The sequence below is a fragment of the Sparus aurata genome, chromosome 5 (assembly GCF_900880675.1).
Source record: "Sparus aurata chromosome 5, fSpaAur1.1, whole genome shotgun sequence".
Classification (NCBI taxonomy): domain Eukaryota; kingdom Metazoa; phylum Chordata; class Actinopteri; order Spariformes; family Sparidae; genus Sparus; species Sparus aurata.
This window is the reverse complement of record NC_044191.1, coordinates 31,523,939-31,783,742: the sequence shown is the minus strand read 5'-3', so window position 1 is coordinate 31,783,742 and position 259,804 is coordinate 31,523,939. Positions and strand designations below refer to the sequence as shown.

The 259,804-nt window shown below is 44.3% G+C and overlaps 10 protein-coding genes across 43 annotated transcripts; 6 read left to right on the top strand and 4 right to left on the bottom strand.

Annotated features, from left to right (window-relative positions):
- The first annotated feature begins 1,086 nt into the window (after positions 1-1,086).
- Positions 1,087-18,456, top strand: rasl10a (RAS-like, family 10, member A). Its single transcript, XM_030416469.1, has 3 exons — positions 1,087-2,109; positions 13,632-13,756; positions 16,328-18,456. The coding sequence occupies exons 1-3, from the start codon at positions 1,894-1,896 to the stop codon at positions 16,596-16,598; spliced, it is 612 nt and encodes a 203-aa protein (XP_030272329.1). The 5' UTR covers positions 1,087-1,893; the 3' UTR covers positions 16,599-18,456.
- A 3,441-nt stretch (positions 18,457-21,897) lies between these two features.
- Positions 21,898-71,244, top strand: osbp2b (oxysterol binding protein 2b). 3 transcript variants are annotated; one of them, XM_030416466.1, is made up of 15 exons: positions 21,898-22,021; positions 28,345-28,553; positions 49,806-50,056; positions 55,525-55,723; positions 57,569-57,692; positions 58,490-58,556; positions 59,021-59,173; positions 59,268-59,513; positions 59,667-59,787; positions 60,470-60,573; positions 62,469-62,564; positions 62,912-63,096; positions 63,225-63,445; positions 64,081-64,098; positions 65,619-71,244. In XM_030416466.1, exons 2-15 carry the CDS (start codon positions 28,358-28,360, stop codon positions 65,759-65,761), a joined length of 2,124 nt encoding a protein of 707 aa, XP_030272326.1. In that variant the 5' UTR covers positions 21,898-22,021; positions 28,345-28,357; the 3' UTR covers positions 65,762-71,244. The 3 variants fall into 3 exon arrangements, with proteins under 3 accessions (XP_030272326.1, XP_030272328.1, XP_030272327.1); XM_030416468.1 differs by lacking the exons at positions 21,898-22,021; positions 28,345-28,553 and adding an exon at positions 32,161-32,414; XM_030416467.1 differs by lacking the exons at positions 21,898-22,021; positions 28,345-28,553 and adding an exon at positions 40,141-40,532.
- Positions 71,245-72,424: 1,180 nt separating this feature from the next.
- LOC115582028 (trichohyalin) lies at positions 72,425-81,827 on the top strand. 5 transcript variants are annotated; one of them, XM_030417723.1, is made up of 31 exons: positions 72,425-72,519; positions 73,321-73,387; positions 73,490-73,596; positions 74,470-74,524; positions 74,605-74,727; positions 75,040-75,525; positions 75,909-75,992; positions 76,095-76,190; positions 76,323-76,430; positions 76,525-76,603; positions 76,698-76,806; positions 76,955-77,047; positions 77,134-77,246; positions 77,372-77,468; positions 77,572-77,691; positions 77,792-77,905; positions 77,990-78,220; positions 78,322-78,384; positions 78,482-78,577; positions 78,698-78,799; positions 78,879-79,061; positions 79,162-79,293; positions 79,385-79,617; positions 79,730-79,856; positions 79,929-80,012; positions 80,105-80,316; positions 80,449-80,475; positions 80,686-80,761; positions 80,860-81,060; positions 81,242-81,271; positions 81,406-81,827. In XM_030417723.1, exons 2-31 carry the CDS (start codon positions 73,324-73,326, stop codon positions 81,418-81,420), a joined length of 3,660 nt encoding a protein of 1,219 aa, XP_030273583.1. In that variant the 5' UTR covers positions 72,425-72,519; positions 73,321-73,323; the 3' UTR covers positions 81,421-81,827. The 5 variants fall into 5 exon arrangements, with proteins under 5 accessions (XP_030273583.1, XP_030273580.1, XP_030273579.1 ...); XM_030417720.1 differs by having other exon boundaries at positions 76,698-76,842; positions 80,863-81,060; XM_030417719.1 differs by having other exon boundaries at positions 76,698-76,842.
- Positions 81,828-82,602: 775 nt separating this feature from the next.
- ccdc117 (coiled-coil domain containing 117) lies at positions 82,603-85,554 on the bottom strand. 2 transcript variants are annotated; one of them, XM_030417725.1, is made up of 6 exons: positions 85,390-85,549; positions 84,784-84,987; positions 84,635-84,685; positions 84,259-84,552; positions 83,756-83,902; positions 82,603-83,661 (listed from the first exon to the last, which is right to left on the bottom strand). In XM_030417725.1, exons 2-6 carry the CDS (start codon positions 84,876-84,878, stop codon positions 83,427-83,429), a joined length of 822 nt encoding a protein of 273 aa, XP_030273585.1. In that variant the 5' UTR covers positions 84,879-84,987; positions 85,390-85,549; the 3' UTR covers positions 82,603-83,426. The 2 variants fall into 2 exon arrangements, with proteins under 2 accessions (XP_030273585.1, XP_030273587.1); XM_030417727.1 differs by having other exon boundaries at positions 84,635-84,682; positions 84,784-85,554.
- A 478-nt stretch (positions 85,555-86,032) lies between these two features.
- On the top strand, positions 86,033-89,775 carry tcn2 (transcobalamin II). The gene is made up of 10 exons (XM_030417724.1): positions 86,033-86,180; positions 86,444-86,511; positions 86,998-87,187; positions 87,324-87,493; positions 87,702-87,854; positions 88,167-88,339; positions 88,425-88,599; positions 88,679-88,859; positions 89,161-89,279; positions 89,397-89,775. Exons 2-10 carry the CDS (start codon positions 86,454-86,456, stop codon positions 89,456-89,458), a joined length of 1,281 nt encoding a protein of 426 aa, XP_030273584.1. The 5' UTR covers positions 86,033-86,180; positions 86,444-86,453; the 3' UTR covers positions 89,459-89,775.
- Positions 89,776-92,658: 2,883 nt separating this feature from the next.
- On the top strand, positions 92,659-98,087 carry dguok (deoxyguanosine kinase). 6 transcript variants are annotated; one of them, XM_030415696.1, is made up of 9 exons: positions 92,659-92,962; positions 93,066-93,200; positions 94,230-94,339; positions 94,430-94,629; positions 95,036-95,183; positions 95,297-95,419; positions 96,813-96,928; positions 97,160-97,259; positions 97,614-98,087. In XM_030415696.1, the coding sequence occupies exons 2-9, from the start codon at positions 93,092-93,094 to the stop codon at positions 97,638-97,640; spliced, it is 933 nt and encodes a 310-aa protein (XP_030271556.1). In that variant the 5' UTR covers positions 92,659-92,962; positions 93,066-93,091; the 3' UTR covers positions 97,641-98,087. The 6 variants fall into 6 exon arrangements, with proteins under 6 accessions (XP_030271556.1, XP_030271557.1, XP_030271554.1 ...); XM_030415697.1 differs by having other exon boundaries at positions 93,062-93,200; XM_030415694.1 differs by having other exon boundaries at positions 92,659-92,977.
- A 1,674-nt stretch (positions 98,088-99,761) lies between these two features.
- Positions 99,762-101,933, top strand: spaw (southpaw). The gene is made up of 3 exons (XM_030416249.1): positions 99,762-100,221; positions 100,625-101,427; positions 101,522-101,933. The coding sequence occupies exons 1-3, from the start codon at positions 99,933-99,935 to the stop codon at positions 101,672-101,674; spliced, it is 1,245 nt and encodes a 414-aa protein (XP_030272109.1). The 5' UTR covers positions 99,762-99,932; the 3' UTR covers positions 101,675-101,933.
- Positions 101,934-105,055: 3,122 nt separating this feature from the next.
- On the bottom strand, positions 105,056-108,125 carry LOC115582440 (eukaryotic translation initiation factor 4E-binding protein 1-like). Its single transcript, XM_030418415.1, has 4 exons — positions 107,928-108,125; positions 107,643-107,813; positions 105,900-106,091; positions 105,056-105,641 (listed from the first exon to the last, which is right to left on the bottom strand). The coding sequence occupies exons 2-4, from the start codon at positions 107,776-107,778 to the stop codon at positions 105,610-105,612; spliced, it is 360 nt and encodes a 119-aa protein (XP_030274275.1). The 5' UTR covers positions 107,779-107,813; positions 107,928-108,125; the 3' UTR covers positions 105,056-105,609.
- Positions 108,126-110,618: 2,493 nt separating this feature from the next.
- Positions 110,619-207,031, bottom strand: ank1a (ankyrin 1, erythrocytic a). 19 transcript variants are annotated; one of them, XM_030416757.1, is made up of 45 exons: positions 206,377-207,031; positions 168,575-168,667; positions 148,498-148,599; positions 145,786-145,884; positions 144,335-144,433; positions 143,968-144,066; positions 143,580-143,765; positions 143,364-143,462; positions 143,177-143,275; positions 142,973-143,071; positions 142,248-142,445; positions 142,038-142,136; positions 141,838-141,936; positions 141,624-141,722; positions 141,124-141,321; positions 140,919-141,017; positions 140,730-140,828; positions 140,441-140,638; positions 140,237-140,335; positions 139,436-139,534; positions 138,523-138,621; positions 138,336-138,428; positions 138,148-138,220; positions 137,972-137,992; positions 135,510-135,630; positions 135,241-135,319; positions 133,854-133,969; positions 132,912-133,136; positions 132,571-132,725; positions 132,267-132,478; positions 129,398-129,602; positions 129,091-129,187; positions 128,730-128,958; positions 128,503-128,631; positions 128,298-128,417; positions 127,838-127,922; positions 127,608-127,682; positions 127,188-127,319; positions 126,130-126,285; positions 120,038-120,686; positions 119,462-119,810; positions 116,888-116,971; positions 116,399-116,545; positions 115,083-115,181; positions 110,621-113,472 (listed from the first exon to the last, which is right to left on the bottom strand). In XM_030416757.1, exons 1-44 carry the CDS (start codon positions 206,500-206,502, stop codon positions 115,110-115,112), a joined length of 6,111 nt encoding a protein of 2,036 aa, XP_030272617.1. In that variant the 5' UTR covers positions 206,503-207,031; the 3' UTR covers positions 110,621-113,472; positions 115,083-115,109. The 19 variants fall into 19 exon arrangements, with proteins under 19 accessions (XP_030272627.1, XP_030272636.1, XP_030272617.1 ...); XM_030416760.1 differs by having other exon boundaries at positions 135,534-135,630; XM_030416762.1 differs by having other exon boundaries at positions 135,600-135,630.
- Positions 207,032-227,832: 20,801 nt separating this feature from the next.
- On the bottom strand, positions 227,833-259,337 carry ebf2 (EBF transcription factor 2). Of its 4 annotated transcripts, none has more exons than XM_030417365.1 (16): positions 258,654-259,337; positions 256,805-256,961; positions 255,017-255,080; positions 253,517-253,572; positions 253,327-253,400; positions 251,915-251,983; positions 235,096-235,177; positions 233,442-233,583; positions 232,152-232,282; positions 231,802-231,928; positions 231,611-231,699; positions 231,423-231,488; positions 229,994-230,162; positions 229,726-229,905; positions 229,475-229,645; positions 227,833-229,267 (listed from the first exon to the last, which is right to left on the bottom strand). In XM_030417365.1, the coding sequence occupies exons 1-16, from the start codon at positions 258,785-258,787 to the stop codon at positions 229,236-229,238; spliced, it is 1,743 nt and encodes a 580-aa protein (XP_030273225.1). In that variant the 5' UTR covers positions 258,788-259,337; the 3' UTR covers positions 227,833-229,235. The 4 variants fall into 4 exon arrangements, with proteins under 4 accessions (XP_030273225.1, XP_030273226.1, XP_030273223.1 ...); XM_030417366.1 differs by having other exon boundaries at positions 255,017-255,074; XM_030417363.1 differs by having other exon boundaries at positions 227,833-229,645.
- Between the last annotated feature and the right edge of the window lie 467 nt (positions 259,338-259,804).

Sequence of the window (259,804 nt, the reverse complement as noted above, 5' to 3'; positions counted from 1 at the left end):
TTCAAAGCCCGGTGCTGGTCCTGGAGGCCTGGTGGTTCCTGGACCTAACAACAGAATCTGGATACAGTTTTGGAGCCGGAGTCAAAAAAAAAAACAAAAGAAAAACAAACAAACAGAAGTCCAAAAAAGCTCAACCCCTGGCACGGGAGACGGCTGACCTCTTGTTTAGCTCCCGGCTAACTTGAATAAGAGTAAAAAGATTTCACCGTGCAGCTCTTCTGGACTTTTTTACTCATTTATTGGACCCAACGGCTTCAGTCACGATAGTAAACGAGTCATTTCGGGGGGTTTGTGATGCTAAAACGAAATAATTATATCCCGTTTTACAGCCGCTTCTTTCACAATGTAGTGTGACGTAATTACGCAGTTTGGCGGTGCTGCTCCTGGGGGGGCCTAGCTTGGTCCAAAGCTCCCAGTCCGAGCTTCTAACTGCATGGCTAACTGAGCTAACTTGCTAATGGCAGCTACATCTAGCAGGTGGTGATACGCTGCCCCCCTGAATTCAACTGGTGTTTAGTTCTTCCATGTTCCTTTAATTAAGCCACTACCTGACTTTTAAACCCTGAAAATGTGAAAAACTGGCACCACAGCGGGAAACTGGAGGTTCTGCTGTGAGTGAGCCTCGTGTCTCATGTTTACTCTCCTCTCTGACTGGATCTGTGACCACTGTGTGCTGCTGCTGCTGCTGCTGCTGCTGCCACCCAGCAGTGATTGATGGGGACACATTAACCAGCTGCCCTGCCCGAGGACCCTCTCCGACGATGAGCCTCGTCCCCTCAGAGATATGAGGCTCAGTGTTGCGCTGCGTCTTCATGACCCTCAGACTGAGATGATGTACAGCGTGTGTGTGTGTGTGTGTGTGTGTGTGGCCTACTCCTCTGTCATTTATGTGCGGCGTATGGGAGCCAGGAGCTTCACACGCCTTGCGCACGACATGATCCTATTGGATGAGCAGGGCCAGGGGATATAGAGCCAGTGATGGGAGAGAGAGAGATAAATGGAGAGAGTGTGTGTGTGTGTGAGAGAGAGAGAGGGAGTGTGTGTGTGTGAGAGAGAGAGAGGGAGTGTGTGTGTGTGTGTGAGAGAGAGAGAGAAGGGGGGGAGGGAGAGAGAGAGAGAGAGAGAGAGAGCAGTCCTCAGCAGCTCCTGTCTCTCCAGCAGCAGACACACAATGCTCGTTAATAGGCTCCAGATGCCTTCACAGAAAACGCGCGTCCGCCGGCTGCCTCTCCTCTCCTGAGCCGGCACAGATGTGAATCTACCCTCCCGCCATCGACGCAAACAGAAGATTATGGGGCTGCATGCCATTTCGGAACACGTGGGAAGCCTTTTTTGAGAGGCTGGCGGCTGCGCGCCCGTCCTCCGTGTGATGGAGGAGCGCGCCGGCGGTGCTGCATCGGTGGAAATGAGTGAGAGGTGCGGAGGAGATAATCAATGAAGACACCGAGGGCTCCTGTGGACAAGGTCAGAGTCTAGCCTGGATGAGATTATGTCCGTGCGCGGACGGCAAGGACGGACTTTTACGCTTCCCCTCGGGGGGACGAGGTCGCCCGGGGATGTCCCCTGATGAAAAACCCCAAGAGTTTCTCTCCGTGTGTCGGATCGCAGAGGCGGCGAGCGCCTCTTCCGTCAGCAGGACCGCAGGCTGAGCTTTAATGCCTTGGAGATAAAGTTTTATTCCCCCCTCTCTCTGATGAATCACCCGGCCGTCGGTCGGTTTAATCGCACGCAGCTCGAGTTGATTTAGAAGAAAAGCAGCTGGAGGTTTTGGAAATTCCAGCGGAGGAGCGGCGGCGGCGGGGGACACGCAGCGGCGGCCAGCTGTGCCTCTGGACGGTCACATCTGTCTGTTGTTGTCGTCGCTGTCCATGGTGCTGAACTCGTGCTCCAGGAATGGTGGAGACGCTGAGTATCGCGGTCATCGGCGCTCCCGGAGTGGGGAAAACTTCTATAATCCGCCAGTTCATCTATAACGACTTCTCGGAGGCGTACACGCCGACCAGGAGCAGATATGTGTACAGACCCTCCGTCATCCTCAACGGGAACATGTATGAGCTGAAGATTTTGGACGTCCCGCCAATCTCGTCCTTTCCGTCGAGCTCCAGTCAGGTATTCTGCGTGTGTGTGTGTGCGTGTGTGTGTGTGTGTGTGTGTGTGTTTTCACTCTCACACCACATCTCATCTCATCTCCACTTCATTTCCCCACACGTGCCCTCCACCTGCTCACAGCCAATGGCGCCCCCCCCCCTCCGACGACACCACCAGCTTTTTATTTATTCTCGCATCACTATCAGATGTCTCCAGTCTACTAGTTGCTATGGAGACCCGGCTGACTTAAAGCATCGCAGAGGAGGAGAGAGAAAAAAAAAACAAAAAAAAAAGGACCGCCAGCTTGCATATTGTTGTTTATTAATCACAACATGTCCTCTGCAGCCTCCACCACAGGTATATATATATACACATCCGAGCCGAGCTGTGATTGGCTGACATCAGAGAAGGATCGTGTGCTGCTACCTGGTTAAACTCTCCAGGATTTTAAAAATAGAGCAGGCTGCCCTTTTGTTCCCGACCACAGGTCAGATGGCACAGCTCATTAGTCAGAGACGCAGCTGATTGCAGGATCATTTAAGAAAAAAGAGGGGGGGGGGGAAACACTGTAGCTCCAAATGTTCCAGGTTTTGTAGGAGTGTGATTATTATTGGATTGATTTTCATCTCGGGAAGAAGTTATTTTTTTTTGCAGGGTAGGTTTCACGTTGGTTCTCACAAATGCACATTAGAAGCATGACTGGATGCTTTCATTGTTTCTCCGGCCTTGAAGAAAAATTGCTTCTTTAAGTGATTCAAGCGACGGGGAGAGAAAATCTACAGTCCTCATTCTGTGCAAACAGGACCGGGACAGATTACTTTAGACATGAACAGTTTGATGATAAGCAGCTTAATTCATTGGGTTACAAATGGAAATGGACTGAATACTTTTGGATTGCTTTAAAATCAAACATTTTCACCTCAATAAAAATGAAGGCAGCCTCCCTTAAATATTCCTTCTTCTCCTCACAGAGGTCATATTCTGCTTTTTGTTTTTTTTTTGCCTTTTCTTTATTGTGTTATGAAGCATTTCTGTGCATGTAAGAGATCTGCAAAGTTACTCTCTACAACAGAAAACACACCTGAAACACCTGGTTTGGAGTCGAGCCTTTAGTTCTATAACTTAACTGCGTCACTATGAAACAGGAGTTATATAAATATATATATTTATTATAGAATATATCAACTCCAGTGTGCCAGCATACACACAGTTGCTGCTGTCGCTGTTATTTTAGATCACACTACCTCACTTGACTTGACCCGCCCTCCTCTGCCTCTGATTGGCTACATCCTGCCTGTTAAGTAATGAGCATGTGCAACTCTCATCAAAGATTGAACAGAGGTGAGAAGTCTCACTCTGTAGCTAAAACGGAGCGTTCAAGACACAGTGTGTCAAGTGGTGCTGGAGCAGTGAACCATATGAGAAAAATAATGTGTGTTTTGAGAATTAGAGTATATAAACTTATTCTACTATGACCCCCAAATAAAAGTATGAACCTGGAAATTAGCATAATATGACCTCTTTAAAAAATTCAGTGCAAACAGAATGTTAAAGGAGCACTATGTAGTTTTGGGGAAGACACTTTAATCAGAGGAGAAACTGTCCTATATGAACGGCACAGGACTTTGCACTTCACCCAAAGTGGAGTTTGTCCATCAGAAGCATTTTTCATGAGTATAGAGAGCATTGATTACCAATTGTAATCTGCTGTTTTGTAGTCTGATTACATAAATCACAGTTACATCGAATCTGCTACTGCCCAAACCTGTGTGGAAACATGTGCTTTCAAGGATAAATTCACCGAAACGGAAAGATTCAGTCGTTCTCTACTCGCCCTCAGGCTGATGGAAAGTCTGGTGACATTTTGTGGTCCGCAAAACATTTCAGGAGCTCCAGAGCAAAATCGAGGCTGCGGCATTCTCCTTAACGACTGAAGTAGACGAAGACTTGTTTTGTTTTTCATTCCACAGTGTTGATATTGAATTTTCAGCATCATGTCGCACTCACAGGATGGGAGAAAGGGTAATATATGCAGTACATATATCCACCCACATACAGACATTTGTTTACTCGTATGTATAAGCTTATACACACACACACAAAAAAAAATGACATCCTCTGTCTTCAGCGCCTCCAATCCCTCATCCGAAATTTCAATTTGCAAGTTTTCTTTCCAGGCGTTCAACTTGTGGGGTTTGTTTTAAGATGACTAGAAACAAACGTGACCTGCCTCCTGAAGTCTGAGATCCCAAACTGATTTGAAAAGAACGTGACTTACGACCTTTTTAAAGATGAAGTCTTCGCTCAGCTAAAAGCCCCCCCGCCTGAGGTGGACGCACAGGCGTGTTAAGGGTGTGCATTTCCAAATCAATTTGGGATCGAGGGGCTTCTGGTGGACTTGATTTATGCCGGGCGAGCTGTACGGAGACGTTTTGATAATTTTTTTCCCATCTACTTCAGTTGTTTAGGGGAACGCTGCAACTCTGTTTCGTTGTGAAGCTCCAGAAATGTTTTGTGGACTACGAAAACTCGCCCAGAATGAATTCTGAATTCTTTTGAACCCATCCTTTAAAGTACAGGCAACGCTGCATGTGGTTATGAGGCAGACACGGTGTGAAACAGCGGGAATCTGATACCAGAAGACGCCAGAAGATTTCCTCTTGATTTTAGCAACTGGGGCTGCTGAACCTTCACATCACCTCCAGCTGAACTGATGCTTGACACGGTGTGACGACTGAGGGGTTTGTCCCCATTCGCAGCCGGAGAGGAGGAACACTTAAAGCCACCAGAACCTGTTTCAGTACGAGCACGTCAGTGAGAGATGTGGTGTGAAAGTGTGAAAGAGCCGTGGCCCCAACTCCGGGCCTCCGTTTCCCTCGAGGTGTGTCCGCTGCAGAGAGGCTCTGACGCTTTCGAGAATGAACTCTCCAAGGTCACCGCACCTGACTCCGCCGCCGCTGCACATTTCCCTTCAGTGTCACGCACAAACCCCTCCCAGAGAAACAGCTGTGGTTATCTGCTCTGACGAGAAGCCAGTGAGAAAATGAGATCGGGCCAAGGAGGACGGAGAGAGAGGGACGAAAATAAAAAAACAGCTCGAGCATCAGGCCTCTTGAAGCTTGAGAGGCCACAGCGATCATCCTGTCAGAATTACATGTAGCCGTTCTACCAGATTAAACATTTTGTTCGAGTGTTAAGAGGTCTGCGGAGCGCTCCATTGTTTGCTGCCCGTAGAGACCCCTCCGTTAAAGACTGATTGAGTTTTCTTCTCCTCTCTCTGCTAAGCGGTGTTTAACCCCCATCAGGGAACAAGTTGGTAGGAGTGAGCAGCGAGCAGGAATAAGACAGGACGAGTCTCATGAGTGTGTGGGAGTGTTGCATATAGTGTGTGTCACATGAGGGAAAAAAAAAAAAGGCACAGGCACAGCTTGATATCATGCCGGATCACACGGTGTGAACATTTCATGCTCGTTCCAGAGCGTGGAGCGGCCTGCTTGGCAGGCTCTTTGTGGAAGGTGCACAGGCAGAGGAAACCATTAGCCGGGCGCTGCCACAACATTTCTATCAGACAGATTTATGGGCGCTCGTTCGCTGGAGGAATGACCCCGCGAGGGCCCCGCTGTACTTTTTTTCTTCCCCGCTCCTGTCATGTCCTGCCTGCTCAGGAAGCACCGCTCGCTCTCTCTCTCTCGTTTTATGTCTGTCGACATCCTCCGTTCGATGAGAGATGAGCTGGACATCTTTTGACTCACTGCCCGGCTCTGTATTTCAGCCCTGGGGGGAGGGGAGGTCAGCGGCAGTGGACACAATGTTTAAACCTGAGTGAAATGTACTTCCAGTACACGGCAGATTGAATTAAAGCACAGCCGGGGAAATATATGTACAAACAAAAGAGCAGCAGAGGAGACGGGGGGAATTTGCTGCAGTCAATTGGAAAAGGTTGCACACAGTCTAATGGACGCCGAGGAAGTTTAAGGGGGGGGGGAGGGGGGGTTCACCAAACGAGGTTTTATAATGTTCTCAGAAAATTTGTGATGAATAAGCTGCAGAATGGAGTGAGTCAGTACGCCTCCATGCTTACGCAGCGTGGCGATATCTCATCAGCTGAGATTATGTTTGAGAGAGCAGAGCTGTTCTGCTCTGGCAGGATTCTTCTGACCCCGTTTCGAAAACCACGTACAGACATTTTTTTAATCTGGAGAACAGGCGAGACTTCTACTATCTTAACCGTGCGGCTGCGCTGGTGCGGTGATTTGTTTGCTTTGCGGTGTGTCTGTTGCTGATCGCATTACATTTAGAGAGCATCTGTTACAGAGAGTCGATAGGATGTGATGACAGATGGATTTAATCCTGACAGAGGATTCAGAAATGATTTTTCTCTGTCTTTTCTTCTTTCTTTCTTTCTTTCTTTCTTTCTTTTTTTTCTTGTTCTGTTCTGTTCTTGCCATCGTGTATCTCCATGACTTCCTCCCACACAAAATGCTCCCTCTCCCTCTCCTGCTCTTTCTGGACATTTTTTCTCAGCTCTCTCCGTCGATGCCGCGTCTGATAACAAGGTGGAAAAGATTGCTTTCTCCGCGTCACACATTGTGATATTGTGACTCTCGCAGACGCTGCAGAAATGGGATGTGTGCGTCTGCAAAGCCTGTGAAGAGGCGAACAAACCAGCTGTTAAAATAAATACAAATTAGACAACTTAGGGCTAGTAACATTAATATTTCTGTGGATAAACCTGTCTTCAGAGCCTGGTGCTCGTCCTGGAGGCCTGGGCCGGACCATGACATGAACACTGGGATGCCACTCAGCCTTGCTTCCAGTTTTGCCCCAGTGGCCACTTGTGGTATTGCAACAGCACGCAAATATTTTTTTTCCCCCTTTAGAGCGCCATAATGAAACAGAAGCCTGTAAAACTTCAAACAAGGTCAATTATGACTCTTTCTACTGGGATTCTTTTGTTCCATGAACGCTTTACATTCCTGCTAATTTCCTTGACCTATAAAAGCAAGTAAAATATCTGTGACGTCACCAGAATGCACGCTTGCGGATGGAGCCGCACAACCAGGAATGTCCCTGCACCACCACTTTCTGGAAAGACCTATCCCGATATACTAATGATAAACTTGTCTCTGATTTTTCCTTGTTTTGGAAAAATGTACTGTTTGGTCTCCTTGACAACAAAAGTAAGAAGCAGAAAGAAATATACCTAATTAATTTGTTGATCATTTTAGGGAAATATCATATTCACAAAGCCAAATTTAATGTTTCTTTTGGTAAGGAAACGGAACAGTACATTAAAACATCTATGATTTAAAAAATAAGAAAGCTGCTAAAACCATTCAGTTATGCGCTATATTTAATGTATTTATTTGAAACTTCCCCTGGCTCTGCTCTTGACTAATGTATTTTCTGTATTAATGACTCTACTTGCTTGTTTTTACTGTTTGTATTGTAAAGATTTCATTGAAAAAATAAATAAAAAAGCCGCTCAACCAGGAAGAAAACCCTCCAAAATACTGGCACATGCGCCAAGCGAGCGCTTCTCATTGGACAGAATGGGCGCCATCTTTACCAATCTTCTCTTTAAACACTCAGCTAGAAAGCGTATAAGCTATTCATATTTCCCCAAAATGAATAACTATTTCTTTAAAGAGCAACTGAACCCCCAAACCTGCTGAAAACCAATGTATTTGGGTATGAAGTAGTGTTGCTGAGTGATTCTGGTCCAACTCTCGTCATTTTGGTCGAAGTATTTCAATTTGGCGTATTTTGTAGTAAAAATGTAAGTGTGACTGCCCTCTATGGGTTGAAACCTGGTTATTACAATCGAATTTTCCTATTGGCTGAGATGGAGGCAGATGACGTTTTGGAGGCAGCTTTCGTCACGGTCCACCACGGTTAGCTCCGCCCCCTCCTATAAAAACTAGCACCTGCCGATCTGGAATCTGTGGCGAGTAGGTTGGATTGAGAGAATTGCGAATAGAGAGGCATAGTGATTATTGAGTAGGTAGTTAGCATAGCATAGATTGTTTTTGGGAGATTTTAGTTATTACGTGTGTTAGTTTATAGTATTTAGTACTTATTTAGCAATTTTAGATTAGTTAGCTTGTTTAGTTTTTTGTATTTTAGTAGTTACCGTGGTCCAGAGCCGTATCAGCCGTATCAGAGACTCCGGTTGGAGACTCTGGAGGCGACAAGTCCTCCACCTCAAAGGACCTCTCTGTGGCGAAAGTGTCCGCGCTACTGTCAGAGTCACTCATGATCAGATAGCTAGCTAGCATAAATGTCGATGTTTGTGTTTATGATTTTTTTCTTTCTGCGCGTGTGAGTGTGGTGACGGTTAGGGGGGAGGGGGGAATCGGAGAGTACTCCTGGAGCCCCGCCCATCATCAAGGCATTTTTTGAATTTCCAGCTTAGAGCACGTCATCCAAAACTGAGGGGTTTAGTTGCTCTTTAAAAGCTTTTCCACTTGTGTTTGAAAACCATCTGTACATCAGACGTCATCACATTAATTAAACCAACGTGCAACAAAACCTACAGGTATTAATGGCTGCCTGCTATAGGTCGCCGATGAGTAATGGAGTTTCATCCCCAGGGGACGTAATAGATTTTAATTGTAAATCCACTGGCGTGGCCTCCGCGTGATATATCTCTAATTACTCTGCCCCCCCTTCCCCCAGCAGGTTACACCGGCCTCCCTCCTGTCCTTGAGTATTGATCCATCACAACCGCTCATATCAGATAACACCCGGAGACGTGAGGACAGCTCTGTCACAGCCCGGTCCAAACCTGACCGCGGCCTGCCACGGTTGTCAGGGAGACATGCTGTGTTTGGCTCTCGGGGAGCGAAGGCCGAGATGCTCTTTTTGTTAAGAAGGCCGACTGGAGGATACAGACAGTCGCACCACACTTCACATTCATGCTCCCACGAGCACACTCTCACATCCCGCAGGCAGCACACACACACACACACATAAACATGCCACATGCATTTTAAACGTTCGCTGCCGTCCTGTTCCTTTGCTTATTGAGCCTCTTGTTTGGGTTCTGAAGGAGCAGCGCTGCTCTGTTGTTGCTGTTTGTAGCCCCTCCTCCACATTTTAAAAACAGGACTTGGATGACAAAGAGATGTGAGATGAGAACACGAGCTGCTATTTTTAGCCCCACAGGGATAAGAGGCTGCAACTGAAGCCAATGTGAGCATCTCCCATCGTCAATAGCCTCAATTATCCGAAAAAGACCTAGCTGCACTGTCACAACCGAGGATTTGTCTTTTTTTTTTTTTTTTGTCTTTGGCAAAAAAAAAAAAAACAGGTGAATGTTTTGTTTGGATTTCAGCTGTACTGGACATTTCGCAACAGAAGTGACAGAAAGAAATGACACCTTCTGCGACACGTCTTCCCCTGCTCGGTGAAAAACGGATTCAACCTGGAGAGAGACAGACTAAATAAACACGTCCATGGCAGTTTTCACAACACGGCGCCCCCCTCCTCACTCCCCCTGCTTTCTCGTTTCACTTTTTTAATGGCAGCGATCTTCGTACCACGTCTGTCTTGGAGCCTGATCGGCCTCATTATCTCACCGCTGATGTGCGAGGCTGTTTTTCTTCCTCAAACCCAGGAACCAACGAACGCCCCTCCACCAAATTGAAAGCAGGCACGTGATTCCTCGCTGACAGATGTGTTAACGTTACCCTGATTGGAAGTTACACCAATCATCGCCTGCTCCCTTGGTCACAGATTATCAGATGATCTTATTTTTCTGTAGTGTATAGATCTGAAAGAAGGCATATTTTCTCCGTCCTTGAGCAAAATATAATTAGATTTCTCCGATTTAAAGCTGCTGCCGGAGGTGGAAGAAACAATATGAACGCCACATCGGAACACTGCTAACACAAACACTGCTACAGACGAGGGTCATATTGGCTCCGTGCTAATTAGAGGCAGGAAAATGAAAGGGAGGTCTGATAATCAGCACTTTGATATCTGAGTTTTCAAAGCGGCGAGCACGCCATCGCTGCCAAATCATCTGTGCCCGAGGTGCAGGTGCATCAGGCAGAGTAACCAAAGCCAAATTATTTACCACGTCAAGCGGCACGGCTTTGAAATTCAAGACAACAGATGAAAAAAACAAAAAAAAACAAAACAGCTTCAGCGGTGGACGTATACTTGTGTCTCAGTTCTGATGGTTTCAGTCATAAATTCAAAGTCTGAGGAAAGATAAATATTTTCAGGGAATATGTTTTAGATGAGCGGCCTCCTGGATTGTCAGCTGGTTGCCTGGCAACCTCACGGCGACCACAGGTCACTGCATCCGGCCGAGAAACAGGCTGCGTCCGAACTTTCATACTAATGTGCTACTTAGTGCGCTAAAACAGTGTGTGGAACCAGTTGTGTGTGAGTTGTACACTATTTCTGGGGAGATGTTACAGTGTGCGAGCAGCGGATACAACGCCTGCATTAATATCCCATAATGCAATGCAGTACTGACAACAGCAACCACATCGATGGTGGCGGACAGCGACCAAGGCAGCGCTGGTTTGACCTATCACTGTTACTTTGCCTCGTACTTGTCTTTCTTCATGGTGTTATTCCAAAGACGATACGCACCTAACAGACTTTCGGTTGGAGAATTCATTAATACTTAATTTAGCTGTTGGGTCGCAGACCGAAGAAAACAACAGCTTGAGTTTACCTCAAATCAGCAGTTAGTCTGAGATGTAGCAGCTGTGTGGATATCAGAGATGACAGCAAAGCAAGGCAGACACTTCAGATAGGTCGAACCACCAACATCACAGTTAGGGCTGAAAATTACAACAGACACAAATTAGAGACCATCTTGCGAGGAGATCACACCTGCTGCGACGGCCTTTACGTGAGTGCTGAGTGCTCATTTTGATCTCGACTGCACGCCTGTAAAGTTTCATGTGTGTGTCCCGCACCGTGCACATCTGTCCACAGACAAACACCAGGAAAAGTTCTCAAAACAGCTCCGAGGACCACATGTTGGTGACTCTCACACACAGACTTTGGACAGAGCCAGGCCAGGTCTTTATGCTAAGCTACGCTAACCAGCCGTTGGCTCCAGCTTGACGTCAAGTGTACAGACACTACAGTGGAATCGATCTTGTCTTCTAACTCTTTGCATTGAAAGCGAGCGAGCGTTTCTCCCGGAGTGTCTCCTCTGTTTACCTCTGTATAACTCTGCTGTCTAGCTGCTGCTGTGCGTCTTACAACATTGGTTTTGAGGACAGAATCCTGCTAAATTATAAAGAACACAATAGAATATAATTGTTTGAACCTGCACACAGTCCCTGACAGTCTCCAGACCCCTTATTAGCAGTGTGTGTGCACCCCAGAGGTTATGTTGACACCCTGTCTGCACATCACTTGATCCACCGCTGCCTTTTTTTTTTTTCCATCTCTCCGACATTCTCCCCGGGCCGAGTTTGTTTCCATTTCCCTCCCTCGGCAGATCTTTTTTTCTCCCTGCTCCCTTAAGTTCCTCGGCTTCCCTCGCTCTCTTTCATCTGACCAAACGCTTATAAATTCATGGCATGCTGTTAGAGGCGGCGGAGGTGGCGGTGGGCGGCGGGTTGGTAGAAGAATGGGCCAGTGTGCATCTATTGGAGCAACTGTTCCCCAGTAAGGTGCAAATGAACCCACTTTTGCGGCGTGTTTTAATTCACCACCATCAAACGGACGATGCTGTTCGCCTCGCTGCGCGTTCCCTGCATCACAGAGCCGAGCCAAACCGCGACAGAAGTTGGAAACGGTGTTTGTTCCTCGCTCTCGTCCTGACAGAAGGCCTCGTTTGCTCTTCTCTGATAAGCAGTAACCTCCGTCATTGTCCTTGAACACGTGTAGCTAGGACACCGCGCAGTGCTTACCGCTGAGCAGTCACCATGTTTTATGACTTCCTTCCCGGCCCGCTCCAGGACTTCATCGACTCTGCACTCTTTTTTCCACAGAGGCCGAGCGGCAGAGCAAGACCAACTTTGACTTTGAGCCAAGGAGCTTCGGTATAATTACTGAAACACATGCCACATGCTGTTCATCTAGCTGCTTTCTGCTATTATTGTAGGTACATTATATGCTGGCAGATCTATGAGGCTGTCAGGCACAGCGGTGCTTTGGGCTTAATGATAATATCAGCACATCAACTCCCGTCGTGTCAAAGAAAATAGACTCAACCCGAGCATGATTGTGTCTGGCACGCAACGCTCACCATGCTTATTCGCACGGTAGCGTGCTAATGTTTGGTAATCGGAACTAAACACAAAGAACAGCTTCGAGTTTTGTTCCTTTTTTTCAGTCGTAGAAAAATAAAACTCTGACCTGATGGTGGCGCTCCATGAAACATCAGATAATCAACAAGTAGTGTTGTCACGATACTGGAATGTCTAACTTTGGTAAATTACCTTTTAAAATATCGATATTCAATACCAAGTTTGAGACAACAAAAACATTTGTTTTTAATAAAAGGTAAATATAACATGGCTCTTAACACACAGGACATTAAGGACAACAGCATTTAAGATATATTCCTTCTGATCACAGTCAGAAAAGAGAGAGAAGGTGGTGCTGTGTGGTCACTGCGGCTGGTGTCAGTGTCAACACTGTGGACCATGAGAACGGAAACAGTTTTCAAATATTTGTTTATTGATTTTGAGATATTTTTGAAAGTCAAGTCCACAGAATTGGGTCTCGAGGGGAACATGAATGTGTATCATCATCATCATCGTCGTCAGTCTCTCCACACATTTCTCTCTGATCCACAAACATCAACCTCACGATGACACTGCAGAAAAAGTCAGCAGGATTCATTATGTGGGAGCCATGACTGTACTGTACTGAACTGTACTGAACTGTACTGTACACAAGTTGGTGCCAATCCATCAGATGATTCACACAGTCTGAGGATCACCAGATATTTAATTCTGGACTGTAAAGGTGGACCGACTGATCAACTGCGCAGAGCTGATGCACGGCTAAAAATTCAGTTTTAAGGTCACCCTGAAGCCACAGGACGTATTACTGGAACACCACAGGCAGCAGTGTGTCTCCGATCATCCTCTTGCTTTTCTGTGACTACATATTTCTACTTATAGCTTTCACCACAAAGGCTACAATATTGTTTATATTTGAGTATTTCTGGTATGAATATTATAGATTGGACATTAAACTGCGAGAGGAAGAGAAAAAAAGCGGTGATTAAAAATCTGTTTGCTCCTTCAGACATCAGCATGGATTTATTGATTCATTCAGAGCCCAGGTCGGATCCACAGATTCTATCGCTATTCTATCAAACCTCAGTCGGCTAAAGGATCGGCGAGTCCGGCAGACTGGACTAACATATTCAACTAAACAACCCCTCTGCCCCTGCACTCTCGCTGCTATTAGGAGTTGGCAGGTTAACAAGCGAGTTGCATTTGGGTCATTTAACACGAGGTATGACATTCCTCCCCCCTCGTGCCCCCTCAAACTGCCTCCTGGTCATACTGAATATTTTTTTGTATGTCTCTTTCTGTGTGTTTGTCCTTTAGGAGTGGCTGGATTTGCGCTGCAGAGGCGTCCGCAATGCAAACGCCTACATCCTGGTGTACGACATCTGCTGCGTGGAGAGCTTTGAATACGTCAAGATGATCAGGCAGCAGATAGTGGAGCACAGGTAGGGGTCAGCTGCGGCTGGTGAACGCACAGCCGCTGACATTCAGCTTGTTAACTCTCACTCTGTTTTTTTCTAACGGTGTGCAATTTCGCAGCCCTGCTGCAAAGCTGTACAATTACACGTTTGTCACTGCGTGACAGTGATAGATAGTCTGCCACTGGTGATATCTTTTAATTCAGGACAGTCCGCCCTGCATCCTGACAGTTTTGAAATGACATTTGATTCTGCCGTTGCTGCATGAAGGCGAGCGAACATGTCACCAGTGATTGAAAGTCGACCTATCATTCGTTTTTTCCCTCCTTTCCTTCAGTGTGTCGTACAGGTTCCTGTGCATGTGGAAGGACTGAAAGGTCAAAGTCTGCACCAACAGAAGCTAATTTCTCCTACAGAAAACACTGCTCCTGAAATGCCTCTTCTGTAGTCCCGCCCTTTATTCCGTGACCTTGTGACATCACACCATCTCATCGTGTCACACATTTGCATAATTTATAGCATAGCTTCTAGTTTGGCATGTAAGAATCGATTTGGCACAGCTGCTCTGTTGTTGATAGCAGTGCTGGCTCAGGCGTGTGTGAGCTGACCAATCAGAGGAGAGTGTTCTTAAAGAGACAGGAGCTAAAACAGGGCGTTTCAGAGAGAGGGGGAATACAGTGCTGCAGAACTGGACAGTAAAAGAAAACCGATGTGTGCTTCTTAGCGCTAAAGCTTGAAAATCTATTCTGGTAGTAACCCATAATAAAATTCTGAACATGGAAATGAGCATAACATGCGTCCTTTAAGAGGATCCTTAAAGCCTGGACAAGGACAGAGTTCAGCAGCACAGTACAGAAGGTTAGGCAAAGATGTTTTGAAGGTCGGGCATCTGACACAAGAGCCACAAAGGACTCAACACTTGACTTGAGTGAAAACAGACCAAAGAAAAGGCATCCCCTGCTCTGTCAACCTTGCAGTCGGCACACCTGCATATATTTACATACTGAAAGGTGCAACGAGTGGCCTTGTTTGCTCTGCTGCGTCCAAACCACCACTGCGCAGATAATCTTCAACCTTTCCCCGCTGCTCCCAATGTGTCATCATGAACGTTTATGGCCCATGACAGAAAACCATTATCACCAGCAGCTGGAGGAAGAGACGCAGGGGTGAACGCAAGAGAAATGGAAAACGGGAGAAATGTGTAATCATCGTGAAAAGATCTGAGGTCAGACGGGAGGAGGGAAGGAAAGAGCGGAGAAGGGAAAGATGCTGTATGTTAACTGAAGTCATGAATAACGGCGGCTGTTAAATCACAAGGTGGCTTCTTTCTTTTTTTTTTTTTTTTTACTGACTCTATTACATTTGCTTAAAATTCAAAATCCATTCAAAACCAGAATAACCTTATTCTTTCTTCTCTATTCTTCATAAGCCCTCTGGCATGAAGCCCGTGACGGGGTCCATCAATCCTGCGTAGTTTCACAAAGACGCACACACACACACACACACGGTACATCTTGTTCTGATAGAATACACAAGCCGGAGCAGAAATGTGAGTAGATATTTTTAAGGCTGTTATGTGAGCACAACCTGTGAAGAGGAGAGAAAAGTGAGATGATTCCTGCGATGTGTGTGTGTTTTTTTTTTTTTTTCCAGCCCTACATCTTTAAGAACTTCGCCTCGGGGCTCGAAAAAAAAAAAAACAACTGCTCCTACATTTCTCTGTGCGTCTTCCTCTGTTGTCTGTCCATCTGTCAAGGCAGACGCGCAAATACGCACGAGGCATGGAATTCAGAAGACGAGGCATGATGTAACTACAGAGAAAAGGTTTATTCATTATAAGAACGAGAGATAAATTGTTAACGCAGCAGCTTTAAGAATTTATGCCTCCGCTGACATTGAGCCTGCTGCTCCTTCAAAGTTTCATAATGAACCAGATTTAATAGTCTTCAATTAATTCAGTTTGACCTTCTTTTTGGTTTTCAGAATGTTATTTTTCTTCATGAAGAACAATAATGAAAGCTTTCAGCTCCAATGACTTTGGCAGCCGATCAAACAGAACGGCCTACGAAGTAAAAAAATTAATCTCATTGTTAGAAATCCGATTTATATAATCAGCCCTCTTTCCTGAGAAGTATTGGCTCTACAGTCTAATCCAGGATTCCCTCTAGTAACTCATTTTCTTCGACATCGTTCTCTGTTTTTTAAGCAGAGCGCCAGATTGGATTTCCAAGTCGCCGCCAATGAGGTGTTGCTGGAAGCGGTTGCACTTGATGACGTCCTCCTGGCTGTGTTTCTCATTAACGCTGCGGGATTACAAACACAAGTCCTGAATCTGTAATTAATGCCTACCTCTGGCTTGCCGTACAGTTTCACACTCACAATAATGCTAAACCAGTAAACCAGTCGCTGCAGAGTGTGGTGGGAGGCCCCTTGAGCCTGTGAGCTGTAATCCTCCAGTCCGCCCCCGCACACCTCAGAAAGGAGGAAAAGCTGCACGCAGACATCTTGCATACGCCCAGGCAACCACTGTGACAAACACCGAGATGATAACTGAGCTTCTTGAAATGAACCTTTTTTGTTTTTTTTCTTTCCCTGCAGGGAAGGCAGCAGCAGCGAGGTGCCAATCCTGGTGGTGGGCAACAAGAGAGATCTGCAGCGACAGCGCTTCATGCCTCGCAGGGCCGTGTCAGTCCTGGTGAAGAAGACGTGGAAGTGCGGTTACGTGGAGTGCTCGGCCAAGTTTAACTGGCACGTAGTCCTGCTCTTCAAAGAGCTGCTGGGCATCGCCGTGGCACGTGGCATGCGCCAGAATCACACCTCAATCCGTCTGCAGGGGGCGCTACAGAGGAATCGCTGCACCATCATGTGACCCAGAGAGCTCCCTCCACCCCTCTCGCCTCTCAGGAGCAGAGCGGCAGTGGAGAAAAAAGGACTTTTTTATCTAAATGGCTGGAAAATATACCCCGTGGCCTCCTGCTTTACTGAGCTGATTTTTCGTAATGAGGTTTATTAGACTCTTGCGCTGTAAAAGACACTAAAAAAAAAAAAAACATTCACACAAGGTCATCCAACCACTTCCTAGTCCAATTCTACCAAATGTTTAGATGCAAGGAGGGAGGTAGACGAAGAGAAAGCGGGTGAACACACAATGAGCATAGCACAGTTTAATTTTTTTCCTCACCTCGACTAGACAGGTGCACGTCTGAGGCTGCGCTTCCCAAACTACACAGCGGCAGCAGCGGCAGGTCTTACTGAGGGGTTGTGTTGTGGCTGTGGCCGGGCCTGACGGGATGGAAGCCGTGATTGTGAGACTCCGAACGGAGAGGCAGCAATATCATCGAGTCTTCCTTTTGAATTTGTCAGACGCTCATATCAGACCCATTTGGATATCTTTGAGGGTTCGCAGTTCATGGTTAAGTGGGACGACAGAGTAACAAAAGAGCTAATGCTTTACTTCTGGGGGGGTTTTCCCCAAATGTACAGATACGGTTAGATCCTGAGGAGTAGCCTGCATTTCTATTTATTTTTTCTCTCCCCGTCCCTGTTTCGAACTCGGCCTACGGTGAGAGCTGTTTGTTCAGACAAAGGGTGTTTTAAGGTTGTCTTGCAGCAGAAAATACTGCAGTCCTTATCGTGATGTACTGTAGGGCTTTAATCTGCTCCCTCCCCTCACTCAGTGTCTGTTTCCGATGAATACATTAAATCCAGGGAACTGGGGACCTGCAGGAGGCTGCAGAGCCTGAAACGAGAACCTGTGCATGCAATGTATGTGTGTGTGTGTGTGTGTGTGTGTGTGTGTGTGAGAGAGAGAGAGAGAGAGTGAGGCAGAGGGAGCAAGAGAGAGGCAGGTTTGATAGCTGACATTCAGACAGGCAAAGGACACCCACCAAAAAAGATAAGAGACAGATGTTGAAGCTTTGGATTAGGAAGGAGCAATAAAATCCCACAGGGACGTCCTGACCGACTAAACGCACCACCACATTGTATTTCAAATAGATTTAATCTACTCTCGCTCAGATATCCTGCAGAAATAATGACGCAGACCTCGGCGACTTCCACAAAAATAGCCCATGAGTGCATCACAGACACGCAGGGAACCCTAATAAAGCTTTCATATCAGTATCTCAATAGTATCTAATTGGTAATGTTGTGAGATTAACAGTTGCTTTTTCATTTGATTAGGCCTAGCTCGGTAGTTTGTGAATATGGCAGACCTACTGTATATAAGAGTGATTCATAGAGTTATTGACTTGCATGCTTTTGTTGGTAGAGCCAACGGGTCAGGGTTTAATTGCACTGATGTTTAAATTTGATATCGTGTTTAATTTTTTGTATTACATGGTTTTTCCGAGCAGCTGAGTGGAGTGAATGTGGTCGTTTTTCACTGGCATGTAAGAGCACAAGCTCACGATTCCCTCCACGGTGTAGTGTTGAACCCCTTCGATCAGGGCGGATGGCTGCGCGTAGACCTTTTTTTGTTTCGTTTTGTTTTCTAGGAGAGAAAAAAAAAAAAAAAAGAAGAAATATGTAGCAGAGATACACTAGAAAGCAACTGTGTGTAGCATGAGTTCTCATCAGTCTGTCTGCTGCGCGTTTCCAAATAAAAAGGGCTACAGTTTTTTATCAGAAACTTCACTTGTATTTATTTTTACTGTGTTAGTACTGTGAGTAATGTTTGTTTTTATTTTGACACATGACGAATTATTAAATGCATTTGAGAACAGCAACCAACCTCCCTCTGGTCACTTGTCAGTCCTGTGTGATGGTCACGCTCATGCAAAGATCATTTTGACAACATTGCCATCTTGTGGTAAAGAGATGTTATCAGGAGCCAAATCAGATGCTGGCAGCAGATAAAGCATCGCAAACTAAAACCCCTCCAGTTACTGAACGTAGTACTTGATCGAATTCAACAAAACTAGATCATCCTCTGGAGATTTGCCCAAGATCACAATTACCTACTGTTACTTGATTTAGTGGTGTGATATTGAAAATAGCTGGTTTATTAACAAATTCATCCATTAACTGAGTAATCAAACAGTAATTTTTCATGGCACGTTATTGTATGTGTCTCAAAATATGACAATATTTATGGTATGATGAAAATATCACAGTTTCAAGGTATCGTGGTATATAGTATTATTAATTATTATCATTATCAGTTACAATGACCCTTAAAATGGTAGATTTTCTCTATGAACTTACACAGACACAACATCTGTTGTGGCTGTAGGCAGGTTTGGTATTTATTGAGGTGGCTGTAAACAGAGATGAGGGCGGATATTCCACTTTACAAAAAACATTCTCAGGAGAAATTCCCGAAGGTGCCACCAAAAGTACTCTTATACTAAATGTATACAGAGGAAAACCTGATTACCAGGCATACAATTAAATTAAACTGTATAACGAAGGGTAAGTGACTTCAGGGTTGCACCAGCGTGTTTAAAGTAACAATATTTTGGCTTTCAGCTGGATTCAGCTGTGAGGCAACAGGCAGAGCGCAAAGCAGTCATACCTGTGCATGTGTTTCAGTTGATAAGTTAAACAGTAATGTGAGACGCGTCTTTTTGTGGCGACAGAGACGGGGAGCTATTTTGAGCAAAACACTGTGTTTTTCTTACCAAACCAAGCATTTTAGTGCTTAAACCTGTCCCTCTGCGACAAGAGAAAAATGGCACTTTTCTTTAAGAGTTGACATTTGCAAAATATCTACCCACCAGCACCACCATGCTCACAGGCTCTCCACAGACAGATCCACTGTGAGGCATACGGAGGGGGGGGGGGGGGTCGAAAAAATCTTTAGAAACTCAAAAAAAACTTTGTTCTGTATTTTTAATTAGCAGTGTTTTAATTTCACTGAAACATGTGTACTTGTAGTGTTTTGTTCCTGGTCTGGTGAGAACAGTATGTGCTCCGATTTCCTGTTATTCATGCCCCTGATATATACACCCCAGTGCATCTAATGACCACCACCATGTGTCCAAAATAATACTGCTTCATATGTCTTAACTAAATAATGTAACATCCCAGCAATAAACCTCAATGCGGCTTCTAAGACCATCAAAGACTCCATCCTTCTCACCTGCCTTCAATCCGCTTTTACTATCACCGGCACCTCTCCAGGCTCATATCTTACCTCACCATCAGACACCAATTAATCAGCATCAATACCTGCAAATCCCCCACTACTACCCTCTCTGGAGGCGTTCTCCAAGGTTCAGTTCTCTGCCCCCTCCTTTTCATCCTGACCCTTGGTCCCTCGGACTTCAGTTCCACTGCCTTGCAGACGACATCCAGCTCTCCATCCCCACCTAAGAAATCATCGCTGCCACTCGATCAGCCCTGACTGACTGCATCATGGAAATAAAATCCTGGCTTCAACTTCAACTTCCTCAAACTGAAATTTTATAATCAGAAATCATGATTATTGGACCTAAAACTCAAACCAAATCCACCCACAATGTCTCCCTAATTGCTGATGGCTACACTGCACCAAACCCTCTCATTTTTACCTCAAAAACATTGCCTGCCTCCATCCATCACTCTCTTCCACAGCTGCAGAAACTGACACCCACACATTCTTCACCTCCAGACTGGATAACTGCAACTGTGTCCTCTATGGTAGATCATCCACAAAGTCTCAAAAAACTCAGATATATCCAGAACTTTAGAGGACTCGAGGACCCATCACTACATCACCCCGGCCTTAGTGGAACTTAATACTGTGGATAAGGAAACCTACATGCTTTGATAACCATCAGTTTCCTTACCTTGAAACCTGCAAGCCTACTGATGACAGCTCTTTGGATCAACTGCCATCTGCCACATTAAACTGTGATATAGATCAGGGACAAGAGATTGTTGTTGAGCCGTTATTGATCCCTTTATTCCCCTCTCTATGACCCTGTGTATTCTGTGTCAGTCTGTTTGTGGTTATTTGATTAAATGGGCACTATGTAGCTTTTGGAGAAGAAATTCAAACTCAGAATTCAATATTTACAATATTAATGAGGTAATAATACAAATTCAGAAACATTTACTTTATGCATAACGGACTGAACAAGCTGTTCTTAGAAGAAGACAAGATCCCCAGGACACCGTTTGAAGCTAGAAAGGTGGCAGGGTCCGCCACATATAAACAAAGTTGAACAGTACGAAATTGTGTTGTCCTTTAAAGGGACTAATTTAACTTTAAAGTGTTTGTGAAACAGTCCGGTGATTCCTCTGATGATTATAAATGATCTGCAACGAGGCCATCAGCGAAAAGACCGTGCCTGTGGGTCCGATCACATATATCACATATAGACACCCATATAAATAAATCACCTTATCATGAACCATGCGCTTCCAAAACAAATGCACGCGCCGGCACACACGCTGGCAAAGCTTATTCCGACAGCCAGTGTTGGCGTTGTACCGCTTTTGTCAAACACGTTCCTCATAGTCACCTTAAGGTCAGTCTGTTCATTCATTCATGAGCACAAAGAGGGTTTTGTTAATTTAGTTTGTCTGTGATGATCCTTCTATTCTGATTTAAATCTAATTCCCCCAAAACTATAGTGCACCTTTAAATACAGCTTCATTTGGGAATATGAAATAACAGTTCTTTTGATACCACATCTTGACATAGGATTTGGTCTATAAGAGAGCCTTGAGATTAAATTACCCTAATGATGCAGGAAACTACCAAAAATCAATCAACAGGTGGGGCCCCCTAAATGTGAAAGAAGTGACGGGGCACCTGACGTTAAACATCACTGTTCATCCTTATCAATCAATATTTATTATGACTGTGTGGCCAGGTGTTTGTTGCGTATTTCCAATGTGTCAGCTCACCTGACAGCAGCGGGCCTGAGATCAGCAGCATGTCAAATGTTTAGGAATGTTTAGATAACAACGTCACGTGGCGCAGCTGTGAATCATAGACGTGAATTGATAGAGCGGCCATTTCCATTCAGGTCCACACTTCATGAATGACCCGGTTAGCAGCCGCTCCTCCCTGACATCACTCACACTGGCTGTCTGGCACCGTCTTCGTGGAGATCAGGGTGGATTTGGTGGCAGCCTTGTTAGTTTACACAGAGGCCATGTAAGGAGTTTCCTTTCTATCCAGTGCAGCTCTGTGCTCTGAGTCCTCTGCAGTCTGCATCAGCAAAGTGTTTTGGCATCACTTCTCGTCCTGCCTTCGGTGTCCATTCCGGCGTCATGTGAACGGGGTTCACGGTGGTCTCTCTCGCCCTGGACCGGACCCTCCTCCTTCGAGCTCATTCCTCAGTGCCGGTCCTCGCTCAGGTAGTCCCGGTGGGGTAGTGTCCCTGTCCCCCGCTGTCCCCGGTTTATCCTGCGCCCTTCGGCGTGCGGCGGAGCGGAGGATGAGCGAGCAAGGGAAGGGCTCGGCATCCGCCTCTGCCGCGGCCCCGGCACCAGGGTCGGATACTTACAAAGGCTGGCTTTTTAAATGGACCAACTATTTGAAAGGGTACCAGCGGCGGTGGTTTGTCCTCAGCAATGGTCTGCTTTCATATTACAGGTAAATTTTCCCGACGCAGTGTGACACATTTCTCCAAAGAGACGCCAACTGGGTGCACAGCCAGTCCTCCAGCGTTTCTGTGTCAGCGCATCACTACAGCTGGCTGCCTCAGCTGGCTAGCATCAGGCTAAAGCTAGCTGTCAAACCGAGTCAGCTGTCTGTTTACTTCAAGCTGCTGACAGTGACAGAAACGTAGACATTTTGCTTTGACTGGCTGTATGTTGCGGACAGATGCTGACACATACAGACAAACACATAGCAGCATTAGCATTAATGTTTTTAACTCAATAAAGTGTCAGAAATGTGACTAGTAGGCAAAGACGTTGGTTAGCATACTGAGCTAGCGCGCGCTAGCCCGAGTCGGTTGGCTGATGGCAGTTGGAAACACAACTGTCCGCTCCTAACTGACACTTCTCTGCTCTTTAAACGTCAATTTAGTAAAGTTGACGTCCTCCTTGTTAAGTTTCATGTAAATGTCTCTTTCAACTTTTTTAATTCCATGTCAGCGTCATATAATTTTATAATTTTACGACATTAACTCAGTCATCGCTTCAGCTAACGTCACTGAGCCAAGCTAACGGTTCTACCGTATGATGGCTGTAATGAGATAGCTTGTGAGAGGTGGTCGCTATCATCATCATCATCATCATTCTGTCTTCACTCCGGTCACGCAGTTGCTAGCTCTGAGCTAACGCTAGCTTTACACAATGAAACACCTGTGGCTCAGGTGCTTCTTGCAAGGGAGTCATGTTTCCACAGGTGTGTGTGTGTGTGTGTGTGGGGAGGCACAACACATAAACAATGAATGGATCATAAAGCATGTCAGCCGGCTGGGGGACATATTAGTACTTCCGCACTTCACACACTCCAGACCACAGAAAAACATTAAGGACTCAGGAGCAGCTTGGATGACTCAGACAAATCGAAACAACAACATCGAAATTTTTTTCCAGCTACAACTGATTGATTATCAGTCTAATGTTAATGTCTGTGGGGTTCCATTATCGTCTCACTGCCAGGTGAATGACTGTAACATGGTCCAGTCTGAAAGAGTGCAACCTTGACCTTGGGAACAGTTTGTGTGACAAAATAGCTGTAATGTGCACTTCCCAGCACTTTTCCAGCTTTCACCTGAGCCACCTGATGAAGACGGTTAGATGTGGTTGAAAGCTCTAGAAAATTTGGGAAAAGAATGAGACTAGTTGTGATTATTTCGTCACACGCACACTTGATTGTTTTCATTGCTTTCATTGCCTAGCACTTGCATGTTTAACCAGCTCGCTTGCCATCGCTTAATTGCTTTTGTCGATAGTGAAGGACTCTGCTGTATCGCCTCTGCGGTCAAACTGCCCTTGGTGCACTAAGGAGTTTTGTCAATACACGAATAGACCTCACATTTAGACCTTTGGCTCTTTGTGATGCAGCAATAAAGCAATTAATGATGCATTACTGTGTAGAAGAAAAAGAAGAAGCTTTAATGGTCACATAAAGTCATGCCAAGCACATAGTTAAACATATTCTATACTTTTAATCCATCCCCTGGGGACAAGCGGACAGCCACCGTAAATGGCGTCTGCATGGTCCACATAAAGGGAGAGATGGCGTATTTGCTGCAACAGTTGTTCACCCTGTCTGACCCAGTTTCTCTAATTAAAAGGGTTCAGAAGGTGCACCCACTGGTGTTAACCTTTTTGAAACACCTAACAGAGCTATTAGTCAGAGCTCTCACCTGGAAGTTTAGACACCATCAGACATGACACATGATTCAGAAAATCTCCTAATTCCAAGCCGACTGTGTAAATGCAAACTTTAATTGCATGCAGTACTAAAAATAATGAATGTGATCCTCAGCTGCTCCCTCCAGGAGAATCATCGTTTCAAATGTCATCTTTTCGTTGAGCGGTTAGAGTTCAAAATCAGTTTTTCAGCAACCTTATTTAAAAGCTCTTCTACAGAGTGAATCGCTGTCAGTACGGGGATTTGGGTCTGGCTCCTCTGGCTGCAAGGCAAAAATTTTGACTCATGATGCATCCCTGCAGCTCCTGTGGCCATAAATGCACTCTGCAAAAACATACATTTTCAGACTGGATAGAGAACATTCTGTGCTGTGCTTACTGAAAACAACATGTGGAGGCCATCTCGTCCCGTGCAGGCCAGTGCCAGACTTTCTCAAGCAGCCTGATTGTCTTTTGTTGTCAGTGCTGTTATCTGACACAGAGGTTTTGCAGCCAAATCTGCACTCCTGCCCTAGCTGGCGATGAAAGGAAAGACGCCTGTTGCCTCTGCCCTCTATTAATAGTCCATTATGTTGTAAGGTGACTGCTGTCCCTGATGTAAAGGTAGCCCGTCGACATCTGAGCACAGATGCAGTGAAGCGTTCCCCTCCACCCCTGTCTTCATGGTAGACCGTATTGTTCCTGTCTGACTTCAGGCTTTTGTGTTCTGTCTGAGCCTTCTCGGGGCCGACTGTCTGTGCTTCTATTGTGAGTGAAGGAAAAGGGAAACGGATGACAACAGACAAATGTGACAACATGTTAATTAAAATGTCTTCACTGCATGTCAAGTGATAATTGTGCTGATCTCAGATGTTCGCTCTGCAGAACATTTTTGTTCTTGTCCTACAATTATTAGACGAGCATGCAGACAAAATGCTAGTTATAAATAGCCTTATGCTATTATACTACCAGGCACTATTTTATTAACACTTAAGTTGCTGCTTACAATAATATTGTCAGTGTTTTACTTTGTATTGGATGTTGTAGCCCTGTAAGGATTCAATGAAGTCTATATGGATGGATATATCATAAGAGGATGCACTTTAAAGCTAGAGCCAGTCTCGTCAGATTGATGTCGTCCAACATGCATTGATCAGTTGTATTTGTTTGCCCTTTCTTAAAGGCCAGTTCCTATTTAAATCAATAGCAACCGACTGCCAATTAGAAATCTAGCCAATAACCTGAGGGATTACTTTCATTCCCAAAGCCGACTGCTGTCAAAGCAAAGGCTTAGTCCTCTAACTTGTTGCTGAGAAGCCAAAGTCCATTTGGGGACCATAATCAATGCTCTGACTCTGTGGATGTACTGACACACTCAGCACTTGTGCCTGTTAAACTGTAATGAGTTTTACAGAGATCCAACGTTGCACTTGTTATTGATTACTTCTGGCTCCGACACTGCAAGGCAGGCTGTCTTTTATTCCACGTCAGCCTTGTGTCGTTTTTAGTTTAAATCCCAGAAAGAGCCCCATTGCTGCTTTCTCACGAGGACATGTGATAAGAGCTGTGTCCTCTCTCTCTTGCTGAACCGCTTTCACTTTTAATTTCTTAATTGACTTTTCCTCCCAGTTTTAATACTCTCGCTTTTACTTACCCACATCTTAGCATAAATCTGGCTCGGTGCTTTAGGGAAGATTACAGGGCATTAAAGCCTTGAGTGCTATTGGAGCTGCCCTATCAGTGTATCCGACCTGGTCTTTTGTAGTAGAGTCGTCCTGACACGTTTCCTTCTAAGCTGCAGGAGAGTAACTAGATAGTATCAATTTAAGTGCTCACTGGGGGTTCGGCACCATCGTGTCCCTTTCCGAGAGTCAGGTTATGGTGTTGCTGCTGGCACGCACGGCTCCTGGCTGCAGGGAGACGTGGAGGGAGAGTGCTGATCTCGCCAACCTTGGGCCCAGCTGGAGGGTAAAGCCTGGCTTGAACCCCGTTTACTGGCCTGGCACATCAGCAGAGTGACTGGAGCAAGAAATGTGGATGCTGTGATCTAATCTTGTTAATGGGCTCTTCGTTGGTTTTAGCACCCGGCTACTGTGTGTGTGTGTGTGTGTGTGCTTGTGAACGCGTCTTTGTGTGCGAGCCTGTCCGGGTGGTCTACGTGTTTTTTTTTCCGTGAAGGTGAGAGCAGCAGAGTGACGTTAAAGAGAGCAGGGAGTCCAGCCACATTCTCTCCATCCCATTGTTTCAGTCTCTCAGCAGGTCATGTTATCCTATGCATGTTGCAGTATCATTGCTTTGGTTTTCTTGTCTTATGTTTCCCCTCTGTCTTCAGCATGACACGTTCCCCGGCGTTTCTCCGGCTCTCTCCCTCCATATCTTGTGAAATTTCAGCCCCCCAGTCACAACAAAACCCGTCGGCATTCTCATGCTCTGGGTACTGTGCCCTGTTTCCTCTGCCTCTCTGTGAATGTCTCCTCATGCTTGTGGCCGTCTGTTCTTTGTTGTTCACTGGTTGTTGTTCTGTCATTACATGCTCCAGATCGGTGGATTTGTGTTTTATGACGATGTGTGCACATGGGACTGAAAGGTAAAGCACTGCAATTCTCTCCTGGCTTAGCGCAACTTGCAGGATCTCTCTCATGCCCTCAGCTGCCCCCTACTCACCTTGCCTTAGTACCTTATCGCCTTTGTAGCCCTTATCTCTATTTCCCAGCTTTTGTAGTTTTCTTGACTGTACAATTTCATGGCCTTTGCATGGCCTCGCCTTCCCACAGGGCAGAAGCGATCAGCAGGACTCTCATCTTACTCATCAGCATCTCATTCACTTTGTTGACCCACTTACAGCCAGGACTCTGCAGCTGAGCACGGCTGGGCTCGGCTGGAAGCCGGGCTGTTCAGGATCCCTGCCCGCCCTCCGCACGGCTTCGCATGGCCCCAGTGCGGTCTTGTCTGTACAACTGATGTGCACAGAACGCCAGCCGGAGAGCGGTACACTGAAGCGCTTGTTCTGGATTGGCATTCTTACAAGACTTGACTTCAGCCAGTAGGAGCAGTGGGAGGGAAATCACTGCCTGGCAGACCTTAAAAATTCACTTCTACCTCTGACTTAATAAGGCGGCAGCCATCATGTCAGTGTCGACTGAGACAGGAGGCGGTGTGGAGCTCGATGTTACTGAGCAACAGCTGCTCTTGGCAGTGAGGGCTCACGAGTGGATGGATGGATTGAAGTTCACACCCACAGACAAATACAGACGCGTCCACATGATTGCATGGCTGCATGATTTAAAGTGGCTGTTTCTAAAATATGGATGGGTAATCATGTGACAATGAGGGTTTAGGAAAATGTTTGTTTAGACATCCACCACAGCATGTGATTTCACTGATTAGATGCTGCTCTCTGGTTGAGAGTGTTAATCAGCAAAATCAGCAGCCTGTGGCTGTTGGGGTGCACTGCATGTGCTCAGCTTTGTGAGGGCCGTGATGGTCCATGCAGCTTAGCTTGTCTGACCGTGACAGACTGTCAGCCAGCCAGCTTTCTTAGCACCCAGTTGTAAATGCAACATTTCTCTTGAACTTACCTTCTTTCACTTCAACATGTACTTCATGTCAAAGACCTTATTTAAAAACCTTAAAACTCACAATGTCTAAGGTTTAAAGTGTTATTTTTCTGTTTTAGATGAGGTACAGCAACTATTACACTTTTTGCTACAGCCGTCCACACTGTCATGCAGACATTGTTTTTTGTTGCACGATCTTTGGACACAGTCTGTGCGTTTGGCTTAGACTTGCACAGTGTGTGTACGTACAACACTCTCATGCCTCTCTGTTCTAATCTATTGCTCTGCTACTTTGGCTCTCTCCCCAACTATCTCGTACTTTTTTTCTACTACCTCTCACACTCTGTTCTCTCTTTGTTCACACTGTCATTCATTGTTTGGTTCTGTTCACTACAGAGGCTCGGAGCGAGACAATGGCCTTGCTTTCTGGACTACTGTGGCCCACTGAATGTGCAACAGTTGGTCTTAGTGGAGGCTACACAGAATGCCCACATTCAGTTCTCTCACAGCAGGGCAGGCAGGTCACGCTGAGTGAATTAGAAGCTCAAACTATCCTATTCCTTTAACATCAGCTAATGCAGGTTTAGATTTCATTACTGGATGACTGTGCCCACAGAGAACATGTGTGTTTAGTGAAATAAGTATTTCAAGTGCTGCTTGGCTTTCAAAGTGAATGTTTATATAATAGTTGAGCATTTCTCTGTCCCTTCTTGCCTCCCTGCTTGTGCTTGTTGGCCGTATGAATGTCAAATATACCATCCCATCTGTGGTATGACAAATAAGTCTCTCTTTCCGCCTGGTATTCTGTTGCAGGACGCAGGCAGAGATGGCCCATACGTGTCGTGGAACAATCAACTTGGCCACGGCGCACATCGACACAGAGGACGCCTGCAACATTGTCCTGAGCAGCGGCGGCCGCACATACCACCTGAAAGCTAGCACGGAAGTGGAGAGGCAGAGATGGGTCACAGCACTGGAGTTGGCCAAAGCTAAAGCCATACGCATGATGAACGATCAGTCTGGTAAGAGCAGCTGAAGCAAGCAGTGCATGGCATGCTTTATATAGTCTAAGTGCAAGTTGTAAGAGCGTCATACACCCATAAGGCACTTACGCAAGACATTAATGGCCAGAATTTAACCTTGATAAATAGGCTGAGCTGATAACGGCAGTCTTTGGGCAAACATACAGTACAAGAGTGTGTATTTGCTTTGTTAGGTCAGTTATCAAGATTCCTGAAATGTCAAAGGTGTGTGCAGCAAGGTCAGCATGGTCCTCTGACCAGCGTAGATATTTGAATATAGAACATTTTCCAGTGTCCCCTGCCAGTTCATATTCAGCACGGCTGGTGTGTCAGCTCCTTTCATACTGTAATTCAGATTCCAGAATGAGCCAGAGGAGGGCAGCGCTGTCTGCTCAGCTGAGTCGGAAAACAAGCTTGAGTATGCTAATGCTGCTGTGAAAACCTGCGCTTCCATTCAGCAGCCTCCTGACAACAAGACAGTCTCCTTTCCAAATGGGATTCATTCTTGTATGGTTATATAAAGGGTCGCTGGTCAAAGGCTGTGGGAAAAGCCTGGGAGGACCGGTTTTCTTCACATTTCACCCTGGCGTCATCCCAAAGCCTCCCTGCCTCAGTCTTCAGCAGACAGGGTCTATAGAGGCTTAGACAGGCTATATATTCCTCTGGCCTCCATTTGAAAGTCAGATCACCAAATATAGACTGTGGGAGAATCTGAGTGCTTTTTAGTTCACCAGCTCCAGTAAGCAGGGGAGCAAGGTTGGTATTTTATATTTAGAAATGGGTAGGCTATTGGAATACCCACATATTTGATTTGTGATTGTTTGTGTGTGTCTGCTTATCTTCTGCAGCATTGTCTGGTGTCAAGTACACCTACCACAAGCTGCTGTTCTTTTTTGTATACTGCCCCCTCTTAATTCATTGTTTGCCTTGTTTGCCTTGTTAGCCTGATGTATGTGGAAGATAAACCTTCGTCAGGCACAGATTAAGTGTGAAAAACAGAAATATTAAACATTCACTCTGCCGATGTTTAATTTTACACCCAATGTAACATCCTAGCGCCCATTCCAGGATCCAGTGATTTAAAAATGATGAAATAAGAACTGCAACAATTTGAAGCATAGATGACTGACAGAAAAATAATTGCAGACTATTTTTGATAATCCATTAATCATTAAAGTATTTTCAAAATGCTGTTTTCAGCCTTCTCGCGGACATCTTTGTATTTTTGGTTGAATTCAACAAGGCATTTTAGATTTCACCATAGACTTTTGAGAGACTAGAACGGATATTTTCCACTATTTTCTGACATTTTATTGACCAAATGATTAATCAGATTAATTGATTACTAGCGAGCATACCTCTGCCAAGCCCCCCTTTGATTCCCTCAAGCCTAATTCAGTACTGAATAAAACACATTTAAATACGCTAGATCCAGATTTTTACTTGGGTCCACATCATATTATACTCACCAATAGAAACCAGCCACCTGAATATGCCTGTTTTTTTTGTTATTTTTTTAATCTATCAAGATGCATTATTACCTGAGAAATTGACGAAAATTTGGAAAATCTCTCAAAAAGCATTAGAAAAAATGTTTTGTGTCCTTTTGAAATGTCGTGAAAAGCAGCTTTACCTGATGCAGCTTGATGTCAGGCAACCTCGCCTCAGTTCAGATGTGACATGATGGCTATTATACGCTGATGCTATGAAAGCGAAGCGGTCCTCTAAGTTGACCAGCTTGCCTTTGAGCCACTGACTGTTTCGTTTTCATCCCACTCTTCTGAGCAAAGGTTTGACATTTGAATGCTTGAAAACACACACACCTGCCTCCGTGTATCTGAGATGCTCTCGACTGAGTCCATTTGTCACACCAGGGTCCCCGCTGTCTTCATTGCACGGTGCAGATTTAAACGCTGTCACTCAGAACCTCCTGAACTGTTTGCTTAATACTCTGTCCAATCTCTCGCAATTATTGAATGAATGCTGTAATTGCTTTGTCACGCATTAGACTTTTATTTTATGACGCAGTCAATTGTTAGCACTTTGTTCAAGCGCTGACTCAGTAACTGCTTTAAAGCTTAGAGGAAGAACACGAGTGTCTTTGTGTTTTTCTAACATTTCCTTTCACAGCTAAGCTAAGTGTGGGAGGAGGATTTAAGAGGATGTGAGAAAAGGGACACTGTGTGAGAAAATGAAGTATCTCTTGATTCAACTGCTACAGAGAGCAATTCTTCAGTGCCACAGTGAATGATTATATATGTTGCCTGTCAAAGTTTAATTTGTAGATAATTGTGGAGTATATCCGCCTTTGTCAGTGAAGTGAGACAGACACGGATCATATCAGGGTGCGTACACATTCATTAACCCGTCCTCTTTCGGCTTTGTTCAGTGGAACAAAGAGCTCGTATCGATCTCCTCAGAAGGGGCACAGTGTAAACTCCTGGCACATCATGTGTGTAGATAGAGACCAAAGTTATAAGTTGATATCCTTGATGTCGTTTGTTGTTTCATTACAGTTTCTGATTGTTGTTCCTTTATCTTCTTTTCCATCTGAACAGCAGAATTGAATCCAGTCTTGCACTCCTGTTCCAGCTCCAATCTCTGCTTCTCTCTTTGCCGGAGAGCCACAAGATTCTTTTCTATGTACACCTGACCTGAACCAGAATCAATTACTCCAATTTCTCATTAGTACTGCTGTCACATCTAGCAGCTTTTTTCCATTTGTAAGCCTTCTCTTGTAAATTGCCTGTCCTTCAATGAGTGCATCTTGTTCTAATTTAGCCTTAGATTGGATTTCTGACAGTTTACAGAAGCTGCTGTCTGTAGTCTGAGGGGAAACGCTCAGCAGGTGGCAGTGTTTCCCTTCACTTCAACACGGCCTCTCCTCTGGGGTTTCGCCTGCTTTGTTATTGCTGCTGCTTGTGAAAGTGGGATCACGGCACGTTGAATCACTTGTTCCAGTGGTGGCTCCTATTTTAAATTTTACACAAGGGAAGATTTGCTGCTTGGACAGTGAATTTTTACTGGGTCCTGCTGGAGCAGTTTATTTGAAGTCGGTGGAAAATAATTGAGGAATTCATTGATGCTGAAACCCTGTCAGCCAGTCGGTGGTTTCTGTGGGGTCTAGTTGAGTTCACACTGATACAGCTGAGGTAGGCGGGAGATTAAGCTGAGCAGCTACAGATCCACATGAGAGGCTCTCCTCCCGAACCTCACCCTGTGTGCCCAGCATGAAAGCTGATGTGTATCTTGAGTTCTACAACAGCAGTTCATTGATCTGCGTCAGCATTTGATCACTGAGTCAATCTGGCAGTCCTCGAGTGACGTTTCACTTGAACTGACTCTGGTTACTCTGGCGTGTGAGTGACCAGATGTTTACATTTATCTTCTCGCTTGAGTTATTTTTCTCTCAATCTTTTCTCTCTCACATCCTCACTGCTGTTCTCCCTTTACAGTAAGAGGTGGTGCTCTGTCCATGGTCCTGAAACAGTGCGAGGACTGAGCTTCATTTGTCTCACCCCTCCTTCTCTCTCACTATCTCTTGGTCCCGATCGTCTCCCTGTTTTTTTTTTTTCCCCCTCCATTCGCTCCGGCACTCGCGCTTCCTCTCCCTCCCAGTCACCCTCTCGCTCGCTGTCTGGTTTTCCTGCCCCCTCCCTTCCTCCCTCTTTCTTCCTCCCTCTCCTCCTCTTCTCACTCTCAGTAAGCCGTTTTACTCTGCTTTTCATCCGGCGGGGTTTTAGTCCTGAATGGAATGACCCTCTCCTTTTTCCACTCGTTTTCTTCTGCTTAAAACGTTGCTATAGTCCTGCAAAGTCTTGCGGGCGGAAAGAAGCGGGATAAGGCACAGTTTCTCCTCTTGTAAGTATGCAGCTTTTTTTGTCCATTTACGCTGATGTGCTCTGGAATGTGTGTGCATGTTGTTTGTCTGTACACATGTGTTAAGCTGATCAGATGCAGCTGTATAGAAGTGCTGCAGCTCATTGGTGAATATTGGTTGATTTGTAGTGGATGAGTCGAGGATATCTATTGTTAGACAGAGGCTGTGGACAGTAGACAAAATTAGATCTCATTCAGGGGGCAGACTCTGCTTTGAAAACAGATGGAAAACATTGTAGAATTGTTAAAGAAGTCAGGAAGTAAGATGTAAAAATGTTTCTCAGTTGAGCAGCAAATTGAATACACTGACGCTTAATTACTTTTTGGATGCATTTTCCCCTTTGTGAAAGCCAGGGATGAACCTTTCTGGGCAGGGCAGGAGACTCCAGTTTTATGCAGCCTTCGTTTTATTCCACCAGTCAACAACATGACGATAAATTGAGACACAAAAGTTTTCAGTAACAGCTACATAATCTCCTGGAAATGAATGTACCAGTAAGTTCATGACTCACAATAAGATTATAATGATTAACTGATAAAACGACAGAGATAAAATAAAAAAACAAAACACACTCCCTCTACATTTTTCTAAATACTACCACCTACTATATTAATCAGAGTACGCTTCATCCCCTGCACGACTTCCTGAGCTCATGAAAGGATGTTATGAAATGACAGATGGCATGCTTATTATTGTCATCAATTAGTTCTGCAGCGGCTGCGCATCGAATCGCTTGTCCTTGTTTGTCTCGGATGTAAAAGCGCGTGCCGGCAGAGGTCGATTTTGCTAGATCAGCTCGGTCCCCGAAGACGAGGGAGATGGAGAGAAAGCGATCAGAGTCAGATTCTGTCTTGTAACATAACAAACATCGCTGCCAGATGAAGCCAAGCTCCTCACAGAGATCACAAACAGCTGAGGCTGTCCAAGTAGTCAACCTGCCAAAAATTGTCCTCTGGGTGCATTTCTCCCCCCCCCCCCCTTTTTTTTTTTTTTGCTTTTGTTTTTCGTCTATGTTTAACTTCTTTCTCTTCTGTCTGCTCCAAATGTAACACCCAAGTGTCCCTGTGAGCTGGGACCTCTGCTGTCTCATAATGGATTTGACCTTTCTAAACTCACACTCCCTCCATAAACTGCTCGTCCCACCCACCACTGTTGGCCGTGCCGACACATCGATCTTGGTGTTACACGCCACCTGCTTCCTCTCCCACTGGTCTGTCTTTACTCTTTGAAACTCCATTGAGTCTATCTTGCCATTCTTCTTTGAGTGTCTTCAACACAACTAAAGCTAAAAAAAAGCTTCTTGGCATCTCCTTCACCTAAATTTTCACTTCCTCCTCTTTATTCTTCGTCATTGTATTTTTAAAGCACACAGTGCTTTTTTAACCTCAGTACAGCATGTTGAATGAAGTCTTGACACAACAGAGATGCCACTTCCGTCTTATCTCAGCATGTTAAGACATTAAAGCAGGTTTCCTGGCTGAGACCAAGCTCACCACACTGGGTACTCAGCAGAAAGCAGCACACATGTTGTGGCTTCTCCATGTCAGCCCTCTTCCTGCTATTATGCAACAGAAGAGGTTTAAGATGTATGTTTTGACCACAGTTCCCATTGCCTGTGAAAGAGCAACCAAAAGGCATTTTTCAGTCAGCTTTTAATGTTCCATGCTCAAAGTAAAATGATTTTGGGTGTTAAAACATTTAAGTGGTAGTAAGAGAAGTTTGTTGTAAGTAGATATTAGATTAGAAATATTTTAGAGTTTTAGTTTTACTTCACTGATTTTTAAAAACAAAAACAATTTTTTTGAGGATGAAGCTGACGGCAACTTTTGAAGTGATTGTTCTCATCTATTGTATTTAAAGATGCAAAAAAAAATTAATTTCCGTATGTTCTGATAATCAGTTGTTTTTTAAGCAAAGAATTAGCTGGTTCTAGCTTCTTACATGTAAGGATTTGCCACTTTTCTTTGTCATTTATGAAAGTAAATGAAGAGTCTTTTGGGTTTTGGACGAAAGAAGCAATTTGAAGACGTCGCTTTAGTTCTCTGGGATATATAGATAAGCATTTTCCAGCTTTTTGACATTTTGTAAACTACAATCAGTTAATCATAAAAAAAACAATTGGCAGATTAACTGATAATGAAGATAATTGTTAGCAGTCGTAGTTGGAGCTTTAGCTGAAAAGGCATTGTTTAATGTTTATACAAGACTGTAATGGTTCACACACCACTCGTGATTCATGACAGTATGACAGCCAAACAATTAAATGAAAGTTGGAATTCCAACTGGTTTTGGTTGACTGAATAAATAATCTGTTTCAGGAGCGCGACTGATTGTTGGGTCTATACTGGTATTAGACTATAAAAATAATTCCATTCCATTAAAAAAATGTGTTGACATTTTTTGCAATATCAAAGTCTTGTGACAGTTTAACAATAAACTGTACTGTTCAAAATGACATCAGTGCATTGTAACAATAGACGAGAATAAAAGAAATTCTCATATCAGCGACATGCACTCAAGCTGATATAAAGTACTGAGGCCAATATCAGCTGATTACATCAGTCATGCTCTACTGTCTCTGCTTCATTATTTACTCTGTGTGTGTGTGTGTGTGTGTGTGTGTGTGTGTGTGTGTGTGTGTGTGTGTGTGTGTGTGTGTGTGTGTGTGTTGATATGATATTGTATGTGGGAGTCTGAGCTGGATAATTAGGCTTGAATATTGTGCTGGTATTACTCTCGCCTTTTCTCTTTCACATGGGAGTTTCATGGATCCATTAATAATGTGGATCATGCCTCCTTACAGATACTGACGTACTGTGTTCCACTGTCCACACTACACTGGTATGTTTGTTCTGACCTTTGTTGTACTGGGATCTGTCTGCTCTGTATGGCTCAAGTGTGTCCAGTGACCTGCTATATGCTGCAGTAAACTGAAGTCATTATTAGACTCACATTGTGTCCCAGTCGACACCCACATTTTCTTTGTGTTGCTGGCTCTGTGGCTTTTCTGCTTTATCAGCAGAGAGGAGAGGACTAGAAATTGAGAGCGGCGATACAGGCAGCGTCATTGAAATATAAATTAGCTAAACTGTGCAAGGTGGTCAACTAGGACAATAGTGGTTTGGTATTCAGGTTTTCCATTTTCGTCCCTTTTCACCCTCTTTGTGGATTTCTGTGTTGTGACACCTATTTCACCCGTCAGGATTAACGCTTACCGACTTCTGATCTTTTCTCCACTGCACTGCAGTCTGCCACGTCAGCTGGATATTGTTTTTTTTTTTTTTTTTGTGAGTGGTGTGAGAGATGAAAGAAAAATATTTTCTTTTAATGACCTATTCCTTTTATCCAAGCTCTTGGTTCAGTACAGTAAGAATGATGACAGAATAGTTGAGCTCAACATTAGAAGCTGCTGGTGCACAGTGTGGGACTGAATGGTATTATTTCTGTTTGTGTCCAACAGACTCTCTAACTGATGGTGAGAGTTATTATTATAAATGTTTCAGGAAAGAAAAAACATGTTTTGTAATTATTTTGCCGTCTTTTGGGCTTTCAGCTGTTTTCGCACCATTCTCCTCTTTCATTTAGTTCTTGTTTGTGCTTTTGTTGTTTTCTGTTGAGCCAGGCGGCATCAGGCAGCATTTGGCAACACTTCTTCTCATTATAAAAGAAGGCTATATGGTCATAAACACTGAACAAATGAACGGCTGTGTTTATGTGCATGGACTGTAACATTTTCCATTAAAAGAGTGTACATTTAAAGCAGATCTCTACAGCCATTACACTGAGTATATGTGATAAGTTGTTATGGCCCATTCTTAGACACGATAGAACCTCATTATTTATCACCTACCGGGTAGATTACCAGATTGAATTTTGGAGCATGTGTATTTGCATATCAATAAGAAAAATGTTTTTTCACTGTCATGACTTCCACATGCTTCAAGACAGGTGCAGGGATGTTTTTGAAGACCCCTCAAACATCAAAATTTGCAAAGGCGCAAGTCGCGGAGGAGCTTATGACGCCAACACCAACAGCTGCCATGCGAAGATGCTACCTGGGCCTTGAGGTTATTTGTCAGTGATGACTAAGAGCGCTCAGGGCTGGATGATTCATTGCCCCAGTGTATAGAGAGTCAGCTGTAATTTCACTCTGCTGCGTGGGGCTTTGATATGAAGTGTTGTGTCTGTTTGCGAACGCTAGATCATCAAGTTGATGCATGGTTTCTCTAATATGAGTCGGTGCAGGCTGACGCAGGAAGCAATTACCGTTAACTCTAACATTTGTGGTTAATTAAAGATCTTCCACCTCCTTTTGGATTAGCAGGTTATTAACGCCACAGGAGGAGTGGGTCCATTAGGAGCCCTCACTTTCGGGGTTGTATTTCACAGCAGTCGGTTCTAGTCTTTGGGGGTTCTTACATGTAAGTTGTCTTCTGTTGCCTTAGTGACAGCGAGGCGGCACAGTGTCTCGCATAATGTGGTCTTTCCTTGGCATGGATATGTAACATTAATATGGCCACTGCTGCTGGAATCGACGAAGCCAATATTTTAAATGATCTGAAAATGAGAATGTGTCTTCTAAAAAAGTCATTTTTCTACCCGCGATGAAAGGTTTTTCGTGACCTGAGCTGTTGGAACTGGTTTTAATGAGCTCAGTGCTTGTTCATTCAGCCTGTGGGGAATGTTTGGGTTCCTGGATCTTAATGCAGTAATTGGCATAATGAGACTGTAACTCGTGCTCTTTAAACGCCCTCTTTCTCTTTAGTTTAGCTTTCAGACCGTTTGGCCTTCAACTGTCTCCCCTGCAGGAAATAAACAAGGGAATGTGGGAGTGAATTTCTGCTTAACGTTGGGATTTTCATGTGATGTTGGGATCAACTGAGATTACGCTCCAGAGTCCAGAGCGTTTTTTGAACTTGATCCCCATGTTGGAGATTACAGATGATTGGAGTCATTTTTATATGGAAATCAGGGTTCAGGGTTTGATTGAATCTTTCAACTTCCAAAATGAAAATGGCAAAAATAATATCCTGTAAATCTAACTTCAATTCCTTGACATTCATGTAGTGTATGTACACAAGCGTTGGTACTCTAAAGAAACGTCTTTGTATATATACTCAATGGTATTGTGCATGTTGCTTGATATTTACATTTGGTAGTTTACAATGTGAAATCAAATACACTAGCATGAGAAAATAGTTTACAGGTTATGTTTCATTACTATTAAAACTAGAGCTGCAGCTAGTCATCATCAATTGATCTCCAGATTATTTTTTCTTGTTTAGTCTAAATAATGTCAAAAAAATTGTGGCAAAAGCTTACCACAATTCACGAAATCACAATGTAACGTCTTCAGATTGAATATTTTGTCCAACCAACAGTCCACAACCCAAAGACTCGTCATTTATTGTCATAAATGGCAAAGAAAAGCATCAAATCCTTGCGTTTAATAGCAGCAAATGTTTGACCCTTTGCTCGAAATGTGACTAAAAACATTTACTTGGTTATCAACAATTAACATGGTTGACTTAATTTGACAGTTTAATCCAGAGTTAATACCGATAATTAAGTATATTTTATACAGCACTTTTTTATAATGCAGCACAAACCACAGTACAATGAGTAATGAGTATTGAGTAATGACTAAAACCAAAGAAAGAACAGACACTTAAACATCTTCAAAATCCAATAAGATGATCTATTTCAAAGGGTGTTGATCACGTTTGTCTCTCTATGCAAGGTTAAACATAACTGCATTCAGGAAGAGAAATGATGAAGGTCAAGTGTGAAATTAATTGAGGTGTCATGCCTCAGCACCTCTTCGAACATGCCCCAGGACATTTAGGGGATGTTATTTATTTACAGTCCAACAATCCTTCCCTGTCAGCAATTCCCTCACTTCACTTGCAGCCCACAGCAGCCCTCCCCTGTTACCTGTTTCTGCTGTAATAAGATATTTTAGAGAAACCCTGCAACACAGACATTATAGTAGACAAGTTCCACGTGAAGCTGTAGTAGTGTTTTAAATCAAGAGGGACTCCGTTGGCCTAATTTGCGCTGCTGTTTTTGCACATTTTATCCACGCTGGATAACACATGGAAGAAGGAAATGGTAGCATGAAGCAGTCACAGCTTAATTATGCTTTCCTTGAAGCCACAGTCCAGATACATTCATGGCATTCTTTACACATGTAAGATGTTTTCAGTGTAAAAATAGACGTGTGATTAGGAAGAGCCTGCCTTCCACATCCAAGGTTTCCTGGGCAACTAAAATACATTGATTATTATCAGTAACTTCCCGAATAGAATAAACTCTAAATGATGTCAGTGGTTTTAATGCAATTAAGAAACTCCACAGAGGCCATGTTTATAAAGGAAAGTATTTCATTACGAGGTAATTAAAACCACAAGTAGGCACTTCAATACAGCCGTTTACAGAAACATATTTAAACACACCTAACAGAACATCATCTGAAATAATAAAAAAATTATACATACAAAACTGTCACATTTATGTCAATGGTGTTAAAAGTGTTAAAAAAAGGATAAAGTGCTCACGTCAAACCCAGTGCTGCAATATTGACACATTACAATCGCAATTCCAAACATGATCATACAGTTGTTGTTCGAAGCAATTTAATGTTGAAACTCTTCTTACTATATGTTTTAAAGAGGCTCTATGTAACAATTTGTAGGAATGTACACGTATTTCACATTTATTTATTTTTTTCCATATCTGAGCAGATTGTAATGTGAGCATAATAATTTGTAGTAAGTTGTTTACCGCTGCTGGAATGTGGATATCTCTGTGAAAGGACTCGGGTCAGACTTTCCGCAGCAGTCCGAAGCAGTGGATGTGACTTCCTGCAGGTTCTCGCGCGCCTCGTCTCAGTCCAGCTTAAAAACAGAAAGTTCAATAGCTAATTTTGTTATTAGTATCATGCTCTGGCTCATACTGTGCACTACTTGAGAATAACAGGATATGGTCATACTGTACATTATTATTTGATTCTGCTTTAAGTATATGAATAATATATGGAATAATATACATGGATTTAGTGTAACATGTATTCCCAGAAGGGGAGTGTTAACTGTAGGGGAGGGGAAATAGTCCAGGAGGCGAAGGTGACCTCACAGCACAATGTGATATGTACAGTGGCAGCGATATTGAAAAGATAACCTTCATCTGCTTTGAAAGGGGAGGGGAAGAAGCTTGGGATTACAGAATGAATTGTGCATGCAGTGGTGCAGTGACGCTGACCTCTGTGTGGGAGGTCGGATTTCAAGTTGTCCATCAGGCTAGGAAGATATTCTGACAGAGGACAATCAGAGGGAGGACGCGTCATTTCAAGAGGAAATGGACATTTTATTAAAGGATGTTTTATTTGACCTCTCGACCTTGGTCTTGTAACATCCCACAGAGTTAATAATATGTGATCACATGATCTGAAATCTTCTCATCACACGTGTCTCATCATACATAAGCTCCTCAGGGAGTATTTTTTGAAGCGACGTAGCCTTTTCTTAATCCCATCTCTGCCATTTAGCCTTCCTGAAATACTTGGCTGTATCTGTCAAGCTACGAAAGCAGTGGGCAGGGGGGTAACAGAGAGGAAGCAATGCATTCTGGTCTTAGATGACTGCTGGCTGTCGAGTCCTATCTGCTCTCTGCTTCAGTCACTCACTCCCTCCCTCCCTCCTCCCTTCTCCAATCTGCACTGCACTGAGAGAAGCATGTGGAGGAGAATTGTAAATGTGCCGAGCTTTGTGAATGTGTGTTTCCGGAAGAAGGGGAAGCAATGCAGGAGAGGAGATAGGAACTACAAGAGGGAGCGCCTGCAACGCTCCCCTGTCTGCTTGTTGTATGTATGTTTCTGAGTGTGCATGTATGTGTGTGCACGCTGCAATGCTGAACAGGGCAAGTCGCTACCTCAGCCCCCCCCTCGCTGGGATTATGTAGTTCTCGGGGCAGCGTTGCGTCTCAGGGAGCGTGGAGTGGGATCAGGCCTGCAGAGAGTGGGATGAAGGGCCGGAGCTGCTGGGAGTCGGGGACGGTCCGCTCCCTCTGCAACTCGGGCTGCCTGAGTAAACTCAACCAGGGTCAGTACAGCTATGGCTAAAGCTATAACACAGGAGCACGGAGCTGTCACACTCCTCTCCATCCGTCCAACGACAAAGCCTTCCTCATCCCGCTGACTCCTCTGCACCGTAATGTGAGAGGTAGCTGTCATTCCTTCATCCATCTGTCATCTGTCGCCGTGGATGCTCATATTTTCTGCAGCCTCCCTCAACAATGCAGCGTCTCGCGCTGTAAAAAGAGCAGTCTGTCATCTCTCCTGCACTCCTCACCGCATGCAGTCACCTTCCCTTCTTTCTCCTGTGCTGCTCTCGCTCAGACTCATTTCCCCTCTTTTCTTTGCGCCTGCTCCACCTCACATTTGCATATGGATAAGTCAGAGCTTGCCAGGCCTGTGTGTGTTTTGTTGGCAACGTGCATCTGTGTTCACATCAGAAACTCCAAAGCACGGCATGCTGTACACGCGGGGTGCTAGAAGCTGTCCCCAGAGTGCAAATGTGGCAAGTTTTCCATGTAATGTAGCAGGGTGTTGAGGGCAGTGACTAATTATTTGTCCTCTGTCCACTTATAAGCAATACTGCATAACATGTTGTCCAGATAGGAAAGGATTTTGCACAGAGCAAATCGATATTCTATTACAGCTCATGGCAGTTTAATAGCATCCTACAGTTTAGTTCTTCATGATTATATTGTTACCTTTGGAGGAGCACTTCCCCCTCACTGTCTCTTCCTATTCTATCTTTCTTCATCTTTCTCTTAATCTCTGGTTTTCTTGCCTATGGCAGAGTTGGACAGTGTTGAGTTGAACAGCTGTGCTCTTAAGCCCCGGGCTTTCTGTGTCTGCTCACTTTGCCTGTTTGTTCACTGAAATGAGTTTTGGCACAGGTGGTGAAGCCTGTGTTGTTTTAGGACTTCTCACAGTAGGCTTCTGCACACTCTCCTCAATATTAACGTTGAGATGTGATTAACTTAAGAATGAGTCAAGAAGCAACACATCAACTCCCTGAACACTAGTCTGAAATCCTCCAAAGACATTACAGTACAAGCTGTTCTATTATAGTATCATGGCATCCTGTCATAACTTGGAAGCCTTCATATAGATACCCAAAGCAAATCAATTGAAACAACTTATGTCGTGGTCACTATTTGGTGTCTCCAGGACCACATTTCGCTACCACACACACACACACACACACACACACACACACACACACACACACACACACACACACACACACACACACACACACACACACACACACAAAGTGAAAATATTACCAGCCTACAGTGTCCCGGCTTATAGCATAACAAACATAGAGATGAATATGCATTTTAAATCAGGGCCCGCTGTCCTTACCAAGCAACTGAATCAACCTGCACTGGTACAAAGACATAGTAGAACATAGTTTAATGTAAATCACTTGGAGCACAGAGTTCAGTAACAATGGTTAAACGGTGGGCACAGGGCCAGTAAAAACCATTTTAGCTCAGTAAATTGGAGGGACTACTGTTCCAACTGGGCCGCTGCTTTAAAGAGTACCAAATAAAACAGGCTGAATAATAAGATGCCTTACAGTGGCGCAGCCCCCCATGATACTGACGGAGGCACACACTTGCCAAACAATCATCTCTGGTTGACAGCTATGTCATTGTCACTGTCAGCAAGGCCAAGCTCCAGTTTTTGGCAGGATTTTTTAAAAGATAAATGAAAAGAGAAGCTTAAAAAAAGATACTGTACAGGAGAGAGAGTATGATTGTTGACTTGAGGATGAATTCTTAATGCTAACAAAGCTGATTGCTATCTGACAAGCCTCTGAAACAGTTTGTGACTCCTGTCTAGTTGAATATAAATGACCACACAGTTGTGATATTCCTGTGGTCCTATATACACAATGTTATTTCAAAATAAATGATTGGAGCTCAAATGCAGCCAGATGTCTGCCTCTCGTGCTGTAATAATCCAATAGAATTTGTACAGTTTTACCCTTGTACCATAATTTGTAGGTCTGGTCCGGCCGTTCACATTTCTACATTCATGTCTATTATTTGAAATGAAAGCAGTCTCTGTCCATGAAAAACATTTATTCATGAAATTGCAGGTTGAGTCAGTGATAATCAGTATCATCTGCAGTCAGACAATGAAATGTTCTTTTACCCAGTGGACATGTCCCGGTGTACTCAGGATGCTGTGATTAACAGAATTATGTTGAGTGGTTTGTGGACATGTGGAATCTCACATGGTAATTTACATCGCTTTGATAATCAGTTCTCGGTGACGTCTGAGGACATTAAAACTTGCCAGAGTGCACAGTTGAAATTTTACTGGTATCCTTCCCGCGATATTAAACACACAGTCACCACACATGCTTTATTCACTTTTTAAGGGGGGTTTGAGAGCAGGGGTCAGGGCTCTCATCATTTTTAATATTCTCAAATATTCATGCACATAACTTAAGAGGACTTTAGAGACACTCCTCTACTACTCATGTGCGAATAAGGTCACTTCTTTCCTGGTTTGATTTCCACCTTTCATGGCTCATTATCCTGAAGCGCTGGCACCCAGACAATTAGCGTGATGGATCACAATCGTGCTATGATCCAGAGTACTATCTCATGGATAAAATCTTGCTAAATCCGAATAGAGACATACAGGTTTTTAATGGCAGAGGAAACCAGAGCTCCAGCAACTGCAGCCTCAACCTTTTAAAGCCTAGAGAGGAAGAGTAACACAGTATTGCATGTGTGAATCATTTCCTGTGATCCAAATCCATCTTGTCAATGATGGACTCCGCCACTCACAATTAAAGCTACTATATAGATATATCATGTAAATATATTGAACGGCTATTTATGAAGAACAGAGACCATTGTAATATCAGAAAAAGGAAGAAAAAAATGTCAAAAATAACTGAAAGTGATGTAGTAATAATAACAACACTGCATCTCGAGGCACATCATATACAGTAAATCTTCATGAGACTTTATATTTCTGAACTTTATCTTTTTATGTGCCAGCCGTGTTTTACATGAGCCAGCTGTCAGCAGACGCTCCTCCTCTCACGGCCTGAGCAGCTGCATGTAAATGAAGAATTTATGTGTGTGAGCATGCATATCGTTAATGTATGCCTACCAGTCTCATGTAGCTCGCTTTTAATGAAGCCTTTTTTCCCTCACAACGATGGTAACTCTTTCATTACTATCGTGTACAGCACGTCAGGGAATGAAGAGGTCACTGCGAACTCTTTCATATGGTACACACAGGCTTCATATTTTGCTTGTGATTCACTGTCTCTCTAGAGCAGCAAACTCATTTATATTACTGCAAGAAAATCCTGTATACATGGTCACAGTCACCATATGTGTGCAGCGAACATATCAGCTAGTATTCTGAGGTTGTAGGACCATTTATGACCTCAACCTTTAGACTGTTATGCAGTAAGCAAAAGCCACCTACCTCTCACAGATTTGATGCACCAGTTGGAAATTTATCAAATTAACTCAACATATTAGAGTATAAATCTATAGTTTAGTAGTCAGCAGACTGATTGTTTTTCATTTTTTGTTAGATAGATATTACTGGTTTCAAACTCATTGCTTATTTGCTGCAGTTTGCTGTTGATCTTTTCTTTTGTTGTTTGCTGCTCTCTGAGAGTGTTCGATTGGATACAGGGCCAGAGCTGTACTGCAGAGCTTTGGGGACAGTGATGAGTTGCACTGCACAGTTTCTCATTTGCTTGTGGAGAGCTGAGTGCTGTGGTACTGGGTTTAACCTGCTGTCTTCTCTGTTTGCCTCCCCATGATGCATCTCAGGGGAGGTAAGGAACCAGTTAGCAATTACTGGCCAGAATTACACTTCCCTCCTCTGGGACACATCCTCACTCTTCATCTAGCTCGTCCACTCCTCTGTTTCTCATACTCTTTTCAAAATATTCTCTTCCTCTCGCAGACTCCATCAAACAGCTGCAAAACAGTCATCTTCCTTTCCCTTTGCTGTCAGTACTGAAAAAAATGTTTTTCCAACCACAGGTACAACCTGTCTCTGTGCTAAAAATAGGGCGGCATTCAGATTGCAGTTGCATTAAGACTGGCAAATTGGAATCACTATCTCCAGTTCATAATTGATATAATTCTGAGATGTCTTTTACAGTAGGGATGTCATGATATCCGATTTTTCACGTCAAAATAATTCACCATAACGATATTTTTCTTATATCTATAGAAAATTTTAAATATATATATATATATATGTAAATATATTCTTTCAGTCAAATTAATCCTTTATGGAATCAAAACAACTCTCAACTCTCAAAAAAACTGGCAAGCTAACTTTTGTCCTATGCAGATGGAGGGTCTCACTTTTGTCTATCATCTCCTCTGACAGTAGCAACATACTTCAGAGACTCGCCAATTCTACAAGCTCATTCGGCTAAAAAGCCGCCAAAAAAGGTTGTCCAGTGCTATCAGTACAGGACAAACCGAAACAACTGAAGCCATGGACGCTCACTGACAATGCCTGACATCTGACCAGTGGGCCTTCAGATATAACTGCCTCACACCGTCACATGCTCACAGTGGTGTATCTGAGCTGTGAAAATAAACTCCAACAACCATTAGAAATTAAAGCAAGCTTCTTTCTAATTTTCTGACACTAGTTTCCCATCTGATTAGGCCTTCCAGTATGCTTAAATACCATCTTTAATCCAGAGGGGCAGTGCTTTCAGTTCTTGCAGCTGCTCAACATGCACGACTTCCTGCCACGGGGTGACATCTTGTCAGCCAGAGGCCTGGCTCCAGTGATCTGACAGCCTTTCCTCAGGGACGAGCAGAGAGACGAGCCCCGACAGTGGGACAGCACGGAGACCGCTGCTCTCCCAATTACATTCTCCCACATCCTATTCCCCTGCTCTGTTTCTCCCTCCCTCACTCTTTTGTGCTCAACACAGAGATGGACAATAAGGAAGGAGTGAAGGGCAAGGAAGCTTCACACATGCTGAGAAGGGAAGATGGATGTGTGTTTGCAAGTTGAAGTGTTGTGATTTGATAAGGTAAATTATATCACCATCCTCTGAGGTCGTGGGTTCAGTGTAGAGTGGGTGGGAACTAAATACAGACCTGAATTGGTGTCGATGCAGGGTGTTCGCCAAGGTGGTAGGCTGTGGGGGAGGGGGAGGTAGTCCGACCTTGAGGCATGACTGGCGTGGTAATGGGCTCCTGGCCGTACCTCGCGGTGTCGACTTCGCTACGGAGAGCCATCAATCCACATCTGCTGTTTGACGGGAGGGGTTTGGAAATGTGAGGGGGAGAGCTGAGCAGTGATGTACAGACACTGTGGATTGGCTATTTATTGACTCAAGTTTAGTGTCTTCACTTGTTATCCCAGGTGTGAGTGATGCACAGGTGATAGAATACGTTTCAGCATCTGAAAGGGTTTTCACCTGCAGTAGTCAAACTTGTGTGGTAGTGCTCGACATTTTATCAGCGCCGTATGGATCTGGCCCAGTGAACCGAAAGGACATTGCAGAAAGGGCATCTCTGACATACTTGGAGGCCTCATTTTAGATCGAAGAAAGCTTTGTGTGCTGGTTTCCCCCTCGTTGTTGACGGACACCCAAAATGTGTGTTCTCACAGCTCACAACTTGTTTCGAGGGCTTTTTCATAAGAGAATTAGTTTTGCAGGCGGCGAGCAGTAAGCGGAGTCTCGTCCGCGCAAATATGCCTCGGTACATGTGACAGTTTATTTTTAAGTGCCGTCGCTTAGCTGAACTCATTGGCAGAATGAGGGTGAATAATAAGAGCAAGGCGCCTCTGCAGTGCTGCAAAATTCACTCAGCCATGTATTTTTGTTTGCTCTGATACGTCCCAACTGTACATATCATTTAATACCGGAAGAAATCATTAGCTTGAGCCAGTCCAATGGTATTAAAATGTGTTCAACTCTCTGGAATAGATTCAGCCATAGTGCTTTAATCACCACCCAGTGTACCTCCAACAGTATACTGCATATTATCCAGACGCTTCTCTGTAATTTCACTCTCTCAAATGTGGACGTGATGAGGAGCACAGGGGTTGAGTTCCCTGTAGGTCAGTCAGTGGTGACTTTGCCCTTCAGCTGCCTTGATTTTCTATCAGAAAAGAAATCTCATGTTTCTGTTTAATTTCATAAAATCAATCAAATTAAATCAGATTGTTAGTTTGTCTGCTCCTGTCTAATCCATGACTTGAGACCACTGTACATTATGCCCTTCCTTTAACAAAGTCTGTCTCCGGAGGGCTTTAGTGTTGTAACTTTCACTTCTATAACAATGACCGGCTGTGCTTAGAAAGGCCTGTTTTGCAAGAAGTTTACGACCTGCAAAGAACACATTTTCTGGTTCCTGGCATTTCAGATTTGCTTTAAACTGATGAGTTGTTTGTTCATGTGTGCTACACAGTATCCTGTACACATTCGAACTTGAGGAAATTTGATGTTCCTCAACGGTGTGCTTTGGCTTTGGTCTTATCAAGTGCCGCAAATTAGATAAATTCAAACTAGATTAAATGTCTCTGCTCAAATTCTTTTCTATTTACTAAATCTATTTACTGGTCACCTTAGAGTGGGGCTGGTCAGTGTAGAAAAACAATGAAGACAATGTAGATAAAACTTAGAAAGTGGATCAGAAGAATCTTTTCTTACTTGCTTCCCGGCCTTCCGTATAGTTCTATTTCTTAACAATACAGCACAGTATGTTCTTGCTTTTGGCCTGTTGTCTGTCATTAGGTTTATGTTTTTGCCCTCCAAGTACTGCTATCTTAGACCAAGTTTTAGTTCTGTGTCCTTTTGTCAGTGATTTTGTTCTCTTATTATATGACAAAAATATGTCAAACATCTTTTTTTTTTTTTGTATGGGAATCCCTCTATTTTTTGCTTTTCTGATGATTCCTTTAGAATTTAAGGGTGTATCCAATCAAATGTGATCTTGTAGCAGGCAAATTGTTGCCTCGTGGGAGGAAGTTCAAAACCGCAACTTACATATGTTTAAAGCTGCTCTGCCGCAGTCACACCATTTCAATTTACGGCTCATTTCATTATCCGCTCCGACTCTCTATGAAGTTACTCTCCTCTTTTACAGTCTCACGCTTTCCTTCACTCTGCAGCTGGACTCGTCTCACACTCCAGTCAATTTTCTAACTTCTTCTTTACCTGCCTGTGACTCTACTGAACGTCGCAATAATTGGATTTCTATTCCGTGGCTGGCTGGTAATGGGTGTATGCTAGTGTCATTTTGTGATCCATGTACCCTTTTGGGTTTTATTGTCGCTGTAGGGCTGCTGCTTTGACCTTTGGCTGGACTGTCTTGTTTTCACCCCTAATGGTCAGACACTTGTGTCGCTCTGAAAGCCCATTCAGCATGTTCACACGTTACCTCTGTGCCTAGAGCTGTTTGCTGCTTCTCCCTGGTAACTAAGGTTACTTTTGGGCGAAAATGGATGCCCAGGAATTCAAACATGGTGAGAGATTTTTTTTTTACTTCCCTTTGCCCTTCCTCCCCAGGTTTCTTTTCTTTCTACCCTTGTTCCTTTTGGTTCTCTTTTCTCTTAGACAAAAGGATGACTGATTGTGTGGCCAAGTGAAGTGAAAAGATATGTTGCCAAATGAGTCCCAACAAATAGCAGAAATGCCAAAGATATGTTTTGAGGCAACTTAAACAGGAACCTACAACAAAGTTAAATGCGTTACCATGCTAACATGCTCTTAATGACAGTTCAGATGTTATTTTGGATTAAAACCACTGAACTGGTGCATTGTTTTCAGTTGTCAAGCAGCAAGTCTACTTAACGATGAGTCCAGTGTGGATACATCTCTGTGCTTCTTGTTTCTCAGTGGAGCTGGTCAGAGGTCAAATTTGACATCCATATATATAACTGTTACATGATGTAGCCCTGAGACTACCAGCATCCCTCAGGCGGAGATCCATGTTATTCTTGTGCGTTGTACTGTAAATAGACTCGACAGAGGTGATAGTCTCTTCCACTGCGAGGTCACAGCCAGCTGCCACATTCTTTGGAGAAAGTGTTGCTGCAGTGCTGCCTCTTACCAAGACTGTGACAGGGTCCGCTATTAGCGACATAACAGACCTTTTCAATGTGACAAAGCATGCTGTGTGTGGTCGTGTGTAGAAGACAGCAGAACAGCAGTTTCTAGACATTTGAGCTTTAGGAGGGTCAGCGGGGTGGATTACATGCGTGGAGAGACTTTCGCTCTGTATTTGAACCTTTAGCCTTGCTGTGTCCTCCTCATTGTCCTCATTCGTCTTCGTATCCTCCTCCCTCTGTGTGTTTTTTGTTAGTTTCATTTATTTAAAGAGAAACACTCAACAAACAGAGATGCGTTTGTACAGGAAAATACTCCTCAGTGTGAATATAGAATTGATACATAGGTGTGCAAAATAGTCTTCCAACATTGCTAATCCGACATGAAAGTTCCCTGGTGTTTTACTATGTATGATTATTATAGTAGAATTTATTTTCTCTGGTTCTGTTCAGACTTGTTTCTTTTACAATGTCACTCTGCTGATTATGGACCTTTGCTCTTACCCTTGGTGTATTTCTGTCTGTCAGTGTGTGTGCTTGTGCCTGCAGTGTGTGCATATGTGTGTGTGTGTGTGTGTGTGTGTGTGTGTGTGTGTGATGTTGGGCTGAGGCTGCGACGCTGTTCTCGTATGTTCTGCTTAAGCTCGAGTAACCTCTCTTCAGTGACATCATAGCGAAAGGCAGCTGCCTCTGCAAAGGCTAATGGGTATGGACGAGCGCTCTGTATTCAAATGCCCTGACAGAGTTTACATTTGCATTTGATGAGCTTCCAAGGATTCATGCAGTCTGAATCTATCTTGGTTTAATGGGCATATTTATGTGAAACCATCTGTAAAATTTGACTAATGGCCATCCAATTAACACAAATTTAATCAGTGTTACAAATCACTGCTTAATGTTTTGTCACCATAGCGACTGAGATATTTGTCTTTTTATTATTTAAATCTATATCTATTTAAAATTGGTTTCATTATTTACGGCACTAAATCAAATCATAGAAACGAGTACACAACAGCTTGTGCTCTTTTAAGTCTCTATAATAAGTCACCTGTGATTTAGGTTTGCCAGTGGAGGCCACTGAGCAATGGAGGAGTTGGACGTTTGTTAGTAATGGTAGCTTTTTATTTAATAGATATGTTTCACAGACTCCCAGAGGCACATCTTTCTAAAATGCCTCTCTTGTACAAGATTCCATATATGTGACCTCTAAACCTCTGCTTTCCAGATGACTCGGGGGATGAGGAGCCTACATCCCAGTCGGACCGCAGCGAGATTCAGGGCACCCTGAAGATACTTGTCAGCAAGCTCGACGACCTCAGCACATGTAATGACCTGATCGCCAAGCACGGAGCGGCCCTGCAGCGTTCTCTGAGTGAACTCGAGGGTCTGAAGGTCCCTGTGGAGGGAGGGGAGAAGATCAAGGCAGTCAATGAGCGAGCCACCCTCTTCCGCATCACTTCCAATGCTATGATCAATGTGAGTATCTGCGACAGACCAGGCTACATGATGCAGAGGCTTTCTGTGGCACGATCGGTTTAACAGGAATGCAGGTCATCTATAAAGCTCTGGTTAGAGAGTGATGAGAGATGATAGAACTTTACAGTGTGACATGTTAAACTAGAGCAAGTGAGCTGCAGGCCTGTAGGATGTAGGTTCAGAGAAGCATCTCCAGACCCCTGACCAGATCCTTACTTCTTAAACATAACCGTCTCTAAATTAGGCTTATGTTTAAAAAATATGTATACAAATGAAGCTGTTAAAGGATCAGTTCACCCGCTAATAAACATTTTCTACTTACCTTCATGCTGACGATGAAGTTTCGGAGACCACAAAACATTTCTACAACCGTAGAAAAAAATTAAATGCCTCCATACAGCTCGTCCATCATGATCCATGTCTCTGGAAGCCCCAAGATCCCAAATTGGTATTTACATCCTTGATGCATAGTCAAGCTTGCGCATTCACTTCAGCCAGGATGCGCCCTACTCACACAAAGATTCAAGCTTTAAAAACAATGTGAATTATGTATTATCTAATCAATTTGAGATCCTGGGGCTTCAGGAGACAATTTTATGGGATGTTTTTAAACAAGTCCTCATCAAGTTGTTTAGGAGAATGCTGCAGCGCTGTTTTGCTGTAAAAACTTAAGAAATGTTTGTGGTCTAAGAAACTTCTACAACTCTAGGTGAACTTAGCCTGTGAGAGTACATCTCAGCTGTTGTAGAATAACTAAGGTTAAGTTATTTATGCCACCCGAAAAAAACCCTTAAGCATGGGAAGAGCAGCAGAAAACATCTATTTTGAAATAACATATTTACGTTTAGCAAAAATATTCACATAAAGAGCTCCATTTAACAAAACACAATAACAAACACTGTCAGGTTTTCAGTCACCCCCCTGTGTTGGATCTGTACCAATATCAGACTGAGCATTGCTCTACTGTATCTGGCCCTGTTCCATTCTCCACATTGGGAAATACCTCTGGGCTTTACAGTATGGTACCAGTGGAAGAGAGCTCAGGGGGTGTTGAGGTCCTGAAGGACTGACACGAGATATGATAGTGGGTGTGGGCGGGGTGGGGTCGGGGGGGGGGGGTGGGGGGGGGCGTGACAGGAATAGCCCCTGCTCCCCCTCTCAAACCTTATTCCCTCCCTGCCTGGTGAAGAATGTCAGAGCCTTCTGGACTACAGTTAGACAGACAGACGTGCTCTGACTAAAACCAGACAATCACAAAAGGTTTGTCTTCCTGCCTGCTTCTGTTGTTTACTTGTTCATTATTAACATGCATATTATTCTGCATGACTATATCCAACAGCTTGCTTATTAATTGTTAGTACGGCAGTTGTTGAACATGAATTAGCATCTTAAAGGGGTATTCTGATATTTACATGTCTTGGTGTGTAAATGATTCATACTTAACAAAAGTTTTGGAACTGGTCCAGCTGACACGGTTGGGCGTCTCCAACCGTCAAACTGATGTCTCTTGGAAATGCTTGTTCTTGCTACTAACAGGCTGAGGTTGTTGTTATAAGTATTTGACAACATTATGGAAGCGATTCCTGTGGACACAGACCTTGAAGATCAGTTTTGTTACCAGAAAACACAAGTATGGGCCATGGAGAAGCCTCACTCTGAAATCTTTGGAGAGGGGAGATGTTGCTGGAAGACGATGGTGGAAACGTGAGTCAAAGTTGGAGAGCGGAGTTTGGATTTTACCCAGAAGTACTGCCAGGAAGAATTTATTTCCAAAGTCATGGCTGAATATTTAACTGATTTCGACAGTCTAGAGGCAGCAACTGGAACAACTCACTTCGCAAGATTTCAGAGCACGACTTGAGTTTCTGGTTACTAAAAGGATCTCACTATTTAAAGTCTAATTCTGTAGGAGTCGTTTCCGTAAGGTTGTCACTTAGAGTAACAACCGCAGCCAGTCAGAGGCTGAAACAAGCACTTTGAGTGGACGTTTACTATGACAGACGAGTTGCCCCAAAGGATTACATTGCAGCCACTTACGGCACTGACACCCGAGGCAATCTACTGGACCGATTCCAAAACTTTTGGTAAGTATGAATCATTTGAATGTCAGATAAAAAAAAACCCAGAGAATTCCCCTTTAATATGTTTTGCTCAGTATAAGGTAAGTTGTATGACAAGAAAAGCCATGCTTAGTAAATATGGTATAATGCTTATCTAACAAAAGGAAAACAAAAGTGTTCATAGTGTCCAAATAACTCTAAATTAACTCAGTGAGGTGCTGCTCATAACTAAATCTCTAGTAGTTTGACACTTTTTAACACACACAAGTTCTACTAATTTTTTGTTATGAGAAAGACCTCCTTTTCTAATCAATGGTAAATATTTGTATCCTTGAATAATGTGTAGTTGTGTATTTTTACTATGAGGGCATGCCTGACTGATATTTCTGTAAAGTGTCTTGTTGTTATTGGTCTAGCTGGTTAATCTGTAAGTATTTTGACCTTTTTAACCAGGCGGTAGGATATTATTACCCTGAATATGCTTAAGTGTGTGCTAATACAGCTTCTTAATAGACTTGAGCTATGAGCTATTTGAGTTATGATAAGAAAAAAAAGTGAAATCTAGATTGCACTTTAATTACGTAAAAAAAGCCATTGCTCAGAATGATGAGCCCCTTGTTTCTCTATGTCACACATTTTCTTTGTATTAATTGGGATGGGAAATTGAAACTTACTGGACAGGCAATAAAAAAGACTCATTAAAATGCCATTAGATTTGCCAAGAATGTGCTTCTAATGAGATAAAGTGCTGCCACAAACTACCTGTAATGATTTTTGGTCTAGTTAATGGCTCTCTCCAGGATATGGGTGTTTGGATTTCTGCAGCCATGATTTTGACCGTCTGTTACGACACGTACTTAGCTTTAAAATATCACTGAATCTGGGCTATACGTGTAAGGAGGGCATAAAGAGAGAGGAGGGTTTGGGGGAGAGATGGAGGCCATAATGACAAGACACAACTGCATGCTCTCTGTGATCCGACTCTGGCCACAGGGAAGGGTTGCATTAGTTCACTTAGTGGTGATGTAACCTCTCACATGTGTCATTCAATCCAGGCTCTTGGCTGTGTGTGTGTGCATGCATTTACACACCCACCACTTCTTGGTTGGTGAGGTTGAAATCACATGAAACTCGAAATAAAGTTCATTCTTTTCTTTGCGGCTTCTCTGCTCTTACTCACTTATGCTCCTTCTGCATGCTTATTGACTTCTTTAGCCTTTATCAACCCCATCGTACCCTCTCAAGTCACATGCAGTCTGCGTTTGCACCGGAGACTCAGCATAAAAAAAGTGGAACTATTAGACTTTTTAAGTGGGTGTTGAGTTTCATATCATGGTTGTGTCTGAGGAAGTGGACTACAACATCACGTGCACTTTAACATTAAAACTGGGGCTCAGACCTTTAAATTTAGACACTTAATGCAGGACAGCTGAAGGTAAGAGACAGACTGTTTCCTCTCGAGACAGTTTTTACGATAATATTTCTCGATTTCCATGCATAGAGCTTTAAATCCATAGGTTTGTACAGCTCTGTGTAAGTTGCTAAAAGATAATCATAAAGAAATACATAAAAACATAAATCAAAAATGTTTTACCATCTAGGTTAAAAACTGAAGTAGTTTTCCTTTCCTGAGTCGGCCAGCCTGAACAAACCCTAGACTAATCAATAATGGTGTGTAGTGTTGACTTTTAGAATATTGCAATACATTAAGTCATGAATAATAATCGCTTAAATACATGTGAAATATCTGACAGCCTGTGTTTAGTGAATGTTCATGGCAGCTACCTGTTTGTGTTGTGTCAGTTCCTGGTTTCTGCTCTCTTGGTTTTGGTATGTGTCAATGAAGACAAGAACTTAACAAGGTTGAATATAAATCAAAGTCAAAGAGTTGATTGTGTCCATTGTGGTAAAATGGCGCAACAATAAAATTTTATATTTAAAGTATTAATTTATTTACTTAGTACAATGATAAGACTTGTTAAATATATTATCTTAACAGTATTTTAATGAACAGTTTTCATAATTTAACCATCCTTTTATAAACGGTAAACATGTTGTTGTAATTAAACTACTTCACAGCTATTTTACTGTTAACAATCATTGAGATGCTTTAATAACACTTCTTAAGCAGTTTGTTTATTGTAAAGTTGCAGCTGATTTGTATAAACCTTTACAATTCTGTGCAATGTACAATGTGAATATAATGTTTTACCATTCATTAATGATAGTCGATAGTGCTTCTTCACCTCTGTGAATGCTAAATGACAATTAGTCTATCAGTATAACATTATGTGTGTCTGAAAAGCACTTTTTCAGCAGACAGATGGGTGTCCTGCTTTCTGGAATCAAATCAAGGAGGGGAGTCAGGTTTCACCGCTTCCTTCTTTCTCTTCCTGCTTCCTACAAGTGACTGTTCTCTGATCAGCCAGAGAACAGAGATTATTTGAGCTGTGTGACACATTCGTCCCTCCAGCTCCGAGCCTGCAGCCATAACTTTATCTAAATGGTTCAACTCTCACCAGTTCCTCTAGCCTTGGGAACAAAGACACATATGCTACAAATACTGAGCTGCCCATATGTAGTTATATGCTGTAAAACACCTGAGGGAAGAAATAATGACTACCCCCCCCCCCCCAAACAAAATGCTATAAAAATACTTGATTGCAGGAAAGCAGTTTCCGAATGACCGCTCAGAAAGACACCTTTGGGGCCCACTTTGCTGACAGCTCAATGACCATCACATGACATTTTCATCATGCATGTTGTCAGCTGAGGGTGTTATTTAGGTGCATTGACCTTTGAGCTCACTATGAGAAAAGCCTGTCAGACAAATTCTGCTGACATGAAATATAGGTTTGATCTGAAGTAACCTCTCCGCCTCTGCAGTAAAAGCAAGGCAGCAACAATGACTCAAATATAGTCGGCTGCGCAATCAGAGGTTTAACCTCTAGCTCATCACTCACTGATGAACTCTGTGCGCACTGTGCTTCAAGGCACATCTGACACAGCAGGGGGACGCAGTAAATGCTCAGCAGACAGCGCATTAACATATTAATGATTGCTCGAGACAATGGTGATAAATAGCCTTGATTACAATGACTGACATGAATGTCTTTTCATCGTACCTCTCACATTTCTTTTCGGTTGACTCAAATTAAGGTGGAATCATTCAGGCGTTTATTCATGATTGTATTACTAAGATATGAATAATAAAAAAATGAGTCACTCTTCTTTCAAATTCCCATGATGTGACTGTATTGTCAAGCACTGAGAAGAGTTGAGCAAACTGTGTTGTACTTTAAATGAAAAACTCTGAAGCAAGTGGAAAATAACTTGCACCTCATAAAGAAATGGACTCTATATTATAGAAATTAAACTCTCTGTGTCTGTGTGCTTGTGTTCCCCCAGGCGTGTCGAGACTTCTTGGACCTAGCCGAGACTCACAGCAGGAGATGGCAGCGAGCGCTGCAGTATGAGCGAGAGCAGCGTACCCACCTAGAGGAGACCATTGAGCAGCTAGCCAAGCAGCATAACAGCCTGGAGCGAGCGTGGAGACAAGCTCCCACGCTCGTTTCCACCACACCCAGTGCCCCCACCACCAACAAGGGTGAGACTGACTGTATGTGTGTAATTTACTCCTCTGGACCTCAGTGCGGGCCTCACTATACAGGCCAAAAGTCATGTGTAACCTCAGGCTCCACATTAAAAACATTCATCATGAGCAGGAAGGACATTTTAAGTTGTGTCATAAGGTTTGAATTGGATTATGGTTACGTCGGAGATGGTAATTACCTTCACGAAGGACTGTCTGTCATGTGGTGTCTTCTGTCAGTCCGTCCATCATTTCTTTGTTTGTTTTTTAAACAAATGGACAGGCTGGTCAGTTTCCTTCGTACATCCATTCTCCAACAGGAAGAAATCTGTAGTTTGTGGTAGCCTGCACCTTTTCTTCTTCTACTCTAAATTTCCTGAGCCTTTGTCTCAAACTTACATGTGTTTGTGCCGTCAACAAGGAGAAAGCTAGTGATTTGAGTGACCCTGTGATCTTACCTTGAGTGGCAGACTGTCCTCTAAACACATATGACAGAATTCACCATTTGTGGAACTGGCTTTAAACAACATTCAATTACAATTCTGTATTAATTTCTGAAAGCATAGCTGGAAGAGACACGGTTGACGTCCAAGTGTTTGGATGGGTTTGTATAGGATTTAAGATGCTTTCGAGTTGTAGTGTTACACTTCTCTTTCTCTCATTTCCTGTCATCTGTTAAATCAGAACTTAAAATAACAAGACAAAGTTGTCTACACTAAACTTAATTATAGCTTAACCATAAAGACAGAACATCAGAAAAGGCTCATACAGGAGGCGCCACAGTAGCTCAGTTGGTAGAGCGTGCCCCCCATGTAGAGACTGTCTCTCATCACATTTCCTGTCATATCTCAAGCTTTACTATCAGATAAACAAAAGATAAAAGAAAGGGAACATACAGATCATTTTGAGGCATAACAAATAAGTAACATTTTTAGGGGTCTGGGAGTCCTGTTCCCAAAAGAGTTTCCTTAGTTTCCTTCATTTTGGTGCCTATTTAAAAAATGAAAATAACAAAATGATAAGTGCACTGCAGGAGAAATGTAATCTCATATGATTTGGTTTCCAGAAATACTGTAGAAAAAGGGTAATAGGTGTAAAAATCTGTAATAGATGAGGAGAAATAATGGAGGATTGTGACCCCTGGGAGGAAACCAGGAGACGGCAATGAATAATGGGAGGCTCCTGGGATAAACAGGAGGGGTTGGCATGTATTTTTGGAAGATAGTACAAAGCAACCATAGTTTGTTTTATGATGAGGACTCACCGATACACTAGAGACCTTTTATTCTGTACAATTAGGCTTTATAATGAATCACCAGACAGATCAGAGACTTAACAGAGTTGTTTTCCTTTAAAAAGTTGGATGTTTTGTGTACCCAACTTTTGAGGCTGAATTTATTTTATGCATCATACTAACTACCAATACATTTAAGACGGTTATAAAAGAACTATCTTCATGAAACTACAGTAGATTCTGTTCATATTGGTGGGTATTTGGTGGCTGAGTGTCACAGTAATGAAATCACCTTTCTCTAGTGAATATAAGGATTTGTTCCTCTCTGTTGGAGGCTCTAGTTTAAAAACATAATGGATCACTGAACATACTGAATATTGAATGTTGGTTACTGAATATTAGAAGCACGCCCTGGGGAGCTCGCATCATTCAGGCCAGTTAACCAGCAGGAACGTTGCCAATTTTACTAAGCCGATTATTCCCTGATTAAATTCCATTTCTGTGTGATTATCTGCTGCTCTCTCCTAAAGGCTGTAAAGCACAGTCTCCCGAGCCATGTGAAGGTCCTGCAAGTTTTGAATGCTGTTTGCATGTACTCACAAATGTAAAACTGTTTGTCCCGACAGAAGGGAGTGAGAGGCTGCACAAAGAAGAGGCAAGTGATGAAGATGAGGATACTGAGTACTTTGATGCCATGGAGGATTCCCCTGCATTTATCACAGTGACTGCCACTGAGAACACACAGCACAGGTCAGTCACACACAGCGATCCACCATTTTTCAATTAGTGAAGCGGCTGAACAATTTACAGACAGATTAGACAGGCATGACAGTTTAGTTGAATTTTAATATTTAGCTTGCGAGTGTGAGTGTGTAACCACAGTAAACCGGACATGCTCTAACTTGTCATAATAGTGACTCTGAGTCCGGCTGACAGCTGAACAAGCTTCTGATGGTGGCTCATGGTGTGACAACCTAACATACACACACACAAATCACAGAGTGGTGTGCCCTTCACTCTTGGATTTTGTCAAATGTTTTCTCTCTCTGACTTATACAGATAAAAATAAACATAAGACTCTTGGCTCTGACTGCTTTCCTTCAGCAAAATAAGCCAATTTCTGGTTCTGTTTTTGCTCTCCCAGTACGTTTTATAGCATATTAGTTTGCTATATTGGGGCCAGTCTCTTGCTGGCAGCTCAGCTTGTTTTTCAGGGCTTTTGCTGCCTCACTTTACTTTTAAAAAAATGTCCCGAGCACCTTTCAGTGTTTTTATTCCCCATCATTGTTATGGCTCATCTCTTGCAACATATCCCTCAACTCCAGGAGCACCATTACGAATAATGGAAACTGTTACACAGCATTTATCTGTAATACCCAGCAATTTGTTTTGCTCCCTTCTGTGTATTGTGTTTGCCTATTGTGTGTGTGTGTGTGTGTGTGTGTGTGTGTGTGTGTGTGCATGGTTGTTTGTGCGCTAGTGGGAAATGAGAAAGCTTGTTTATATGTCGGGTGCTCATCGTAGAAAACATTTTCATATCTTTCCAGGCGATCTCAGAGTAATTTGAGCGGAGCAAGCGGAGGTCAGCCAAGTGACTGGAACCAGGACGACCATGTAAGTGTCTGCCCTCCTAACAAGTCTGACTAACAGCACTGACATTTGTGAACACTGCTGATTTGTGTAATCGCAATATAGATTAATTTGTGCTGCTTGGAAGTTCACAGCTCATTGATTTATTTATATAACCTTCTTCACTCCCGGTTCTACCTGACATTCATCCCGTCCTCACGCACACAGAGCCTTTGTCTGTGTTTCCATCGGTCTCGTTGTCACCCCTGTGGTGCCGCAACATACACAGCTGCCTCTTTCCACTAAATCTTAATTACCAGTCAAACATCTGCTCGTCCATCCACTCAGCTGTCCCTTGTTTCTACTTCACTTGAACACACATCTGTGACTTTCACTGGCTCTGTCACGCTGTCTCCACTTGGTGATATGCTACCAAGCTGTCCATGAAGTTGAAAGTATTTCTCAAACTTTGTGTGTGTCAAATTTTCTTCCCCTGCACCTAATCCCAGATGTCTCCAAGCTGTAATGATGTGTCAGGGAAGGAGCTGCAGCCCCGCAGACAGAGGCGGACTCGTGTCCCAGACAAGCCCAACTACTCCCTCAATTTGTGGAGCATCATGAAGAACTGCATCGGCAAGGAGCTCTCCAAAATCCCCATGCCTGTAGGTGTATGAGACGTGACCCTGCTGCATTTATCCTAAAATAAATCTGTGTGAATCTGTGTGTGTCTGATCCTCTCTTGATCCTCACCTTCAGGTAAACTTCAACGAGCCTCTGTCGATGCTGCAGCGTCTCACAGAGGACCTTGAGTATCACGAGCTCCTGGACAAAGCGGCACGCTGCGACTCCTCCCTGGAGCAGATGTGCCTGGTTGCTGCCTTCTCTGTCTCATCCTACTCCACCACGGTCCACCGGACAGCCAAGCCCTTCAACCCCCTCCTGGGCGAGACCTACGAGCTCGATCGCCTGGAGGACTTAGGCTACCGCTCGCTGTGTGAGCAGGTAACGTCACAGCCCAAGGGAGTTTTTTTGTACTCACTGATGTGTGTGCACATGAGGTCAGATCATGTACTGCAAACAAGCTGTTAAGCATTGGCTGCTTATATAAACACATATCCTGTATTCTTCTTTAACTTAACGTCTATCTTCTTCTAGGTGAGCCATCACCCCCCTGCAGCTGCGCATCATGTGTTTTCCCAGCGAGGCTGGACCCTGTGGCAGGAAATCACCATCGCCAGCAAGTTCCGTGGCAAATACCTCTCCATAATGCCTCTGGGTGAGACATTTCATATGCAGTGGGGAAGCAAATAAACAAGATGTGTAAATAAAGGTTCCATCATGCAAATTCAATGGCCACAACAGGCGGTGTTTAGTTAAGAAAGACTCCCACTTGAGAATAGTAGATGACTGTGCTGCCCTCACACAAGCTAAAGCCAGAGGAAAGGGTGTGGGGAATTAATCAGGATGGTTTTATGATCCCTCTGACATGTACATAAAGTATGGGTATAAAGGGAGCTCTCTATTGCACTGGGACGGCAGAGAGCAGGGGTCTGTTGGCTCAGATAAATGAAAGATCTGACAGATGCGGGTTCAGCCGAGGGATGTGGTGGTATTTATCTGACCCCTCTCCCTTCCTGGCTGCTACGAGGTGCCATGTAATAGAAAAAGCTCTTAAGTGGAAAGCATTTAGGGTCAAATACATGTTATTAATCTTACAGGTTTAGGTCAAATTGGAAATGGGTAGAAAATGTATTGCCTGTGCAGAAGGATTACTGTGTAAGATAACATACTTTCTGCAGCTGCAGGTAGAATTGAGCATGTTCGCAAACAGGGTTTGAATGAAAAACCAACACACACAACCTAACACATCATTTTCAGGGCTGCAATTGAAGATTGGCAACATAGAGTTTGTGATTTTTCTCTTCTCTCATAGCCTTTTTTCACTATCCCCTCCCCAGGTGCCATTCACCTGCAGTTTCACTCCAGCGGGAACCACTACGTGTGGAGAAAGGTCACCTCCACAGTGCACAACATCATCGTAGGCAAGCTGTGGATTGATCAGGTCTGTTTGTGATGATTCATTCATTGAGAGCTCCCAACACCCACGGCCCCGCCTCGAACGCCTCTGATCTTCCACAGTAACCTATAGATCTTTTCCCTCCCGTGTTGTAGTAATGTGCGCCACAGACCAGCAGAGCAGAGCAGAGCGGGAGAAGGCAATCAGAGCCAAGTCTTACAGAACATGAATACGGAGCTTCACAATCTCGAGGGATTTATCTTTAGCTTTGATCTCTAATAACACCCGAAAATAACAGCCTCTTTTTTCTGCCAGATGGCCCAGTTAGATGAGGGAGGGGGGGCTTCACATCTGCATGTCAGTCGATCTGAGCAGAATTCTTTCTGTTTGTTTAAAAGTGTAACTCTTGTTTTTTTTTCCCCTCCACCTTTTCTGCTTTTCGGCTGTGTATTTGCATGAGGGAGTATTGCAAAATTATCACTCCTATAGTATAGTGAGTTAATTATATTGAATGGTTTACAGATATCCAGTATTTCATGGACATTTATGGCATTTTCTTGCACAGGTTGATTAAAGGTATTCTGTACAGTTCTATGTACTTCATATCATATGTTTTTAAAGCGGCTCTAGGTCACAATTTGTCGCGATTAACTTCTATGAATCCCTTTTTTATTGGCCATATGTGAGCGGATTATAACGTACGTGACGTGAGAAATGAGACCTTCCTCTTCACTCTCGGTCGCCTATACAAGCCTGTGGATGATTTGGTTAAGTCGTTAACGCTGCTTGACTGGATGTATTTTTTTTTTTTTTGTGAAGGACTTATGCGACAGTCCAAAGGATGTGACTTCACGCAATTTCTTGGTTGCCTTGTGTCAGTGCTTCTCTCCGCTCTGCTAACAGAGGGCAGCAGTAGCTAATGCTAACTCAGAAATGGAGTCCGCCAACTAAACTAGAGACCGTTTTCCCCTGAGCCCCTTTAATGTCTAACAGACATGTTGTTTTTGTGAAACGTCCACTGTGAACATTTTACATTGGACTGTTTTAATTTTTAAAAGTTTCAATACATTGTAATTTAGCCCTACTAGCAACAGTATCGAACAGAAATGTCTCCACTTGAGCTGTTATAGTTATTTTCGCTGTGGGCATTTATATTTGAGATACAAGTCAACTTATAGCATCACCACCTCTGCACTGATACAAATTCCTTTCTCCAACTTCAGTTTGTCCACTAAGAAAAAGTTTCACCGATATTTACACATTTTCAGTCTTTATTGTTTTTGCTTTCTCTCGCCCCCGTGTCCGTGCATCACTCTGCCACTCTGCTGCCCTCTGGTGCAGAACGGGGTCAGCCAAACAACTCCAGACCAAACTCTGAAAACTCTACTGCCGTCCACTGCAACATAAGACAGTGCCATCAGGAGCAAGCGAAGCCAGGAAAAGCGATTATATATATATATGACTAAGAGTAGCAGCAAACACGTTCTATTTTGTTCGACAGTGTTATAATCCTGGATGGTTTTATTTTATAGCTGTTAGATTCCTCAAAGCCAAAAAATGTGTGCGACTCGAAAGGTAAATGTTTATTATGTCACCCCGCATTCGTGTGCCGGAAGAACAAACAACACATTTGCGTTTCTCTCAGTTCTCTACAAATTCTCTCATGAAATTAACTGTATGGTCTGACTGAAGCAGATACCTTGTTCATATAAGACTATGATCGCTTATAATAAAAATCATTAAGAAAATAGGTTTCAGGGCCTCTGACTCTAATTAAGTTTTGAATTTGATGACCTGTCGTGCTGTTTGCTATTTTTGTCTCTGGATAATTTCTCGTCCCTGCTGTTAACACAGTGTGATAAATAGCTTTAATATGCCATTATTCTGTGTGTGTGTTTATCATTCTCACTCTTTGCATTACTGTGTCTGTTTTTCTGCAGTCAGGGGACATTGAGATTGTGAATCACAGGACCAAAGAGACCTGCCAACTCAAGTTCTCTCCCTACAGTTATTTCTCCAGGGACGTTCCTCGGAAGGTAAATTCTTCCTTTCCACACTGATATGAGACTCCAGCATGATGTCATACAACGAGGGGGGTATTTTTTGTGAGATGCTGCCCCCTGCTGGACCAGTACCAACACATAAATCAGTCGTTACAGTCGTGTAATATAGAAGCTTGCTGTGTGTTGTCATATTGCATTGGGGTAACCTCCTTTTGGAGTCAGTAGCAGTGACCTAAATGTGGGGCACCTCCTTGGTTGTGACAGATTTAGGATGCGTTAATGGAAATTTACTGGTGCCCTACAGAGGCTAGATCGCATGCTTCAGTTTCTTTATTTCCTGCAGTATCTGTATCAATATTTCTTTATTCTGCTCTTTCCAGGTGACAGGTGTGGTGGCAGACAGTGGGGGCCAGGCTCACTACATCCTCTCTGGAACGTGGGATGATAAAATAGAGAGTGCCAAGATTATTCAGAGCAGCCGAGGTGGGAGCGGATCAGAGGGCAAGCAGAAGACGGTCTATCAGACGTTGTCCCCCAAACTGCTGTGGAAGAAATACCCGCTCCCGTAAGCGCCTCATCAGGCCGAACATCACAATACATGAGTCACTGTAGTTGTATAACAGCTGCAATGTTTAGTCAATATTATGATTGCAGAGCATCACAATGTCTTACTCTCCTCAATTTCCTCTCCAGAGAGAATGCTGAGAACATGTACTACTTCTCTGCGCTGGCACTGACCCTGAATGAGCAGGAGGAAGGTGTAGGACTGACCGACAGCCGTCTGAGACCAGACCAGAAGCTGATGGAGGACGGGCGATGGGACGAGGCGAACTCAGAAAAACAGAGGCTGGAGGAAAAACAAAGAGCAGTGCGGAGGAGGAGGGAAGCGGAGGCCACAGACGCTCTGGATGACGGTATGAATTGGAGAACAGGAAGCGTGGTCTCTGAGTGAATGACCACTCAAAGATACCCTTTTCTCTGACAATGGCTCCCGTACCAAGCTGACGGAAGATCATGACTGAATAGTGTTATATAATAATGTTAGCAATAATATAAATCTGTAGTACTGTTAAACTTTCAGACTGGATATTACCAGAACCAGCTGGTATTCCACCCTTCAGATCTCTTATGCAGTGAAGCCTGACATATTTAAATGTGTCTACAGTATGCTATGTTTAAACTCAGCGGTAGTTCACAGTTGCATGTCAAGACATACCTCGATCCAAAGCATTATATTAGGTAGTCGATGTTAAGTTATAACATGATTTCTTTCATTAACATGGACGAGTACTGTAAGTCTCTTGATCTTAATGGTTAATATTCAAATAGTCGTAGACTTTATAGTAAGTGCAACAGTTATTGCAGGTCAGACTGCATGGCTTCTCACAAGAGAGCTAAGAGGAGCTTTGTTTGATAGAAGCCAGGCAGAACTCAGCGGGAACTTTTCATCCCGGTGTCATTCCTGTGTGTGAGTGTGTTGTGTGTAGGCTAGGCTGTATTCGATGTACCCATGACTTGTCTTTCTTTTCCTCCCTCTATTGGTGATCAGAGTGTGATTATGACTCTGGTGAGTGGGGGTTTCCCTGTGCCCCTCTCTTGTGCATCACTCACACACACACACACACACACACACACACACACGCACACACGCACACACACACCACCCTCTGTGTGTCCTCTGTGTGGTCTGCCTCTGTGTGCATGATAACCCCTCTCATATCAACTTCTCCAGATAATGACTCAGGAAAAACACAAAGACTTTTTCCTGCATACATGTGACATTTTCATGTAGAACTGGCCTCAATAATATATTACATGAGATAAGATACACACACACACACGCAACGCTAAAGTCTGCAAGTATTCTCAGTGCTTTATGGTGAAGCCACATCAGCAAGGGGATTCATTTGCACGGCATTGTCATCCTGACTATTTGGATATGGAAGTGGGAGGCAACAGTAAACAAATACGGTTAAATATACATTATCTTTTTTTATAAATGGAACATTTAACAACATGAGCTGTATTGAGTTTAGACCAGTGGTTCCCAACCTTCTTACCTCCAGGAACCCCTTTTCTACCTTTAAGTAAACTGGGGACACCTGACTGAGTGACATGTTTTACATTACAATCAATGCAGAACAACAACATTACACAATAACTGATAATTGATAAATGTAGGCATTATTTGATTTATAAAATATGAATTAAGTTGTTCAGCTGTTTTAATTTGCTTGTGTATTTATTCACCTTAATATTAATTCCCCTATTTGATTACTTTCAGGTTTTTCAATTCCTTTTTTAAAATGTATTTATTTACTTATTTATTTCTGTGTTTCTTCCTTTCCGTTTTGCAAGACAATAGATGAATAGATATGTAAATAAATACACAAACAAATAAATAATTTTTTAAAAAGTGGTTAAACAAATGGGATTGTAAATAAATAGAGGGAATCGACACAAAGGAAAATAACTACAGAAGCAAATTAAAACAGAAATATCAATTTGTCACATTTTATAAACGATGCCATTTGTTTTTAGTATTAATTCTGGTGCCTTTAACTGCATATATATCCATATTTATTGAAACATTCATTTATTTTTGTTTATGGCAGTTTCAGTCCTCCGTACTGCGAAGCTTTGATAACCACTAGGTTGGGAACCAGTAGTTCAGACTATTACATTTCTACACATGTTGACGCATCAGAAAGCTGAATGTTCTCCCTTCTTTGACTGTTTTGTTTCTGTATTGAACAGATGAATTATTCAATTCAGGGAGTTTTCCAAATCTGTGATTATAATCTCGTCCTTCACAATGATCGATCCAGGTTTTCACAGCGCACTTGTTGTGCTAATTTGTATTTTATTGACGCTTCTGAGTTCAACTTGTTCATCTTTACATGAGCTCAGTTCACATTTGGAGCCATCCCAAATGAAGTGAACACTGATTGATTGCTTCCCATATATATCCATATATATGAAGGCCAAATTGATTGCTCAGTGAATTGCCTGCAAGTGTGGCTTCTCCACAAGGGTGCGATTAAGACCAACAGACTAATAGAGTAACACCTGTGCTTCCTCCTGCAGGGAGAGAATACGAAGGCTACCAGCCGCTGTGGTTTCACCAGAGGAGGGACTCAATCACTGGAGAGACAAACTTTGTGTACAAGGGAGGTTACTGGGAGGCGAAGGACAGACAGGACTGGAGCATGTGTCCCGACATCTTCTAACCCAGGAACTCCACCCGGATCACTCCTAACCTCATCGGACAGGGAACGGCTCTCGCTCTGGTCCTGAAGCAGTGGGGGCGTAGCTGGCTTATGAGCACCATGTGGACCTTTGTGAGCACGAGAATGTGTGCGTTTCACACACTCTCGTCTTACACTGTACCTCCAAATGTGCACTCTCATTCAGTTTTTACTACGGGGAAAATGAAGCGGCGTTCCCTGAGTAGTCCTCTCTGACGCTGAAACAGCAGTGAGGTAATGTGTGGATGTAAGGTGGTGTTAGAGACCACACAAGAACAGCACCTGCACACTCCTAAAATCAGGTGCTCTCTAATCCTACCCACGATGCACTTTTCTGAGTTCACCCCGATTAAGAGTTTTGCTGATTAGACAGAAACCCATATCAGAGCTGCTCTCGATTAATAGACGGACATCCAATGAGGAGAAAAGTCATAAATGGGCACATGTGTGAAGGTTGCAAGAAAAATGACCTCAACCTCCCTTTTATTCAGCACAACTGAGATTATATAAGCCCTACTTTATAAATCTTGAATTAGTTCCTCTCTCTGTGACTTCAAGTGCTCATTATTTGGCCCTTTTAGTTGCTTATGAAAGAGGCTGAAGCCTGAAAATGGTTTCTGGTTATCCTGTCTGCCTGATTTTATTATCAGTAATGCAGACGCAAAGTGTTTTAAAATGAATTTTAATAAAAAAAGACATTCTGGTAACGATATGTGTATAAATAATTACAGACAAAATAGGTAAAAAGACTGTTGTGAAATGATCCAATACATGTTTTGCAGACATGTTATTTAATGCCACTTATTTTTACAATCACTTTTGAAATTCCCTCTGTTGTATTGCTATTGATCATCTATCATTACTTCTCTATTGAATCCGAAAGTCTCAAGACAAATAAGTCGGAGCCAGAAATGTGATTGGCTTTGTTCTGAATGGGCTCACAGGAACATTTTATTTGATATTTATTTAATACGTGATACGTAAAATAAAAATTTAAAAACACTTTGGAAAGTGTTGAAAGTGAAATACAAGCGGAGGAGCATCAAACGGTCATTGTGAAAACAAACCAGATGAAATAACTTTTCAACTTAATGAGCCTTTTTATTAAATGTATTGGATTACTATACAATTAGGATACATTTTCAGTATATTTACTGTATTTTGTCTGTATTTGTTCATATGATAATTTACTGCTCAATGTCTTATTTATTAAATGTTCAACACTTGATATTTGATTGGTCAGATCTAGAGCTGCAACTCAGGAAACATTTTATGATTATCAATCAACTGATCGTTGAGTCAATACATTCTCAGAAAATTTGTGGGAAATTGCTTCTTTTGTCCCAAAACTCAAAGACTCTTCATTTACCATCATAAATGATGAAGAGAAGCAGCAAAACGTCACATTTCAGAAGCTGAAACGAGGAAATGTTTGACGTTTTTGCTTAAAAGATAACGTAAATGATTAATTGATGAACAACTGATGTTTGCAATTATTTTTCTTTTGATTGATTAATATATTATATGACTGATAGTTGCAGCTCTAGTCAGATCGTGTTCAGAGGCTGGTTTATCTGAACTGATGAAATATGCAGCAGTGCAGAAATACATTTTACTCTTTGGGTGTGAGTGTTGGGAGTTTCCCTCTTGATCCATGAACAGTCTGTAGTTGTCAGTTTGACTGTAGTCCACGTAGAGGTACAATGACTGCTCATTCATTATAAACATCGCCTCAGTGCTTCGATGCATTTGAGTCATCTTAACGCGCTTCAGACAACTTCCATTTGTGATTCTGATTAGTCAAATCCTGCAGTAGTCGGTCCTTCAGTTGTAAGACACTAGTGCAGCAGAACAACATCCACATCACTCGAGTAGGAACCTCCATCAAAGACCTGATTACGCACTTTTCACTGTGGTTGACCATCTGTGACTGTAGTACATATCTCTTTGTTGATGTTGAGAAAACTTCCCTCTGTTCTGTACCTTGTCCTCTGGTGCTCTCCCATAGCAACACATATCCTTGTTGCCATCGTTCTCAGTGATCATACAAAGTATTTAAGTCGGCATCAAATCACTGAGACATTCAGTTATACCCACCCAGTACAGAACATCCAGGAACACGTTGGTTTCTGCAGTGTGCACTAGCTCCACAGCCTCCATCAGTCACTAGTTTGTAGTTGAGATGTTCCCAGTAGAACCAGTGCAGCGTGGCTGCAGCTGACAGGAGGTTTTAGAAGCAGACAGGGCTGGTTCCTGCAGCACACCTCCCTGCAGTCAGCTCCGGCCACAGCTGCAGCTCCAGGTTCAACACAGCTCACATCTGTAGTCCTTTCATTCAGTGTTTGTAGGCATGCTGATCTGGGATCAGCTCACGAAGGTACCCTCTGTCTTTTGCCTTTTGATGGGCTGAACAAGGGAAAGAGTCTCCTGACCTGTGCACTACACGTCTCCGGTGACAAGAGTTTTGAAAACCAGTTAGTATTTTATTTTGTAATTATTGTTAGGAATGTAGAGTTCAAGGCTGGACGTATTGTATCTACCGTCTGGTCTATTTGTGTGAATATTTTGTGATAAACGAATGATATTGTAAAATGAAGAATAATTATACTAATCTGAGTATTAAGTTATCTGTACAGCATCGGTCAAATCTGAGAAGAAAAAAAAAAAAGACTGAATGAGCCTGAAGGATTTGCTGTTATTATAACTTTTAATCCAGATTGATTCTGCTAAGATGGATGTTAACTTCCTCAATTTGGCTGCAGATTTCTTGTTTTATATTTAAAAAAAAACTGTCTTAACACACTGAAAATATTTTTTATAGAGTCCTTGATACTAGCACATTAGTAACCGTGGTTCAGTGATGATTTAATAGATCAACAGCTCCTCCGATGTGCAGGCCATAAAGATGTATAAAATGCACTGGAAAAGACATAAATACACAGACTGAAGGAGGTGTTCAGCTGATAAAATGTAAAAAGTTTATCTGTGAGGTTTTTCATCAGTGAGTTAATGATTTGATAATGAAATTAATGATGATTGATGTTTAGTTTTTGCACAGAAGATGCTTCTTCTACCCATTTACATCACATGTTTTAATGCTTTTTTGATTTGTGGTTGTCATGACAACAGTTTGATCAATCACTGAGTCTTTTGTCCGGATTGAGACGCTTAAAGCAGTAATTCATCGTTCTTAGAAACAAGCTTATTTGCTTTTTGTTGATGAGAAGATCGAAACATCTCTCACGTCTTTATGGCAAATATGAGGCTCGAGTAGGAATGTAAGTGATTAATCATTAATCGATTAAGACTTTAACCAATTAAAAATGTATTAACTGACAATCAGAGATGGGCACGAATACATCGAACAGTATCTTGGTACAAATAACAAATATTTGCTTATCAGATAAATCAAAATAAAATACAACATGCTCACATTTGAAACTGTATCAATTAAAAAACACTAATTAATTTAATCAATACAAATAGACATTTGACAAAAAACTTATATTAAATTTTAGCCATTTAGTAGTTGGTTAGTTTAGTTCAGTATGGATCGGATTTTGTTGGTCGGTCCAGTTGTTGATGGCAACAGATGGAAGCTTAGTGTTTGCACCGCTAGGCTGGAGAGAGCAGATTGTTAGCTTAGCTTAGCATTAAGACTGGAAACAGAGGGAAACTGCTAGCCAGGCTCTGTCCCGAGGTAATATATCCAAATGTTGAATCAACACATGATATCGTGTTTGTTTAATTTCAGTCACAGCTTCACAACTTCTTCTTCTTAGACTCAGATTATTGATGGCAGGCCTGTTGGACCTTAGGGATCTTTTGTTTATCAGTTCATCTGGTCGACTTTTCGCTCTTAATTAAGTGTCCTTTTTTAAAAGTTTTATAGCTACAGGTACAGACTCTCTCCAGCTCCTTGTGCTCCTGTCGACAAAACACACAGTAAAGAAACTTAAAGATGAATTTGACTGATAGCGTTTTTCTTTGGTCAAATTTTCAACACATATCACAATAATATCGTTACTGCGAATTTGTTGGGCTGTGATAATCGTATCGTGAAAATCCAGGAGTCAGGATAGCAGTTTTCCGTCCAGTCTTTAAACTAAGCTAAGCTAACCAGCTGCTAGCTCTAGCTTTATATTCACTGTAAAGACAACAAGGTTGTAGTTCAATCTTCTCACTTCACTTTTGGCGAAACCGCGATTAAGCTTTTCTTTTTCTTTTTTTTTCTTCTAAAAAGTCAAACAATGCCTTGATTTTGTCTGATTACTGCCCTGGTTCTCGTCTTGTCTACCTGCCTCATGTGTACAAGCTATTGGTAGAGGTTGTGTACACTTAAAAATCACATCAAGGTTGTCACGGAAAAGGAAGAACCCTGTTGCAGCAAGATGACTCATTTTATCTATCTTGAAAATCGTCGTGACAGAACAGAGAACACTGATGAACGGTGGCGGTCGGTCTGTGATTTCCTCTTTCTCAGCGGTCGACTTGAGGTTACTAGAGATTTACCTTAATATATTGTTTTTGAGATGATTTTATATTTGAGAATAGGTGTTATATTTTGAACGATAGCGTAGAGCTCATCTTACGTTTTAATCAATGTATTTCCAAATGTCGTGACCTCGGTACTTGATGCCGACTCCACCTACTGAAGTTGCCCCGCTGAGGGCGTGTACAGTGTCGTGACAGCTGTAGCAATAACGCGGCGGGGCGTACAGATACAGATGTGTCAGTTCACGGCTGTTGTTGCTTCAAACAGAACAGCTGTCAGCCTCATGCAGAAAGGGAAAAAAAACAAAAAAAACAACCAAAGTGTACGTGGAGAGTGTACTGTAGAATAAAAGGAACCTCTTCATCTGCCTTCCCGATCTCGGAGGGTTCTAATGTAAACCCCCTCTCATTGTTTCTCTCGTTTCATCTCCACCCAACTCTTAATTCACTACGGTGTGATTTTCTTTTAGCTTTAATTTTTTATGCTTTTCTTTTCTGATTTTCTACCTTCTCATGGGTGCCATTACTCTTACGTTTGTGTTTTCCATACTGTTTGTGTTGCATGTGCGACACACGTTTCCTCCTCACTCGATGCTGCTCAGTCTGGAGGCAGAACTAACAAAGACGCGGGAGGTTTGTCTTGCCTTGTCTAAACTGAACCGCGCTTCTCCTCGGACTGCGACTCGCGGCTTCGTCGTGAGGCGGCGGTGATGGGTGAAAGCTATGAAACACATCACAACAGCGGCCTGGTACAGGAGGTCAAAGGTGACTGACCTGCCTTTACTTTTACTCCCCAAATACACGTAGGTGTATTCAGGTGTAACTGCAGATTCAACTGAGGTTTTGCTTCTTTTTTTATTTTAAATTGTCTATTTTCTTCCCCTTAATTTATACTCATTTAACATTGTCTTTAAACAACAAAGACACAATAATGAAAACAGAAGATAATAAAGTTGTTATTGTTGACATTGGATGTGTGTCTGCTTTATTTCTTCAATGGTTTGTCAGTTTTGGTACCGACATTGGACTGTAAATCATAACAGTGGTGCAAAAGAACAGCTTTTGTGAAGACTTCTTAAGGAAGAAAAACAATTTAGTAAGCCTAGACCATATAGGAAGCTGCAAAATGCAGTGCAGTACAGTTTTAGTAGGTGTACAATATAATAAATAAGTCTAGTAAATTACAAAAGCCCTGCTAGAGTTATAAATAGGCATAATTGGTCAACCCATAGTAGCCTACAAAGTATACATACATGTAACTATATGTTTAATTTACTAATATTTTTGACAATGAGATAGAATAATTAAACCATGTTCTTACATTGCCTCTGATCACTATACAGTTGTGTCTGTCAGCAGGCCCGCAGTCATCCAGGAAAAGGAAGGTTAACAGATGATCTGTTTATATTGCACAGTAGACTTAATGACTGAATAAACTCATGTTCTGTGCTGTTGTTGTTATTTGCGACTCTGACGAGGTGGAAATGATCCAGTTGTCTCTGCAACAGACTGCCAACGATAACACCAGGGAGAGGGGGAAACGTTGTCTGTTGCCACTTTAAGTACATTTATTGCCAGAAAATTACTTTTGATGTCTAATTTCCGAGACTTAGAAAGTAAAAGTGGGTTTTAAGAAGTGATAAGTAAAAAAAGTTACTTTTTCTGCAAGCATTATCTCCTCGGTATGTTTTGATGCAACAGTAAAAAGAATAAAAGATAAATCAATAAATTAACAAATAAAAACAATAAAGCACAGCAAGAAGACATCACATTAAAGGATAATAATGACACAAACAATAACAAGAATTAAAAATAATGACAAAATAAAAAATACCATAAAATCATAACAAAATAAATAATATAGATAGTAAAAATTAACAACAATGATAACAACAAAATAGTAATCACAGTAAGATAACAACAACAACAACAACAATAATAATAATAATAATAATAATAATAATGTATTTTATATAATTAATTATTATTATTATTATTATTATTGTTGTTGTTGTTGTTGTTGTTTTTGTTGTTGTTGTTGTTGTTGTTATTATCTCCTGTGCTTCCGGTGGCGCTAACATGTCCGCAGTGCGCGCGGCAGTTGTCTCCGTCCTGTGCCGGTCTCGAGCTGTTTGACCGTTTCCTGGACAACCAACTGACGCTCCTGTCAATCAAACGTCAGAGCGGCAGAGCTGTGCGCTTCAAGTTCAGCAACGACTTAAATCCTCCGCGTTTATCTCCTGAAAGTAAGTAGTTTAAATAGATTCCAAAGTCAGAATGTTTGAGGCAGCGGGCACACAGTGGTGGGGGGATGATTCAAGTGTGTCAAAGCTGATATTATTTGTCTGTTTTCATATAAATAAGAAGTCAGCAGGGAGTTTCAGACAGACTAGCTTCTGTGATTCAAGCTAGCAGTTTGTTTTCAGGCATGTAAGTGGAATAAAATAGCCGCTATCTGTGTGATTTAAAGATCTAAAGTACACTTGTATGAATTAAAAATGTTAAAGTAATGTGGGCTATAGCCTACCAGTGACATTAGGTTCAGTCAAAGTTAGGAAAAAGTTAATTGTTGAACTCCACAGGGTTTTACAGCTCCTCATATTTTTCTGTTTTCATGTGACTGCATAATAATAATGTGAATTAATACAGTGACCTTACTCTGAGCAGTCTGGGCTAGTAAAAATACCATTTAAATGGGCTACTAAGGGGGTTTATGCTCTTCAGTCAGGCATAGCTGAGCATATGAGGGGAAGAATCCAGTGCTGCAGTGTTAAAGTGGACTGACTCCTACAGCTCCTTCACTTAATGCTCATGTTGGGCAGTGGGAGAGACAGGAAGGCAAGCAGGCACAGGAATTTATAGTCCTCTTAGTGAAAAGAAGTCAGTGTGGCTAGCTAACAAGCTAAATTGTCCTGGTTTCCTGGACAACTGAGCAACATAAACCCCCCACTCGTTATGACCGCCCGGTCAGCCTTGACCACTGCGAGGTGTTGTGTCTGTATGGTAACATTACTGCTGCATGTCTGCATGCTTGTCCTCACCAACAGGAAATGGCTGACAGAGACAACGAAGTGAAGACAGATGCAGAGGACACAGATGAGCTGCTTTATACTGGTCTGAGTTTTTTTTTATAAGCAGTATATTATATCAGTTAGATCTCTCTTACTCTCAGGAGTTTGCACCCACTCTTGATGACCCTTTTGTCTGCAATCACAGATCTCAATGACAGCAGCGGTGTGTTTGGTCTGGACCCCCCAACTCTCAAACTGGACCACTGCGACCTTCTCCTAGATGCTCTCGATGCTCAGCTCGGTCAACTGCAGGTCTGTTTGTGCCACTTCTTACTTCTACCTCACATTTTGGAAAAATTACTTAGCAGATTTAGATTTTCACTACAAAATGGGAATAAACTAATAAATGATGACATATCGTTAACGGTTGAGCTATGCTGTGATATGTAAGTTTTAAAGATAAGCCGCTTTTAGAGGCTGCAACATTAAGTGATGTACGCATTAATAATTAAAAGACAATAATATATTATGTGCATGATTCTCCATGGGGCTATTCTGCATAATGATAACTTAATCTTGTTTTTTTTTACTTTGATAATAACATTATTTATTCATAATAATATTTATGATAATAAACTATTTATATAGCACCTCTAAATACAAAGTTTACAAAGCGCTTTGACAGACAAGAAAAAGCAGAAAACTCAGAAGGACAATGTTACAGAACAAACACTCAACAGTCTAAAAAGAAGAAGTAAATAAAGAGATAACAAAAAATAACATCAATAAAAGATGATAAGACGACAACATCACACCAGAGGAAATAAAAACAGATAAACAGATTAAGAACAGTAAAAATAATCAAAGGTAAATAAACAAATGAACAATAAATAAATAAAAGAAATAAAGAACAGTAAGAAGACATCACATAAAATTAATTAGAAACAGATAAATAAATTAAGAACAGTCAAAGGAGGTTTTAAGAAGGGATTTAAGAGAAGTCACTGATTCTGCAAGTGTTATCTCCTCATTATGTTTTGATGTTTATGCTGTTGTACTTTTATAAATGGTAACAGACCATTTCTACACTGAAGTGCCACAACTGCTATCTGTCTGTTGTCTGTCTTTATAAACATGCAATAAGAAATACATTTGTAAGCGGTCAGTGTGATTAAATGTACGCAGGTCCGGCCCCAGAAACATCAGGCAATATCCACAGAGCTTGATTCCAGCCATGCAGGTAATTGAGGTCATAACACACACACACCTTGTACCAGGTTGTTCTCAGGTGATAATTAGCATTTTCTTTTTTTTTTCTAGCTCCATTTCAGTGGAGTCAATCCCCGAGCAAAGACACAGGTCTTGGGAGTTCAACTCAAACGAATGACACTCCCATGTCTGGTCTTGATTTGATACACACTCTAACGATGGAGCAAACATCAGGTAATATTTCAATATATGTGTATTACAGGAACATTTTTATGTCAAACTGTTTCCAAGTCAGATTCTTCTCTTTTCATTGGCTGTTGTTTTGGGATTATCTTGCAGTAATATAAGTTCTAAGTACAACTTGTCACCACTGTTTTTTCAACATAATGTGTGTGTGAGGGTTTCTAAAAAAGAAAACGAAAACTGAAATATTAGTGTTAACCAGAGGTCTTATTTAGGTAAAACTTCTTTATATGAAAATGCCGCCTAGGGATGAAACTCTTTCTCTAAACAAAGCACCCCATCTCTCCTCTGCTCGTCCCCCAGAGAAAAGCACAGGCTGCAGGGAAGCTCCTGTCACTCACGAGGTAATTAAAGACAAGTTAGACAGAAGGACAAGAGACGAGGAGGAAATGGAGTCTCAGAGGGAGCAAGTTATCTGGAGGCTGGAGAGGCTGCTTGGAGAAACCTGTAGCGAAGGAAGGATGGCTGCAGAAACCCACCCTCCTTCAGACAGCATCTGTACTGAGGACTTTGTCAGATGCTTCAGAGACGAGATGGTCGAGTTGCCGTTGCCAGAGAGCAATTTACTGCAACTAGATAGAGCTGCAGTGGCTCAGAGGACAGAAAGATCAGACTGTGACACTTACCGATGTGACCAAAAGGGTCAAAGTGTTCTCAGTGTTGATGGAAGAGGAACAGCAACGACATTCGAAAGAGAGCAACTTTCTGACAGCTGTGGAGTAAATATACCACAAGCTAGTGAGAGAGCAGGAGGAGAGACACAACAGAGGCGTGAAGAGGATGGCAACAGTGAGTACTTTCTTCTGTAAATATAAAATAGTAACTAAAAGACAGAAAATACAGATGTTGCCATAATTACAATGTAAAGGAATCTTGAAGTTAAGTTTATTGATCATCATCATTAAAAACCCCTTGAAGTTTTCCTTTAGTGATCTAAGTATGTTATTTTTTCCGTAGCAACACATAATTATAGATCCTTCATATATTGATTCAAACCTGGATTGTTTATATTTTTCCATCCTGTAGCTATAGCTCTCTAAGCTTGTCACATTTATATCGTTTGCAACAACAGTGTTGTATTGTGGATTGCAGTTTGCAGCCTCCGCATCACAGCAGCCTGCGTCTAGATCTTTATTCCTACACTCCTTTGTTTTGCTGCTCTCTTCTTCCAGTCTCTTACAGAACAGAGGATGCCACAGAACATGAAACCCTGCGGCAGAACAACAAGCGTTCCCCTAAAGCCAGGTGTTTGGCAGGTACCACACACAGATTACACCTCATCAGAAAGCACCGTCCAGCTAATCCTCCAGGACATTCATCCACTCCAAACAGTGATCAGAGGCTTGTTTCTTTTACAGGAGTGCCTGTGTGGAGTTTTGACACCGTGTCCATTGACAGTGACCTTGAGTCAGTCTGCACAGAGCAAGTCAGGCAGCATCTTCACAGGCGGCCAGGTGAGAGACATCAGACAATGTGGAGGGAGGCTGGTCGCAAGACGTGTTCGAAACAAGCTCTTTAAATGTATAAAAAATTTATATGAAATTAAATTACAATAAAGATGATCTGTAAACTCCCCCGCCCTCCAGGATGGCGCTCTCTCGTTCAGTCCTTCACGGACATGGACGACTACTGCACCAACACAAGTGACTATGACACACCCACACAAGAAGACAGTGAACCTCAGTCTGCATCAGGTAAAGCACAAGAGCTGACTGCGCATTAGTTTATGACATCACAGTAATGGAAAAAAAATGTGATCTTTGAATGTCACGCAATTTATTTACAAAGGTCAGAGATCCTCTCGTGGAAACGTACAAAACAGAAGTCCCGTTCGGAAAGCCCAGCGTAATAAGAGAGAAACATGCAGGTAAACCATAGTGTTGTGTGCAATTTCTAAATGCTTATTTTGCTCGTATTTCTGGTTTATATACTGTGCACGTATGTGTGTGTGTGTGTCACAGACTTGTGTGTTCTTTGGGTGACAACGACAAGGACACGGATGAGGAAATAAATCAGTGGAGCAGGAGATGCCGGCCTGAGACGACGTCAGAGAAGATGCAGTCCGATTCGGTCAGGATGAAAGAGCATCTCTTTATACTTCACCGAGTGAGATTGAGTCTCCAACTGTATTATAGCATCATATACAGTATGATTTAATGAGTGCTCCTGTGTAAATGTGTATGAGGCATCACCTAATGGTTTGTGTGTCTGGTTTTAGAAATGTGAGAAAGAGGAGGAGACACTGCAGCTGAAGAAGACTCAGTTAAAAGACGTTGAGTTCTCCCTCGCTGAGCTTCAACAGCGAAGGAAGGTAAAGTGTAATATTGTATGTATGTTTATTAGAACACTGTGCACAGAAGTCTCAATAATACTCAAAGATTATGGTGTATGTCCCAGCATGCTTTGCAGGATTTAGAGCAACTTATTGCAGAGACAGCAGAACTGGAGAAGGAGAAGACGACTCTTGAGTTTGTTCTGAGAGACAGCAGAATGGGGAAGGACTCTATCAGGTACAAAACCAAACTGCTACTAATTGTACCATAAGAAGCCTCATGCATCAACATGTTATCATCACATTACATCAACATAACCCTAAATTCTGTACAATAACAATATGACACTGAATGTGTTGTAGTTGCCAGCTGCAGAGGCAGAGAGATTCCTGTGTCGTTGATGTAAGAGACATGGAGAACTGCAAGCAGACTCTGAAGGATGGAGCCTTCATAGAGAGGGTAATGACACCTGTGTAATCCAATATATCTGTCATGTAAATGGTTTAACGTGTCCAATTCTTCTTATTCGGTCATATTCTTGTTCTGTTGCTCCACCGTTCAGCCCTGTGTGGTCATGTCAGTGCTGGAGAGGGAGGAGATGGACAGACAGCTGGACGGCGCCAAAACAGAACTTTTTGCTGAACAGCGACGTGCAAGAGAGAAGCTAGAGTCCATGAGAGAGGTCCTGCCTATAATAATCTATAATCATGTTTGTAGTTATTAGATTTACTTTCTGTTTTAAAGCATCTGTGGACATGTTTTCATGTGTGATCTGGGAGCAGAAACTGGAGGAGACTCGTGAGGAGCTGCAGAGGGTCGCAGAGGCAGAGAGCCTGCTGAGAGGCAGGTGTGCATGTTTAGAGGAGGAGAAGAGGCAGAAGAAGGATCAGATCAAGGTAACACTTAATGGCATAATACTCAATACAAACATATCTAATATATATCTGTCATTTGTTTTGTGACTGATGTATCTCTGTCAGGCAGTAGAGTTTCAGGTTGGCGAGCTGCAGGGTGAACTGGGAGAATGTAAGATCAGAGTGGCCACTCTGGAGAGGATGTTGGCTCAGAAGGAGCTGAAGCTGCAAGATTTACAGGAGCAACATGGAGCCTTACAAGCTGAAAGAGATGGACTAAAGGGGGAGCTACAACACCTGGAAACCCAGCACTGCAGTGCAATGAAAGAAGCCCAGGAGCAAGCTCATAAAGCAGTGGTAAGTGCTGAGGAAAACTGAGGTTTATTTGATCCAAAATAATATACGTTCTAATGTAAAGTTAACTGATAAGTAATTGAGGTTCCTCTTTTTTAATTCAGGAGGTAGCATTGAAGCAGCAAAAGAAAGATTTGTCTTTGGCTCATGAGCAGCGAATCCGAAAGGTGACAAACATGTCTTTATGACTATGTTAGTGTTTCTTCAGATGATATTATCACAGTTTTATTGATGTAGCAACCCTTCTGTCTGTTGTGTCTTCAGGTTATTAAGCAGACTGAAGAGGAGAAAGCAAACGCTTTGAAAGAACAAGCTCTGTCTCTCACACCACACATTGAGTCATTGAAAAGTTCTCTTGAGGTCAGTGTGAACACATGCAAACATCTGTCACACTGTCTGGAGAACACTACATACAGTATACAGTAAGTGAAAACACTCACAGTTACTTTTTTAAGATGTGATCCTCTCCTGTTCTGGCAGCTAAAGGAAAAAGAGGCAAAGAAGCTGAGAGATTCCCTGGAGCAGCAGAAGGCGGAGGCAAAGAACCGTGAAGAGGAGCTGCATGCAGAAGCCTTGGAAAAGGTACTCTGATAATCCTCGCCTTGAATATGCTGTACTTTTCATAATGATTGCATGATATGCAAAGTATGCTCCCATTCAGGTTCACAGAGCAGTAGAGGAGGAGAGGAGGAAATGGGAGGCAGAAATAGAGGAAGCAGTGCAGGTGCACACTGGCATCCTGGAGGAGCAGAACAGAAAGAGTCTGGAAACCACGAGGAGTGAGATGCAGCGAGAGAAGAGTAAAGCACTGGCTCTTCAGCATAAAGTAGTGGAGCTAAAAACAGTAAGGAGTCTCGCAGACATTACAGGAAGCACCACTAACTGAAGTAAATCAGAGTAAATGTTCATTCTGTCTTTGTATCGATTTTCCTCTTATCTGCAAGAGACTTCAGGAGTTGGAGAGTGACAGCTGTGCGCAGCAGAGAGAGCAGGAGTCTTTACTGGCAGTTATCTGTAAATCACTAAAAGAGGAGCACCAGGCCGAGCTGCAGAAGTTGCAGAGACAGATGGCACAGGTGCAAGAAAAGCAGGAAAGCAATAATTTGCAGGCACATAAAGAGACGTGGTGTTGTATAAAAGCTGACACGGTGTGGTCTGTGGTCACAGGAGAGTCAGAGAGCAGCAGTGCGGCTCGAGCAGGCGGCTCAGCTGGCACACAGAGAGGCAGACCGGCTCCGGATGATGCTGGAGGAAAGAGAGAGCAGCCATAAACAGATCACAGCTGAGTTGGAAGAGCAGCTCAGGCGCTGGGCCCAGGAGCTGGGAGCAGAGTGCCAGCATCTACACCTCTTAGTGGAGCAGAGTGGAGCCAAACACATTTCTGTTCAGCTACCTCCCAGGTATGATTTCCCGCCCTGGCTTACACGCAGATCTGGTTTAGAGAGAAGCGAACACTTTATAGACAGCATGCTGTGTTTGGTTATAAGCTTCTGATAATTATGTCTTGTGCAGTTCTACGGGAGCTGAGGCTATAACAAACCTGAGATCCCTTAGAGAGCAGTTGAAGCGCACGATTAGCCATCTACACCAGGAGCTTCATTCACAGAAACAAACCACGGAGCAGCTGAGCAAAGACAAGGTATATTTCAGACTGTACATACTGCACAGAGCCGGAGTTTACAAATACAAACACAAGTTGATATCGTTGCAGGAGCGAGAGCTGAGCATCCAGAGGAAACAGCTGAGGATGGAGAGAGACCAAGCCCTGGATTCTATAAAGGAGCGTCTCATTCAGGTGTGATCGTACGCACTCATCTCATATCTGTGCACGTAGACGCAGAGAGCTCATCACTCACAGCTGTGCTATGACCCGACATATTTCCACAGGAGCACATCGAGGAGCTAAGCAGTCTGAACTGGGCTCACATGTTTGATGGGGGAGCCGAGGGAGGGGGAGTGGCAGCGTCTCTTCGCAAACAGCTGAAGGCCAAAGACGTGGAGCTGAGGCTGGTTCAGAGGAGCATGGCTCAGTGGAGAGAGCAGACTGCTGCTCGTCTGGCGTGCAAGTTCGAAGACGAGCTGACAGCTGAACTGGAGAGGTAGCGCATGAGGAACCGAGCCTAAATACCGAACAGGCTCATGTTTTGTTCTGCACGGCCCAGAATCCAGACGTTCCGACCCTTTCTGCCTTTGTGTGTTTAAGTTTTGCTCTAATGTGTTTTATCCCACAGGTGCAAGACAAAGTTGTTGAGGGGCAGGTAACTGGTTTCTGCGTCTGTGCGAACTAGATGACAAACTAACCAGCTGTCTGTCCTCAGCATGACCTCAGCTCAACTCACTGTGATGCGTGTTTTATATACCATAGCTGTAACATTAACCATACTTGTTAGCCCATAACTCTCTCATGCATTTAGGTTAATTATTCACAGCTGACGATATCTAAAATTAAAGTTTGGTTGTTTTCCCAGAAAAGCATCAAAGAATCGAGAAGAGAGGCGGAGAGAGTCTGAGAGGCCTGAAGGAGAGACGACGCTCAGTGCAACGGTAAACAAAAACATCAAGCTCTTACAGATATGTCACTCTTACGTTTAATATTCTTTTGCTCATCTACACAAACACGTATCACTCTGTCTTTTCCCCAGCAGGAAGCTCCACGTTCAGTTTGCTCCCCCTCCCTTCATGTCGCTGCCTCCCACAGCCCCTCAGACGTGGCTTCATTTAAGCTCCTGCGTTACCTCCAGAGCAGAGTCAAGCAGCTCCGCGCAGAAAACCAGTCGTGCAGCTGGAGCCCGTCGTCTTCAAGTACGGTCCCTTTAGATCTGTCAGGATCCTATCTTACAACGGTGAGTATACTGCTTTAATCGCAGGTTATTGTTGATTTGTTGACTTGTCCCTCATTCGTGTTACTGTGCCACTACCTGCGTTTACAGCTGTACTCGTAAGTTACCTCAGGGCCGGAGTAACTATTTCTGTTCAGGTTTTACAGTGTGATAAATGCTAAATATATACCTTCTGATGTTTCAGGCTCAAGCTCTTGAAGTGGCACACATGGAGGTAATAACTGTTCATAGGAGCAATATTATTATTATTATCATTATTATTATGGCAGTATCATTAATATCTGAGTATTGTTTCTGTGCTCGTCTTCATGATCTGATAATAACAGCCGATACTCGTGTCTTTTATAGCTCACTCAGAGTTGAGACGTCGCTGGAGTTCAGAGCCACTCATCATTCAGGACGCTGAGTCTACAGGTGTGACACACACCAGTGATAAAATGTTCTCTAAATCTGAGTCTTAAGCATTTCAAGCTATTTATGTGGCTGCAGAAATGAATCATTCACTGTCACAGGTGGGTGAGATAGCAGATTAACAAGCAGGTCACCGTGACAAGTGACACAGTCGCAGATTTGGTCATCAAGTTCACATTCCTCTGTGTGAAGGCAGTCAAAGTTTATGGCTTTAGGTTACAGTGAACTGTGGATAAGTGATGAACTGACATTTCACTGGAGATCATGTGAGTTATGTCAGAGAACCTCGTACAGCTGACCGTTCTTGTGTAATCATAAAGTTACGTGATGTTGAAAGTAAAGGCGTCATTAGCATTTAATGCGCCTTAAAACAATTTTTATCAACTTTGTGAAGATATTTTGCTCAATGTTTTGTTAAAAAGCAGAATGAAGGACCGATTTGTCCCCATTTAAGTAGAAACAACAACCCGCCTCAGTCTCGGATCAGGAAATGGTTTCCAACATCTGCCACATTCCCAAATGTTAGAACGACGCGACTCAATTTGAAGTTGGAAAAATCTTCTGGGCTCCATCCAAACTTTAAAATCATAACTCTGTTCTCGTCATTGAAGCAAAATAAAATATGTGCCAGTTTTGTTCCCCAATCAAATACTGTGTCCCTCCTGTTGGGCCACCGACTGAGCCTCCCTCTCCACCGCTGGGAGCAGGTCATGGTTGGCAGGTGGCACACGAGTCAATGGAAAAACAGACTTCAACTCAATATCGGATAGATATAATCAGACATTCAGCTCTGATTACTTTTTTAATTCAAACAATCATTAGTATGGCAAATTCAAACTGATGCACCACCCTCACACTGAGGACCACTGTTCTACAGAGATGACCTCAGCTGAACTGATGAGTGAACTTATCTTTAATAAAGGCACTGACACTGACTCTAATTGATCCTCAACAAAGCATTTGACAGTATATATTTGAGTCTGTGATGCATTTAGTAACCCAATAATGAACTGGTTAAATCCTCCTTAATTATTGTTAATTAACCACTGTTATTGTTATACGTGGTGTACTGTATGTGTGAACACAGGGGTTATTCCTGGACCTCGACTCTTGTATGTGATGATTAAAGCATGATGATGTTGAACCACAAAGAGGACTGCATTTATTAAACGAAATCGAAAGTTCATCTCCTGAAAACCAACTATGCCATGCAGAACCTCTACATGGACAACATTTTATTTAAAAACAAATAAAAATAACACTCGATGGCTGATTGTAAATACAACAAAATCATAAAAAGGTGCATTTCCACGACTTCTTTACAAAATTCCTCAAAGCTCACAGATGGCGTACTTGCTAAGCGCTACAGGAAGATTATCTATCCACCACAAGTACAACTGCACGCAGGAAGCCATGCTGTGAGCGAACGTGAACACACAGGACCAACTTTGGCGTCCTGTTAACGACGCCCAGAAGCTGAACATACAAACTATACAAAATTCAGGTGCTGCACACTGATAACAAAGAACAAAGTCATATTTACAACACGTCAGTGTGTCGCTGGCCACGCTTAGGCAAAATTATATACAAATGATCTCACTTCTCAGGGCAAAGGTCAGTTGTGTAAGTTATATAAAATTGTTTATGTAAGGCTAGCTGAAGCACTTTTTAAAAGGTCTGAGATCATGAGTTACCTTTGAGATTTAAACGAACAAAACTGATAAATCAGGTCGTATTGTTACATCTCACATACAGTTAACAGCCAAAAAACCTCAACTGATGACTTTAAAGTAAAACATGTGTCGCACAAACTTTTCAAAAAAGCACAATATTCATGTATAACCAACATGCCACGCCAAACTGACCAACTTCAAGTGCTTCTGAGTCCTTTGTGGTCTCTTATATGACTACATATCCAGTCTTTTTCTTTGGGATGGCTTTTCCATTCACCAGCACCATCACATTTCCATGTCCTCCTCTCCAGAGCTGTGGGCCACAGGAAAGCTGTACAGAGAGGAATGTGTTTCTGCAGGTGGACTGGAGGGACTGTGAGGGGTGGGAGATGGACACGGAGTCAGAGGCTGCCGAGATACCGTTTGTTGTTTACGCGGTTTCTGTAGCGAGCCCCTTCGCTTCCGAGAGAAGGGATCGTCCGGGGGTCGCCACAACACCAGCTCCATGCAGGAATGACTCCTGAAAGTGAGAGGGAGAAAAAGTGTCACCAGTGGAACAAAAGTCATGTTATTTATTACTGCATTCAACATAAAACAGAACAAGAATGACATACACAGACTGTGCTACTGTGTGGGGTAGGATGTCGCTGATGCCGCGCTGTAGACCCTCCTTCAGACTGTCAGAGAGGACCAGCACCGGCCTTCTTTGAGCCGGCTCCACATCCAGATCTTCATCCTCATCATCATCCTCCAGTGTAATTCTGAATCAAACATCAGTTATTTTAAAATCCTATTATGCCAACATTTTCTCAAATATTTAACATATGTTTGTCACTGATTTGGATCAGTTTGTGCTTGGTTTCATTCATTTAGACATTAGAACAGTGAGCCACAATATCTTTATATAGTAATTTTGTCAGAAAACAATAATAACAATAACATTTATGGGTGTTATGGTGATATTGGTGATGACGTTAAACCATTTCTGCGGTTTCTTGTATGTTTCTCTTTACATGTAAATGCATCAACTGCACATCGCTACTGAATGTTTACATTCGCCACCAACATTTCTAAGCGGTTCTTGCAACTTTTCCCACACACGACGCATTTTGCACACCTGTCTTCGATCTCCTGAAGTTTCCTCTGAGCTGCCTCGACCTCCATGCAGGAGCCTTCTGTCTCAGGTCGGGAAAGAGAGAGGTTGGAGGGCTGCGGCAAAGTTAAAGGCTGTGGCAAAGTTAAGCTCTGGGTGGCTGTGCAGGGCTGTGGAGGAGCAGGACTGGCCTGCTGTGAGGACAGAGGAGGGCAGCTTCTTGCTGGTGGCCATTCATGAGGGGTGCTAGTGTTTGAGTTCTCTGAAATGTCCACTTCTGCCTCCAGCATTAATCTCCTCCTCTTGGCACTGCATCCCCTGAGAAAAAAGAAGAAGTTTACAACACTCGTATTTGATTGTTCCATGCACTGACACATGTTAGATGCTTTTTTCTACTTACTCATCATCAACTCTCCTCCTGTGCTTCCTGAGGCATCGAGCCTCCCAGCTGCTGTTGGACAGAGACAGATGTGTTATAACAGAAGTGTTGCCAATGTATATCTGATACATGACTGTATACATTACAACCTTAAACCATCTGCTACATACTTGTTAGAGAGTGTTGCTCTCTGCAGGTGACCAGACGTACTTGGAGGTCCGAGATCAAATTCAGGGAGGCTTGTGGGGCCTGAAAATGAATACATGTCTGGCAGACGCCCCACTTCACTGCTTGTGGCAGCAGATTGATGCAAGGTCCAGGCGATGAAATGTTTTGAAGAGACACACCGGTAGAAAACTACAAACGGATCTGATCTGGAATATCAGTATTGACACCAATCAGATGAGGCGATAAAGGGTATTTTTCTGTAACCTACATGACGCACAAACTATAAATATGTCTACCGTTACATGAGGACAGCAAGTTAGCTACAATGCCACTGTGTCATGTCATCGTTTACAAATAGACCTGGCTATGACACGCTAATACGCAATGACAGCTTCATCCCTGCGTTGTATGTTATAATAACTTTGCATAAGTTAACTAGAAGCATTAAGCTAGCTACACCGACCCGAGCAGCTGCCCTGCCCCCCCGATGTTTGCGTTGTTGATGTTTTGCTAACTTAGCTAGTCTCCCGTCAGCTCGCACTGTTTGTCCATTCAAATATTCCCATTAGCGCACGGCAACAGTTACTGCGGGTTCGAGTCTCACTAACCGAGTCTTACGGAACCGCCTTCATGTAGGAATAGCCTCTCAATTAACAGCTCCCCGTGGAGTGAACTGTTTGAAAGGTAGGCTGCGTCAAACTCACGTTAGCTAGCTATTCTGAAAAAAAGTGAGTAGCGCCAGAAGAGTCGTCAAGCTTCTAGAAAGTGCGTCAGTTACGTTAGGTGAATTGTGGGAATTGTAGTCACCGTCAATAAATGAGTACAAGTGGGTCACAACAAAGTCTCGTTTGGCTGTTTAACTTCGCTCGTTTAGCTACAGAGGCAGCGTGAATGAAGACTTTGTTTATATGTGTTTAATTCACTAATTCAAGCTAGTTGTTAAATGTCCGACCAACTGTGTTTTTTCCAAGTAAAGTGAAGGAATGACCCGTCCTACTCTGTCTCTGATTGGCTTACGCAGAGACGTTAAACCCCCATCTCGCGCATCATACCTAAAACTAACCAATCCAAGCAAAGAAGGCAACGGGTACTAGCCAATCAGAGGTAGAGGGGGGCGGGCGTTATAGTCACCGAAGACGATGTGTACAAAACATTAAGATAGACACCAGCCTCTTTTTGGTATGTTCGTGTCACCAAAGAGTATCTTCGACTGACAAGATTATAATCTCCAACCTTCTGTGTGCGGCTCTTCCTACAGCTGGTGCTTAAAGGGACCGTTTCTCATCGCTTTGTCATCTCAAATGACGGGTCATGTGACAGAGGAATACTAGAAGCTGTTGTCTGTTCCTGTGTCGTTACTCAGCTCTGATTCTTCACGCTGGAGTCACTCTCTGAGCAGGTACGACACTGCTGTTTACTGCAACATTTAAACAAAACCTATGAGATAGTAACTTAACTGCTGGGACAACATCATAATAACGATCTATAATAGTATAGTAGATTGTTTTATGTATTTATGTATGCAATCCAGGTATGGAAATCTCTGTAACTTGCCCATGCGTCATAATGAGACATGTATTGTTTTACATAGTATTTGTGTTTACTTTATAACGTTTTAGACTCATTTTAAGATGTATTTCTTTTGTTTGTGTTGTCCTGCAGGTTGTCCAGAATGCTGTCTTTAGTCATAATTACAGGCCTACTGGCTTTAACCTCTGGCAAACCATGTGGTAAGTATTATTATTTCATGTTTTTTGGAAATAAATCACACTTTAACTAATCATTAAAAGTCCTGACTGCCCTTTTTTCCACCTCTGTTTGAATCCAGCTGACAAAACACTGACTCACTGTTCTGGGCATTCACTGATTTTGCAATTACGTGCTTCATGATTTTCAGCGGCCTTCATTCCGCTCGCTTATTGACAAAAGTTGTGCAATTGTCAGAATACACAGGGAACTTCTAGTGATGAGGGTGAAACATCAAACAGAGACATTAAGATAATTGGGGCCGTGATCACAGCAGTTTAAGTTATTCAAGGGATTAAGTCTCCACAGTCTTTGTTTCCTCCTGCTGTGACTGCTGATGCTGCAGTTTTTGTTTTGCAATGCCCCGAAGGTTCACGATGGTGTCAGCAAGAGAGGGAAACTGGAAAACTCTTCTGTCTGCCATCAAAATATCTGAGAAACATGTTTTTTTTAATTATATTTTCATCCAGATACTGATGGATCCAACAGCCAGCTGCTCCTGTCACTCAGTCAGAATCTCCTCCGCTCTCTGGAGACGCAGGAAGGACTCCCCAATCCCAGCGTCCACATCGCATTACGGCTCTCCAGTCGCCACAACCCGACCAAGGAGAGCGAACACCTGGACAGACTGAAGAACAATCTGCACAATGACCTTCAGAGGTATCACACAGTTTACGAGTGCCCTCATGCTTCAGTGCCGCTTTTCGTTGTGATGCAACAAATTCAAAGTCGTTTTCCACTGAATCTCTTTTCCCTCCATGTTCTCGCCTGAGCTGTTTCCTCGTGTGTCTCTCAGCTCTCTCTCCAGCAGCCAGTCCGTGACGGGCCTCTTGGCGCTGTACGCTCTGGCGCTGAAGTCCTCCTGTTACGACCTCAACACGGTCACCTTCACCGTCGCTGAGAGGAGCGAGACGCTGCTGACGCACCTGAAGAAGCAGATGGAGCTAGAGAAAGAGCACATCGCTTGTAAGTTTCCCTTTGAGTGCTTCAAGGCCAACGCTCGTCATAAAAAGTGTTCAACATCCTCGTTATACACTGTGTTACAAACTGAGTTCAAAGTTTACCACGTGGGGATATGTCCTCTGAAAGAAAATCTGAAAACCTCAGCTTGTTGAATTTCTTCGTATTTGAATGTCATTTGGCTTCTTTTTCTTTCTTTTCTCCTCTCACGCAGTCAGCCAACGCCCTTTGACCAACTATTACCAGTACTCTCTGGGCGTGCTCGCTCTCTGCGTGAGCGGCATCAGGGTCAACAACCATGTCAGCCACAGGCTCATCAAGGCAGCGGAACATGAGCAGTTCAAACACGGAGATGTTGAGAGTGTCGGTGAGTTAAACCTGCATCAGTGTTTGATGTGAGTCAATGAATGACGTGCAGGAAAGATGCAGACGGAGATGCATCTCAGCTCACTTTTCTTGTAAGGCCATCTACATACGTACCACATTAGGTGGATAGTTTCTCTCAGGTTTCACTCACACAATACTGATATCTCAAAAGTAAATACTGTAAGGTTACCTGAGGGTTGAGGGGGTGAACACTCTGGGAAAACCCCCATGATATTTATTTGTGAGAGGAATTAAGTAACCCCAATAGGTACCAGGTCAAATACCAATATTTTGTCGTGTTCTCTCTCTTTAGACACCTATGCAGTGGCGGGAATGGCTCTCCAGTGTGTGAAGGACGCCGGTTCTCAAGTGCACAATGCTGCTGAGCTCGCCGCCGCCCTCACCAAGATCAAGCAGAAGCTCTTGGCCTCTCGCAGGCCCGATGGTCACATCGGCAACGAGTTCAGCACGGGCCTCGCAGTTCAAGTAAAGATCTTTTTCCTCATATTTTTTGTCTCTTTCGCCGCATGAAACTTTATACAACTAAATCTACTTATTTGTTGTGTTGTAGGCCTTATTGGCACTAGGCAGCCCAGTTGGAGAGTGTGCCGCCTCCATGGAGGCCATGAGGAGAGACGCCCGAAGCAGCACGTACCACAACCCCATGGCCGTGTCTCAGATCCTGCCTGCTCTCCACCAGAAGTCCTACCTGGCAGTAAAAACCAAGAATTGCCTCAATGAGGACGGTATGTGCAGCGTTATTGCTGTTCACCTCTTTTTTCCGGTTGTGTCGTCTTTTTTGTCACGCTGTGTTTCTTCTTACAGAAACTCTGGTGCTGGAGCCTTTAGATCCTGTCGTGGTTTTACCAAGTGAGACTAAAGTGACTGTGATGGTGGAGGTGGTGACGTCCAGCGGGGCGACTGCTCATTACTCCGTGGATGTGTCAAAGGGCAGTTCTCTGTTGGAGGCCCTGGAACATCTCAAGGGGAGAAATGTTGGCTTCACGTGAGTGTTTATCTACATGGAGTAATATTTTATGTTCAAAAACAAGAAATTTAACACAAAATGTGTCACACAAGGAAGGAAATATTCTAAATGATTTCCCTTTTTTAATGATGTAGCGACGATAATAAGACGGTTTTAAAATTTCTTTCCTCTCTTGACACATTTCGTCACACTTGTGTGTCTGGATCGACCCTCTTGTTTTTCCAAGAGCGCCTAACACAATGAAAAAAAAGAAAATCTACATTGTGTTACATAGAGAAACCACTCAGTTGTTCTCCTAACACCTGCTGTTGTCTGACAGGTTCGACACAGAGACCAGCCTGTGGGGACCTTTCTTAAGCGCTGTGAACGGCGAGCAGGCCCGACAGAGCGACCGCCGGTACTGGCACCTCTCCTCTGATGGCACCGCACTCAATGAAGGTGAGCACACACACACACACACACACACACACCCAACAGAGCTTTATCTTTATTTCTTCGACCTGCTGCTTTTATTTCACTTTGACAAACCTTTTTTTTTACACTTTGCTTCCTCAGGTGTCAGTGATTTTAAGATTAACGCTGCTCAGAGGATCACCATCCGTAACACAACCTACTGAGTGTCCGTCGCTGCTGATGCAAGAGGATCAATCGTTTTCTGTCCTCTGTGTTTTAACCAGTGATTTAGCTGCTGTCTAAAACTGTTGTAGTGGCTTCACAGGAGTTTTGCATTTAAAGCAGGTTGTGAAGCCTGAATAAAAGTGTAATTTGAAAACTTAATTGAGCAGACTTTGCTGTGAATATTCAAACTCGGGTGCGTAATTGTGAAGCTTTTTAGAATGGATGGTTAAATAACTGTAAATTGTTTTTTTCGGATGTCTTCCAAAGTGTAATTGTGCGTTTTTTACACAAATAAAAACTTAATAAATGAAAAGTTTCTTTAGGGTTGTGTGTTTAATGACAAACAAAATGTGAACAATAAGCAAGTGAAGGTTTATTAAATGAATTTACATCAGGTGAAAATGTTTATGATTCAACGTGATTGGGTGTGTGTGTGGCTGGGGGACTCCATGGCGCCCCCTAACGCCGTACAAGTAAACCAAATGTGTTCAGTCCTGAGAACATTGAGTTCTTGATGGATCAGTAACAGAATTTTAAAGTCTATCTTTTGACACACAGCGAGTCAGTGCAGTGCAGCGACTTAAAAAACACTTTAAACCAGAACTGAGACAAACACACAAAAACCATTCTGTGCAGACTACAATGAGGCCGCATAATGAGCATATAAACTGTAAACCTTTTATCTGTTGTCCCAGGTAACAGTCACTCAGGTGCAGTCTCATTCATTTTGCGTCTACAATGAGTCCCACCCACAGACTTGGTGCGGTGCACGCCAAAAGGTGCCGTATCGCTCATTTTGGCGCGCAAAAGAAGAGCCGCCCACCACTCGGTGAGTGCGTTTCATTCATAAAATTTTAAAATGTCGCCCTCTGATCCTCACTCTGATCAGAACAGCACGGCTCAGAGGACGCCAACAAGATCTGTAAACTATTCTGTGGAAATCTGCTTTGTTTGTACACTCCACAAAAGACGGCTTGAGACATTCACCAATGCTAAATGCAACCAGTGGCAAGATAACACACATCCTTACAGCTGACTCTCGAATGATCATCGCTGCTTGCAGCTTTGGTCTTCATTGTATTTGTTTAAATCACCTTTATTACAGATGAATGTTATGACTGTTTATGGATATTTTCAGAAAAACAGTAATATAAGAAAAAACAGTGCAAACGATGATCTTTCTTATATGTGACATTTTCATACACATTGTTATAAATTAAGTGCAGTTCAAATCCAGCACTCCAAAACTTGGTGTCGTCAAAAAAAGTTATGACAACATTTTGTGGCACAAATAACTTTTAACCACATTTCCACCTCACGTGCTAGAATTTCAAATTCAATATTGTGAAATGTATATATTTTTATAATTATATTTATATGTATATTCATTTTTATATATGGGTTACGGCTAACGATTTTCTTCCTAAACAATAGACAGCAACTGACCTCCGTGACGTCATTTGTCTTGGGGGACCCCGGGAACAAAGCACAAAGTAAAAGGGACTTGTCTGTCCTAGGCAGAGTTCTTCTCTCTAAAGCAGAAGGCTTGTCTTGCCTCGTATATCCTGCTTTGTCCCTTTTTGCTAGTGAACCAACAACCATACAAGTCAATAACATTTTTTTAGACTTCATCTGGAAAAATAAATCGCATAAACTCAAGAAATGTGTACTCTCCAACAGTAAGGCAGAAGGAGGTCTTGAAGTCCTAGATTTTATCGACACTGTTGATACCTTTAAGGTGAACTGGTTGAGAAAGTGTCTCAGAAACCCCGACTCTATCTGGTTTTTCATCCCAAATCACATCTTTAATAAAATTGGAGGTCTTTCCTTTCTTTTGAAATGTAATTTTTTACCTAATAGATTACCAATCAAATTATCAAAATTTCATCAACAAACCGTCTTAGCATGGAAGCTGGCTTTTGTCCACAATTTCTCACCCCCACAAAGCTTTCCTCTGAAATAATAGTAATATTCTTATAAGAAACAAATCCTTATTCTTGCCAAAATGGTTTGAAAGAGGTATCATCCATATCCTCGATCTTTTCGATAATGCTTGTAATATGTTGTCTTGTGAACTTTTTATGTCGGTACACGGTTTTCCTGTTCTCTCTAGAGAATTTATAAATGTAACTCGTGCTATCCCTATAGAGTTAATTCAACTAATTAAAAGCCACTTGAGTTACAGTGAATATAAAACAAGTCAACCTGCACTGATGCTGAATGGAATCGAACTAACAGATAGAAAGTGTAATAACAAGCATATTCGCCAGTGTTTTCAAAGAATGAATGGAGTTGTGCCCAGAGGGAAGTTTTACTGGAGGTCCCAAATAGAGGACATAAACTGGAGAAGAGCTTGGCTTCTACCCCACAAATATTGAATAAGATGTACCCAGTTAATAGGATTATTGCTAAGTTTGTAGATGTTGATGTTTCCTGTACTTTTTGTAATCATATCACGGAAACAACTTCACATCTGTTTTTCCATTGTGATATATCTCAAAAGTTTTGGAGTGATGTTGAATCTCATTTTTTCAATGCCGCTAACGTTGTCTACTCTCTTACCCTTAAAGATGTTATTTGCTACTATGTCGACCCAGAAGATAAGGCTCTTGAACACTTAATGAACTTTGTTATCCTATATGCCAAATGTTTTATTCACAAACAAAAATTCGCAAAATCATTGCCTGAAATGGCTCCCTTTCTCCTGGATCTGAACTGTTTGTTTAAGTCCCTGATGTTATTAAATAACAAAAAAAAACATTCCTTATTGAATCATTATGAAAAGTGTTTCCCTGAAACCTCTGTATAAACTATTTATTTGTGTCTATTATCATTTTATTTCACTTATGAACTTATTTTTTTTTTTTGTATTATTTAATTTGTTTTCTATCTTTGATTTAATTATCATTTATGTCTCCAATGTGCTGATTGTTATTGTATACCTCGTGGTTTTGTATACTTAAATTGTTCAATAAAAAAAGAAAAAAGAAAAAAAAAAGCACAAAGTACTTCCGGGTTTATAACTAAACGCTTATGTAATATTACAACCTCCACCTGAGCTGTACTAACGCAAAGCACAGTCATACAGATGTGTTCTTAATTCAGCAAATTCAGAAAGTGTTAATTTGTCGTCTGCAGAACGTTTTTTGTTCAAACGTGCTAGGATAGCGTTCCCCACAAAGCTTTTATTGTGAAAGTACATGACATGTATCCCGGAAGTGACCTGTATTTTGCTACTGTTTGTAGCATTCCGGCTACATTTCTTGTGGACGTCTTTTAATCATTTTTTCTTAACAGCAGCAAGTATGCGAAACGGAAACATGTGAGGACTAACGGGACAACTCGGCCAACATATCGGTGTTTTTAAATGTAGTAACAGTTGTAGTGTTAAGCTTTAAACCGATGATTTATGACGACAGTGCACGTTAGCTCGGTCATGGAGGGGATTAGCTAGCCTGGCTGCCATGAGGCTAACTCAGAGGGTGATGTAAAGTCCCTTCGACGTAAGCATACATCAGGTAACGTGTGTAGTTGTAGTTAACCCCGTCCTGATGTCTGCCTTCTATCGGTTCGCTCTCCTCAGTCGTGTTTGTAATTTTAAGACAGAAACAGGTTTGATACATGTCGGGTCGATGGCTGTTAATCCAGGGAGGCTCAGTTTGACTTGTAGAAGATGTCTCTCGGGTTCTGCTGTGGATGGACCAGCTCGGGTGAAGAGAGTTTCTATCGAGGGCAACATTGGTGAGTACAGTTTATTTAGCCGGAGGACATGATCGAGTCAGTTCTTTTCTTGACTCGTTAGAAAACGTCTTGAGACTTTTCTTCTTGGGAGGGGAAGAGACTTCACTTGTCTTATCTAAGGACTCGTCTTGATTTAGAATGACATAAGGGGCTGACTTAAAACTTAGATCGAGGTTAAGTTTTCAGCGGTGTCTCTTCCTCAGTTTCCCCCCGTGTTGGCAGCAGGAGGACGGTTAGCTGCCTCCCAGAACCTCCAGCTGCTCTGGAGGCTGATTTAGGGACAATCAATGAATTACATTATTGTTTAAATTACACAAAACAAATGTTTCTTCGTGTTTACTTGATAATGTGAGTGAAAAGATTGGAAATAAACGAACCGATTTTATGCAGCACACTTATTTTGGTTGTTAATGTGTTATGTATGTATTTTGCAAAATTATTTTTATAAAGACAGCAGCTTTTTTTTCAGTAGCTTCCATCTCATGTGACCCAGTGATTCCAAACCAATGCCGAATTATATAACTACACAGGTCACACAGGACACACCTGTTTTTATTATTACATTTTACTGCTTCTACTTTTTTATATGAATATTTTATTGTGAAAATCCAGCTGTTGTTTTCTCAATAGCTTCCATGTCATTGTGACCCAGTGACTCCAAACCAATAGTGTGTGTCACTACACATGTCTTTTTATAACTTTTAACTTATTCTATTTTTAGATAAATGTTTTGAATTTTACAAAACTGTTCAGTTTGCTACAAGCACGTTGCCATGTTGGTGTGTCCTGTGTAGTGATACAAAATGACAGTGTTATAAAAGTATATATAATATAAAGTAGAAGGACTAGTAAAATCCAATAAAAACAGGTGTGTCTTATTTTAAGTAATACAATTCGGCATTTGTTTGGAGTCACTGGGTCACATTACATGGAACACTTGTCAAAACAAGATGTTAAATTATTCTTTTTTTTTGTGTGCCGGGCTGTGAGTGTTGATAAAATGTGATATTATGTCCTCTGGAATATCAGCTGTGGGAAAATCGACCTTTGCGAGGCTCCTTCAGTCAGCGTGTCCAGACTGGGAGGTGATGGCAGAACCTGTCAGCAAGTGGCAGAACATTGAGAGTGGGACCAAGAAGGTTGTGCACATTTCCTGAGCTTTTATATGCGTTTGTAAAAAAGAAAATAATGAGGCCAAGCTGACGATCTCCACTTGTGTCCTCTGACAGGGGAAAGACGACGCCCCCCAGACGACAGTCAGCAACCTGCTGCAGATGATGTACCAGGACCCCAAGCGCTGGTCGTACACCTTTCAGACGTATTCCTGTATGAGCCGGCTGAGAACGCAGCTGCAGCCTCCTCCCGCTCGCCTGCTCAGCTCAGAGGGAACACCTGTCCAGGTGTATGAGCGCTCAGTGTACAGCGACAGGTGAGCGAGTCAGGACAGCGAAACTCAAATCAAGTCAGGGGAACTCCAGTTTTGGGTCCTTAAAGTAGAAGATCTATTGTCATGGCGTTAATGTTTTCTTTACCAAAATGATTTCACACAGAAATAGGTATGAAGCTGTAGAGTTACTCCAGATATATGTACTTTATGTTTTATTTATCATATTGAGTAAAAGCATTCTTCTTTAAGATTAAGATTTAAGATTTAAGAAAAACTTATTTATCCTCTACAGCAGCTCAAGAGTCAGACACAGAGGGAATAACAGTGTCTGACTGATAGATAAGAATTGTAAAATCAAGGCAAAGCAGCACAAAAATAGAACAATATAAAAATGTATTCTTTACTGTTTTGTTTGTGGGTACTTGAACTCGACTTTCTGTCCTGTCAGATACATCTTTGCCCTGAACATGTTTGAGTTGGACTGTATAAACCCTACAGAGTGGACAGTCTACCAGGACTGGCACTCCCTCCTGGTGGAGCAGTTTGGACACCAGGTGGAGCTGGAGGGCATCATCTACCTCAGAGCCCCGCCAGAGGTATTGACATCATTTGTCCACACACACTTTGTTTTTCTCAGCTTTATTTTTAAGTGTAACATAAATACATAAACGAAGAACATAGACATCATTCTGACATTAACAGCGTACAGGGCACAGATCTTTTCTCAATACGTTTAACACGACAACAAGCAAAGAGCACCAGTTTCCATGACGCGCTCTTGGCATACAGACTGCATCAGCTTCTCATTGTTTATAATTTGGATCGACTCAAGGTATTTCTTAAATTCCATTCTGAAGAGTTCAAACGATGAGCGAGACTTTAAGAAGCTGGATTTATGGATGTGAAACTCCCCTTGTGAAATTCTTTGGTTGACAGTACGCTGAACGTTATGGATTTTGTTTACGTCGTATAATATTACGTCATTGGCTTCCAGTTTACTTCTGTAAGTGGTTTTAGTGTAAAGATAGGTTTCTATTTTCTACCAGTACACTCCTGATGTGTACTAACATTCATAAAACAGGTGTGTAGTTGTTTGTTTCTTTACTTTCATTGACAAACACATCTTGAGAATTTTTGAAAAACGGGAGTTTGAGAGAAATTTTCTTGATATGTGTTTTACTACATTTAAGACTTTCAGTATTATTTCCGTTAACAAAGAAGGTGGATCCAGTTCCCGTAGCTCTTCTCTCTCCATCAGGAATTGCATTTAAGTCACAGATTTTGAAGCGTGTTCCAGGAACATCTGTGAGTGTTTAGGGCCGTCCCCCTGTCAGAAAAACAAACAGCAACAACAACAAAAAGCAATAATAATACAGATGAGTCTGCTCTTTTATTTATATATTCAGGGTTCGTACGGGTGCTTGAAATCCTTGAGAGTGCTTGAATTTCAATGTTGTGTTTTCAAGGTCTGAAAAGTGCTTGGATTTTAGTTTAAGTGCTTGAAAGTGCTTGACATTATAACTCTGTCTTTCACAAAATTGGGATCAGACTTGAAATTATGAAACAATTTTGATATTTACAGCATAATACAATTTACATAATTGTGATAAAAAGTGAAGAAAAAAATCATAAGTATATATATACTCCTTTAGATACGTATTTTACCCCAGCAATAAGGTGCTGGAAAATCTTAAAAGTGACCCTTAGAAGTGCTTGAAAAGTGCTTGAATTTGACTTTGAAAAACATGTACGAACCCTGTATATTTTTTTTAATTCTGTATGAAGCATTTTGTTTTGTGAACAGAACATTTCCTACAATCTATTCAAGATATTTTCTCGTGGAACTGATTCTCCACTTAAATCACAGTTTATTGCAAAAATATGAAAATAAGCTTTCGAAACATTATGGAACATTTTCCCTGTTTCTACTCGTCTTTATGTGTACTCCGGTCTTTTGTTTATATTATATATTGTAAAATGTAAAGTGAAATGTTGAGAAGGGATCCTCCACTCCTATTTATATCATTTCTGCCCCTTGAAGCCTCTCTCACCCAAACACTAACCGGGAAACATCAGCCGTGAGCGTTCAGTGCTTAAAGACCTCAGAGGAGACATTCAGATTTTTTATTTTACATGAAGGAGATGCAGTTAATCCAACAGTAGCTTGTAGCTGCACATAGTTTTAGCGTGTGATGTTCACGTTGCTTATGTTTGCATTTGGTCAGAAATGTATGGAGCGTCTGGTGCATCGGGGACGATCAGAAGAGGAGGGAGTGAAACTGGACTATCTGGAGAAGCTGCATGTTCAACATGAGAAGTGGCTCGTTGAGAAAAGCACCGAGTGAGTTGTAAAGAGATCCTGTGTGTGTTATTTGAATCTAATCAATATCTGTAGCTGTTATGACATGATGATGATGGTGCAGCCTCTTAATTCCTGTTTAAAAACCACCATTTCAGAAGCCTTTCCTGTCAGCTGTTTGTTTCTCGGCTGTGAACAGATGAGTCAGCAGCGTGTGGTCTGAAGACTTCAGGCCGTCGGTGTAACACAGCGTGGCTCTCTCTCTCTTTTCAGACTTCACTTTGAGAAGCTGAAACAGATTCCTGTGCTGCAGCTCGATGCCAGCGTGGAGTTTCAGAGTGACCCAGACGTGCGGGAGCAATTTATAACAAAGGTACGTTTTGATTGTTGTACTTTGATATAACAGCTGCGGAGACGACCACACGAGGGCGCCGTCTTTCTGTTGGGGTTTCATGTTTCTGATCCATCCTGAAGAGATGTAACGATCAGTCAATTTAAAGAAAATGAGCTATTTTTATAATGATTAATCGCCATCATTCCAGTGTCTTATATGGAACAGTTTGCTGCTTGTTTTGTGACATTCACCATAGTAAATGTAGAGTCCTTTGGTTTGGACAGAAGAAGAAACCTGATGATGTCACTTTAGGCTCTGGAAAATTGTGATGAGCAGTTTTTTAACATAATTGTTCGTTTCAACCTTAATCCTAAAACACGTTTTCATCTCCAGGTGACGAACTTCTTCAGTGCTTTATGAGAAGATCAGCAGTGGGAGCAGAAGTCCAGCCCGACCTCAGTTAGTCACATGTGAACTGACGTATCAACACAGGAGCCTCGCTATGGAAAACTGTGAAATTACATGAACAGTTTTGTATATTCGATACGCTGCTGCCTCGTCAGGACCATACTGACAAGCACCTGAAACACTTTTAGATCGTTACATTTTTCATCTTTTTGGTTAGTTTGCATGTTTATTTGTTTTAAGATTCACCGTGTAGTTATATTTACATCTTGTACTGTCGATTCCACTTGAAATCCCTTTAACACAACGATACACACAGATCAGATAGGTGATTTTGTTGCTTGTGTACATTATAAACTAAGTTTACTGAACATCTTTGTGTACATGACTGACAGCAAGCAAAAGGGACGTGTTGTTTTTCAAAACTGTTAAACAAATAAATACCAAGTACGTTTTTTTAAACGTTGTTCCATGTTCTTTATTTCCATCTTATTTTCAAAGATTTTAACTTTTGTTCTCGTTTGTACGAGTGGAGTCGTACGTTACTTTGGATATTGTTTCTAAACAGCAGAGATGGAACGAACATTTACTCAATATGGAGTATTTCCATTCTACTGTATACTTCCACTCCTGAAGGCAAATACTTTACATTTTACTCCACTACATTTATTCTATAACTTTAGTCACTTGTTACTCTGTATGCTCCATGCTGCATTTTAAATGAATTTATTTGATTGGTCATTTGATAAAATAAACACTGATTCTAATAATCAGAAAAATGGTAATATCTTATCCAATAATCAGCCGGCGATGGAACAATTTTTTTTCTGGTGCTCCTTTTATTTAAGTTGTAAAACATTTTTTTCCATGTGTGAAACACTGAAAAATAATGTTTTTACAGGTGATTTTGTAATCTTTTATTTGTCGAGCCAATTGAAAAAAAATGAATTTTTGACTGTTGAAATTTATTTGTTTTCTCCGAAAAATGCTGTTTTCACAGGTGAAGTTTTTTTATTTATTTTTATAGCGTCGAGCCGAGTAAGAAAACACCAGTGATTTTTTTTCACTTGTTGAGCAGAGTGAAATTATTATTTTTTTTCTCAGAAAAAGTAGGAATTTCTCGAAATTGTATTTTGACTTTATTCTCGACATTCCTGTTTTTTTTTTTTCTCTGAGTTCATACTAATAATAAAAAACTTCCCGACATTTTTTTGTCTTGTACGAAAAAATGAATTTCACCCATGAAAAAAACGTATTTCACTCAACTCGATACATGAAAAAATAAATTTTCTAACATGTATCGTGACCAGTTGTATAATGTACTTTTTCATGTATGAAGCCGACTGAAAACATTTTTTCTTGGCTGAAACTTTTTTTTTCATGGGGATTTTTTTTGTGTGTGTGTGTGTTGAGCCGAGTGCAAAACATTTGGGTTTTTTTGCCCTTTATATGTCTTTAGTGACAGGACAGATTGAGAGAGAGGGAGTGACACACAGCAAACGGCCCCAGGCCAGGACTTGAACCCTGGGCTGCTGCAGTGAGGACAAAGCCTGTGTGCATGGGATGAAACTGAACCTCACATCATATTAATATTAATTCAAAGACTATTAAACAGAATCGGTAAGATTTGTCCGAGCTGTACGTAAATGCACCAGAAAGATTCATAAATCAGTGTTGTGATGTTGGGAAAACAAAAATAAACGATAATTCCCCACAAATACTTTAAAAACCACGGTAATGAGCCTGTTTTGAAACGGTAAGGATCAGAAAAACAGATGTTTGTGTTAAAATGTAGAGAATGAAAGTAAAAATAAACACTCAAAGTACAGAAGTGCAGTAACAAAGTACTTTGTTACTTCCTACCTCTGACTTGCACCCAGTAATACTTTATCTTTACTCTGACTTCAATAAGACTTTTGCTACTTTTTAAACACTGTTAAACAGAAAGGAGCTAACAGCCGTGCAGCGCTAACAGTATTATTTGTTAATGGATATCTCCATGTCTAAAGGATCGGGCTCCTGAATGAATGTGAAAGGCCCGGCGGGTTGACAGGACAATGACCTTGGCTAAATGTTTTCTTTTTTCTGCCCTGTGATGTGCTCTGGTGATCAGAGGGGCTGTTCAGATGCCTGGAGTGGTCAGGGGTCATCAAAGGGCAGCTGTCCACTATAAAGAGGCCTGACTGGAGCTCCGTCTGCACAGAGCATCATTCCAGCCTGAAACCAGCTGGAGGAAGGAACCAACCGAGGAGATCTTTCCTTTTTCTGTCCCCACTGCTGGAGAAGATTTTGTGGTTTTTAGTGAAAATGGAAGTTAGGGTCCTGACAGTTTTCTGCACGTTCCTCTTCTGCTCCTCTGGAGTTTTGTCTCTCTCCACTCAGGGGCTCAGATATCACGCCGGCCTCGAGGCCAGTTTAGCACTGAGAAATCTGTCAGTGAATCATCGCAGCAGATACCCGCTGTACATGATGCAGCTGTACCGCTCCTTCAGGACGTCTGAGTCCTTCTCCTCAGTAGCTGTCAACGCCGTCACGACACAAGGCGACGAGCCGTCAACACAGCGTTCTGACTCTGTCCTGAGTCTGATGGCCAGAGGTGAGTAAACAAATCATGTTTTTTTGTTTTGTTTTTTCACATCCCTGGATATAAAGTGGTTTAGTTTTGCTCAGCATGTGTCAGTTTCTCCTGTCCTGCTGCTGCAGCTCTCTGCTGGGTGCGTTATCTGTGCCATCAGCCCCTCCCTCTTTACAACCCAGCAAGTGTCAAAATGCTTATTCGACTTTAAAGGCTTTCTCTGTTTTATGTGAGAGGGTGTGTATATTAGCCCTCAGACGTCCCTGCGCAGGGGGGTTCAATACACATCCTGTCCTGTTCACCCTCCCACTCCAGTGTTTTGACATTTGTCCAGGGATCTGGTTTGCCCTGAGTCACTCAGACTGCTGACTGCCGAGTGTTGTGTGTGAATGTGAGATTAAATGTTCTCCCTTATTTTTCTTAGGCTGTCATCAAGTGGGCGACCGGTGGACAGTCACGTTCGACATGTCGTCCGTCTCCACCAGCGAGCTCGTCCAGCTGGCAGAACTTCGGATCAGACTGCCAGCTTTCTCCGGCTCGAGGCGCGCCACTGTGGATTTGTATCACTCCAGAAAGCAGGGCTGCGATCAGCACAGCACGTCATGTCAGGATGAGCACCTTTTCCTGGGGAGCTTTGTCACTTCACCCAGCAGCTCCAAGTCCTCCTGGAAGGTTTTTAACGTGACAGCCCTGCTAAAATACTGGCTGTACCAGGGAGATGGAGCGTCAACACAGGAGGCCTCAGGAGAAGCTGACATGGAGCCTGGGAGCGGCGCTGGAGATGATGGAGCGCCTCTCTTCAAGAATATAGGACTGAAGCGAAGAAAAATACACCACGCAACCACGAACCGGGTCATGATGATCATCTTCTCCAAACACAATCTGCCCCAGGAGGGCCATGTAGCGTACAGCCTCATTCATACTGTGGAGAACTCCAAGTATGTGACCAGAGACAGAGCCAGCGGCGACAGTCACAGCAGACGCCACAAAAGGAACAGGGTGGAGAAGATGAGGGTGACGGATGGAGATTCAGCCACCGCTGCACCGGCAGCAGAGCCGCCCCAGAGGCCGCTGTGTCGCAGGGTGGACATGTGGGTGGACTTTGAGCTCATCGGCTGGGACGAGTGGATCATCCACCCCAAACGCTACAACGCCTTCCGCTGTGAGGGAGACTGTCCAACGCCGCTGGACGAGTCCTTCCAACCCACCAACCACGCGTACATGCAGGTGAGATGATAACTTGATGTTTAACGCTCGAGAATCTCGAACAATCACACGATTTACGTTGTTTTTCCATCTGACTCATTCATATCTTCTACAGAGCCTCTTGCGACATCACCATCCAGAACGAGGGTCCTGCCCGTCCTGCGTGCCGACGCGCCTCAGCCCGCTCTCCATGCTGTACTTTGAAAACGACGATCTGGCACTGCGGCATCACGAGGAGATGATTGTTGAAGAGTGCGGCTGTCACTGAAGAGCAACCGTCGACTTAACTTTAATTCAACTGCGTCTTTCTTGTGTCTTTATCTGTTAATGTTCAGATGTTAAATTCAGAGTTCTTTGTTTTGTTTTTCTGCACGTGATGAGCTTAAATAAATATATTTCATCGATGCTAGGTGACACAGAAAAGCTCCATTATATAATTTGTTATATGTTTTTATCTATTTATACACTATAATGTATATTTGTAAATACAGTATGAAAATATATTAAAATATTTTATTTGGACACGATTGTGATGCATTTTGTTTTTTGACTATTGGGTATTTATAAACACTAAAATCACCAATCTCGATTCACGATAACAATATTATCACGATCAAGGCTCAAAGTAAATCAATTTTTAACTTTATTTACTGTGTTTTTTCTGTCTTTCACTTATATATTACCCTAAAATTCAAGTGTAAAGAGGAGAGAGTCTGTAACCATAACTGTAAAAAATAATCTCACTAAATTACCAAATTAACTCATAAACAATAGATGCACAGAGGCCAAGCATCATCGCTGGATTATGTTTGAAATTATGTGAATTATTAAAGCAATATCAGTATTTCATTTTTAAAATATTATTTTGGGTGAATACAGCAATATGGTAACACCGCTGACTAGAAATAAAGTTTTGTTGAAATTAAATTTGCATTTATTGTTTGAAGTTTGAACTTGAACATTTTAAAAGTGGAGCTCAGAAAGAGGAAACCATATAAATTCAGACTGATGGTTTTTCAAAGTAAAATATGTCAGTGCTCTAAATTTAGCAGTATTTAAATGTCAACATTTTGATCGTTACAACTCTGGCTGTTATTTCCTTCCGTGCATAACTTTAGGACTGGTAATGTTTTTCATTTGCAGGGATTTCCATCAGCAGCCGCTGTTACACAGAATGAAATACACACAAACAAAACAAAAAGCCTCTGCAGAGGTTCAACCTGCTCGTAGATACTCTCCTGCATCACAATCCCACTTGTCTTCTGTGACTTGTGCCTCGCTAACATCTCAGTGTATTTGCCTTCCTCACCTGCAATCCACATCTGTGGTCCTATTACAGCACACACATCATCAGAGGTCATTAGTGTCCCTCAGTGTCCCTCCTGGCCGGGCTTCTTTTGTTGATTGTGATCAAACAGGCGGGCTGAGTGGAACGACACATAAAGGATACTGAAGGATGGAGCACTGGGTGGTGGTGGTGGTGGTGGCACAAGCAGTAGCATGTGTTTACTCTGGGGAGGGGGTTGGTGTCAGGAAGCAGAGGTGACAAGGAGAGAGTTTTAGACCCCAAACAAACAGAGAGCAATGCCAGGGGACGGACGGAGTCAACGTCTGGATGCTGAAGCTGCCATGGAGGACGGACAGGGCGGGCTGGAACTGATCGGCTGAAACCGTTCAATCCACAAGACAAGTCCAGACTCACTTCCTCTGATAACTCTCTGTTTTAATCTCCTGATGAGGCTCTGAACCAGCTAACAGGCTGACACCACCACAAATGGTACGATGTGCTTTTTCTTTTTAATGCTCAATTAAACAACAGTAAAGTATCAAATCTGTTGTTGTTTTTATGAGTTTTACAGTGATGACTGTAATGAGGCTCACGCAGCGCCTCCACTCTCCACAACACACGGCACACAGTAGCAGGAGAGTGATGTCATCACCTCCAAATCATGTGTCGCTTCTCACACATCTTCTCCATCCTGGACAAACTTTCCTGTTTGGTGGTCGGTCGATTTTACTCGTATTTTACCAGCTAAATGAAACTTTTGTCAGCGGATCTGAGCTGCAGCAATATAATGTTTTCAGAGTTTATTGTGATATGAGTATTGATGGTTGTCATGCTGATCTACCATATTGAAAAATGATAGCAAATACTGTGTTTTTACTCCACGTCATGCATTTGATTACTTTAGTTACTTTGCAGATTACATGCCGTCTCAGAGCACAGGTAGTACATTTTTTAAATTAATTTATTTATCAGCAATCAGATAAAAACAAACATAATACTCCTTTCAATCATGGGGAAAATGCTGAATATCAGATATGATAATCAGTCCACCCAGAGTGTACAGTATATCGATATAGTACATGTAAATATTTGTATAATTTTACTTGAATTCTAGATTGAGTCTACATTGAGTGTCGGATACTTTCACTCAAGTACTTCTCATATGGGTGACTTTAATTTTTACCAAAGTTAATATTTTAACACAATTTCTAACTTTTTACAAAAAATGCCATCATGACATTATTATGGTTCACAGAACTCAGTGGTAATAATATATAATAAATATAATATACAATATCTTTCTGATCATTTTTCAATTTCTTCATATACTTTTATAAAACAGCTTTTTTAAAACCACTTAATGAACGCCCCCATTTTAAGGGTTCTTTTTCCAAAATGACATACCGAAATTAAAAGCATGACAGCTCCCACATAGTTTGAGACTCAGGGATGCTTGGTACCATTAGCTTTTTTAATTTCTTAGGGTAGAAGCTTGGTCTACATGAAATTCCAGCCTTTTTAAATTATTTTCCCATCAGCCCCGGTGTGGTGCTTCTGAAGAATGCTGATTTTTCTTTAACTTTTTTTCTGCATTTTATTTTATTGGTCTTATTGTTGTGCATTGTGCATTATGCTGTTTCAATTGTCTTTTAACTTATCCATTTTGTGTTTTATTTAAGCACTTAGTAATCTTGTCGTCTACCTGAGTGCAGAACATGAGAAGAAACAGAGAGTTTGGAAAACACACCAGCTCAGCACCGCTGCCAAATAAAACTGAATAGTTTAGTGCAACAGCGCCCGAGATGTTCTGCAACATCCATTACTTGGAAATATTTATACAGTGCACTCACATTACAGCCTGGTAAGTCACTTCAGAATCAACATAGCAAAAGTTGGGCATCAGAAGTGGACTAGGAGGGAGTTTCTCTGAGCTATGTGCGGTTGTATATTGACCTCTCTTTATACAGTCCGCTGACTGAGGTTATCAGCTGCCAGCGAGCTCCGAGGGGAATTTCTCTGATATGACTTGTGCTGAATCAGGGGAGCGCAGGAAGTGCTAAAGCTGGAGCAGCTCCGTCATAGTCAGGGTTTATCATTTCAAGATGTGTATTAGCATTTCACCTAAATCAGAGAACATTTGAACTGAATAGAACTCACTTCTGGTCATCAAAACTTTACTTTTCATATAATCATGTATATAACTGATGTTTTTTTAGATGTCCAGGAGAAATGTGTGTTCAGACCAGTGAACCGATGAACATGAAGACGTTACCTTGATTTTTGTAAAAGTTCAATCCACTAAAAGAGCAGGAGAAAGTGGTGAATACACGCGGTCAAATACACGACAAAACCAGAGCGCTGTTTGCTTTAACGGTGTTTACTTTAATGCTTTGTCACCCTACAAACTGTGTGAAAATCTGTTTCAAAATTTGATCGACAAAATTAGGTTTTACATTCTTTCAATGACGCTTCAGGTGAAGATCGACAAATTATACAGCATCTTGAACATTTCAAGGCAATATCTGAGGAGAAGTGACAGGAAACAAAACCTTCCGGAATGGTTATAAATTCAGCTCATTATTATTTTCCCATATCGATGTTTCTTTTCATTAATTCATCTCAGTTCTTATGGCTGAGGCTTTGTTGTTAAGCACTCCTCAGTGTTGATCTTAAACTTGTTGCCACTACAGGAAGGCACACTTAGTCACAAATACATCGTGTTCGAGCCTCGAGGCAGACAGAAATGGTTTGTAACAGATTTGTTCTGGCAGATGAGATTGATAAAGGCATACTTGAAAACACTAAGACACCGGGGATACTGAAGGTGAACCTCTGTCATCGTGGAATGGATGATGAGAAAAGAACTGGAGCCCCTCTTCACAGCATTGTGGTGGTGGGTCTGACATCAGGACTGCCTAGATGTCCATTTCAAACTGAGAGTCATCACCTTCGGAGAAAACAACAAAAACAGCTTATCACCACATGTTTGGCCACACTGGGATTCATTTTTAACAGTCTTATTCTCAATGTAACTTATAATAATCTTTAAGGAATATTAAGGAGTATCTCAGGTATGGCGGTGATATGAATCTATGTTTTCCCTTTGAATAAATACTATTGAATCACTGAATCAATATATTGATCCGGGTCAGAGGAAGCAATGCTCCGGGGCACCTTGTAATGTTTCTCTAAGGTGTGAACATACCAGTATTGCTGCCCTCAGGTGCTGGGATGTTGTTGTTATTCAGTAGCTCTCCATTTTGGGTCTTCTCAGTGGGGTCTCCGGAGGGAGGACTGGTCACCCCTGGAATGACCGGCAGACCTTTCGGAGGAGTCTTGGTCACCGGAGAGCTGCGACACTCCAGCAGGAACTTTCGGTCGTAGATGATCCTGGTACCTTTTGGTAGAAAGGGAGAACGATAACCATCAGCTGCTTCAACCAACTCATCAGTGGCTCAGTCTTCATTCATCAGATTCAAGCAGGTGTAGAGGGCGGCCAAGTTATTTTTGTTCTTTTCTATATACTCTATTTTGGGGGGAAGATGCTGACACTAATATTTGAGAGTGAAAAATTCAGATATACAAAGATTTTTTGCAATTGTCCCTCTAATGTGGTAATCTAACACGTGACAAAAAATATGCAAAAGCAGAATATTTTACAGCTTAACAATAAACCTTATGGTCTAAAATTATATCAGTGCATTGAAAAGTACAATTGACTGCAAATGTAATGATTATAAAATTACTGCAAGCATCTTTTTCTGCATTATTACCTCTACAAAAAACAAAAAACCTTTTAAATAACTTTTTAAAAGCATTTTCAAGCTTTTCCTTCACCTTAGCGCAACGTTGTACGTCCCTGACGTCACGTTTTACGTTAAGAATGCGCCGGAAACAGTTGTAACAGAAGATAAAGTAAAAAAAAAAAAAAAGGTCTGTTTTTTTCGATCGTCACAACCCCCGCGAAATGACTCCTTTCACTGTTAGAATCACATCTGGAAAGTCTAGAAGAGCCGCACGATTTAATTATTTTATCCCCATTAAACTTAACCCGGCGCTAAACCGGAAGTTAGCCCGCTAGCTTGGCGATCCAGGTGTTTTCATACCTGTGAAGTCGAACTTTGTTTTTTGCTGCAAAACATGACTGAGCAGCTTCCATATAAATGAAACACCCACTGCACACAAAAGCCTCATTCTAGCGGGTTTAAATGGGATTTTTGTTCAGTGGAAAAGGGGTTTAAGTTACATGTTACATTAAGTATCAACGTGAGAGCGTCCAACTGTGTTCATGTCAAATAAAAATGTAACAAATGTGCATAAACCTACAGCATCCACGAGGGAGGCACAACAGCCACCACCCGACCGATGAGAACCAATCAAAAGAAGGTAAGCTGTGATTATTTATATCTTCTGTGTATCATAATTTCAGGTGCTGCAGATAAAACATGTATTCAAATCGCCTTCCACAAACATTTTAAATGTTAGTTCAAGCAGGAAAGCACCAATCACAGTTTGGAGTGGAGGGTGACGTAACGCCACCACCAGCGTCATCAGTAGCAGCCGCGGCCTGTAGGTGTCGCTAACGTCTCTCGATCAGCTGATAAAAGCCACAATAAAAACCACAAACACGTCTTACACTGAGAACGCTGTGGTGTGAGTGTGCACCAACCACATGCACATAATCACAATCACTTCAGATTCAGTCTCGGCGTTTCCTGCCCTCTTTTCAACCAAACACTTGCTATCTAGCATTAGCAGCTAGCTTAAGCCGAGCTAGCAGCTTGTTGTGTTTGACAGCAGCCGACCTCATGGAGTTAGCCTGGGCATGCCCTGACTGACTAAACAGCTGTACACCGCGGAGAGGAGCGTGGGTGCTGCACGGCCGTGGCTCACAGCACGTCTCCCCTCCACAGACAAAGCTAACAGGGTGAAAAATGACAGGTCGTACCGCCGGGGGTCGTGCTGAACAGGGTCCCTCCGGGAGTCGTGGAGTAGTCGTGGGGCATGTGCGCCGAGTCGCTGATGGTCACCCTCCGGGTCGACGGGATGGCCTTGGCAGTGGTCTTCTGGACATCTGTGGACATCTTGTCTGAACTATAATTAACTAAAACTAGCTAAACTGAATAACATGAAAACAGGGCAGAAAGTCAACAAAGCCACGACACCGCGCCTGTCTACAGATATTGCCTTGGCTCAGCACAGTGAATACTTCTGGATGAATAAAAATAAATACCTCTTCTTTTCATAAGTGCAAATGATGATAGGTAGTATCTAAACACGTCACATTACAACACACACACACACACACTGAGTGTCCAGGTTCTTTGTTTAAAAGGACCTGAGCACACGTCTCTGCTCTCCCACTCACTCTCTCATGCACACAAACAGCCCAGACGGACAGACAGACAGTCAGTCAGACAGGCTGCAGGGAAATACTGCTGAGACTGAGGTCATGAGCCTGTACCGCCCCCTGCTGGCTCAGTATACATGTGCACGAGCTCCAACACTTAACTCTGTTTTAATCATCGCCATACATCTTATTTGCAAACCCACATTAGAGTCCATGGCATCATTTAAATTAAATATGAAGGGTAATCTAATGAAGATAAAGGTTTAATTCTCATCACTTCAAGAGAAACTACCATAAATGTAATATAGGCAGATAAATTCAACCAAAAATGTAATCTCTCCCTCTCATGCAAGTGGAGAGCCAGGTGGAGTTTTGTAGTCTACAGTTTTGTCTGCAATAAAATCGTGTTGCAGCGTTTTCTTAAAGGTGCCATTTGTAAGAAAAGTAGATTTTTTTTTAGTCTCATTCCAAACTTGTCAAAAACTGGCGCTGTTCGATTGCAGGAAGTGTCGGTTTTTGTTGGGAATGAGACTCAAAAATCATTTAAAAAACCGCTGAAGTAGATGTGGACTTGTTTTAAGACAACAAAAACACAACTAAGAGAAAAACACAACATGGCTCGAAACAGCTCATCTCGAGCGCCGAGTCACAAATTGATTTGAAAATATGTTCTCCACCATTTTTAAGCTGCGATCTTCACTCTAGTTGCTAAGATGAAAGTGTTAGAGCACATTGTTTGAAGCTCAGCCGCACAGTGACACTGGACCTCGGGGCTTCCAGACGTTTGGATTATGCAGCTTTATGGAGCCTTTTTTTTTTTTTTTTTTAAATAACAAGACCCCATCTACTTCAGTTGTTTTAGGAGAACACTGCAACGCTGTTTTGCTGTGAAGCTCCCGGAATATTTAGTAGACTACAAACTCCACCTGACTCTCCATCAACAGGAGAGGGAGTAGATTATGATTAAAGGTTGACTTGTGGGTGAACTTATCCTTTAACCTCGAGAACATGCAAAAACTGGCAGCTGGTTTGTAGAGCTGCGTTCTGAAAATGGACACACCATGCCGTGTTTTGCAGACAAGCTGGTTGTAAACACCGGTGTACTAATTTGTCTTTTTCTTTTTCTAGAGTTTACAGAGAACCTCTGCTTGAGACCATCATGTTTTATGTTTGGTAGCTGGAGGTGGAAGTCTGATGAGATTTAATGATCTTCTGCTCAGCGGCGTGCACAGGATGAGGCTGGGTGTTCAGATATAGGTGTCATTAACTCTGTGGGTGCTGGCATGTGCTCACTTTTTAAAATAACACATTTTGCCTCAAGAAATGATAAATGGGATGGAATGAATCTTAGGCAGTAATTATCTACGCTGACCTCATAGTTCACCTTGTTACACTGCCTGAAGTTTAAAATGTTTCTTCATCTGCGCCCCTATGACCGCGTCGCTCTTCAGCACAGAGTGACGCCCTCGACAGTTTGGTGCATGTGAATCGTCGCACAAAAGCATACACACTGTACACAAAGACATTTCATTTCTTTATTAATTTTGTAAATGTTGAGCTGGTGTACAGAGTAAATTGTCAATAGATGTCCTCGGATTTGATTGGATTAAAAGGCTTTTACATTTATACTTTTTAAATTCATGTTTGACTCTCCATAACAATAAAAAAAGCAAACAAAACAGGTTAAAATACCCACAAGACCCCTATTTATCCCCAGGTTGCAGGCATTACCCAGAACTCAACAGTCTCTTGGTAGCTACAGCTGTATGATGCTAAAAGTACATCCATAACATAACTAGAATCCCATTTGACAAGTAAGGGTGCATAGCATTCTAAGTAAATATATATATTTATATATATTTTCATATATTCCATATATATATAGCCTTTTTATGTTAAAAACATTTTCTGTGCATGTGCGCAGTTGCATTCCTTAGTATTGAGTAATATGCTATTGCGTTAATAATGTCGTCAATCCATTCTAAAGGAATATACATGTGTTCTCTAGTTTTTGCAACAGTTAATATTTTTGCATGAACTTGGTGCATGGCATCATCTCAGTAGTCCCCCTCAGTGCAGGGCTGAATCTCTCTGACGTAACCCCTCCCCTCCCCTCCTCTTCTGCTCGCACTCAGTTGGACTTCCTCCCGTTCAAAAACTGCGTTCACACCGTCACCACGTGGAAGCCTTAGAATCGGCTCAGTCTCGTTATATATATATATATATTTGGTAAGGGGGGGTAGAAATCAGGGGAAGGTTGTGTTGAGAAAAAAATGCTTGTCGTCTTGAAAGAGTAGCCGTCGGAGCCACCAAGCTTCCCCACAACTCCATCTAACTTCAAAGTGCCCCCCCCACCCCACCCCACCCCCTCCCATCAGATCCCCCTCCCCGCCGCCCTCGCTCCAACCCCTGACATCAGCAGTGGATTTATAAGCGGCCCCCCCCCCCCCCGCTTCAGAAACACCGAGCATACGTTAATCACGAGCCCTTAGAGAGCAAACCGTATGCTGTAACACGAGGGGTAGTACACTGTTACACTGCTGTGTAATCTTTATTGACATCCATCTTTTTTTGTGTGGTTCTTAAAAAAGATAATAAAATAGAAATAATATCTGATGAAAGGATATTTGCTAAAAACCCCCTTTGAGGCTTTTCTCTCTCTCTCTCTCTCTTCGTCTGTCTTCTCACATGATCTCTACGTACGTTTGTCATGATTGTTGACGATCGACAGCGGATATTGAGTCGACACAACAGAGTGAATACCCTAAATCATCTACTAAAAGTACAGAGCCGACACAGATGACTACTTTAGGACGAGACTTACGATATACCAAAGACCTTTACATTCATCATCTCTGGCTGTGAAGCCGTACTGAACAAACACTTATTGATGGGTGATTATTGCAACGTTTTTTTAAAGTTTCTGTGACTCACATTATTTTTTTCCATAATAAAGCATTCGGTGTCTCCACACATCAAATAAAACACATGTAGGTGAACGGATATCCTGTGAGATGGCACGCTTATTGAGGTAAATCAACTTTTAAGAAATATGTGAGTTCGGATGACACGCGTAAGAGAGCCTCTGCTCCGTTACCGTTCCTGTGATGTTACCACAACTCGTCCCAAAGTCCAGGACCGAATCTGTGATATTAAAGTCACACGCACACAAACACACACTCACATACGGTGGGATTTCTTCCAAGGTGCATATGAATGTCATCAAAGTTTAAAATGTGACTCAACACGCCCACACTCCCTGATGAGTAACGCAAAACAGATGGGATGGCCGGCGTGAAGTCACGCCAGAATACAAACTTAAGAAAAATCTTTCTTCTCCATCGAGGCAGAGCGATAAAAATGTACTAATGTGCTGACATCATTTCTGAGCGGAGTGAGGAGTAAGCCTAAAGCTGTGATTAACGGATCGAAAGCCCGATCTCAGAGGAAGAACATGGACTATGATCCCCAAACGAATCCTCTCTGTCACACTCACACACACACTCACACACACACACAATCCTTTCCTTTTGTAAGCAGTTATTGCTTCTTCTGAGTTACAGTTAAGACAGTAAACCGTGAAAACGAGAAGAAAAAAAAAGGCAAAAAGAAAAAAAAAGGAGTGAAACAAGAGACACGCTTCAGGAAGGGTCAGGCTCACAGTTGCGGGTCAGTATTACAGTTTCTCATCACAGTGATTGGTGACTGACTGTCTTTGCTACACTCCTAAGAACTGCCAAGGAGACAAACATCAGAGCTCAACACGTCCTTGACCCCTCGACGCGACGCTTTCCTAAATCTCCAGCTCCGTCTTTTTGCCCAGTCTGACCAGTGCTACATTGTTATCAGCATCTCGGCTACGTTACCCTCGTCAAGTGACATCTTCTGGTGGTGGTGGTGGTGGTGAGATGGTGTATAAGTGCACCTCATGTGTGGTGGTATTACTGTATACTGCATGATGAGGTCAATCAGACGCTGCTGAAGGTGGGATCCTGCCCCCTGCTGGAGGCGGGCAGGACTGCTACATCTACTCTGAGAGGCCGACTGGAGGGGGTGAGGAAGGGGCGGAGGTAGGGCGATAAGGGGGGAGATCGAGAGCGAAGACTGGCATTGGGATTATGGCTCAGACAGACATCTGATTAACACATAACCTCACAATGATACAGCACACTGAGAGGTGGGGGCGGGGGGGGGGGACGATGATCTGTCACTCACCATATATCTCACTGTCACCCTCCACCACAAGGCAAACCACTCTGAGAAAAAAGGTCGGGGAGGCAGGTTCACTGCAGCAAAACCTGCCTCCCGAAGCTCAGAAAACACCCCACGGTACAGTAAAATGACTTACAGTATGTCTTCCCTCTACAGTTTGACATGTCAAAAAGCAAAAAAAAAAACAAAAAAGGGGCGAAAAAGCACATGAAAAGCACAAAGAAACAAACAACCCGACACACAGAAACCCGACGTTTAAAACAGGCAGAGCGACACGACATTTGCATGTTCTTGCACCCACAAAGATCTCAAGATATATAGAAGAATATACAGGTCCAGACCGAAACGAACCAAAACGGGAAAAAACAAGGGGGAGGAAACTCTTGTGTACCTGAAACAGCAGCATCAGTGGCGTCGCAGAGGGATCTCAGAACATAAACAACACGCAACACACAGTCACGTAGAGCATCTTTAGTGCATATTATGTACAACACCGATATCCTTGGGTGATATTTGTAGCTTTACTGGACTTTGAGAGCACTGGGACAGGTTTGTGGAAACTAGTTTGTGATGCTCTTGGCTGGAAGAGTGTGGCAGGGAGAGGGGAAGGAAACCTGTTGCCTAGAGATTATGTAATTCTCAGTATTTTAATCTCCCCCTTTTTTTTTTTTTTGACTGATAAACGTCGGTTCAGAAAACGGCCCCGGTAACGGACCACACCCCACATTTGCATGCCTGTCCCACACAGCACAGTGTGTCTCCTCCCCAGCCCTCCCCACCCGCGTACCCTCCCTTGTATTCCCTCAGTATTTGTAGTTAAAGACAGGCCATGCGGCAGCAGTCACTCATGCTGATACAGATAACAGGAAGCACGTTTTGGTTGCTAGTTTTTTTTTTTTTTTGTTTTTTTTTTGTCTGTGTTTGGTTTTTGTTTTATACGAAATCATGCTTTTCTAGCCTAGTAGTAGATGTTTTTTTTTCCACGTTTCTTTAAAAAAAAAAAAAAAAAAAAAAAAAAAATAGATAATAAAAACTACAAGTAAATCCATATCCTTCATCCGGTAATCCGCTGTGGTTGTCATAGCGTTGGTGTCTGTTGCGCTTCGTTTCTGTCCGTCAGCCTTTTTTGTGTGTGTTCTTCCTCCTTGTCAGCTGCTGCTGGTCATGTGTCCATGTAGGATGGTTTTGGTGAAGGGGTCGAATCCTGCGGAGAACTCTGCGGAAAGACGGAGAGCAAAACCGATTTAGAATTGGCGACACGTTCGCCTTGCTCCAAACAACAAAAGCAGAAACATGCAAAGCCGTGGTGAGTCGATGCACATGTGACTGTTTTAGAGTTATATGTCTTTAAAATGGCCTAAACGGCTAACTTGTCCACGTTCAAGCGATTCTTATACGTCACTCAGTCCCTCTCTCGTTTTATTCTACAACACATTAGTTCTGCAGAAGCGTTCAGGCAAAAACGGTTGGCAAAAGTGAGTTAACATTCAGCAGCGCGTCGCTTGAAATATCAGTAATCTCAGGAATGTCACGGCCTTTACGTTAGAAAGGGCAAGTCAAGCGCACACACACACACACACATACAAACACACACACACACTACAGCGGCGCCGGGACAACTGGCCTCGCAGCAGCTTTGACCTTGACAGCTGTCGCATAACAAGATCCTTTTTGGGTCGGTTGTTTTGCTGAGTGCACATTGTGCCGACACTTTTTTTTCCGGCTTGTCACAACATGCATGAGGAAATAAACCGAAAGCCTGAAAATCATTTATTTCTCACACTGGGACATTTTGAGCACAGGAGTGTAGATCAATTACGTATTGTGGGGAAATAACTTTCGAGGCCAGAAACGGATATATTTAAACAAACAAAAATCTATTCTGTGCACAATACATTTAGTTACGTAATCGCTGTCATTCACAAATATGAGTCAGTACATTTGGGGTCTGCACCAAAAGGCAAGTGGCCTGGATTTATTTATTTAAGGTTGTAAATGTACTTTTCTGGAACTCAGGCAGGATTATATGGCTTCTAACTACTTATTACTTGCACTAATAACAGCTTCAAAAGAAGGGAAACAGTACAAATACTTCTAGATGTTTCAGGAAACTGTACTTTATCTTTCTGACAACTTTTCCCTTGTACTCTCTACGTTTTAACACAACTATCTAAACTTTCTCCTCCTTACATTTTCAAAACAGGCTCCTTACTTTAGTTTTGATGCGTTTGAGGTGAATAATTGATTATCGATTGTTTTACGACGCTCTGCCAACTCAGAATGGTCGTATTTGACGTCCTGGGAGTGAAAGTCAGCAAATTAACTTTATCTTTCTGGTGCATTTACAAACAGATTTGACAAACTTTTGAGTTTAATTGCCGTTGAATTATATAAATATGACGTGAGGTTCAGTAGGTTTGCACAGAAATGTCCTTCATAGGGATTCTTTTATACTTTGAGTACTTTTAAGAGCTTGTACTTTCTTACTTTTACTTACAGAGTCTTTTTTTACACTTCTCCTTGAGTAAAGAGTGCTTTTACTTTTGCCACCTCTGCTAAAACTCTGTATATCAAATACATGTGATCTAATCCTTATTCCTGATGATCCTTTAGTTGTATTTTTGTACTTTGTGGGCAAAAATGTGTAATTTCTGCTTCAACCGTTTGCTAAACTGAAGATTTCAAGTGTGGTTTTGCTGTGCCAGCATCACATTACATGTCATTAGTGCTGAATTAAAGGTGCATTCAGATGCATTTAATCCAGAGAGACTGGATTAAATGGTCTAGCCCACAGGTCAGACGAGGCACTGTGGGTCGGTCCCGTACCTGCGGGGACGCGGCACTCAGTCTGCCTCACTGCTTAACTCTCCGCAGAGTGGCACATTTCACTATCTGAGCACCTTTCTTCACATCCACAGTATCGGGCTACATCAGAGGGCGGGGGAGGGGTTGGCGGCAGACGAGGTGCGAGGATTGAGAAGAGGTCGGATGACAGGAGCGGAACAAGAGGGCGAGGGGATGTTAGTAGGGGAGGAGGGTAAAATGAAGAAGGAAGAACAGAGGAAGGAAACAGTGCCATGAGGACAAACAACAGATGTCAGAGATGTAATAGAGGAGTGAGACAAATAGGTAAAAGGGAGAGGAAAGAGGGGGGGGGGACAAAAGAAAGAAATTATGTATAAACAGTCAAAGGACAGGAGTGATGGGTGGCAGTTGGAAAGACAGTTGAAGATAAGAGGGCATCAGAAACATCTACAGTCTTTGGGATTCAGAGCAGATCTGCGTCAAATAATATCTGCAAACACACGATGTCTTCATATTCGGATGGCTGAGGTCTGATCACGTGAGACAACACCCAAAGTTTTGAATTGTCTCGATGCGTCAAACCCCAAATCCTCCGCTACTTTATAAAAAAAAAAAACATTACGTGATTGTTAATACTATTTGACGCAGCTCTGCTTCAGAGAGCCTCGCAGGTTTTTGAGTGATACAGCACACAGTCACAGTTGAAGGTCTATAAACTTTAATGAAGGCAAAAAAAAAAAAACACAGTCAGTCGTTGAGATGACTGATTGGAGGAGGCGGGGGAGAAAATATAGTCACTGCAACGAGCCACAGTCAGTTCATTCAGTCATTAAAGTGCATGAAAACAAACATATGAGGTGGTAGGTGCGGTTTAGCGGTGACTAAAAAAAAAAATGATGAACTGTGAGCGCTTCACCCAAAGCGACCGGAGCAAAGTGGACTCGGGTGTTCCTCTTGCATGCGGAAGACGAACACGAAGGCGATCGTGTTTGGGTGGAGGATTAATGTAACAGGAGGTCAGCAGTCAAACAGTTAACCAACCGACACGTTGCACCCATCTTTCCTCTGAACCAATAAATAACAAAACGTTTCAGATCCTGAGAACAAAAAAAACACACAAACTGTTCTCAGTTTCCTATCAGAGTGAAGCTCATGCAGGTTAAGGAGTTCAGGGACCGCGATGGGACGAGACCCTCCCTCCTGTCTACCACAAGCTGGCTACTACATAAATCCGATTCAGTCCATTTTGCGCCTCTAAGAGCTCCCCCGCACATCCTAGCTAGTAACAGAAAGGGGGAGCCTCGGGGTGTTGAGCTGCCCGCAGATCAGAAGCCCACCTTGCTGCTGTCCCGGCCCAGGATGGCGTAGTTAATGAACTGCTCGGCGTCAACCTCCAGCTCGTCCTGCAGAGAACCCTCCACGCTCACCTCCTGAGCCCCCTCCTCACCTGAACCCTTCCCTCTGCGCACAACCTTACGCACAATCTAACACAACACGCACACAGGACAGGAGGGTGGGAGAGAGTGATGGGTGGAGGCAGAGGGTGGGAACAAGGCAGTGAAAAGACAAGAGTTGGTGACACGTAAAAGAAATGATTTTGAACAGTGAAATCTCTCGTTTTTGGGGGGGGATCAAATATCAAATCTACGGTGTGATGTTGCATGTGATGAATGCTGATGAACTTTGTAATGATTATCAGCTTAATAATCATTCTGTGGTGAGATCATGGGTGAGTTTTTTTTTTTTTTTGACACTGACACAAAGGAAACAATAAATTAACCCCAGTTTAAGAATGCAGCATTAAAAACCACGTTGAGATGGCTGACCTTTTTTGTGACGATGTTTCCATGTTCATCCGTGAACTGCTCCTCGCTCACTTGCTCCCCGGGAAGGTCTTCAACCTCGTCGCCCTGTGGACAGAAAAAACAACAACATGCATGCCCTTAAATAATTTCTGTAACTCCGACAAAGGCGTGACTTCCAAAAGCATGAAAAAGTTAAGTAAAGTCAGGCTGGTGGACATGAAATTAGCACCCGGTAAATTACGTTTCGGCATGTTGAAATAGCCGTCGCTGCAGCGTAATTACTCGCGCCATAAAGCTCTCCGCTAATTGGAAACACAGGGAGGGAGATGAGCGACAGATGGGTGAGGGGTCAACGGGATGTTTGTGGAAGCAACAGTTGGCATTTTAAAAGTGTTTCTTTTGTGGCGCCCGTAATTACAGATCATGAGGTTCGCGACAATGCCGCTACAGCCCGTAATAATTCGCAGTTATTCTATTTATAAGCTCAAGGACATTCCTGTAGCTGGAGAAGGCAGGACGAGGGTGCGTCGAGTCCGTGTGGACCTGATTAAACCTGTTAACAGTTGTGTTAACTGTGACAGAGTTCGTAGATACAGTAGGAGAAAAATGCCAAAGAGTCCGGAAGGCTTTTTAATAGAACCGGGAGTCCAAATGTGTCGAACTATTTGGATCCATAACAGGAGGAGATAAACTTAGACACATCTGCACATTGATTTGATGGTAAAATCTAATCACAGGAGTCTTTGTCGTATTCAGCTTTTCCTCCTAAACGCCGTCCTCAGTCTCTCCGCTCACGTCACATCTTTCACCCTCGTTTAATATAAAACTCTGCATTATTTCCTTTTTTTCCAAACGTCTCCTGGACCGGGCTCTGTCGCTCTCTCTGTACCTTGAGGATGACTCTACGGCGAACCACTCTGGTGGTGACGTTCTCCTCCTCGTCAGCCACCCCCTCCACCTCGCCGAGCTCGCGGTCCAGCTGGGTGTGGATGTAGGTGAGCACGGACCGCACGGAGCCGCTGGCTATGTGGAGGACATTCTGACAGCTGATGACCAGGAAAGCCAGCAGCACGAAGCTGAAGAGGAGCTCTGTCACCAGGGCCCACATCGCCCCGCGTTTCTGATCTCCCGGGAAATCAACGAGCCAAAAAACGACAACGCGCTCCTTCTTCCCCTCGCGGCGCTTCTCCCAGCTGAGAGAAAAGGTAACAGCTGCAGCCTTCTGCCACCGGTTCAGTCCTTCAGTTCATGTCCGTTCTCCACCAGCCGGGGCAGCGGGGCCCTTTCCTCGGGTCTCTATTCCTTCTCCTTCCCTCTGTCGGGTCAGGAGTATCCCCTCAGTGACATCAAATCCAAGCAAAGGCAACCTTGGGAGGCTTCTATTCCCACCTCTCTCTCTCTCTCTCTCTGACCATGTGACCGGTGGGCTTTAAATACCTCTGGCTGCTCCGGGGTGGAGTGATAAGAGCACTGACAGACCTCACCCCTGACTTCCTTCAGGTACCTTAGCTACCAACTAATTCTCACCCACACAGCTTAGCAGAAACACTTCCTCCAAAAGTACGTCACAATTAAGCATCACGCAGTATTCAAATGCGACAAAAGCCAAAGTGAGACCGGACCAAGCGACGAGGATTATGAGCCGCATACGACAAAACCTCTTAAAAGCAACAGTCTATTTCTGCTTTCACACACTTTCCCAGCTGAGATCGTCCTTTACAGTGTGGTGCGGCCGGGTTGTGCCAGAAAGTTAACACGTGGGAATGACTTGGGCGAGGATCGCGTAACACGAGCGGGACGGTGAGAATGCCTGCTATATTTGGCCGGACATGCTGCTGTTTGTGCCCATCTTGGGGTCCCGAGCCTATCTGTGTTTGGGTGTGCGTGTGTTTGAGCGTGTGATTGTTTATTGGCTGCGTGTTTAAAGAATCTATCGCGAATAATTTGATACCGGTTTGAGCTCTGAGTCTGACTTTAAGGTCTGACCTTGAAGAGAAAATGCACCAGACTTCTGCTTGATGTCTGATCTGTCCAGTATTTTCTCTTTGTACGTCAGCTTTTTCCTGCGACACGTCGGTTGAATCAAGGCTACTTCATATTTAAATTCCACATATAGAAATCACAGTGGGTTTCTAGTCGTGATAGCAATATAGCTACAGGGATGACAATGTCGTTCTTGATGTTGTTCCACCAGTTTAGCTGATGATCACCTGATCTTTTCTCGAGTGCCGCTATGAGCTTGACGTTTGTTGTTCGTCCCCTCAGGAAAACCTGCAATAACTCCGGCCTCAATACAGCCTGACAGAGCTGCTAGCATGGCTGTAGTCTCGTCGCCTCATTATTATCATTACAGGTGCAATGTGTCAGAATCTGAAGGCTGCTCCGAACAAGTAGGGGGCAGCATACCACCAGAGTTACCACCGACTGCTGCTCACTTTACTGTTCGCTGTAGAAACCAGCTGCTGTTAGCTTGTTAGCTTATCCTACACATCGCACCTTAAATGTGGATGACTTACCAATGCAGTGTTGTGTTTTTATTTAAACACTTGTCAAAGACATCCATTTTATTGTGCATGGGAGGAGCTTCACACTCACCTGGCCCTTCAGGCGCACGTCCTCCCAGGGCCTCAGCTCTGGTACCCTGTGTGGGAAGCCCAAACCCTTCTCAAACGGCTGGGTACCGCGGAAGTGCCCCCGTAAGATCTCCGAGTGCCCCATGTCCCTCACAGGCTGGAGCAAGGCCTCCTGGGACACGTGGGACTGGTCTCCGTCAACGGCGTTACATACTGATGACATCATGGTGTCCATAGCCTGCCTGGGTTTGGGCTGACTGCCCACCCAGGCCTGTGTTGGGTCAGTGACAGGGATCCATCCTGGGCCTGACTGTTCCTGCAGGTAGGAAAGGAAAGAGCCTCCACCACTTCCATTTCCACCATTACCTGACCTGGAAGGAAAGAAAGGATCAATGTGGAGGTGGTACCGTACATGCTCACTCCACAGTAAGCATGTAAAATAACTTATGATAACCCCTTAGCTTTCCTTCCTCTGCAGGACATTGTCAAAAAAAGACTCCAGTTTACCAGGTTAATGAGATGTTAGCACAGATCTGTTTAACAGTTCAGCTGTGTTGCTGTATTTGTCACCTGAGAGGCAGACAGAGGTCTGACTCACCTGTCTCCATTCCGATCTGCAACACAGCTCAGGCCAGGTGACTCACTCAGCCGAGCATACACCCTTTGCTGTCCTGCAACAAGAGAAAGCCCTTCCACTGAGCCCGTCCCTCCTCCTCCACCTCTTCCTCCTCCTCCAGCTCCATCTCCACCAGTCGTACTAGTGAACGCTGATGCCTCCGAACTTGCCTCTGACCCCTGACCATTGTTCAGCCCGTTAAGATTCATCCCAGCGATGGTGCCCCCGAGCGAGGCTGGCGTGGCAGTGCTGAGCGAATCAACGCCCATCTCTGAATCGTCTTCGGGTAGCTCAATGGAGCCACTCAGCACCCCACCCCCTCCGCTGGCCGCGCTGGCCTGACTGGCCGGCCGGCCCAGACTTCCATACGGCAGCCCCAGCAGACCTTCTGAATCATCAGCATTGCTGCACTCCAGCGAGGAGTCCTCCACAGGCACCAGGGAGGGGCTGTTGCCTGAGGGCCACACCTGCACATCAGACATCTCCATGAGGGTGTCTTCTTCTGTGGTGGCTATTGGCGCACAGTCCAGACTGGAGACTTCCTGCCAGTAAGGCTCAGAACCCAGCGGGGAGGGCAGGCTGTACTGCATGGATGCCGGTGAGAGAAGCTCTTCCTGCGCGAGCCCATAACCTGGAGCGAGACAGAGAGAGGCACACTGACACCCGGCCCCCCGCCTCGCTCCCCATCTCACCCCCACAGCACCGGGAGCCCGGGAGGGGGCAAGTGCCCCTGCCCAGGAGCTGGGCATCTAGGGGAGGAGTAGAGGAGGCTGAAGGGACAAATGGGAGAAAAGTGGGGAAGGAGAGAGGGGAGGGCCAAGACAATAGGAGCTGGAATAAAGGTGCAAGGAGCTTAAGACAAGAGAGCAAGGGCAGCTTTTAGAAGAGGGTTTGTCAAGCTCGATCAGCCAGCGCTGACGGTGAGAGCAGCAGCGGCAGCAGCAACAGACACAGCCAGACGGACTGAGAGAGACTGACACTGAGGTTCGGATCCGGCAGTGACTGATGCTGCTCTGCTGGCTGCCACCTGCGGGGAGACGGACAGGAATTACTGCCTCTGCCCCCCAACCTGGGGCCGGGACACACACCTGTCAGGCAGGGACACACACACACATGCCATAAAAACACTCTCGCGCTCTCCGTCTCACGCTCTCACACACGGACAGTCGTACTCAGACGTGCATGCATTCAGACCCACTCAGAAGACAGGCAGGTTAATATTGTAGTCAGGCTGGATAGCATGCACGCAGGCAATCTCATTCTCTCCTCACATAAACGTCGACTCACTCCCCACAGATACGTTCGCTCTCATTGACACACATGTTTATTATAGTACAGTCAGTGTAACACAGCTTCATAAACACATAACCTATAGTATCGCTGAGATTTCTGCAAACACACCAACAGTACACTTGATTTTTCTTTCACTTTGAAAGGCACACGTTGGCTGCCTCAAGCATAGAATTTGTGCAATTAATATCAAATAGAAAAACTGCACGTGGTTGTGCTGTGGACTCAGGTCACTCCTACAGCTGTCTGCAACACCCTTCCTAACAATATCTCTTTGTTATTGTTTTTTGTAAAGGCAGACCTGACATGATAGCGCAACGTCACAACAGCAGCAGGAATTGGTTGTTTTTTTTCTTCCTTTTATTGAGATAATAACTGCAGTTTGCACAAAAGAAAGAAAAATCCAGTTAAGGCCTATGAAGAGTGAACTTTTTAAATCCTGAATCTGCATCATGTAACCTGAGCTATTCTGAAAACTACCCTGGTACGTCAGGTGAAGAGCTAATGTGAGAAAACAACAAACGAATGGCGATGGAGGTAAAGGAAAGTGTGAGCGCTACTATGACTGTAACGGAGGATGAAATAGGAGATGCACCGCGGGGCGACAGTGTGGAGATAAGAGCGAGAGGAGAGGAGGCGATTCCTCTGCTGCATGAGCGTGTGTGCATGCAGCGAGAGCGAGAGAGCGAGAGAGGCCGACTGTATGTGTGCACTGTATAGTGATGAGAACACTGTGCAGAGCGTCGGGTGTAACTTGAGTCATGGCGGCTGCCGAGTACTGCTGAGATTGCAGGAGATATTTGTGACACCGAGCGGCCAGAGAGACCTCTTGTCCTACTTTCTGCTTTCTCATCGAGCCTCCTGACTTCTTGTCTGTTGTCTGCAGAAACTAGGAATCATAGAAATACATATTTTCTTCTTGGTTTTTAGCACTGAATTTGACTCCCGAGTTGTTGTTTTTTTTTAAATCCATTGCTGATGAAATTCACGTATTTTACAGAAGACACTGCAGTATCTGCTTTGTCAGGTTCCTTTCGATCGTCCTGTCTCTCTTTGTCTGCACTTTCTTAAGGCTAACTGTGAGAAAATGTGATGTCATTGTACTTTTAATATCGTATAAACAAGACAAAGTCTGTTTCGGAAACACATTTCTCTTGCAATGAGGTGCAGGATCAGGTGTGTATCTGTGTTTATGTGTATCAAAATTCAGGACCTGAAGCCACGATTATTGTGCTTTGCGTCTGATTTAATTAATCTGTTAATTCATCGAGTATGTCAGTCCTCTCTCTCCATGTTAGTAGATGAGGGAATGATGGTGAAACAAAGATTTGGAGATGAGAGAAAGACAGAAATTAGAGGAATGGGCGAGTGTGAAGTGTGAGCAATGTGCGATTGCTTGACCCCCCTGATTCAAAGACATAAAAAAAAAAACAAAGCGGTGAAGCTCACATGAAAGTACATGTAAAGGAAATATACTTAGACACTGATACACCAGACACACGTGTATATGGAAGACACAAAACACGTATAAAACACAGATAAAGACGCTCACACTGAGACACTCACACGGACTAATTGATGAGTTCACGTTAAACAATACGCACATTTACAATAAGAGGAGGAACAATGTCAAATTGGCCCTCCTACGACACTCACAAAGACATTGAAACATACATTTCACACAAAAGTTACCCGTCAGATGGACACAGTTTACACGTAGAACCAGTGACATACAAAACAACCACAACATTCATACATGAACAGAGCAAACACAAGGCAGAGTTCACAAAAAAAGGTTTGAGGCCTTTTTTAACCCCCCATGGGACAGATCACCGCGGAGGAACAGAGACAGACTGTCGGTTCATCGTCAGTTTGCATGCCATGCAGATATATGTATATATATATATATATATATATGTGTGTGTGTGTGTCTGTTGGTCGAGCAGCATTAGGCGCCAATGCAGCGTTTGAGTCGTCATCTCCAACAAGCCAGCGTCACTCCTGCTCCCTCATCCCAGTGTCGTCATGCAAACACAGGGGGAGATGAGCGATGAAAAGGCAGCCTCGTGCACATGCAGACAGGCAGGAGGTCAGGGGGAAGAAGGGATGGGAAAAGAGGGGAAACGACAGAGAAAATATAAAAGAGAGGAGAAAAAAAAGGAGCAGGAGAGAGACGGAGAGGAATATAAAAATAGGGTGATGGTCACAGACAGAAACAGCGAGAGAGAGAGTGAGGGTCACCTCCCCCCTCCCAGTGGGTGCTGAGTACACAGTCTGCGTGTGAGGGGTATTGGTCACAGAGCGGACACTTAAAGAGGTGGGGGTTTTCAAGAGCACGAAAACAAAGAAAAATGCACGACTAGTCGCGAAAAATTAAAAGATAAAAGATGTGGGTCAGAGGTCAATATGAGGTCGGCATGAGGTCAGAGTTCGGAGAGGAGTGAGAAGGAGGAAGAGTAGGACGGCTAGGCTGCAGATGACATGTCCAGAGAAACACAGAGAGAGGGACAGATTCACAGGGAATGAAAACAGGGCTCCCAAAAGGACATTCAGTGCACCAACATTAGCCCTAAAGAGACTCAAACTACCCCTCATGCAACCACAGGCAGAGAGAATTAAATGCCCCCTTACAAAAGTCTAGAAGGAGAGGTGGCACTAGTGTATTTAAAAAAAAAAAAATATCTTCTAGCCTAAAATAAACCTCGCTTACCTACAATAGAGGTGCACTAAGGAGAACTGATAAGAAAAAAATCAGACAGAATTTAATCTGACAAGAGGGAAAGACAGGTGTAGAGAAAGGTAGAATAAAGGCTGCAGTAGAGCCGATGACAAAATCTATTCGTTCATCTTTTATCCGTAAAACTTTTGAGGAAAAAACAAAACACTCGCTGTTAAAATAGGCCTCTTATGTGGAGGACTGAACCTGAGTTAAAGGAGCAGTTCAACATTTTGAGAGAAGATAGATGCCATTGTCATCGGCGTATGGTGAAAATAAAGCTACCGCTGCCAGCCAGTTAGCTTAGCACGGTATAAAGTAACAGCTCGCCTGGCTCTGAAGCTCATTAATGAATGTTTCACATGTCGTTTACTTAATGATAATAAAAAGGTGCAAAAATAACAATTTCTTGGCCACAGTACGTTTTTGCCAAGAAACCGGAGGAGACTGGAGACAGGAAGACAAAGTTAGGGACAAAAACAGTTAGCCTGGACCAGACGGCTAACTGTTTCCCCCTTTTTTTCCAGTCTTTTAGCTTTAGCTTTAGCTGTAGCTTTAGCATTTAGCTAAGCGAAGCAGCTGCTTGCAGTAGCTTCATATCTACCATACAGACATGGGAGTGGTTTCAAACTACTCATCTAACTTTCGTCAAGAAAGTGAATTATTTCCCAAAGTGTTGAACTATTCCTTTAACATGAAATGAATAAGTTAACCTGTCATACAAACTGAGAAACGAACAAATAAATCTAATGCACAAGAAAATAAGAAAAAAAAATGTGGTCTTCACTGTCCACCACAATATCATATTAAAATGTGTCGCCTGCTGTTTCTTTTCATTTTCTTTCACCTGTTTTATTCATTTATTGGATTATTTCTGATCTTATCCGAGCATTTTATCCCTTGACTCCTTTTATTTGTTGCCTTAAAAAGTCAGGTTTAGTCCTCCACTCGGTCACTGTGCCCATCGGACGGACTTAACCCAGACAGTGGGTCGTGAAAATCAACAACTCGTCACTCTGATCGATGTGAGATAAGCAGAAGAAAACACTGGATCCAGGAATTCAAAGCACCGACGCGTTTTTTGACACCGAACATCAAAGCGGGGACGGCCTTTGGGAGGCAGGTAGCCAGACAGATAGACAGACAAGACAGAAACACGGTTATCAGATTCACTGCAGCTGTGATCTGAACGTCTCCCTTTTCACCCTTTGACCCTCATGGTCGTGTCTGTATATGCATCGTTACATCTCTTGAGTATTGCTCCAGTTTTCACGGAACCGGACCCGTTCACCTGTCGGACTGACTCATCGTCTGCACCGGAACGCAGAGAGGAGAAGCCAGTCCCAGTAAAGAGGGGGAAGCTCGCACCAGTCCAGAGGTGAAAATGGAGTCAATAAGATGTAGGGTATGCATGTGTGAAGGAAACCATGAGGAAAAGGAGTAAAAGACTGAGGACTGACAGTTGGTAAGGAGGTCAGTTAAAGCTAGGCTATACTTACAGTATGATATATGTGGACTGATCATGTATGACAATGTGTTGTTTTATAGACAATATATCACACTAGAATGTCTCTTAATTAATAAAAACCCTCAATATAATCAAAACAACAACAGTGACAACAATAAGGATTACAACTACTGAACATAGGATACTTTACTTATCTCTATGTGGACTACTTCAGTAGGGGGATCCTTGCAAACTCTGGAGATTCAGCGTTAAATCATAGTTTTTTTGGTTGTTGTATACTTCTCTCTACTTTCCATCAGATTAAGTGAATACACAGATGCACTACAGAGGTTGTAGTGCAGTAGGAGTGTCCTGAGTCCCTCTGCATGTTGCTGGGTAAAGTCCTGCAAAAGTTTGTGGCAGCTTTCATACACAACAGCATCACAGGGAGTAAATGAGGAAGACACGGGGACAACAGAGAGAATCTGGTGGGGAACAAACTTAGCTTTGCCTTTCGGAGGGTTTAAGGGGGATACGTTTATTGGAGAGGTGGCTCGGGGTCAAGGCAGAAGGGGACGTGGGGAAGGGGCTGCACTGTGGGACATGGGAGGGGGAACTTACCATTGGTCATACCAGGGGAGAGGTGCTCTCTCTCATTGTTTCGGCGCCTGGTCATGTCACGGGAACCTTGTCTGACGGGCTGAGGCGGCTGGCCCTCCAACATGTTGACTATGTCCATACGGTCGATGCTCTTCAGAGCTGCGTACAGGCTCTCCACTGCGGCGGAGACGCGTGACGGAGGGACACAAGAAGACGTGGAAACAGAGAGAGGAGGGGAAACAGCAAGACCGTTACAACACAATCTGACTGGGTGAAAGACGCAGGAAAGCATCGTGGATAAAGACGTGAGGGCAGAGAAATCCACAGCCACTTCAAGGCTGAATCCCATTTCACCCCTTGGCCCTACCCCTCCGTTTTGCGTGTTCACGTGTAGGGGTGTCCCAGTTCCCGTTAGGACGGAGGGTTAGGGGGAAGTGGTAGGGCTATATACCCCTTCAAACGGAGATTTTTCAGACGCACACTCCGAACGGAGGGCTACGACAGATTTCCCAGAATGCACTGCGAATCACCGGCAAGATGGCTGCTACCGCGAAGGAAGTTCACAAATGTAAGTATTTTCTCCATTAATAAAGTTTTAAAATTTAGGAAAACCGCTGTATTGTCTAGTTTAGCGTTGTTTCAATGTGTAATGGTCATTTTCTTCATAAAATACACACACACAAAAAATCGCTAGTAGTTGAGGCTTCAGGTTAACGTTACCAGGCTGAACGCTACTAGCGGCGCTCTGTGGGCAGCTCTGATAATCTACAGTGATAACGTTATCAATAAAAACTTCGGCAACCTCGCTGCTGGTATTCAATTACATTGATAGCATTATGGGATACGCAGGAATGTCATGCACAAATCGGATGTAACGTTAACATTAGCCTGTGCAGTGTATGCATGAATTTGAAGTTGTGAACGAATTGCGAGTGACTACAGATGACGTACGCGATTGTCGAAGGGTTGTCCTAATTCGGAGGGGTTGACTTTCCTTGGCACTCCGTTTCAAGGGGCAACAGGCAAGGAGTAGGGGTAGAAAAGAGAAATGGGATTGGGCCCAAATCTCATACACTCACTCTTGGCCCTCTTGCCCTCGCGGGTCGCCCACAGGTTGAGCAGCGCCGAGCTCTGCTCCAGCAGCGAGTTGGGATTCTCCACACGGATCTTATTGATGTCATCCACGCTGAGCTGGAGCTCACGGGCCAACTCTGTGCACGAAAAATGATTCAGAGAATATTAAGCAAATGAAGGAAATATTTATATCTCTTCACTCATGAGTCATGCTGTGGCTCTGATCCACGAGAGGCACAATACTCTGCCTGTCAAACAGCTCCGGCTCTTGGCAGGAAAACAGAAAATAATTAGTTTCACTGGCTGGCCGCCATGTTAGAACTTTGTTCAATCGGCGGCGAGCTAGGCAAGCTTGTCCGACATAAGGCAAACATGGAAGGTTTACAGCAAATAAAAGCAGATTCTGTGTATTTGAGTTCACTTACCAGCCCAGCTCAGCCCCAGCTGTTCTGCAATCACCGCCATCTTCAGCTCTGTTCTCTCCATGGCGCTCATCGAAGCTGCACAGACCAGACCAGAGAAGACTACTGAACATCTGACTGTGTTTCAAAGTGAAGTTAAATGTCATCCCTGCATTGGATGTCATATAATTATATCACCACAAGGAAATAAGCAGGTAAAATCATTTACAAGTGGGAGAGTGAACGCCTCATACCCATTGCAGGTTCATTCAGAGCGCTGTATCTTTCTCTCAAAGCCAGCGGGGTCAGAGTTCGCCTCCGGTCTTCACTCCCAATAATCTAAAGGTCACACGCAAACAACATTCAGCACTGAAGTCAGTCAGATACACCACATGTGTGTCTTGTTATAGGTGCGGAAGGATTCCTTCTCTGAAAGTGAACTCACAATATTGTTTGCTACTGTTGTTGTCATGATTTTTAAAATTATATATTTATAGTTGGTGTACAGTCCTTTAGCCACGCCCACAACACACACCTGCAGAGTTGAGTTTGAAACAATGTGGGTGCTGCGTGCTCAGGCCTGTGAGAGCCGGCCAATCAGGGCAGGTTAGGCTTTTCAGGAGTAGGGCGATAAAAGTGACTAATACCGAGCCTTTAACATTAAAGCATGTAAAGATTCTCTAGTAGGCACCAAGTTAAACTATAAACCGTCACCTTGATACATGGAGGCATGGTGATATTGAGGTTGCAGAGCACGTGTTGACTGTCCTCATACTTTGTAGACTTCCGCAGGAAAGACAGAAATCCAGCGGGCTCTTTACTGCTGTCTCTCACCTGAGACACACAGACACAAGACACATATGTGACAGAGCCGAGGAAGTAAACGTAAGCGACAGAAGGGACGGCCAAATGGTGATACCTTCACAGAGACGGGGAGACGGTTGTCTCTGAAGGCCTGGAAGCTAAAGCAGCGCGGCTGCTGGGTGGCCTTCCTCACCGGCACCAGATTCCCTGAACACTCCAGGTGAAGCGGCATTCCCTCCATCACCTGACAGATGCAACACAGGGATTAGCCAAAGTGGGACAACCTCCACAGGACCTGTGTTCTCTGGTTAATGTAGGTATAATATGAGTCTCTGAACTGACCTCTATGTCTCTGCTGCGAGCCACCTCCGTAAAGTTCTCGTGCTGCTCCAGGGTTTTGTCCATCTTATCGTCGGTCATGCAGTAGCACCGCAGGCGGCCCTCACGCAGCTCGTTCATCTTTGCAAACACTACAAACTTGGCCATGTAGGGTACAGCTGACAGCTCCCTGTAGAGCAGGTTGGCAAAGGAGACGGCCTCAGCTGTCCGAGGACAGTCTGCGAGCCAGAACCTGAGAGGAAACAATGACACGGAGTCACACTCCGCTCTTAATCGCAGCTGAGCTGCTTGCTTAAATGATTGGGGACGGCTGCTTTAATGTTATGATGGCTGACGTATTGTTTGTGCTGCCAGCTGGACTTACCGCGCTGAGACATTGGTTGTGAAGCTGGCACATTCATTGGCATACAAAAGCTTGGTGGTGCCAGTAATGTCTTCCCATTGGGCCGGAGCTGTGCCACCTGGGAGTCAGACAGGATCAGAACTGGATGATACAGCTTCAGCAAAGGTCACATAGAGAAGTCTCAAAAATGTAAACTTTCACCACTTTACATCAGCAGTTATGACCCATTAATCTGTCCTCGCCATGGAAGGAAACCGACTCCCCCTGACACAAACGCACACACACTTACTCACCCACCCACACAACTCCCAGTGGTGGCATGCAGTACCTATAACAGAGCAAAGCAGACGCAGACTGGTGGTGTCGCCCTCCCCAGCGTCTCGCGGGCTCTCCTTCCAGGACGGCGGCAGAGGTATACGCAGGCCGATGGGCCGGTGAAACTTGCGCCGCCGAGGCTCCACCGTGACCACGGGGCTAAAGTTTGCCTGGTTGCCCAGCAGCTTTGCAACCAGCTCATCTGGAACTGGCTGAGCCTGAGGTCAAAACGTAAATGATAGAGAGAGAGGGGGGTACGCAACACGGGCACGAGTTTGATGGTATGATAGAAAAAATTGCGAATAAAGAGGGAAACGTAGGATAACGTGACAGCAGATAGATTGAGAAGATGGGAGGTAGATGAGGAGTAAGGAGAGGAAAACCGAAAAGGGAGAAATTAAGGATGAAGAGAAAGAAAGAGAGAGAAGTCCACAGTGAATAACACAGCTCACTTAGAAAGACAATAGCAACACAACTTGGTTGTAGGACTTAATAACTCTTTTTTATTGCAAGATGTAACAATGTGTGTTAACATGAAGCTTTTTTTTTTTACAATCATGAATACAAAATGGATATCAAAGAAAAAAAAAAGGCACTGTGGGTTTGTTTTTTTTTAATCATCAGAGCCACAGAAACATTTGAGTTAAATAGATAAAAAAAAAAAAGTTAAAATCATTCTGTAAATATCTAATTTCACTTACATTCGGTTACATTCACTATTTTCTGCTCGGAGGTTACGACATGTTAGTTCACAAGACATCGTTAGCTCGTCGTAAGTTCATTCATGAGTCTAATAAACACGCAGTAGAAGGTCCATTCACACTGTTTCTAGCTTTCATTTTGGTTTACTGTATCGTATTCTGACAAAGGAATCACAAGTTTCCATCTGATCGTTAACATTAACTTATTCCTATGATCTATATTCATTAAAGATCTTTCAATAAAATAAAAACAGGATGTTAATAATAACAATTAATGCCGTCACAGTGTTAGAAATGGAAATCGCATGCAAATGGAAACTTGAAATAACAAAGTATAACAACATAACAGCAAAGAGTTAAAGAGAAATATTACATGTAATACACTTTTATATTAATGTTAATAAAGGTTTGAAATTAGTAAAACTGTGAGAAAATAAATACAATTATTTAATATCTTTTCACTTATGATTGATAAATGGACAGTTACTTTTAGAGAATATAATCTGCAATTTAACGAAGTGCTCACATTCTGATTTTACAGCAGATTCAGTGATATCATTAATTCTTTGATTGGATGTTTCCTGTTGCAGCAGGATGTTGGAGCAGGACATTAGACAGCGGGGGACAACAGGAAGTCATCGTCCTTTTTAAAGGCTTAAAGGGATATTCTGGTGTAAATTTAATCCATGGTCTAAATCAACGTGAAACTGTGTTAGACTCCCTCTCGAGAGATCAAGTTAGCAGACCGCTAATTTACAGAGTTTTATCAACCTCAGAAACGACCGCACGACAACAATACACTGCAGTAAATGGATCCAAATATAAACCGCCACCAAAAAGCCACAAATAATGCTCAGAACAGCACCAAACTTCAGCAACAGTACAAATAGGGTCTCAGCACATAGTCCGGGGCATCTAACCTCCGCTAGCTTAGCTGGATTTCTACTGAAAAGCTGACTAAATTTACCACTCTTCTGCAGCAGCTTCCTGTTGACGGGAAGTCCCGACGAGTCGATTACCGAGTGCAGTAGAGTTCCGAGGCTCATGGATGAAAATGTATGATTATGACTCCATGGAAAAGCAATCAAAGTTCATATGTGTCTTACCTGCCAGTTTATAACAGTTACTTATCGAGAGCAGACAGGGAAAAGAACGGAATTGAGCATTTCTAACCGCACTCGGTAATCGTCGCGTCGGGACTTCCCCGACCCGGAAGCTGATGGAGGAGAGTTGAAATCTGTTTTTAGCTTCCCAATAGAAATCCAGCTAAGCTAGCGGAGGTTAGATGCCCCGGACTATGTGCTGAGACCCTATTTGTACTGTTGCTGAAGTTTGGTGCTGTTCTGAGCATTATTTGTGGCTTTTTGGTGGCGGTTTATATTTGGATCCATTTCCTGCAGTGTATTGTTGTCGTGCGGTCGTTTCTGAGGTTGATAAAACTCCGTAAATTAGCGGTCTGCTAACTTGATCTCTCGAGAGGGAGTCTAACACAGTTTCATGGTGTGTTAGACCATGGATTAAACTTACACCAGAATATCCCTTTAAAAACAAGTATTTACTGTATAATTGAGCGTTGTAAAGTGTCCTATAAAATCTTGTCTTTGGTGTGTATGTTTGAGAAATTTGAAGACCAGAAAATTGTCACTGTACAGGCACAAAGTGGCTGAAATCTTCAGGTGTTCAGGTTTTTCTTTTAGCACAGTTTTTTGACATTCATGATGACAAAACCACAATCAGTACAAACTCAAGCACAGTCGTTCATGGCGGCAGCAAAGGGATGCAGAAGATTTCCTATCAAGTATGTTTGACTAACTGCACTTAGGTATCTCAAAGTAGTGTTAAGTATGCTAAACACAGAGCTCTGCCGGTGTCATAAATACATTAGTGAGAAACACATCGCTTCAGATGAAACAGACAATAACATATCAGCGCTAAATGAGCAGTACACAGTCGTATAAAGGTGCCAGGTGCATGCACTGTGTGAAAATAAAGGGCAAGAAGGTCCTATAAAGGCAAAATAAACAACAGAAAACTAAAACGGGAAAACTTGGCGCAGGCACTGATGTGATCGGGTCATTCTGAGATCAATCAGAGAACATCCAACATGCGTTTATTCAGGCAACTCAGGCATTAACGATTCTGCCTCTCTTCTCCTTCCTTCTCCTCATCGTCCCATCTCACCTGCAGCCCCAGGCGGACCCGTTTGGTGACTGCCGTCTCGGGAAACGTGGCCTGGACCAGCGGCACCAGTTTACTTGTCAGCGAACCTCCCTCCGGCCCGATCAGGTCGCTCTCTTGCTGGACTCGCGACACGACGGCGAAGTAAAGGGGGAAGTCGGTGGAGATGATGCGGCGGATTCGCTTCTTCCCGAGCTCCTCTTGACTTTCTAAGTCTGAGGAGAGAACGGACAGGGTTTAATTCTCGAGACGTGACGCCACACGATGCTCAACGTGAGGAGTAAGCGTGGCGTGTTTGAACTCTCACCCTCATCCATCCCGTTGAGGATCGTTTCTAGCACCTCGTCGCCGTAGCGATTGCGATGTTCTTTCCAGACGGAGCCGTTCTCGCTCCTCAGCACCACGAGCTCCCGGTCGCCACGACCCAGAGCAGCGAAGTGGGGGATCTCGACTATCACCGGTCTGCAACACACAAACAGGATGTTAATCAGTAACTAGTAATAACACATTGATCAACATGTGTTACTACTTTAGGAGCCAAATGCAACAAACCATAACATTTAATAACCTTAAGTTAACTGCGATAACAAACTGACTGCCAGAGAAACACAACATGTTGACTACTTCCAGTTTCAGTTTCTTCCTCACCCCAGGAACTGCATGCTGGCCGGGCCCAGGGAGATGATCCTGCTGGCCAGCCCCTCTCCCTCCACCAGCGGAGGGGGGCTGGTCAGCTTCTGCGGCTTCACCAGGCGGCAGGTGATGCGGGTTGGTGCCGCACAGGTCCGTGGAGGTATGATGACACGCAGACCGTTATGCCTGCTGCCTCGCATTGAGCCGCCTCGAGCATCTACCATAAAACTGACCAGGAACCTGTCGTTGGACGTAAACATGTGACGATTAGACACCAGGTTTGACTTAAAGGGATATTCCGGTGTAAGTTTAATCCATGGTCTAAATCACCGTGAAACTGTGTTAGACTCCCTCTCGAGAGATCAAGTTAGCAGACCGCTAATTTACGGAGTTTTATCAACCTCAGAAACGACCGCACGACAACAATACACTGCAGTAAATGGATCCAAATATAAACCGCCACCAAAAAGCCACAAATAATGCTCAGAACAGCACCAAACTTCAGCGACAGTACAAATAGGGTCTCAGCACATAGTCCGGGGCATCTAACCTCCGCTAGCTTAGCTGGATTTCTATTGTGAAGCTAAAAACAGATTTCAACTCTCCTCCATCAGCTTCCGGGTCGGGGAAGTACCGACGCGACGATTACCGAGTTCAATTCTGTTCTTTTCCCTGTCCGCTCTCGATAATAACTGTTATAAACTGGCAGGTAAGACACATATGAACTTTGATTGCTTTTCCATGGAGTCAAAATCATACATTTTCATCCATGAGCCGCAGAACTCTACTGCACTCGGTAATCGACTCGTCGGGACTTCGGGACGGAAGCTGATGGAGGATAGTTGAACTCTGTTTTTAGCATCCCATTAGCTTTCCTTTTAGACCATGGATTAAATTTACACCGGAATATCCCTTTAAATTGAGATTAGTTCAAATGAAATGTTCTTCTCTGCTGACCCGGTGTGTATCGGACTGGCGACCGGGCTGACGTTGTCTGACGTCTCGGTCGCCGGGCTGCTGGGAATCAGCGAGTCCTCGTCATATTCTTTGGGCAGTGGAAGAGGAGTGTGTTGCTACAACAGACAGAAGAGACAAAATGTTCACTCTCAGACGAACGCTGTTTATCATAATGTTTTATACGAACCCTGAGGTGTATTACTTACACCATCGTCTGCCTAATGTGATATGGAGACGGCTGTTATGAATGAATTATGAACCCTTGTACTCATTTTCTAGGTGCAGTGAATGTGGAGAAGATACATCGACAACCTTCAATGTCAAGTGAGAAAGAGGATGAAAGTAGAAGATCTGCATCACGTCACAGGCTTTCATATACAAAGTATAACTGTTTTAGTTTATGTTTAGGTTAAAACATGTCGATAACACTTCATATTAAGGTCTTTTTTATTAAGCGTTAGCTCATGCTACTACCTGGAACTTTCATTCTTTGTTTATTACGGTGGCCTCTTTGGACAAAAGATGCAAACTTTGCTTTAGTGTCGAACCATCGGACAAAAGAGAAGCTTCTGTCTTCAGGATCCAATTCATTCTCAGCTCTTCGGCATAAAAAATTGTTATTATTTTATTACTTATGCAACCCAGATAAGTCAGAATCAGACCCGATTACGGGCATTAAGAATAACTATTCTAGATATTCATGAATAGCTAGTTTTCACGCTGATTCTCATAACGAAATATTAGTATCAAATAAGACGGTTTAAAGTTCCTTGTAGTGTGTTTAATAAGTAATATGGACCTTTAAAGTCTGTCAAATGTTTGTTTATCATTAATAAGACTACATAAATGTAAAAAATTGCATATTTTAATTTGATTATTAGATTATAGGACATTTATAAGAACATTTTAAAGGTGCTTCGGAACATTAACAAAAGCTTCATGAGTTTTCTTATAATTGGATAATTAAGGATTCACCAACTTTTAATCTTAATAAAATCAACAAAAAAGTTTTGAAAGGTTTATTTAGCACAACTCCATGAATGTGTTTGCACTACCATTGTCTTATAAGTGCTTATAAACGTTTTATAATCTAATAATACAATTATGATGCTATTATTAACATGTACATAGTCTTATTAATGTTAATAACCACCTTATAAGGATTTATAAAGGCCTAATTACTTTATTATTAATAAAAGCTTATTATAATGACCTTAATATAAAGCTTTACCTTCATTCTGACATGACTGTGACAGATTAAATCAGATTATATGAAGTCAGATTGTCTCTGGTGCATCAGTTTTGACCTTCGTCCCCCAACACATCCGACACTGAACTGCTGAAGCGGCCCTGCAGGATCTTACACGTGCTTTTTTCAGTACGGTACCTGATCTATCTCGTGTTCCTTCAGGATTACGGTCTCCGGGGAAACGCGGGGTATCCTCGGGATGGCTGGCGAGTAATTCCTGCAGTTTGAAAAAAAGAGCAAAACTCACGTCAGATCAAAGAAGTCCTGTTAACGTCTCCTCCCGAGTGCTCATCCCTGGTGTTTTGGGTGAGTGTCTATGGTGCATCCCCGTCTATCCCATCCACCTATTAGCTCGTGGCTACCAGCTTGGCTTGGCTCGCCTGCTTCCCCACCCCAGCCCCCCTTACGCTGTGCCCAGCCCTCTCTCGTACTCCAGTGATTTCTTGGGGGAGAGGAAATCGTCATCATGGTCTTTCATGTCATCCATCTTCATGTACCTGGCCCCTTCTGTCCCCAAGAGCTCCTCTCCTTCAGAGAACAACATGCCAAAGAGAGCGAACAGACGCAGGTCAGGTTGGTGAAACAGCACAAAGAGAAAGAGAGAAAGAAAAGAACAAGATGGTTAACCGGAAGGGTTAGAAACACATGGTAACCAAGGATTCAGGAGATGGCTCTGTGATTCAGGGAGTTAGACTGGTGAGATGAGACATTAGTGACGATGCTCTGCTCACTGACCTTCTTACTGCCAGTCAACAACTTCTACAGAACTCAAGAAACACTTGAAGTACACGACACGCTGACAGAACATCACTGTTATTATCTGTAGCCTGCTGAGTCCAACGCTTGTGATCCAAATTAGGATTGAACCAAGAGAGAGGACAGCTTATACACGTCTTGGTGTTTCCAACATCATTTTAAGCATAATCGCATTCACAAACATGTTTCTTTTTAGACATCAGCCGCATCAGACGGTCGATGAATGAGGAGATTTAAACACTTGAATACAGACAGAGACAATCAAACAGCATCAGCTCCAACTACAGCACACGAGCTGCTCTCTGCTCTCCTCTGAACAGACGGGATAATCTTCAGATTCAGGTTTCGGTTACTTACCTCCCAAAACATGCAGTAATTTTTTAAGAAATCACCAGCGAAAAGAGCGAGTCTTCCCTGAGTGTATTAGCGTGCGAGCGTATCAGCACAGCCTGTGTGAGAGGGTGTCTGCGTGCGGTCCGGAGCCAGAGTGATGTCGTAGGTGTCGCTGCACCGCGTCCGACTTCACACGGGATCATATGGAGGCACGTATACAAATGTGTCGCGTAGTGTACGTATCTGATTATCATACAAGCCCGTGCGTCAGATAACATGCCAATATCACTTTACCCGGATATGAAATGTGTCTTTAAGACAGCGACTCAGCTACTTTCTATATTTAGAGCAAAGGTGACAATCTGTCGGTTGAATTATCAAGAGACTATAAATATCGAGACATAATGTCCTCTGACATCATCCGCTGAACTGTAGGCGTTTAAAGTTAAACCTGCCGTGTGTGGTGGTGTTTTTTTTTTGCAGAGGTGGGAAGTAATGAGGTACAAATACTTTCTTCTTTTTTACTTTTTCTCCTTATATTTTCAAAACAGGCTCGTTACTTTAGTTTTAAACATTTGAGGGGAGGAGAAGACGGATTTCGACCTACTGTTAAGTTATTGGTGGCAAGACAAAATGAAGTAGAGGACGCAACAAGACAGAAACAGACAGAGAGGGAAACTCCAATGGGGAGAAAAAAGGGGTGTTAGTGTCGTGAATCTGCAGAGATCCTGCAGCACTCTGCCGCGAGTTTCTTATTCTCTTGTTTTCTTCTTAGCTTTGCACAGAAATGGTCGAATGAGTACTTCTACTACTTTACCAGATACTTGGACAACTATCTGCACTTCTTCTTGAGTAAAGAATGTGTGCACTTTTGCATTGCGATGTTCTTTAGCATGATTTTGGTGTCATGTTTCTATCAACCTAACGAATGTAAGTCCTTTTAGACTCATTTTTTTTTCTTTTCCCTAACTATCTGGGCCTTTAGCTGCTAAATGCTACACGTTGTTCATAAGGTCTCTGCTAGCTTTGTCTGCCTGCAGTTTGGTGCCGGGAAAGTGGCGCACGATGGCGTTTTTAAGAGGTTTTTTGCAGAAAAACAAGCAAAAAAATCAGCTAAAAGTCGCTCTAAGCCTCCGTAGGGTAACTGTGAGGTTTGGTAATAATTCCCTGTTGGTTCCATACAAGCGACTCCTTTCAGATACAAACACCTGATCCGGTGATAATACAAATACATATCAACCTTCCAACTCTCTGACTTAAACACAGGAACACAAGACATATGATGCGGTTCATGACAGACATCACAATGCGAACACGACTGTAGACAAACACACGTCAAAGCGATGACTTCAGAACGACAACACGACTCCACTATGAACTGCGCAAGCTCACGGAGCAGGACTGAGCCAAAAATGCGCTCTATTTGATTTAACATTAGTGACATTAGCTGCTTTATATGGCTATAAAAAGAAAAAAAAAACAAGACTGCCGTCAGAACATGGAGGTAAAAGGGACACCTGGAGAGTTAGAGAATGAGGGTGTTATTGAAGGGACACAGAAAGGTTACAGACATGGGTGCTATGGGTGCATGCCAATGAGAAACCAGAGCCACCATCACAGTGAGCACCACTTCAGTGGGAGAGAGAGAGAGGAGGGGGAGAGGGGGAGAGGGGGAGAGAGGGAGGGAGATAAAGATGGAGCAAGTGAGCTTGAAATGGAGCCACACACTTTAAAACAACGACCTATGAATGCCGCACAAAGAAAGGAAAGACATTCATACCTAATGTTAGCTGTGCAATTCCTAAAAAAGGGCAAAAGGCAAAAAAAGGAATTGGAAAAAAAAAATGAATATCTTACGAAACTGATTCAACATCATAAAATCAGCCTTGAGAAGAGGAAGTAATACTGGTCGACTGTTTCTCCTGAGTGATGAGTTTAATGACTGCGGTGCTCTACCTTCATCCTCAGACACGTCCAGGATCTCGTCCACTGTTTCTGGGAAACTCATGCGATGTTTCTCCGTGGTCGTCTGCAGGGAAAAGTGTGAAGTATGAAGTATTACAAACGCAACATCAAGTTTAAAGTGTTTAATCAGCATTTCCATGTGATTATTCAGGGCATAGTAATGTTTCTAAACTTCTCACCATGGATACCGTCTCCTCAGTGACGAGCTTCAGGACGTCGATCACAGAGATGTAGCCCAACCTCTTGGCGATGGCGAGGGCCGAGGTGCCATTCTGTCAGACAGAGAAGCAGCAGAAGGATCAGATCTGTCATGACCAAACTTTACGGATCATTTTAGAAGAAGACACGCGGACGGTTCGTGCTCACTGTTGTCGTCTCGTTGGGCTGAGCGCCGTGCTTCAGCAGCAGCGTCACGATGTCTGTGTGTCCCTGCTGGGCAGCCTGGTGCAGAGGAGTGTAGCCGAGCTGCAGGAGAGACGTAGACCTCCATGGTAAATCTGTTAAAGCTAAGACACATCTAGATAACATCTTTTCTCTAAATGATGGAGCGCAGCTGGTCTAAGTTCTCAGTAAACAGTTCCTTCAAATTAAGGGACGATTGTAATCTGAGTTTATGTGAAATGTAAAATCTGAAATAAGCAGATAAACGGAAAACAAATCTGCAACAATTTGAATAATCTGTCAAACTTTAAAGACCATTTTAAATATCCACTGACTCCAGCTTCTCAAATGTCAAATAGTTGCTGTTTTTTCAGTGTTTGATGGTGATAAATTTAATATTTTGGGGTTTCTGTAATAAGATAATCATGATTTGTAGCCAGTGTTGTATGAATACTAGAGAAAAAGTAAAAATATCCTGCTGAAATATTATTTTGGTTGATGAGAAAGTCACTCATGGAACTTGAGTAAAAGTCTTAAAGTATCTGATGTTAAAAAGGATTTACTGTAAGTAGAAAATATGCCAGTTAAAGTAAATTACGGCCTATTATCGTATCTAATATCCAGAATCTGTGTTTTTTTTTCTACTTTGGCACTGATGCAGAATGTAATCGCAAAGTAACCAGCAATTTTAACTTATCTGACAAATGTAATGGAGTAAAAAGGTACAATATTTGCCTCTGGATTGTAGCAAAGTGGAAGTAAAGTATCTCAACATTTTGCACTCTGTAAATGTACTTAAGTACATTTTATATCATCATACTTGTACAGTGTGACAGCGTGACTCATGCGATGGCTGATTTTGCTGCAGTTCCACCTCAAACCAGAGGGAGGCGCTCACCCTCGTCTTGCTGTTGACGTTGGCCTGTTGCTGCAGGAGGAACTTCACCATCTTGATGTTGCCATAGTGACACGCTACATGCAGAGGGGTGTATCCCATCTGACGGCGAGAGAGAAACATAGTGAGACGTCTGAAACACAAAATCACTTTACGACTCGAGTGTCTTAATGACCTTTTAATTTGAATACTTTATGTAGATTTGATCCTATTCGGGGGATTGAGCGCTTCATGAATATTACATAAACTGATGGTTCGGATCCACACAGTGGAATCACTTTGAGAGCAGAGCAGTGATAAAATTTGCATTCAGGCCGCGATTTAGGAGCAAACAAGAGAGAAATAACAATAATATCAGTTTGAGATTTTAGTGATTCCTGTACAAGAGCCATAAAACAAATTCTAACACCTAAAATGGTCTAATCTTGTTCAGTGTTCGTCGTTGAGGATTTGGTTTGCGGTGATGTTGTTATATAATCTGACATAAGTTAAGATGTACAAACAATTATCTGCATTAATCTGATAAAACTTCACGTCAAACACTGCTGTAGATCTTCTCTAAGCTCTGGAGGTCTGAGCGATGTGAAGCCCTCTGGTGCACCGACGGTAACACGACCCTCTGCTGTGAGATCACCAGGCTATTTATGCCGCATCAAATCGACACAGTGGACGGCTCGAGTAGCTTCTGCACTTAAAAAAGTGTTTGATAACCCTCCAGGAGTTCAAGGTGAAGCTCTCTCTCAACCCGAGCAGGTTAAATTGCAGTTTTTTTGTCCGACGTGAGACCGATCTGAGAGGGCTTACCCGCGTGGCGGCGTAGACCGAGGCCCCTTGCTTCACCAAGATGTCTGCGATACCAACATGTCCTTCCTGTGCCACCAGATGCAGTGGAGTTAATCCACTCTGCAGGGAACCGGATTCAAAAAGGTCAGAAACATCGAACACAGAACGGATCAGGACTCCAGGTTACAGACGGACAGCGACCCTTCAATGATCCGTGTTTCTTACCTTGTTCCCGAGGTTGACATTGGCCTGTTTGGAGATGAGCAGGGACACCATGTCGGGCCTTCCTTCCTGCGAGGCCAGGTGGAGAGGCGTGACTCCCTGCAGCGACTCAGCATTGGCCGAAGCGCCGTACTGCAGCAGGCTGTTAGCCACCTCCACCTGGTTCTGCTTGGATGCTATGTGGAGGGCGGTGTAGCCGTTCTGGAGCACAGACATGAGTTACAGTCAGAGAAAATATGAATGACACGGGGCCTCTCGGCATGAATCGCGTGTGCGTCTCATTTTTATTCACCCTGGCTGCGCTGTGTGGCGACCCTCCCTTGCTGACAAGCAAGTTAACAACGTCGAGGTTGTTGTGATGGACAGCGACGTGCAGCGGAGTCAGGCCGTTCTGCAAACACAGAATCCAGAAGTTGTGGATCAAACAAAGCTCAAATCATCTTTTGACTTCTTACTCTCGGGCTCTTTGTGTTTGTCTTACCTTCCCAGCAGCGTTGGGGTTTGCGCCTCTCTCCAACAACAGCTCTGCTACGTCCACCTTCCCGTACTTTGACGCCACGTGGAGCGGAGTGAAGCCTTTCTGCAGAGGCGCCAACGAGAAAGTGGACACAACAAACTATTTAGGCCGACAGCTTGAAGACAAAGTCGCAGCTCTATGCAGTGACGGGTACGCTGGCAGGCTTTACCTTGGTCATCTTGGTCTGCTGAGCCTCCATGTCCAGCAGGATACGTACAGTTTGTGCATGACCTTCCCGGGCAGCGATGTGTAGGGGTGTGTGGCCTGCTGTGGTGGTGGAGTTGGGGTTGGCTTTTTGCTCCAGCAGCAGCTTGACGAGCTCCTTGTGGCCCATCCGGGCGGCACAATGCAGAGGGGTTTGGTCATCCTGGCCAGGGAGGATAGAATAATCAGGAAATGTGAGGCGCTGCCGGTGACTTCATCGTCTTGTTTTTAATTTCTCACTACGATCTGCACTCGATACACGGAGAGCAAAGACGAGTAGCGTGTAGGAGGGAAATTATCACACCGACGCTCCTGTTTTCTCTTAACGCCAGGAATTAGTTACCGAGCTTTCTAAATGAACACTTGAACGCGTTACAAAAAGACACTCTCCAGGGCGTTTAATCTGCGGCTAATGTGATGACTCTTTCACGGATACGCGGATCGCGTGGTGTGTGAAATTCCTACCTTGGCCTTGGCATCCACCGGCGCCGAGTTCTGCAGCAAAAACTCCGCCACCTCATAGTGTCCTGCCCGAGATGCCATATGGAGAGGAGTCTCCACTTTCTGCTCACGCGGATAAAAACACAAAACAATCAGATTCGTCGCAGTGACAACAACAACAACAGCAGCAACATCGGCGGTTCAGAGGGGAGCTGGTGGTCTTCAGGAGGACGCTCACCACATTGGAGGCGCTGGGGGACGCTCCTTTCTGCAGCAGGATCTTCACGACGTTGAGGTGACCCATGAACGACGCCACGTGCAAGGGTGTCAGGCCCGACTGCTCGGAAGAAAAAGGGGAACGTTGCAAGCGCATGACGATCAAATTCACTACGGCGATGAGCTGTTATTGTGAAGGAGTTATTTTTCCTGTTCTCTCACCTCGGTCACGGCTTCTAGCGACGCCGAGTGTTTCAGCAGGAGATCCATCACACGCATGTGGTTCTTTTTACAAGCAATGTGCAACGGAGTGAATCCATTCTGTTGAAAAACAACAACAACGAGACGATTATCATCACTGCAAGGACTAAAAACACAACACTGTGTGTGTGTGTGTGTGTGTGTGTTCATGTCAGTGTGTCTGTCACTGACCAGCGCCCGGGAGTTGGGTTTGGCTCCTTTGTCCAGCAGCACTTTGGCCATGCGGTGGTGGCCGCAGTGTGCCGCCACATGCAGAGGGGTGAGGTGGTCCAATGTGATGTCATCAATCTCCGCGTTGTACTGCAGGAGCTGTTTGACGCAGTCCATGTGGTCCCCCTGTGCTGCCATGTGGATTGGAGACAGGCCATTCTGCAAAAAAAACAAAAAAACAAGGACACGTGTTGGATTCTCTCATCCTTTGCAAAAACAGGAAGCAACTGTCGGAGCGAGAAGCAGCAGCAAGAGGAGAATACTGGGTGTGTTTTGTTCACTTATAGGGGCTCTATGTAGAAATGTGTTTTGTGCATCATTTAATTGTGTTAATCACTTTTTTATTGGCCATGTTTGAACTGTTTGTAACCTGACACGAACAATGAAACCTTCCCTGTCTCTCACGGTTGCCAAGACAAGACTGTAGATGATTTTTTAAAGTTTTTTAACGCTGCTGGACTGTGGATTTCTTTGTGAAGGACTTGATTTGATGTTGAGTGACAGTCCAAAGGATGTGACTTTACCCACGTCCCCCAGTGTCTCTCCCTGCTAACAGAGAGCAAGAGCAGCTAACGTTTAAAGAAGGAGTCTGCTAAAATAAAGGTTCGACAGAGCCCCTTTAATCAACTGATTTGAAATCTGACGGTGTTCATTTTTAAGAGTGATCTTCTCTGTCTCTGGATTACCTTGGTCTTTGCCTGGATGGGGGCTCCATGGTCCAGCAGGATCTCTATAATCCTGACATGACCGTTTCTGGCTGCGCAGTGCAGAGGAGTCAGCTCATCCTGCAGGGCGAGGATTGTTACTGATTTAGTTAATGATGCATCAAATTAGAAACAGTAAAGGGAATCAAAGATGTAGTGAAAGGGCGTGAAAGATGTCCGCTGCACCTTGGTCTTGGCATCGATCTGAGCCCCTCTGTCCAGCAGGAGCCGGACCATGATCACGTTCCCCCGCCTGGATGCGATGTGCAGCGGAGTGATGCCGTTCTGCAGGGAGAAACGGACGCGCTCAGACGGGCTAGACAGCAAGGACTTTTGGAGACGAGACCTCGGAACAACATTAGTTATTCTGTACCTTTGGGGTGAAGTTGACATTGGCTCCTCTGTTGAGCAGCAGCTGAGCTACGTTCAAGTTTTCATAGTGTGCAGCAATGTGGAGGGGCGTGAATCCAGTCTGCCGGGACACATCGGGGTGAGTTCATGTCACGCTCATTAGCTTTTTTTCGTTTTAGAAACAAGGACACCAAACACAGTCGTCTTTACCGGCTGTACACAGGCACAATCGTGTTACCTTGCTGAGTACATCAGGATTGGGGTCGTTCTGCAGGAGCACTGCGGCTGTGCGTGTGTCGTCGTTGCGTGCCGCAATGTGCAGCGCGGGGAGGCGGACCTTTCCCTTGGTGCCGTAGTTGATGAGCAAGGCGACGACATTCTCGTGTCCCTGCTGAAGAGCGACGGCGAGGGGAGTGAATCCGTCCTGCAGCGCACAGGAAGAGAGTCAGGCGACCGGTTTCGACTCGCACGGGGAGAAAATTTAGAAAGATGCGAGGAGAGAGGCTCATGGGAACGAAACACAATGGAAACACAGCGATCAGCAAGGGTGGGATCTGAGGAGGGGGGGGGGGAGAAAGAAATTTAGGGGCTTTCGTCTTTGAAAACGTCTCTCAGTTCTTCAGTACCTCAGTTGGAATGCTCTGATTGGCTCCGTTCTCCAGAAGAAACTTCACAACCTCTAGATGGTTTTCTTGTGCAGCCATGTAGAGTGGAGTGAAACCCTTCTGTCTCAGGAAGACGCACAAACACACACACGCGCACACGCACAGCAGCGGCAGAGGAGACACAAGCCACAGAGAGAAGGGAAGACAAGTCACGGATGCACGCACAACGATGTACACAGAGAGGAAACATCAACACACAGAAATATAGGAACAGAGACACGCGTTAACAGATGGAACCGCAGTAGAAACAACGGCTTCACAATAAAGTTCACGTCGTGTTTTTTTTCCTGTCCTTGATCGCCGCAGCGAGAGCAGCGCCGAGTCTCACCTGGGACTGAGCGTTGACGTTGGCCCCGTAGTTAACCAGCTCCGTGACCACCTGCTCCTGCCCCGCCAGGGCCGCGATGTGCAGCGCCGTGTTCCCTTTCTGTCGAAAACGCAGACACACCAGAACCAGAGCACACAGTCACACGGGGCAGATTACAGGTGAAACCTCACATGTGTATTCAAAACGGTTTTCAAATCCTTCACGCTGCGATAGGAGCTATCTAAGAATAAATACAGATTAACCATCCCCCCCGACAGCCTTTTACTTTTGACGTCATGCCCTTTTATTTATTCTCGTTGGGACTTGTTGGGGGCTGAGTCGGTCTGACGTCGAGCTGTGTTGCTCCAAACGTCTCGTCTTTGGTCTTTTTATGTCCCGTCTGGCACACTTTCCACTCAGCACCTGCCCTTTTTGGTCCGGATGTGCGTGTTCACTCCTATTTTTACAGGGACTTCTGGGGCTCGCCTTCTGTATTTACTACATGCTGTATATATTTACTGTGACCGTGTCCTGTTTCTCTCTTGTATAAATAACAATATACAAAGTGAAACCTAGCCGGGGTAAAAACACGACTTTTTCATTTGAAGAGCTAAACGTTGAGGAATGGGTCATGTGTAATTTGCTTTGTTGTGGATGATTACATACATTTAGATTAGTGGCGTCCAGCAGTGAGGCTGCAGATTGCAATCAACTGCACATCACGCTTTCAATTGCTGTGTCTCAATTCAGAGTCTGCGTCCTTCGAAGGACTCGGCCTTTGCGGTCATCGAAGGCGAGTCCTTAACCGTGTCAGCCGTTGTTAAATGGGACGGTCTAGCCTTTGGAGCGTTTCCTGCTTGCGTCACCAGATGTTTTACCCTTACGTCACGATTTCTGCCGCCCAGGACGGCGAAAGTGACGATCTACGCCACGCGATGTCGTCAATTTCTCTCTATTTATTTCTTCTTTTTTGGCGCGCAAAGAATCTTTGGATATGTGAGGCTGCGAAGGATAGTAGCGGTGCATCCTCCAGAAACAGGGAAAAGAAGGAGCATTTGGAGGAGCCTTCGGATTGGGACAGCCTTTGCGCGACGTTGTGACATAATTGGCCTTCAAATGCTCCTCTGAAGGATGCAGACCCTGAATTGAGACACAGCACGTGTTTGGTTTGTCCCTCCTGGGCTACCGTAGAAACAACAGGGCTTACTCTGTGTTAGAGGGCTCGCTCCCTTCCTGTAGATATAAAAGTCTCATTCTAAGGAGTTTCGGTTGAGTTTCAGGTGATGATACACCAATAAAAACATAACTACGGGTGTTATATTCCAATTCCCTTCTAAATCCTACACACTGGACCTTTAATCCGTGTATAAACCAGCACATTATAGCTATACAGGGTCTATACGTGGGACTATATCTTGGCGGGGCTACTGACCGATCCGTGACCTTCTGAGGAGTAAAGATTGGCGTTTTACCTTCGTGGTGGTCTCCAGAACGATTCCATTGTGGAGGAGCTCCAGCACCATTTTGACGTGGCCTTCTTTCGAGGCCAGATGAAGCCCGTTCAGCCCATTCTGAGTGAGAGAGCAGAGCAGACCTCATACTGAAGGGTCCTCAACACACCACCGACACGAATACGTCTTAATGTGAAAGAAAATTACAACACGTATACACACAGTCACATGTAGGCCATGCCGAATAAAAAACTTGTTTGTAATTTCAGTGACTCACAAACCGAAGCAGGCAAAATACTTACACTGGACACCACGCATGCAGTACTCTCAGAGTGGTCATTAGCAAAAAAACAATGTCTACAGGGATGAAATCAAGGAGGGAACATTTTCATTTGATTAATGATGGTGAGAGGAGGAGGAGGAGGAGGAGGAGAAAGAGGAGGAGGAGGGGGAGGAGGAGGACGGGAGGGGGATGGCAGGCCGCTGGTCTCGTGGCTGGGAAGAATACGAGCCGTGTGGGATAGGTCTGACCTCACACAGCCTTCCTTCAGCCGCACAGGACATGTGAGGTTGGACCTTTCCCACACCACTGATATTATTCCTCTGAGTGGGGAGACCACAGCACACCATCACTCTACTGCAGACAGAGGAGAGAGGGGAGGGGAGGGGAGGGGAGGGGAGGGAGGCAAGAGAGGGGGGAGGGGGGAGAGCAAGAGATCAAAAAATAAAAATCTGGAGATGAGTTAGAAAACAGTCCACGAACAGGAGAAGAGAGGAGAGCGGAGCAGCGGTTAGAGGCCGAAGAGGAGGGAAAACACAACGAGGGGAGGGCAGGAGTGAGCCGTGTCCTGGTGTCCACTCGGACAAGGAGACACACCTGCCGCAGTCCAGCCTCCCATCAGACTGTACATACATACATACATACATACATACATACATACAGCATCAGGACCGGCGCTGCAATCCATTGAACTCTGGGAAAAAAACGACCTTGAGCCACCCAAGACGGAAACTAAGTACATGTTCAGTTGATTAATTCTGGATAAAAGTCTTTGCGAGCCTGTGGTGCGAGCTCACTGCTCTTTTCTCTCTCTAAGAGTCCTAATCTATTAAATCAGCTGATGTAGTTACTTTCGAAGTTCACAGACTTGCCTTTAAAAGCATCAGCTTGCTGTGGGCGTCGACCAAACGCACTGGGACACGTTTAACATACCGACTCAGGAAATTTCGACTTCCCACTCGCAATGGATTGCAGCCGCACAAACAAAAACAACAGTTACTCTCATCTCCGCAGTTTAAGTGACAATCCGCAACTGTTCAAACAAAAAGGTGACACTGTTGTAATAAACTGTAGAGATTAACCTGTGCTCATTAGAAATAGAAGAAGCTTTAAATTACGGCATCAGTGCAAAATTAAAGCCGGCATGTGTCGAATTGGAGGTTTCCTAATTTTGCTGCCATCCGGTGGACGCATGAAAACCGTCTTTGAGAGAAAGCAACTCCAAATTTCCTGGAGGAATATTAGATTTTTCTTGGAGCAAAAACACAAACAAACCTTGCAGATTATCACTTAAACTCACATTGAACACCAAAACAGCGAGAATAACAAGTTCAATATCATCAATGAAATGAAACGAAAGTCAAACACTGTGTTATCAGGCTGTGTTTCTGTATGTAATTTAGATTTTGCTCCATGAGGTGTCTCCCTTCATCAGTCGCGAGGCCACTGTACACGGTGTCAGCGCTCATGAATGAATGTGTTGTTACGAGGGGGCCTTAAAAAAATAAGCCTCATAGAAACCCTGACAGCAGCATTACCAGCAATAATTACAAAATGTTGAGGAGGTGAATGGAAGGGAAGGCATGACTAAGTTAGATTAATGAGCCAGAGGAATCTCCGTCTCACACACACACACACACACACACACACACACACACACACACACACACCAAGCTTCAGTAGCCTGAGGGCAGCGGTCCGAGCCCACTAACGCTTCCTCTTCCTGGACACTCTGGGAGCAGGCGTCAGAGTAAAGGAGGCAGGATGGAGGAGACGGGGCGAAGGAGGAACCCCCTGCCCCATTTATCGCCTTCCCCCCGGAGACCCTGGAGACTCTACCTGCCACCTCCAGCCACTGATTAACAGTCTACCTGAGCATGCACACACAGTACGGTGCATGGCCGAGTGCACAGGCAGATGGATGGGCACAGTGAGTCCGGCACATCATGCACACTGACGCTCCAAAAAAAAAACACGTTTGTAAGAGAAAACAATAACACAACAAACGGTGATATACATGATCTGTGGAGACTGCGGGATAAACATGTGAGCGCCGGCCTCTCTCCGTTCACACATTGCTGCTCTTGTTTCTGAACGAGTCGTTTTAGCGGGCCGTCCGTCCACCTCCTGAAGTTTTAATTCAATAAGTTAAAAAGCAGACAGGAAGAGAGACGACCGAATCCCTGGCAGGATTCGTCTGCGGGGCCATCGGCGGCACATGAAGACTCATAAATACTCAAATACTTCTGTTTCTCTTCCTGCCAAGCTCTACAACACAGCACAATCCAGGCTCGGCTTTTTTTTTTTTTTTTTTTTTTTGCAGATAAGCACAATTTCCCGGCCAAAGACTGGTATAAATAAAAATCACTGGCTCGCGGTTAGATGAGGCCCCCGCCAGCCGGAAGCTATAACTTCGACCAATTCAATCACGGGGAATGTGCGGGCTCTCTCACCTGATTGGCTGTATTTATGTCGATGCCATTCTTGATGTGATCCAGGGCCTTGTCCAGGTTGCCAGATCGGGCCGCTCGGAGAAAACTGTTGCCAGCATCTGCCTGCAAGCGGAAAAGAGAGAGAGAGAGAGAGAGAGAGAGGGTGGGGAAAGAGGAGGGGAGGGGGGGATAGGGGATAAGAGAAAGTGAAAGGCACATAAAGTAGAGGAGTGGAGAGGGAAAATGGAGAGGGAGACAGAGCTTGGTTAATATCTCTTCAGAGGCATTTAAAGGGCCGAAACCGTTTAGGAGTAAATCCATCAGCTTTCCTCTCATGTCTCACTCCGCCCGTCACATTTTTTTTCTTGGACGGTGCATGTTTGTAAATGTGTGCAAGCAGACGAACTCCCAAATAACTCCCAAACAAAAGTGCATCCGCCGCTCTGCTGCGCTCAGGTGATGAAACCCAGCGTGATGAAACCCAGCGTGATGAAACCGACAGCGTCAGACTGTCGGCTCTTTGTCAGGACTCTGAGTTTATATGTGTGTGTGAATGAAAGAGAGTGAGAGAGAGAGAGGAAGAGACACAAGGTGGATGGAGAAAGAATAGAGAGAGAGAGGAAGAGAGTTTGGCGAGTTCTGGCTCACGGGCCGGCACATGGCACGTCTAGTGTTTTTGTCTGTGTTTTGTTTGTGTGTCTGAGGGCTTCGTGCCTCTCTTAGCCAGGCAGGGGTGCTGCTGAAACAGGATCACTCATGCGGCACGAGGGGAAGAGCGAGGGAGAGGAGAGGAGAGGAGAAGAGGAGGAGGAGGAGGAGGAGCGGCCGAGGGAGAAACCACGGGGAGAATCTCGACTGCGGCAAACCCAGCACTTTTTTTTTTTTTTTTCATTTCATTTACATAATCTCCTCCCTCCCTCCCTCCCTCCCGTCCGACCAGCTATCTCAACATGCCGGTCAGGAAAAACAATCAGCCGTCCATTCATTTTGTGCAGCGGATAAATTCATTTATTAAAACCTCACACAAGAAGAAAAAAAAAAACACCAAACAAGCCTGCTTTTTTTCCTCCCAACATCATAACACACTGCCTTAAGCTGTGTTGTCCATTGTTGTGACAGGGTTGTTGGTCCTCTTTTCATAAAGAGGGAGAGAGAAAGGATCCACATGCCTGAAGGAGAGGCATAGCAACAAATGACACAACACACCCTCAGCATGACACCAGTGGCACAGCGCTGTGCAAAGAGAGAGCTCACTTTTTTTTAAAAAAGTAGGGAAAAGTTTAAAAGGAATGGAAGCAGCAGAACATCAGCTCGCTCTGATTCCTGCTCCTCGTAATCTGGCGCGGAGATGAAATTTATACAAGGGCAAAGTTTGGACTTGTCAGATGAACTTCACACAGCGTGCAGCTTCCTGTGCGGAGAAGTAATAAATCCCCGGGCTTCTTCTTCTTCTTCTTCTTCTTCTTCTTCACTGACTCACGCCTCTGAGCGCTGTCACTCTCAAAAGATGTTTTTTTTCATTTTTAGCTTCCCAGTCGGAGACAACGACACTGCAGCACACACACGCCTCTGAGTCACACTCACACACATGCTGACAGGATAAAACACTGTCAGACGTTCCCACACACACACACAAAAGAAGAATAAAAACAGTGTACATGTTGTTCTGTAACGCATCAAACTGGAGCTACGAGTCGACTGTATGATATTTTGATAATTAAAGACACAGACAGCGGTAAAAAGCCCCTCCTCGTCTGCTCTCTCTGCTTCAGCGACTCAGCTAACAGTTGTATTTACTCACAGTTGCCAAGCTGTGCTGGTGAGCCGCGTTCTCCCTCTCCATCAGACTCTCTCCCTCACTTTCACTTGGGGCCGGATTCAAAAACTCACAAACCTCCCTCCTCTACACAAGTGCAGAGCAACAGCCTGACCCCAGGACACCTCCCACACACACACACACATTCACACACACACACACACACACCTGTCAGTGCACTGAGAAACAGCGCCGTTTCCACACATGAATCTCCGTGAGCGTACACAGACGGACGTGTTGTGTACGTTGGAGACGCGCATTAAAAATAAGAGACGATAAGAGTTACGCAAGACTTGTATACGCTGCAGTCGGGCTGTGTGTACAAACCAACAGCAAGTGTGCAGCGGTGTGAACTAGTTACATGCGGCGGTGTTACATAATGAAAGAAAAACACAGAAAATAACATTTAGTCTGCTGCGCTGCGTCTTTTCGCCCTCTTTTGGCGTCTGTAACATCGTTCAAGTAACCTTCCAACTATTTCACAGCACGTCATATAGAGAGATTGAATGTAACTGAGTACATTTACTCGAGTACTGCAGCCAAGTAAGACTTTGAGGTGCTTTCTGCTGTTTCATCTCATACTTGGAGGCAAATACTGTGTTTTAACTCCACTAAAACTATCTGACAACTTTAGTTACTTTGCTGATTTCATGCTGCATCAGAAAGAAGTAGCACAATTTCATATTTATGTATTTTATCTTCGATTTAATCAGAAGAATCTTGAATCTCAGCTCCAATAACAGTATACATTTCTTTTACTTTTGCTTGATACTTAAGTTCATTTATATCAGATACTTTACTTTACTTTTGCTCAAGTACTATTTTATGGGCGACTTTCATCTTTACCCAAGTGATATCTTAACGTGATATCTTTACTTTTACTCAAGCGTGACTGGGTGGTTCATAGTGGAATAAAACCACCGTTGAAAACATCTCCTCTCTCTCACTTTGAGATCTTTTTCTCTTTTTTTTATTATGTGTCTTATACTTTCTGTAGCGTGAAATGTTTGCGGACGCTGCCATGGCGATACGAGAAGAATCCCTCCGTCGAAGCGGGAGCAAATACAGCTGATGCGAGGACACACACACACACATACACACACAACCTGACACAATATACACGATCCCACAGCAAATGGTGGCATGGTAACACCACGGTGAACCCCGACTGAGGCCCCTCTGCTGGACTCACTTCACTGCCCCCCCCCCCAAAAAAGAAACAAGCCTGTTGAAGTTTACAACACCACAGCGTCTCACACTGCAGACTGCTTCGAGATGTCGCTGGTTACAGCAAATTTACTTTCTTGTTTGCCAGTCCTGCGTTTTTTTGTTTTTTTTTTTAATTTTTCTTAACTCTGCATGTTTCTGTTTCTGTATCTGTTTACGTCAAGAAGTGAGCGTGTGGCGCGGCGAGATAAGGATGCAGGGGGAGCCACACCCATCCACGCACCCCCGACACAAACAGGTGTGGCGCGCATGTCACAGGCTAAAACTGTTCCGTGGTGGTTCCTCTGCTACGTCTCGGTATGTTTGAGATGAATGCGCGTCTCCCCTGATTGTCCCCGCAGAGAGCGGACGAGCGTTTGGGGGTCTTGCACATTAATCATTCTGTCTGGAGCAACGGAAACAGACAATAAACCTGCTCGGCTGCTCCGCGGTTAACATTAACAATATCAGCACACGCTGTCGTGCAATGTGCGCGCAAATGTCCTCAGGCGAGAGACGGTGCAAGGCTCCTTATAATGAAGCTCCAAATTACCAAGTCAAATTATTCCCCTATCTCATCACAGAAAATCCTCTGGCCTGAACTCCCCTCTCCTCCCTCTTTATCTCGCCTTCTCTTCCCTGTTGCCTTCTCTCTCTCCTCCATCCCTCGCTTCTTCTTCTTCTTCTTCTTCTTCTTCTTACATTTCTCTCTCTCTCTCTCTTTCTCCCCACCATGTTTTGCCTCCTCTGCCGGGCGCTGCAGCAGACAGAATGACATCACCACCCTCGCCGGTGGACTGCAGCATTTGAAAACTCAATGTATACGTACTGTATGTGTGTGTGTGTGTGTGCGTGTGTGTGTGTGCCTGAGATCAACATCCAGGTCACGGAGATCCTCTGCAACGGACGACTCAAAGGATCATCACTTTCAAAAGAGATCGATCGTGTGTGTGTGTGTGTGTGTGTGTGTGTGTGATGATGCTGAATGGAATCAGATTGTGTGTGTTTGTGTGTGTGAGAGGAGAAGAATCAGGCATCGTGAAGCATGAATGGGAAGGTCGAATCTCACTGTCTCTAAACCACGTTTGTGAGCTCATTTTAAAGATCTGGTTTTGACGCCACGCCGCTGTGTGTCTACAGAGGGACTGAAAATGGCTGTAATAACTTCACCACACAGTATATCTCTACATCTGAATTGAATCTGGGCACAGACTGTTCCCCCTTCTGTCTCTTTGCACCGGCTGTATGCACGCTGTTGCAGGATTACTTACAGATACTGTAATGCCGCGCTGCAATCACGGAAACCTCTCCAACATCAGCTTCTAATGTGGAAAACAACCTGCTGTTTATTAGCATTTAGCGGAGAACATTTACCTGTTACGTCAAGCAGAAGTTGGGCTCCAACCCTTCTTTTTAACTTGTGACCCCTAAAATGAAGCTATATCAACTTAAATGCATAAGTTGGAGCCTTGATATGAATGTGATATCGACCAAAGAACAATTTCCCCTCACAGTTGGTTTAATTTGATGTTTTTTTTAGAGTCCTGGAGACGTGACGGCACGAAGAATCTCTTTAGAAGAGAGTTCTAAAATAAATTAATCAGAATTTTGCGATATAAACATATATAGTTGTTCTTTTTAAATCAATCTAATAATCTCCAGACAGCTGCCTTCGGTACGTCATGTCCTTCCAAACAGTCTAGACAGGTTAGTCTTACATCAGAACAGGCCTCAGCGCTACAAACGAGGGAGCCGAGACTGTTTCGCTAATGAAATCGAGACACAAATCCTGGAGCTCCTCCACTGAATGTCAATGGGAGAAATCTCTCTGCCAAAAGATCCGGGATGATTTTACTGTAATACCGACCCATTATCTGCTTCGGAGAATCTCTGAGTTTCTGTTCAAATAACATAAAAATTCACAAGAAACACTCTCTCTCTCTCTCTCTCACACACACACACACACACACACACACAAACAACATGAATCTGCAGACACAGCACCAGGTGCAATCATAAATATTTTAGGAGCCACTCCAGCTATTTGTACACCCAGCAGAAAGGTGAAAATAAGGTGCCGACGTATGTTCAGCGTGTCTCCAGCCCCGCTTCACTTGCAACAACTCGCTGAACTTTAAAAAAAAACGTAAATTGTGCTTTTCTCTCCCTGCTGAACTCAATATCTTGATGTATTTAAACCAACAGTGTGATTGGACGCTTTCTGCACAGCGGATATGGAAATCACTGCAGAGTGCTTAAACAGCCATTTCATCACCCCTTTTCTGCTGACTTGCATTTGTTGTGGAGATTGATTTTTTTTTTTTTTCCGCCCTCTGTCCTTTTTTTTTTTTTCCCCGGGCCTCCATCCTCTGCCTTCATCTCTCCGGCTGCTTGAGGAGGCTGAGCGGGCAGCCGGGCTGTTTCCGGCTCCACAGATGTAGTAAGTGTGGAGCCGGTCCGACTGAGGCCCGTGGGAGCGCTCAGCCGTGGACACATTTACAGGAAGCGAGCGAGCGAGTGAGCGAAGGCACCGGGATGGAGCTGTTACATTCCCCCACTCAACTCAATCCGTCTGTCCGTATGTAAATCTGACTGTCTGTCCTCTCCTAGGCGAAGCGTCTTGTCCCATTTTTACTATTTACTTTCTCACACTCCCTGCCTCCCCCTCCCGGCCTTTCGCTGTTTGTCCCCGCCGTCCTGGCGGATTGTCTCTTTATATCTGGCCCTGCTGTAGCCTCCGCGCCTGAAGATGAGATTGTCATGGTTATTGTGATCTTTTGTGGGGGTGACAAAGAGGGTGAAACCCAGAGGGAGGAGATGGAGTATGGATGCTACGCAGGGTAGGACCACGATATGGTAAACATCCTGTGTGTCACAGTGATTATACAGAGTAGGACTGTATGGAGGGAGCAAAAGAATATAAAATATATATGAATATAAGTAACTTAGTCCAAAGTTTAAAACTGTAAAACTGGACATTTAATCTTTATATAAACGTAAAAAAATACATTGCAGATATATTATTATCTGTATTATTAAGAAATGATGTATAAACTTTTTATTTAAGTACATTCAAGTAAAATTTTGAGGTACTTTGCTCGAGTGTTTTGTGTTTTAGACTTGTTTTATACTGATCTATGGCCTTTAAATATTAAATATTACCCTCTACTCACTTCACACTACGTGTGTGACCACTAATAGTAACTAGTTACTTTTGAACTTTAGAATCAAAACTACTCAGAGTTTATAAAAGTAGTAAAATATGGCTCCATGTCGACAGAGTACATTTATTCAAGTACTGAAGGCAAAACATAATATACTATTTAAATATAGTGTAGCTACATGTATAATTTGTATAAGTAGATTGAGTGTTAGATAAGTTTCGTATGGGTGACTTTCACTTTAACAACAGTAATATTTTAATATCTTTACTTTTAATCAAGAATAACTTCAGGGTACTTTTAAAAACAGTTTGTAGAATAACTCTGACAGAGAACTTTCTGCATGTGTGTACGACTGATACAAGTAAGTAATTCAAGTAAAATACTTCTGTACTTTTAAAGTACAACTTTTACTTGTGACCGAGTACTTTTACACTGCTGTACTGCTACTTTTACTCAAGTAATCAATGCAAATACTTCTCATGCCCGCTGTTATTTTCAAGATGATTTTACTGGATTTTTGTAGGTATTACTTCACACTTTGTTTATCAAACCGCGATGGTGATAAGTAACTTTTTAATTTGACCTGTAAAACGTGAGGAGTTTATAAAACCTGTTTTGCTTCAACAGTTTATAAAAGGAGTCAAAAATAGCTCCGCGAGTTGATCGATTCTCAGCTGCACGAGGATGTTTTTGGCCGCTGAAACTGACCATCGGCCAGTTTTCTCCGTTTGGCTCGCTGGTGTGTTTGCTTTCACATTTATCTGATCTCTGCAAGGAACTAAATGATGCAACGATGAAACGCTGCGAGGACCTCTGACTCCAGTTCATCCTCAGACAGATTAACTATAAGAAGGCACATTTTTCCACAAACCTACAGTCAAACCTCTCCTGCTTCCTCAGGTAAGCGGTGTTTTGGTGCCGGGTGGGCCTTGTGAGCCTGCGCCCCGTGTCGCCTCCGCTGGCTCAGTCGATTAAACAGCCCGTCGTCTCACACTGAAAGGATCTCATTAATCGACCCGCTAATCAGTTTACTGACCTCTAGTTTACTTACCACAGCTAATCCTGGTTGACATCCTACAATCTGAACATCAAATAGAGGACCGAACGGAGTCAAAAACAAGATTAAGGAGGAAAAACAGAAGACGACACACACCCACACGTACACGCACTTTACACTAATCTCGGACGCACATGCATCACGACTCTCGGAGATACTCCCTCCCGTGTCGCCGGGGGGAGGCTCGGTTTGATCGGGACGGGTCGTGTTCGGGTCTCTGACCTCATCAGCTTCGATTAAAAACCTTCACAAGTTATTCTGCATTTCACAAATAAAGCAGGACTGATGTTTACATCTCCACGACCTGCATCTCTTTCTTTCTCGTTTTTTTTTTTTTTGTGTTTTTTTGGAAGAGGGCTGAAAACCAAAACAAGCCATGAAAGCGAAGTCTTCAAAAACAGTTTATGTGGACGGACAGAGAGCGAGAAACGCTACTTAGCGAGCAGAGAGCGGCTGCAGAAAGAGGCGTGTGATGAATATAAAGAAGAAGAAAAAAAGAGCTTCAATGAAATGAACAAAGAGTAAATACAAACACGTCAATGTTCAGGAAAAAAAAGAAGTCCAGACGAAAGACACGGATTCAAGACTTTTAAGATGTGAAAGGATAAAGACGTCTGGCGGGTGCAACCAAGGATTTTAACAAACAGAGCAAAACACTGCAACAGAAAAAAAAAGAGAGAGACGGCAGTAAAAGAAGCAAACAGGTAGAGCGAGATAACACGAGGAGACAAGAGAGAGTGACAGCCGAGGAGAGGAGGCGGAGAAGGGGAAGCAGAGATGGTGGTACTCACTCCAAAAGTGACGGTCTTGACTGGCATGCCTGTTGGCCCTCCACTCTCTCTTCCTCTACGTTTTCTGTTTTCTCTCACGCACACAGCTGTCTTTTTCCTGTTGCCCCCTGCAAGTGCCGCGGTACAGGGCACGCAGACCCCCGTCCAACGTAAACACGGACGCCCAGCTAACACACACACACACCAACACACACACTTGAGTAAGCATGGTGGGTGGAGAGACTTGTGGAGGGTGTGGGTGGAGGGGACGGGGGGCCCGGGGGGGGGGGGGTTTTATCTCTGGAGGAATGCTGTCTGTATCTAAAGACACACATTTCACACACACGGGCCAAAAACACACTGCGCACCCTCACCGCCGGTCGTCCTGCCTGCGTCCACCATCGCTTCTAGATCATTTCTATCTCTCTAACTTAATTTACCCTCGCTCTCGCTTTTTTTAATTTTCTCCTCCTTCGTTTCCAACTTGTTCTCCCCCCCCCTCCCTCCCTCCTGTCCTCCATCACACTCTGTGTTCTGCTCTCCACCTCATCTATCCTCTCCACCTTTTCAGGTTCTGTCGCGCCCCAGCGCTCCGTGTCAGCCTGACTTTATCCCTCCTTTCTCCCGTCCCGTCTTCCCCGCACGTCACGCCCATCTCCGTGTCTCCTGTATGTTTTCTGACAGCCCAGACAATCATTTCTTTTTCTTTTTTTCTGCCACGGACCAGGCAGTACCAGAATAGCGCAGAGTTACTGTGGAGAATGGGTGTGTTTTTTTTTTTTTTTCCCGGAGTGGGTCTGTTTCAGTCTGTGAGGTGACTTACAGTGACAAAGCGCCCGGCGGGGGGGTTTGCTGCCACCGCCCCGTGACAATGGGCCAGACACACGGGGGTGGGGGGGAGCGCGGAGGGGCCAGCCTCTCAAAAGGCCCTGCCTCTTTTAATAAAGCGTCCGTCATTCCTTGCTTGAAAAGGCCTCCTTTTCTCTACCTCTCCCCTCCTCTCTCCCTCTCCTGGCTAAATGCTGGGAAAAGCACATCGCTGCCAAAACCATGCAGAGAGATAAATGCTTGTAGGAGAGGGGAAGGAGGGGGCAATGTAGAAAGAAGGCTACGCACCACTCAGTGCCACTGGACCGTGACCTGGGCAAAAACATCACGTGGGATTCCTCCCCAGTCCACAGTATTAAGTTTGGACAGCGATGGGAGCTCTGCTGCCAAAGAATGTGGGGCAGGGGACCGCCGACACTAACGTCCATGAAGACATGACAAATTATCCCGTGGTCCTCCAACTGCATCCCTTCCTCTCTGGAATAAACCTCGGCTGGCTCGGCCTGCAGAGAATAACTCAGCTCATCCTCCTTGAGGAGGAGAGCGATAATTTATCAGCTCCTGATTGATAAGAGCTCCTCAAGGTGTGGAAGAAACAACTGAGTGATGACGGAAGGTTTCTGGAGGTGTTAACAGTGACACGGACTTGAACTGTCAATAGACAAGTTTTCTGCTTCAACGTGTCATTATGGAGTACATCAGTGTTTACACTGGTTCCCTGTGAACCTCAGTATCCCCACACAGTTTGTCTGTCACCCAGGAAAAGGAAAGTTAACTCGTTGTGGATTTCTACTACAGACTAAATGAGCAAATAAACTCATATTTGTGCTGTGTTGTTGTTATAAATGGAAACAATTCAGTGTTTTTCCAACTCTGACTAAATGTGTTTCTGCTCATTATTACTTGACCTGGATGTTTGAACACACAGCACAGACACTGAGAAAGGACTTTTAGGAGACATCTGGTCACACATGCACCCAAAAAACATATCAGGTGCGATTAAACACACATTGGTGCGCCTGAAACTAAAGCAGATTAGCTTTAGCGTTGTTCCATGTTGAGTTCGCTGCGAATTAAATGAAGAAGAACATGTATTTGCACCTTTATTCCTCTTACCAATCGATGTGATGCGTTAAGAAATTAAATTAAAATGTATTATCGGGTGCACCTAAATAAAAAAGTTAGGTGCAACCAGTGTGAAAGTCTGGAATTGTCTCATGTCCTGCAGTTAAACTGTAGAAATGAACAATTATTTAAGTTCTGAAACCTTAAAAACTAAAATTGGTATCAGGGCAAAAATATTTTGAATGTTGTTTTGACCTCAGTTATTCGGGTGAGACGAGGAGCAGATAAAGTCACTGGGGGTTGGCTCGCTGCAGGTTGCTGAAAGGTACCAGCTCCTGCAGAGGCAGGAGTCTGACTCACTCTCACAGTGTGGAGCTCAGGCAGGCTGCAGGTCATTATCAAACACAGGCCACACTCCGGTTTTTGTAACGGAGTTGATTTAGGTTGGGGACAGACGTGCCCTCTGCACCCCGAGTCGAGCCCCTCTTGTTGGCGGGATAAAGGGGCCTACAGCTGTCCACGTGTGCTGCTTGTGGTGGTTTATTGCCCGTGTCCTGATGTCTCAGAGAACAGAGACGCGACTTGAAAAGGCGGGGGAGGAATCAACACAAACACCGACGGTCCGTCAGCTGTCTCTCTTCAACCTGTCACACTCTCGGCCTTCGTCCGGCCCGCTGTTCTCACTGCAGCTCGCACACTTCACACCACACGGGGGAAATTCACTGTTTATGCAACAAGGTGGTACAAACAAAAGATAGACCATATTTACATGGCGGCCATTTTCCTCTGATGTCACACTCAGGGTGGTGCTGCTGTCGTCCCGCTTGCACTGGTGTCGTGGTTTTGTTGTTTTTGTTGAGCTGGTTCCTGTTTTATTTTGGAGATTGTTTCCTTGTGTGTTGTGTTTTACTTTCCACTTCCTGTCTTTGTCTTTTTCTCACCCTTTTTCTGGTAGTTTTATTGGTTTGTCTGAGTTTCTCCTGTGATTTGTTCCCTGTGGCTTTACGGTTTTTGTGTTCATCTTTAGTTTTTGTCAACCCGTCTTCCTCTGTGTGTCTTACATTCGGCTTCTTTCTTTAAAATCATACATAAAAATGGATCCAATTAAACGGTAATGATCACTCGGAAGTGGTTGAATGCTCACGTGAGGTAATGGGTCGACAAATACGTAGCTTTACCTTTTAATATGAACTAATGTCCCTCTGGATTTTCACTATAAACTGTCTTTTCCATTGCTGATCAATTGGGAAGACGTGCGACGATAAAAGCTTTGCCAGATTCCTTACTTTTACATGACATGCTTACTTTGAGCTTCCCACCCTGAGCGTGACATCAGAGAAAAATGGCTGCCGTGTGATATCTAAATAGTTTGTTGAGCTGGTTCCTGTTTTATTTTGGAGATTGTATCCTTGTGTGTTGTGTTTTACTTTCCACTTCCTGTCTTTGTCTTTTTCTCACCTTTTTTCTGGTAGTTTTATTGGTTTGTCTGAGTTTCTCCTGTGATTTGTTCCCTGTGGCTTTACGGTTTTTGTGTTCATCTTTAGTTTTTGTCAACCCGTCTTCCTCTGTGTGTCTTACATTCGGCTCCCTTTTTACATGACATGCTAACTTTGAGCTTCCCACCCTGAGCGTGACATCAGAGAAAAATGGCTGCCGTGTGACATCTAAATAGTCTATGGAGGGTAAACACAGCGTCACAAGGGACAAGATGAATTTAGAGAAAAACAGACACTCCCAGGACAAAACTTCTGAAGAACCTGATCGTGAATTTAAAATAAAATCTACTGGCTTCTTCGTGAGCTTGTAATATTACAAATTAGTACAGCGGTCCTCTAGTGGCAGCGTGACGCTCTGCAGTATCAGCCTGCAGCTGCCTCAGAGGGAGTGTGGGCTGGGTCGGGCTGATTACTGCAGCTCTGGCACAAAAACTGACGCACACAGAAACACACACACACACTTTCAACTCCTTATCCTGCGCTTCAGCCCGTCTTCACAGGCTACATTAAGCTTGAACTGACAGCAGAGCGCTTTAACTGAGCATTAACAGCGGCAGCGGAGTGTTAGAGCTGCCCTCACCTCGCAGACAGATTACATATCACGTTTTCCCGGCTCGCTCCCGCATATACGTGTGTTTCGGTACATACGGCACATAAAGGCGCCTCGGCAAATGCACATGCGCCTCAACGTGACAAAGCCAGACTGACCTGTGGAAGACAAAAACAGGGAGTTAGAAATAGTCAGGCGAGGGAGGAGAGCAGAAAAGATGAAGGCAATAGAGAAGAATGACAGCGGCGATATGTCAGCGCAGGGCCCGGCGCCCATTTATCTTCATAAGTGCAGAGGTAGCGATGGGGAAATACAGAGTGAAGATGTGCAAAAAGGACAGAGGAAGAGCACAGAATCTGTCGCCGCAGCCCTCCTCGCTCGTATGAACGCAGTTTCCGAGCCCTCGCTGAGAACACAGACTCCATTATTTAAAACAAAAGGCTCCAAAACCATCAGTCACCACCGGGCTTGAGTCAGCGTCAGACAGGATTCGAGCAGCCAGACCATAATTCAATCAGTCTGGTTAATAGACGCAGAGCTGAAGTGGCCCAAGTTTTTTTAGACTCTATTCAGACGTAATGTACTTTTTCCTGAAACTACGAGGTACAAACTCATCTCGCCGCCGTCGACATGACTCCGATAAAGTGGGACGTGATGCGATTCTATTAAGAGTCCAGAGAGAATAAAACTGTGCTCTGTCTTTGAGGAAGAAGTGCATGTAGAGAAAAACGTCCCCAACGGTTTCACTGTTACACATCACCTCATTACAAAGATTTAGTTCTGTTTACAATCATCAAACAAGTTTCCAGTAGAGTTCAGTACGTGACCACAGGAAGGAAGGAACTCGGCTCCTTTAGACTGAAGTGCTTCAATGATCGCTGACGTCTGATCGATGGTCGGTCTTAAGAAGGTAAAACATCTCGTGCTATCAAACTTTATGATAGCCTCACTGCAGATTAGATATCATGTTTGACATCAGATGGTTAAACCCGTCATTTATTGTTTGATCTCTAATGATTGGGACATTTTATAGTTCAAAGATAAACTTAAAATTTGCGTCACTCCACCAATTTTACACATTAAAATGTGTTTACATATGATATATGATGTGTAAACACGTTTGTGGCTCCGGAGAAAGCTGCATGTAATCTAATAAATGTCCTCCAGTGATGTCACTCTGTGGCTTAGTTGCATTGTGGGTAATGTAGGCAGCATGTCTGGGAAAGGACAAGGAATGCATGTACTAAAAAAGGTGATATATATTTTTCTGCCGTATTGATATCGATCATTTGTTTTGAAACTGTCCATAATGAGTCCAGCGGCGTTATAGAAATGTAATGCTAGACCAGTGGACTACTTTTAGAAACCTCTGGCCTACATTACCCACAATGCAACTAAGCCACAAAGTGACATCACTGGAGGTAATTTATCAGATGACGTGCAGCTTCTTCTGGAGCCACAAAAGACTTTATATTATTTTTTTCAAGTGCTTTAGACACATTTTTTTAATCACAAGACATTTCTTTTCCTCACTTCTTCTGACTCACCAGTGATGCCAGTGCAGATACACCAGCGATGAGCTAAAAAATCTCATCTCTCATCTCTCAACGTTGTCTTTATATGGCGCCCTGTGCATCCTTTGCCTTCCTGCGTTATATAGTTATCAGTGCACAAGGTCTTAAAATCCGTCTACATGTCAGCGCACAGCATGTTAGTACCATTTGTAAGGGGACAGAAGCACTTCCAAACATTTGTTTCGGCCTGTCTCGGCGCAGCCCCCGTCTCATTTCTCACCGCGAGGAGCGGAAGGAAGGAAACAGGCCGCGACTGAAATCATGAAAGAGGAGATGGATGGAAAGAGCGACGAGGTACAGGGCACGGCTGAAAGACGGGAGGACGTCTCGGAGAAAGGTGTCAGCCGTGATGATAAATAAATGCGCCTGGGGAGCTGCGTTTGAACGCGTCCTGCAGCGGATGTATATATATAAATACAGTATCTCCCTCTCACAGCCTTGTTGACAGAATGATGGCATCTTCATCCGCCACAGCTTTGCTGAGTCAGACCCTGATTTCTCTCTCACGCCCTCCCAGCACTGTCGCACACACCTTCCATCATCATGTAATCTACTCCGAGGCGGCCTGATGCAAAGAGGGACAGACCTAAATGTATGGACAGCTAACAAATACGTAGTTGATGTATCTATCGTGCTGTTTTCCACTTGAACAGTTAATATCTGCTGCCTCAGGGGCCTCGACGCTGAGCTGCCGAGATTGACGTGTTTATAAATATTGAATTTAAGCAATTAACGGAGATGCTCTCATCAGTCAGGGCGAGGGCAGTCGAAGGAGAGATTATATAAGTGACTTCAATTATTCCGCCGCCTAATGCTGCCTCACACAGATACAGATTCAGACGCACACTCACAAACACACAGACGCACTCACCCATCAACACACACACACACGCACACGCACGCGTTCACCTACAGTGCAGTACATGCAGGTGCATAACACGCGCACACACTTGCTCGCTCACCGTCAACACACGTATGCACGCAGCAACCTTCCCTGATGCAGGCGTACAGTCCAGGCAGCGGTATACTCAAACTGAACAAGGCCGTGCAGCGCGTCGTCCGACCACGTGGGGAGGCGAAGCTGTTAACGCTACTTTACAGCAACATGTGTGCGTCAATACAAATAGTTTGCATTGATTAAAATATATCCTGATCCTGTTTTTTATTTTTTTAATCCTGAATTATTTTGAATCCAAAACCAGGAAACTGTAACTTCAGATCTCACTGTTTTCATCAAGGTTTACTTTATTTAAACTCTTATCTCCTGGCTGCGGTGGGCTGCACTCTAATCCAGGATGGGATTAGTTAGTTACTCTACAGCACATATTAAACAGCTAACATCCTTTGTCTGACGGTGGGAAGCATGAAAATGAAATACTATTATGCCAAAAAAGATGCTTAAATGCACGAAAGTGAATCTGTGGTCGACTTTAACTGCTGATAATCAAACATAAACACAGTTATCTATTAAATCTGAGCTTCCTGCACCTGTAATATATTTGTTTTTATGTTCTTGTGGAACATCAGCTGTGCAGGTTTTAGAGTCTGTCTGAGCAGATCCGTCCTCGCTTTTGTTATGATTTTGTTTGACTCCTGCTCTCTCCATTCTCAGACAGTCGACAAGTCATCATCACTGCTGAACGCTGAAGAAGAATCTGTAACGTCTGGAGGAGCTGGAACTGTGCTCGTCTCAGCAGAAAGTGTCCTTTGCAAAAGAGTTTTCTAAAGCTCTCAGACTTTTTCGACCAGCACTTCTTTTGGAGTATACTTGCACCTTTACCATGCACTCTGCGCATTCACCTTAAACACATGCACATGCACGCATGCATGCACATTGATTGTCGTTCAGTTTCTCTCTCTCTCTTTCTCTCTCTCTCTTCTTCGGTTAAAATACACAAAAAAACTCAAACTGATGAAAACAAAGGTGACTAAGATTAGACCAACAAGTTGTGCTTTTTCATAAAAGTGAGCAACAAGTCACACTTGTGAGGAAATAATGCAAAAGATGAATTAAGATAAATTAAATAGATTACAAGTGTAAAATAAGCTGGTGATTAAAAGTGGAGTTCAGGGTCACAGGGGACGAAAGTAAGAAGGTTTAAAAGGTGAAAAAGTCTCAGCGTGGCTTTCTTAAATTCTCGTGAATATGAGGAAAACGTTAAATGTGACTTTACATTGTTTTAAAGATAAAATGCATTGATTTCTGTTCCATTTGAGCTTGAAATATCCATCTTTTATGATCCAGTGACCTGTGTATAACAAAGGTATCACATTTTTCCCTCGAGCCTCGTGTTAAATCTGTTAAGTCCCATTTGTCCATTTATATTTGTGCAAAATGTATTTTTTAAACCCTGAGCAGTGAACCTGTCCTGTAGGTGTGGGCTGCATTATAAAGCTGTTTAGGTTGGAGTTTCTTGGGATGGCTCCATTGAAAGTTTTCTCTTTGTGGGCCAGATTGTTCCCATGAGGCGTCTCACTGTTTGCAAAAGCCAGAAAAGATCAGTTGTTAATGGGTCAGCGAGATGAGGGAGAATCCTGCTCTCCTGTCCTCGTCCTGGAGTTGGTATCTGGCCAACTGAGACATTATTACAAGACTTCTGCAGGTTTGCACAATAGCAGCAAACCCCCCCCCCCCCCTTTACCTTTAATCTGAATTCTGTGAAGCTGGTATCAATAACCCTGGGACAAAAATGAGAGTTACAATATTTGAATAGGCCGCGGCCTTTTCACATGTAAATGAAACTCTGCCCCCCCTAGCCGAAACAAATTACAGCCAACTGCTGGTGGCTGGACATGAATGGGCTTCCTAATGTAGTCTGCATCTACAGTGGGCCGGGGAGCAGCTGGAAAAAAGAAACTGAGACGGGGGAGAATTTATGTGACAGTGCAGAGTGTGACAGTTTGCTTTTTTTTCATATTGAGTCTGCCATGCAGCCGCACTGTGACGAATGGGGCTTGGCTCCCCGAGCATCTGTCTCCAAGGACTCACTGAGGGGTAATTAGAGCTGTGGGATGATACGGGATATTCTCCAGCCCCACTAAACATTAATGGTGGCAAAGGGGACGGGGCCTTTACACAGACCTCTGACATGTCACCATCCTTACAGCAGGGTGTGGGGTGGGGCGGGGGGAGGTTTTAATGAAGCGTTAGATTTGGGTGTAAATTTATCAGCCCTCAGGGAACGAGTCACGGTTTGCGGGACGGTTTGAGGACGGCTGGGAGCTTAATGTCACCGAGCCGCTGACTAACCTATCTGCATGATTTAAAATGCTTGCGGACTTACTCGGCTCTGACAGCTCAGGACGATAAAATAAAGCAATATTTCTTTCTGGGTTTTATTTTTTTTCCCGTCGCCTCTGGAAGATTGTTTTCAGCACATTACTCACCGACATCTAAGAATGCTGCGACTTGGTTAAAACTAGGATAACAAATAGGGATGCACAATATATATCAGGCTGATAATGGTACATTTATGTTATTAACTTCTGGGTGATAATGACATTTTAGCTAATAAATCTAGTATGTACACACTCCAGTTCAGCAGGTGGCAGTCTGCACCTTTAAAGACAGAGAAGAAGAAGAGGAAACGATCCAACTTGTCGGCGTGGTGCGGCCATTTTTTTTACAGTTACTGCAATTTTGATTACATGTAAGAGCTCTGAGAGGAGAGCAAAGTCTTCACGTCAAAGGCAACAAATCTTTTATTATCTTTACTCACTACATCTTGGCTTTCGCAATCCCTCAGGTGTGCATAAACTACAGGTTAGGAACTTGTTTTTGAAATGAACAAAATGTGAAATTCTCAGTTATCTTTTTGGTGCCGGTTGGGAGAAGCTGGTAATAATTAATCGGTTATCCGTATCGGCTGGAAAAAAAATCTATTTCGTGCATCCCTAGTAACAAACACGAGCGGTCAGACGATCAGGAACCCAAAGTAGGGCGTGAAAATAAAGGCGATTGGTAAAACGTAAATTGGTAAATTGGTTTAACGTGGATGATTTAAATGAACTGGAATGAGAAATCCAAGCTGGCACCCACTGACTTGAGCGAACAAAAAGGGCTCAAACCTTCCTCTGACTTAGTGCATATAAATAAAAAACCTTACTTTGAATATAAAGAGCTGATATAACAGACATGTCTCTTATAAAGTCGGTCTACATATGATATTTCGGTTGCAGTTGTTGGCTGCCGGCACTAATTGGCTGCACGGTTGACTGGCAACGTCCGATCCAATTCTTTTTTTATACATCCAAGCTGTTTTCTATCAACTTTTGCGGACTGTAAGTGCTGCAGCGAGCTGACGAGACACAGGTTTTCTTGTGCTCAGGTGCAGTCTGTTACGGCTTTACCTAAAAGAGATGATCAGGCTAAACTGTCGACTTGCATTTAATCGTCTGACCGCTTGTGTAAGAAGTAAGAACAACGTTTTTGATGGACTGAATCAAATAAGATGCAGCACGGGGGGCAGTTAGAGACGAGGCTGAGGGCTGCGGGCGGAGGAGGACACTGAATCACTCCGGAGTAAACACTAGTTGAGGAAGCGGACACCCTGTTGCAGGGATTTGGTTTATGCTGCTGTTGTTTTCCACTGCTGCGTTGGCTGAGGGCCAGTGAGAGGGACCGGGCTCTCCACTGCACCACTGCTCCCCTCTGTTCTCTTCACTGTGGGACATACAAGGTGTTTGCATACCTCTGCTCCCAACCACCAATCACCATACCCCATCTGTATCCACGGAAGTCTTTTCTATTCTCCCTTTCCTGACTTCTAATCATTTATGTGATTTGTAAACCATCTGTTGGTTCCTATTAAACCGGCTGCAGCGAACCTTTAGTTCCTGGGACGGCGTACAGAATCCTGACTGACGGCTAAAGACAAACAAATAAAAATCATCTTCCTTTCACTCATTCACACAAAAAAGGTAAAAGAGAATTCAAAAGGAAAAAAGGAAAAAAAAAAATACAATTGCTCAATGCACACGCATTCAAGAGCATCACCGAGGGAAAAGTTAATACTCCATATTGTTGTGCGTCGGGCCGAAGACCAGAGAAAATGTGGTCGCCCTGCACGTGTTACCTTCGATTTGTGATCAATGTGTTCACCCTAGCTTTTGTTTTTTACGTCTCTGCACTTCCCAAATGGTCTGCCTTGGCAGCTGACAATGCGTTTAGATCAGGTTCAATAAAAGGTTAACCTAATGATGCTCCAGAGTGTTTGGGGAGCAATATGGAGATTTGGAGAGTAGGTTCAGGAATTTGACATGAGAGCAAAAAGGGGGGGAGGGGAGGCTAGGATTGAGGGGAAATCATCATGGGCAAGAGTCGTCTGGGACAAGTTTCCCAGCAGCCTTATTGCACTTAGATAATCTCTCCTCCACACTGAGTGCAAATGGATTCGAGATCATCTACTGCACGAGGAAGGTGCAATAAAACCTTTGGCAAACCTATCCCTGACTGTTTAAACAGATAAAAAAAAAACCAGACAGAGCACAAAGCACGGCACAAGACAAACAGCGACACGGGAGTTCAGCTACAGCCACAACACACCGACACAACACAGCGGCAGGCTCCACAACACCACAACACCTACAGCACGAAACACCACGATGGAAGACACACAAACACAGACGGAAGCACAGACGGACATCAAATCATATCCAGTACTAACACGAGAGAGTGAAGCCATGCACGGACGGAAAGAAAGCATGCACACAAACACACTGATAAGATTAAAACCCCCAAAATCACACACACACATCGCTCACACACACACACACACACACACACACTTTCTCTTTCCTTCTCTCTCTCACACACACACACAACTTGATTTAATCCTAAACACGAACACAGTGGTACAGATGACACAAGCATATTTTATAAATCAGAAGAACCCACAGGAAAAATACTTGGATTGTCGTCTCTTAGCACTACTGTGAGCCTGTGTGGTGCGAGCTAACTGTGTGTGGAGGCAAAAAGAAACGCAGACGTGCTGGAACAACTCGTATCGAGCCGATAGGAAATGTATCAAGTCTATATTTTGCCCGTGGACTCTTTGCCATGTAATATGCTCTGCTTGAGAACATTAAATTCAGAGAAAAACCACAGACACTGATAAAGATGTTATATCGATACAGATACACACTCATGTTATATTTAAAAAAAATGTGAAACTGAAAAAATAAAACGCATAAAAGAAAAAAAAAAAAAAACAACCAAACGGAAAAATCAACAAAATATCAGCATAGTTAGTACAATACGTCAAGCACGGACGGGAACAAAGGAAAAAAAGCTCCAGCCTGATCCCACGACACCTGACTGAATCAGCTCACAGCACAACAGCGACACTAGAAAGTCAAAGGAACCAGAACTACGATACCATAAGCAACACACAACAAAAACAAGAGAGGTAAAGATAAAAAAACAACAACAACAACAGCAGAGCAACAATAGTGACACACACTTTAAGTGACAGATACAGGATGGTCATAAATACAGAATATATATAGATATATATACATAGAGATATATAGAAGTAGGAAAAAAGCCAGATATACGTGTTGCAGATATTTACTTCATCATCATAGTGCCATACTCCTTGGCCATCCGGCATCTCAGAGCTCACACTACTGTCCTGATCGATTAGCCAGCGATGCACGGCGTGGGCCTAAAAGAACATACGACATAAAGACAGAGCCCAGTTAATCGCAACAGTGAGAGGCAGGGGGATGGAGAGACAGGAGAGGAGGGGGGGGGAGGGAGGAGGGGAGAGGTGGAGGGAGGGAGGAGGAGGGGCGGACAAAAAACAATGGCAGGGAAATGAGAGGGGTTTGAGGAGGAACATTATATTGAGACACAGGTAGAAAACAAGGTGGGGGGGAGGGAGGGGGAGGAGGAAGAGAGCAGGAAGAGGAACTACCCCACCCCCGCCCCGCCCGACCCAACCCTCCCGCCAGAACAAAGACTCTCCCTGTGGGAAACAGGTCAGGTTAGGATGAGTGGTAGGATGAGAGTGAAAGCACGATGTGGCACGACACGAGGGGCATCACACATACAGTGAGGAGCGCCGGGCGGCGCCGCACTGATGGCGATTTTTGGAGGAGGATCTGGTGTAGATGGCGTGCGACTCACGGATGGGTCGGCTGTGTCGGCTGCATCCTAAACACACTGGAGTGATTTCCCTTACGTCACGCTCGTGGACACAAGATGTGGTGTACTTACCCAGAATTCAACATATATAGAAATGTGCAACCACGCATGTGAAGTACAAAAACACACCACAGAGAATAAATCTCACACAGTAACACAGAGAGAGAGAGAACACACAGGCAAAGAAACCTTCTTCACACAGTAGCGGAGGCCAACAGTCATAAAAAGGTGAAAAGCAGCGAGAGTGGATGAAACAATCAGAGCAAAAGTTGTCAGCAGAAGTCTGCGTGCTCCAGACAGAAACCAGAAAACCACTCGCGTATTCCCCCAGAAAAAGGAACCGCGACCGCTCGTCTCAGTGAATCACACAGACAACGAAACTGACAGACAGACTCCCAAACACCTTCCTCCTCCAGACCAGCACACTCCCTCTGCTGAGCTTCAGATCAAACACATCCAGTCAGCTCGAGGCCTGGTCACCCTGAAACACACACACACAGACGCACACAGAAACACAGAGAAACACACAGAGACACACACACACACACACACCACTCCAAACCCCATCTGTTACTCCTGACTGTTGTCGCGTCAGCACCAAAAACAACCACGCAGCAGCTCCTTTTGTGGCGCTCCTGCCCCTCTGCGGCAGAAATACTTGTCAAGATTTGCACCGGGGTGAAATCGCGGAATCGCAGGGATTAATTACCCTGTCATGGCTGCTCCTGCACATTTACTGTTTACTTTGCGCCAGCAATTTTTTACGGGAGTTGTGTTTTTAAGATGCAGTGATGCCGGCTGTCGTAGCATGACAGTGCAAAAATAATGTTTATGTTGGACTGAAGGGGCCGTTTAGTGGACAAACTGTTGATCGATGGAGGAAACTGCGATACAGAAGCGGTGCAGGCGTACAGTGTTGGAGTGAACACGTCCTGGAAGGCGTCTACAGTGCTGCAGTGGCGGTTCTCATGAAAAAGTGCCAGAAATAATCAAGTGGAGACTGAAACAGAGCCTCCACACAGCTGACCAATCGTGGCATGAAGTGGGTGTGAGGGTCAGATCGCTGGTTTCCAAGAGCTACAGAAACGGTCCGACGCTCGGAAATGAAAGAAGTTTCCGAAGCTATTCGACCATTAGCAGTTCTGATGCAGCACACATTATCGTATACCTGACCCAAATTCAAATTTCAACCCCGAGCACAAGTCCTAATCCTGAAGAAGCGTTCATTTTATCTCCTTCTGTAACCTGAGGATCGTTTTAACTGTAAACCAAAATCCTAGCCGCAAAAAATCCTTTTTTACCAGGACAGACAAAATGTCCCCTTCTCCGAGGAACTTCCTTTTTCTGCTACGCATCTGAGGACATTTGATCCCCATAAGGACGGAGATACAAGTCAGACACACACACACACACACACACACACACACACACACACACTAAGAGGGAGCAGGACCTTCAGTGTCATGTGGTGTGTCTGCAAAGACAGATGCATTAGCTGGTAAACACGTAGCAGCGAAGTGGAGGACAACACACAGAAACAGACGGAGCCACCTCAAGGGTACAGTGAATCAGAGGGTGACAGCAGAGGCCAGAGACCGTCAGGACGCCCGAAAATAGACGGAAACAAGCAGAACGGGGCGACTACAACCGGAGACGACTGTAGCACATGTGCAACATTTGACCCCTTTGTTAACTTTCAAAGCATGAGCGTGCCCTTTGCATGACCTTCATCTTTGGTTATTTGCAGAAATACTGTGCATGTGTGTGCATGTGTGTGCGTGTGTGTGTGTGTGTGCGTGTGTGTGGATGGGATTGTGAGTGTGTGTGTGTGTCTCGGTGTTTGTGTGTGTGTGTGCGTGATGCACGGCGGCGTCATCCGCAGAGTTTGCGGCGAGTAACAGAGCGTGTCAGCTTAAAAGAATAATTGGATTAAGTAGCAGACGGCTAGTGATGACAGGGAGAGAGGGGGCGAAGGGGTGGAGGAGGAAGAGGAGGAGGTGGTGTTGGTGGAGGTGGGAGATGGAGGGAGGCAGCGGGGGTGGGGGGGGGGGGGGAGAAAGAGGTGCTGATAAGAGTAACAGGCCATTTGCCGCGGAGCCTCTGGGAACCTCGGGGCAGCGAGCAGACACGCAGAGGGAACTCAAACCGTTACGCTGTAGATTAGAGGGATAAAGGGATAACACTCGTAGTCTCTGGACAACTAACCAGCAGCCTCTTGGCATTTGGGTTACACTTCACATCAAACCTCCAAGACAAGAGGGAAGACGACCAGCACGGCTGAAAAGAAACATCACTCTGTCTCCGTTTGCTTTATGCACTTTTTCCCCTGACGGCCTTTAAGAGTACAAACCACTCTGCAGGATGTTACCTCTCAACATATACAGCTCAGTGTCAGAGCTGAGGATGAAAGTGAGGACAAGAGACGAGTGCAAGTCAGAGGAAAGTTCAATTAAAGATGGAGGAGAGCGTGTGAGAGTGGGAGAGAATGAGTAGAGAGGAAATCCACTGATGACCTCACATCAGCGTTTCGTCGGTCGCGAGTATCATTTTGTTGTGTGTTGACATGACCTCGGGTGCAGCAGAGGAATGGACCAGAGCCTCAGAATCACTTTCACTCAGCCAATAAATTCTACTTCAACCGGATGAAACTGCAGAAAATGAAAAGAGAGATTCCCGCGGCGAGGTTACGGAGGACGATCACAGTCCACCTCGGATTTAAATACACAACAATAAATATGCACGGACGAAGGAGTACAATGCGAAAAGCAGCCCGCGACAATATCCCATAAAAAATACATCACGCATGTCACGATTGATTATCCTTCCTTCAGTTACTCACACAGAAGACATGAGCACGTTTGCTTTACACAATATGCGACTCTGCTTCTGTTACTGCCACCATCTGGCCGACTGACAGACGTTTGGAAACTACAACACTTTATCAGATGTGTTGCTCATTTCATGCAGTCTGGTGACGTGAGGAGGTTTTAAGGTTTTAAGAGGTGAAGGACTCTTGAGGACTGCAGGCTAATTATAGGATATTTCACAATAAAGTGTCATTTACAATCATTACATGACTGCTGGAAAGAACTAAAACAAAAACCACAAGTGATATCTGAGGAGGAAAGACTCAAAATCTGGGCCGAATTAGAGCTAGCGTGGATCCAACCTACGCCCGACAGAGGTGAGACAAAAAGGTCAAAAATTAAGATATTGATGATTTGTGAAGAAAAGCAGGAAACAAAAGAATTACAAGACATTTATTTTCCTTTTAAGGCACAGTCTCAAACCTCTAGATCAGTGTTTCTCAAACTTATTACATCCTGAACCACCTCAAAAGATATCACGCTCACCAAGTACGACCATTATGGTGGACATTAAAGCACGGTAGCATACGTCTTCTTCTGTTTGGTGCCGTTTCCACAGGGCGGCTGGAAGTATTTCCACCTTGGAGCCACGTTTGGAGTTTTTTTTAACCTTTGAACCTTTCGCTTTACCTCCGCTTACTGTCCTGCCATCACAGTTTTGGTTCAGGTCGTCCATGTAGTCGATTTTTTTACGTATTAAACCTGCAGTGCCGAACTTTCGTCTCCTCCCTCTGACAGGAAGAGAAATTAAACAAACGCCGCCAACGTGCTAACAACATCACAGGAACCGTGACACCTATCTGCTCCACTGCTACAGTTTAAACTCCAGTTTACAGATATTTACCTGGTGGATATAAACTTGGCAAAGGCTTGAATGTAACGGATAATCATGTATATGTAAAAACTCCTGCACTCCTGAAACTCCTGAAGATTTAACTAGTTTTTTTCTTAAAGGGATAGTCCGGTGTAAGTTTAATCCATGGTCTAAATCACCGTGAAACTGTGTTAGACTCCCTCTCGAGAGATCAAGTTAGCAGACCGCTAATTTACGGAGTTTTATCCACCTCAGAAACGATTTCTAACCGCACTCGGTAATCGTCGCGTCGGGACTTCCCCGACCCGGAAGCTGATGGAGGAGAGTTGAACTCTGTTTTTAGCTTCCCAATAGAAATCCAGCTAAGCTAGCGGAGGTTAGATGCCCCGGACTATGTGCTGAGACCCTATTTGTACTGTTGCTGAAGTTTGGTGCTGTTCTGAACATTATTTGTGGCTTTTTGGTGGCGGTTTATATTTGGATCCATTTACTGCAGTGTATTGTTGTCGTGCGGTCGTTTCTGAGGTTGATAAAACTCCGTAAATTAGCGGTCTGCTAACTTGATCTCTCGAGAGGAAGTCTAACACAGTTTCACGGTGATTTAGACCATGGATTAAATTTACACCGGAATATCCCTTTAACTGAAAACCATCAACAAAACCAACATAAAGACACAGAAGTAATGGCAGCGTTGGTTATCACTGTACACAGACTGCTGTTTAACTGGTTGAACTGCCGGGCTTCAGAACCAGAATATGTGCACAGAGCTTTCATCAGAACCAGCAGTCCTCAGGGAGAGAGCGGCTCAGTGGACCTGCCCAGCCTCCATACCTCACAGTGACAACAACAAGCTACAGAGGAGCTGTGATACACAAACGACCGTAGCGTTAAGAACCAAGCACCTTTCATCAAAACACCTTTTCACGGGGTCCGGTTGGTTTTCGTCCTGCAGTGCATCATCCTCCACCTTCCCGTCCATTATCCCGCGTTCAGGATATACATCAAGTAATCAAGCTCTAATGCCGCGAGTCGAACCAGGCCAACGTCTGCCTGGTTCCTGGTGAAACGCTGACACAGTATCTAAACTAAGTGGACCTCTACTAAATTATTCAACTCCTGAGGAAAAAAAAAAAAAAAAAACATCAAGTGGAGTTAAAACACGACGGCATCATCACCGAGGTGCTGGACAGTAAGAAGCTGTTCTCAGAATCCCGTCAGGCTCCTGATTTATCTCGTCCGCAGTTCTCGAAGTTAAACACGACTTAAAGGAACTGATCGCAGGATGTGAACCTCGCGTGATCGACCACGAGAGCGACCACAGAACAAACCCCTGATGGACGGTGAGTCAGGAGTCAGGACGGGACAATAAAAGATTTTTATAGCAGATTAAATTAAAAAACACCCACAAACGGTTGATTGCGGTGAATTTTCATTATCGGGATGATCACGAATATCTTCACATGAATGACTTTATAAAGATTTCCTGCTCGCTGATGAAGTCTTATATTGGTTTCCTCATTTATCTGGAATTGCGTGCCGCGCCGTGGCTGAAGGCACCAGGATATGAAGTTTACCAGCATTTATTTATCCTTCATTTGTGCAGCAGGATCTTATGATTTTTCATTACTCATTTAAGATTTGTTTTTTTTTTTTTAATAAAAACAGATGTGTGTCTTCTCTGTTACGTTATTAAAATACTTGTTTCCAGATATAATATGAGGTGAAAGTGATTCCAGTAGGTTTTAGTGAAATTTCAGTTTTGATTCTAAAGCTTTACGAATATGAGAAAATATTGTTGAATAACCTTGACATAAATATTCATATCGTCCCATGCCTTACTGTTAGATGACAGTAAACAACGTCTATAAACAAGCTTAGAAAAGTGCGTTCAAATACCAACCAAGAGAGGTTAAGACTCTATTTTTATTTCAAATACCAGTGCAGATAGAATACCTGAGTTTTGGTTCAGATACCAAACTGTTATATCTCTTGATGAGTTACTTTGAGAAACATAAACAGGTTTTCTACAAACTTCTGCAACACTGAATGTTGTCTGAACATCAGCAGCAGCATCCAACAACTTCTGAACATTTTTAACAGTTTAGAAATGTCATTCAACCGATCAGATAGTTCCTGGTTCAAGTCAGGAACTATCTGATCCAAGAAAATGCAATCATGTTATTTTCATACGGAGCAATTACAAAGTACAATGTTGAATATCTGTCCAGCTTTAGACACATTTGGACAGAACTTAAGTAAGGTTGAGGTTGAATATCCAGTCCAGCAGTGCTTTACATAACTTCACGGTAAACTAAAGGTTGTGAGTTGTCTTTGAATGCAGCTGCCACGTCATGATCATTTATATTCATACTGGAAAATTGTTCTTATAAGTACTGAGATACTTTAAATCAGTGGCACTGGAGCAGGCGAGACAACAACAACAAGACTCCACCAGCTGATCAGGTTCTTCTGTAATTTCATTTCGCTTCCATTGCAAAAGGTTAGCAGCAGAAACGGAGTGAAAACCAACGGTAGTGATCAAAAACACGCTACCTTACCAACGATTTGATGAATGGACAGCTCAGCACTGATTAGCTCCGTCTTTCCTTTTCTAACTAAACATTTGACAACGTGAGAAAAGGAACGAATCGCAGCACACGCGATAAAACCTGTTACATGTTGTGATATCGTCATGGAACAACGCAATCCTTGCATGGAAAGACACTCAGCTACTGTGAATAATTAAGAAACATCATAAAAAAGACACCCTGTAACCCCGTCTGCAATGAGAAAACACAACCTAAACCAAAATGAATAAAACACCACCGCCTGGAAATGTGAGCTGGGTGAGAGGCTTCACATGTGAGCAGCCTCGAATGAGTGCAGGTTCGGAACAGGAGACGTCCACAAAGCGAGAGAGAGTTAAGAGAGTGAGAATGAGCCGGAGAGCTCTGCAGATCTCAGCCTGATAAATAATGCATGGCAGCTCTCTGCCAGCTCTGTGCACAGCAGCGACCTGCCTGAGCCCCATCAGCAGAGGAGAGGTGGCTTCTGGAGGGGGCACAGGTGGAACCGCCAGGTGGGATGATGGCGAAGGATGCTGCAGTCACCTCCACCTATCACCTCTACGCTCTGTTTTTCCTCTCCGTCTAACTCTCCAACTGGGCTCACGTTCACGCTCTACCTGCTCAGGACACGCTTGTGTGTGAGCACGTGCCGAGTCATCCTCTTCATCCTTTACTGTCCACTCGGTGCACAGTGTGTGTGTGACGTCCTGCAGGATCTGATAGTGTCAGAGAGATGTTGATGCAGGCTACAGTTAGCGCTGGTGCCATCGTCTACAAATCCCTGACCATCGTAAGATTGTGATTCATAAGGCTCCCAACCAGAGAGCACAATTTAAGTGGCGCGTCCTCTCAGAGTTGCTGAAGGGCAAGAGTTGTTGTTTGTGATATGTGGGGAGAGGAAATGATAGGATGTTGCTGCTCCGCGCGCTAACATCACGTCTCCGTGTCCCGTTTATTATTTTGTTATGAAACCAGCTCAGTTAGGCGAACACAAGACACACTTACATTTGCGGCAGCGGTGTTTCTTTTCCTGCGGGCCGCTGTTTCTCTCAGTGATGCCGTTTTTATGCAGTTTTCTTAGCTCGGCTTCATGGCAAGTCGGCCAGTGTTGTTTAATGCATACGAGGCTGAACAAAGCTATGTTATGGACATGTGATGCAGCGACGGGGATGCTTTGTCAGGGATGTATGTCGAGGTAACGGGAGGTACAGTAGTTCCCTCTGCAGGGTGACACAGTTGGAGATTCATGTCAGAGCAACGGTGAGAAAACCGAATGTGAGACCGCGCTGCATGCCTGTTACAGCCGAACTAAATGGACTGTGAAATGCAACAGATGCAAAACATGTTTTACTTCTTGAGTTTTGGTGAGAAGCAAACACAGATGGATACATTCACTGGGTTAAAAGCAGGCATATGCAAGCATTTTAGCTCCTGTGATGTTAAAGCGACCTGGACAAACAGCCACACCGTTTGCAAATTGAGTCCAACTAAAATAATTCAGGGTCCGTCTGATCCGTTTGCATTGAAAGTGACAGTCTACATTCAAAGACCCGACAGTAGTGAGTCAAAGAGCCCGACAGATTAACGAAACTAAACATGAAAAAGAACTTTGAAGCTTCTAATCCCCCCCCCAATTACAACAGGAGCTGCGTGATTAGTCAACATAAAGACATTTTGCAGAAAAAACAGAAAAATGCATCCGAGCAGAGCCTCAACAACGCCTACTGGAAAACACTTCCAGCTCGATCTGGTCCCACCCTCTGCTCCGAAACATGTGGAGGTCAGAGGTCGTGAAAGCAGAGAGATTAACATCACAGCTCGCAGAGCGCTTTGATGCTCTCCGCAGTGGAGAAACAGAACATCCTCCTCTGATCTCCAGCTCCGTTTGAACCTTTTCTTGTCTTCCTCCGAGGGGCACTTATCTCGGGGATTGTCGAGGCGGCGAATGGAGGAGTCTGTTTTAACAAAAGGACCTTTTGAGAGCCAGACTACGAGTGCCTGCTGACACCACTATACTTAATGTAAACATTTGTAGGGCTGCGGCAGAACCTGTTAGTCTTAAACCCGTTAGTGTTCGTGATATGAAGTCATCTCTCGTCGAGGAGGAGAAGAGTCACGGAAGAAGGCCAGATAAAAAGAGACGGAGCCAACAAAGGACTATTTGATTTCGGGCGGCTACAATTAAATTTGAATGAAGTTCCGTGTTTACTGTAGTTGGAGCACTCTGAGGCTGAACTGTAACATCACACAGAATGAACAATGTTTTCTTGTTTTATGTGAGCCCCTGGGACTCGTGACGCCCGGACTGAAAGCAGAAGAAAAGAAGAGATGAGGAGAAGGAGAAGACAGAGAAACGGTCGGTGTGCGGCAGAAAGAAGTTTAAATTTCTTTATGTGTTTTATCAATGACGTTTAGGTGCACCCTCGGCTCCTCCCCCTCCTCCATTGAAGACCGTTTTCTCCTTCCATCCCAGACTATTTTTATCCAACGTTTCATTACCATAATAAAACACGCGCATGAAAAAAAAAGATAAACTCAAAGAGACAGCGCGGCCAAAAACCTGGATTTGGGAGGCTTATTTTCATCTTTTCTTTCTTGTCATCCATTCCTTTATGTTTGCTCTTTTCTTTTCGCTCAGAGAAATGGAAAGAGACATGCCTTTTCTTTCAGCCTGTGCCTCATTATGGCGCTTTTCAGGTCTGCTCTTTTGTATGGGGCCAGCCCAGAGCCGTGCACAGGCCCAGCGGAGCAGCCGGGTGGATTACCCAGACTGATGTCAACACTTCGACGGAGCCACCGACCACTCCTGCAAACGGCCGCTGCCAAGTGTAGCACGAACGTTACATGCTTTAATAAGTGTAGCCAAACAGCCAATGCCAAGGCTAAACCAACAGGAACAGCTGCCGTATCGCAGACATCGGCGCGAACAATACATTCAAACATGCTATCACGACACTGGACAGAATGTATCGCTGTCCGCTGATAATCAGCATGCAGTGCGTCGTCTCGCCGCACAGAGCATCTCAACGTCACTCGGATTAAACGTTTCGCGAGTGACGGGAGTAATTTTTTTGTCAGTGAAAAGCCTGAGGTCATCGTCTGCTTTTCAAACAGAGGCGACAACACGCAGCGTCTCCGAGCTTAACGTTTGGCCTGCAATAATGCACTCTCAGACAATACGTGTCCAAATGAATGAATTATGAAGCAGCAGATTAGCAAAATTCTGGATAAGTACATCTGCTGGGGTCACAATGTCTATGTAATGCAATATTCATATATCGAACATGTAAATATATATAATGTAACTTGTGTACAGTGTAGTCATGTATGTTGTTCTGTGACTTGGAGACCAAATATAAGCTTTAAAATTGAGTGACCTTTTAATCGAAAGTTGGCTTTAAACATTAATAACATGAAATATGTTGAATTTATATCCTTTGGAAAACTGTTTCAACCACGAACATCATCTGTGTTTGATGTAAAATCAGAGTCGCTTACATTAGAAGCTAAAAGAACAGATAAAGTAAACAGAAAGTTATTGAATTTTAAATGAAATAACTTAATTTTAATCGCGGACCTCCCGTCTGTCATTGTTCATCACCTGGCAACCAAATCCAACCAATACTCGAGCAACTAAATGGCTAAAATGTGATATCAGTTAAAAGGTCTTTTATGTATTTTTTAATTCACAACTTACTTGTATTTTTATTAAATACATTTTCAAGTACCTGTAATCTGTTACGTAAGATACTCTTTGATGAATTTGTGCTCATCTCTTGTCATCAGTTAAGAGAATTTAAATCTGTTAAATGCTTAACGGCAATTCATTGATCCCTAGTTTATAACCCACAATATGCAAAATTAAAGGTACAGCTCTAATTCTATATATACTTCAGTGTTTGGTGTATTAACAGTGGGTCTAATGAGTATGTAACATATTAAAGGTGTCTACCCCACAGATAATTATCTCCAGTTTCTTCAGCTTTTAATGTCGTGGTTCAGTTTCTCTCGCCACCCTCGTTACCGTCCAGAGCAGGCAGCTCTTTTCAAAGACAAAGATCTAAAAACACTCTGAACACTTCCTGCTCAGCACCAAGCAGCAGACAGAAGCTCGCCGGTGAACACTCTGAAGCTTTTAGCTGGGAGGAAAAACACATGTTTCCTCTGAAGGGTGGAGGAGACCAAAAACAGAGATAAAAGAAGAGCACTTTTGCACTTAAATTTGCATAAAAAAAAACATCTGTAAAAAGCTATGATAACTATATAATAATCAGTTGATCCTTTGGTGCCATCCAAGCGAACATTTGTGCCAAAGTTGAAGAAATTCCCTTAACGGCATTCAAGATATCACATTCACAAGAACAGGACGGATGGACGGACATCCCGGTAACATGATGCCTCCGGCCTCAGGAATCACCAGCGCAGAGGCAGAAACTAAAAAAAAAATGATTAGGTAAGATTAAAAATACCTTCTCTGTCACATTAACGAGGCCTTGATTCTCACATACTCAGTCGTGGCACAAACAACAACCTCTCCGTCGGCATCTCGTGGTGATTTTAAGTGATTTCATTAACTGACTGTGATGCTGCTGGATGTCGTTGTTGCCTTCAACCAATGTCAGTCCAGTTATATCCTCATGTTTTGTCTGTTGGCTGTGTAAATAGGCAACTGTTTGCTTACAAGTTTGCCATATAAACATTATATAGTGACAATATGTATAAACAAAGTATTTCTGTGGCCCCAAGTGGCTGAAAACAATCAGCATACGCAGGTTTAAAATGCCAAATATGACACGCACAGCCGCCTGAACGATGCAAACGTCATGGACTGTATTCTATATGTGTATTTGTGTCTTTGCTCGTTCATGTGTGCGTACAGTGTATATGTGTGTGTGTGTGTGTGTGTGTGTGCTCAGCAGTTGGTAGAGTGGAGCCGGAGGTTGAGGTGGTCATTTATCAGAGCTGTCCTCCACCTTCTCCAGCTCCCTCCTGGGAGGCGAAGACAGATGCGTCCACCGTCGCTGCTGCATGTAGCGCTCGTTAAGCCCCTTTACTGGGGTAAGTCACTGTTTCTCTCACCTGTATGCAGTCGTTTACATATGCACGCACTACACAAGCACATACAACACTGAATTTAGACTTCATTTGAGCTATCAGCCGACGCCTCTTGCATTTCTAACAAGCCGTCCAGAGACAGTTGACGCTGCAGCGCCATAACGCGGACAGGCAATAAAAAAAAACTACAGATGGCTGCTGCATAGCTCTAAAGACAAAACTTTATTAAGAGTATCCTTGATTAGATTCACAGTGGGGAAATTGAATGTGAAGGGTAATAGTCTCGGGAGGGAAAAGGGACAAAAAGAACAGCAGCCAGCGAGCTGCGAGGGTGAAAGACAAAACATTAAGCCTGTCAAATCCCACAGAAAAATGGATCCATCTTCCCAACCTTTAAAAGATAAAGGCCTCGAAAAAGCCTGCAGAGTGGGCTCTCACACCAGGAAACCAGGACGATGAGGGGAATTACACACGAAGAGCTTTAATGTAACACCTACAAGCTTGGTGTGAAAGTTTGCGCCGTTAATATCGTAGCTGTTTGATTCATTCACAGAGGCACGGCTACATATTTATCCGCGCCGAACCCTCACAAACACACCTGCTGGCGGAATTAGCTCAAACACAAAAGCTACACACTGTAGGACTCAAAGAAAAGCTGACGACAATGCTGAAGCGACCGGCTTATCTGCATATTAATGTTAGCAGCGTGTATTGTGGAAGAGGAGGACAAAAGCTGGCAGCAAGCTGTCTTATACCACAGATGTCATGTGATAAAAGGGGTAGGATAAAAAAAGTAGTGTTATGATTGGCTGACATGTGCTTTAGATGGCCAGGACGGGCAGGAACGCTGATTTGGTTGAGTTAAAAGCTTGAGATAAAACTGCTCCCTCGTCCACCTTTACATCTGCTGACTCAGCCCCACGGGGAGATTCCTCCACGAGCCCTGGCGTGGTCTCGGAGGGGCTGCCGATGGTGCATACGATGCACGTATGTTCAGGACTGTGTTATAAAACGTGCACGCAATTACGGAACATTATTCATGTAAAGTGCGCGAGGACGGAGTGGAGGAAGGAGGAGGATGTCAACTGCTGACTGCACAACATCGCAGCCATGCTCCGCTCATCTATTCATCTTTGCTGCTCAATTAGACGGGACAGTAAAACAGCAGCGCAGCAAGTGAGAGAATCAAAAGGTCAAGGAGGATTCATTCACCAGCAAAAGAAAGAAAGAAGACGAAAAGAGCTCCTGTAGAGGGGAACAGTATTGCCGACTCTCTACCGATCAACAAATCTGCACCGTCACATGGTTCATACCATCAATATAACCACGTATCGCCCTATAGTGACTGAATGAAATCAATAAAATGAACAGTATAGGAAAATGGTGATACTGTAGATTACGGATTGGATATGGATTTTTTTCAGCCGATACAAATAACCGATAATTACCACCTCGTCCTGGCCGATACTGATAAGATAAAACCCATAAATTAACTATTTTGTATTTTAAAATCAAGTTCCTAATCCGTAGTTTAACACGTCCACACCAGAGACGACTTGTTCAGCCGTCTGGTTGAGGGCTGGGTATTACCAGGTACCTCGCGATACGATTCTATCACGATATTTTGCCCACGATAACGATAATATCACGATACAGCGATTCTACGATAATCGATATATTGCAAAAAATTTCATCCACGATACATCACGATATCTGTGTCACTGAAGAAATTCAGAATTTATTGACTGCACTGAATCCATTTCACAGGAATTACAAAACATTGTCAATTAATTTCACATGAATGACAGCCAAGTAAACAAAGAGTATACTGCATAGTGGCTCTTCTTAACACACATACTGACTACAACTATCATTAAATATCTATATGTGTGGGTTTCAGAGCTACTTAAACCATTTTTTAAATTGTATTTGGTTGTATACCGATGTTTGAATAAAGATAAAGCTGTCCTCCGAAGAGGGATGGTGGTGGTGGGCCAAAAAAAATCCTTTTAAATATCAATATTTGGCACCAGTGTATCGATAACGTACCTCAAGACGAAATATCGCGATATATCGTAGAATCGATATTTTGGCACACCCCTAGTCTGGTCTGCGTACAGCGAGGCTCTGCCAGTTTGACATCATGAGCACAACACTTCCACTTCTTCTTCTCTGTATACGCTGGCGGGTCGCAAACCAACTTAAAACCCTTATAGCATCGCCGGCTGTATCTGATGCCGCAGATGCTGTTCTCGGCCCCTTTTAGATGTAATTTCACCAACACTCACACAAAGTCAGTAATAAAACGTCCCCGGTATAATATGTCAAGCCGATACAGATCGCACATCCGCGCTGTCGACGCAATCATCCTCCGTTTGTCTCGAAACATCTCTCTCTTTTTATCTTTCGCACGCAGCCCTGCAGTCCGTCTACACTTCCATCTATCCGCAGTATTGAAACACACAGCGCTGAGGCACCTTAATCATTAAAACACACACACACACACACACACAGCTGTTGAAAAGCCATTTTCTGTGTTCATGAAGAGGGCACGTTGAGTTCCACACTGCAGCTCTTCCCCGACTCTGTAGTCAGCACTAACGGCACGTGGCTTAAACCTACACCCATGTGCGCAGCAGGACGGGAGCTAAGACACACACACACACACACACACACACACACACCCTTGGACATACCTTTACATATACCCTTGCACTGATACAGCTCTGCACATGCCTGCACAGATGACCTGCACACACACACACACACACACACACACACACACACAAAGAGGTCCACGTAAAGAATCTCACTTATACACTGTCATACACAGCAGGCAAGCTGAATGCATCTAAAAATAGCCCCCCCGATTGGCACCCCCACTGTCATCATTATTCCTTTCATCGTCCTTATCAGCAGTGTGGGGCTCATTCAGTTGGTGGACAGTCAAGCCGCTTTCATGGAGCTTTCCTCGCCTCCCCATCCACACCGACATCCCCATACCCTCCTCATACCCTCTTTTCAATTCCTGTCCTCCATTTCCCCTCACATCCCTACATCCCTTCTCCTCTTCGCTCTATATCTCTCTCTCTCTCTCGCTCTGCCTGCTTATTGGGGAAGCACCGATGAGTGACACCCACCGCGGCGTGGAGAGGAAGAGATGAAGGAGGAGAGGGGAGGCACATCCCGGAGGAGAAAGCAGCTTTATCTTGGCAGAATAGGCCCGAGCGACACGGAAGAGGTAATGACATGAGCCGTGACAACAGAATCGAACGAGGCGACGAAAGAAAACGGTTGAAAACAAAAGTGCAGGGACGAGCCGGTGAAGCGACGCAGAGACAAACAGAGAGGTGAATCTGTTAAAGGTGAGCCGGAGGAGGAGAATCCCCGCAGAGCTCGTCTTCAACGCGCCGTAGTCAAAGTCACTGCAGCAGATATTAATCACAGTTAGCTTCCGGCGCTAAAGGGGCTCCTACTGTCTCTGTAAGTGAATACGATCAACAGCAACATGAGAAGGACTACAGCTGCAAAATCTATCAATGCTGTTGTTGATTCATCTGCTGATTATAGGATCAATTAATCAAAGTCAAATCAAATTGTCCAAGAGCCCGAGGTGAATATTTGTGAAGACATTCTGTTGGTCTGTATTTATACACTGTAGCGCTTTTCTAGACTTCCGCCCATGGAAGAGACAACCTGCCCGACATGTACGCTACACGGTACGGGAATCGAACAACCAACCCTCTGATCGGTGGACTGCCGCTCTACTTCTTGAGCCTCGACCAAAGTCGCAAACCCTCATGATGGAGAAGGTGAAATCAGGGAATGTTTGATTACCGTTGCTTATAAAAAAAAAAAAAACGACTCAAACAACTCGATTAATAAAATAGCTGCTGATTAATTTCCTTTCAACTGACTAATGGACTGACTGACTGATGGACTTGAGAGTGAAGCACTGAGGTCATATTCAGATCAGATCTCCACCGGAGCAGAAGGGTTTTTCTGCTCCGAGCTTGGAAGCGACCGCTCCTTCAGAGAGGTTTTCTCAACAGCAAGTTAGCAGAATATTTATCCTGCCCAGTCTGGAGGCGGCAGGGTATTATAGGAGGCAACTCAGAGCAATTTGATGGACTTGTGTCTTTTTTTGGCAGCGTCTGTTTCACCCGGACGCTGAAGAGATTCTCATTATATAGAAACTATAGTGAACACGTTATAAGGATTATTCGTACACACAAACATAGACATGGAAGGGAGATAAAAGAAATACAGAGTGACTCTACTATCCAGACATGATGCATGGCGCTGGCCCGAGCTGTGAATGGGCTCTGTAAGTAGGTTAATAAACCTCGTGTTGAAAAATGATCTGACAAAAAGCTAATTGGCTGACAGTGCTCTTCTGTAGAAGTTTACTTCCGCATAAATGAAGAGCATCCATTTTGTGCTGTCAGAGCAGCAGCGTGGAAGGCCTGAGTGGACGAAAGGTTCAGTTCATGAACACACCGTCTTGTTTTTAGCATCAGTGTCTGTTCCTTCGGTTTTTAAACACCTTGTCCGTACGGCTGAAGGAACACGTCCTCGGGACGGCGGCCTCGAGGGAAGATCCGCCGGCTACGTTCAGCCGGACTTAAAAATAAACGTTTAATGCCTCCGACGAGCCCCTGAGATCCCTTTTTTTATCTGTGCAAAGATCACAGTTCGCGTCTCTTGTGATATAAACCTGACTGGGAGTCGGGGGAAAAGCTCGCAAACTCCAAACGCCCATTGTCACTCAATTCTAAATTAACTTTCCTCTCCTATAATCCAAGCGAGAGAGGGCACACACAATACAAACTCCCCGCCGCCGCACACCTGTGGCCTGAGAAAAACACACTTCTCTTCCCACAAAGCATGTGTTCGCCTTACAAATGAGACACATACCAACCGCAGAGGCATCCCCAACCCTCAGCGAAGCCCTCTGAAACAGGAAGAGAGCACTCGAGTCGGGATTTGATGGGGGAGAGTGGCTCGAGGGGGTTGTCAAAGCCGGGAACATATAAAGAAGCACACATGGAGAGGCTGGGGTCAGTCCAGGGACTAAGAAAGAGAGAAAAGCGGGAGAGAGTAAAGAAATGCGAGCGTCCCGAAATCTGGAGAGGAGGGGATAGGGATAGAGAAAAGACGCACAAAAGGAGAGGCGAGAGGAGGGAGCGGAAAGGTTTGGCCGCGATGAGAGCGGACATTGTAACTGAAGCCGTGCAGAGTAAGAGGGGTCAAGAGGGAGAGAAAAAGCAGAAAGTGAAAAGGTGACGCGCTGTTGGCCCGACGAAAGGAACATATTTGTACTGCGACGCACGATGTGTGGGAAAAGACTCTGGAAAAGACCGAGAATAAATTATCACCATTGAGACCTGCGACGTGGAGGACAAATACGTTGGATCAAAGTAAGGAGATAAATCAACAATTTGTTCTGTAATTTGAAGAGAGGGAGGACGCGGCGCAGAGGATAACAGCTGAGAGGAAGAACAAACAGCGCTTATCTGCAGGAGTGTGAATTTTGACGTACGACGTGATACGAAAGTTCAGGTTTGCGGTCCTGTAGTACAATAAAAGGACATCCTATTGTGTGCGACAACAAAAAAAAAAAATGTTTACGACACTATTCTTCCCTGAAAGGACGAGGGGACACACGCCAGCTTCAAGAGTGCTGAATGTATATAACCCGCCCGGCAGAACGGCCGGATCAGCAGGTAGAAAAAACAAAGTCTATAACCAGAAGCAATGCCCCCAAAATAGGTCCAACCTTAGACAGCACATCGGCTTCCATTTTGAATAAATGGAGCGTGAAAGAGGGATGAACAGCCAAAGAATTGCCAGGCTAGGTACTCAAACCACCTTCCGCCCTCCTCAATCTGCCGCAAAACACACACCGTCGCCCCCTCCCTCTCTCTTTGTGGATGTTTCTCTCTCGCATTCGAATGGCCGCTCCGTCTACGTGTTATTCATCTCTGTCAGGCTCGTCCTTCTGCCCGTCATGCCGGACATGTGTTCCCACGCTGGCACTTTCCAGCTCCGACAAAAGGTGATATTTTGTCTTTCAGCAGCCCAAAGATTCCTGTTACCTGCCCCTCTACTTCACCACCGGCAACACCAGACCTCATCTTGTAACAATGCCAGATTCCAAAACAACACAACGACGTCGTGCTTGCAAAACATTGTGGGTTTCCTCCGTTGCGGAGGTGTGAGCGGAGAAGCACATGAAGCGCCGAGCGCCGAGCTGCATCCAGAGACGTGACCTTGTGTGGTAATTCGAGCTCTATTCGTAGCTTTTTTTTTTTTCCGTTCGAGTTGAATGGTGATTATTTTGTGGGAGGATGACTCTCTTTGCAATTTGATACCATTTGAATGTGACATGGCAGCACATTTATCTATTGATCGTTCTATTCCGAGGAATCTGAATAATGAAAATGAGGTTGAAAGGTGCTTTGAGCCTCTGGATCTTCGGCGAGAGGGCGAACTGGAACTAACATAATGTTTTTCGTACGCGGGCTGAAGGAGGCTGAGCTGATCTCACACGCGGCGCGACCTTGACATCGACAAAGCCGTCTTCATCAACGCGTTCGGCCGTGTTCGCTGGCTGCGGTCCAACAACAGCCTGCCCATAAAGAGCTAAGCAGGAGTAGCATTACAGCACATGTAGTGAAATTTGACGCTGTTCTCACATAACCGTCATATATAGGAATGTGTCAGTGTGTGTGGTTTTGTAGTATGAGAAAACACTGAGATCAAAAATAGAGTTTCTGCAACATGCTACTCAAGAAAGCGGGCCCGCAGAACCTCCTCCTCCTCTTCTGTGTTTCAAACTTACATAAGCCGACGTCGACGCCGGACCGTAGGAGTGAACTCTCGCTCGCTTTTGATAAACTGCGGCAAAAACGCGGGTCGGGTCGTGCCGTTTGTGGGGCTACATATTAACGCGCATCACCATAAATAAAAACCAAAAGAAATCCAATTTATGCAGAATATCAATACGGCAGTTGGCTGGGTCACGAGAATGAATCACTTCTGCAGGTCGTAAATGCCCGTGTGCATCTTGAGAGGGCCGGAGGACGGAGCTCACCTCTCCTGCCATTAAATCATTCATGACCCTGCAGTGCTTTGGACCACACAGTACCAGACCTGCCTCCACCAATCTGTGTCTCCACTCTGGCGGCACGCACACACACACACACCGCTGGACTCACCATTTTTTTTAAAGCCCTGCACTAAAAATCGGACTCCACAGACGGCAATTACAAATGTTCACCCAAGCAGGAACACACTCGCTCAGAAAAACACTCAGTGTTTATGTGCGTCTCCCTGCTCCCTGCTCCACACGCCTGCATCCTCTGCTACCCTCAGAAATATGTCTAAATCTTCTCCTCGCTCCGCTTGTCTCTTTCTTTGCGAGCACTCCCGCAACATTGATCAGCCTTGCGTCCATATTCATGAGATCTGCAGAGGGTCTGCCAGAGCGCGGTGGATACCAATCCCTGATCGAGGGGGGATCCCCTTCGACGTCGTCCCCCCTCTTCTGTCAGGTCGCCATCTCATGACCAGAACGTTCCTCCAAATCTGAATCTCACACAGGAGACTTTTCCTTTCACCTTAAGGGGGGAATCACTTGCAGCATTTCCCCCTCTCATGCGGGAAGATGTCTCCAAACTTCTGTTTTCAAGTCATCCCACCACCACTTGTCCTTTTGGATTCTCTACAAGTTCGTCCAATCCATCTCACACACAATCATCTCTGTGACCATGCACATGATTACTGATAACTACGACTACGCTTCCCAGTTTTTCCCCCCAGTCTCAGACTTACTTTCTCAAAGTGATCTACTTGATCAGAACCGGCGGGGTTTCAAAAGCGATCCTATTGAAACTGCGCTACAATCACCCACCTGTCCACTCTAGGTAAACCTACCTGGTACACACTACTTTGGATTGAAAGAGCAAAATTCACAGGACGTTCTTTCAAAGGGGTCCAGGTCAGGCTTTCAGGTTCCACTCAGGTGGTCTGTGGTTTGATTCCTGGCTCCTGCAGCCCACATGTTGAAGTGTCCTTGTGCAAGATACTGAACCCCAAACTCTTAAATCGGTGTGTGAGTGGTTATCGCTCCAGAAGAAGCCTTCCTGGTCAGATTATCTGCTCACAAGGTTTTTCCTACCGTTGCCATGTTTGAGCGCCTAACTCTCGATCGATGACCGTGTATCCATCCATGATCGTGTCCCGCTATATAACATCAGAAAAGATCAGGTTGTAATCTCTGCTCATGTCTCGCCTTGACTGCTGTAACATCTGGCCAACCAAAGACAGCTCATGTCTTTTTTACTCTCCACTGGCTCCCTGTTGCTACACAAATCAGGTTCAAGTCACTAATGGTGTCCTACGGAGTTCCCACTACAGCACAGCGCCAAGCTGAGTTACCGAGTCCTAATCTGTCCTCATAAACAGCCTGAAGAGCCTCGTTGTACTAACTGTAGCCGTTTTTAGACAGAGCACCAAGCTGCCCGTCCTTTTGGCGGCTCGGTCCGTGGTTTAAGACAGAGGGCGGCAAATTGGGGGTCTGTTGTGGTCCGCCGATTTTCTGCCTCGGAGGGTACACTTATTTCCGCCTCGCCCGCTATCTAAAAACGAGGCGGCAATGTGCCGGCCTCTGCTTGAGGTGGGCGGAGGTGTCAATGACCTGCACTGTTGTGCGACCCACAGCCGGGGAGTTTTAAAACCAGGAAACAGCTGATCACAGCAGTCAGTCCATCATTTCATCCGCGGACATTAAGATGAGCAACTGGACAGCCGCTGAGATCCAGGAGATGCAGCATCTCCTCGGTCTCTGTAGCTGTTTGGTTGTGTTAGCTTGTTGTTGTGTCGGCAGGCTAAGGACGGTCGCTACTTTCAAATTAAAAGCCCCCCGCTAAGAACCCAGTTCTAAACTCCAATGGGGTGCAATGTAAAGCTCTTATTTTGAAGACAAATTCATTGTCACTGTTCACAGCCCAACTTCGAGCTTCACGTCACGTCACATGCTCAGAGGCGGCTTTTGGAAAAGGAGGAATATTACGCCTCGGTTTTAGAAAGACAGGCCGGCACATTGCCATCCTTCCCTTGGAGCAAATGTGCCGCCTTTTCTATCTAAAAAGGGCTTCTGTCTTCTCTTTCTCAAGCTCGCTCTAAAAACATTAATTTGCTGGAGACTTCGTGCACCCGCGAGCTTCTTTGGCACTCGCTCGAGGTGGAACTTGACCTATTTTTGTCTTGGATCGCACCTCATATTTAGAGTCCAACAAATGAATTAATATGAATACAAATGTAGTTTTTAAAACCCGTCGCTGAGTCACACATAACTAACCATGCTGATGTGGATTTATTGACGCTGAGCAGAAGTTAAGCAGCGTATTTGGTGCAGAGCGATGGTGATCCATCACCGGCAGTGAGACAGACGTTTCCTCAGGACGATTATAAATAAAAGATAATATGTGTATAATCAATAGAATTAATAGATTGGATAGAGCAACTGACTAAACATACTGTTGCATTCTGGGAAAATTATATCAATTTTTAACCTCTTCACCCTTGAATTCCTTCCTCTGTGTCTATCAAGCCCACGACCGAACAAGTGCAGAAATCCGCGATGAATAATTGATGACTCTGCGTAACAGTATTGCAGAACAGCGTTGAATTGCTGCACTGGATCAGAGGGAGAGGCGGGTGTGAACACAGCTTGTGTGTGTGTGTGTGTGCTGCACACTCCACTGGTATCTGGGGCAATGTGTGACACTGTGTGTTTGTGTTTGTGTATGTCAGAGAGACAGACGCCACCCGGCCCGTTCTCTGTGAAAAGGCACCGCAATGCCGGGTCCTTCACGCTCCCCCCCCGCCGTCCTGACTCTCTTCGTTGCATCGTGCTGTGCTGTCAACCTGCTCGTATGCTGACCGAGTCACCGGGAAGTTGAAGGTAAATGAGATGCGACCCGTCTCCGACCAGCAGAGGGAGCTGAGACCAGCACATCCTCTAACCGTCCTCTGTTATCGGTCCATCTTTAAGGAACCACCAAACCTGATACTCCACATCACATCCTTTTAGACACGGTGCCGTGTCTTTCCAACTTATATTGCTTTCACACTCTTGCAGCTTTTTTTTCTTCTTTGCATTTCTCATCTTTTTCTCAATCTTTGTGGGAACAGATGTCAGGAACACTGGATGAGAACACACATGTGCAGGCTCACGTACAGCCACACAAAATACACTCGACTAAAAATATCCTTTTTTAATCCCTGGTTTAAATTTTGCATCCACATCAGTTCCAGTTTGCATATTTAGGTGATGAGGGCAGTGATGCCAACGACATTTGGGTCAGAAAGAAACGTCATGTGCTTGAGACGCAGTACCGGCTTCAATATATACAACATCTTTAACGTAAAACTACTCAAATAAGAATACAACTTCTTTTATTAATCTTGCGTTGGGTCTTGACAAACTGAAGTATGCGAGGATTCTGTCTCCAATATACTCAAACTGTATTTATTTAATTTGGAGAAATAAGAGAAAGATGAGAGGATCTATAAATAATCAGCAAACACAAATATTCGTTGTGCTTATTTTTCTAAATCAAAACTGTTAAGCTACACTAAAAGCACAACAGAATCGCTGGTTGAGTGCACGAGCCAGATTTTCACACTCCAGCATACACCTCTGCTCAATATCGAGATATTCTGAGCACATTGCATAACGGCAGAGGCTGAAGTTCAAGGATACTACAAGTGTGTAAAAAACAGGCCTGTGGAATATAAAAATAAACCTAAAAAATGGAATTAAAAGCGGCGGATATACTTGTAAACAACCTAACACCGACAACTGAATATGACGCGGTTATCGAGATGAAAACGCTTTGAACGTTGAATACAGACAAAGTGAGCGAGAGGGTTCACAGACTGTCGTGGGAATACAAGAAAATTGAGGTGGATTCAGTTTCATGAACTCAGCAGGAAGCAGGAACGCGAAAATGACTCAAAAGGAATTACGGCAGCGATGCGGGGCAAGGAAAGTGATGATGGAGAACTGTAGTTACTTCACGATGACCTTCAGCCTGCGGACCAAGGACAAAGGAGGTGGAGCAAAACACGATAGTGGTGCCGTCCTCAGTTACTCTGCATAAAGTACGGTACGGCAACTGACTTTATTTTAACACAAAGAGGATTTAGACACAGCATTTAACAGAAAGGTCTGATGCTGCAACTAATGATTACTTTCATTGTTCGGTTTATAAAATATGAGAAGAATTACCATCACATGTTCCCAGAGGCCGAATGCAGACTGACAAGGTCTTGTTTTGTCCAAACAACAAATACAATCATAAATATATTGAGTTAAAATCATAGACGGATCAAAAAAAAAACCACACCAAACATTCATATTTAAGATTTGATTGCGATTTTTCTGCCTGTTATCTCTCTGTCGGTCAACCAACATGGCTGAAGTTCTTCTCCACAGTCTTTACACAGTGATGAGCTCACAGCTGAGACTGTTTGCATGCTTCTTCACTTCCAAGTCGAACCGAGGTTTACAAAGACCCCGTAAGCTTTTTTATTATCTCTTACCATATGACTGGAAAACGAGCTCGCGTCCTGAATCCTTTTTAAAACATTCAGCGGAGAAACTACAGCGTGGTGGATCTGCTTTAAACCTGTCGAGGCTTTCTTTTAAATGAAGAGGGAAGGGATGCAGGCAAAATATTGATCCAAGAGTTATTTTTGTCACAGAGAACAAACCCTGACAAATATGGTCATACAAATGTCCACACACACACACACACACACACACACACACACACAGTCAGGGTCAGATGCAGAAGCCTTTCTCCAGTGTGTAGGCAATTATAAGGTCCGTGCCTGAGGGCCTGCAGAGGCCAAAGTCACAGCGCTCTGTGCTCTGACAAATATTTTCTCCATTAACAGCAGACTAACTGTCCCGCACCGCCTCGAGCTCCGCGATACATTCTCCTTCACTTTGCAGGGAGAAAGCCGGGGAACGGGTGAAAAGACCAATCCGAACCCGCTAATGTGTGGAGTGGACTGGAGACGAGGACATGATTAGTGTAGTCAGGATCCACCTCCAGCTGTCAATAAAAATGAATTATTTACTCGAAATACATCCTGAATCTGTCTGTCCGTGTCCTTCTGACCAAACTGGGTTAGAAAAGGCAAAAACAACGAGGACGCGGCGATCGGCTGCGGCGACCCGATCCACGCGGTTCGATGCAGGAAATGAAATACGGACGTGTGAGCGAGAGCGTGCGCTGTGAGCAAGGTTCCTTCACCATCCACGGGCAAATTCAAGCACCTTTTCAAGATGTGTTTTCGAGGTATTCCAGCATCGTAAATCACATATTTATATAAATGTACACAAAAAAGTTTCATGTTTCAAAATGGTCACCTCTCTGTAAGTGGACCTGTCATCTTATATAACCTGGCTGAGATGATATAAAACAATTTATCAAGAAAGTAATTACAGTTTTAGCTTTAGTTTCGAGCACTTAATCCAAAATCCAACGACTTTTCAAACCATAAAGTGTTTTCAAAGACATCCAGCACCCGTACGAACGCTGTGTTTCTGTGTTTCTGTGTTTCTGCACAGCCGTGCTGACAGAGAGAGAGGGATTATAACGGAAAGCTGAACCTCACTGGAGGCGAAAAACGAGATAATGACAATCATAATCACACTGTGAGATGATGTCAGCGCCCGTACGGTGGTTAGAAGAGTCCTCCGCATCAACACTAGGTGGCGACATCCAGCTTCCTCACAGAGCAGCCGACACCGTGCTGACTAAGGGCTGGCTGACGGTGCATGTGCGTGTGCCAAGTCTACATACATGTGTGCTTACATGTGATGGAGGTGCGGTTGACCTTGTGAAGCTGCTGCATGCAGGAAGAATCTCCTTCATCCTGAGCCGACACCGCCCCGGCCCCCGAGGGGCGACCCCCTCCTCTCCGATCCAAACTGATTTAATACGACGAGAGGAGGGGGGGGGGGGGAGACGCCTGCTTAAACATCATCTGAACAAATGTCTGTTTACTACATCAAAGGTTTTTATTTATACGAACGCGTGTGGTGGAAGTTGATTTTTCCGTATCTTCCTACACAGCACTCCGGTTTTCTCCTCTTTCCCCTGCCTACTGAAAACATTAGGCTGCCGCAACAGTAAAAATGAGTGATGCACAATCTCCCCCCCCCCTCCTCCCCTCCTCCCATCCTCCCCTCCTGCCTCTCGCTGTTGCTCACTTAATCTCTCTCGTGTCTCTCTCTCTCTAAATGTGCATCCACAGTGTTTTAGCGCAAACTCAGAGGCCGACATAGAGAGGGAGGTGTTAACAATCGCAGGCGTGATCGTTCAGCGATGTGCCGCAAGTACCTGCAGCAGAGTGAGGGGAAGGAGTTGTACTCCGAGCGTATTGAAGCAGGAGGATTGATTATGGGAGGGATGGAGGAATGTACTCTAGGAGGGAGGGAGGGAGGGAGGGAGGAAGGAGGAAGGGATGGGGGAGGGCACCTGGCTCTGCATCTGCTCGGGAAAAATCTCTGGGGTCAGCCAATTAGAGGCTGGGTGACACCACTATCCTCCCAGCTAGCTAGTAAATCCTGCGCCACAAGACAACCCACGTGCCTCTGTTGAATGAACGTGTGAGCTCATACACAGGCACACGAACAAGCCTGGCGACACACACACACACACACACACACACACACACACACACACACAGAACATACAGAGGTGCACAGTGAGAGTGGAGGTGGTTGAACGACGAACAGATTGGCCACGGTCGCTTGCTTTAACGGCCTCCTGGAGACGAGCGGTTCATGTTTTCAAAGTGTTGACTTATGTCATTCAATCATCATCTGAAATAACTGACATCCATCACAACCACAGAGGGGTCATTTCTCACACATGTGGCAGCGTGTAACCAATCATTCATAACGGCACGTGAAGAAAGTCCTCGTCCTTTCTGACAACCTTGTAAGATTTACAGCCACGTGAGAGAGATCCGGGTTTAATGTCCGAGATTGCTTAATTGTCACGAAAACGTCTCTGTTTTTTTCTCTTATCGTCATGGGATCATGAGATCATTCTCGACCTTGGGATCGACAGGAAGCGAGAAAATTTGATCATGTGATACGATCAAAAGCTCAACGGCAGCTATTGAGTCGACCTCGTATTGAAATCTCGATCTCAAATCCTGATTCGTGAACTTCGCCATCCAAATTCGGACTAATAAGCTTCATGTTTGCTGACTCCGAGTCTCTGATAACGACACACATGGAGGAAATAAAACTTTAATGAAGAGATCTGTTCGACTCGGAGCTTCGTAATTAATAAAAACTGAGCCTGCTATCAGAAATCAATATTAACTTTGTGAGTGTGTGTGATTGCATTCAGGGTTAGTTTAAAAAATGTGCTACTGTCGTGATTTGGTAACGTGTGAGCGTGCTTACATTTATTAATCAGCACTAAATCTTAAAGAATATTGAACTGGTTATGAAACAGTCTCAGTCTAATACTGATGCCTGCGAGAGGAGTAACTATTTCGTTTTTCAGGACCAGGACCAGGACCAGGACCAGGACCAGGACCGCCTGTGTTTACATTTTCCCAGGCAGAGTTAGTGAATTGTATGTTATAGGTTATAATTCTTTGGATAACTTAAAATTTTGCGGTTTTGTCGGTGGAAACACGACCACTTTTGTCCACAGTGGCCTCCGAAATCAACAAAATATCAAATATCCTTGCAGCAGCTTTAAATCCAGCTGAGGTGAACAGGAACGTTATTAGTTTTGCAAGTATTCTGTCATAAACCAACTGCTGGACAACCAGAAAAGTTCGACCATCTGGTGGCGTTTGATGAAAAGTCAAGGCATCCTGAGAGAGATATAACTCTCTGTAATAAACCCCGACTCAGATTAATGACTAATAAAAATGTAGCCTGCCATCAGAAATTATTAACTTTGTGTGTGGGATGCAAGAAGGTTTTTAATTGAGGATCCTTTTTTAAAAAAAAAATGTGCGACTGTATCAACAGCGTCAACAAATCATTAAACCGTTTCCACAGTTTGACACTTGAGCGTAATTATGGGAAAACAAACGGCAGCCGAGCAGGAAATAGTTTGTGTCTCCACACTGTATGAAAACAGTGGCAGGAGTGACTGTTAAATAAAAGAAGTGCTGGTTACAGTCAATCTCTCAAGCCGAAGTAATTAGCCGATAGTGTTTGTTCGTGCTGCTGCAGATGGTGAACCTTCAACACAAGCCTGGATGGATGAATGAATGAATGAATGACGATCCTGTTAAATTCTGCGTGTCTACATTTTATTGGCCTTCCTTCCTGGAGAGCACGGCATCATCGTGCACTCCGGTCCGGATGAAGAGGATCGAATCAATGTGACACCACCTCTCTCCTCCAGGGGATTCAGATGAAGGGGGTTTACAAATGGCTAAGCTTTTAATAACAGGTCCGTGATGCTATGACACTTTGATGACACTTGACGCGAGGATTAGATGACTCAAGAAATCTGCGCTCCGCTAAGTAAGAGTTGTCATCGGGGAGCATAACGTGATACTCCGAGGAAACCAACCAAGTCCCGGTCTCATAATGTCATCATCTGTTTCCTGAAAGCACTGTAGCAGTCACAAAAATACATCTGATCCGGTTCTTTGAAGCCCGACTGCTGTAACACACATACTGTATTTCAGGACGCCACGATTGGACTAAGATGGTTTAATTCAGTCAGGAAATTCAGAACTACAATCATCAACTCAATCTTCTTCGTCTCCCCAACGCATTAAATGAATCAGACGTTCTCTATTGTCCGCACTCAGAGAACTGGAACTGAGAATTACAGCCGGGAAGCTGCGCCGCTGTAATGACCTACTGTCCTGCTGGGTTTGAATTGAATTATTCCTCCACCCTCCGGTAGACAGAAGAGAAAAAAAAAAAAGGGGAATCATCATAACAATCAGGTAAATAAGACACCAGTCATTCAATACAGAGGAAGAGGGCGCAGAGTCACCCTGGGGTCACCCACTCTCCTCTGGTGTTTCACTCCGTTTTGCTTTCATTCTGTGGCTCTCCCTCTGGGCTATATTCCTTCAGTCTGAGCATTCATCTTCACACACTGACATATAAGGTGCCTCCTACACACATACAAATGCAGCCCTACGTTGAAAAGCTCGCCTTAAACACAAAAACAAACTCGCAAAGCACATAAAATGTTGACTTTCTCAGTCACACTGAAGTGCAAAATCCAAGACATCAAATTAAGAGTTTAACGGCTCTGTGAGGCCGACCCAGCGCTGCTTTGAGCTAAATGCTCGACTGCTAACGCTAACATGCTAACCTGGTATATTGTTTAGCATCTTAATTTTGCCTGTTACAGCCCGTTTGCCTGAATAAAATGTTGACTTTGTACCTTCTTACAAACCATGGCCATGTTTTATTTGTACTTTTCATACGTCTCACACAGTCTCACCATTTCCGAAGTGTATACATATACATGCTGTGTTCTCATCTGGAGGTGTGAGGAGATGGCGGTGGCAGCGAGATGAAATGGCTGCCAAGCAGCCGACCGCTGCTAGAATCCAATCTACCGCTGGATATTTCCAATGAGCCAGTGGGACTTTTTACAGCCATGTCTGTGGTGACCGGCCCAGGTTTTATTTGTTGTTTTTTTGGGGGGGCATTTCATGGCTTTATTTGACAGGATATCCTAGAGACAGATGACAGGAAATGGGACAAGAGAGAGGGGATAACATGCAGCCTGGATTCTCTACCAACTGAGGTACAAGTGAACCCCAAACCGAGGTATTCTTCGGCAAAGTGAGTTCTCTCCCTAACCCTTACAAAGTGTTTTTTGAGCATAAGCAGATCTGAACCTCTTGTGTTTCAATATGAATCTGAAAACAAATTATCATGCAGAAACGTTTTCCAAATATGAACCATACAAATGTTTATTCGTAGTTTGCAGAAAAGTACAACACCAACAGCTTCTCTGGCGATCGGTTACGTGTAAGCATGCTAACATTTGCTAATTAGCACTGAATGTAAAATACAGCTGAGGCTAGCGATGCTATTAGCTTTGCAAGTCTTAACCAAAAGTGCTGGACAAAAAGAAAAACGTTTTCTTTCCCATCCTGAGGAAGATGTTACTGTGTGTAACAAACGTCATGACAATCCGTCAGATAGTTGTTGACTAAAAACAACATTTCAACCTCATGGTGGCACAAGAGGAAGAGTCAGGGTATTGACAAAGTCAGCCTGATCCACCATCAGGAGACGGCGATGATAAACTTGTGGTTTACCGACAGAACGACATTACTATCGCGAGCATCGAGGTGCTAGTGTGTTCGTTCATACTCATCTGCTCATTTAATCTCTGTTCGTCTGCCGGGGCGTGAATGAAGTGACACCTTAAGGTCAGAGAGGTGAATGGGGATATCAAAATGCATCAAATTGCACCAACCAACCTACTGTACGAATGATAAAGCTCAGCTGATTAAAGCCGAACACACGGGACAAATAAAACCGTTCTCCACAGAGAGAAGCAGGGCAGATCAATACAGCGAGTGGAAGGTTGCACACTGCAGAGGCTCCCGGCTATCGCACACATCAGTCCAGGAGATGCTGCAGAGTCTGAGGATATCAAGACGGGACTCGGAGTACCTGGACATCAAACCGCACTAAGCTCTCTATCCCACCTCCGGTCCGTTCCTCCCTCCTCTCTCATCAGCCCAGAAGGAGCTTAAAGGGGAAGAGCTCAGGTTGGGTAACGGACACCGAAAGCCTGCCTTCCCTTTTTTTTCCCTTTTTTTCTCATCACAACAAGCCGTCCAGCAACGACCTATCAAATTCCTCTAAGAAGACATCGCCCTCGTCCTCTCTCCTTGGCTTTCTCTCCCTCTCTTCCCTCTTTATTTGGGCATGATGAGGATCCATTTCAATAACCCTGATCTCTCAATTCCTGTTTCAGGGAGTTACGTAACAGCTGCACTATTAGAATAACAATTGGGAGGAGAGATTAGCGCAATCGGCCAAGGAGAGAGATAGAGAGGAAGATGAAGGGAGGGAGGGAGGAGGGAGGGAGGGAGGCACTCGGAGGGAAGTCTAAGGAAGCCCCTCACGATATGACACATCGTTTCACGTGCTGTCTCACAAATTAATAGATTTAAACCGTGCAGTGGGAGGACAAACACAGACGGCTGCTGCCACTCTTCATGTTTTTTGGGGAGGTTTTACCAAAAAAAAAAAAAAAAAACCTGTGTTGGAGATCAACGCTTTGTTGAAATCACTGCAGTCGTACGTGTCAGATCGGCTTCATTTACAATCATCAGCCGGGAGAAAGAAAACACGGCGACAAAGCGCTCGCTCTGTTATTACAGAGACAATAACACACAATAAGCTGCTGCTGATGCTTGTGGATTCAGTGTTCAGACCCAGAGAGTGAATCACTGCAGTGAGGATGAAACTGAAAAGAAAAAAAGAGCTTCAATCGCTGATCAACAACTTAAAAATATCCTCCGGCTTTGGAGTTTTTGGGAAAGCCGAGCCCCCGCAGAGAGGGAGCGCCTGCTGGATGCTTGATGTTATTTTGCTCTTGCTTAATTTATTTTTAATTTTTTTTTTATTCCAACAAAGACTGGAGAGTACCTTTAGAGCAGGAGAGTCGTCTCTGTATCTGTAATCAAATAAACCTAGCTGGGTGTGGTGGAGCTATCTGCTTTGATAACACTCAGTCTCTGCTAGCTAAGTAAGGACCGACGATCGCCCTGGTGAAGGAGGGAGGAGGGAGGAGAGGTGGGGGTTGGTGATTTGGCCTCACGTGCACCTTCCATTCCCCCTTTAATTAAAGGAGAGTAGCCTGCAGCTCCCGGCCAACCTGCCCCAGCAGCACTTACTGTAGAGCCCGGGGCCGGACTCAGAGACTCATTCCCAGGCTCCATCAACATGAGTGAGTGCCTCGGCCCGGGCCTGCTGAGTCATCTGTCTGAGGGGGTTCCACAGGGCCACCTGGGCCGCAGCCCCCCCCCCCGAACACACACAACGCTCAATCACCTCAACGTATGATACGGGACTCAACACACACACACACACACACACACACACACACACTGGTGGAGATTGAACTAGGGCGAGTGAGATGAAGGAGCTGCTGGCTGGTTGGTGTCTTATGATGCAACACGCTGCCACAAACAAGACTGCAGAAGAAGAAGAAGAAGAAGCATAATCTTAACTGTGATGCTAAACCCAAGATCTAAACAGAAATGCAGTTACAGATAAAATATCGAACATTTCCACATTAAAACGTCTTGAAAAACGACCCAAGCTGAGTCTCATCCGGGCTGTTGCTTTCATTTCCGGGGGAAACATCAGATGATTCGTCAGATGAGTGAGGACGGGAGTCAGTGAACGCGACCAAACATAACATGAATAAAACTTTAATGCGTCACCTCGTCGATGAACCTTTCTGCTCGAGTCATATCAGATTCTTTTGGGCTACAGTGGCTGTTTTAATGAGGACAACTCCCACGATCACACATGACGTAATCAAACTACATGTGTTGTTATTTCTTCGATTGAGATTTAGTCACATTTAGTCCATTTTTAACCAGTTTTACTTCAGTTTTACTTCAGTTTTAGTCGACAAAAAGTCAGAATTTAGTCAACATCTAGTGCAAATGTCATCTCATATCAGTAAAATTATATTCATTGTGCATTTATATGCAGTCATCCAGAAAACGCCTGAATGCTGAGGAGTGCAAGAGGAAAGGTCAAATTGAATTCAGGTCGATTTTAAAAGCAATTTTACTTGAGAGTGGAGGTTCGCAATCTCCTTGAATGTGAGGATCGGCTTTAAACAATCCTCTCAAGATTTATTAGAAAACATACAGACATAATCTCTCTTCTCCACAAAAGTTCCCCCTCGACCAGAGAAAACACCCACTGTGTTGGATACCACGTCGCAGCTTCCCCTCTCCGTATAAACTCGATCATTCTGCACAGTGAAGCTCAAACATCCAGGTAGGTTCATCAGAGGACTACAGGGGGACTCCAGGTAAGGTGTCAAAATATATCGATGAATTAAGTTAAAGAAAAAGTTTAATCATTCAGTTCTGCTTCAAAAGTTGTGAGAATTGAAAATAATTTTGAGGAATAGTTGAACATTTCTGGAAATAGACTTTGCTGTTAGCCTAAAGTTCACATTTAACAGATGATTTCTCATTTCCTTAATCAGCAGAACGACAAAGCTGTAAACAACAATGTGCAATTTATTGATTTTGATTAACTAATTAGTCAGACAGAGCTAATTAACTCACGAACTTCAAGACTAATTAATCAAGCAAATATACCAAACAGTTGCTGCTTCCTGTTGCTGTTTTTCTTTGAAAACGTTCAGGTTTCTGACATTGGTTAGCTCTAAAGACTAATTGATTGATCAGACGAATGATTGCCAGTTGAATCTACGTTAAAAAACGATTAGCTGCAGCCCTTCTGACACTCAGAAGAGGTGAAGAAACAGTTTTATATGTTCCCAACGGGGGAGACAGAGAATGTTTTAGAAGCCAATAATGAAACTGATCAGCATCTTCTATCAGTCTGACCTGAAGATATGGTTAACTCCACAGACCACAGCAGCCAGTGAGGGCAAAGGTAAGCAGCGCTCATCAGCAGACAGGTGCAAGATTTGGCTCTGATGGGCTTAGTCACTGCTGCAGCTCCGCTAATCCACTGCACCAACCGTGAACACACACACAGTCATTCATACACATAAACACAGCATCAACACCTCGACGGACGGCACTACAGTACCAATCTGTCTCAGACATCAACACATTAACCTCAGCGAAGGCTCTGCTTCCTGTCCGGGGAGGGAGGGAGGGAGGGAGGGGGAGAACGAGATTTTGGAGGGCAGACAGAGACGAGGCTGGAATGCTGATACACCGCAGCCACCTCGGCTGTACATGAAGACGGAGATTAGACGCTTCTGTCACCATCGCAGAGTCCTGCAGCACGGCTGATGGAGATGGTTTTTTTTTTCAGCTTTAAGATGCCTGACGGGCTGCGATACACATCTGCTGCCAACACCTCTGAGTGCCAGACAATATACAGCAACGACGGAGCCATAGTGCATCCTGACCAGACCTGCTGTATTGATGAGTCTGAGTATCAGCACCACTAATGGGTCGGTCCTCAGCTCGGCCGCGGTGCGTTCCTCTGCACCTCACAGCCTCCCGACTCACAGTCGCACATGTCCACTGAAGATTTACTTTCAGCTACAAACACAGACTTTACATCAGATCTTCAGAATCTAACGTTAACACAGTAATACTGCAGAATATTTGATGGTTCCAGCTTCTCAAATGTTAAAGTTGGCGGCTTCTTCTTCCCTTCTTGGTTTTGGACCTTTGGTTGGATTAATTAAACAAGACATCTGATGTCGTCAGCCGGGTCTCTAGGAAACTGTGACAGACATTTTAAAGAGTTTTCTGATGTTTTAATAAAGTGATAATGTAAACAATCCCCAGCTACAGCTCTGCAACATCACATGTAATGACTATAACTCGGCTAGAACTTGTCCCAACAACAACAATATCTAGAACGGCACTCAGTAGAGCGCATACCTCCGCCGAGGCCCAACACTCCCCTTTAATTGAACCTCATACAAGATCCAATTCAATAAAACCATCAATAACTGCTTAACCGTCACCGAATGGTCATCAGATCCAGGATCCACATCCAATCCTCACTCACTCAAAGACCCGAACCCTCCTTAATACACCAGATCTTTTATGATGTATTGTTCCCCGAAGAAAACAATCCTGGATCCGTCCGTTAATCTGGATCTGCAATAAAAGTTAATGTGTCTAAACTGATTCTGTGCTGAGGCCCATCCTCCATCCAAGCTTCATGGGTGGTAGTCAAGTCTTTTTTGTGTGATCCTGCTGATAAACCGACCAACAAACCAACAACACAGGTGGAAACAGAACCTCCTGGGTGGGAGTTATCAAAACAGCTCCATGTAAAGAGATCAGGGATGCACGATATGCTTCTCTACCAGTTGATACCGATAAATACCTGCTTCTCATGGCGGATACCGATAAGATGTCAGATAACGTTCCTGTCCTACATTTGATACACATCTGAGGACGAGATGAAGTGAGCAAACATCTAAAGAAACTAAAGAAACATCGGCAGTGTTTCTTTTTTTTCTTCTTCTCCTTCTTCTGTGTTTATCAACGAATCACAAACCAACTTTAAATGTGTGTAGCACGAATGCTGATGCTAATTTCATCATCGGCTGATGGCCAGTAACAGAAACATTCATCCATCCCTGAGAGAGATTTGCATTCCCTCATAACAACCTTATTACCAGAGTAATAGTCACTGAGACATGAAACTCCTTCACGCTCCGACCAAATGGACAAAAGGCAAATGACACCAGGGAGAAATCCATATTGTTGCACACAAAAACGCTGCTCTGGACGTACATCCTGAATGGGATTACAGTATTGGATTTGTGAATCGCCCTGAGGAGGCTCAGCGAGTACCGATCACATACGGCGGCACTATAACAATTTGTAAACGAGATGAAGCACATCTCCAATACGGTCATAAAGTGTCCCGATGACTACCAGCGCTCAAGACGGAATTAAGATTGTTTTCCGAAGAATGCGGAGTTAAATGTTAAATTCTCACCTGCACTGTTTTCTATTTTCTGCGCCGTTATGTGTTCAAAGTAATTCTTGTCTTTTCTACTTTCTATTTGTATTTAAAAGCGGTGAAATAAATGCTTTCATTCACCGACCACCAGAAATAAGCAGCCGGTCAGAATGACACTAAAAAGACGGAGGAGACATAATTATGTGACCCTGGAGCGTTAATATATCTTCAAACCTTCAAACAGCTTGTTAAGTGAAATAAACGTCAGGGGCACGTCTCCTGTGACCTCGTGTTAATCAGGAATCTTTAAAAAAAACAAAACAAGTAAAAAGGCGAAAAAATGAAAATTGCACCTGATACATTTTTTATTTTTTTTGGCCATTTTTTTTTCCTGCTGATATGAGATAAACAATACGGGGTCATTCCCGGCCAGGTAAACCACTTCACGCCGGCGCAGCTTCGGATGTCGACACAAACGCACATACAGAATGAGGTGAAAATAGGTGCTGACTCGGACAATGGCGCTTTGTTCGCATCCTGACAATGCTCATTTTTCACGAAGGGGGCGAACTCATCAATAAAAGTAATTTGAGGACAACATTATCCACTGCTCAGCAACTGACCTGCGCCGTATAATACCACTACAGCATGAAGCCAATTAAAATGGCACTTTCACCCTCTGATGACGAATTGTTTGCTTTTATGACGGGGGGGGGGGGGGGGGGGGAGGTTCAGATCTGTGTTCCCGCGAGGAAGGGTTTGGAAATAATCACCTAAAACACTGATATACATTAGCCACAAACAGTAGATTAAAAGGGATTAAAAACGATAAAGAGGATAAATAAAAAGCCGGAGCAAATCAAATACATGCCTTATTTATTTTATCACTGGAAAATGGATGAGGTTTTTATTTTCTGTGAGACCTCGGCCAGCAGCCCCCCAGAGGCCGAAAGACCGAGTAAGACTGAACCAGATGAAGGTTTAAGTAACCGTCTGCCCGAGCGACATTCTTCCAGAGCCCCGCGCTCCGGCGTGCGGTGAATAAAAACACTTTGATAGCGATAAATAAATGAACCGCTTTGAGCTGAAACAATTCCCTGTCCAGGCATGTAAAGATCAATGACAGTAGCTATGATTCTTCCTCATATCATAACTCAAAACACGTGCAGGATGAGGCCTCCGGTGAAGAAGGAAACAGAAGCTTACGTAACAAAAGCCTGGTGATGGTGAAAAAAAGAAAAAAAGAATACAGGAGAAACACTGACTGTGTGTGAGTTATTATGTGTAAAGGTGGCTGAATGAAAAAAAAATGTGGTTCTGTCACAGGAGGTATTGACCTTGCACCGCAAAAAAAAAGATAGGGACACTCCCGAGCTGCAGGTTGATACACAAGACAGCTGACGGAACAACTGGTGTCGAGTGGCGAACAAAGAAAACAGCCCAAGTGCAACGGCGGTTTTTGTTAACCCGGCCACGCGACGTAGAGAAACACAATCAAGTCGACTTATGAATTACTGTAAGAGTTTGACGACGGAGCTGCGGGCGTCCGGGAGGAAACAAAGAGGGCACCGGAGAGAAAAGAAAGCGGAGAGAGATAAAGAGAGAGAGAGAATTCCCCCAGTATTAACATCTGCTCCAGAAACCAGGAATGGCTGTAAGCCGGTGTTAAAAAAAGGAAGAGAGGTTTGGGAGGGGGAGCTGGAGGGGAGTCAGAAAGCTTATTTGAAAGACTTAAGCTGCATGGTTACGTAAGTGATATGGGATCCTCTGAAACCACACACTTTCAGTCAAAGTTGGGCTGCGTTAGTGCCCTCATCAGAAATCTCATCCATACTGTAGGAGATCTCCATTTCTTCAATCTCATCTTTCCAGATTCTGCTCCTCACACACACACACACACACACTCTGCACCGCCTTTCACACTGCTTGAGCGAAAGGAAAAAAGGGTTGATAAGATAAGATCGGCCTGTTAGAGAGGTTAGAGGTGATGAACATGGAGAAACCGTTAACTCAAGAGTCAATGCGGATGAAAGGGTCAAGTCTGAGTTTCCAACAAAAACAGCTGATGAGCAAACCCCTCACTGAGGCACATCCACCCCAGGTGTATCTGAGTCATACCACCTTTTTCACCCTCTCTTCTCTCTTTTCCCCCCCTTGATTTTTGCTCAGATACACCTTCCAGCCCCTTGCACAAGCACAACAAAAAAGACCAATCTGATCCCTACACCAGCACTTCCTCCCCTCTCTGTGGAAAGTGGAGGCTGTGCCGTGTTCCCGTCCATAACACTGTCTCTACTGCATCAGCATCAGATTGGTTTACAGCCAGCCGGGCACGGTGCAGCCTCAACGGGGCGGCCGGAATTCATACTCGTTTTGATGAGGACCGATCTGCCACCAATACACAACAGCGCTATCTACGGATGACTCATTTTCATTAATGAGTTTGAGTGAAATCCGATGAGAGGCCCGAGGAATAAAGTAGACTCGGCAGCTCGATGATACGTCCCTGCAGTCGGAGGCTGGCGGAGAGAGCGGAGATTTATTGTTTACAACGAGCCCCGCGAGCTCTGCCTGGGACCTCTCAGTCAGACAGAAGCCTGCAGGTTTGTGCTCTGCGGTCATTACAATGCCACATAGAGGGAAAAAAAACAAAAAAAACAAAGCTGAGAGCTGAACAGAACGGACTGTTGCAGGGCAGGCTCACCGTCCTCCTGGACGATTAGTGCTGTAGTGAAATTTCTCTCACTGACACCGTACCGCAGTGTGAAAAACAAAGAGAGGAGACAGGGAGAGCGGGGGACGAGACAGAGATGTGAAGAGGGACGGAGACACAGTGAGAGGTAGAGTACTACGCTGCCTTATCAGACGAGCTTGGACAGGACAGTCAGTAAAGCAGGTATAAAGCAGTCGAGAGGAGAGCATGCAGTGTGTTGCACCGTTTCCCTGCGTCTGTATGCACACGACATACATGTGTGCCAGGGAGACTGTGTGTGCACACAGTCGGAGCACACATGTGACTGAGTTTCCATGTGTGCCCCGGCAGCCCTGACCAGCTTAGTATGACAGAGAAAGAAGAAGGGGGGGGCGACTCAACCTTCCTGCCCCCCTCTCCAGCCACCCCTCCCTCCCTCCCCCCCCCACCCTACCCCCCCTCCACCACCACATCACTCCACCCCTGACTACCCCACCTGTGAATAGTCCCAGTACCTTGCGTTTTTTATCCCGCGAGCGACTCCTCTTTTTGACCCTCTCCTCCTCCTTCTCTTTGCGCTCCTGCTCTAACTGGGCTTCTAAATCCTTGTTCTTGCGGAGATGCTTGGCCGCTTGTGCCATGGCGTTGGTGGTGGGGGTCTGACGGCGGCGTTGACGTGTCCAGATCCGACGCCGGTGGTGGTGGCGGTCTGCGGGGGCGACGGCGCTGGGACTTCTACCTGGTGCCGGCCGACACTAGCGCTGCCGCTGCTGCTGCTGTGCGCTCCTCTATGGCCCTGCAGAGTCTGCGAGCGTGCTCACCCCTCTGCCTCCTCCTCCTCCTCCTCTTCAGCAGTGCAGTCACACACTCACCGGCAGTCCTCAGCCGTCTGCTGTGGGATGCTACTGCAGCGCCGCTCTCTCTGCCTCCCTCTCTCTCTCTCTCTTTCTCTCTCTCTCTCTCTCTCTTCAGTGCTCGCACACTCTCCCTCTCGCAATCGCTCGCACACACTTCCCTCGTTCAATTTTCTCCTGCTGCCTTCCTCTCTGTGCAGAAGAGGGAAAAAAAAAGGTAAATAACCGTGAACAAAGAGGTTTTTCCTGCTTCTTTTTACTTGTTTTTCCTTCTTCTTCCCTTCACCGCTTTGACATCCTCTCAAACTGCTTCGACCCCCCCCGACCACCCTCCACCTCCCCCCCCAATCAACAAAGATTAAAGAGGGATGAACTGACAGTGAGTTGAGGAACAGCCCGGGCAGCTCTGCATCAAAGTCAGCTCACCCTCCTCACATTGCATTGATTTTGTTTCCTTTTCCTGTATTTAATTTCTCAGCATCTCTTGCTGTGAGTCCATCGCTGAGCTGCACAGGGAGCCCGTCATCAGCACGGCCAATCACGCAATCCCTCACACACACACACACACACACACACACACACACACACACACACACACACACACACACACAAGGCAGGATAGCAGAGGAAATAAAAAAAAATCTAAAACATGCATGAGGAAAGGAAAAAAAACACTGCCTCGCACTCGTTTACTCCCCCCCTCCTTCCCTCCTTCCCTCCCTCTCTGCTCCCCTCTCCCTCTCCACTGTTCAGGCGCTGCAGCAGACAGGATTGGTACCCGTGCGAGGATGTTGGTGCAGTGTGCTTGTGTATCACCGAGTGATGCTGTGAGCAATAAAAAAAGCCAATCTCATATCAGCCGTTAACCGTCTGCTGTAAAGAGTGATACAGTCACATCATCAGGAGGCTTCTTCTTCTTCTTCTTTTTACTGTTTTCATGCCTTCCTTCTCTCCTCATTCCCTGATCCCCTGCTTTAGTTTTACAGGCAATGAGGAAAACAAAAGAGGCGTACGTAGAAACGTATCAATATATGGATCAGAGTGTTGAGCGTCTTCTGTCTCTGGCGCTCGTGTTCGGCGTACGTATGGATATGTGCGCAGTGAGAAAGAGGTGCATAGGGAGAGAGGTGCTGATGGAGCCGGCACCTGTTTACTGGCATTGCTCTGCTTCTCCCTCCCTCTCTCTACTCCCCCCCTCTCTCTCTCTCCTTTTCCCTCCTCCCCTCCTCCCCCCTCCTCCCCTCCTCCCCTCCTCCCCCCTCTCCTCCCTCCCTGCAATGCTGCTGACGCAGGCAAAAAATATCCTTTAACGTCTCTCTTTGCCCGGCTCACTATACATCACACGTACAGTTCACATTGATACTGTGGACACACAAATGCACACACAGTCCCAACACGCATGCCAACACACGTGCATCATTAAACACACACACACACACACACACACACAGGGACAGCTGGTGAAGGGATGTTGTTGAAGTATTCTGCAGCCACGTCTTAATTTCTGGCTTATTTCCCCCCCCCCCTTTCATTAGTCACTTGAGGGGATCGCGCTGGAAAATGTACAAGAACAGGCAGGAGATTATCACTCCCCATGCTATTGTCTTTATCTCTCATTTCTGTCTCTATTCTTAGCAATTATCAGGTCTTTTTTGACAGCTGAATGACTCACATTGAGCCCAATTTGAATGAAATGTGCTCTTAAGAAAACGTAATTGGGGTATTTACTGTCTTCCGTTGGTTTCTTTTTTTAATCTAACGTCAAAATTAGTTAAATTAGGATGGTTTCCACCTCGCTGAGCTGCTCCTCAAACATTTCACTCACTATCTGCGACGGCTTCCTGTCCACATCCCTTCTACTTATGTCTCTGTCTTGTTTTTCCTCTGCTCTCCTGCCAAGGCTTCCCCTGATCTGATAGCAACTCTCTCCCTCTCTCTCTCCATACTGCAGCATACTAATGAATAGGACCAGTGATATTGCCTTCTGTCTGCGATGCTACTCCACAAATCACTCGCTCATGTGGCCGAGCTATGAAATAAACAAACACAAATACTGACGGGCTGACAGCTCTGTGGCAAGAGATCCATCACAATATCGAACTCTTGGGGGAATGTGCCCAAATGAATCACCGATGGGACCGACTGCACGGGTAATAAGGAGGATTTTGCTTAGCCAACTGGTGTTGTTAAGCTACACCCTTGCTGAACTGATATAGGGGCAGGTCTACAGCCGGAACAGTTACAGTAGCTGGATCACCTGAGGACGAACCTGGAGGTTAAAGTCAGAAGGGCTGAAGGTTTAAAGGGATATTCCGGTGTAAGTTTAATCCATGGTCTAAATCACCGTGAAACTGTGTTAGACTCCCTCTCGAGAGATCAAGTTAGCAGACCGCTAATTTACGGAGTTTTATCAACGTCAGAAACGACCGCACGACAACAATACACTGCAGTAAATGGATCCAAATATAAACCGCCACCAAAAAGCCACAAATAATGCTCAGAACAGCACCAAACTTCAGCAACAGTACAAATAGGGTCTCAGCACATAGTCCGGGGCATCTAACCTCCGCTAGCTTAGCTGGATTTCTATTGTGAAGCTAAAAACAGATTTCAACTCTCCTCCATCAGCTTCCGGGTCAGGGAAGTCCCGACGCGACGATTGCCGAGTGCGGTTAGAAATGCTCAATTCCGTTCTTTTCCCTGTCCTGCTCTCGTTAATAACTGTTATAAACTGGCAGCTAAGACACATATGAACTTTGATTGCTTTTCCATGGAGTCATAATCATACATTTTCATCCATGAGCCGCAGAACTCTACTGCACTCGGTAATCGACTCGTCGGGACTTCCCGTCAACAGAAAGTTGCTGCAGAAGAGTGGTAAATTTAGTCAGCTTTTCAGTAGAAATCCAGCTAAGCTAGCGGAGGTTAGATGCCCCGGACTATGTGCTGAGACCCTATTTGTACTGTTGATGAAGTTTGGTGCTGTTCTGAGCATTATTTGTGGCTTTTTGGTGGCAGTTTATATTTGGATCCATTTACTGCAGTGTATTGTTGTCGTGCAGTCGTTTCTGAGGTTGATAAAACTCCGTAAATTAGCGGTCTGCTAACTTGATCTCTCGTGAGGGAGTCTAACACAGTTTCACGTTGATTTAGACCATGGATTAAATTTACACCGGAATACCCCTTTAAGCAACAAGAACAGAGAGGTGCTTTAACTGAACGACCAGGTAGACAACCCTCAACCTGACCTGAGTTCTCCTGGATGGGGACACTTCTCAATGTACTCACTGGTTGTAACTACATTACCGTGTAGTCTCAGCTTCATACGAGAACTAAACAGCAGTCATCAACTAAAGTTAGCTCCGGTTCTGTAGTGAACGTGATTACTGCATGTTCTGCAGCATCATTTCGTCAAAGGAGAACCATGTCGTCCATGATATCAATAACCTGTGTATTAACTCTGAATCTTTTTGGACCCATCTACATTGTCAGTGAATTATGAATATAGCATTACACCTGGTTTTTACTGATAAACGCTGAGGTTAGTTTTATAAAAAATGGCTGTAACTTGCTTATAAAAGCTGAAAATTCAAATGAAAGCTTAAAACATCCAAGGACATCTTTTAAAATAAAGAGGTTCTGTCTAAGTTCACCATCCAAAAATTCTGGTGAATTTCCGAGGTGACTGAAGTCTTACAGATGTCCATCATAGGCAAGCAGCTACAACAACCAATAGCATCTCACCAGAAGATCAACCAACCAATCAGCCGACAGCTCGATGCATTTAACCTGTGAGCCTCCAGGAGAAAAGAAACACTGATCTGACCTTCACTAAGAAATGTTTCAGGTGTTGATAGAGACATGTAGGACTCAGAAACGTGACACGACTCATATTCCTGAGCACTTTATAGACTTCTCAGATCTGTGGACATGAAACTAGTCACTACATATCAATAATAAACATCATGTGATACGATAAAAGCTCCAGAAACCTTAATGAAAGCCATTTCAGGGCACTTTTTCATACATTCATCTCAAACGATGGCAATGTGATGCTCATAATATAGTAAGACATTAATGCAAAACCACTGGAATGGACTTAAAACCCCACACACAAGCCCGTCTTTGTGCTTGAGAGTGCACCCAGTGTATATGGACTGTCCCCGGGGTGGTCCTGCCTGGGACACAAAGGGACAGGTTGTTTGGACCTTGGGGGAGAAAGAAACACACAGCTACTGCCCGAGCTTTCTTCAGTGTGACGGCCAGCACCCGCCAGCACATTAACCGCTCCAGTGCTCCTCTAAAAACAGAGAACGGGACACGACAGAGCCACACACACACACACACACACACACACACACACACACGGGAGAGACGACCTATTCAACACATGGAAGCATACTGTACGTAACGTCGCCATCAAATCCAGACCCTCCGGAGGGAAACGCAGACTGTGATGTAGCTATGTAAGTGTACACAGAAAAATACTTAAATATCAACCCTGACAAAGGTCAAAGTAACACAGACTGAGGTTATACATGTTGATCCACACAAGTAAGTGTCAGCTAACAGTGTCAAAGGATTTTCAGCACTCACAGTGTCATTTAACAGCAGCATACAGTGTGACTTTACACTACAAACACACATATTTCCACCGAAAGTCTTTACACTAACTATCTTGTGTAACTCCGCACTTAAAATGTTCCCATTATTTAGCACCGAGATGTTAAATCACACTAAAAATGACTTTATATTTCTGTTTTTTTTTTTTTTTTTTCCTGCAAACCCATTAAAGCAAACTGTAATAAATCATTTTGAAAACCAAAATAAATGTTGTTGTTCTCACAGCTGTCGCGGGTCAATTTGTCAAATCTTGCACAAATTCATCAGACTCTCCTGAAAACCATGACGGGCACATTTACATCAGGTTGTTCACTTCCTGTGTAAAGTCCAGGTCATCATCTACAGTACGTCATTAATCGCACACTTATCAGTCAGCCAAAAGCATCTTTGTTATTTCAGAGAACACTGGCATTTCGCTCTCAATGAAACTGCAGATAACCTTTCTTAACTTCGTCTTCTTCCAGTTTGCCGCGACATTTAGCTCGACCTTGCCAGCATCTCAACATCATCCACATCCCCCTGAGTGCATCGTTGTGTCGGTCTATATTCTGTGTTTTTTTTAATGCTGAAGTCTCCTCGTAATACGCTGACAGATTAAACACCTCAACATCCTGCATGTCACATCCTTTAGGTCTTAAACGAGAGAACACAGATAAGCTTGTGTCGTCTGCACAGGTGCGCATCGAGGACTGGTTGAACACGATGTCGGATTTAAATACTTCATTAAATGCACCTGGGGAGCCATTTTACTGACAGCGGGATGAGCTATGCACTACGATGCAACGTCAGTATTTTCTTTGTTCTGCCTACACCGAAATGGTACAGCTGTCGACCTCCTCTTCCTCTTAAATGGTCATCAACGCCGCAGCGAAACTGCAAAGCACAAACTATCACACCGAGGCGTTTCATAGCAGAGGGGTAAACACATTTGGTGAGATCATGCCATGAAGATACGTTTGCTACGTGACTGCGGTTCCTGTTGAATGACGTGTACTGTTAAATATCTACACTACAATACATCAGGAGTAAATCCTCGTAATCCCCAGGATGTCAGTTTTGATCCCCAATAGCCGAGACATAAAGCTGCCGGAGAGTTTGAAGAGTTAATCTGTGGCGACGACGAGGATATTTCAGCACCAAATCTTAATTCACCTGTAGATACAAATACACAAAGCAAATACTGTCAAGGCTTCTTCTGAAAATTAGCCAAATATCAGAACTTTAAAGGTTGATATTTATTCTGGAACTCAATAATCCCTTCGTGTCCAAACATCTTGTAAAGTCTGAGGCCATCAGTGTTTTTTTCTGTCGGTTGTTTTGCCGATGAAATCTCTTCTTCATTTTGCAAAACACACGTTTCATTACTTGCGTGAACCAAGGAATTTAAAAAACAAGGTTGAGTCATTATGTCACTGAATCCTTCCTCGGTGCCGACTGTATTAAACCCAACATGTCTACATCATTTGGCTGCTGATGAAGAAATACCTTCAGCGAGTAGGTAATCAACTGATTCTGTGATCAGATCAAACAAGGCAGGTCCTCACAAATATCACTGATGAGACCGCAATTACACTGCGAACAGTCGAGGTACAAACAAAGTCAGTGGTTAATCACCAAAACAAGATTCAGTCGACTACCGACTGGTTGGTGTTGGGGTGATATTGAGTGCAGGTGTGAGAACTCTCGGCTCCTTTAAAGTTACGAGACTATCAGACCAATATCTGTATGACTCTTCCTGTACCGTGCTTCTTCTCAACAATATAATAAGACAAACAAGTGTGTAACAGGTTTCTGGGTCAGCTAATGTTTACGTACTGATCATGCAGGACCAGTTTCGAACATTTCCTCGTAAGTGTACCATTTACTGACATCACGTGGGGGCTAATGAAACTGACAGCTCACTGCTTCAATCCAAGCTAGTCCGGCTAAAAGACCGACTGTTCACAAAAACTCCAGACATGACCTATCAACAACTTCAGTGAAGAAACGTTCCCTCTTTTGACACCAGTCAGTACCGGCAGCCCATGCAGATACTTTGCAAAATGTCATAGCTGTGCATCTATCCGGTTTTGGTTACATACATGTGAAACTAGAGAAGCATGTGCGCAAATCTGGTGAACTTTGATGTGCATCTGTCTCGGCACGTGCGACCGAACCCCTTGTTAAATAATTTAGACGTGTGTTTGGATTACCCTACATTAAACTAAAGGGTTTTTAAGCCATTATTTTCTACTACAGACACGACTAATACATATTTTGCCACCTCGCCTGGGCCTGAGAATATGCGATACCTCTCGAGACGAGGCTGATATATTCCACACATCTGTCACAGCTGATCGAATCACCAGGTAGCGTTTAGCGTCGACAGGCTGGGCTGAGATTTAGTTGGAGGTGACAGTCATGTTTACTGATGCTGCTTTACTGTATGACTGTACTCCAGCAGCCTCCCACTCAAGTTGGCTATCTGTCAGAAGTAATCGTCAAAGCATCATTTAGCTGTTTCCCACACTGACAGTGAATATCTACGTATCGTACGTGGCTCTGGTACGTAGAAACGTGTAAATCTTTCAACCAAAAGATGGCCTCGCTGCTTGATTCAATTTCAGATTCTACACACATGGAGGCATCGTACATTTCTGTGAAGCTGAAAACGGATACGACTGTAACTTCTGGAGGTCCGGTGTGTGCCGACGAGTGAGAAGCACACAGTCGTCGGGCTGGACTTTTCTCGCCAGTCGCTCTTGAGAGTAAATGTCAGTTTAACACTAATTCACACCCGCAGCACAGGTGAGACTCTCGGGACGATTCTCTCATTTCCTTACTCTAATTTAGTCATCTCAAGTCATCCGGGGACCGATCACATGGGTGCACGGGTCTGGAGAATACATTTCCCAAACAAACACTTCATTAAGTCGGAGTAAGTCATGACGACACAAAGCTAATAACGCGTCTTCACTGTCACACGTCAGCAGCTCGTGTTCAGATACAGCCAACTGTGGTGCTGTTTTCTTTTCTACTACGCTGCTCGTGTTGAATCCCCCTCAAATAATTTCGGAGCGTCTCTGGTGCGTTCGCTGGCAGAGGTCCACGCAGCCTACAGTGAGATACAGTATTCTGCAGGCCTGTGCCATCATCCTCTGCACCATCAACTGTGGCTTATAGCAGAGTTATTTTAGCAGCCGTGTTAGTCACTATCGGCCAAAATGAGATGATGGGATGATCAACAACAAAAAAAAGCCCTTCCTGTATTTGTGCTACTACACTGAGGAGAAACAGTGTGGACTGTTTTGTGCTTCGAAGTGGATCAGAGGATCATAATACTGCCCTTTTAACCACGTGAAACAGATTATGGTCGGTCGCCACAGAAGATCAATAGAACGGGCGAGAATCATTGAGCAGGGAGGAATAGAGGTCAGACAGCACCCTCTATTGATTAATACAGGGTACTGCGACAAAGAGGGACGGGCCTATTCGCCGCATGGGCCTCTAGTCCAACATGAAGGGTGTCAGTGACAACCTGCTGTTTGAACGTGTTCATTTAGCAGCCTTTAATCAAATGACATCACGGTACAATTGACCAACTACAACGACCGGCATCGGTGGCATCTAACAGGATAACAGTTCCAGGACAAACAGACAACAAGTGTGGTGGATCAGGACCGATCCATAGCACTGATTACACCGTGGATCGCGGTCCCGCCCGTGGGCACCTCTTGCAGTACTGAGTAGTGAGCGTACGCTCGCAGCAGAGCTCAACACTGCACTGCAGCACACAGCCAAGTCAGAGCAACACCACAGGACTGCACAGCTCAGTGCTGCTCCGAGACCAGGACACACCGTTCACACGGCATCACATGTCCACACGACCAGGAGGAAGTCATTAGTCCTGAGATCATGCACAGAACGGACAGAGCATCGGTTTATTTTACAGCAGCTTCCTTCAGCGATTAATCATTTAGAGAGCAAAAATGACAAACATCAATACAGCCTCTAAAATATATGGATTTGTTACGTCTTTCTGTTTTACATCACTATAAACCAACCATAAAAAAAATTTATAAAAGGTTCTAGTTAAGTGAGACGTGCTTTTTTTTTTTTCACTGAATATAGGTATTTCTGTTTAAAGCTCAGTTTGTATTAGCAGCTCCACATCTTTATATAATACCTAATATCTTTTCCCGATCGTCGATGTTCATAAATGCACATTTTTTTCACCAGAGTGCAGAGAACAGAGTCTCTCCTGGGGTGGAAATCAGTGGAAAAGCTGACACACTGACGGCTTACAATTGTATATGTGTGTCTCGTGTGTTAAGCACAACAGAGTCTGTAATTAACTAAATAAAAGGTAATTTACTTTTGACCATAGTAAAAGGAGCTGGAGACCGTGAGAGGAGGCGGGACTACGTGGGCACTGCAGCAATGTGTGTGTGTCGACTCTGTCGGAGAGAAGAGAGAGAACGCACAGCTGGATCGATGAACTGATATTATGGAAATAGATAACTGACACTGATTCATACACTCAGAATCAATATGTACAGACGTCATTCACACGGTCCAAATAAAACAACTTATTCATCAGCAGTTTGTGTCGCTTGCACACATGAACACATCATGATCTTAATGCTTAATATAGGCAGCAGTGTTCATCTGGGGCTGATATTTCATTTTAAAGACTTCATCCATCGATACCGACGACATGCCGGTATAATCTTGCATCCCTAACGTCACATGAGGTGAGCATTATAACAAAAAACATTCATTACTTCTGTTTTACAGTGAACAGTGTGAGAGAGAGGTGTAGTAGAGACAAAACTGAATATTTTACAAGCGTTTGATGACCACATTATTTGGATTATTGTAGGAAATGTGTGTACACGGATGGCTCTAACACAAACTAATACAGCACCACACAACAAACTACATCCTCATAGATTACCATAAAGATAAAGGCTTAGTTCACCCCAAAAAAAGGACAATGTAGTCATTATCTCCTCACCCTCATGTCGACAGAGAGTCAGGGGAAATTTTTAGTAGTGAACAAAACATTTCTGGAGCGTCACAGCAAAATAAAATAGCTCCAAACAACTTTACCGAGACCCTAAATTGATTTGACAAGACTTTATTTACACCCCAAACTCTTCTATGTAGCTGCTGAGCATTATCGTATACCCCATCTGAAGTGGGCGCACAAGCTTGACAACTCATCAACGGTCCAAATCACATCTTTTTAAATCAATTTGGGATCTCTGGATTCTTTTTTTCAATTGTTTTCTTCTCATCTAATCCACTTCAGTTGTTTGGGAGGACGCTGCAGTGCTGTCTTCGCTGCGAAGCTCCACGAAATGATTTGTAGACTTTGAAACTCCGCCCGACTCTCCGTCGACATGCGGGTTGAGTAGATGACAAACATTCATTTTGGGGGTGAACTTATCCTTTAAATCAACATAAGTCTGAGAAAGACACAATTTTAACCTTATTTGCTGCAGCTACTACTCAATCATGCTGTATTTACACTGTCATCTTTCCCCTCCAGAGACATGGCTGGTGGAGCGTGAAGGGAGGGGAGGGCAGTTTTAGCTCAGAGACCTGAAATGCTCCTTTAAAAAGCTCTCTCTCTCTCTCTCTTTCTCTTTCTCTCTCCCTCTTTCTCTCTCTCTCTCGCTCTCTCTGGCACTGCACCAGCAGAGCGAGCACTGATTGGGAAAGCCATATGGCAGGTAACAAACCAAGGGCAGGCTTCATGTCCACACTGTGCCATCCTCGGGCATCCTGCCACCTCATCTAAAGGGCTCATATGATTTGGCTCTGTATTCTAGGGAAGTATGTAGAGCGGAGCTACAGTGCAAATATGCCACGAGTGTTACTGACGCTGCAGCATCACCAGCTCGGCGTTGGGAACGGCAGCTCGGAGTAGTCTCACAGCCGCAGAGTCAGCAGTGAATATCACCGTCACACACACCAACTGGGAATGGTGATGTCCTCGGGCAGATTGACAGTCACTGCTGCTGTGTACAGTGGATGTGTCAGAGCGCAGCGCAGCGGGGCGTGGAGGCAAAGCAAGACTTTGTTCTCGACCGGCTGCTTAACACGAGCTCGTCTGGTGACTGTAACAGTTACATAACCGCCACTACTCTATTACTGTGCGCGATTGATGTGATGAGTCGGCAGCATTTTCCTGATCGGATTGAAAATCCATTTTCTTTTTGGGCCGTTGGTGCGAGTCCCCCTACTACAAATAACAGATGCTGCCATCTTTGAAGTGAGAGGTACAGTAACCTGCAGCGTCTCTGAGAAAACACAGACGAGGCTCGTCTTCTTAATGTAAAGCTGGGAGAAGAGTCGCTTCTTTCTATCAACAAATGTTCAGAGAGCAGCTCCACAGAGAGGAAACAGAGAGGAAAGTGACTCAGTTTGTTCTTACTGGAGTATTTTTCCACCTAGTGTCTGACCAGAGAAGGTACAGAGTGTGTGGTACATGCTGGATATCCAGTTTAACTCTGCCATCTAGTGGTGGCAGACTGACATGACAGCGCCGAGTGCTGACTGATGGGTAGAAATCCTATAAAAGTGATAATTCAATCAGCAACAAGTATCTGTTTATATATAGTTTTATCTTTTCTTGTCAGTTGTTGTCCAAAGAAAAGGGGGGGGGTGATTAATAGAAGGTAAAATATCAAAATACTGTTGTTTTTATTAGAGCTGCTCAATTTATTTTTTTAGGCAAATTAACTTAACTCAACTTTTTGCAGCTCGACTCTCATTTTTCCATGATTAATCTGGAGGAGATGTCTGTCTGTTATTACACACTTTAGTCTGAGTTAAGGGCTCCAGGATAAAAAGGGAGTTTGTAGCTTTTGAGAGACTTTTAAAACGAACAACCATCATTCTTGATAAATTTACCAAACAGAGCAGAACTCACTGTGTTCGCTGTTTGATTAAACGTACTCCTGACAAACTCACCTCAGTCAGTCTAAAATTATCTCTTCTTTCCAAAAAGAGCTTTTCAAGTAATCGTGAGGAAACTCGTGTATTTTGTTTAATTTCGACATTTATCGCAGAAAACCAATGCAATGTCAGTGTTTCCTATTATTGAGCAGCCCTAGTTTGTACAATAAGAAACACACTATAAGTGATGACTTAATATATTAGAATCAACCTTTACGTCTTCCAGCTAATCAATTATAATAGTCTGACATGTTAGTTTAAAGTGGAGAACCAGTGTTTTTCTCATCAATGAACCCTAAAACGTCCTGACTGATATGAGATGAGAGGAGCGAAGAGAGTTATGAGGGTGAAAAGAGGACGTGACGGGAGATTTATGACCTCGGTGCTTAGGTGGCACTGATCAGGGATCAGTGCAGATATCAGAGAGACAGTTTTATACGTGCTGCAGGGTCAATGTGAGCACTAAATCACTCTGCTGGTGACTTTTATAATCCAAACAAAAAGACATATTTCTGCTTTCTTGAACTGACCGTATCGTCGGCGGTTTTGATCAGCTTATCAAACTAATACTACTTTAATTTACTTTTTAATAAAGCTGGAGTGATTAGACTATTAATCAATTAGAAATATTAAATGAATGCAAATAACTTTTGTTATCAATTAACTCTTCTGCGTCAGAAAAATGTCCAAATTTGAAGATTTCAGCTCGTCATGCAAGAATATTTCTGGTTTCTTTAAACTTTGACAGTAAACTAAAATCTTTGGCGGACAAAAAACAAGAAATTCAACGATGTCGCCTCAGTCTGACATGTTATTAACTAATTGACTAATTGAGAAAATAATCAACAACAGCAATCAACAGATTAATGGTGATGAAAATAATCGTTGCAGTCTTAAACATCAATTAAATTACTGACACGCTAACAGGGTTTGAAAATCAACTTGTAATGACAACTTACGAGTCTTGCAATAAGAAAATCTAAACTTTCAAGTACAGACATTAGACATTAATGTAACTTTGACAATAAATACATTTAAAAAACCTGACTTCAAATTTGCTTTAATATCATAGAAATTCGATTTTTGTGAGGAAGCGGCTTCTTGGCAGGAAGGACTCGACTGATTATCAGATCCAATATCAAGCATTAATTATCATAAATGTTTTTTGTTTTGTTGTTGTTTGCAGACTGCCCATAAAATAAATTACACTATTAATGCATCAAATTGTTCATGACTGTTCACTTTATGCACTTGCAACACTGCTGAGTAGCCTAGTCGTCAATAAAACATCACAATTGATCAAAATAATAATCTAAATCTACAGAAGAAGTAGTAACTAACTTTATCAAATACATTTAGTGGATTATGAAGTACAATGATTCCCTCCAAAATAGTTGAGTGGAAGTATAAACTAGAGGAAAATGGAAATAATTGAGAAAAGTTCGATTATCTTGAAATTGTACTTCAGCAAATCGTTACTTGGTTACATTCTGTCACGGGTTTATTGATTACAAATATCGGCTGTCAGTCTATTTGATTACAAGTAATCGATATATCGGCATCAGCCCTGATGTGTGAACATATCGGTGAACTAATGGGAAATAAAAAGAAGTTTAATGCTTCAGGAAATGTTCAGCAGTGAAGTGTAAAGTCTTATTTGTAAGATTCAAACAGTATAATTGCCACACAGGCCAGTTCTGGGTCTAAACTAGCTTCGACCTGAGAATGAATAGAAGCTGACCAGGACTTCACCGGAGAGCATGTGTGTGTATGTTTGACCTCTGTGAAGAAACATGGTACGACTGACAAGACTGAAAGGAGGCAAAGAGGGAGCATTAAGAGAAGAAAGGAAATGGAACAGGAAGTGCGGTGGTGGAGGAGGAGGAGGAGGCCGGAGGCTGGTGTCAGTCCCCCTGAGTCCCATTCCCTTCCCCTCGCTCCTCCCTCCGCTCATTCCTCATCTCCTCTCCTGTTCTGTCTCTTTTCCTCTGTGTATTTTTCTTCCCATGATTCCTTACACATGGCTTCCTCCTCCCTCCCTCGCTTCATTAAAAGAATTATTCCCTTCTCCTCCTCCTCCTCTCAGCCGCGGTCATATTTTTTGCTCACAGGTGGCCGACGTTACAAAACACTGAGAACTCGCTGGCACGAATCTCTCGCTGGAAAACATTCAGTTCAGTTTAGAAACATTAAAAAGCACAAAAAAAAAAAAAAATACAAGAACATCTGGCAATATTGTGTCCCGTCCCTCTGTCGACCGTTAGTGTAATTACTGGTTATCTTTAACAAGGTTTTTAAACCAGAGCCAAAGCAGAGAGCGGCTCTCCCTGCGACACCCAGCGAGTCCTCACTTTGTCCCAATCTGTTCCTTTAGATGTACGGCGACGCCTCCTTCCACCTGTCTCCCATTCTTCCCCTCTAATCAGGCGTCCCTGCCAATCAATTCGATCGCCATGACAACAGTTTGCACACCAGACACAGCGGCCGCCCCACCACCCGGCCCGCCCCTATAAACAAAAACAAAACAGGCGAGAATAAAAAAAAAAAAAAGAAGAAGAAGAAGCTGAATTCCGACAGCTCAGGATTGATGAGGGGGAGTCCTGTCAAAGGCCAGAGATTAGATTAGGACTGAAGCACGCAGACCACAGCGCAGCCCAGAGGCAGCAGGTGCTTTTGGTTAAACCTTAATTACATGATCTCTGATTTCTCTAATTGATATGGTAATGACTATGTAATTAATGCAAAAGCAGAAATACCAGCAGCTCTCCTAATGAATGGATTTATTTGATTAGATATCCTCCTGCATATTTATGCACGCTGGCATACAGACGACAGTGAGAAGTACAAAAAAAAAAAAAAAAAAACGGTTTGTTTGTTGTCACAGTGTCGACACCGCCGGCGTGCTTTTTAAACGAAACGCTGGATGTGACAGAGTTTTCACACGTGGATACGCAGAGAAAAAAAAAAAAATGTGGCAGCTCGCAACCAAATCGTGGTCGAGCACAAAATACTGCATGTTTGCTTCTTCTTGGAAATTCAGGTTAAAGGAAAAAAAAACCCAGCATGCTCTCTCGCAGCTAGGTGGCGCTATGGGGCTACCTCACACACGCCGGAGCCACAGTTTGCATGAATGAAGACGATCATGAATGACACCCCTTGGAGAAATGTTTGGAGAAAAAAAAAGTTGCCGTTATGAGTCTAAAGATATATTTTGATTTGACGCGCATCTGTTTGGAGCTGCGATAAAAGGCTGATTCACCCCCACAGACACGCGGAGCTATAACTTTACTGACAAAAGGGTCAACTGTGACAACTACATGTGACCCAGCTGCAATTACTCTCCGCCGGAGCGGCGCTCGCAGGGAGGGAGGAGGCTGGGATATTCAGGGGGAGAGACTCCGGTGTGACAAGTCACCTTCTGGGGATGAGAAATCACTTCTCCTGCTCGCTGCTCGCTGACTCCTAATATATGTCTTCTCCTCTTCTCTCACGGAGATCTGGAGGGGTGTTTTTTTTTTCGTGTGGAATTCAAGTGAAAGCACATGTGGAGCCCTGACCAGGTGTGAAGAGCAGCAACCTCAGGCCCCCTTCATCTGTCACTTAGCCATAACTGCACCACCCAGACAGGGCTCTGACAGCTGATCTGGACACCACCGGACCCGTCTCTCTCCTACTGAGTACGTCGGTTTCACACAAAGCTGAGGGGAAAAAGAAAATCCAAAGCAGACCGGACTGACAGTTACCACGCACACAGGCTGATGTGCAGCGGTGGTTTCACAAGACAGGGTCAGACTGAGACTGGGGTTTTCAAGCGAATTAAAAGCAGTCCATCAGAGGAAAAAAAAAGTGGTTATTTGCAACTTTGGTGAGAAAGGTTCTTCAATAAAGGGATATTTGTGACGGGGCTTTCACTTACAAGATCAATAGCACATTAGCTGCATCTCATGACAACAGCTTTCTCCACTTTGGGGAGGAAATACGGTCGTCCCTGCAGTAAAGGCTCTTCTACAATTTAGGAAAACAATTCCTTGCTTTTTCTCTAAGCAGCTGAAAAGAAGTTACAATATATCTTTCTTCACACGACAACAATGAATTCTCTCATAACGTTAGAGAAGGTGAGAATATACTCCTCCATCCTTCACCCAAGTGTCCTCGCCTGTCCTCGTCCAGGTCACCACGGTGGAGAGGAGGCTGTGCGTCAGTCTGGATCCACATCTTTACATGCATCATAGTTTGTTATCAAAATCTGATTCTCTTGTTCTGTTCCGCGACTTATATAAAGCAGGATTGTCCGTCCCTGGAGATGGATTCCTCCTCTGCGACTCCGCCTGAGAGATTTCTTAAGGGGAGGTTTTTTTCCACTGAGATCAAACGTCTAAGTTCAGAGGGTTTCGTACGTCGCACAGATTGTAAAAAGTCCACTGAGGCAACGTGATTGTAATCTTGGGCGATTTAAATAAAACTGACATGCTTAGTTTTTGTGTGATCCTGCTGACAAAAACCAACCGACCAACAAACGGGTTAAAACAAACTCCTTGATGGAGGTGATTATATAATTGGCAAGGAAAGCTATTGTCGTACAAGTACTTCTACTTCTCCTCGAAATATTGTCCTTTTTTCTGACTGCTTTAGTAACTTTTTACTTTACATATTCTGATTACAAACACAAACATACATCCAACTGATATATCATGATGTAGTCTTACAGGTGAAGCCTCCCAGCAGGACAGGAAGTCGTTCAAATCAGTGATCAATTATTACAAACGTCATTCTGAATATCTCACTCTGCATGATGTGTTCTTTTACTTTTGGTACTTTTTCAACTACTTTTGTAGCTCGGTAACATTAAGAATGCAGGACTGTTATAACACCTGAGCCGTGTTGTGAAGGTGGCTGGTGAGGTGACGGGCGTCCTGCAGACCCCCCTGACGGAGGACTATCTTTGACCAGCAGGTTCTCTGCAAGTCCAGGTTTATATTAGACTGCACAGACCGGCCTCTTCACTGTGAGTGTGAAACTCTTCCCTCAGGTTTAGATTTAGTTTAGTTTAGTTCAACAGCAGTTTTTAAACTGCACATGTAATCTAGTGTGTCAGAGATTGTTTTGTAGTTCTGTTGTTGGCTACAGGGAACATCTTTGGACTGTTTGTTCTTGTGTGCTTCTTCTTTTTTTTCATCTCATGCCCCTGACTGGAAATCAAGTTTCCCATCTGGGATAATAAAACGAACTGGACTGAACTGAACTGGACTGAAATGGAGGATTTTTGTTCTTCTTGGCTGTTTGGTCTTTTCACTCTGGGCCTACAGCTGCCTGAGCTGAAGCATCAGGACTTTAAGGCCTTAGAAAAAACAAAAACAGGGTGAAGTTCTGGAAATATCCATCGAAACGACAGATGTAAACAAAATGAAACTTCACGCGCTGACCACGAGGCTGCAGACAGACACGCAGACCGGAGAGGAGAGGAGCTAATAGCATTAATGAATGGCGGAGCGCTAGTTGGTTAACTAACTTACCTCTGAATAATGTGTTTCTTACGGGGCCACTCGGGCCACGGTTGATGGATGGCCTTACAGAAGCCGGGTCAATTAGCCGGGCCGGGTTTCCCTCCATGTCGGCCGCAGACAGCACCGGGAGAGCTCGCGCCTCTGTCACGAGGCCGGGCTGTAATTAATCACCCGCGTGGGGCCTTCTCACCTCTCAGCGCCGCGCGCACACACAGCCGATATACGTGCGTTTGGCCAAATCACATCCCCACTCCTCTAATCTGGCTAATTGTCAATATTATACCTGCAGGGGGACGAAAAGATCCGTGCTACGATATAATCCACATTTTATTTGTTGAAAAAAAAAAAATGTTTGTAAAATGTACTAACAAGGAAGAGCTGAGATATAAATATAAAGTCACACAGGTGAGTCACATTATGCAAGTATGAACATTAAAAGTGCATTACATGGTTTTGGGAAGAAAATTCAGTCTCAGTAAGGTAAAATCTGCAATATTAATAAGGTAATAACACAAGTACAATACACAAAATATATTTATTTGATGAATATCTTTCCATAACTGAATAAACAAACTGTCCTTGGAGGGAAATCAGGTCCCCAGAGGAGAGTTTAATGCTATAAAGGTGGCGGGGTCCGCCAAATATAAACAAAGTGAGACCAAATGAAATAGTGCTGTTTGTTTTTTCAGTTTAATAAGTCAAGAAAATGATTAAAATATCTTCCCCTAAACTACACAATGCACCTTTAATGCGTACACTCTCCTTGATAATCACTTGATAAAAACTGTATCCAAAAGTGTAACTAACATCACCAAAAAAACAAAAAACAAAACATGTGTTTTTATTGCACAGAAATTCATTGGCAGATGTTCCTGAACAAGACAAGCAAAAACTTTATGTAAGTATTTAATAATCTCGGTTGAAACCATGATTTTGTGGGTTTGTCTCTCACCCAACATTGACAAAATACCTTTATGTCTCCCTAATAAACACATGGAAATATATTAAATATGTTTTCATTTTATGAACCCTGTCATTGGATCCATCTCTTGTTATTTCCTATTTATTTTCACTTTATTTAAAACTAAAGCGTGTGGTCCAGCTCCCTCCTCATGATAAACCTGGTTGCACATGCAGCGTGCACAATTTGGCTTTCTGATTTAACACAATGTAAATGTTCTATATGTGTATTTTCTTGTAGAAATATCATATAATTGTGGAAAACACTGTGGAAGAATCAGAGGGAGGCTTCTAATGTGGACCTTCCAATGTATACCATAGTTACACCTTTGATAATAATGTTTGTGTAATATAAATGTTTGTACATGTTTACAGGAGGAAAACCAGCCTAGATGTGGAACTATGATCAGAAACACATTCAAAGTTTTGTATCTGTATCTGGAACTATATTAATGTATGTAAAAACATGTTAAAATGAGTAATGGCCCTTTAAATACATCTTAGAAATAAAGAATTCATTCATTTAACATTATAAAACTTGTGAGGTGAGATTAATTTTCAATGCAGGATCAGAAACGGGGACACGAGCATCACAGCAGGATCTTATTTAACGACTTTTAAAATGTGATTTCTCCTGGAAGCATCGTTCTAGTAACACGTCTCACCCCATGAAGCTGTGCAGCCCTCTCACACACACACAAACTCACACACACACACACACACACACACACACACACACACGCACACACACACAAGTACGCTGAGCACAGATTGAGAGGCAGGGACAGAGACGTCACTCTGTGTTCACAGAACACACTCCTGTGGTCTGGACAAAAGCAGCAGGCTGACAGATGAGGTTTGTGTCGGGGGGCAGGGGGGAGCTATGTGTTGCTGCTGCTGCTGCTGCTGCCGCTGCCGCACACAATATGTGTTTGTGTGCGCATGTAGTGTGTTGTGCTTATGCATATGTGCATGCATGCATGTCTGAGCGTGTGTGTGCACCTATATGTGAGTGTGTGTGTTTACACGTGTGTGTAGCTGTGTGTGTATTGTGTTGTGTGTGGGGGTGGTGGTGGTCTCATGGGGCAGCTCTGTGTCTGTCCCATCTGCCACCCCACTCTACTGACACCCAGGGGAACGGCAGGGAGGGTGGGGGGGGGGGGGATTCATTTTGGAAAAAGGAATCGGGGGTCCAGCGGTCTAATGGGCAACAATGCAGGTCTTACTGACGGGCCAGAGGCAAAGGACACCGGCTGGGTGTGTGGAAGCCAATCTACCAATCTATTTGACAAAACAGTGGGCCACCCCTGTCAAGCTCTGCCTCGGTCTGCCTAATAAGGCACGCACACCCCTGAAATTATGCCTCAAATGAGAAAGGGGTGCACTGTATTTTGCACGCACACACACAGACGTTGCATGCACCCGGGGCTAATGTCAGCCTAATGCATGGCCATGCTGTGGCCAGAGGGCTAATTGGGTATATAAACACAAACACATCCCTTGAGAGGCGAGAGGGGAAGGGTGTATTTTGTGCTATAGGCGCCCTGTATTGTTAAGGAGACAATACTTTAACTCAGAGCTTCGTGAGCACTCCAGCAGTATCGATAATGAAAGATGACATGGTGTTTGCTCGCGGGTACCCGGCAGCAAGAAGCTCTTTTGAAGCTGTGCATACAGTGTGATGTGGAACGACTCGGTGGCAGGTGGCATCTCATCCTGTCTTTATCCAAACTGTGATCAGACGACAGTAAATGGCGCCGGCACCGCTACAACCGCCGCAAACACAACAACAACACAGTCATGTGGAAGAGAAGCATATGGCTCTTGCACCACTGGGCAGAAGGAGCACTCAGCAAGATGAATGCTGAGGGTGCCGGCAACAAAGCTGACTTTAACTTGTCAAATTAACAGCATATCAAAAGAGAGAGGGAGGGAGGGACGAGGGGGGGGGGGAGGACGAGGCAGCAGCTTTCTTGAGTGCCACTTGATGGTGACAAAGACAGCACGGAGAGAGACAGTGACTCGCTGCTGAGGTCAGATCTGAGACGGCGCCGGCAGCCGTTTGAAGTCCACGTGTCTCTCACTACTGTCACCGAGCTGAGCTGCTGATGCTGTTTGTCCATACGTGCATCACACACACACACACACACAGACAGACAGACAGACATGCATCCACTGGCTGCTATACCCTGCCCCCTCACTGCTTTGAGCGCTATGTTAATGAAACAGTTGCTGTTTCCTGGCATAACATTAATTACCCGATCAAAATAGAGTGGGTAATTAACTGCCCTTCTTTACCAGTGCTAATTACATTAGCAGAGAAGGGCCATTGCAGGGGAGCAAAAAAAAGAGAGAGGAGAGAAAGAAAGACAGGATGAAGCGGTACCAAACAAAGACTTAGCGAGGCACATGCCGAGGAGTGTGTGTGTGTTTAGAGAGCGAGAGAGGGAGAGGAGGGAGAGGAGGGAGAGGAGGCCACGTTGGAGGGAGACTCATGTGGTTCTCACTCGGGGCCCCCAGAGGCTCGGTCCTCAGAGAAAAGCAGGCTTATTGAAGAGGAGAAGAGATGGAGGGGAGGGGGTGTTGTTGTTTATCTTGACATGCTCTACTCAGTCTTTAACGCTCGCATCACAATTAAGATGCTGCGGCTCATCAGCTATGTATACAAAACAGTGTTGCAAGCTGCACGAGCACACAGGTGATGGGCACAGTCAGAAATAGATCCAGCGAAGAGAAAAAGAAAAACCCGGATGGTGATGTGGAGTCTTGTAGGAGATGTCCAGGAAAATGTCAGATTATTCAGTGTGTGTGTGTGTGTGAGAAAGAAAAAAACCAAAAGACAATTCACGATGAAGAACTTAAAACCAGCGTCAGTGACTTTTCTTTTTTTTTTTTTCTTTTTCTCATTTGTTTTATTTGGAGCACAAAATATAATTACACCTTGAGATATACAAATCACAATTCGCACCATTTTTTGTACCGTTTCAAAGAAAGATGGCTTCAAAAAACATAATATTAAATTGCTAATAATATTTTAAATAAATAAAATTCAACCAAAAAAAAAAAAAAAAAAAAAATTTGTCAAAATGTCTTCCGCTCTTTGTGTCGTTCTGTTTCTCGGCATCCTGAGAATGAAGAGTTGTGACGACAAGATGAGTGAGAACAGCACGACGTGGGCCGGTGGACAGCTAATGACGCCCCGTTCTCTCCGACTGAGCAGTTTGTGCTTTCGTTTTACTGTACTGCATAGTGACTAGAGACCTGTACCGAGTCGAGACATTTTTAAAAAAAGGAAACTGTAAAAAAAAAATCTATAAGTTATAGTCATATAAATTAAAATTTTCAACGTGGAATGAAATAATATCAGGGCATCGGTGTGACAAAGCATGCATTATAAGTGAAATTAAAAAGGATAAGGCTAACTAACAGTTTTTCCTTTACACAAGGACAATAACCTTCTTTAAATGAGGGCATAACATTACGATTTTGCTATGCAAGAACCTGAAAAGTAGGGCTTATCTTTAATCCCAAAAAAGTGTGTCAGAGTTGATCTTCTCCACCAAAAAAAACAACCAACATCCCATGTGATCATTCAGCAAAATTAATTAGCAATCGTTGAGATAACTTCACATCAGTGACAGCTGGAAAAGGACCACTTTTTTTTTTTTTTATAAAAAACACGTTTATATTATTCCCTAAACTAACTATAATAAGTTAAATTGCTTGTTTCTTTAAATAAATCAATATATGAATTCCTTTAGTAATAACCCTCGAGACAAAGAGTTCTCCCATGTAAAACCTGCAGAGATCAGAACGAAAAAAATAAAGGGTCTATTTTTCTGGAATGTAAATCGTCTTCAAAAAAGTCTACTTCGGAAAAAAAGCTCTCGCTAAACTCACAGACAGTGTACGCACACACACACATGCCGTTTAAGGTGTCCATACGCAGACAAAAAACAGCCACCCTGCTTCCTCAGAGCTGCGACGTTACATCAGAGTCGTCCGTCGTCCAACAACGTTCGGTCCCGTGCGTCTCTGGGTTTTGGGCTGGTGTTGGGAGAACCAGATACTGCATGTGATCGTAGGCCAGAGGTGAACACGGGTGCTTTAGACGCTCGGGGGATGAAATCAGAACCAGTTTTCCCTTCCCGGTTCCTTTCTTTTTCGAATGCAGCCGTGTTACGGTCCAGTCTGATTGCTAAGGAGCTTTGTCTGTCTGGAGCTGTGGGTGATGTAATCTGCTCTGCCTCTGAAGTAGATGACAGGTCTTTGGACGTTTTCATTTCCCCCCCGCCCTGTTCATCCACCTGGATGAGAAAAAGGTGTGGGGGGGGGCTAAAGAAGCGGGCGGGCGGGCGGCTCAGGAAGGAAAGTTACACACGGACGCTTAGTGATCGATTTGTCCATTCTCCCTGCCCTCTTAATGCCAACGGAGGGGCTAAGTGAAGCAGTGGTCTGGGGTAGATTTGGGGGGGGGCGGGTGCTTTGCTACATCGGGTGAACAACCAGGCCCGTCATCGCTGGAGAGAAAAAAATATACAAAATCTATGATTCTAATCAATCAGGTCTTGCATTATTGTACATCCAGCAACTTTTTTTTTTCTGTCGTGTTCAGTCAAAGCTTTTTGAGGGGTTAGTACAGGGAGGGTTGGGGGGGGGGGGGGGAGTTGGTTAGACTGCATTCGTGAGTTCAGACAGGGGGGTCAGATAGTGAGTTGGATGGCTACCTCTGAAGCTGTTCCCCCCTGAGGCCGGGCAGGCAGGGGAGGGGGAGCCCTGGGGCCTGAGGACGGGAGCAAAAGCACTCTTCTGTTTAGCAGCAGACGGGAAGGAGGAGAAAGGCAAGAGGGACGATGAAGAGCTGGAGCTTCCTGGTATAGTGGGGCTGGAGGGCATTACTGTGGGAGAGAGAGCGACAATCAGTCTCGAGTCCGAGTATCGCAGGTGACTCAGAAATGTGAGGTGAAGGAGGTCTTACTGTAGGGAGAGCCTGTCGGGGAGGCACTGCTGAAGCCAGGAGAGCCAGGTACTCCTAGACTGGTCATGGGAACCGTCCCGTAGCCTCCCGTCATCCCTCCGCTGCCGTAGCTCGACTGCTGAGGAGTGGAGGCTGATGGGTAACCCCTCGGAGACAAACTGCTGGAATTTCGAATGTAACCTGGAGGAAGGAAATGAAAAAGCTGTGTCAGCTCTGAGCTTTAATTGTGGGGGCGGTAGTGAGCGGTTAATGTGTCGTTTTCGCTCACCTTGGCTGCTCTGCTCCCCGATGCTGACACCTAATTGAGACGGGTAAGAGCCCAGGCCCATCACGCTGCCGTGGGCCGGCGAGCTGGGCAGCGCCTGCAGCTGACTGTGAGGGCGAGGAACGCTGTAGAGCGCCTCGGCGATGTCGGCCGCACGTTTCAGCAGCATGTCCTGCAGGAGACGCAGTGAGACGGACGTTAACAAGGACTCACAGAGGACAGGTGATCAACTTAGACTGTCAGGATGTTCACGATGTAAACAAAGAAATCTACGGCCTGACAGTAAACAGACGAGCAATTAATCTAAAACATAGTTTATCTGAGCGATGTCTAATTGGCAACTCAGCTCACAAACCCTGAGAAACTACAAGGGTTCAAATTATTATATTTATGTAATGATTGACTAATAACTGACTCTAGTGTGAGTCACTGCAGGGTGAATCATGAATATTCCTCTTGCTCGCCGTCAACAAATGATTAAGTGACTTCATGTGATTAGCTGACGCTTAATAGTTCATCATAAGGAATGTAAGTTCACAGTTAAATTACTTTAATTAATGTGCATCTGCAAAATATGGAAATACATCAATTGAAATGTGACCAAATAAGCTGGAATCCAGTCAGATAAAAGTTTATTTGAGGCTCGTGTGTTCGCTCGGCCTCTCTAACAGCAGAACAGGACGTCTTCTCAAAGAAATATGCAGCTATGTTCTCTTTCTTTTATTATCAAACTGGTCGTCAGATGCAAAAATTTACATATTAAATAAATACAGCTGCATAAACTTAACTTAAGTACAATTTTGAGGTACTTTTTATTACTTTTTGATTTGTTTCATTAGTAAAAACATCATTCTGAGAATGTGAAAAATGCTGAATATCGGATCTGTTTAACAATCTGTCATCCAGTCTGAACACATACATGTAAATATATGTTTAATTTGTGCTTTTGATACTTAAGTACATGTAAGATCTGATATCTTAGGACTTTAAAGTATTATAATATCTTAACATGATGTCTTTACTTTTACTCAGGTGTTTCTTTTGGATACTTTTTACAAAACTCGTATTATGCAGCTGAAATACAGATAAGACTTGATTTGTCCCCACATGGCAAAGTGTAAACAAAAAGTCCTGCTGCTATGAACATCACACAGTTATAATCTGACTTCTGAATATTCACTCTGATGGATTATCGTCCTAACGCTTCAATTCTCTCAAAGTTTCAGGTTTATTACTGAAATAAGTGGAAAACCGGCGGCTGACGTGAAAAGTACAGCAAGGCTCAACTTTTATTAATTAACGGTTTGCTTTGGAAAATGATCGGCAGTAACGCTGACGGGGTTTAGACGTGTGAAATCACTGTGGGAGTCTTTCAAATATCCTCTTGTGTGATAAGTGTTTGTTATTTTGTACCAAGGCTGCTGTTGTTTACCTGATTACTGTGCGGGTTTCCGTACAGAGCCTCAACAAGATCTGCTGCTCTCTTCAGGAGGATCTCCTGCAACGGACAGAATTTATTACATTAATATCTCCCTTGGAGTGTCGCGTGCACAGCTCCTTTAAGAAGAAAAAATAATCCCCATGAGCACGGTAAAGTCTTTTTATTAAGGAGTGTCCAACCTTGGCGAGTTTCTCTGGGTCACCGGGATGTCGAGGAATGACCTTTTGAAGGCGCTGGAAGCCGTAGTCTATAGTCGGCTCATTTAGAGCTGAAATGGAATAAAGAAAAGGAGGCACATCAGATCTTGGTTCATTAAAATCTCACGCTTAAAAAGAAGTCTTTAAAAGAGCACAGTGTCTTGTTTAAATACCTGTGTAGATGAAGCGTCCGGGCGCTCCCTTGCAGAACTGTTTGGATTTATAAGACAGTGTGACCTCCACGACCCCCGGGATGTGTCGAGGAGGCGTCTGGACGCGGATGGCGTGCGGCGTGATCAGCTGAGGAGCGCAAAACAGCAACAAATGATTCACCCCCCATGCGTTGTAAATATTTAGGCTAACACAATACCGTGAAGAGATTAATTCGTCTAGACTGCCCATAAATCATCCAAATAATGAGACAAGCCATACGCTATATATATCATTTCCAAAAAAAAAAAAAAAAAAAAAAAAGCTTCACACTCCGCCATCATTAGCGAGATGTTTAGGAGACAATCCTCACCTCACTCCACACCAGCATGCTGCCAAACACCACCTGCAGCCCGTCAAAGAAGTTCTCCCCGATGACGATGACCATGGCCCCGCCGGTGGTCCAGCCCTCGCTGGGGCTGATGGCTTTGATACACGGGGTGGCTGCGCAAGAGAGCAAAGCAAGAGTTACTCGAGAGTGTCATCAAATGTAGGTCAAAAAGTAACATGACCTGAAAGCAACGCAGTGATTTACATCATACAAATGCTTTCATTATGTAAACGTAGCAAAAGAAGAGTGAAAAGTAAAAATACAAGTGAAGTCCTGCTGGTAAAATATGTAAAAAAGTGACGGTAAAAGTAAAAGTACAAACCTGCATTATGATTAGTGAAACATAAATGTGTATTTACTCTTGAAGCTGTTGTGAAGCACTTTTACATTATTTCTACTACTTCTGGGTCAGTTACTCGACAGTGAAACATACCGTCATATGTTTTGTATGTAAAGAATTAATCAACAAAGTAACGAGTAACTTCAGATTTTAAGTAACTGTAACGTAGCAAAAAGTTATTCATGAAATGAAGTATAAAACAGCAAAAAGGGGAAATACTCAAGTCTTGAGGACCTAAAACATGCGGTAATTGTACTTATTTAACTAATTACATCTACTCAAATTACTGTAGTTATTTGTACTCGTATTTACCATGAAAGCTACATTGTTACTTTCATAGTACTGAGTAGAATTTGACTTAATATCTACACCTTTCATCTCTTCATGCTATTGATTCAACACCAACAGTCTACTTGTAACTGAGTACAGATTTTCAGTCAACAGAGTAACCACATAGTTCAGGTAAATGTTGCGCAGTAAGAACATTTCTCTATGAAATAAAGTGTCAAATGGATTAAAGTGGAAGTACTCGAGTGAAATATAAATATCTAAAAACTGCAGTATTTGAGTAAATGAGTATTGAGTATTTAGTTACTTTCCACCACTGCAAACGCAGATGTGAGGTGTTTTTTGTGGTCATTAAAAAGTTGTTTTTCAGACTTAAACACACAGATTAAGACTTTACTGTCTTTTATTCTTAATGTGAACATAAGTGTTTAATTAATGCATTAATTAGCTCAGTTAATGACCTCAGTAGCACCACTGGTTGTGTTTGATATATCATGGTGATTACATATGGACATTAAGCAACTCGTGTACCTGCCGTGACAGTCGGACCAGTGTGTGTGTGTTTCTGAGTGATGAAGTGGACTTGTAATAAAATAACACAAGATAAATGGGCTGTGACACTGTTGCGGTGCTCGGCGTCTCACCATATTCCATACTATTCTCCGCAGACTCTCCCGGCTCCAGCCTGCGAGCTCTCCGCCCGTGTTTGGAGTTGTTGTGGACGAACATGTTGTCAGACACGGCGAGGACGTGGCCGTCTACGCTCACGGTGCTGGACAGGACCACCTGACGGGGGGAGAGGCGAGGAGCCAAGAGGAAGAAACATGAGTGCGAGTGCACGACTCCGACAGCACGCTGCGAGTCACAATCTCGGGTTACGACTGCAGAATCCCTGAGCAGCGATTTATTTCAGCGTTCAGGTGATAGTAATATTTCTCAATAGGTTATGTGACGTCCCTGGGATCTTTATAATGCGTCTGCATGCTGGTGATGACACACCGCTCATACGCCCGCTCTGCTCCTCCATCAGGCCTCCATATGGCCTCCCCACTGCCTCTGGCCTAACTTCTTTTTTTTTTTTTTTTGATTCATACAGCATGCAAGCGCGCTCATCGTTGTCTCCTCCTGATCCTTCAATGACACAAAACATATGGAGCAAATCTCCCATTTTAGCCGGCCGTTAAAGCAGCGGATGATATATAGTGGCCCTAATTTGATTTTCTGGCCGCAGCATGTGTGTGTCCCTTCCCACATCTGCCTCGCATGGATGACACACATATAATTAATGGGGGGGGGGGGGGGGGGGGGGGGGGGGATACTTGTAGGGATCCTCTCTTTGGATATTTATGAGTGTTGATGTGATACTATTTCTGAGCGTGATAATGAGTTTGAGTTTGTGTTTAAGAGCTTGTTTTTTTTTTTAAAGAAGAAAAGCTCAATTAAAAAGTAACCATAAATATATTTTTTGCATTTTAAGAAAATAAATCGGACAGCGGAGATAAAACTTTCTGCCCTCCCTTTGGAATAAACACATGGCATTAATTTTGCAGGTGAAGGAACACGAGAAAGAGAAAAAGCATGTGTGCTATAGGTGGTGCAGAGGGAGAGGGGGAGCCTAAAGGAAAATAACTGTAAATTATCGATCAAGCGGCAGACTCCTGTCCGGGCTCTGATCACCTTTTAACCCAGAGATGAGAGTGTTGGAGCGCCCGTCTGCTCATAACTTCTCAGCATGTGTCACATCGCGGGAGTTAAAGCAAACACGGTGGAAGATGGAGGGAGCACGGCGAGAAGGGAGACGGGATGGTCGGCGGGATTGCTGGGGAGAAGGAGAATGCCAGACGGGGGCCGCTGGCGCTGAAAGACGGCAGAGGAAGTGAGGCGGGAGTGTCCCCTGTGACCACTTCCTGGGTCACGGAGCATGACCTCCCCCATCTGGAGCCAATCAGTCAATTCTTGACAACTTCCTGAAACACCTCAACCTATTTCCTGCACCCCAGCACCCCAACGACCGAGTCTCCCACATATCTAACTCCTTTTTTTCGTTTGTCTTTCCGTCTCTCTGACTCCTTATTGATTTTTAACTTTCACCTCTAACTCCCTCCTCTGTCTTGCGCTGGAAAAACTTCTCCAGGGTTTCGTATGTGAGAGTTCGCGGTATAGACTGGAGAAGAAACCAATTATTAAAGGACATTTTTGCATATTTTTCTCCCCTATATTCAGTCCCGCGTGTCATCACCTCCCCTCTTTTTTTTTCCCCCGCTCGCACACCGGCATTTTATTCCATCTCTCTCGTACCTGAAATCTCCTCATGTCCCTTGGGTTTCCCGCAGTCTTCAGACAATTCTGGTTGCATTTCAGGAAAAACTTCAAGAAGAACCTGCAAAGGTAAATAAGAGGACACGTGTTTGTACATCAGCAACTAAGAAAAATCACATGAAAGAATGGCGCGGGTGATTATTTGCTGCCCTGCAACAACAACAACAAAAAAAAAAAAGAAGAAAACATTCGTTATATTTCAGAGACGGCTCCCGTCGATTGGCGTGCGCGAAACGTCTACGTGATTACAGCTCTGACATCAATCCCAGCTGTTTAGCGCCGTATTAAAGTCAATGTTATTACACATTAAATCAAGTGATGAGAATTTGAAGCGCAGTCCAGTGAGGAGCGCTGCTGCGTTTCAAAGTAAACTAGAGACAGTGATGTATGCCGGGGGGACTCGGGGGACTGTGGTATCCCGCAATGCCGTATTTGAACCCCCACATGGGAACGGAGAGGGAACGAAGTAGAGTCGACTACAGAGAAAGTGAAACGAGGAGGTGGAAAGAGGGAAGGTAGTGATGGAGGCACAGGCGCCTGTATGGACATGAATTTTGTTTTCAACTGTATGTGTCTCATTACGTATGTGAGAGTACGTTTGAGGGTGATAGGCTGTGGAGAGTGAGAGATGGGAGGCAGAGAGAGAGAGAGAGAGAGAGCTGCTGATAGCCTCTGCTACACCAAAGAAAACCTGCGAGGAAGGTGGAATAAATAGGAGAGAGGGAGAACTACGGAGAGAGACTCCAAATCCCAGGTGTACACAGTTCGGCAACACGGCCCGCTGCCATGGCAACGCAGCTCTGCCGCAATCCCAAAGTCCCCACGCTGAGAGGCAAAGACAGCGATGGGAAAGAGGAAGGCAACAGCAAGAACACATTCCATCACCGAAAATCCAGCGACGAGGGAGGAGAGAGACTTGGCGAGAGGTGAGAGGCAGGAAAAGTGTATAAAGAGAGCAGGTGCAGAAGACGGAGCTCCGCAAAACTCTCACGGCGAGGAAGGAATTAGCCAGAAAATGTGCGTTTAAAGCAAGAAAAGAGAAAAGAGAGGCGATCTGTATCCCTCAAACACATCCGTTAATGCTCCCAATTAAACCAACAACAACAGAGCAGAAGAAGAAATATGCTGCAGAGGGAGGCAGCGGTTTTTTGGGCTACATGGTTAGCTCCAATCCCACCCACAGGTGTGTGTGCTCTCTGCAAATATAAGTCATCTTAATGGAGAGCGGTTGTTTGGAGAGGAACTTCATATTGGCCCCACAGCCCTGGACCCTCCCATCGAATACTAATCTCTCCCTCATTCTGTCAGCTTTAACTCGCCGTTCTTCCATCGCTCGCTCCAGCTTCCTCCCTCGTGAACAGCAACCTGGCTTCAGACTAGCGCTCGGTTCCAGCAGCATGTCCAATATTTCTTGATTTGAGCTATTTCGTCGGAGAGGACAATCAATATTGTTGTTGGCAGAGGGCGATTATAATTTATCAGCCACAGCTCGGACCTCCAACCTAAATGCTGCGCTAGAAATCGCTTTTTTTTTTTGGAGGGGTGGGAACATGTAACAGGGCACATTATCGCCTCTTCTACTTCCTTCTGCTTCTTCCCGACTTTGTCATCATTGCCAACATCGGCCTGTTGCGGTGACAGCATCAGTTTAGCGTAATTCAAAATCCCCGTACATGCAGTGCATTTCACGAGGAACGTTTGTTTCCCAACTCTGCAGACGGATCATAATCAGAAGTGTTCTGTTTCGTTTTACTGCCTCCTGAGAGGATCGTGCTGCATGTTTGCTTCATCCCGGAGGACGATTCTCACATTATGGCTTATTTTTACATCCATCCCATCCTGTCGGCACACGGAGCCACATTTTTGGGGGTTTAAAACAACCGCGTCCCGCGCTCGCCGGCCGCTTAATGCTCAGCTAACCAAGCAGTCATCATTCATTCGACTGACTGACGCGATACAACTCGCGCTGACGCCTCGGATGGCAGAATCACATCCCTAATTGAGAGGTTGTCTGCATCCATCTGAGGCTTTGCGCACTTTCAGAGGGTTCTTGACCTTGTTTGTTGACTTCTTCTCATCAGCCCCTGTTTGTATGACACCAGATGCCGCACACACACACACACACACAAAACACACACATTCACATGCATGCATGAACACCCTAATACACCGACACCCCCACCTTTGCTCCCCCCCCCCCCCCCCCCCCCTCCCACCTCCTCCCCAAAAACCCATTGAGTCAACTTTTCACCCCCCTCAGTTCGGACGCACACAGCTGCAAATGCTGAAATTAAAGCGAGACATTGACGCATATATTAGCATGCATTAGCCGCTTCCCCCTGCCCACTTAACATGCAAATCTCCCAGCCCCGTCGCCTCGCACCTTCTGCCACACATTCATTTGCTGAATTATAATTAGACTAATCTTGCATAATTAATAAGAAGTCGAGGACCCTCTGTTTTTTTATCCCCTCCTCTATTGTGGTTGCAAAAGTTTAATATTGCTGTTGTTTGTTTTTGTTTTGGTAATGTAATACACCCACACGCCTCCCCGCCATCCAGAGGGAAGAGACGAGGAGAGCACGCAGAGAATCGGAGGTGATCTTCGTGTCACAGGGAAATTCGCCGAAAAAGGCTTCTTTGATTCCTTTTTTTTCCCTCAGAGAACTCCACTCGGCTGAGCGCGTTTGTGTTTAACGTGTTGTTCTTTACGTTCACGGGATACTACGTTCCATAACGCAGGTGTAAAACGGCGATTCTGTTTGTTTAAAACGCGGTGAAGTCAGTATCACAGTGCAAATAAAGCTGACGGGAAACGCTTTTGAACTTTTAAACCATCACACACGTCCGTAAACGATGATGAACAATTTGTATTCGCAGTGATGGCACGATTCTCTGGTTACAGAAACAAAGAATATCATTACCAACAAATATGACACCAGAACTCGATAAGAGCAAACTCCTGGTTTGTTTCATTGTTCCACGCTGATGACAAATTTGAAAAGTAATTGAATTTCACAGAGTTGACTGTTTCCAGCGGTGGAAACCGAGTTTAATCTTCCACAACATCTACCCTCCACAGACACACTTAAAACAGGAAACACAAACAAAACATAGACCCGAGTCTTAAACCTTGGGATCATTTTCCACTCTGGCACCGCAGGGAGTCTGTTTTCTCTTTTCTGTCCTCACTTCTGCGTTTCTGTCAAGGCCTGCAATCCCTTTTGTCTGCATCTGCTTCAGTTCCCAAGACTAAACACAGGCCTCGCAGCGTGAGGCGGCCCGTCCCAATGGTGACGACCGGCTTAGCTAAAACTACTTCAACGACCAACCAGCAAGTCAAGGCGCTTAAAACAATAGCGGGGATGCAGTTTTTTTGTAAATATTTCCCTCCTCGGTGTGGAGACTCAGTTTCGCGTTTCTCCGTCCGCTGAGGCATCTGTTCCACATAAGTGTTACTTTACATATGGCCTTAATCAGGAGACGAGCACCTCAGCAGCGCAGGACCCCCAACAAAAATTTTCATAGGCATTCATCAGCACTAATCACTGTTGACACAAACTGCCTTTTCACATAGACATAAAACACATCGCCCTCTGTGCTCGCTGTAAATGAGGGTTTACTGCCAGCAGCGGCTCTTGAAGCAGAAAGGGTTTAAACGCAGAGTTCAAGTTAGTTAGCAGAAGACTTTCTCCACCCAGCTCATTCTCCCGGGTTCGTCTCTGACCTTACAATTTCGGGTTACTGCACCAAAGATGACAAATGTACGCTTTGATACAAAAATACGGGCCGGGGAGACTTAAAGGAGAAGAATGAGGAGGAGGACGACGTCGTAATTTTTAGTTTTCGGCTGACACGGATGCCCCTGCCGCAAGAATAGTTCAGAGGAGCGAGGACAAATAAAGAGCTGGTCCTCTTCGGCATCTACATGCACGTAACCCGGACTTTTCACAATGCACACGAGCTAATGGTTGTTAGAGTTAAGAAGAGAGAGGCCGAGCAAACGGCGGAGAGGAGGGGAGGCAAAGACAAGCGGAAGAGAGCGAGAATGTTGATGTCCTGTATTCGGGGGCCATCACTCATCAGACATCCCCTCCATCACCCCTCCACCCCGCCCTGAAAAAACAAAACAGTGTCCTGACATCGCAGTGGAGGGGAGCTGAGGGGAGGGAGGAAAATTAGGAAACCAGATGTGAAGCATTAAAACATACTGACATGCTGAGGGCCTTCCTCTGCCACACTCACACACTGAGAGCACTAACTCATACAGCAGGCCCAGATGCATGCACGTATGCCTGCGTATGTCACATGCTGGCCCCGCACGAATCCCACACACACACACCCACACACACACACACACACACACACACACACACACACATCCATGCATGAGTTCACGCAGAAATACACAAAGACAGAGCAAACCATGTGTGCACAATCAATCACGCGAGATTATACAAATTAGCAAGGATGATGCCTCAAAAACAAACACCTCAGAGTGTGTTTGTATGTGCGGGCTGATTTTTTTAATAAAACATGGAGGTAATGGGCCAAAAGACGCGCCGCAGCTCGTGGCTGTGTTTTTTTTAGGATTTAAACCAGCGGTGACCTACAAATATTTAACGTCAAAGCACAAATCTACAGATGGGTCGTCATGCATCAGTGTATGGATATGCATCCAATTAGTACATGTACCCGGGCTGAGGCGGAGGGGGGAGAATGGATGGAGGTGTTTTGTTTTCCTCCATGGGGAGAGCTGTGTTTGGGGGATGGAGCGGGGAGGAGAGGGGGGAGGTTAGTAATAAATACCCCTGGACCCGGGTCCCCTGGCAGACTGGAAGCTAGACTGGTCACCAGGGTTAACACCCGGGGCACATGACCTTTGACACTGCTAATGGGGCACAGAAAACCCTCCACGAACTGATACCCCCTCTGTCGCATACCACCACAGGACCTTTCACACCAGCCTCCCAGTCCAACCTCCTCCTCCTCCTCCTAAAACACACAGGGATATCTGAGGCATCGGCTTCACCAGAAAAAACGTCACACAGCCAAACCGACTCCGTGGTTTTGTAACGGCTTTTAAAACAAAGATACAGCCATCAATAAACCAGCTGTGATTTTATTGATTTTTGCACGACTTTCACATTTGAAGCCTCCGTCCGCTGACTGGTCGCTACATTACCCTGATGTCTCAGAGTCCCTCAGAGGCACCAGGACTAGACAACATGTGCACACACATGCTGACATGCACCTCAAACCGGCCAAGTGAAACACCGTGGAGGAGGACGGTGTTTCGATCTTTAATCAAGTAAAAGTACTGATATGATTTTGGGACATTACTCCCATATAAAGTTAAAGTTCTGCATTCAAAATCCCCCTCAAGTAAAAGTAAACTATACTACTGTATATTAGATTATAAGATCATACAGCCAACAGCAGGTTAAGTCACTCCAGTAAACCTGAGGATATGTCCACCCATATTTGTGACGACTAAAAAGCATTTTTTCCACGGGCAGTCGGACCTTCCGCGTCCATGATCGTGGCAAACTAAACATGTATTTTAAACCAATCCACAATGTTTTCCTAACTCTAACCAAGCATTTATGTGCCTCCGCACAGTGTTGTGACGAGAGACAAACAGAAAATTCAACCTAAACTGACGTCAAGTTGCAACAAAAAGAAACGTCCACTTTCAACTTATCTGTGTTTTTGCGGGAATGTGCTTCGCTAACATTTATTCTGGGGGTTGGGCCGGTTTTTTATACAGAAACTGATCATATTTTATAACTTTTGTTGGGGAGGAAAAATTGAAATCATCAGTAAGTTGTTACCAGTGAAATTAATGTGAATGAGTCGTAAATATAACATTTCCCTCTGAAGGAGTAGAAGTATATCAAAAGTTGACAATACAAAGCACAAACACCTTCAAGTTGTACTTAAGAATAAAAGTCAGGTAAATGGATTTATTTCTCTGGTGAAACATCAAACCTCTGCACTCATGTTGACTCTTTCTTTTATCAGATTAATGCCGATTTGATATATTTGTTTTGATGATCTGGCTGCTCGTGTGTTGACGAAACGTTTCACTTGAGACTTCTTTCGCTTAAGAAAATAATTGGTAGGAAAACATGAACATTCCTTCGAGTGAGGGTTTGGAAACATGTATTGTTTTGGTATCAGTTTCACGGCTCTGTATAAAAGAACAATCCGAGCAGCTCGCCATATTGATCCGCGGTGTGAGAACCAGGGAGTAAATCGACTCCAGGTAGTCTCAGGCGGGGAGTCAGCTCTTTATAAATCTGCCCGGCGGACTGGCTCGGCCCCTCCTGGCCTCTTCCCCCGCTGCCTCCCAGGCCGGCTTCACCCCTGCAACCTCGGCCCCGGCCCACCCCGCCTCTAAACTTGAGAACTGTGACAAAGCCAAACATTTAAACCACTAGTGCTGATTTATAGAGCTTGGTAGCGCCGTAAAACCTTCAGGCTTGCCACCGCAAAAGTGAGCGAGGCACGGCGGAGCTGAGAGGAAGAGAGTGGGCCGGTGGGAAGGGTACACAAGAGGCACTCGAGTGTTTCGACGAGCTCTCTCTCTCTCTCTACGGTGTTTTACCGTACAACCTCTCGCTGGCTGCTAAACGTGCATTTTTAACATTTTGAAATGAATTAATGTTTGAGTCTCACGAGCTTAGCCAAAAGCGTAGATTACATACAAAGCTCGGCCACATGAGACCCGCGGCCAGCCTGCCAAATAGACGGATATGGAGAGATATTCAGAGTCTGGAGAACATGAATTCACAACCAGGACGGGGAATAGAAGTCCCATCAGTGGCCTCACCTCTCCCAGCATGCTCTGTGCGTCCTGAGGGACGGGGATTCAAAATATACTCTCAACTGTCAAGCGGAGACACGAAGCGCCCCTCTGCAGCTGAGCGGATTTCAAACATACCAGGAGGTCATCAGCAACACACCAACACTAATCTCGCTTCGTCAATACCCTTTCAATCAATCAGCCGCTAATCAGATTCCCCCAATAACGAGTGAATATCAAAGCTCGACCCGAAGCTTCCTCGGAGAAGAACAATGAAAGCGGGATGGGTGCCACGGCGAGGGAGAGGAGAAGGAAAGAGAGGCAACAACAGAAGGAGAAGAGATGTCTTCTTAATTAGCCAGTAATGATAAGATCTGACAAACAACATCTGTTTCGAGAAAGAAAGAGGGTGGAGGGGAGGGAGGGGGAGAGCTGGCAGGGAGGGGGGGAGGGAAGGAGAGGGCGGGAGAGAGGGATAGGAAGGAGGATGAGAGAGCGGGAGAGAAGCAGCTGAGAAACCTGTGAAGCCTAGACAACAGGGACCTGCTTGTAAGAAAGTAAAAGGGGGGAGCGGAGGGGTTTGTGTAAGGGAGGGAGCGCCGTGTAGCGTGACACAATAGAAGAAACGGAGGATGAGAAGTATGGCAGAAAGAGAGAGGAAGACAGAGAGGGGAGAGAAATCTGACAGGGTTGAGGGAGTCAGGACGAGCATGACAGACAGAGGGAGGGAAAGCGGATCAGAACGAGAGAAAGAGGAGGGAGATAGACAGACGCAGGGGAAGGTGAGCTGGATAATGGTGAGGGAGAGAGCGGGAGGAACGTGTGAAGAGAGACGGTGGAATGGAATCACTCAGAGGTCCAGGGGGGCTGTAATTTACTGTCCGTGGCTAATACACAGCAAATGTGTGGAGCCGAGGACCTGCGAGAGGAGAAGGGGAGCCGAGCCGGGTGATGGGGGGGCTGAAGGGAGGGCACGCAGACTGGTGGGGCTCTCAGCATGCCTGCTGGGAGGCTGTCAGCAGTCACATCACCCCCTGCCCTCAGCCCTGACAGATTCATCAGGACCATTACACACAGAGAGAGAGAGAGAGAGAGAGAAACCAGTGCATGCCTCCTAAAGATTAAAGTGACATTACAACTGCTAAAACGCTGTTTTCCTTTAACTTTTTCATTTTTCCTGCACGCCGAGGAAGACACACATCTGTTGCATCAATGATTCAGCCAGCGGAACGCGAAACAGACAGCAGTGATTTCCCCGACTTTAACTTTGTATGTCGAGGCGCACATGCAGGATCACCCCCCCCCTCTGTTTGCGTGGTACCGGTATTGTTTACCGGCCGTAAAAAAAAATGTCTCCGCACAATATCCTCGCCTGGCTTTCTTTCCCCGCGTCCCACAGGAGGAATAACCAGCGCCCTCGAGGATGAAGCCAATGCAGATACTTAATCAAATTCTATTCGAGAAAACACTGCAGATGTGTAAATATTAGTGTTGGGAAATGTTCTTCAAAAAAGTGAAAGGAAGGAGATTCTTTCGGAGGAATCCGACTCCTGGGAGAAGTTGGGTTTTGTTGGGTTTTTTTTTTTTGTCGGTCCAGATTCCAGATAAAGAGACAAACAAACAAACAAGGTGGCTGCTGGCGGGGCCGGCCAGGCACCAGGGGGCATTGTTAAGTCATTAGTGAAATTTAAGACCTCAACGGAGGAGCTGATCCCCATTACACACACACACACACACACACACACACAAACACACATGCACGGCTCCACCCACAGCAGCAACATCCAGCCAAAGAAAACAGCCCTTGTTCCTAAATACCACCGCTAACTGGCCTCTGACTCCACACACACACACACACACACACACACACACACTAGATCCTGATTATAGATACAGATCCCCTTACAAAATAAATAGTGAATGCAGGAATTTCACATGAAAAATAAACCCACAGACAAATCTAAAGTCACGCACACACATCAACACATAACCACACGGCCCTCGCTCGCTCGCGATCATCTGAAGTACCTCTAAATCACGCTAATCTGCCCCCTTCTGATCCTCTGAGTGCCCCCTACTTAATCTCTACACCGCTCAACCAAAGGTGAACCCCATTAGTGGCCAGACAAATAGCAGGGTTCGCCCCGGCTACTCCGAGGGAGCGAGGGCCTTTCAGGGTGCCATTGAGCCGCAACTCAAAACTTCTAATCCCCCCCCCCCCCCCCCCCCCCCCCGCACTTCCCCCTCTCCGTTCTCTCTGCATCCCACCCACTCTAAAAAAAGTCCCCTGCTGTTCCTCCACATTAGCTCATTGGTAGTCCATTCCCATTTCCTGTCAAAACATTTCTCCACTGCTCTCTGTTTCCGACTGCCCTCCTCTGCAGAGCTCTCTCAAAGAAAACAAACCGGGCCCACTCCTCGTGTCAGGGTTCGAGCCCACAACAGCCAACACGGGCTGAAGCGGAGCAAAGGTGACCAAACACAAACTCAGCTGACAACCCTACGACTCATCATACACTTCCTGTGCACGCCGGAGTGCCAGTTCTTACAATCCCACATCGCGCGAAGCTCGAGCTCCTCGCCGAAAGGTCAGCAAACTCATTTTCACCAGTCCGACTGTCTGAAGCGGTACCTGTCAGAGAATTTGATATTCTAGACATGGCGTCGTCTCTCCCTGTCTGTCTTCGTGTCATTCTCCCTCTTGCGTCGCCCCCAAGGGAGGAGCCATCCCCATGGTCCTGTGCCAGCTGCTCAGTGGTCCAGCCTGTGTGCCGCTCCGCTGTGCGAGGCGAGGCGGTGTGCACTGGAGCCTCAGGGCCCTGTCGCCACGCTGCCTGGCCCCCAGCCTGAGGGGCTCGCTGACAGGGGGTCTGGAGGGACCGGACAGTGGTAGACCACCGGGGAGAGACCTGTGACAGCGGACTGACGGGACCAGCGTGTCTGACTTTGTCTCCGTGCATGTATGTTTGTGTGACAGACAGGTAACTCATGCATATTCATAGGCGCGGCGTGTTGATTGATTGATCCAGGGGCACGGCGACCTGATCAGTCTGTGCAGTCGATTTCAACGACGGTGGAATTGAGTTGACTGGTGCTGATGGTGGTTCCGATTAATTGATTAAAATTACATCTATGCAGCAGTGTGCAGGCTAAACTCCAGGGTATCACATTAACAGATTTCATGCTACATGTGACAGTTTACTTCAGATGGTGCGACTGACACGGTGAAGGAAATTGACTGCACACAAATGTTTCCTCTGTGGAAACAAAGACACAACAGGTAGTATCCATTAATATACGTTAAACGTCATGTCAAAATGCATCGTTATATACTTATAATGATAGTTAAACCTCTTGCCAGAGTTTTTTGAGACTGCTTTCATTAAGAATACAATGTTTTCTCATTGAAAAATGTGTATATATACACTCTCTTTCTCAAAAGTCACAATCTTCTCCTCTGGCCGAGTAAAATCGGACTGAAAATGCATTTTTTATTTCAGCATAGAACAACATCTTTATACTGGAGCCAAGAACCAGCAGCAGCAGCAGCAGCAGCACTGAAAAATGGGTCAAATCACAAACAGCTGAGATTAAAGTCAAACTCCCAACAGTCCCCTTTAATCAATCAGGCTGGATCCAATATCAAGATAACACATATTTAAATCCACTAGATCTGGACTCTTGTTTGGATCTGCATCAAATTGTCCTCACTCACAGAAACAGCCACCTAAACAAAAATGTCGTAATGTCAAGAAAGTGAGAAGAAATTCCTAAATCTGTCCCTTTATCTGGATCTGCACCAAAAGTCAACGGGCTCTATTCTCAGCTGAGATCAATCCTCCATCCTAGTTTTGTGAAAATCCGTTCAGTAGTTTTTGTGAAACCCTGGTCACAAACCAACCAACCTTGGTGGAGGTAAAAATAGAAACCTTCTCTTTTAGTCAAGTGTCAAGAGGTTTTTTCAAATGTGAAATGCTAAAAAAACAAAATGGGCTCAAAGATTTGGAGCTTTGCCTCCCAATGACCAACTCTTCCCATCGTGTGACTCACAGATCAACAGTTTCCCATCACCAGCAGCAACGACCACCGCTGACGGCGAAACTGTACGAACACCTTTGCCAACAACTGGATGCTCAAATGGAAGATTAAAAACGTCCCTTCTCCACAGGGATCTGTTGGAGAGTGATCCACAACCATTACTCTCAGAGACCATTTTGCCGTTTTTCTCACATAAAGTCCTCCTCACTGATGAAATGTCCCGCCCCAACATCCTGTTTCTGACTATGATACATCAAACAAGGAGGAAAGTTAGAAACTCTCAATCTGTTTCTCAGGACTTTCATTATTTCCTGGCTTCAAAAACGTGACGGTTCGCACCGATCACAGGCCCCGTCCCTCAGGAGTTTCACCTCTTAAAAAGACTTTTCGACATGTCGTCTTTATTAAAATGTGATCGAAAGGAGCGGACGGCAGATCAGGTGCAGCGTGCCAGAGTCAACAGATAAAGCAACAGCATGAATTCCTCCTTGCAGCCAGTGGAAAAATCTTATACTGGGAGTATGAGAAACAATATTCTGAAATGACATTGTTGTCTCACACATAAAACTCTCAAGTGCATATATGATGACCTAACAGGGCGACTTGGCGGCAGTGCATGAGTATGCATCTGGGAGAGGGGAGGAATTCGACCCCTGACACAGTCCAACAAATGTTACTGCATTTATTCTTTGGCTGATGGTTTAATGTTCCTTTCCCAAAGACTCTGCAGCTTCTATTTTCTTTTCGTTTGACGCTGAAGAATGAGGAGGGTCCGCGTTCCCCCCGCGATTGTTAGTACAAGAAGAGAACTATCTAGAGCAGGTAGACGAAATAAGAAAAAGGCGTTCGGGAGAACGGAGGGAAGCGGCCTGCATCAGCACATACTGTTATTTTTTTCAAAATGAGTGGAAGACGGAGGAGCGAGCAGGTGGGTGAACTAACAGATGGCCGGTCTGCTTCTCTGAGACAGCGAACCGGTTGAGACCAGGCATTTACATACAGCAACAAATGATATGTGAATAGTTTATTGTCAAACTGTCCAGACAGTGTTAATCCGTAAAGAACTGTAAAAAAAGAAAAGAAAAAAAGGTTTACAGTTTTACAGCCCAGCAGAGTCGAGACGGCGAGCATGTGTCTCTGCATGTGACTCTTCCTGTAAGACGTCTCTTTGCAGTAATTGATAAATAATATCTGCATGATAAACATTCATCCAGGGAATTTTTTTCGTAATTGAGCTGAAACTAAAACTATCTGCCGCACATCGATCAGGACTGGGGGGGGAAGAAAAAAAAAGAACAAAACAGCGCACTGACTAGTTGAAAACAAAGCTGTGGTACATGCACATAACTAGAACCAGGACTACAAACAGATCAATACAACCCACAACCTAAGATTAAGAGTAATGGATTCCTCTTGGAGCCGAGCATCTGATGTCAAGCCGTCGCCCAGGACGACTAATCATCGTTCAAACAACAACGGTAATCAACTTAAAAGAAGAAGAAAGCACTAAAATGATGCGTGCGTATCAGAAGGAGGTTGTTTTGTTTTTAGGTCGACGTTTAAAAGTGTGATGCGAACGAGCGTGTGCGACGCTCGTCCTGAATCTAAGAGAAGGAAGAGCCGTATTGACAACATCGGAAAATTCCTATTGATTATTCTTCTTCTCTCCGAGCGCAGGCTTGTTAAAAAAGTCCCCTCTTGGAAACACGATCAATTAGTGAGATAGTGCTCGCCATTGATCAGCACCGAGCCCCCACCCCCGCCCCCACCTTCCTCGCAAGCCTCACGATGGATCCCTCCACACACTCCTTATGACCAACTATTGATCTCAGCGTCTTAGCCAAATAATAAAAGCACGCACTCACGCTGAGCGCTGACCCCTCCCGTCCAAAACCACACCGACTAATACTCATACTGACATCTGCTTGTCTCCATTGTAAACCCATGGTTCACTCATAAATACAGAGGCCAGCTTTGGCCCAGAACCAATATAAGTTTCTCAGAGGTCAGAGGTCAGCGTGCCAATAATCCCACCATTAACAGATCTGCGAAGGTTAATACTGGGAACTTCTCACAGAGGACGACTTTGACGGAGCCAAAGCAACAAAGATCGCTGAAAAACACCAGAATCATACATCTGATTGACAGGATGTTGACTATGAAGATATAATATGTAACATTCTCACATTAAAATGACCAGACCTTTGTTATTTTGACATTATCCCAAGATTTTCCAAATTAATTTAGTCGCCTCTCGCTTAAATGTCCAACAGAGAGCCGGAAAGCGAAGAAGAACACATAACCTCCTTCATGAACATTTTCTACTTTCAACAGCAATGATGGCTGTTTAACAATAAAGACAACAACTCCCATGATCCCGCGCTGCTTCACGCACCGTCAAGCTACGTCCTTTGTTTTCATTGTTTTGCATGAGAGGCCACAGAAATTATAAACTTTGTCTTTAAAACTTTGAGGTATAAAACAGAGAGAAGTAGCAAATATTTTGTTTTTTTTGCTTAATGGATGATTTACAGAATCAATCAATTATCAAGGGTGCTGTCAATCCATTTTCAGTTTTGTAATTGTTAATTGTGTCGCTCTCACTATGTTTTGTTTTGCACGTTTTATTTACTGACCTACTTGTGACATTATTGTTATACGGTAAAAGTGTTTTATTTTGTTTCAAAGGCTGCATTGCAGTAAAGTGGTGAAATTTTCTGAAGTTAAACTGTGTTCATATTTTGTGAAAGCACCGACAGTCATCCCTGCAATATTGCTGCAACATTAACATCGAGGCATTCAATCAAAAACACGGTGATATTGATTTTGTCACCCAGGCCGTGCATTTATGAAACGCCGTGTATCAAATGGTGCATCAACCTTCCAGCCCTAACAAGCATGTTGCTCCGAAATAGACACGTAGAAACATTGACCGCGTGACTTTGAACAATTAGTGAAGATTTATGGTGATGATGCCAAGAGGAATCAATCAATCCATCTGTCCATTGATCAATCATCTGGCCAATCAGTGGACACGCCACCCCATCAGTCAGAGATAAGAGACTCTCCGCACAGAGGAGTCACATCAGGCCCGCGAGCGTCGCAGTTCACCAATGTTAAGATTAGACAATCGTAAAACTATTAGACACAGCAGGCAGCCGCGCATTAGATAATTCTCTCCCATAGGCAACTTAAGAGTCATCTCTTTGTCAACGACTGCCCTTGCCCTCTTCATCCCTCGGTCCCTCCACCCCTCTATCCCTTCACCCCTCCCTATGGATCAGCTGTGATCTCCTCTCTTTCCTTTCACTCAAATCAGGATTAGGGAGAAGAGGAGGCGGGGGGGAGGCAGGGGGTGCAGCAGCAGCAGCAGCAGCAGGAGAAAGGGGGGGGGGGGAGAAAACTGAAACAATATGGAAAGGAGATTAGAAAAGAGGGGGTTTGGGCCGTTTGGGGAATTGCAAACTCCCTTGTGCTTGGGTAGGTGTCCTAATGACACCGCCTAATTATGGCAAAATTAGACAGGCTAAAGGGAAGGCGGGGAGGGGGGGGGGAGGCGGTGGTGGAGATGGTAACGTAAAGGGAGAAGAAGAAGAAGGAGAAGAAGAGGAGGAGCGGGGGAATTAAGCAATAGGGAGAGAAGAAGAAGTAAGTGCAACGGCGGACAAAAAGAGCAAGAGGGGTGTGCAGAAGTAGAGATACGAGGCGAGGCCGGGAGGACGGGGAGCGTGGGGGATAAGAGTCAGAGAGAGAAAGAGAGAGAGAGAGAGAGAGGAGAAAAAAAAGAGGAGAGGAGGAAGAGAAAGGGTAGAAAGCAGTGGCTGGGCGATAGGAGCGAGAGTGGGCCCCAGCACGCTGCATGTTAATTGGAGAACAGGTGTTGGGGCTGGGAGCAGGAGGCTGATTACTGGAGCCACAGAAACAGACCGTCTCCTCCACACACACACACACACACACACACACACACACACACACACACACACACACACACACACACACACACACACACACACACACACACATGAATAATTTAAGACCCAAGCAGTGACTAGGAAAAAAGGTCAAAGGAGGGGTCACGCAGGCACATACACAATCGCACATACATGAATAAACGTGCAAAGGATCCGCCGCACACCAAAACATACATCCACACAAACATGCTCTGCACACGCACACATCTCGCCCTGCCAATCTCTTTGCTACTCGTCGAGTCGAGTGAGAAAAGTGCACATAAAGTGGCAGAGAAAGGGCACCGGGCCACGCAAGGATTCCATTGGCTTATCAGAAATTAACCGGCTGCTAATAGGCCGCTCCCCGAGGAGGGGATTTTCGCCGGACCAGTCAAGAGGGAGAAGCCCCCGTCAGGACGGGATATGCCCAGTGTGATTAGGGAGTACAGTAGGTCAATGATTCCATTTAAATCAATCCTCACACCAGCCTGCACGCACACAAACACACACACGGAGCCACAAAGAGATACAGATCGCGTTCTCCTCGACAGCCCGCCGCCGAGATACTCACAAACAAATCTGGGGGAGGTTTAGCCATGTTGGGAGGAAGTATAAAGGGGGTGTGGAGGGAGGGAGGGGGAGTAATGTGCTACAGTAAATGAGAAAAGCAGCTGCTCCAAGGTATTCTGGGAAAATTCGAAAGACAACAGCCCAATTTTTCCGTTATATCTTCAGCGGAGTTCCTCTGAGACACACTGTCAACAGCCAGCCAGCTTGAACTGAGGAGGGGAAAGAAAAGGGTCCTTGACGTATATGAAGTGAGTGTTTTCTAAGACAGACTATTTGAGGAGGAAGGAGCGAGGAGGAAGGAGAGCGAAGAGGAGAGAGCGACCGAGGGGAGGGCGAGGAGATGAAGGTTTTCGCGTCTATGACATCGCAGAGAAAGTATTTCACATGCGGTCTGCTTATGAGCATTCATCACGCCGGTTAATGCCGGGCAGACAGCGCGAGGCCTCCGGAATCCCTCGGACGTGAAGGCCCTCACACACGCTGATTACGGCGGTGGTCATCCGCCCTTTAAGCCTGATAACTGGCTGTCAGGGTGAACATTTACTACATATGTGAGCCTGTCTGGAGGTTTTTTTTTTTTCTTGAGAGCCCCACGTGCTTCTGATAAAAGGGAAATCTACGCTCTTGGCAGGTTTCAGGTGCAACGTTGGCTGTAAAATGTAATGAGTGACCAAAGTGAAACAGATTCCAGCAGGCAGAAGATAGATCAACAGATAAACAGCCCGCTGAGGAGACACATGGGAGGCAGACATGGACACAGATACTCTGGACTTGTGCTTTACAGCGCGAGCCGACTCTGAGCCGTTTCCCCTCTGTTGTAAATGCCAATATTTATATGTGATGTGAACATTCATATGCAAAGAAAAACACACAGAAACATTAACACTCCTGTAGATATACGAGCATCTGCTGTAACTGGAGGGTGTACGAGAAATCAAAAGCACACATTTTTCTCCTCTTTGCTCTTTTCATCCATCTGAATTGTTTTGTTTTGTTTTATGAACATCAAGTTTGGAGATATCTGCTTTCTTATCCAGTAAAAATGGAACAAGATGACACTAAAAGAACAACTCAACTGTCTCTTTCCCACAAAATTATAATCCAAAGTGTTTAACTAAGCTAGTTGAGGAGGAAGCCATTGATGTTTACATCAGGAGCACAAGCTTCTACTCCATGTAGAGGGTTTTATTGGATTATGTCGGGTAACCAGGTCATGATTCCCGGAAAGAAACATCGCTAACACCTAAACAATCTGGACGGATAAACTGCACTTAAAGTTTGAGGAAAAATGTGTATTTCCGATGGGGTTTTTCTCTCCTTTTAAGAATGTGTAGGTGCCTGTATACAAAGAGAGGGCGGCCTGAACATTTAGTTTGAAGAGGCACTTATTTAAAGTGGTGGACTGTGTGGGACGCTGGTGTGATCTCATTACCTGTCAATGATGACCGGGTCAGAGGGCGTCTCGTTTCGGTTGCCGCAACTTTTCTTCTCACAACAGCGGCTGAGTGGGCAAGTTAAAGAGACAGAGGGAGAGGGAGAGACACAAAAAGAAAAGTCAGTGGAAGGGGAGAAACAACAACAAATTAAACAGGAGGAGCCGTCATTTGTCTGGCCCCGTCCACATCCACATCCACATGGCCCAGACTGCTCTGCCCCGCCGTCGGCCAAGATCCAGGAGCACACAAAGGAGGCATGAAAGGGGAGGGGAAGAATAGACAAAAGAATAAAAGAGGAAGAAAAGGTACAACAACACACCCTACAAACAGTGAGAGACCATTCAAAAGTGAAAAGCCAGCCAGGCAATCTGTCACATTGATTTCGAAATCAAACTCAACCCCCACGCAGCCTCACTGCACACACACACACACACACACACACACACACACCGTCCCACAACATCCTACCATTCGTCAGCAGTCCTGTCCGAGGAGCCTGCTGGCCACCCACCCCCCCCCCCCTCCCCAAAGTCCCCTTCACTGCATAACAAAAGTGCCCCCACCCCTAACCATCTGCCACCCCTACACCTCGCCTCACCCCTCTCGTGTCCCAGCTTGGCCCTGCCCTGCCCCCCTCCGCCCCCCTGTCAGACGGCCTCACTCCCCAGCTGTGACGCTTGCCCTCTGCCTCCCCGGCTCTGTTATTAGCCAGCTGTGAGTCACATTCGGGCATCTGCTGGCTACACAATGGCAAACCCCACTCCGTCTTAGCCCCCATGTCCTTCCCCCTGCTGCCCCTCCAATCCTGGGTCACTGCCCCACTTCCAGACCACTCTCTGCAGCTTCTTGCTCCATCCAGAAACCCCCCACCCCACCACCACCACCACCACCACCACCCGGCTTCACCTCGTCATTCACCAAATAATAACCAAATCCTGTGGTCAATAAGCCGTGTCTAGGCTCTGTACACCACCACACTTGTCATCACATGTTGACAAAATTCAAACTTGATGTCTTGGCTAAACGGGAGGAAAAAAGGTGGATCGCAACCCCTAAAGTGTGTCTGCCGCTGTCGGCTGTGGTCGGGCCGCGCGAAAAAAAACTCCAGGCCCGGAAAGACGGAGAGGAGCTCCAGGAAGAAACAGGAGCTGGGCCAGTGTGCTGTGTTACAGCAGAAAGCAGCGGGGGGTTACCACTGAAACAAGAATGATGACAGACAGGCTAGACTTACAGTTCAACCGCAGTCTACTTTCAAAAAAAGTAGAGCCCCGAGCCTGATCCCAAAAACACATTTCAAGCTGAGTGAGTCGAAGCAAAGTGAAGGAGAGTAGAGGATATTTGGATTTCGTCCCCGTGGGTGAAGGTTTGAATGAGTGCATGTGTGTGTATGTGTGTGTGTTTGACTCACCTGCACATAACCTCGTGTGTGAGCAGAACTCGGCACATCTCTGGGTTCTTGTTCTGTCCCTCGTACGCTATGGGCTGAGAGGGAGGAAATGAGGAAGCAACGAGACGGATTCAGTTTCGCTCAGTCGAAATCAGATTAAAAACTCTAAATTCCTTTGAGAAGAACTTGAGGGGGGGGAAAGTTTACCAACCTGTTTTGTGACGGAGTCGATGAGTCGCGCGTAAAGATCCTGCTCCGTACGAACACCTGGGCGACAGAACAACACAGAAATTGGTCATTTTAGGCACGAGAGGGAAAGAAAGCTAACGTGCGTTCGCTTTTTTTATGCGCGTTGATAAAAGGTGAAAAGTGAATTAAGGCCGATTCAGCCGTCTCTGATTGCAAAACACTGAATAACCATAAATTAAGCAACTGAAACTGCTAATCCAACTTGATTAAAAAAAAACAACTACACACTGAGGATCCTTAAATAAAATGGAAAGATTTATGGCATTAATCTTTATTTATCTCAAACTCTGGACGAGCTCTAAGAAAAAAGCATTTGAACTCCGTCCAGCCAACATGGAGGAATAAGATTGGCATGCTGTTCGTATTTTTTTTCTCCCTCTGATGGTTTCCGAGGGGATTGGGAGTTATTTGACGTTTGATGATTATTAGTCATGTTCTGCTTTGAGGTCAGAATTTATAACCCCATTCTCACGATTTGTCAAGCTGGGGTTTTTTTTTCCGGATTTATTCCCAAAGTTTACTTCACCGACTTGAGGTTAGAGTCGTACGCCAACAGGTGAAAAAGTCCCCGACCAAAGAGAGTATGTCTTTTCTTTAAAAAAGCTTTTTGAATCAGGTGTGCCTCTGAGTGAGATTTCCTGAAACACCTGAAACCTCTGCTTCAAAACCGCCGCTGTAAATCACCCGAGAAAGGAAAACGACGCGTAATAAATGGCTTCTTGAGAGAGGAGAGCATTTTTTTTTTTATAGAGACTTTGGAGAGTATTGCTTTTAAAATGTGTTCCTCTCATCAAAGTCTCGATTGAGATGCCTTTGATATCGCTTGGGGGAAGGGGATGAGGAGGAAGTGCTTTTGGTGTGCTTGTATGTACATGTGTGTGTGTGTGTGTGTGTGTGTGTGTGTGTGTGTGTGGAGGGTGTATGAGGGGGTTGCACTGGAACATGTCTTTTATCTTCTCTCCCATGGGTGCCGCTGCGATGGCAGAGTAGGGGCAGCAGCGGCTCATGGGAACCGGATTTCTCTGTGCATCCCCGGATCTGATGTGGAAGCACCATGGGGGGTTGGAGGAGTTGGAGGGGGGGGAGATGGAGGGGAGGGGGAGTCGGGGTTGGGGTTGGGCTGGGGCGGCAACGTGTACCTCATTTCCCCGTACACGGAGCCCAGAAGTGGCTCCTGGCAGAGCTGAACGCTGGATTGTGCGGGGCCAAGTGATTAGACGATGAGTGGAAGGTAATTTATGAGCTCGGGGTGGAGAGGCGAGGTAAAGCAGCGGCGGATGTGGAGGGAGATTAGTTAAGTGGAAAGGTGTGTGTCATGTTAGCACGCCGGTGTCGCCGCTGACCTTTGCCAACTCCCGTTACGCGCGGGGCCTCGGCGGCGGCGTCTGAATGATCAAATTAGACACCTCCGAGGGCAAAGAATCAACCCATAATCTGAGAAGTCGTGTTCGACTCTACTCACCGTTGCTGTAGAGGAGCTGCAGCTTGTAGTGAGTGCCGTTGTTCGTCTTTTCCCCCGTCTGCTCCTTGGAAAAGGGAGGACGGACACACAGACACACGCAGGGCATGCAGTTAAGCACATTTGGGGCAAAGATAAGTACAGCTGAGCATCAGTGAGTCTTTCCTAATCCTGCAGCGCGTCCTTCCCTGGGAGCAGCGTCGAGATCAGAGGGTTGTAGGCTCAACGCCCACGTGGGACCCTTTTTTTCGGCCGTGCTCAAGAGCTGAGCGCTTAACCTTGAGTTGGATGTTCTTTGTAGAGGTTGAACTATCATGTCTGATACGGGCTCCTAAAACCTTACGATCAAATGCGGAGGTCCTCCTCACAACACGACGCGCATGTGTGTGTGCGTGCAAAATGTGTCTCAGTGAGTGGAAAGTGCTGTATGTGAGACTGAGCAGCAGTCGACCTTGACAGAAAAACTTCCTTTCCGCTATCCCTCCTTTCCCCCCCCCCCCCAGGCCCTCCACTGTAGCCTCTCACTTCTTCCCTCACCCCCTCCGCTTTCTCTGTCTCTTGTTCCTCCTCTTTCGTACTCTTCTTCTACCTCTACTGGTCTTTCTAAGTGGTCTCAAAGGAATGCTCTCTGGTCCAATAACCCAGGAGGCTGGCATCAGTGAGATCCAGAGCGGGGAGAAAGGAGGAGAGAGAAACGAGGGAGGCTGGGGAGGTAAAGAAGCTGGGAGAAGGAGACAGTTGTGGCGAGGAGGAGGGGGGGAGAGAGAGAGAATTAAGATGCACGAAGATAAGCCGGGAAGTAACCGAGCTCAAAACTTCAAATGAAAAGCGAGATTGAGACTTAACGTCGGGAGATAGATGGATGCCTGGCTTCATAAGTTTTTGTAAATATACACAGAGGAACATTTATTTCGCCATGCCATCGCTCTACCTCTGCATAATTACAAAGCAAAAACAGATGCCAGGGTAACCATGCAGAAAATGAACCCCTCCGCAGCCGTCATATTACTCCACGACCGGCCTGTGTGGCACGAAGAGGAGGGTGGGGGGGAGGGGGGGGGGAGGCACACTGACAGCTCTCAGCCCTGGCATTAGCGCCGCCGCCCTCCCACCCTCCGGCCATGAAATTCATAGCAAAACTATGTTTGAACTTGAGCTGACAGCGCGGCGTCCTCTTGTCTTTCTCACCGGAGAGCTGTTGCCAGTTTGAGAGACGCTCGCTAGCCCCCCCCCCCCCCCTCTCACCACAAGGCAAAAACATCCATCAACACCGGGCATAAGGCTCCCAGCCTCCCCTCTCCAGACTCTTTCTAACTCTGTCTCCACGCTGCACCCTTCCTTATTTTGGTCTTGTCCAACCTGAGGAATCCAGCTCCCCCCCACCTCCTCCTCCTCCCCACAGCAGTATTTAGAGTACTGGAGGGATGGATGAGGGGGGGTGCATGAAGGAAAAGAGACTTTGATGATTAGTTCACTGTATAACTTAACAGGAGCAGGCATAATTTGCATTTTAAAAAGTAGTGATGTCCCCCTAATGAGGCAAGCTGCTAATTAGTCATTAGATATTCTTTTTCAATCCCACATCATCAGCTCATTGAGGGTAAAGCTTGTGTAAACATGTAGCCGTCAGCTGTTCGATATGCTTGGCTTTGCTGCGGATGGGGAGGATCAAGTTGAGCACCTGGTTACAGCTGAAATACTTTATACTTCCAGAGCATCCTGCTGCTGTTACTCACAGCTTCTCGGCTGATATTGTTCAGACGGATGCTTTTTTTTAAAACGCTCACACACCTTGTCATGCTCAACAAAGTCCACGAAGGAGGTCCTCTCCACCTCCACAGGTTGCCCGTGTCTGTCGTAGAGCGCCAGGACGAAGTGGAAGAAGTTGGACTTGCGGAGATTGGAGGGCGGCTGCTTCTCGAAGTGAGCTCTCGACAGGGCGACGCCACTGAGGACAGAAGAGGGGAGAGACGCTCAGCTCAGTGTCAGAGTCAACACACTCACACTGGGCTTAATAAACAGGAAGATGAGGCTCATTTTTATTGGATGACAAGCTAGAAATGAACACAATCCACATATAGGTGGTTAAAATATTTCTAAAAATGAAATTAAAAATAAAAGCCAGTTCCTCCTCTGTTATAAAATCAATAAAAGTAAATTAATATGCAGCTCAGATGTTTTATTTATTGGCTTAATTTAAATATTCAAATGTTTTTTTTTTTTCTTAAAAGCATTTAATTTCCATTTGGGTTACAAAGTTTTTTTATTCTCTAACTTTAAGGCCCCTTTTTTTTTTATCCAGTTCATCCACACAAATAATATCAATCATTTGTTTATGGATATTTTTGTTTTAACTGTAATTTAAAAGCCCATTTTTTCCTATCACGAATAAAAATTACTCAGAAAGGGAAAAACAGAAAAACAGGAAACAAACCTTAAAATACAAAGAGCTCTTTGAATGACTGCTGGAGCTTCTCTGGTTAAAAATGTTGAAATTAAACAAATATTAAAGATATTTAGGAGAAACTGTATGTGAAACCAGATGAGCAGCAGAGCTTCCTCTGTGTTTCTGTACATTTAACTTCTGTTGAAAATTATCTTAAATCTTTAGCACAAAACTCAAACTTGAGAAGTTGACGGATTTTCGTAGCGGCCGTAAACGTCTCTTCGAACCAAAAAGAGCCAGAGCGACATTTAATTTAATTTATTTTATTTTACGTTAGACAAGTTTGATTTAATTTATATATTTATTTATTTATTTATTTGTATAAAATGCTGCAATCGAGTGAGATTATCCAACGTGCAATAAAACAATTTAGACTATCAAATAACCTGAAAACAAAACGAATCATAATTTATATTTATATTTTTATATCCAGTAAGAATAAGAATGTATTTAATAAACGTTGTGCCTTTTTTTATTTTCCTTGTTTCCTTGAAAAATAATCCACCGCGCGTGTGTAAAAAAAAAACTGTTCTGTGAAGTTTGGACACGATCAGTTTGGACCGTGAGGAAACAGATGTGCGTGTGTTTGTTACAGATAAACAAATAAAATAAATCCAAACGATGATGAAGAGGAAGATTAAACATCTGGGGAGGAAGCGACTCGACAATAGAAGAGCGAAGAAGAATCGTAAATGTGAGGATGAGGAGTGTGCTCGATGAGAAACAACAGCTGTAACCGCTGCTTCATATAGAATATTATACATATTTAGCTTTAGTCGCAAAAAGTTTGGAGAGATTAAATTCTGTAAACTAAATAAATGTAATTCTCTGATCTGCAGCTGGTTGACGTGATTCAGGCCGAAGAATAAAGTTCTGCTCATTAGTTTTCACACATAAACATTAATATTTCTTTATATAATCATGTTAATATTGACAATAATAATAATGTGGAGCCTCTTATTTAAATGTCAGGTTTAAAGGCGCCGTCTGTCATCTTTTGCAACAAGTAGTTTGCAGCTTTTCTGCTCTCGTGTCAAATATTCACACATTTTGAACTCCGCTGTGATCTCCTGACGCTGGTGAGGAAAATAAATCCCGTCACGTTTCTACCGAGCAGCGCTGCAGCTGTGAGAGGAGAGCTGCGGCGTGATGCTGATGTCAACAGATCAGCTGTGGTGGGTTTTTCTACTGTACCTTTGCGCCGCGACGTTCGCGTCCACCACCCCGACATTACGCACCCACGACCGGACCGGATCCATCTCCTCTCCAAGACTCCTCTCTTTTAATCCGCTCACTTCTCGTATCAGGTGCTCCTGGATCCCGAACATTTAAGCCCCGTTCTCGGTGGACTCGATGCACTCTTTTTGAACTTAAGAATAACACAAAAATGAGTTGGAGAGCGTGAGCACTTTGGCAAACAAACAGCAGAAGGTCCAACCCCGAGGCGCTGCGCTCATCCACAGCGCCGCAAGACACACTGAGCTTTCACAGAGCTTTGAAAAAGAAAAGGAGTGGAGCTGTGCGGTGCTTCGGGAGGCGACTCGGTGAGGAAAAAGAACAGCAGAAGAATCCACTCACACTTTCTTCTAAGCCAGAAACGACGGTAACAGATGTATTCCCCCACTAATTACAAGCATTGTCCAAGCGCAAAAAAAAAAAAATCTCCAGCGTCAGGTCGAGCGCAAAATGTTCACCTGCTCGGGGCTCAACTCCTCAGACAGTTCAGAGAGAGATTCTGTTTTTTGTTTTTTGTTTTTTTAAAGAAAAGATGTGTGAGGAGAAGTCCTTCCTTTGTCAGGAGGCCGGGTCGGATCAAAACAGTTGATCCGAGGGCCGGGAAGCTCGCAGTGAACCGCTGTCTGGAAGCATGAATGAGACCCTCCGCCGGGATAGAGCGTGGAGGAGGGGCCTCGGTGCCATATGGGGGACCGATTGTTGAAATGGATGCTCTCATTGGTGTAAAGTGCATCCGTTGTTTGGACTTGTGCCAGATTCAGCATCCAACCAGCGACTCTGGCAACAAAACTTCACACACATTAAGTTCGGCCGGGGTGAGAACAGGCTGAGTGCGCAACATTTACAAAACAAACAAACAAAAAAAGAATAAGAAACACGCGTCAAAAACAAAAAGAAGCGTGCGTAAAATTAAAGGTCTTTCTTTGTGCGTGTGTGTTTGGGTTTTATTCAACATGTTGGGGGTTCATTAAAGTGTTTTGAGTGTTTTATTTATTTGATCCCGGACTCTCTGGTGCCGGTTCTGCCCCTCACACATCGTGTTCGGTGTTATTTTGTCCAAAGTCAGGACTGAACGGGAGTGTTGCTCCGGACAGGCGCGTATTCAGCAG

Excerpts from the sequence above, each read along its gene's own strand:
- osbp2b (XM_030416466.1), top strand. The coding sequence starts at position 28,358 with ATGGCCCATACGTGTCGTGGAACAATCAACTTGGCCACGGCGCACATC. Across the intron at positions 59,514-59,666 it reads ACCGCTCGCTGTGTGAGCAG|GTGAGCCATCACCCCCCTGC; the intron begins GTAACGTCACAG and ends ATCTTCTTCTAG. Across the intron at positions 63,097-63,224 it reads TGGAAGAAATACCCGCTCCC|AGAGAATGCTGAGAACATGT; the intron begins GTAAGCGCCTCA and ends TTTCCTCTCCAG.
- LOC115582440 (XM_030418415.1), bottom strand. The coding sequence starts at position 107,778 with ATGTCCACAGATGTCCAGAAGACCACTGCCAAGGCCATCCCGTCGACC. Across the intron at positions 106,092-107,642 it reads GTTCAGCACGACCCCCGGCG|GTACCAGGATCATCTACGAC; the intron begins GTACGACCTGTC and ends TTCTACCAAAAG. Across the intron at positions 105,642-105,899 it reads ACCTGAGGGCAGCAATACTG|GTGATGACTCTCAGTTTGAA; the intron begins GTATGTTCACAC and ends TTTTCTCCGAAG.
- ebf2 (XM_030417363.1), bottom strand. The coding sequence starts at position 258,787 with ATGTTCGGGATCCAGGAGCACCTGATACGAGAAGTGAGCGGATTAAAA. Across the intron at positions 255,081-256,804 it reads ACTTTGTTGAGCATGACAAG|GAGCAGACGGGGGAAAAGAC; the intron begins GTGTGTGAGCGT and ends CCCTTTTCCAAG. Across the intron at positions 235,178-251,914 it reads GACCCGGTCATCATTGACAG|GTTCTTCTTGAAGTTTTTCC; the intron begins GTAATGAGATCA and ends TTACCTTTGCAG.
- rasl10a (XM_030416469.1), top strand. The coding sequence starts at position 1,894 with ATGGTGGAGACGCTGAGTATCGCGGTCATCGGCGCTCCCGGAGTGGGG. Across the intron at positions 2,110-13,631 it reads TTCCGTCGAGCTCCAGTCAG|GAGTGGCTGGATTTGCGCTG; the intron begins GTATTCTGCGTG and ends TTTGTCCTTTAG. Across the intron at positions 13,757-16,327 it reads CAGCAGATAGTGGAGCACAG|GGAAGGCAGCAGCAGCGAGG; the intron begins GTAGGGGTCAGC and ends CTTTCCCTGCAG.
- tcn2 (XM_030417724.1), top strand. The coding sequence starts at position 86,454 with ATGCTGTCTTTAGTCATAATTACAGGCCTACTGGCTTTAACCTCTGGC. Across the intron at positions 88,600-88,678 it reads GAATTGCCTCAATGAGGACG|AAACTCTGGTGCTGGAGCCT; the intron begins GTATGTGCAGCG and ends TTCTTCTTACAG. Across the intron at positions 88,860-89,160 it reads GGGAGAAATGTTGGCTTCAC|GTTCGACACAGAGACCAGCC; the intron begins GTGAGTGTTTAT and ends GTTGTCTGACAG.
- dguok (XM_030415693.1), top strand. The coding sequence starts at position 93,011 with ATGTCTGCCTTCTATCGGTTCGCTCTCCTCAGTCGTGTTTGTAATTTT. Across the intron at positions 94,630-95,035 it reads CGCTCAGTGTACAGCGACAG|ATACATCTTTGCCCTGAACA; the intron begins GTGAGCGAGTCA and ends CTGTCCTGTCAG. Across the intron at positions 96,929-97,159 it reads CTCGTTGAGAAAAGCACCGA|ACTTCACTTTGAGAAGCTGA; the intron begins GTGAGTTGTAAA and ends CTCTCTTTTCAG.
- LOC115582028 (XM_030417719.1), top strand. The coding sequence starts at position 73,324 with ATGGCTGACAGAGACAACGAAGTGAAGACAGATGCAGAGGACACAGAT. Across the intron at positions 74,728-75,039 it reads AACGATGGAGCAAACATCAG|AGAAAAGCACAGGCTGCAGG; the intron begins GTAATATTTCAA and ends CTCGTCCCCCAG. Across the intron at positions 78,800-78,878 it reads ATGCAGAAGCCTTGGAAAAG|GTTCACAGAGCAGTAGAGGA; the intron begins GTACTCTGATAA and ends GCTCCCATTCAG.
- spaw (XM_030416249.1), top strand. The coding sequence starts at position 99,933 with ATGGAAGTTAGGGTCCTGACAGTTTTCTGCACGTTCCTCTTCTGCTCC. Across the intron at positions 100,222-100,624 it reads CCTGAGTCTGATGGCCAGAG|GCTGTCATCAAGTGGGCGAC; the intron begins GTGAGTAAACAA and ends TATTTTTCTTAG. Across the intron at positions 101,428-101,521 it reads CCAACCACGCGTACATGCAG|AGCCTCTTGCGACATCACCA; the intron begins GTGAGATGATAA and ends TATCTTCTACAG.
- ank1a (XM_030416757.1), bottom strand. The coding sequence starts at position 206,502 with ATGGCACAAGCGGCCAAGCATCTCCGCAAGAACAAGGATTTAGAAGCC. Across the intron at positions 138,221-138,335 it reads CTGAGGAGACGGTATCCATG|ACGACCACGGAGAAACATCG; the intron begins GTGAGAAGTTTA and ends TTTTCCCTGCAG. Across the intron at positions 115,182-116,398 it reads TGGGCCGGGACAGCAGCAAG|CCCGATACTGTGGATGTGAA; the intron begins GTGGGCTTCTGA and ends CCTCTGATGTAG.
- ccdc117 (XM_030417725.1), bottom strand. The coding sequence starts at position 84,878 with ATGTATTCATTTTCAGGCCCCACAAGCCTCCCTGAATTTGATCTCGGA. Across the intron at positions 83,903-84,258 it reads CTTCAGGAGATCGAAGACAG|AATTACACTGGAGGATGATG; the intron begins GTGTGCAAAATG and ends TGTTTGATTCAG. Across the intron at positions 83,662-83,755 it reads CACACAGTAGCACAGTCTGT|GAGTCATTCCTGCATGGAGC; the intron begins GTATGTCATTCT and ends TCTCACTTTCAG.